This window comes from Xiphophorus maculatus, chromosome 4 (assembly GCF_002775205.1).
Source record: "Xiphophorus maculatus strain JP 163 A chromosome 4, X_maculatus-5.0-male, whole genome shotgun sequence".
NCBI classification, from domain to species: domain Eukaryota; kingdom Metazoa; phylum Chordata; class Actinopteri; order Cyprinodontiformes; family Poeciliidae; genus Xiphophorus; species Xiphophorus maculatus.
The window spans coordinates 9,941,048-10,229,405 of NC_036446.1; the positions used below are offsets into that span (position 1 = coordinate 9,941,048).

The following is a 288,358-nucleotide window of genomic DNA, read 5'->3' on the forward strand; positions in this document are numbered from 1 at the left end:
ATTACACAAGACCAATAAAAATACAATTTAATAGAGAAATGTCAAACTGCCCAACATGTCTTGCAGTAGATAAACTTAACATATTTGAAAACCTAATAAATTAGGATTTTAGGCTTAGTGGAGAAGTGGTTTGCATTTTTCTGGTTCTGAGTCATGTAATTACGACAAAATTATTTGAAATTTATATTTGAAAAGGGACAAATTTTCCCAGTTTTGATGTGCAATTTGGTGAAGTTTAGGTAAATATGTACCAGTAGAAATGTATTTTCAAAAAAGTGAAATGTAGGATCTTAATTAAGCAGAAGTCAGTGAGAAAATGTGGTATTTGATCAAAAACCTTTTGAAGTATAAAATGGATTTTTATCAAACCTGGTAAGTATTTTAAACGCTGAAGCATCTGGTAACATCCCAGTGTTTATTGACCTGCTTTAAGTCAGAATGTTTTTTCTAATTAAAAGAAAGGAAGTAGTTAACTTTCACAATGTGTTTAGATCATTTGAAAGCTTATCCTACTCATTTCTATAGAAAATAATTATTTTAAATTACATGTATTAGTCTGGATAGCCAATGCTTTAGTCATCCTGTTCTGAAAGAGCTGCAATTTCACATATTTAAGTGGTTGAACAGCACAAAGATTGTGGTAGTCCAAAAAGAAAGAGGTTCCCTGTAATGTGAATTCTTTACACAGTTCACACTGTTGCTTTCAATGAACACAAATACAAACCATGTTAATTGAATTTTTTATTTATAATGTAAACCAACAGAATACAATGGGAACAGAGTATTTACAGTTGTAAAACAAACAAAACATTTATTTATTGCATTCAGCACTCAATAACACAACCTTGTCACAATGTTGTACAACAAGCAGATTGTCCCATAGTTGCATAGTACAGGTGAGTCAAGTGTACTTGCTACTGGCAATTGGTGTTAAGTGCAAAATTTAATCTACATCAAAACACACCACAGAGCAAGAAATGGGGTTAAAAAATTAATTTAGAAGGTCCATATAAAGCAGTCTGCTCAAACCAGAAACCTGCCTTAAAACTATGAAATGTAAGGAGGTTATGCTGCGTATCTCAACTCTCCAATTCAGGATTTATTACCAGCTTTCAGCTCTTCCTACATTGTCCTAGCACAGAATTTTGTTTTTGTTCTAGTCCTCTGCTGTGAATATATGCAACAGTAGAAAGGAAGGTTTTTATCCTGCCTGCATTATTTTATTCACTTGAGAGGTTGTGTAATTTTCAAATTTAATTTTAAATATATATGCAAAAGTCTATCCGATCTCTGTGCATCTGCGCATAAAAACCTCCTGAGACGGGAAAGTCTCTTCATCTCTGGCAAACAATTGGTGATAATAGTTTTAAAATGCAGCCAAAAGTGAAACCAATTAATGCTGTAATATCAATGACAAATATGTTCTGAAGTGTTGGAAGTCACAAGCATCAGAACACAAAGCAAATAAATGTATGAATACTAACACTAAATATAAATTATATTAGAACTGTAAATAACTTGTAACAAGTATTTTAGCATACACTTAAATACAATGATAAATAAATAATGTAACTCAAATCTGATGTGGAGACATGTTTTCTGAGGAGCTGTTTAAACCAAAATACTACACAAATCAAAAGAAATTTACCTTTAGGAATGATTTTGTCGATCTTCAGTCTCTTCAATACATCTGTTTTTTTAAATTGTAGATTTGTGCCAAGGTGAATGATAAGATCCAAATATAATCCTCAATTTAAGCACAGTCGTCAGAACTACATTTTGAACCTTAAACAGCACCTATACAATGTGCCAGAGGTATAAACGGAGTGCTTCTTAGTATGTTGCACTTTTGTTCTTAGTTGTATTTGCTGAAACAGGTGCTACACCTTGCTATTTAGAGTTTCGAGAGAGAGAATCAGATGTAGATTATAATGACAGAGGAAGTAAAAATAAAACTAAGACTACTATTGTGCACTCAGGTGCTGCCAGTTATTCCCATGAGGTGCCAATATATCATTTAACAGTAACAGATGAACAGTTGATCATTTCAGATTTGTCAAAGGGTTAAACTTTCCATACTTCATACTGGTGGGATTCTAGGGGGTTACAGACCTGCTCACCATGGAGGAAATAAACCAGCCAGCTCCTCCTTGAGTCAACATTCTTATCAAGAATGTCAAAATACTCCACCACTCAACTCAGACCAGTGTCATAGTTACGGTTTTGTGTAATGCTGCAAGAACATGATAAATAAATACAATTAGTTAGGCTTTGGAGTCACAGTGGATAAGGCTTGCTCTCATGTCTTTCTGCATTCTCACTGAAGCTGAGTGATCTCAGTGTTCAATGTTTGCAGTCCAGCATCAGGCCTCAGAGCTGGATTTCCTCAGGCAACATGCAGCAGCTGAGCTGCATTAGAAAGAAGAGCTTTGGCCCCAGCGACTAGCGAGCTGAATAAAGAGTCAGACCTTCAGAAGGTCCAAGTCACAGCACCGATATCACTGCATGGGGCAAGACGGGCACTCGAAGCAGCAGCACATAGAAGAACCCATGGCTTTGGGGGGAATCAGGTCCAAGTCTTCATCATCAGGAATCTCATCCAGGTGGTAGCCATCCTGAAGCAGCTGCTTGCTTAAATCAGGATGGACCTGGAAAGGAAAAAAATACACTAGACCCTCACAGAACACCTGAGCTAAAGCTCATAAATGTTAGTGAGTTTATATTTGAAGTTAATTTTATTCCATGTAGAGAACTGATGAGGGAAGTATTTGGGGTTTTTTTTAGACAATTTCCTGAAGTTTCCAGCCTGATTAGATCATCAGGATAAAAGAACGTGAACATTTTTCCTCCAAAGTTTTAACAAATTGATAGCTCTCAAGTTAAAATTTTAAGGACTAAAACATACAGGAGAAATATAGTCATGCTGCAGGTTTATTGACAAAGACAAGTTTTAAAAAATAAAGGGATTACAAGTTTAACTGGTTCATCCAGAACATACTTGGCCTTACCTTTTGTCTGATTCTTCAACTAAAAAAGTGTATAATGAGACATTTATAGACATTTGCTATAAATCAAGATATTTCGGTATTTCCCAGGCCAATCACCAAACAAAATTAACTAAGGGAAAAGTGGCAGATTCTGATATTTAGGTGACTGATTGGGGGCTTCTCTAGAACTAATTTTTGAGAAGACTGTCAGTTTATCATGAGAACATAATGGCATTTCATTTGCATAAAGCTGCCAATCTTCCTGGGTGTGGATGTTTCAGCCAGTTTACCTTGAAGTGAGATTTTACAAGGCTAAGAATAATCCCAAAAGATAAAAAAACTCCATTTAAAAAGACTCTCAGTTAGCTTCAGTTATTATGTTAAATAAAAAAAAGGTCATGAGAGTCCAAACAGATAATAAACAAGTTTGGCTTGTTTTAAAGGAGTTTCAGGAAAAAGATTTCTAGTTCCTAAAGAGAGCCTATAAAAGCTAAGATGAGAAAAGAAGAATATACATCTGGATTAGACATAGGTGGATAGGTGTGCTCACATCTGAAATATGTAATATAACACAGGGTGGTGTAGGACTGATGATTTGAGCTGGAGCTCTAAAAACCTCATGGTCACCATGAGTTTCTCTGTACATTAAGACATTCTACAATTAAAAACAAAGCCATTTGATAGTCACAGCTAGACTATTTGTTTTCATGCATGACAGTGATCTCACCCAAATGAATACTTATAGAAGAATGAGAGCAGCTATCAAAAAAAATAAATACTGTGGTGGGGAGCCTGTATAAAAAACTCCAAATGCACAAGCTCAGCCCTTGTGAGCTCAACCCTAACCCTAACATAGGGAATAAGGCCAGGCAGTTTCTCTGTACAGCATATGTCACATATCACCTGAAACGAGGGTGTGAGAAGAAAAAAGAAAACAACTATGCACATAAATTACTGTGACATTAACTCAATGACTACTGAGTAAAGCAAATTAAAAATTGTCATCTATGACGTGGCTAATGTGGTTGTTAGTTGAACTAACTCAATAAGGTAATTTTCTATTAGTGCTATAAGAAAAACTGTTTCATTTATCTTTTACCTCCTATTTGCTTTAAAATCTATATATCTGTAACAGATGTCCTGCAAAAACATTGCACAATAGTTTGTGAATAATTACTCTGAAGGCAAGGCTTTCAATAAACCACTTTCTTAATAGTGTGAAAAGGTGCACACAGAAGATAAAAATATGCACTAATTGAGGTAATGAAGGCCTCGGTGAAAAGAAAACAAAATTATCTTCCCGCAACCACAGGCCAACAGTCTAGCAGCGAGTTTGACAATATGTCAAAAAAGAATCAGACAAATCTGAAAAATGTCCAGTGAGTCAAACTCACCTCGGCTGAAGAGTATCCTGAGGAATACTGCTCAAAATCGATCTCTTCATCACTGTAAACACCAGGAAGAGAGACTGTGAATGTCGTAGATTTAGCTGTTAAACTAAATCAGCAGTGCAGTGCCAACTTTACAGCACTATCAAGACGTAAATACGGTTTTAAAGATCATTTTGACTTCAACGGCATCATCTGATTGATTTATGCTTCTTTCTGTTTGCCCCACCTGTCTGAGTCTAGCGCCACCAACATTTCCTCAGCGTTCTGGCTTAAAGCAGCATAGCCCTTGTTAAACTTCACCGTCCTGAAAAAGAAGGTACAGAAAAATATATCTTTAAACATCCCTGTTTTGTGTGACATGATTAAAAAAAAGCTGCTTTTGTCTTTCCCCACCTCTTGACTCCCTGTCTGGGCTGTTGTGACACTGGAGGACCAGCAGAGAGGGCTTTCTTCTTTAGCGCTTTCCTCACCATCTCCCTGTGTTTCTCTTTGAATGATCAAAAAGAATAAATGTCATCTTTATGCTGACAGATTGAAACCAACAACCACATTATGAATTAAACCATACTGAGATTCATCAGTGATACTATGCACATATTCTAATGTATAATCCTTGACTGTTTAAAGCCGGTCGGTAATGTTTGCACATGATATCTGCATTCTATGACCTCGGATAAAATAAACCCTAAACATTCTAAAAAAGTCAGGGACTTAACCTCAATGAAATACTTAAATACAACTGATATAAATCACTGATGGTAGATGTAATTCAGTCTTGTTCTCATCTCTCTCCTTGCTTTATTAGTGAAAATGCTCACGTAGTTTGAGGTGGATGGCTGGAGCTCTGGACATGATGTAAGGTCCTCTCTTTTCCACCGGCCGGATGCCTCCATCTGGAATCTTAGGTCTTGTGCTGTTACTTGGTCCCTGAAATTTCACAAATTCAAATAAAGAGGGTTCATAACCCTTAAACAAGTACACATTTTTGTCAGACCACAACCACAAACCTCAATGTATTAACTTAGATACTCAAGTTTGTTTTTGTTTATTTTATACAACAATATGAAAGGTGTGCATACATTTGCATATAGCCTCTTTATTAAGGCACCTCTGCTAACTCCAAAATAAGGAAACTGAACCAAACTGAAACCTCGTCAAGACTTGGAAATCCATGTAAACTGGCAGCCTAGAATAAACAAATGTGGTGTGTCTGTTCTCAGCTATTTTGTCTGCTCTTCACTGGCTTCTGCACATCTCAGAATTAATTTCAAAATCCTCTTGTTTTCTTATAAATGCCTAAATGGTGTTCCTTCTCTGCACCTCTCTGATTTACTCCAGAAGTATCTTCTTTCTTTTTCAATAACATTTGGCACCATATAAGCTGACATGGTCTTTTTATTGTGTCTGTTCTATTTTATAGATGTTTTAATAATTATTTAACAGCTTGATTGTTCTCCCTTTTTCTTAACTTATTTTTGTAGTTGGTAAACGTGACGATTTAAATGTACTTTATAAATAAATTGGATTTTGTATAATCAGAACATGCCATCCACACTGGGGAACAAAGAGGAGGCAGCCTCATGCTGTGGGAAAGCTCTTCTTCAGCAGAGACAGAGCTTATAGTTAACATGAAAATGCATGAAGCTTAATACATGCAAGAAAACATGTGAGACTGCAGAAGTCTTGAGTCTGGGGTAGAAGTTCAACTTTGAGTGATACAACCCTAAACATACAGCCGGTGCTACAGTAGAATGGATTGGCCAAAGTATATTTATGTGTATGAATCATAGTGCAGTCATTTATCTAACACAGACACTCTGGCTAGACTTGAAAATTGATTTTCAGACTTTCCATTGAATCTGATTAAGCTTGAGATATGTTGCAGAACAACATTTTCAACCTCCAAATGTGTAAAAATGGTAGGGACAAACCTAAAAAGAGTTGCAATAGCTAAACACAAAAGCACACCCCTCTGTCAAACTTTTATTTAAATAAAACTTTTATTTTTAAAAGTTTAAAAATAAACTTTTAAAAATTTTATTTTTATTTAATGTATTTAAAAAGGGAAATTAATTTTCCTCTTTAAATACATTGGCGTTTATGGATGCAACGTGACAAAATATGGAAAAGTTGGAACTTTTGAGTACATACATAAACTTATGAATATTAAGAGTGTTTCTTGAAACATACATTTGATGAGCAACCTATAACAGATTTTTGGGGGGTTACAAATAAACAGCACTGTGATCCCAACAACAAATACATTTGTTCTGTTAGTTTAGCTTTCATTATAACCCCTAACTGTTCGAACAGGAAAAAGCGGTTTAGAAAGACGTATTTTCTATGTCTATCGCCATGCTGGCGTTATTGTCATATATATAAACTCAGAAGCTTTTATTTGAAGCATGTCTAATGTAAACAACTGTCAAAGATGACATGCTAGGCTAGCTAGCTAACCTCCCAGTTTCTGTTTTCATCCATCCAAGCTGTCGTTGAACTAGCTTTAGCCCACATTACCGACAAAACTTGCTGTTCCTGCTGCGCCTCCAGGAGTGTGTCCTTTTCAGGCTCCTCTATTATGTCGTTCATCATCTTCGGTTTAGTTGTCACAATTTATTCCACAACATAGCTATGACACTAGTCCCACAGGAGGGACGTGGTAATTACTTTTAGGCACTTCTGTTAGCCCGCTAGACTGTTGCTATCAGTGTTAGCCAATGTCTCTACTTCCGGGGGAAAAATAGATAACAACTCCAGAGTTTAAAAGATTGACCATAAATAATGCAAATACATAAAAAAGTATAAGGACAAATGCTAGTTAGCAATTCATTTTAAAACATTCGTAACAATAAATAAAGTATTAAATTACGAATACTACACTGATTCTTCTTCTACTATATTTAAACCTACCCTGCTTTTTAGAAGTTTGTCGCCATCTAGTGGCTAAGTGAGTGGATACGGGTGGATAGCGCAAGGTAAAAATATAATGCATATTATTTTTGGTTTTCATGTTAAGAATACAAATGCAGGCAAAAGACAGGCAATCAATCTAATTATTATATTTGGTAAATTTCATATTCACAAATGTAAATGTTCATCTTCACCTCTTCTTTTTTACAGTTTTGGTTAAGGAAATCAAACTTGATCCACTATTTCCAAGAGTATGAACAAAAAAGCTATAAACACATATGAATGTTGTAGATCTCTCAATATTGACAAATTACATTCATTTGTCATGTCTGTAATATCTGATCTCTATTCTTTTTGTCTTTCATGCCAATGTATTTACTGTATTTACTGTTGAAATCTACACCGCTGGCATACTTTGTAATATTTTGTGTTCTGTTTCTTGGTTTTTCTTTGTACTTGTAAACAAAGATGTTCATTAAAAAAATATATATATATAAAGTGGAAACTCATGCACGGAATTATGGTAAACTTAGTATCTAATTATGTGCTATGAAACACATAATTAGTGTTTCATAGCACTCTTGCACTTACAGATACAGATCATTGTATATTTAAGCTGTCCATAACATTTACATTTTATATGCATTCTATACTTGGTCAGGTATCCTTTCATCTGAATTTCTGAATCAATGTAGCATAGTAAGGAGGTGATAAGCCTGTGACTCTGCTTGGGTGTTTAGGAAGACCTGGTTGTTTTATAGTAGTTCACAGCTTGCTGCATCTTTGGATCTGCTGTTTCTCATTGTCCTCTTGACAATACTCCATAGTATTGGAGTATTGTCCAATACTATGGATAGGCCAAGAAAATCTGTAAACCATCAAGCACAGGAATATGCTCATTAAACCAATGTGTGTGTGTGTGTGTTTGGGTGGTGTATGGAGGCAACGTGAGGACACCAGCCTCAGCATACAATATGCTCTGGGGAAAAAAACTAGTAAATGGATACACTATCTTTGAACTTCAGAAAACACAATGACCCAACACCTGCTGATGACACGGCTGCCAAAATCCTCCAAGATCCTAGAAACCTCAAACTGAAACTCATACGTTATGGATTCTGTGCCTCTCCACTTTTCTAAAGACTCTAGGACTTTGATTTCCAAATAAAATTCAAAATGTACTTCAATATGACAAGGGAACGTTGGACCACTGAGAAACAATCTGTAGGCTGCAGTTGTCCCTTCTACTTCTTTCTTTCCACTAAGTTCCTATCGATATTTTAAATGCAGAACTCTGAATAGCAAGCTTCTTTAGCAGTAGTTTTTTTCTGGCATACCCCCCTTGTGAATTTTGACAAAACTGTCAAATTATCAATCTTTCCTTTGATTTTATAGCACAACAGTAAAAACCCTTTCAGATCATATGCAACAATTTTCCTAAAACCTTTTTGCTCACTTTTCATTATCTGTAAGCCACAATAGGCACGAGAAATTATCCACAGATAAGCAACACTATATTTATTTATTAAGCACATTACCACACAGTGTGCTGTGTTTATTACACAGTGTGTGCAATGAATCTATGAGTTTCACTTTAAAATTAATTTCCTTTTGTGATATTCTTATTTATAACTCTGCACTTCTCTGGCTTCCCTCTGATGTTTTTTTATCATCAGCACATATTATATTTGTAGTTCTCTTCCAAATACATAACACGTTTGGTAATTGTTTTTTAATTATATCCATTAATTTGTACAACAGCACAGAATGTATTGAATCAACAATATAGACATTTCCAATGGGAGTCAATCAGGAGAATCATCACTCAAAAAGGCCTGAAAGAAAAAAAAAAGAAGAGAGACATGTTTTTACCCACAGGTATTTTTATGTGCAGCGTTCCAGTTCTACACTTTGAGACAGTCAACAAACACAACATGGGTGTGAACCAGTGTGTAGTGTAACACCTTCTCACCTCGACAGTCTACAGCTTGTCAATTCCAAGCTCCTCTGGTGTTGAGATGCCAAGTTCTGTAAGGGTGGGCTTCAGCTCTTGGATCACGTAGGGATAGATTTCTTTGTGGGAACCTGCTTTGTCCTGCAAACAGGAGAATATGCTTGAATTTATTGCAAATTGGACAAGTAAATTTCAGTACACTAAATGTTGGAACATGGGCATTTTTGTGTCTCTTTGATTGAGCTTCAGTTTGGAAGTGCTAAATGAAAAGTTTAGAAAAGAAACATGCCTTAGCCAATGGAGGGAGTGAGACTCACCTTGACAGCTTCAAGGATGCGGATGGCGCTGGCGAGATCGTTCAGCCTACGACAGGCTCTTAGTGCTGAATCCAGGATCTTGGGTTCTGGGACCAGGTCATATCCAATTAAAGTGTTCATGCCTGTAATTGATCAAATCCTTGTTATTTACCAGCCAGTAAGTATTTCAGAAGTGACAGTCTTAAAAATACTATATGTGACAAACAAGTGCAGACATTCCAGATCTTCTTCTCCCAGTGTTCACTGGATTAGCAAGTATGTTAAAAGCTAGAACAATAACAGCCTACTACTAATTTAAGGAAGGTTTTTTCCACAGGTATTAAACTCTTAAGTTACATTAGCTGAATTTGCCTAAAGCTTCCTCAGAAATTCAGTCTTCTCATGGATCTCGAGAGGAGTTGTAAAAGCTACACAAACCAAAACATTACGAGCAAAAACACCAGGAAACTCTCTTAATGATAACAGCAACCAGTACAGTCACCTTTCCTCAGCTCCCAGGCATCAATGTCAGGTTTGCTGAAGTAGGTGACCCAACGAGAATCAAACTCCTCCTCCGTCTCCACTTTCCCATGGGAATAACATCTGGATGCCAGGGGAGCTGGAAAACACAAGTGCAGAATTATTACAAAGCAAAACCTGTTTTTTAATTAAAAATAAAAACAATGACAAAATTGCAGCAAAAAATAACATCTGATTTATTTTATTTAAATAAATCAGTCATTTAACCAAAAAAAAAATGTAGTTTTGAATTTAATCATCAGACATATTAGGGTTTTCAAGTTACCTGAGCAGGTAACTTTTCAAAATCACAAACATTTTTATACGCTGATACCAGTAACAGACCCATATCTAAATCTTTGAATGATTGTCATTTATAATGAATGAAAAGCTACAACTACGTGCTCCAAATGATCCGACTGCACAAATGTTATTTGTCAGACCACAAACTAAATCTGTGTCTGACTTTAATCAACAACTGAACATACTTCTGATGAACTATGCTCCCAAATGAGCATTAAAAGTTCTCAAAGAAAATAAAATCAAACCAGCAGTTGTTCTGTGTGCTTAATATTGTCCCCTATTGGTTTTACTCAGGGGTGAAACTTCTCAGGTCAGGTCGAGGAACAGAAGGTTGCTTCCATTTTCCTTAAATCTCAACTTCTTCTAACACAATTCTGCACTTTCTTCAAGATATTAAACACTTTGATTTATGAGTATTTTATAACGCCATTCATCAACATAGACTCTGTTCTGTTTCCTTTTACCGACTAAAAAGCTTTTCACCTGAGCAGGAGAACTTTATACGGGTTTACAGAGAACAGACCAGAAATACGCATTTTGATTAAGGTCAAGGGAAGCTAGATGAATTAAACCGCGGGGCAAATAAATACTACAGAATGAGTGTTGGTCATAGTTGTGTTAAACTGCGGCTACTGACCCTTCTGAACTGACTAAACGGGGTCATCACAAGGTCGAGAGGACTGTTCTTTAAATTTCATTCCAAGAACCCAATTAAAATACAGAATGAACCGCAAAAGAACAAAACACTGATAATGCGAAACTAACAGAAACAGCTGCATTCAAAATGCCTCAATGTCACCCTGTGTTAGCTTGTGGCTATATGCTAGCCGAGCAAACCAATCGTATTCAAAGTTTTATAATACGATTTCGCATTGGGTGTAAAGCCGACCTACGTACCCGAGTAACCGGTCCGTGTCCGAGCCACACTTCGGAAACCTGAGGTCGATAAACGGGAAAGAGCTCGGAACATGGTGCCGAACAGGAGACGCTAACCGTCCTGTAAGTGGTAGAGAGGGAGATTCTGGACGGACAGACACCATGAGGGCGCCAGTCGTCACGTGATTCACGGGAACGCCCAACGCCTCTACGTAGAGGACGTCGAGTAGACCAGCCTTACAATAGGTTAAATACTGACGAGACATTATTATTATTATTATTATTATTATTATTATTATTATTATTATTATTATTATTATTATAGAAAGCATTTTGTTTCCTCTTTTTTTTAATGTCTACCTGGACGATATTTCAAACTGTTAAATAATTATAATAAATATAGATTCATCAAACAGAGATACATTTCAAGCATTTATAATTAGTCTTATGATTATGGTTTCTAAAAAAACAAAATGTAAATGATGTAAGTAGATTGGGTGATTGGGTTCAAAGACTTTTGTTTCAATGGCATATCCTAATTAAAAAAAAATTATTGATATGCTCACCACCAAACATCTCTGGAACCTTTCATTTCTCCCTCACATTGCCTAGAAAACTCACCCTGTACACAGTTCTGTTACAATACTTGCAGAAATCATTCGGTTTATTTATTTGTTGATATTGTCTGTTTAACAGGCTATTTTAAGTGTTTGGGGCGTTTTGCCCTAAAAAAAAAAAGAGCCAAATCTGTGGTCTAAATCAAAATTGCATCTGCATAAACTTCCAGTAGGGGGAGACTTTGCATTAGATGTGCACAAATAAGTGTTTTTTCCACAATGTCTTATATTTCCAGGTCTAACTGCAAAACCCTAACTCTGCAATCATTTACATTAAGAGTGAGTAAGAAGAAAGAAAAAAGACAGATTAAAATATTAAGCATCAATATATTTTCTTTCAGTAAACTACAAATTGTTATATCTTATGGGGATAAAGTGGAAGGCAATCTTCCACCATTTTGTATTTACATGTATTGGCAAGCTTGCAATGGGACTGGTAGTACATGTAACTAAGTTATAGCCCATCAGCCCCATGTGTGGGAGAGAGTGTTTCAGTTCTTAGTGACGTGGTGTACTCTAATCCTCCCTAAGCCCAGAGCAGCACTGTGGATGTCCATTAGTGTAATGTGCTGCTACTCATCTTTCCTTCTTTGTCTCTTTGTTAACCTTTCTTCTGTTTTTTTTTCCTTTACATCTGAATTTGACATAAATCTAATTTCTCATTTTCCTGTGGAGAGCGAGTAGAGTGAGCATTATAAAGCTGGTAAAATAAGTATCAAGCACGTCAACAATTTCTCATTTGAAGTTTTTATAATGAGGCCATTTATGTAAATTTTATACCACATGGTGACAGCAATCCAAGTAGTCCACACTCAAAAAGATAAAAACAAATGAGTCTATAATTGTCAATTTGAATAAGTGTTGAACTCAATAAAAGTTGTGCAAAAAGACACAGACTGCTAAGAAATTAGAGAAAATCTGTTAGTATTTAGAAAGCATTCCTGATGCTATATGCATATCAGTAACACATGCTTTCATATTACCGGATGGTCTATAAAAAGTAGTCATTGTAAAGATATTGCACAGATTGGTGAAATTTGTACATTTTATGAACTATGTCATATTCTGATATCTGTGAATTTAAGTTTCTGAAATAATTTCATTTTGATGATATTTTAATATAAGCTAGCAAATCTTCCCAAGTTAATTAGGATAACGGCAAGCGATGAATCTGAATTACATCCATTGATTCAATTCCCTTAGTTCTGTGACTGGGCTTCACATTGCAACCTTGCAGCTCTTTGATTCAGATACAATGCAACAAAATAGACAGAAAAAATGGATTTGGTCCTACAGTTTAGATGGTTTTATTGGCATTTAACAAGGTACATATTATTTTACAGTGATGATCACAGTCTGGAAAGGTAAGGAGACACAAAACTGAGTGGCACTATTGCAAACAGATATAAGTTCCTTCTCTGTTTATGCTACAGTATGTAGCATACTGTTGCCATGTTAGGATGTTTTTCTGGATAAATGAATTATTTCATGCTTTGAGAAGCAGAAAACATGCATAATGCACTTAATGCTCTATTGCTTTGGTTGTGGAATGGGTCTTTAGTTTATGCAAAGATGTTGCTGACACTTTTAAAAATGTGCTGTATACTTGGACTCACTGCTGTAGATCTTGGTTACAACCTAATATTTGCTCCCCAATAATGCTGTGTAGACCACAAACAAGTGCAACTGTTACTTATCTCATTTCAAAATGAGCCTTATGATAGAAATATGTATTTTTGATAGATTTTTAATGCATTAATAGATAATTCAAACTTTGCTTTTGTGTAGTAAGATTAGGTCCCTGAGGAAAATGTTTGCAGTGTAACATCTGTGGCATTAAATTGTTGTAACACTGTGCCAATAATAAGATTGGTAATGCACTGTCATACAGATCAGAGACAGTCACATTGCAGGCAAAATTCATGTTCTATTATGTAACTATTAAGTTTTGAGCAAATTCACATCTAGATATATTTATACAGTGCTCAGTTTTACTGTTTATACAGTCATAGCATATAGCATAATATATCCTATCTGATAATACAGAATGCGTCTGAAGCAGACAATACTAGAATACTAAGTCTGTGAAAGGATAATGTGGACATAAGGTTTACAGACAGTTTATTTTACACAAAAACTTAAAAAAAGAGAGAAAAGAATGAAGAGAAGATGATGAGAGATCAGGAGCACAGAAGCAAGTAAAGATGGACTATGTACAGTGTGGATAAGACTGGCGTGGATGAAGCCTAACTGAACTATTTAATAGCAAAATCCAAAAAGTGACGTCACAGAGCAACATTGACAACAAGGTTAGGGATTTAATGGAGTGTTAGGTAGGTGTAGGAGTGAGAGCAGGGGAGGGAAGCAATGTATGATATGTGTATGTGTGCAAACTTCTACCAGTATCACAATAAAAGCATGACTGTGCAGCGCCTGCTGTCGGCATTTGGTGTTGGGGCAGGGCTGGGTTTGGTTGGTGTCACTGGGGTTTAACAGGGATGAGAGCACTTTAAGCTGCCGTTTAGCCACTGCCCAGCATCTTTGTGGCACGCTGGTTGGCCTCATCAATCCTGGTCTTGTTGGAATCAGCCTGAAAGAGAAAAGAAGTAGCTTTTACAGACCTCGGGATGTTTAGGTAAGACAGAAATATAAACAGAGGTATGTGGAAGGGTTATTTCAGAGAAGGTATTATAAATCGGAATGTAAACAGATTCAGATATTCAGAGGGTAGCATGTAAATCAGATTTGGTCCATTAGTGTGTTAGAGTCAGAGTAAATCTGCTTGAAATCAAAACATAACCTTTTGTTCAACCTGTAATCCATGCTAAACATAATTTAAATCTATGTATTAGCTAAATTGTACCTTGTAGAATTAATTTTTTTCTTTATTTTACTGATATTTGTTGGTGCAAAAGTAATTTTTAATGCTTTAACCCGTGACAGTGACATATATTTATTGAAAAATGTCTATTTTGTCAGCTTACTGTATAAGAATAGCAATGTTCTTTTCTTTTGTAATACTTTTACATGGAAACGGATTTGTTTCAATCAGTTAATTTATAACTAAAAAAAATAAAACAGTAACAGGTTAAAATGTATCTGATTTTTTCAAGTAACCAGATGCCTGATTATTTGAAATAATCAGGTATTATGTGAGGATGTGACCCTGATTATAGGGACACACTCCCTATAGTAATGATATAGGGATGCAGTACCTTCTCCATGATCCTTTCAATCTGGCGGTTCTGCGTGTCGATCTCCTGGCCCATGTCTAAGGCCATGTGACGCAGGTTTCCAATGATCCCGCCCACCTGTTCCAGGTTTTCATCCATCTCATTCTCCCGGGCGTCGTCCGTTACCCTGCAGAATACAAATTATTGTGGCTTGTTGGTTTGGACCTAAAATAAGAGATACAAGCTGCTAAAAGAAATGTTAAACCCTATTTGTAGAAATTTAAAGGGGCAGTATCATGCATTTTTCGGATACAGAGTGCCATTTTATGACTTTTATGATAATTGAAGGTAGCAATATTACCTTCAGTTATTATAAAAAGGCTGTATTGAATATAGTTTAAAAGAAAATTGACTTCATAATTTGATGCCTTGAAACTGGCCTCTGTTAATTTAAGAAAATTCTGCTCTTTCTCTGTTTTATCACAACATCGGTCCTCTATTAACCCTTTAATAACATTTTTACCATAGTTTCACTGAGAAAAGCAACTTGGAAAATGAATTCAGCAGATGTGCAGTTCCATCAGGTGTTTCCTAATTGCTGCTGCTGATAGACTGAAGGAGCTGAGTGCTGAAGTAGCAGGGATGCTCTGTAGTACAAATGCTCGGTTTGGAGACTGCAGCTCCATGGAGGAGCCTCGTATAGTCAAAGGCAATGCTCAGTTCCCCCAAACATTTTGGGGGACCAAGTGCAGCTAAATGGTTGCCAAGGGAGCTTTAAGGATTTCTCAAACATGTATTAAAGAATCAAAGCAACACTCCAGGTATGTTTTTGATGATAGGATAACATTATGATATAAGGCTAAAAAAAGTAGATTTTACATAAGACTGCCTCTTTAAGTTTTTGCAGTACGTCCTGCAACTTTCTGTTGATGTACTTACAAGAAATACAGGAAACCTGGTACATTGCGAAGAAGAAAGAGTAACTCCAAGAGACAAAATTATTAACCAGCATGAAAAAGCAAATTAATGTATGTTAAGTATCTACATTTATAAATAAACAGCAACACATGTTCAAATCTGTATATCTTGAGTATGAATGAATCTGGGAACAAGACACCTACACACATTTACAGAATGTACGTATACCTGCGGATGAAGCCCCCACTGATGGCCATCTGTTCACGTTCATCTACAACTCGAGCCCCTGGTTGGCTGTTCACCACTCCGTCCTGGTTTGCTCCCCAGGCCTGGCCCCCGCCCTTAATCCTACCACAGACACATTTCAGTCAGGGCCACTGGAGGCATCAAAAAGCTGTAAATGTTGATGAATGTGTGTGGTAAAAGTCTGTATGTTAACTGGTTAGTAAAAGTGATTGTGCACGTCTTTGTAAGTCCACATGTATTGTTTGTTCACTGAAGTGTGAAATGTTAATGTGCATGCATGTTTTCCTCTATCAAAACATATATGTGCATATATGTTTAGAATGTAAAATGGAATGAAGCTAATCGTTCTAACAGAAGCAGCATGACAAGCACATATGATACACAGTCGTTACATGCATATGCAGTATGTTGGTGAATAATTGATCCAACATGCAGATCAATTGAACGTAAAAAGCTGAAGTGCTGCTTACATTCAGAAAGAATTTCAAACACAAAAAACAATTAACACAGAGAAGACAACACACACAGACACACACCCACGCCCCCCCCCCCCCCCCCCCCCCCCCCTCCCCCACACACACACACACACAGACATGAAAACCTGTAGAGTGGACATGCAGAGACTTGGTACACAGTGGGAACAGGAACAGACAGATGCTGTAGCTATCAAAGAAAGCTGAGCTGTTAGGTCCATGTGGCAAAAATCCCCACAAAAAGAAAGAAAAATTATATAACATTATCATTCTGATTGGAAGACCAGCAGTGATTAGCCCTTCATTTCATCTGGATGGATAGAGCTATATGATGAGACATCACATGCAGTCAAATAAGCAAGTTCAGTTCTTCTTGTTATTTTCTTTTTCATTAATTAAACACCAGTTAGATTCAGGTCTTCGCTGACAGCAACACTTTCATCAAATTGTCGACATTGGTAAGTATATTTATCCTGATTTGTATTTGATGACACAATTTTTCATATACTCATAAAGCATAATGAAAGTATTGCACATTGAAGTAGAATTAATAATGCAAATGAGCAAAATCTGGAATCATTTTGATCATTTCTGAATTATTCCAGATCACTAGACAGCACCAAAGTGCACAGATTGTGTGAAACATGGATCAACAAGTATTAGTGGTACACATACACCACCTTGGCTGTGGCTTTAAGCAAATTTGTGGTCTAATCTCCTCTTGGAGAGTATCATTAAGTGCCTACTGGATAATTGTAGTCAAGAGTCTTCTCCATTATTGTGGAGGCCATAACAACTACATTTGCTTTTTGTTTTTTGTTGTGTTTTTTTTTATCAACTGTAACCTATGACTTTATAGTCCAACATGTTGCCTTGTTTGTAATAAATCATTATAAAATTTCATCTTTTGAATTAAATTACTGAAAAATATATATATTTTCACTGATACTCTGAATTATCTAGCAATCTTTGTTAGTGTTGGTATATCACACCTATCAGGTGATCCAGTTAGACTGTTAACAAGAAAAGAAAATTAAGTCTCATGCTGTTTCACCCAATGCTTTCGATTAATATGTCTCAAATGAAACATGAGAGTCTACAACCACAGGGTTACATAGCAAGAGGGTAATGGAAGAAAGGGACCAAAGAGCTATAGAATATACAAGATCTTAAACCAAAACAGTAACATCTGGAAGCTGAGTCAAAGTGGGTCAAGTAAAGACATGAATCCTGAAAACAAATCAAAAATTATGTGCCAGTTGTTGACAAAAACTACAACTCCTTTACACTGATCCCTATTGTGCTAATTGGGAAGATCGGTTATTGACTGCCAGGATCCAGTCCAGCCCAGTTTTGGAGAAAAGGATGATCTGTTGTCAAAATATCAACTGTGGGATTAAATACCAAAAATTTAATTTAAACATTTTGTTTATACACATCAGAAAACAACAAAAAGAGAAACACATTGAACCATTAGTCCGGTGCACTGGAGAATGTGTTTTTTGTATTGTCAAAGCACCAAACAATACATTTAATTTCTAAGTTTGCATTTCAATTACGTCCAAGATCTCATGATAGTACCATGTCGCTCAAAAAGAGATAACTTGCTGAAAACTAGCCATAAGAAATAGCAACTAATTATATGTAAAGTTTCTAAAATAGTAGGCATAAGACGTTGCAAGAAGACACTAGAGAAATTTGGTCAAATGGAGACACCCAATAAAAAATGATTAAAGAAAACTCATCAAACAGTGCCAAAAGCTGCTATGTTTCTCTTATTTCCTTCCTTTTTTGTAGGTCACTTGTGTTTTCTATAGCTCTGAGACAGAACATTAAATAAAGTACATGCATTGGTACACAGGTTTAAAATGCACAGACATGAATCAATGGCCATAGTTTGGCTGTTGTTGGCCAGATGTAAGGGACTCATTTGAGCTTTCAAACTGCAGGTTTAACTTGAACATTTTGAGTTCAGATAATCTGTTAACTTAACTTTTGTGGAATATTACAATGTAAGAAAGTCTTGAGGAAGGAGACTGAGGCATCATGTACTCAAAGTTTGTAATCTTGAATCAACGTTAGAGTAAGGTTACACAAATTTAACAGATCATCTTAGGTTAAAGGTCCAGTGTGTACAATATAATGTTATCTTGTTGCCCAAATTTAGACACTTAAATTCCTTTATTTAATCAGGTAAACCCCGTTGAGATCTAGATCTCATTTTCATTTTCAAATAAAGTGAGTCCCCATTCATTCATCATTGAATAATTTTCTATCGTCTTTAAACAGAGTGATTTATTTCAATTGATTTATTAGGATTTTGTCTTCATGACTCTGACTCTTCAACATGGACATTAAAACAGTTTTTGATCATTTACACAGTGCATACAGTGCCAAAGTCCTGCAGGAGAACAGCATCTAGATAAATCTGATCAAAAGAGATGTAATATCTTCTGCTCAACAGCTGTGCTGACATTAGACTTGAGAAACTACAGTGGTTCAAAAAACTTGTCTTTTCCAGCAGCCATTGTACAACACAGCAGTAAAACAAGGCTGTGGTTCATAGGTAATGGCGCTCTAATTGTTAAGTCGATTGAGGAAAGTGTAAGATTTTTGAAACTGCTCATTTTCCAGACACCAAAAAATATTAATTTACTGACAAAAATGCCCCATTAGGCCCTAATGGGGCCTAATGGGGCTTCCATTAGGGGCAGCTTTTGAGCCCCTAATGGAAGAATAAACACATGCAAAAATGTGAATTTTGCATAGTAGGTCCCCTTTTAAAAACTATTATAAGACTATAACACTGATTATCATAATTATACAACTTTATATTAAAAATTGTAATGAATAGTTCACATGAAATTTGTGGCATCAGAAATTTCAATACGCTTCACACTGGAGCTTTAATCATGATAATTTAAAAACAAATTAGATTAGCGACCTTTTGATTTTTAAATGGACACAGAATTATTATATTCATCGGATTTAGTTGAATTGTCGCTTGGTTAAGCATACACATGATGATGAGACATCATGCTACTGGGTAGGTGTAGGAGTGAAGGATGGACTTAAAAGCTGGGTTGATGCCGTGGTTGAGATCCTCGTTGATGCTGCTACCTGCTGGAAGGGAATCTTTTATCCATTGTGGAATGAAGGGCTTTTGATGGCAACCGTCATGGAGACTGGAGGGCAAATACAGCACCAAAAGAACACTTATGCACATGCAAGTAGTACATGCTGTATGCATACAATAATCATTTGGTGATCTTAGTTTTAATTCAGACATGCACACGTGCTTGTGCATGCGGTGCTTGTGCCTGTTCAGACAGTGTGTCGTTGTGGCTTCAGGCCTGATTGCTCACATCACAAATTACCATGCTCTACACACCAGAAGCAGGCAGATGGATAGAAAGGCAGGTAGGCACTGGAACACATGCATTCGGGCGACACAGGCAGCACCTACTTGTTACAGGGACATGAACATAGACCACAGAACTGTCCTAGATTGTTCAAATTCTTTTCTGCATCCATCATGTCCTTATTGATTTGGTCCATCCCCTCCTCGATGCGCTCCAGTTGTTCTGATTAGCAACACATTGTCATTTATCCCATCACAAGAACGAAAGCACGTAAGAAGAGAAGAGAGATGGAAAAAAACGGAAAGGGAAGTAGAGGGGGGGAGGACAAAGGAGAAAAGACAAAAAAAAGACATAGACTGTGACAAGAGAGACATCAGACATCACCATCACCACCACCACCACCACCACCAGCACTGGACAGGCAAGAGCTCAAGGCTCCTGGCCGGTACCTACTTTTTAACACATGGGCATATCAGACCACAGCACTGTCCTATATCTTTTAAATCTTTCTCGGCCTCCTTCAGGTCTGCGTTCACCTTGTTCATGCCCTCCTCCACACGATCAAGTTGTTCTGGTGAGAACAAAGGCATGAGAGCAGTGAAATGAAGCTGATTGGTTTGTGTTTAGTTGGCTCTCTATGCTACAGGGCGAGAGACTAAATGCAGATGGCAAAGCGGGCAGCAAGGACTGAGAGAACCTCATATTTACGCTTGTGCAGTGGATTGAAACTAGACGAACTCCAGAGGTATCGTCTTTCACTTTCCATGCAACTTTGTCTCTTGGATTGTTCGTGATTGCATCAGCTCCTGTTTTCCATCCTACCTCCATTTCAAAGGACATTTGGATTTTCTCAGAGTATTTCATCTGAGTGGCAGCAGCCTCATCCAGAACTGCATCTGAACATAAAGACGGTTATTCTGCCACTTCCACTGCTTCACTGCTACTGCTCATCAAACATAGCTCAAGTAGAAGACAAGAGAGTGAGAAATGAGGAGGAATTTGTGACCGACCCAATGAAGTAAACCTTAACAGCTGAAGAGTGTGAAATAAGATCTCAGGGACATAAAAAACAAAGAGTATTTAACTGAGCCAGAGCAAAATATAACAAATAGTTTCTTATATAAACTATGTTTGCAAAAGTATTCATACCACTTGAACTTCCACCACAGCTGCAACCTTAACTGTATTTTACTTGGTTTTTATGCGACAGGCCACCATAATGTAGTGCTTTATTGTGGGGTGGAAGAAAAATTATAAGGTTTTCAACATTTCTCACAAATAAAAAACTGAGAAGGGTGACTTGCGCATGCATATATCCTCTTTTAATCTTTCGCCCTTATATAAAAGTACAGTGGAGTCAACTGCCTGCAGAAGTCGCTTAATTAGCAAATATTGTCTACCTGTGTATAATTTAGTCTCAGCAGAGATACAGCTGATCTGTGAAGGTCTTGTAGAGTTACTTGGACACATTAGTGAAAAAACATCTTCATGATGACGAGGGAGAACACAACAGCTGTCAGTGATAAAGTTGTGGAGAAGTTTAAAGCAGATTTAGGTTATTAAACAGCATCCCAAGCTTTGAACATCTCAAGGAGCACTGCTTGACCTGCCATTCAAAACTATTAAAAGCATGGCACAAATGCAAACTTGACATCTCTCCACCTACACTGACAGGCCTAGCAAGGAGGGTGTTAATTAGAGAGTCATTTAAGAGACCAGTTACTCTGGTAGCTGAAAACATACACTGCTCTTAGCTAATGTGGTTGCACAAAAAAATCAGGCACAACTTTATTATAAAATTGAATCCCACACAAATAATATAGGTATAAATAGCCTCTTATAAGACTACATACAGTCATAATTTTATCACTACATTGTTGTACACTATTAAGAATAGCTACGTCATCAGTAATATCTAATTGCAATACAGTGATGGTGCAAGTATGAGTTTTGCCCTTCACAAATGGTCTTAATGGAGTAGTGGGGATAAGAAAGAAATGGTTGAAAAAAAATCAGGAAGAATCTCCCCTCTGCAGTTTGCTGCAAGTTATTTACTGGACACAGCAAAGAGGTAGAACAAGGTGCTCTGGGTTAAATTAAGACACAATTACACTACATTCAAAAGGCAATGAATAAAGTGAAGCTAAGGGTGCACTCCACCCTGAACATACTAAATGCACAGTAAAACATGGTGGTGGCTGTGTCATTCTTTGGAGATGCTTTTCTGCAACAGGGACAGAAAATATGTGCACAATTGATGGTAAGATAGATGGAGGTAAATACTGTACAGAAAACCTGTTGGAGGCTCCAAAAGACTGATCTCCAACAGAACAATGATTGTAAAAAGGCTCACGAGTCATGAGTACTTTTGCAATAAATTGTATGCATGTACCAGTAACAACAACAACATCGCTTTCTGAAAATGATTAAATGAAACCTGTCAATCAGTCAAAACAAACACTTCCTCAGTTGTCTACTCTCTACTCTCAGATATGATCTCTTTTTTTAATAGTCCATTATAATTACCATCAAGTAGAGGAGACCATTTGGTCCTCAACAAAAATTAGGTTTGGGTATTAATTATGCCTCAAGTAATACAGGAAATATTTAGTTTAATTTCCACAGAAAAAAGAATAACTGTTCTTTGAATCTGACTTTTGATGGAGACTTTTACACTACCAAGGTACCTAAATTGCATATTTTAATTCAGTCTGCTGACTTGATAAATATAATAAATGCATTTACAGAGCAAGAAAAGCTATACTTTCTTCGTATACGTATTGACGTACACATTGAAGCTTGTTACTGCAATATAGTAAAACCAGAAAATGTTTTAATACTTATGCAAGGTACAAAACATTGCTAACAGTAGAATAAAGTGAAAGTAAAACTAAAGAGAATGGTGTAATAAAACTACTCCTAGATGAATTTTTTTTCTCATAAAGTTACTAATGTATATATAACTAGTTACTACCCACCTCCAAATAACAAAGAGAACAGCAATGAATATTTTTCTCAGTCTCACCATAGACAGTAAATATAAACATTTAATAAAAGCAATGGGTTGTCTTGTAATTAGTAAGACGATATCATAAATTTTCTTAAAAGCAGCTGTTTTTATTGGGCATCATTGCAGTCTGAGAAAACACGTAAAATTTGGAGTTACAGGACTATCTCTAAGCCAGAACCATAATCCATCAGCTGTCAGTCTTGTTGAAATGTAGGCCATCGTGCATGTACGAGCCAAGCATGGAGGGGCTCATTAACATCTGTGACACCTCCACCACAGGTAATAGATGACTGGAAGGAGTGACATATTTCCTCCTAAGTGTGAGCTTTATGCGTGCATACAGCCTTCCGTGTAAAGGGCAAAGGGATTAGTCACACCCCCGTTTAAAGCCAAGCAAGGCTGTATTAATGATGACATGCCTGGCAAGCTTTTACAAGCTTTTTTTTCATGCAACAGGAAGTAAATAATGGGTCAAATCAGACAGGACCTCTAACAGCCTCTGTCAAAGACGGGAGATTGGGAATAGTCACACCATTACTACAGTCACAGTCACATAAAGATAAACATGAAACAAAAAACGAACCAACAAAGAGGAGAAGTGCAGAGGTCCAAGAAAGAAAACAAACACTGAAAACAGCATGAAGTAGAGAAAAGACGAGAAAGATAGATTGAGAAGGAGATAGGGATCAGGTATAGGGGACATTAGCTTGGGGGCGGAGCAAATAAAGTCTGAGAATTGATTGGTGTCCTGTGATAACAGCGGTTAGCTGCGCACAGTAGCAGCAGTTCCTCAGAGAGGCAGGAAAACATGAGAGAGGAGGATAACAGGCTATCTGTCGTTTTGACAGGCCAATTAGGTTGGTCTGTCAGGGACACAGCAAAAAACAAACACCCTGCAAACATACATGTCTTTCATATATATTGGTATGACTTTTAGTAAGAAATGTACTCTTTCTATTCAAGTCTTTAAACATCCATATGTTCATTTCAAAGTTAAGTCATTTTCTTGGTGTTTGTCACAACTTTTCTGTTATGAAAATTTCTATCCTTTGTTGTCTAATGCAAAGGTTTTAGAATAAAACAGGGCTTTGCATTGTTTGGCAGTAACCTTCTGTAAAAACAGCCACAGTTTATAGTAGCATTGCTCTTCACATAGCCAAAACAATAATATTTAATTCCTGACAAAAATATTTCACTTTTGAGATGCATCAAGAAAGCATAAAATCTCCTTTTCTTTGAGAATTTGTTCAACATTCATCCTATAGCATTACCCTCTGGCTGATTGTCCATGTGTCCTTTAAGCCTGAAGTGCAGGGAGTTGTGGTTGAAACATGCATCATCAGTTTTTGTGACAAACTATCCATAGCGGATCACTTTGCTCTCTTCAGCAAACAGATAGATTACTTTGTTTTCTATCCATTGCTGAGCACACATTTTAACCCATTCCTAGTATTTTAGCACTTTCAGTACAAAGAAGTGAAACTGTTTTATTATTGAAAAGTGATCCTGATTATCAATTAAACAGGCTGGTCCATTTGTGCTCATTGTAAGTGGATGACTGCACAAATGGCACATCGCTTTCAGAAATGAATAGATTTACACATTCATTCATTTGTACAATGTTTTGATGTTACAACAGTTGATAGAACTTTGCTTTGATACTTCTTATCAATTATTGATATTGAACAGACAAATTTATATAATATGATCTTCAGTCAGTTAAGATCAATGGAAGAGATTTAGTGACTAATATTCCCTGAAATAGGTCAAGTTCCCAAAAACTGATCCTCCACATTACATGGTTGTATTATAGACTTGCTAAAAACCTGAGAGGTTTTCAATTTGACATATGTAAAAAAAAAAAAAGCTTAGATGTTACAAATCTAGCTCTATGGGTTAAAAATGACTCTAAATGCATCGGCTATGGTCACTGAATTTTACTCATCATTTGCAGCATTTTGTCTGACTGAGTGCAGGATGAGGCAAAGCAGAGAACTAGCTTCACAACAATATAGAGTATAATCTTGTTAGCCATACTAGTGCAGACTCTGGTTAATGTTAGTGTTCCAGACATTGACTGAATAAGACTTAGAATAATTAAAATGTGTTTCATATTCTAGCGTTTCAATGGTCCTACAGGCAGCAAGAGCGAATCAGGAGCAGGGAAGACTGGATCAAAATAGCGATGTTCAGCAAACTCTCCTTTTGAACTTACCTCCCTGCTCATCCAACATGACCAGAGTCCTGATGCCGGCATCTTTACTCTGACAGATGGGAAGACAGAGAAATGAAGAGGGGGTATCAAGGAAAAGAGATAAAGGGGAAAAAGAGGAACAAAAGTGAAAGATGAGTATAGGCAAACCAAGCAGAATGGAGCACAAATACCAGGACAGCAAAAACTACTCACATTACGATTTGAAATCACATTTAAATAGCTGATCCTGCAGAAACAGCTTGATTGAGAACATATCATGACATTGCACCTTTTCTAAAAATGGTGAGAACTATCTTATGTTTAGACTAAAGTTGATTAAATTTTATGTTGAAATCTATTTTCCTTTATTGATACTCATGATGTGTATTGTCTCACAAATGTAAATAGGTTCCTGTGATTTTAGGGATGTTTGGTTGTTATTTTTTTCAATGTGAACATTTAATATTTTCTTGTATTTTATTGTTTGTTTTAAGGGGAATCTTTCCAATACTCAGGTTTTATAAAACATCGGAATTTGTTTATGTAAGACTTTTAATCATAGAAACAACAGAATGACAAAAATATCAAATGTGGAGTTCCTCAAGGCTTTGTTCTTAGATCCCTGGTATAATAATATCAATAAGCTTAACCAACATCAGATAATTGTGATTAGAAAATTTAACAAACTTATATATTTTTGTGTCCTTTGTATTACCAGGTAATAGAGTGTGGGTTTACAATAGACACAGACTTACTGTCATCTTAAAAACATTGCCTGAGTAAAAAGTTTCCTTTAAAGCAGTTTTCTGTGTGCTTATTTTCAAAATTGTAGATGACTGTATGACAGTTTTACAATGTCTCTATAAATAAATTTTAAAAAATGTCAATCAGGCAATTGAAGTTCAAGCAACATAGTGCTCCCAGAGTTCTGGGCAACATTAGGAAACTAGATCACATCCCACTAATCCTTAGATGGCGGATCTAAACACCTTTTTGTCAAAAGATGAACCTTAAAAGGTCTGAATTGTTTTTCTGATTTGTTTGTTCTGATGCTTCAGCTTCAATTTTTCTGTTTTGATGTAATTCTTGTTTTTAATCTAAGTGTCCTTATGTGTGTGTCATTATTTTTCTGTAAAGCACTTTCATTTACAGGTTCAACTGTACTTAAACAATAAACTTATCCTGCCTTTGCCAAGTGCTTCCTTCAATTTTGAGCTAAGCTAAGTTCACTTACCACTGTTCACAAGTTTTGAATAGAGGTAGTCTGACAATTAAAGGACTTTTTTGTATTTCAACTTCGCTTGTTTAAAAATGTGCAACCAAAACCTTTGGTTAAAATAAAAGTATAAAGCCAGTTGGACATTAAAAATAGGAAAAATATTGCACAAATGTATCCCTGCATTTTCTTGCACAGATTCCTGGGAAGAACTTTGCCATCAAAAGGTAAATGTTTTATCTGTTTCATTCCCAGAAAAGTCAAATACACCACTATTGTAATAGAACATTCTAGTATGACTTAGAAAGCTGGCACTATCTGAAATATAATAACACATGTACCCGCAACATGTCTGTGTTGTTGTTGTTTCTCTCAGCAGGAGCTTCATTATCTAATATCACACTTCAATGAGTGTACAATAACTATGCTAACCACTGTGTGCATGTGACTAAACAAGTTTTGCAATCTCCAGGGTTCTGTTTCACAACCAGATATTAAAGTCCAGAGGCCATTCTGTTCATGCATGAGTTAATTTTGATCAAAGTGTGCAGTGACCTTCTTAGAACAGTTATAGATGTCACATAGGCACAGACGTGTCTCGTATATTTATGTCACACGAACTGAAACAAATGTCTGCCTTAGATTGGAATGAGTGAAATAAATACTGGTTGTGGTGACAAATTTTTATTTTGGGAAGACTGAAAATGTCATTTTAAAAAATGAAATAGTTTGTTGAGTGCATAGTGATCAAATTAATGCCTTTGGGTGTTCAGGCCAATAATTTTAGATGAGAGAGCTGCTTGTTTACCCAAAGGGAATCATGGGAAATCACAGACAGGTTGAGATTTCAAAACTACAGGACAGGATATCAGACTATGCCAGCTGGCATAATGTGAGGTGACTTCACTCTTCCATGTACAGCCAGCAAGATGCACAGAAATACTCACACATTTATGCAGTCAGGTTTTTCACACCTTACAGTGAATCACCTGGTCTTGTTAAGCAGTCTTCTGAAAATAATCATCTAAAATTATGAACATGAAAGGTGCTTTTCATGACTATGCTCCACAAAAGCTCCACAGTGGCCCTCAGCTATTTTCACATTAAAAGCTGTCTAAGGTGTTCATCAGGCTCATCACAGCCAGTTCATCCAATCAGTTTAATGGGTGTATTTGGAAGATTAGATCAATCCAAAGATGGCAGATACCACAACTTATATAAAGATCCTTTGGGATTTATTGTGGTTTCTGTTGTCTTTGAATTAAAAGAGATACTACATCTCGTTCCTTGTACTTGTGACAGTGCAATGACGATAAAGTTGAATTCTATTCTATTCTATTCTATTCTTGTACCGAAATAGCACAGGCCAGTTTGTGTTGATGTAATGCAATCAGGAAAATACAGCAAAACAAAGGAGGCACAGAGCATCCACTTAAATAGTTTTATTCTCACCCAGCTGGGGTCAAGAGCTTGATCAGAGGGGATATGATGTAATAATTATAGATAGCTGTGTGTTGGTTATCTTCACAAAAGCCCAACAAATTAAGACACCTCGACTGATACGCGCTTATAAGCTTTGAACATAAAAATAACAAATATGTGGGCCCCAAACACCTGCTGCTGCTGACCCAGTACTCGGCTGTTAGACTCATCTTTAAAGTTCTTCATCCACCAAGGTAGGTAGAATTTATTTTGGAAAGTTTTACAATAAGTGTTTCAGAGGCTGTGGAAGCTTGATATCGTTAGATACTTTTTTGTATCTTTCTCTTCATCTTTCATACTCCTCTCATTTCATTTCCAGCCCGTTTGCTGTGTGCCTCGGTCTTGTTCTTTTTATTAATATCCATCCTACACCGGTTCTCCACATTTCGTCCTTTTTCTTTCTTTTTTTTCATTTATGGTCACTGCAGGCCTCCAGTAAAGATAACAGTTTTCATAAACACTTTATAGTACTTCTTAAATTAAATAAAAAGTAAAGCACATTTTGACACTTTTTAGGAAACACTTCTTAAATTTTTTTTTCAAACCAGACTTCTGACATAATATGTATATTAGGTTAGCAAAAATGTCAAGAGAGATCCATTTGCTTAATACACTAATTAAAGTATATAAAACTGGAGAGTATATGGACTTATGTATATAAACCTATGTTAATCATTGTATTTTATGTTAACATGTGCATTATATTATATAACAGCTTAAGAAAACATCCTGTAAACAATCAGTCTCAACTTCTAAGACCTCAATGCCATCAGAACAAGGACTTCAAAAACCTCCGGTTTTTCCTTACCAACCACGAAGCCATCTTGGTTCAAAGGTTACAAAATCTACTTTCCAGCACTTGTGGCGCTCACAAACAGGTTAATCTTCTCATGACAGAGAGAGTGCTGAGCTCTGAGCAGAAAACCCAGAGATGGATGCAATCCCCTAACTTTATCTAACAAGTTAAACCTGAAAGTTTGAAGGATTGGAAAAGACGTAGCAAGCTCGTTGCTATTCCTTAGCAGGGCTCCATGAAACCACAGCATAATATTTTTTAAACATATTTTATTTAGGAACAGTTTGGATTAAAACCAAACCTGGGCAGGCCTAAGCAAACAGATTTGAGATGAGAAACAGAACAAGTGTGTTTTCACTGCTCTGATCTCTTATTCGATTAGCATAAGCTTCACTGTAAGCCCTCTGCGCAGCGGTCACAGTGTACTAGTAAGTGCTTAAGGGTATCCTAGACCTAGAGTATCATGGATGTGGGAAAGCCATCAGCTGAATCACTTTGTGACAGATGTATAAAATACTGAATGCTGTAAACTCAAAATGTCCATCGCTGTTTATATCAACACTTTGAAACACAGACCAATCTCAGGACATTTTAGAGACGATTGGAACAACTAACTTTCATTCTCTTGGCATTAACATTAAAAGTCAGATATTCATCCAGTCAATGAAAAGTTTTATCTGTAGAGAAGAAAACAGTTCAGGTCAGCTGCAGACCTTACTCCATGCCCTGTTTTGTCTCATTAAAATATATCAGCTTGTCCAGAGGCTGGAGTTAGATTATCTGAAGAAGCCTCAGAAACAAGAAGTTTAACATGTAAGACTGCATTATTATAGAAGGAAAATAGGAAGAGATATTTAATCATAAGCTTTATCAGAAAGAACAATGATATAATTTACCAGGATGTGTTTGAAACTGCATATTGTATATACTCATCTTGGGTTTCATAAAAATACCACATCAATCTATCAAACTATTAATTAAAAGCTTTATTAAGCCCATCAAACTGAGAGAGAGAGTTGTTGATAAATGAAACTTTCTTCACAATAATAAAATCCATTAGTATTTCTTTGTTTTGGTTCTGACATAAGCAAAGCCTTAATCCTAACACAAAACTAACCCTGACAACTAGAATTGCTTAGACTTTAACCTTTATGCTATTGCTAGTTTTGCCTTTTTCATTACATCATCTTCTCCCTCTTAAAGCGAGATGAGTTGGATCAAGTAGTTTGTTTAAATTTTTTGCTCTGCAAAGAAGTGATTAATCTCTTTATCTTATATTGCAAATATTCACACATTTTTACCTTGCTACACTTGCAAAAGATAGAAATGAAAATGTCCCAACTGATCATTATGTGGTTTTGTAACTGCCAACAAAATGCACGTGATTGAATGATTGGACTCACCTCCTCGACCAGAGCCAGCATACGCCGAGTGCTCTCCAGCGACTGTAAATAGAGAAAACAAATCAGCTGAGAGTGCACAAAAAGAAGATACAGTGCATGATCTGCAATACATATCACAAGGACATCTCAATGACTTTCTGTAGAAACCAAATTCTTTAGGAGTCATTGGTAATAAGCTGGAGAACAGAAAATAAATGATGTGGACAGATATCCTGTAATGTAATTAAAACAGGTTATTTCTTGTCCTTATACTCATTAATTGTGAGATTTTTACCTTTTGTTTACTAATCCTTAAAGGTCATTCATTTCTTAAAGGGGTTCATAAGCCCTGCTCCCTCTTTCTGTTCAAAATTTCTCTTGTCTAGTTTTTCTTCGTCTGCCTCTCTAACTTTTTAAACTCCATCCATGGCCGCCTTTTGGCCCTGCATTATCTCCTCATGAATTTTTAATGAGACCATTTGAGCCATCCTATTATTCTGATGCACTGAATTATCTGTTCTTCCTGAGCTCCATTCAACTCATTAAAGAGGCCAAAGTTCTTCCTAATCCCACCTACAACGATTTACAGTCGAGAAGAAAAGAGACTTTCAGAACCAACTGCTGAATCAAGAAACTGTTGAATTATTAGAGGTACTATGTCTGAAAGTCTGGGAGCTTTGGCAGTACATTTGTGTGTCCTTACAAGAACAGGTCATTTTGAAATGTCAAATTATAATTGGCATGTCACAAAGCAATGCTCTTTTCAGTGCAGACCATATTTAGCCTCGCATTCTGTGTTCTGTCTGTCCTCTGTGCTACTCTTCCATGCTGTTACATTGTTGATTCAGATTTATTTGTTTTCCAACACATCTAACACATGTTGTTAGGTATATTATTCTAAAATTAGAAAAATACAATTGTCTGTCCTTAAATAACTTGGCTTATGTGTTTTGAAAATGTACCTCATCAGCGATCTGGTCTGCACGTGTCTGCAGGTCGGCCAGCTCATTGCGCATGTCTGCTTCATCTGCCATGACGACTGTTGAACTTCACTTCAATTAAAAGACACTGGAGAGAGAGAGAAAGAAAAGGAGAAATGTTACTATTGTCTTGATTACTGCTAAGCAGGAGGGGTAGACATTTTGCTTTGTGTTGCTCTGCTTTCATTCAGATTAACATTATTTATGTTTCTATAAAGGGTTTTGAGATTGCCTTGTTTTGTTAGTAGTTGATTTCTTAGGTTTGGGTTAGCGTTGCATATTTATAGAATGAGATTTTTGCTCTTCATTTAGCTTCATCCATATTTCACTAAACCTTAAACATCCCATCTCTGGCTATTGAACAAAAGCATCCCCATTGCATGACACTTCGACCACCGTGTTACACCTAGAGGACAGTCAATGCATGGTAATGTCTCAACATTTACACTGTGAAGCTGAATTATAATTACTTAGACTCAAAGATGGTTTGTAGCATTCATAGATATTTGTTAAGGACTCAAACATGTGACCTGAACAGCACATACAACTTATTTTGTCTTTCTTTCAACAATGGATTTCTTCTTGCCATTCTTTGTGGAGAGCACAACTAATATTTTTCCTGTCGACAGATGCTCCCACTGTGTTCAGGGGGTGTCCATGTAGGTTTATAATTTTACACACTTCACGATGAATTACTGTTTAGGTATTGAACAAAGCAAGAGTCAACTTAAAACCTGTGTCATTGGTTTGAATTATGAAGGAAATATTAAAATCTACAAATAAATTCTAATTAAGCATGTTAATCCAACAGTGCAGATAAATACAAATAAGCCTGAACGACAAGCACGCTCAAACTCAATTTACAAAGACTGATGGCAGTCTAAGAAATAAATACACCAAAGTGGATGTCAAAGTCAAGATGCAAATAAAAATGAATAAATTATTTATTTATTTATTTATTTTAGGAAATAAAGAGGTGAGGAAGACGAACACCTAAAGGAAACAACTCCCAGTCTTTAAACTTTCTGATACACACAACTTGTAGCAATTCGTCTTTCCAAAGTGTACCTCAGGCAAACATGTAAGTCAGCAAATTAAGTTTTGAATCTTGAAGTGAAATCTTGACAATATAAATATTTCACTGTGTAACACTCTTCCAGACATCAGAGCTCAGCACACAGCATCACACAGCAACACGCAGCAACACACAGCAACACGCAGCAACACACAGCAACACACAGCAAAACGCATCAACCTTGTGCTACAAACAGAAGAAGAAACAATATACTTAAATAAAGTGTGCAAAAGGATCCATAGCTATTTTTTCTCACTATCTGACTTTAAATAAATCTTGATTAAGTTCAGTAAAGATTACCAAAATTATTTTTAGCCTTTTATTTCAAATTCAGAAGTCTATGTACAGTATATCATTAATTTTAGGTAGAATTGCTTTTTAAACTGTGTGACTTCTGGTCAAATATTTTGGGTTTCCATTCAAAAACTTTTCATAATAGTTTTCTGAAGTTTTAGACCATTCCTCCAGATAGACCTGATGTAACTGAATGGGGTTAATTAGCTGCTTTACTTGTAAATTTTTAATGGGCCTGAAATCAGAACTTTGTGATTTCTACTCTAAAACACTGACTATGTTGTAATTTATTTGACTATAAGTCTGGGTTCTTGTCCATTCGGAAGAGTCGTTTATTTCCATGTAATGTTCTTTCTTCATAATGCAGTCTATTTTGTGAAGTGCACCAGTCCCTCCTGTAGCAAAACACAACCATAAATGATACTGCCACCCAAATGCTTTGAGCTGGGATGATTTTCACAGTTTTGCAATCTTCTTCTGTTCCTCCCTGAAATGTAACAATGGTCTTTAGATTCAAACACTTTCAATTTAAGCTTCAGCAGATGACAAGATGTATGTCCAAAAATTAAGCTCTTTGTCTCTAGTTGCATTTGTAAACTTTTTTCTGGCTTTTTATATTGTATTGAGAGTAATTACTCCTTCACTGAGTGATCTTCTAGTAAAAGTTGGTACAGGACTCACAGGAAATGACTCTCCAGTCATTACCAGTTTAGTTTAGTCCAAAGAGATAAATGTGGGCCCACTCTTATTTTTCCGATAATATTCTAGCATTGATCAAATAGAGATAAATTTGGTAATCGTAACTGACCTAATGCAGGAAACATTTAGCCATATTTAATATCAGACAAGGCGGGGGGGAAAATTAACTGAGTATAAATATGTAGTTTTAACTGTATGTTATATAATATGAACACAATTGTAGAGGGATAGAATACAGACCGAAGAGTATCAAAACAAACAAGAAAAAATGTCAAGAGGATTGACTACTAAACAGAGGCATGAGTCTATTTTTACTGTAGTCATGTGCATAACCATGCACAGATTCATTGGTGGTGCACTCCATGAAAAATGGATGTGCTTGTTACTCTCTAGTTTGAAGGAGGGACATGGAGTTCAAAATGGAGGCAACAAAGGCTGAGGGGAGAAAAAAAGAAACCAACTCTATTCTGGTTCTTCCTTTTCTTACAGTCTGCCTCACACTCTCCATCTGTCTCACTCAATAATTAAGACTTCAACAAGACAAATAATGTGATCTGCTCCAATCAGAGCTCATTTGGGAGAATAATGCATTTTAGTTTCAATAGCTGAACTCATACTAGAGAATTTCTGTTCCTGTGTCACTTGATTTAAATTTAACAACCCAGCAGCTTGCTGCTCGGGACTCATTAAAGCTTTATGTGATCTAATCTACTTTATGATAGAGTGTATAAAAGGGACTAAGAGTCGGCTGCTTTCCAGAGTCTGTCAGGGAATGTGTTGAGGTATTTTATTTTTTAGCCAGACTTGGCAAAATTTAAAAAGGGAATCATTTTGTAATGCAAAATGCCATTGGCATAAGATTATGTAAACAAATTTTAGGGAGGCAAACGGAAAAAGCAACTTGTCAACTGTAATAGTTTGCAGATTTTTGAAACCTGGGCATTAGTTTCCGATTCATCGCCCGAGTTTATCTGTCAGTCAGTAGATCTCTGAGGTGAGCAGACAAGGTCAGTTAGAGTCACAGCTGGATGTTTGATAAACTATCTCCTTGCTCTGTCTCTCCATCCGTCCTTATTACTCTTTCCTCCTTCCCCGCGGAGTCGTCAAACCAGTTAATAATTGAACATGCGACGGGAAAGAAAGATGGAGGGGGGGAGTTGGGAAAAAAATGCCCACCCAAAGTGCTCCTCTTCTACATTCATGTTCCATCTCTTCATATATAGATATATGTCAGTTTTTGTCTGCAAAGGCTGGCAAGAAAACCACTTAAATATTTATGTTGGCATTTTACCTTCTAGTTTTTTGACTACTTATGTAATTCTAACAATGAATGCTGAGTTCATATATTAGCAGCATTGAAGGTAACCACAAGCTGAGCAGGAGAGAGCCACAACTGAGCAAATTAATGCACTATTTTAATATCTGAGGCTCTTTTGTGTGTCTATGAATGCTATGCAACAACACGCTAACTTGGTGAGGGAAAAACTGGACCAAACGGATTAATAACACACAAGGAACCAGGTGAGTAATAAGGAGCAGGATTTTAAGGTGATTGATTAACAGTTCATCTGACAAACTGTTGCCTGTTAGGCAGGATCAGATGCTTTTTATTACACCACAAATTAACTTGCAATTATGAGACGAAGAGCATCACTGTTGTACATCTGTCTAATTAAAGTGATTTAATAGATAATTTTATATTCCATACCAAGTAAACACCAGCAGAGCTGCAGACAAGCTTAAAGTGCTGGATGACATTATTGGAAAGTAATTCATAAGACAACTACATTTTCAAAAGTAAAATAAACTACAAGCAATAAAATTTGCAACAAACGTGAAGTGCTTAGTAATCCAACTCATGCAAATTTATGTAAATTTCTATATAATCTAATTGCAAAATGTTTTCTTATTGTGAAAATGTTGTATTTATAAATGGGAATTTAACAAGTTTAAGAAATTACAAGTAGAAGAACTGGCTAATATACTAATATCAATGTTCTAAAGGGAATATCGCACATTGCTCCTAAAACCATTTTTAATGGTTATTATAACTAAGTAATGATTAATTTAATGTGCTGAAACAAAAGAAGCTTAATTTTTCAGATGCTGTTAATCCAGCCTTTGTATTTTTACCATTGTCTGAAGTTTAGACTTGAATTTAAGAAGTTCTATAAATGCTACGTTTTATTCACGCTACTTCTGCAAATAAGGTGTTTGATTTTAATGTAAATAATAATAATACTATGATTAATTTAATTCTGCATATGCTGCTTCTTATGTTTGTCTAATTCCTGGATGTTTCCAAAGGGTAAGGTTGTCTTTTAAGTTCTTGTGTTGCCCTGATTTTATAGGTCTTAGAATATACCAACATATGTATCTATACATATATTTTAACTTTGATATTTTCCTGTATTTCTGCCAATATATGATAGCTTGCATACAATGTATGCAACAGAAATAAATAAAAAAATGATTGTGCTCATATGAATGCCAGAGAAGCTATGACAAATATTGAGCAATATAATTTTCCAATTATATAATAATGAAACTCTTCATTACAACATTATGGGTAATGATGCTGCAATTAGCTCATTGTAACATTGTTTTCCTTTGCATTGTTACACTTGCAGCAGTAAAACCGCATTAGGCAGAATATAACAGTAACAAGTCCAAACATTCATCAGAAGAAGGTAACTAAGTGGTAGTAAACGATTGCAAAAATGCAACTTTGATGATAAACTGGTAGTTTTGCTGACTCATATCACTGTATTCATGCAAAACAAGTCAAATCTGGTGAAACATGCATTAATGTTTCAAGTCCTGTTTAATCTAGACCAAGTTGTTAGTCATCTCTTTTTACCATGCTCTCAGATACTCAATCTCCTGATGCTCCTCACTGTGTGCATCCTCCCACTGATCTGCTGTTATTGATCCAATGCTGATTGATTTTCTCTTAGCTGTTACATCGCTTCCTGTCAACTCACACATCCTCAGCACAGGTTCTTCTTTTAATTTCCAGTCAGATTTCAGCATTTATTCTCAGTTAGAAGATTCTTTGCAGTTTATTAAAACTAAAAGAAAGACATTTCTTCCCTTTTACACTTTTGCACAAATTTGCATTATTAATTTTTAGTTGACTAAAAACCTCCTTTAGTCCTGAAACAGCTCATGTCGTTCATAATGATTCGCTTTATGGCTGTAGTTTGGAGCAATCCTAGTTAGCAGCAGGTTTTTTATTGTTGTAGTCACAATATGTTCATTTTGACATGTAAAAATATGAAGAGTAAAAAGAATACATTACCAACATACATTTATTTAAAGTGCTATCTTAAAATCTTTAAAATACAGCACAAAAAGTATAAAATGACTATTCAGCACAGAATAAAGAGCTATAAACCAAATTTTCAGTCCAGTGGAGAGATAATGTTTTAAGTCCTGACAAAATTGGTAAGAAGATAGATTAGAGAATGGCAGCAAAAGGATAAGGTTTTAATATTTTCAAGTATTTCTGATTAAGCTTATTCAAATTTCAATTTCAGATTCACATCCACTTCTCAGTGTTTTTTTCTTATGCCATCCCTTTGACATCATATTTGAATGTTAAAGTCCCTTCCTCTTTAACATGCTACACACGCTTCGCATCCAAACATGCATCTGCAGTAAAAGCTGACATACAGCAGGGTCCGAGTGTCCCCATCCCCCATCCCCCTGCTAGCCATCACTTGTCTTGAATGACAGCTGCTGGAAGGACTGTACTGCCAGGCTCATCCCATGGAGAGATTAAAGTCAGCAGGGAAAGAGGATTTGGTCTCCACTGTGCTCTCTCTCTCTCTCTTTCTCTCTCTCTCTCCTGACTTCATCTCCTGCCTTCTTGTCTCTTCTTCATCTGCTTTCCATGCCGTTTCTGTCTATAAATATATCGCCTGCATTACTGTATATTATGAAAGACCTGAGTTGAAATGTTTTCTATTAACTTACATAAAAGTCTGTTTCTTCATCACTATCTGTCAAATATGCACAGAAGTGACTCCACTTGTGGCTGAACGCAGCTGGTGTTGGTTTGTTCTTGGAAACTGGGCCAGACATGGAGCAGGGATGAGCAACAAACCCAAGCATAACAGCAGATAGAGTCAAAGAGACACTAGAGACACTAAAAGGGCAACAATGAATTATTGATTGAAATATTAATAGCATTAATCCTAAAAGCTGTAGAACTGAAAAATTTAAACTGATTTGGCAACAGTCTTCATAACAAAACTATAACCCCTCAGTAAAAAAAGCAATTGATAGAGGAGAGAAATGAGCGAAGGAGACAAAACAAAGATTCCATGATAGTTTTATTTCAGATTAAAGTCTCATCTACATTTCCAAATTTAGCCTGTTGTTTTGTTGTCTCTCCTGTACATGCATTATTATTTACACCTGTCTTTATTAGTCAGTCTGATTCTGCCAGGCAGCTACTTTATTACTACTAGCTTGTTATGCACAAAATCTTTCAGAAGACTCTTAAAAGCAAAGGGGGGGGGGGGGGGGGGGTTGAATTGATTGAGTCTGCCAACCTGGTTGACCAGCATGTAAACAAACAAAGCAAACAATTACCCTTAAATAGGTGTGTTGAATGGCACATTGAAATTGCCTTACAATCCTGGTGTGTGATAAAACCCCAACTATGCTCTATATTAAAGGTTTTATTTATTTTAAACTTCATTTTATTGCCTATAAGCAAGAGGCAATAAAAATGGATTTTTTTACTGAAATGCATCACTGTCTGAAACCACAGATTGTTTCAAGTCTTTTCCATAAAGCAAATATACAGCAAGTTGATATAATAAAATGCATAAATTATAGTAATTTTTGTAAGTAAATAGTGTTATCTGATGCATGCTTTTTTAAAATTAATTTACCTTTTTTAAATTTCTGAAACTTTTTAAGAAAAGTTACAACTGTCTAACTTCACATCGCTGTCTGCAGCCTGCAGCCGGGTGTGAAACAAACATCAGTCCTGTCAAGTGTCTGCTACACAATTACATGAACTCAGTTAAAAAAATATATGTTTCAAAGTTCTGAAAGTCAATAGATTTCTTCTAAAAATAAAAAACGAACAACAAAAAATAATAGATCAATTTATAATTGAAAAATAAAATAATACTGATTATTTAATTTGTGAAAAACAGATATCACAGTTATTTGAAAATTTAAATTTAACTTCTAGACATGCAGCAGCCTCTTTGAAGAAAAAAATATATTTTGAAACTGTTTCATTTGTAGACCAAGCAATGAAAAAATGTAATGTAAACTTAAATTATCTGACTGAGGTTGAAAAGCTTAAATTCAAGAAATTGGTTGCCCATGTCTTTTTGTATAAGGTTTATGGCAAAAGCCCCTAGGAAAAATAAGGATAATGAAAAAAAAAACATGCACAAGCACAAGATATCAATGAAGAGTCAATGTTTAGATAAAAACAATCAGGCCCTTGTAAACTGGGGTCATGTGAACTCTATCTCAAACATGAACTGTTCAGTGTCTCCACACATCAACATAACTAGAAGAAACCCTCTGAAAAACATTTTCAAGTTGTATTTATCTGCATTGATCTACAGAGTAGCTGCAACTACAGCTGACACTACCTGCAGCGAGGCAGGGATGCAGGACTGAAAGGAAGAAAGGAGCCATGTTAATTATCCCTAGCTAAAGCAGAATGTAATTCTGTCAGGATAAACTGGCTCACTTCTGCAATGAAAAGGCGGCTATCAATCAGGAAGCGTGTCCATCTAAGATAAACAGTGTTTGTGAAGGAAATAGGACATCAAGACAGGGTGGCTGCTCTGAATCTCACAGTCATGGAAACCAGGTCAGGTTTTCAGTTGTTTGGCTGCATGTTTCTCATGGGTTTACAGAGGCGCTAATCTAAATCTGGTGATTTTAGGGAAGCTGCTGCATGTTTGTCTGTTCCTACAGATCTTTTCCAGGTGCAGAAGGAAACGAGTCGGAAAACACAGCGGGAGTTGAAATTAACATTGTTTTTTCTGGTGTTGCTTTCTTAGTCTAAGTGCATGTACATTTATTTCTAGCACAATTGCATGGCACAGAGTGAACTAATGCAACTGGCTTTCTGAAAAGGGAAACATTCAACTTTGCTGTGATATTGTGAAAGAGAAATAAAATAAGTGATTAAGACATAAATGTAGTATTTAAGCTTTGAGTAGTAACTGCATTATTTATTTGAACAATGTTTGGCTTGCTGTGCACAGCAGGCCAATTACCTCATAATTTATGCAAAAGAAAATGTACAGTAACAAATTAAAACTGACAACCTGTGAATCTAAAATTGAATAGACAGCTTTTCCTAACTTCTCCTCTGTGTCCCCTTAAGTGAAAGTCACATTGTCCACAGACTCACCATGTCAGGCTATTAATAACAAGGGTTCTGTGAAGGGTAATGCTTCTGCACAAAGACACTGGGTGGGACCAGAAACCACAACACGGGAGTCTTTTGGTTTATTATTCTTTGGGTAAAACTGTGCCAACATTAGCAGTGATTTGTTTATTCCAAATTGTTTTGATGGTGTATGTATGATGGTTTGTCCTTAATTATTAAAGAAATATGCTGATATAATGATTATGCAATCTAAAAATAAAAACGTAACATCCATGATATAAACATGACATGGAAACATTTGATCAGTTTTATCACAAACCGTGCTTGAAATTTCTTTTCCAGTGTCTCCTAGCTAAATTAAAAGCTCCTCTTTACTTTTAAGCACTACTTTACTTCTGGTTACTTCTGATAAACAGCAACAATTCATATGGTTATAATGCAAATAAATGTGAAAACGTTCAAGGGGTGTGAATAATTTTCATCAGATAAACCAACATCAACATTTTACAGTTTCACCATTTCCCATATTTTTATGTTAGATAAGCAGCAGTAATTCACTGAGTACTAAAAACTCTTAAATACCTTTGTGGAAAAACAACTAGTGATGACCCAATCTTCAAATTTCAACCACATATATCTGATATTTCTGTATGAAATGCTTATTTTACAGCAACTTTTATCTTTTTTTTTTTTTTTTAAACATATTGTTCCTTTAACCAACAAAATACCTTTTCAAAATTGTCATTGGTAGGTTACACAATCAATCCTAATTCAAACTGATTACATTGTCCAAACCAAATAAACACACACATATTTAATTGATCTAGTTCACAGAATATAACTTAATAACTGTCTCTATTCACATACACACTTCACATACTTCACTTACTCTTTGTTACAACAACACCAACATGTTCAAAATTATAACAATTTTTTTAATCCAAGCATCAGAGAGGTTAGAGATGCTAACATGCCTCATATACACATGTAAAATCATTAAACATACACACACACACCAGGATTTCTTGCACAGTTGTTGCTACAATGTCAAGTTGGGTTCACACAGAGGGGATGTAGTGTTCAAAACATTTCTTTTTCTATGGTTAAATAGTTATTATATGTTGCAGTTTTCTAATTATAACAACCAAACCCCCAGAGCAAACACACTGTTGACCTATACTCTGTAAATATACCAAGATCTGACCCGGGCAGAGAACAAGAGGAGAGCCTGAGGGCTAAACCATTCAGACCATTCACCCTCCACTTTCTGCCTCACTGATGATATATTATGCAGCTCCAGTAGTATAGACAGAAAAACTTGGAGTAGCTTCTTTTACTCATATTACAGGCAGATTTATTGAAACAGCAAAACAATATATATCCAAATCAGTCCACAACAATCCCGTCGCACAGACAGACTAACATTTTATTGGATCCATTTCACTTCATGAGATGCTAGTGAAAGTCTTGGAGCGATTGCAGTATATAACACATTACTCCACCTCCTTCACCTACTGCTGCACACTGCCCGTCAGCTGAGTAGTTAGAGGCTTGTGCACTTTTCCCTTGCTTACAAGAAAAACAATTTTTGTTTGTGAATATTGTCAAGAAAAACTCAACAAGTGATAGCACGAGTCTTTTAGGACAACACTGTTTTGAAACGACAGTTAATAAACTACATGCTTCTTGTAGACATACTGTATACAAACATGCATCGCATTTTCCAGTTGTCCACTTTGACATTACTGTGCAGACCAAAAAGCTCAAACTAATATTTCTAAAAATTGTCGAAATTTTGTTTAAGTATTTCTTCAACTGTTTTAATATGCAGTGTTTAATTTTAATACTGCTCTGTATCAAAATCAAACTTCCTGATTTCCACTCGGGTTAAGCACAACGTTTGAGTGTGAGAGGAACAAGGCGATTTCCTGCCGACAGCAGCGCCTGCTGTGACAATATGGCTTCACTGAATTAAAGCGTTCCCTATGGAGAGGCAGGAGGGACACACACAGAGAAATCTGCTGTGGAAAATTACAGATGAGATATGGAGTAACTTACATTAGTAAAAAAAAAAAAAAAAAAAACACTTCTCAAGATTTTTTTAGACATGCCAAAACAGGAGTGCACAGGTTTTTTTAAAAAATAAAATAAACAAAACATTCTATTTTTCAAGTTTTAGAAAAACAACTCAGCAACAAAGACATACAAGTTCTCCCACTGAATAAAAACTCCCAAAATGCCAGGTTTGAGTTTTAAAACTGTTACAGATCCTACAATAAAAACAGACAGCAGTTTCCCAGCAGTCGGCAATGTTTTGTCTCACTTGAGCAGATTGTATTTCCGGCATTTATTCGTTATAAATATTTATATATAATCCAAAAGAGAGACAGGCGGAAAACTACCACAGACAGGCAATAGTTGAGACAAGCAGATTAAAGAAACTGGCAGAAAACAAAGTTCTGAAGAGACGAGTGATCACGCAGATGAAAACCTTAACTTTTGAAACTTTTTAATTGATTTTCAAAAGACTAATCATATCTTTTGACAAAAACAAGTATTTATAGCTGCCACTAAGGGCCTTTGTCTTTAATTTCATGATTGGTCAATTAAAGTGAGTCTGTCAGCATGCTACCCATAAAGCAGAAAGACGGAACTGTGTGCAGGCAGGCAAACATTATAATGTGGGAAGCACAGGAGATTCAAAGCAATCATTCAAGGCCTGCAGGGATAATCACGGCAAAGTCCCACTGTCCCATTCACAGAGGATAAAACCCACTGGATTAATCTGTCGTCACACAGAATACACACACAAGCATGAAAATACTTGCATAACCCATAAACTACTCTTTCTCTTAGTCTCTGCACTTTCTATCAAACATTTTTCCCTTTTCCGTAACCACCTCTTGGTCACTTTAGCTCAATCACAAACAGACCTACAGCTCGCTGCTATAGCATGCACACATTCAAGATGACACCTGTCAACATGCTGCTCTTTACATGGTTGTCAATTATGCATATCTGCATGCACCGACTTTTCAAAGGGAGAGACAGAGCAATAAAAAAGTGACTCCTTTTGGTGCCAATTAAATGTTTCAGATGACAAAACAAATTTATGTAAAGTTTTTGTTGTGTGTTTTACTCTTTTTTCATATTTATGTTTAGCATTTGTTCAATGTTTACCGTTTTCCAAATCGGTTATAAATTAAGTTTGGCTAAAAATGAGAAGTTTCTTTTGTATGGGTGGAAGAAGGTGTCCAAATCAACCTGACCATACATGAAAAACTAATTAACTTCTGCTTAAACTTGCTTAGTGGAAAAATTGTCATCTGGCTTTTACAATAATTGTCAAAGGGAGTCTTAAAGCACGGTGGAGGAATTTGAGACACTCATTTTTGCAGAAACATTGCAGGGCTTTCCAGTGTTAAACATTTAGAACTGAATTTTGACAAGGCCACTCCAAAACATTAAAGTTGTTTTATTACAAAACTCATGATTTCATCAATTATGACAAGTTATCGGGTCAGAAGGTGACAAAAAAGCCGAAAATGTCTGCATGTGTGTATCACCATGTTTGACTGTAAATATGACGTTCTTTTACTCAGATTTGTATGGTGGATGTAATGGGAGGAAAGTTGGTTAGGATCGCTTCTTCCCCCTGTTTATGAAATTTTAATGTAATTACTGCTTTTTGTATTTGTTAAGTCGATCCTTTTCTGATATCATTTTTTTGATAATCTGAAAAAAAAATAAAGTTTAAATTGTAAAAAGCAGAATGCTTTTTTTACACTATTTATTGGAAAACATTGAATATGAACAAAAATCAGGACAACTGTATGCATTAAATACATTGATTCTCTTGTGATAAACATATCTCTGTCTAAAACAGGCTAATAAACTCTTCCCAAATGGGAATTATTTGTCTATTCTTCTTGCCCTTAAGTCAATAACCTTGCCTTCAAGGTAGCACAGGAGCATTTCTACAGCAAGAAGCAAGGAATCAGGTTACTTCGACTTTGCCGCTTCACCCTGATCAATAAGAGGAGATCATGTCACAATTTCAGGGAACTTAGAAATTACAGGCTGATGGAGCGTTAGAGTTGGAGTACATTTTGTGTGTGTTTGAAAGGGGGATTTGTTTGTGTGTGAAAAGAAAGAGGGGTTGGTAAAACAGAGAAAAAGCTCTGAACACAGCTGCCACTTCAGCTCGCAGAGGACAAGAGGTGTGAAATGAAAGAAAATGGAAGAACATGCAGGGCTTTTCACCAGAGGGCATTGTGTGGATCCCTCATGTTCAACAAATGTATGAATTTTACTCCCTGTCACATGAAACACTCAAATATTGTGAGAAGCATTTTTGCAGTGTTGCCTGTTGGCATTTAGGATCGACTGAGAAGCATTGCAATAATGTCCAAGCAACCAAACGCACAGATATGTCAACACAGAGTTGGAAAAAAATAAACAAAGGTCAGTGTGTAACACTGTATCATAACATTTAAATATGAAAAAGAAAGTGTCAAATTATAAAACAAAAGTGTGGCGAATGATTGGCAAATTTATTCTGACAAAAATTGGGCCATCCATTGCAACTATTGCATCCTGCTGGAAAAATGTGAGCTTTAAATGTTCGAACCTCATAGGTGGGCAACATGAAAATGTGATCAATCCACTGAGGTGACAGGAGAACGTGTCCTTGTGTGCATAATGCTTATTTTTAACAGATGTAGCAGTACTGGACTGGAGCCTGGTGGTAATTTCTCACCTTTTTCTGGTGGAGTGACGGGGGAGGAAGAGGAGGAGGTGGTGGTAAAGGGGTTCTTATGTGTGATGACAGCAGGTACAATTTTCCCACCAGGAAGCCGATTTTATGTGCAGCCTGGTTTCTTCTTCATCACAACATTTCAAATTGAAAGAATAAGATGAAAAGTTCCAGCTTCTCCTTAAAACATTGGGAATGTTTTTAGCAATCTAACTGAAAATATTCTGCGGCGCACAGAGCAGGTCAAATTGCATGCGTCACCTACAATGACTGTTTTCCTCTAGCTCTCTTCAAAATGTTCTTGCTGGACCTTTTGAAACGAGTCTTACTAAATCTCCAAAATATGAACGATTTTGTGAGTTATGTTGTTTTGCTGACTCAGAATACACGGTTAATCATAACGTTAAATTTGGATGACTTATTTAAATCCTGGATAATTCCATGTTTCCAACTTTCTGTGCAAAAATAAGTCCAGCTATGAGATTGTTTTTTATCTGCAACGAGGATTTGATTACATTTTTTGCCTTTCTCTAGTCTATTAATAGAATCCATGGTTCCTCAGGTGAAACATGATTTAGCTCATGTTTCTTGAAGTCCTCCTCCTCTGGAGGCTCAGTCTCACTGGGCCAGAGGAGGACTGATCACCCTGTCTTATTTGATTACAATTACTTATTTTGATTACAATTAATACTTCCATTAACATCAAATCGTTTACCACGCTCTCTGGGTCATTTGGTAACTTCCTTTAGCAAATATCGTTCTTTGTGTCTAACACGGTTCTCTGTTTAACATGGAGAATCATCAAGATATGAACTGAGCCAGAACAGACAGCTGCCAGTCTCTGGGTATCTCTCCAGCCAAGAGAGGCAAGAAGGTGACAGAATCCCAGAGCAAAAATTCAAATTTGTTCTGCGAAATTCAACAGCCTCGAATGATCCAAAACAAGTCAGTTCTTTGGTGGTTCTACCCCTGGTGGTTCTAGTATTGACAGCTGGTGAATCAATATTGGCTTCATTCTCAGTGCTAGCATGTTTATTCTGTAATTGAAGTCTCATCACTTTTGAGCTGACGCTACATAAATCTTGTCAAATATATAAAAATCGTCTTTGTTTCTTTTATGTGATGCAGATTAATCAATGGATTAGTAAAGCAAAAATCATTCAGACTGTTTTTTTTTTCTTTATACATTATGAAACTGATTTATTTTGGTATGATAATGTAGCTAAGCATTGTTGATCTACAGTATGTTACAGATCCGTTGGTTGTAAGTCAGATTCCTTTTTTACTCTGTGTGTGGGTGTTCATTTCCTGTCCTAATTGAAATATCTACTTGTTTACTCCTGGCTACAAACATCACCAGGCTGCCAAACGAAGGCAGAACACGCAGCTGACCTGCTTAACACTCAGCCTGAGCCCTACATCCTCACTGGTATTACCACGAGTCCTGACGCAGAACAGGAAACAGGGATGGCCAGCATGCTTTTTTTAGTAGTAAAAGTTTAAACTTGTTCTTAACAACTATTGGCAGCTTTATCTGCGTGAGGCAGAGCACAACTCTGTGCTTGTATAACTTCACAGCTTTAGAGATGAGAACTTTCTACTGCATGTCTTCATCAGAAAGAAACAAAAACAAACCAGGGAAACCTGTGATGTTCTTGCTTACAGCTGAAGATTATCTGAAGCTCTTGTGAACCCATGTTCAAAGAAAGTTGTTGTCCATGATAAGTTAGGGACATTTTCAAAGCTGTGAATCATGTTGCTTAATTCACTGCTTCAGTTTTGCTTCTTCTAATTTTTCAACCTTGATCAAAGCTCAATGGAAGAAGAAATGTTCTGCTTTAATGGGGTTTTTCTGGCTAAATCAAAATGTATTATTCTAATTCAATAGTTCTCTGATTAGCTGTTTCCACCCTGGATGAGGCTCAGGAGATACTGCTGTCCCTAAATCCATATTTTTTACACCATAAAAATTCTCTTGGAGAAGTGCAGCATTTTTCTTCTGTCAGCCACTGAAGGTTTATTGCTGGAAAAAGAAAGTCTTTAATTTCTATTGTTCACAACATGCTTGCTCAGGAACTTAAATCTGTCTCTTAGTATGGATTGGAGTTGAACCAATCTCTAATTATCATCAAAAAAGTTGCTTTAAAAATAAAGTGACATTGACATACATCACGCTTTTCACCACAACACAGGAAAAGAATAGTGTCAATTGTTTGTCATATACTCTCAGTAAATGTTGCAGAAAAAATAATAAATCAAAGGCACATGCTGCTAATTATTCAAAATTATTTGCAGTGTTGCATGATATTAGGTAAAACATGACATTGGTTTACTGAGTACTTGTGAATACTGATTGCAATTAGCCCATATTTTCATCAGATTTTTTTCTTTCTTTTGTCCTCACCACTCTCCATGAGCTGCTGGATCTAGGGGACTGAGATCTGAATCAGATGTGGTGACAAACAGTGAAACTTCATCCAAGTGGCCAAATGGCACTTGATGGCAAACAGGGTTTTAACGCATAGCAGCTGAAACCTGATAACCGAACAAATACACCAACGAAGCGGACCTTTGTGAATGCATGTTGCACATGCTGACATACAATTATTGTCCAGTTTTAATCTAAATCTGACAAACTGACAAAACATTGGGAAATAACATTTCCCTAACATCTCTTTCTCATTCATGACGCCACCTTTAAAAGCAATTGAAAACATGTAATTAAGGTACATGTCGAGTGATGACTCTCAATGTTATGGCAATTTTTATTTATTTATTTTTTTGTCTAACTGATATATTTTTCTTTCATGATTTACACCAGAAATTAGAGGGAGATTGATTTTCTTCATTAACTTGAGGAAACCTCATAGGTGAAGTACCTCTGTACGTGCTTTCTGACTGTGACGGTAGAGCGTCAGCGCAGCCTGTAGTTCAGCTGAGCACTTCGGAGCTGTCCAGGGTGCTGAACCACATTCACTTTCCCCACCTCTACAGTATACAATCCCCGCAACAGACAGACAGTTCCAATGAATTTCACACAGAAAGTGGGATTTAAGTAAAATCTCCACAACAGTAATGTTTTAGGGTGTCACTAAATGTGATTTATGTAAAAATAAATAAATAAATAAATAAATAAATAAATAAATAAATAAAAGATAAAGGCAATAAGAAGAAATCTCGGGAGAGATCTTAAAAAGCGGCACTACTCACGAAAAAGATTAATTGTCACAATTCACATATCCTTCTGATAAACAAGCAGCTACTGGCGAACTTATGAAGCGGACATCTATGAATACTTCTTTAAACTTTTATCGGTGCGGTTATATTTAAATGTCAAAATTAAGAGGGGGGAAAAGGACAGAGTCAAACTTACCTGCTTAACTTTCTTTCTCTCGTCTTTCCTGTGAGTGTGGACAGGATGAAAATGTCTGTCCGCTCCAAAGCTCGGTTTAAAGGACTAACCTCGGTGGAAACACACTACCCTCCCCCCTCCTTAACCACCGCGCTACGCCTGGCGGATTTATACAGAGGAACTTCCGGTTTAGCCTTTGCTAAATAAAATCAGCACGGGAGTCACGAGCAAAAACTATATTTCTCAGTCCTTTTCGAGGAGTTTTAGGCCTTGCAGTAGCAGTACTTTTAGCACACACACACACACACTCAAAAAAAACCTTTTGTGCAACAAATTAAGTAAATAAAGCCTACATTTTTAATTTCAGTATAAATAGATCTGTTCTGTGAAGGTATAACAAGTTTGTTAGAAAACATTAATGAGCGAACAATATCCAAGAAACACAGGTCAGGGAGAAAATTATTAGGAAGCATAACGCTATTAGAAAGGTGATGGAGAGATAGATGGAGCTAAAGATAATGTAATCCTGAAGGCTGCAAAAGAATGAGAACTGGGGTTCCAAGAGAAGGTGGGGTTACTTAAGATCAGTACAATGTTCTTAAAGATACAACTAGAGTTGAAACGAAAATTTTCAAAATAAAGGATATTTGATTTACAGCTTCAATGTTTAGCAAAGCATTGCATCTGTAGAGTTGAATAAAATTGCACAGCTTTTTTGTCAACCATTTAGTGATAAGAAAGGAAATTATCTTCCAGGTTTCTTCCACTTCACAATTGGGCACTACTTTGTGTTCTTCTGTCACCTAAAATCTTAAAACAGATAAGAGTTTGTTGTTGTGATGACACTTTTTTTCTGAAATGAGGAGGAGCTGATATGGATACTTTTAATAGGTACTACAAAATTGAGTTTGATATTTCTAATGGAGCTTTTTTTCCCATAATTTGTAATAGTACTAATAGTATTAGTGATGGTAGTTGCTGTATTATATGATTTAGAAAGTAGAAATTACATTAGAAATACATCGAAATCTAGACTATATTCACCAAAACATAATACATGCAAATATTCTACATTATTTTTGCTTTTAATAGAAAATTATCCCTGTGAAAAAACATGTATGCTACTTTAATTCTCGCAGCAAAATTATCCTTTCTAAATCAATAAGACTTTTAATCTGAAGAGCCGGAGTTCTAATTTCCTGCTTTCCTGAATTGTATTTGCCCACAAAATGGCCGCGCCCTCTGACGTCAGAGGCAGTGGATAAAAGGTAGGGCATCTCAGCCCAACTCAAAGCCATGTTGGCTTTCTTTCTCCTGTGAACAGATTCTCCCGTCATTTATAAACAAGATCAGGACGCAAACTGGATATGTTTGTATATTATCCTAAATCTGATAGGTTAGTAGTTAGACTCTAGAAGGATTTAAACACACCGAGTTAAAAATAAAAAAAAATGTGAATTGATTTTCAAAAAGAGTTAAACCTAAACAAGGGGAATTTTAAAAGGAAACATGCAAAAGCTGCTCTGCTTTAAGATTCAGTGTTGAAGTGACAAGTGGCTGCAATGTTTTCAGTTTTCTCCAGTGCTTTGTTTCTCCACGCACACCTTTTACAGCCTTGACCTTCTTTCTCTTTGTCTGAACTCAGCCTTCTGAAAAATATGCACCCCAGCATTTCATTCTCAGCACACAGGTAGTGAGTGCATTCGAAAGAGAAGTAGTTTGGACATATTCTGCCATCTGTTGTCTTTCTTTCACTCCAACTCAGAACATCACAGTGCATTTTTTACTCAGTGCAAGAGCTGCAAAAACACTTAACCGCCATCGCGTCCAGAGCAACAAGATTTCTATTTGAAGAGAGGCGTTAAAATGCAGACAATCCAATGAGCTCTCTGCATCTCTTTTCATGTGCAAGTTCAAAACATGCTAATATCTGCTGATTTTTACAGCAACTTGTGTCTGCATTTCCATAAACATGAACCTGGACGGTCCTCCCTGTCCTTCTGAGATTGCTCAGGGTGTGCACAGCTGTTTTCCCCTTGAGCCCTTGACTTCATACGATCAGATTCATGAATTTTAAATAGCATCCAAGTGACACACAGAGGAACAAGCTGACGAGAACACCGTTTTAAGACGGGGTGCTGCCATCTTTTTCTGGGCTTTACACTGCACAGAAGGCTTCCAGCAGCCCCCACATTATATGAGATTAGTGAACATTACATCCCACAGTAAAAAAGCAGTCTTACATTTTTATACATCATTTCATTACATTATGTCTTTTATAGCATGCCACAGGAATCTTTGTGGAGGTTTAAACTACCTCAACCTTCAACTTGATAATTATGTGATTTTTCTTTGGAGCTGGAAAAGGTCACATTTTAAAGTAGATAATCAGTAGATTTAGATTCCTGGTTTCTGAAAGAAAAAAAAAAAGTTTAAGTTCCTTTCTCTAAACCAATTGTTCAAGATTTCATTTGTTTCCCTATGACGATCATGATGGTAAAAGTTGCTATTCATTCATTCATTGCCAAATTCAGTGTTGAATTTGTTCTCCTTATTTGCTGTTATTTGTTTTTGTAATATTATATAACAAAATCTGGTTGCTGAATATGATAGTCAAATTTTTTTATAAGAACATTCGATTGTAATCAGTTTTTATGTGTCCAGTCCAGATCTTTGTCTTTATGATGCAGATCAAGTGGACCTATTGTTCCACATAACGCCTCCACCTAGCATCAGGGTACGGTAATGTGATGTAATAAATACACTGCTAAATAAATTTGAACTCCAGTGGGAGGTCAAATAAATGTTATTTTGGGATATTGTGGGTAAAAACTGAGCACAAATCTTCCAAAGCATCAACATAGTTTGGTCCACATTTATCACAGTGGGTCCTAGATGAAACAAAAAAGAAGAAAAGAATAATTAAGAAAAAATGAGCAGCAGAGAAAGGAAATGGTGATACAGAAACAAGGTCTGAGATCCATTTGCTGCCAAAATCAATTGGACTTTTCAGTGTGATGACTTTAAACAATGTGTTTTCATCACTGCTGCAGGACGTTCCGCCGCCCCACCATCCCTCCACTTACCTCTGTCACCATCACTGTCCTCCTCAGAAGATCCAGTTAGTTGAGCCAATCTGTTTTTTGCCCGTGATGGATTAGCCTTGTCTTCTTGAAGTTAACGGCCCCATGGAGAAACCCATTAAAAGAGATCCCTCCCAAGTGATGAGTACAATGAATCTCACTTAATTGTCATTGATTAAATGAAGACTGATTTGTGTCCTTGGGTCCTGGGCACATTCATGCACAGCACGGTGCACACACCGACAACAAAAGCAATCTTTAAGCTAAAACTAACTTTTGTTGTGCCAGATAGAAGATTAACTTATAAACACACTCCAAAACAGCTAAAGACTAATTGTCTACATACAGCATTTATAAAAATATGTTTTAGGATCATTATGTTTAGGTCAATACATCTAAATTGTTTCTATGTACAGATATGCACTAAACACTGCACCTTTTGTTCCAAAGCAAAACAAAGATAAAATTAGATAAAATTTCTTCTGAATGCTTGCTGAACGACCTGTCTGTGTGTTATTTTTGGAAATAACATACCATATTACCTCTTATTTGGGTGCATTGCCAGCAGGTTGTGCATTCCCTGAAGTCTCACACAAGAATGCAGGGTGAATGTGTGTTAATGCAAATGTGCAACGAGCCGAGACGTGGTGAGGGAGGTCAGAGAGTCTGACTACAGACCAGAGAGTCTGAACACACCATTGTTTCAGGTGATGGAGGCACTGCTCCTAGCTCCACAGCAACACACATTATTGCGTTTTTGGAGGGTTTGCCATGTAAAGAGCAGCAGAGCCCACTGACTTGGAAATATTTTTTGTGTCAAAAATGAGGAATTATTTTAATATTAAGAAAAGCTTTCCTGGTAATCCTGGATCTGGCCCTCCTTAGATGTTTTTTTAACAGAATTTCTTTTTCTGATTTTATCCTACATGATAGGAAGACAATGAGCTTTCCACTCCTGACCCACTGACACAAACAACTGTACAGGACTCCAAGTGTTATCCAGATCTGCAGCTTAGACACTGCCATTGGCTTCAAACCTGCTGCTGCAGTGACATGTGAAACTAAGCATGCCTCTAGAATTTTTTTACATTACAACCATGAGCCTGTGTGTATTTCTTTCTTGGAAAGTGTGGTGTACATACATATTAGACCACTATGAATCAATACATGCAGCTTTCACTGTAGTTAGAGCTGCTGTGTATCTCCCTCTTGAGCGTTTGCTCGAACTAAGCAGGAAGACATGGAAAGAGTCGAGCCTGAAATGTAAATTCTCACCTCAGATCAAATAATTGAGTCAAATTCACTCTAAGTCAAAGATCAGACAACATTTACTGCCAAAACAAACAACAAATATGAACTTCACAACATCTAAGCGTCAGTGCAGCCAGACAGTCACACAGTTTTCACCAAAAACAAAATTTAAAATGTGTGTGGAGTAGAAATAACTAGCATTGCGTTTTATTTTTTTCGTATTTTGTGTTAGCTTTCTGGTTCATGTAACTTTTGTCAAAATGAGATATCTTAATGTTTTAGATGGTGGAAGGAAACTGTTTCTAGGATGATAATTTTTAAAAACCTGATGTACAGATAAAGCCATAAGAAATCCTGCAACTTGTGCAACAAATGAAGAACCAGTGGGAAGAAAAAACATTTAAAGGGAACAGTTTGGTCTTGCAACTTTAACTGGCTTTTTTTTTTTTGGACACTATAATTTTGAGTATGAATGTAACATTGCACCTTATAATTGGATACACGACTTCTGCACAGAGACCTGAGTATTTGCCTTCTGTTGGGTAACTGAACAAAGCCTTATACTCACCGCTTTAAAATTACACATCAAACATAAATTTAAATAACAACCTTCAAATATTCTTGAGAACACACAACATTTGGTTATACTCCATAAAGAAATAAATGTGCCTGCTATAGGAAACTTTGCAGGCACATTTGAGTCATTTTGTGAAAAATGACTCAAAACTTTCACAAAAATCCAAGTGTTTGCTCTATAAAGTGCTTCGATGCGAGTGGGGGGGTGTTGTAGTTACCTCAGATCCAACCCGATTAGTGATGGAGCACACTGATCCCTCCTCAACCACAGACACACAAGAATATTCTACTTCTCGGTGGTTAGACATAAGAACATCATGAGCGCTTTGAATCTTTGTTCAAAGAGCTCTAGTGTTAACCAAGGAGCAGTACGTCTGTCGGTCACAAGGCAAGAGTTTCTCTGTGGTTCTTTTTGTCGTAATGATGAACAGAGTTCCTGCACAGGACGCCTCCGACGCTCAGCGCCTCATCACAAATGACAGGATATCATCTGTCACCTTCATGAGCGCAGACAGATCACAAAGAAGAGAAGTGATGTCACCCCTGCAGATCAAAGGTCCGGAGGCAGCGACTAGAGCAGCAGTAGGCCACAAAACTCACAGTTGTTCTGCAGAGGAAGGGGCGGAAATGCAGACAAGAAGCAAGGTTAATTAAAAACATTTATCCTGAAGATAAGACAGGGACAGTACCGGGACAGAAAAAGAAAGAAGGGGGACGTTTGTTCTGACCTGCGGTGGACTCCGGCCAGCGCCGTGTCACGCAGAGGGAAAAGCTTGGGATAGATGATGGTGAACATGGCTTGGCTGCAACGGTGACAGTGACCCAGAGGGAACTGCAGCAGGTCCAGCAGGCTCTTTGGGAGGATGATGGGAGGCAGCAAGTTCAGGCCTGAAAATACAACATGGGACGGATTAAAACGAGGTAACAGACAGTTAATTATTTTATTTATAAACAAATTTGTCTATCTGGGGGATCAATAGCTTGAACACTTGTATAAAAATTTTAACATAATATTTCTCCACTTTATTGTATTGAAATTTGTTTTATTTTCCTGTGTTTTATATGTTATTTTATGTCATGCTGCCCAACACTTTTCCAAATCTGGGAACAATGAAGTACATCTGACTTAAAAGCTTTTTTAAAATATATATTTTTTATGGGGATTTATGAGTGGCCCATACAAAGTAGCACATAGTTATTAAGTGGAAGGAAAAAAACAAAAAAAAACAATTCACACAAAAATCACAAAAGTTTGCTGTGAATTTGTACTTTGTCCTTTTATACCCATTAATAAAATCCGGTGTGATTTGGGAAACCAACATATTAATAATTGGAGTTTTCCTGTGTATAAATTAATTTCTGGGATCAAATTTTGAAGAAGTTGGGACACCAACATGGTCATCCACCACTGACAAGGTGAGAAAGGAGAGCATCAATTGTTGAAGCAGCCAAGAGGTTCATGTAACTCTGAAGGGGCTGCAGTCACATAGATTTTCTTCTACTTTACAACCATGCAGTACGTCACTTGGGTCTATCCTGAAAAAATTCCCAATAAAATACATTGAAGGCTCTAGTTACAATGGGGCAAAATGAGAAAAAAAAAATCAAGAGAAAAAAAATACTTCAGCAAGACACACTCAACAACCTAACTTTAATGCAGTTTAGATAGTAATTCAGCGTGAGAACATTACTGACAACACATTTAATTAATGCAAATATTATTTACTACACAGATCTGCTTAAACAGAATTGCCTAAAGGAGCTGGTTATGGAGACGAGAAGTTTTTCATTTCAATTCCCTGAACAAACAGCGATGAGTCACTTTTATGATGAAACTGCCTTCATGGATTTCATGGTCAAAAAATACTGAATGTTAGGCAATTAAACTCCTTCCTACAGGACAGCAAGAAGGTTAATGGAAAAATAAACACATTTAGAAAATTAAGGAGTAACTAAATAAAAATGAGGACAAAATCTGAACATATTTAAGACTTTTTTTAAGCTGAAATGACCAAAAGAATGTGATAGTTCAGAGGATGCAGAAACCATATATTCTAGTTACAGCCTGCTCCCACCTGCTGGGCGGTGATGGTAGATGCGATGCATAGTCCTCATAGCCAGCTCTTCCAGCGGAACCACGTTATCCGTCTGCGAACCAATCACCTTCACTTCAGCCGGCAGCCCCACCAGGGCCTCAGTCAGTACCTCACCCATGCTGCCCCCCTCCAGAGCCTGAGATGATAAGCCACACCTGCACACACACCAGGTAAAGTTGTTACCTGAGTGAGCAGCTGTACTACAGGGAGCTTGAAGTGATAATTACCATTATATCCTGCCAAAAAGTGCAGACTCTGCACATTTGATATGCATGTGTTTGGGAGGCTTGCGTCGTATTAAACACCAGAAATGTAACATCATTGGCTTAGAAATTTATTCTTTGAAATCTGAGAGAAAGATGTTGACCACACTACCGTGTGTAGATCTTTTCTTTTTTTTTCCCAGATAAAAAAGGCTGCACTGAAGTGAAAACTCAACTTCTCCACAGGCACTCATTTTTATTTTTGCTTGTTGGCTGATTGTGTCACACTAAACCCTCTCATATGCATCAAAATTGTTCTAATGTCAGAGTTTTTTGTTATTTCACTTCAGTTTAGTGATTTTAATAGCTATCCAAGTAAGCCAACTACACCCAGTTGAAATACTCTACTGAAATAACTGCTGTCAGTGTTAACGATGTTACCCGCTGCAGCCGATGACCTTGTTGTACAGATAGGAGGGAAGGCCTTTCAGATCCACGTTGTTATCTACAAACACAAACTGCAGCTCTCGGGATCTGCCCAGATCTATAAAAGAGGCAGACGATTAACAATGCATCACTCATGATATCCAGATCACTGCAGTCGATCGCAGACACAGCACCATACTGACCGAGTGGTAGGAAGGTTAGGCGATTGGCCGCCATGGAGAGCTGGTTGAGGCGGTGCAGCCAGCAGAGCTGGCGGGGAACATGACTCAGAAGGTTGTGGTCCACTGTGAGGTTCTGCAGGGAGAGGCAGCGGTGGAGGCGGTCCGGAAGAGACATTAGCTGGTTCATAGCCAAGTCGAGGGTCTCCAGGTCCTGCAGATCACCAATCTCTGAGTGAAAAATAACAAATATTAGCTGAGGAAGCATTAATATTAGGAGAACAGAGTGGTTATTTGGGACTTTAAAGTTTAAAACAAAGTACACTTTAAAAACAAAGGACTACACTAAAAATCTCTTGAGGCCAAAAATAGCCATATGTAGTACGTGAGAGTGCACAATAACTGCTGAAGATTAACATTATGACAAAACACGAGCTTATGGGTGGTGGATAACTTCATTCTACAGTTTAGCTGAAGAGCTCAGACGCCATCTGCTGGCAAACTGAGGATTTACATCCATGTGGTAAACAAGCACATGGGATTCAACAGCGCAGATGTGCCCAAAAGTTTTGAACTTACACAAATTAATACTTTAGACTTCCCATGATAAGTGTGTTAAATAAGTGGGTTGCCACCTATGCAGAGTTTTCTCAACATTGGCAGAAGGAGAGTGTGAATGCACATGAATACAAGGTGAAGCAGAACCTTACAGACAACAGAATCATACCAAGAATGGCAGCAAAAAGACCATGAATGTCTAAACAAAAACATCAAGACCCAACTTAATCCTACAGGAAGTTCAAAGTTGGACAAGGGAGTTTTTTTTCTTAGGAATTCTTCTGATTGGTTGAAACAAATACTAATTTGTCAAAAAAAATAAGTGAGTGCTATGATGAATTTGTACAACAGTAAAGTTTCCTAATATCATTTACAAACAGTTCTTCAATAAAGAGTGGATTCAAAACATCCTGCAAGTCCAACTTCTTCCAGTCTTCACCTCTTCATGTAAAAAAAAAAAAAAGTAATCAACCTGAAACAGAACGTTCCTAATCTTTTCTGTAGGAGGTTGATTGGGAAGTGTGTAAAACACAGAATGGCACAACAAATACACGTACCGTTAGACAATGTTGCTCTCACTACTTTCTATTTTTGTGACATAAACATTCAGACCATGAAATTCCCCTACATTTTTATTTTGTTTGTAAATTTAAAACTGAAATAACATTTACCTGGTGGAAGGCATTTGAGTTGATTATTGGACAGTCTCAGGTGTCGCAGAGACCTCAGACGCCCAATCTCTGGGCAGAGCATCTGGAGGGCATTATTGCTCAGGTCCAGTGACTGCAGTCGTGCCAGGTTTCCAATAGCTGGAAATCAAAAGATTAGTTAGTAGTTACATCTAATTTCTTTGAAATAATGGCACAATTTCATGGTCATACTGCAGTCCTACCTTCAGGAATAATGACGATGTTGTTTGAGTGAAGGTACCTTGAATCAAATACAAAATGTGATTTAAATTAAATATTTAATTTCAACAAAAATATAAAGATATCTGAGCAATTTGAGCACTTACAATTCTATAAGATTCGGGAGCTTCTGAGCAAGATTATCAGGCTGATAAAAACAGGACAAAAGCAGAAGTTATAAGTGATCTCAGGAACAAAACGTCAGTCATTCATGAGTGCTTTTTTAAAATCACAGATGATGGTGCTGTGAGGATACCAGTGTAGTCAGCGAGTTTCTCTTCATGTACAATCTCTCCAGAAACTGTAGTCCTTCATCTTTTAGCAGCTCTACTGGAAAAATGTTCAGGTTTTTGTAGTTCAGGAACAGGTTTTTGTGACGCTCCTGCTTGGCCATGAATATAGTCTCGTGGAGTTCAGTTGCCATTTCTCAGGAAAGCTCTCCCCTCTTGGATGAAGGATGAAGGCAATGCCTGAATCTCCTATAGCATCACTGTTTCCTGAAAGTCAACAAACATGACAGGTTCATCTCAATCAACTAGAATCTCTTCAACAAGTTAATTTAGTGCACAAAATGTGAACCCCATACAAAATACTGATTAATTATATAATATTATATAAATACAGCACACTATGTCCCGATCTATTGGCCTGGAAAATATCAGCCTTATTTATAAGGCTTTGGGATTCCAGCAATCCACGATGAAACTTTACGGAAAATATTTTCTGGACTAATATAATAAAAAAAAAAACTACTTTTAGGAAGGTGTGTCTGATAATAACAAACATTAAGTGTAACAAAATAGGAAAATAGGTTCAGTTTTCAAATTATATCAACACAAAAAACAACTCAGCTTAAAATCTAGCTATCTGTGCAACAAATTCAAATAAAAATATGATTTTCATTTTGAAATGAAATGCTGAAATAAAAGCAATTTTAGATGCTACTCAAATTCGCCGAGAGGCACCTGCACATTACTCTTGTGAGACCCTTTCAGTCACAGGTGTCAAACTCCAGTCCTGGAGGGCCACTGCCCTGCAACTTTTAGATGTGCCTCTGCTGCACCACACCTGAATAGAATAATTAGGTCGTTAGCAGGCCTCTACACAAGAAGTAGGTAATTAAGCCATTTCATTCCAGTGTTTTGTACCTGTGGTACATCTAAAAACTGCAGGATTGCAGGGGTGTCAAACTTGAGGACTGGAGTTTGACACCCCTGCGAGAGAGAAAGTTAAAAAAAACAAAACGACAGCTGCATGCAGTAATGTGGCCAGATAGCATTTTATGTTTGTAGTGGTTTTGAGCAAGACCCACCAGTACATATAAGGCTAGAAAGAGCAACAAAAGGTTAATGATGCATGTAGGACCTGTCCGCTGTTCTCCTTTTTTAGCACAAACAAGTCAGATCTGTGACCTGCAATAGCCACTTTGCTAATTGGTTACTAGCAGAACACACAGTTTAAAACAAAAATAATTTACCTTAGTAACAGGAGACCATTGTAAGACACCGTAACTGGCCAACATCGTCTCTTCATCTCACGGAAGAAACCCGTGAGCCCTGGAAGAGCTAAACATCCGAACAAGAAGCTTCAGGTTAGCAACAATGATCTGTCGTAAACAAGCCTGCGTCACCGCACAAATTCTTCTCTTTTTCATTTCAAGGCCGAGATGGCGCCGCTGGGGTTTTGCTGCCCCCAACTGGTAAGTAACCGAACTGCACTACGAAGAGTGGTTGTAAAGCGGCAAGATACTGTATATACCACTTTACAAGCAGAAACCTCAACTTATCTTATCGGAATTTTAATAGACCAAGACAAAGTTTTGTGGTATGCATCTATGTTCAACCCCAGTAAGTAAATATTTGCAATTAATGCAAATATCTATCTTTTGTGATGGGACTCATCCCACTATTCACATCTAGAGGCTGAAACTATTGTCCATTTCGCTTTGAAAAGCAGCCTAAGATCAGTCAGATCAGACAGAGAGCATATGTAAATATACATTTTTACATCTAGCCAAATATTTTTCTTTTTATTGAATATATTGTGGTGGGAAAATTATTATAAGTTAACATCTGCTTGGAAATAATTTTTTTCCACAACACTGTGTACCGACTTTGACCAGGGCTTTCTAAGACAAGAATTTACTTTGATCTAAACTATTTCTCTGTAGTTCTGGCTGTATGTGTTAAGGTTATGTTCCTTTTGTAAGATGAACACTTGCACTTTTTGTAGCCTTAAAGCTTTATCCTTCTTATCAGCTCTGGTCTGCTTTGCTGTTCATGATGGAGAAAAGCATCTTCACAGTATGATGCTGCAACCACTGGGTATTCACCATGGCAATAGTGAGTCCAAGGACATTTTGAGTCCGTTTAACATATGAGGCCGTTTGTTCCAATGTATGAGGATGTTTTCCTGAGACCTGATGCCAGGTTTATGGAGTTTAAAACCACTAATTTTCCTGCCGATGGATTCTCCCATGTAGTATGCTAAAGCATCCATCCATCTGCCATATTTATTGTAAGGAGGCTGGTGTCTACTTCCAGCAATTACTGGGTATCCTGAACAGGTCTACCGTTTATCACAAAAGGTAAAATATGTGATAAATTTATGTTTTTCCTTCAATATACACTTTCCTGTCAATACTGGTTTGTCACAGAGGTGCTTCAATTAAGAAAATCCTAAATTTAGTTATAAATATTACCCAAAAGGACTAACATGGTCAGATGTTTTCCTTTCAATGTAAAATAGTTCAAACGGGATCAAATAAAGACATGCCACACAAATTGCATACATTTTTTTTATTCATCTTAAATTTTGTGTAGAAAAAAAAAAAAAGAACGAGGAAATAGACATTCTCTTTTCCTTCAGCCAATCATTTTATCCCAGTAATATATTGACAACAAGAAAAAAATCTTACAACAGCATGTACAAAAGAAAAACCAAAATGAAACATCAGTCCAAACAATCGGTTTAACAGAAATCCAGGACTTGGAAGGCTATCAATAACTTACTTATTTTAAAATAAATGTAACAAACTGTCAATGTAACGTGTGTATATATATAAAAAAGTGAGGGATGAGTTGAGAAGAGAAACAAAAACTTGATTGTTTTTATGTTACCTCTGAGGTGTTCCAGTGGTAAAAAGAAGAAAAAAAATAAAACTAAAAATCTGGCAAAAATCAGACCACAAACAAACCTGATTTCAGAAATTGATTAGTATTTTATAGCAAGACTGGCTGAGAAAGGATAGAACAAGAAGCTTGATAAAATATAGCACAGGTCTGCTTTTAGAGAAAGTGCTTTCTCTCTCTAGAGACATTTCTCCAATTTACAGCCATCAAATCATGGTGGGAACAGCTGCTGGGCAGAAAGAAGCTACAACTCAGGAATATTATATGTAACAAATGAAAGAATGTAGTGTCATAGAGGGAAATGGTCCAGTGAAACCATCTCATACCTCATGTTGCATTCCACTAGGTTTCACTTGAATCAGCAAATACAGACCCCCAAAAGAGCCCACTAGCCAACTGAAGCTACTCCCATAAAGAAAATATATATATTTGTTCAGCATCTCTATATAAAAAGATCAAGTTCTCTAGTAGTAGCATAAAGAATGTTTGATGTGTCCGAGCCCCTAGACTGCTTCCACAATGGTTTGGTTTGTGGTTTGAATTTGACCTTTACACAGCACCCAGTGAGATCAAACAGCTGAGATGACATATTTTGTGTTTTATACAAGTAAATAGATTGGACAAAACAAAAAGTGAGGTAGATGGATGGTTGAAGGAAGTAATAACAAAGCCTTCTCCCAGAATATCAAAAGAGCATAAAAATGAGATCAAAACAAAAAAAAAAAAAAGGGAAAAAACTCAAGGGGAGATTTGTACAGTGATTACCACTTCACAAAAAAAAAGAAATAAATAGCAGAAACATCTGGGAATTGAATTAAAATGTCACTTTTGAGACTATTCCATGTGGTCCTCGATTAAGATAGGTCAACATTTTATTATTGATGCTCAAACGTGAAGAAAAGATTTTATTTTCTCCAACAGAAGGGATTCATAGTGTATTTCTCTCATCAGTCCTTTAAGGTCACAATATCTTAGTGTTATTGAAGCATTTCAAAGGAAAACTGAATGCTGCAGGTAAATTCAGTCCTATTTAGTCACACAAATCTTCAATATACACATTAAACGTTTACAAAATATTGAAAAAGAAAGAACAGAAGCTACTTCAACATATGGATATATTTCAAAAAAGCTTTTGCTCGAGAGGCAAGTGAAATGATCCAGTCGAAGAGTAATATAAAGAAATACAAAGAAAGGGCTTTTTGCTTTCTAGAGACCGTAAATTAACTTAACTGAAACACTGACAAAAAGTAGAAGGAAATTATCAGAAAATGGCAAACCAAAAATTTACTTTACATCATTTGAAATGTGTAGGAAGCAAAAAAAGATGTAAGGGATAACACAAAGTTTCCACCTATATTAGCAAATGTTATTGTTTGTTGCACATTCTGTTTATCTGCTCTCTATCTGTCACATCATTTTCTAGCTTCCTTACAACTTCTGACAACCCAGAGAACGCAGAGAAAACCTATCAAGAAAAAAGTTGTTTCACTGTGAAACACTAAATAATAATTGAACTGTTTCACATGTTTAAACATAGTGAACTAAAGTTAATCTTTGTGTATATAGACAGGGCTAAAAAAAAGCTACTCAGAACAATTAGCTCCAGGAAAAGAAAAATGCTCTTAATATTAAATCTCTTGCTCTTAAAATAAGATGAAATATCCATTTTGTATTAATATGTGAGCAACTTTTACCACAACAGGACAAATTTACAAGGTGCTTTAACTGCTAACATTTGGTTTGTAAGCTATTCCTTGCTGGCTGCAATTTAGCCACTGCTGAAATGAACACAAAATTGCTATTTTTATGTCAGAAGAAGTCCAATGTATGTCTAAGGTTCCTGTAAATTCACATTTCAGAATTATAGATGTTTGATATATGCATACACTCAAGTGCAGTGCAGTTGCTACTCAGTCAGTGACATGAAAAACCTAAATGACGTGCACAGGAATGTATTAAAAGTCAATTAATTTAAATATATGAAAAACTAGAAACTACAAGAATGGGGGCTGGACAAAAGTCTGGAAATGGAATTGTTTTTCTGCTGATCTAGACTACATATCCATGTGTTTTAAGGATGTTTAGCAACCCTTAGTTTGGTAAAAGCTAGTTCCGATAAAAGTTTAACAGAGTCTGAATAAATGCTGCTTGATGAAATAGAACGCAGTTACTTTCCGCGCAAGAAAACTCAAATTATAAATGTGCCCACTTGGAGAGTCTGAATACATCCCTTCAAAAAGGATTTTTTTTTTTTGCCAAATTCAGATAATTTAACTCACAATATTTTACTATATTCTAAAACTTTTGATGGTTTTCCTACTTTTTGTCAGTATTTTGGTTGCATACAACTTGGGCAAGGACATACCAAAAGATTGAGACCAAGAAACTTCTTGTTACTGATTGTGGTGATAAACATTGCTTTCATACTGATGAAACAATCTGACATAGAACAACAAACACAAGGTAGGATGTCTCTGGGTAACAGCAGCACAAAAAAGGAAAATAAAGAAAAAAAGGGGGAGCAGAAAAGGATTTAGCTTTTCTCTTTCACCTGAGATTTTATTTGGGACACCAGGCTTGTGAATCTGATGATGAAAGCACGAGAGAACATGGATGCCCTCTAGAGGGATGCGAGGAAGATACGGGTCTTTAATCCAAGGCAAGTTATTGTACCTCTTATTCAATTACAGAAACAAAATCAGTTCATAAACAACAAAACAATGACAAGCAAAAAAAAGAAACCGAGTGAAAATGTTCCGAGCTGAAAACCAACCTGAAGAAGTTTATATATATATATATATATATATATATATATATATATATAGATATAGATATCACAAGAGAAACAAGGAATAGCAGCTTCTTTCTGTACATGATGAAAGGTTTTGACTGTATAAAAGTTAGAAAAGTGAAAAAACAACTGGTTTGTACATAAATGCTCTGCACATGTAGAGATGTAAATGTTGGCAAGTATTTACAAGTGTAAAAAAATACCTGTTCGTGTACAACAAGGATGCCTCTGACCTTGGGGAAAACTCAGATGTACAGATCTGACGTTCATGTTCTCCTCTTGACTGCTCTTCCTCTGCAGTCCTTTCCTTTTTTGTGTGTGTTTTGTCGTACATATTTTGCTACGCGATTCACTGTTAAACCCCAACGTAACAGCACTTTGTGGCAGCTGGCTCTATTTCAGGTAAACTGACGGGACTGAAGTCTACGCAGGGATCTGACGGAGTTGAAAAACTGCAGATCACAGTCAGCACTAGAAAAAACGAGCAGGACGGTTGAGGAAAGTTGACGTCCGTCTGGCCTCTAAATGAATGATGTGGTGGAAGATCAAAGTGCATTTGCTTGTTTTCTCCTTCCATTTTCACGACTGCATCTTGAGGAGCAACAGGATAAGAAAATGTGAAAGCAGAAGAGTTTGGCAACAGATTTGGCAGAGCTGACTGTTCTCCAATTGTTTGTTTCAGCGGATTGGCTTTTGACCCGGCATTATGCCGACGTTCGACCCTCACAGCAGCCGGTTTCACAAGCGACTGGTGACCTCGTTCAAGAGCTTGTTAATCTTTAGATATGCTTAATGTTTCCACCATAATGCCCGCTCAAAAGCACACATAAACAACGCTGATAATTCATAAAGGCCTACACGTTTTGTTTCCTCATTCAGAAACATAAAAAAGTAACAAATAACAATTTATAAAATAAGTTTAGCCACAGAGAGAGTGAAATAACTCCCCTCAAAATTATTTTTTTATGAATTCTTATTTTACTGAAGATTTTGTTTCTTTCTTTTTCTTTTTGGTCTTTCCACTCAGCAGCAGGAGCAGTGTCACAAATAACAGCCAGCTGGTAGAAACTCATACTATTTTATTTAAGATTAAAAAAAAAAGAAAAAGAAAAGTGTGCGGCCATACAGCAGGACATTAACTCTTTGAAAGTTTTTTCCATCTTTACGCAAGTCTCAAAATATCCACATCTTATCCTGTTGAGAAGGTTTCACTGTGATTCAGACAAACAAAGAGAAAAAAAGAAAACCACCCAGTCAGACTTGTGGTTCTTCGGGTCCGTGGGTGAACGGTGTTCGTGTTTCTGCCCAATCAGCAGGCAGACGACTGTGGGAGAGGCATGGCGCGCTCATTTTTGCGTCCTCCGTTCATGTGTGCGTACGGCGGCAGTTCGTCCAGGTTTGGCCGCACTGTTGGTCCCGAACTCGCAGGAAGGCCAGTCCCAGAGAGTCCGTTGGCCGCCTGCTGGCTCAAAGGCTGCTTGTCCATGACTGCGCTCGACGTGCAGGGAGAGGACGGGGAGTTGGGCGTTTGTGACGGGGCAGGCGCCCCCTCTGAGCTTGGAGATGGGGGGTTCTGCTGCGAAGAAGAAGAAGAGGATTCCAGGGGAACATCCGTGGAGTGGTCCAGTTTATCCAGGTGGAGCTGTGGAGCTTCAGTGGGCTTGTTGTCGGCACTGTAGTAGAAACTAACCTCTTTGAAAGACGGGTCCAGCTCCTCCTTGATGCTGCTGATGATCTCAACGAAGGAGGGACGCATTTTAGGGTTGTACTGCCAACACATACGCATCAGCTCGAATCTGCACGCAAAGGAATATTGGTTATAACATAATTATGCTGCATATGCTACTGAAGTAATCTCTCAGAGAAAAGATGTGCTTTGTTACAAGAAGCTACAGCTGGGCTATACAACTTTATAACTAAATCTCAAATTTTTTCATACCAGATTTGATTTCCGATTTTAATAACTTTTTTCCTCGCTATTTTCTAAAAACAAATTTACAAATAACAGAAAATACTTTCAAAACATCAGCCATCTCCTCTGTGAGTTGTACAACGGATGACTAAGGCCCGGTTTCAAGAATTTTTGCCTAATTACGAGAATACAGTCATAATATAGATAGAATAAAAATGTAATTTTACCAAAAGAACATCTTAAAATTAAAAGGCCAAGGTTGAGTAAATGAGAAAAAAGTTTTGAAAGAGTTTTCTCGTTCTATCCTGAGCAGCTCAGTCTGTTCTTCCTTTCTTCAAAATAGAAACATTCCTATGCTCAATTTGTTTCAAAGTCGTTCTTCTGATAATAATTTGATGCCGATGTGATAAAAGATGAAGTATTTGCTTATTGGTAAAACTTATACCAAAGTATAACGTCAAAAGATTCCTAATATTCCTCATCTTATTTCTGTGTGTCAGAATTCTCATGTGCATCACAGAAAAGTTATGGGAATTCAATAAATATAAGAACTGATTTATTCTGGTTTTTTTTATCCAACCTAGGAGGCAGTTTTTGTCAAAATCAGTTGCAAAGTCACCAAAATACATGACATTTAAATAGTAAGACATCAACCATTATTCTAAAATGCTTCATGCAGGAGAAAACAAGTTTATGACTTTGTGTCTTTGCAATTTTCTCATTAAAGTTGTCTGTCATGCTTGCAAGTTGTTTGTTGTGGAATCATATTTGGCCTGTTTCATATTAGAGACAAACTCTTCAAAGCACACAAAAACGCACAATGTAAAACAGACTGCAGTGAGCACTGCCGTTTAGAAATCTCACAGGCCACAAGCGGCACTGCTGCATGGTGGGAGTAGCTGGTAGTCACTTATAATTAGACGGCAGAGTAAAGGGAAACATGGTAAACAGAGAGACAAGTATATGGGAGCATAATAGGCAATTGTGCAGGGTGGTGTGTGTGTGGTGTCTTACAGCATGTCTGGACAGTTCTGTGGTTTCTCCAGCAGTCCTCCCTCCATTACAAAGCGAAGGACTTGCTCGTTGGACAGACCCTGGTAAGGCTGCTCTGCCAGAGTGGCTATTTCCCACAAAACAACCCCAAATGACCTGCACAGAGGAAACAGTAGAAAGGGGTGTGAAGGTTGGTAAGTCTGTCTATCATTACAGAATCCAAAGGATATTTTCTGAAGCACCGTGTGAAGAACGAGGACTCCATGTGTGTTTGCGTGCGCCTGCTTACCAGACGTCTGAGTTGGTGGTGAAAACGCCATCCTTCAGAGACTCGGGTGACATCCAGCGGACAGGGAGCAGACCTTTACCACCTTTGCGATAGTAATCGGTCTCATAGATGTCTCTGGTCATGCCAAAATCTGCAGAGAGATTGAAGAGGACACACTTCAGCAAAAAGAGAAAGATTGCATCCAATTGAAAAATCCTAAGGTATTAGAAAAACAGAATTTTAACGAGTAAATATTGAGCAAATTTCCTTTTGCATTCTTGCTGTAATTACTGTCTGTCGAGTGGCTCCATTTAGGATGGGAGGGCATTCTTTAGTCAGATTATAGTCCTAGAAATAGTATTGAATTAACCATAATCCTTTGGAGAAGATTCCATGCAAGTTTTACAGACATTTAAAGCCACAAAGGCTTTTAAAATTGAAGTGCACAGCAGTAACTACAGTGGTCTAGATGCTTTCAGACTAAGAGGTCACACAGTTCTCTCACAGAATAAATAAACCTGAAAGCATCAGCTCAGACACATAAAAGATGCAAGAACTGGATGTGGATGAGCGCATGTTGATGACGATGATATAAAAGTTTCAAAGTAGGGATACAAACAATTAATTTACTTATGATTGTCAATTATGGTTATTCTGTTAAAATTAGTTCCAATCAATTAATTAATAGTACCCACTTAGATATTCCTTCTGTGTTGTTGTTTGGCTGCTGTCCAGAAGACAGCGCCACTTATTAAGCGGAGCCAGATACAAAAACAAATATGGCAGGGCCATGCCAGAACGGGAAAGAAAAACAGTCCAAGCAGAGTTTAGTGCATGATGGAGCGTTCTCTTCATGTGGTTCTGCTTAGAAATATGAACACTCTACTGCAAGTTCCTTTAGTTTCACCTCATTTAACTGAGCTGCATCATGAAGTAGCATCAACTTCTCAACCAAAAATTACTGACGTGCTATAAAGGGGATGATAATATAACAGAAAGGTGGAGGGCATAACAGAAAAATTGTAACACGATGGGGGAAAGAAACATGGTGTCAGTAAGCACGGTTGATTTTGAGAACCGTCGTGACTTAATCCACTTCATGGAGCGAAATTTTAACTTTTCTTCAAGCACAACTACACACAACTTCTACATGAATATCTCTGTTCATGGTGGATTAAGTATTTTACATATATTGTAGTTCTCATCTTTTATTCTTCAATTCAGCAATTAAGAGGTCCCTGTTTTGTTATGTTTTGTACGTGAATATAAATTTACAATTTTCTGCTTATTCAGTCAGCATACAATGAAGCAAAATGTTAAAATTTAAGGATCTTGTTAATTCAGCATTTTATGAAAAATTTTGCCCTTCATGTTATGGAAAGAGTCAACCCTCCTGATTCAAGAGGAAACTCAGGTTTTTAAGAAAATGGCCACTTATCAATTAACCTTTAAGTCATTAATTGATAGCTTGCATCCCTACTTCAAATATATCTCTCACAATTTTATTTATATTCAACAAGCATGTGTCAGTGCATCTGTGACTCCTGAGCATGGACATACCTCCGATCTTTACGGTGAAGTCTTCAGCCACCATGCAGTTTCTTGCAGCCAGATCTCGATGGACAAACTTGTTGGCGTTGAGGTAAGCCATGCCGTCCGCAATCTGTCCCGCCATCTGAAGCATTTTTTTCAGTGGCGGGAGAGACAGGCTGGAAACCTGTTGCTGCAGACAAGAAACAGGCGGCAAATCCATCAGAGGGTTAAAAGAATCTTTAATGGTAGAATTCAGCTTATCCGTAATTCATTCAGGGACACAGCAGCAGGAATCTAAACATACACTCAAAAATAACAACAGGTTGAGAGAGTACTACGTGACAATAAAAGTGTTTCATGCAAAGCTCTTATTGAAACATTATGGAAGCAATGTGGGATTGCATAAAGAAATGCTGTTATGACAATCCAAATCCTTCCAGAGTCTGTGGTAAAGATGCCTGGACCAAATTACCTGCAGGCTGTTTGTACAAACTGAAATCACTCAGTGATTGATGTGGATTGGCTCTCTTTTTACTGAATGATTTTGTAAATAAAAACTTGCAGCACTATTTCTGAATTAAACAGAATCAATATTTCTGTGCAGCTGTGGTACCTCTTTGGGACGCAGGGAGCGAAGGTAACTCTTTAGGTCTCCTCTCGTCATCAGCTCCATAATGACCAGGGTGGGCTGGCCTTGGGAGACCACACCAAGAAGGCGCACCTGCACAAAAATCCCAAAACAAGTTGCAATTTCAAACTCACTTTCCTGACATCTCTACAGTATCCTAAGGTGTTGTTTGTACATACCACGTGATGGCAATTAAACTCTTTCATAACAGAAGCTTCATTGAGAAACTCGATCCGCTCCCTCATGCTGGCTGACTCGTTTACAGTTTTTACAGCGACGAGGATCTCTGGCTCATCTTTGACCACACCCTTGGCCACGCCCTCATATACCATCCCAAACGACCCCTGACCGAGCTCCCGGCAGAGGGAAATCTTCTCCCGGGCCACCTCCCACTCGTCTGGGACATACACTTTAAAAGAAAATTGTTTTCCGTTAGCAAAAGTCTACAATGATAGACATCCAGCACACAAACGTCACTTACTTTCTGCTGCACTGAAGTACTCGGGGTTGACAGAGGCATACAGGACTCCGTTCCCAAGCCGATCGCTGTTCCTGGGAGAAAACAGCGAGTTGGTTTTAGAAATTCACAAGTTATCTCCTATTCTACCAAGATACAATGCCTTTAAAAAATTTACATCTCTCTTAAAGACTTTCATAGTATGCAATCACAAACATTAATGTATCGTATTGAGATTTCATGCTCTAGATTAGGTCTGTCGCAATAAGCAATAAATCAATCAAATCACATGAATAATTTAAACGCCCTTGATCATTTCCATTTGAATGGAAGCGATCAAAAACTACAAAAACTGAACGACAAAAATCTTCAGCCTGGTGCATTTGTCTCAACTAGCCTCTTTTTTGAAGGACAGTTTTGTTTACAAAGATTTCCATCCATCCATCCGTCTGTCCATCCATCCACCCATCCACCCATCACACACGCTTATCCCATTGGGGTACCAGCACTTGTCTGGTGCTGGTGCCCATCTCCAGACAGGTGCCCATCTCCAGACAGGGTACACCCTGGGCAGGTCGCCAATCCATTGCAGGTACAAAGACTTCGGTATCCATTTTTATTTGATGCTTCAATTATTTTATTTGTTTATAAAATAAACAAATATTTTATTTTTCAAATATTTAAAATTCCAGCCCCAGTGTTAAATGATTATTAGATGTTGAAGTTTATTGATCTTTGAAGAAGTGTACTTGCATTACTATGCCATTATTATATTATACTACTTGAAAATGGTCACAAAACAACATTATCGTTTACCACAATAATGACAGGGACAATTAATTGTATGGCAAAATTTGTTATTGTGAAAGGCCTATGCTAGATCAACATAAAGTAGTGTATAACTGTGAGAGATATACAGTTTTCCAAATTGTTACACAATAAAAAATCTGATAAGTGTGACATGCAGAACTTTCAGGGATATGAATATGATTTAAAAGCAATGTATGAACCGGCCTTTTCTTGACAAAGAAAAAAATTTAATGTGCGGTTACTGAAAACAGAAGTAAAACAAAATCTAAAGCTACAAACACAAAATGCAGCCAAAGGAGAAATTCCTTTGGCTTCAGTCTGGCCTGACTGAACTACAATATTATTTCTTTGTTTTTGCCACGAAGGACTGCAAAACATTGGGAAAACAAACTAATTTTGACTTGTCATATCTAAAATAACTGATATGCACACACCTTTTCTTGTTGAAGACCACCAGCACCAACACCAAAGCGCAGATTATAACGATGGTCAAGATTGGAACAAAGATCATAGCGAAGACGCTTTCAGAACCTGTTGACACGAACATTTTGATGAAACGGACTGCTAAGGTCTCTTATGCATTCATTTTTGAAAGCAACAAAAAAAAAAGACTGTTTTTCTTACTTTCAGAAACATAGAGATTCAGGGTGGGGGTCCAAGAGCCATTGCCAGCCAGTGATGTGGCTCTCACCCTGACCGAGTAGTTTCCAGGACTGAGGTTGGTCAGGCGAACGCCTTGCTGGATGCGATAGAGTTGTCTAGAAACACACTCATGCTTCTCGGCCTGACAGACACAAATAGAAATGGAAACACAGTTTAAAGTAGCATAATAATGGCAACATTTTTCTTCTGACAGGATGTTTTATTAATGTAATGGAGCTGTGACTCAACTTCAATCTGATGGAGAAAGACCTAAAGATCAGGGTGATGGCAAAGAGAAGCTCATCACCAGATATAAAAAAAATAATCTATAACAATATGAGTGGAGACATACAAACACAGTTTAAAAGTTGAAATGTAGATAAAAATGTTTCTACTGATTTTGGAGTTGGGTATAAATACTTTTTGACCTGCAATTTTAATAAACCATAAATGCACAGCAACTAGCTGTTTAACTAAATTGTCAGAAGCCTTCATAAATGTTGACCTACCTCTGCAGCCAGTTTGAACTTGATCTCGTACATGAGGATGAGACCATTGGGCTGGCTGGGCTCTGGCCAGCGCAGAAACACCCAGTCCTCATGGCCCTCCCAGCTCACTGGGCCTGGGATGTCATCAGCCTTTTCTGGAGAATGAAATGCAGAGGATAATCTTGATTTTACCACGTCTTAGTATTCCGGCAGAACTAAACAAGTACAAAAGTTCCAGTCAGAAACTGTCATGGTGTTCATAACCGTTCAGTTCTGACCTGCTGGCTTGGTCCTGGAGAAGACGAACTCAGCCGCGCTGCACTGCTGAACCTGCCTGTTACAGGCATGGATGTCGATGCGGTAAACTCTGAAAGGCTCCAGGCCGGTTATCTGCAGCTCATGGTTGGTCACCTTGTCATCCATGACCTCGTACTCTTGTTCGGTTGGTTCTGGGTCAGGGATGGTGCTGTTGCCGGCGCCCTGAGGGGGGGGAATTGCAGTGCTGTTGGCGTAAAGATGGAAGCGGCGTGAACGGGTGGAGTTGGCGATGCCAAAAAGATCTCTGCGACGCCGATCTGGAGGCCTGGAGGTGGAAATAATAGAGAAGAAAAGCACAGTTTACGTTTACTGACAGCAAGAGAGACATTTACCTAAGTGGGTATGTGTTACTACCAATTTGACAATTTGAAGGTGTCAGTTGCTGACTGATGCAAAGTCAAATTTCTTTTAAGTTATATTTAATATATAAAGCATTTATATATCAAATGCTTTATAGGTAATTTTGTTACCTGATTGTGCTATAAAATGGCATTGTGTGCCTGGAAAATACATAACACCGCCCCTTTAATGACATACAATGGAACAGCTGATAAAAGCTGAGTTATAGCAAATGAATAAATTATTTAACCATAATAGCAAACCAGAGGACTTTCTCCCCAATATTAAGTTAGTTATCTGTGAGTGCATTCTGAAGCAGAAAGAAAAATTTATGTCTTGTAATGCGTTGAATTGTTATATTTTGTGTGCACAAACATAAAAGACTAGTGAGTCATAAGCTGCTAGTAAAAGAGAAAGTAAAATAGATTATTTTTTATGTGATCACTCTCACTACCTGCTGAATTTTTCAAACTTTGATCGATGCAGAGAGGCGTTATATTTGGAGAATGTCTTCGTTGTTTTATTATAAACATTTTATCATAAAGGTGGATGACTTTTCAATTCATCCAGAAATGAGAAGAAAAGTTGTTGTTGTTCACGTCACAAAAATTGGTGATTGGAAATCTGCTAAAACATCTCTGACTGCTGCATTTCTAGCAAGCCTGGCTTACTTTATTGCTATTTGGTTAAATAGGTTGGAAATTATCATTGTCTTTTATCATTACCTATGAAAAAAGGTTGCAGGCTTTTCTTTTTTTTAAGTAGTGGGGAAACTTCAAGCTGCAATCCCATTAGTTTTTCTCTTTAAGGAAAAACTTAAAAAAAAAAAAAAAATCAAATAAATAAATAACTAAAAACCAGAGATGATCTGATTTCCATAGATGGAACACACGGTTTGCTTGAGAAGAACTAAACAGGAAAATGTATCTTCAGAGTCACCTGATGTTGATCTTCAGAAGCAGACACGTCCAACTCTTCCATCTGTTTATGCCAAGCATACGGAGAGCTAATTTACATCAACTGGACTGAGACGTGTATATGTTTGTGTGTGGAGACCGAGAGCAATAATGTGTTGCAGATGTTTTTGGTTCAAAGTGGGATGCTGCAATCCTGAACTCTGACAGGAGCCAAAATTTATTCCAGAACAGTAAAAAATAAATCAAGTTAAAACCGCTCTACAGTCACATCACAAGATAAGTAGGTTACCTCGGTGTAAAAATGGTGTTGTGTAGGAAGTTTTCAAAGACTTTTCGGTAGGAGGCATCGGCAGCTTCAGCCTCCAGGGCTTCAGGCGATTTGGGGCAGGGGCAGCAAGGACCCTTATCTGCTCCATCAGGATCTGGTTTAGTGGGCTTTGTATCCTCTTCTTTGTCTCCAGTGGCAGCAATCCTAATTGGGATCTTTAGCTCTGATGGAAGGAGAGAGAAGTTTGAGTGTCCCATCGAGTTGCATTCAGCAGAAAGCCTTACGGTAAACAGCTACCTTTAGAGCAGTAGTTATGCTGGTACAGTTCCTTGTCTTCAGCTTGTTGCTGCCACTTCACCCAGTAGTAAGTCTGATTTCCGTTGGGTGAGACAGGGGGCGACCAGCGGACCATCAGCTGCGTGGAGGAGTTAGAGTAGGCCCGCACATCCTGAGGCATGGAGGGCGCTGATAGAAGAAAAGCACAACTTGAGGAACTGTAGGGAAAGCGCTCTCCTTCAGGCTGCCAGGGCAGCTGTGTTTTTCTGACATCACAGCACTGCTATGTCTTTACACTGCAGCTGGATTTATTTTATGCAGTCCTCCGTCTCATCTAATTGAATTATAGATCTGTAAATCAATATGCTGCTCATTGCCTTTGAGTTGCAGCTGTGTTTATTTCAAAGATCCTTCACTCATCTCCGAAAATGTGTTTGAATAAGTTTCTGACAAGAAGCTGTAATGTCTCTAAAAAATATCCCATGCAAAAAGAATATCTGTTTACCTTCTGCAGGAGTTTTTTTTTCAGGTTAGAACCAGAAATGGGGTGATCTGTAAGTTGTGATGATTTGTTGTACTGTTACACCTAATCCCAGGTGGATTCAGTCTTAGGCTAGGCTTTACGGCATCGCAATTATATGATTAGGACTGTTAGCCGCCTATTCCCATAACTACACTCTCTGGGTGTTAATTGACATGAAAATGGCTCAAGATTAGGCTGTAGTGCAGTCTGGGGGTCACCAGAGGGCAGTAATCGCTCAAAGAAAATGAAAGAAACAAGCCTATAAAAAATGAGAGGGTATCCAATTACAGTGGTGTGCCATACAAGAGTGTGGAATAACAGAAATAATATGCATCTCAGTAAATTAGAATGTCATAATAAAGTGTATATATTTTAATGAATATGGCTTATAGATAACAAAAATGTGAAATACAGCTTCTCACAAATCACATAGTTACACAAGATCAATAAAAAAGGCAGTTTCTATATTGAAATGTCATGGCCATGGTATGGAAAGTTAAGTGGAGGGAAACTGTAGTAAAAAATCTGAGATACTGATGAAGATAAACTGAAAATGTACAAAAATATTATTGTTTCAGTGCCAATGCTTTAGTTATTGCAATTTTTAGTTTTTACAAATTTTGTAATTAATCTCTTTCATTAAGGCATGAATTTGGCTCCAATTGTAAATGACACATATTTTACAAAATGACTAAAAATACAGACATACATTCCTCGCAAACCTAATGATTGGGCATAAAAAGGTATGAAATAATCGTTCCTACCAGCAGGGCTGGTGCGGATGTAGACCACTTTGCTCTTGGCACCGGGCATGTGTTTGTCTTCCACCATGAGGGTGATAGCTTTGACAAAAATGGCGTATTGTGTCCAGGGTTTCAGGCCGGAAAGAAGAACACCAGGGTCCTTTTCCTTATCTGGCCTCAGTTCCACATCCACCATGTTCCAGCTGTTGGAACCGCAACCATCCTGCCCTTCAAACTCTGTGATGTTCTGGAACGGCCTACAAAGAGGATCGGTCAATTCATAATCTTCAGTTAATTGCCCAAAGCGGCAGAAATTCAACATATCCAGAGAAGAATTAAACTTTTGCTCTAGAACTAATCAAAGCGGGTTTGTTCAACATTTTTTTCCTGCACCGAGTCGTACTTTAAGTTGGGTTAAAACAGCAGTGAGCAACTCACGCCTCCTTGTAGTAGACTATAAAGCTGATGAGGTCTCTATAATCAGGAGGTCGGTAGCGCTGCCATGTCAGCTTGATCCTCTTGTCACTGGTGGTGTTGGATGTAAACCGCAGGATGGTGCTTTCACCTAGGAGGGCAGCAAATAGTAAGACAAGCTCACCTAAAGCACTTCAATCTAAAGTAAGCTGCAATTAGTCTTGCAAAGAGTATGTCGCTCTAAACCCTGACATATGGTGCAGAGGGGGAATGAGTACATAGGAGGTGTTTGAAAACTGCTCCTAAACTAGAGTAAACTGGACATAGCAATTTAAATGTTTGTGGTTTTTGGACGGAAGTTCGTTTCGACTCTTACAGCTGGCTCTGTCGCCATTGTTTCGGAAGTCTCTCTCTTCAAAGCGGCCCCGGACGCCCGTCTTGTCCCACATCTTGCGGATCTCGGACATACACAGCTTCGGGTTGGCTCGGAAGAACAGCTTGCCCACTTTTATGGTTAGGTTGTGCTGCTTCCAGTCCCAAAGATACTGGAGCTGCTGGTTGTCGAATGCTGAGAAGGCATACATGCTGGAGGGACAAACCAGATAAACAAGATAGGGAATGCAAGTCAGTAACATGGTGCTTCACTCTAAATTTGTGCTTGTAATGAATCGTGCCAGACTGAAAGCAAACTCTCCTTTTTTCTTTTTTTAACTCTTCAAATATACCTTTTTTAAGTTGGAAGTTTATTGCAAACAGACAAAATCACCTAGTAAGTCATTTTATTAAACCAGACAGGAATTTATGAATCACTGGGTAACATCCAAACATCAAGGAATGAGTGTAATGTGGACCTTGGGACAGTTGGACTCCAGTGAACTCAAAAGACAAACAGATGAAGGAGGGGTGAAGGCCTCACCACGACCTTAAGAACCTTTCCAGGCACTGCTGGAGATTATGCTGGATTCAAGGACTGTGCAGACTGTACAATCAGGCAAAACAGTATGACTACCACCATGCAAAGTGAATAACACACTCATACCACTTGTTAGAACAAGTGAAAATTCTGCCTTCAAACTCTGTCCTACAAGCAGAGAAGTGGAGGATTTGAGGGAGTTTGGATCAAACTGTGATGACTAAACAAGTGGACCAGAGAAAACCTGGGTAAAGACAAATCCAGCTTAAGAAAAAGTATCTTAAACATGATGCTTCTCTAAGTCTATTGCTGTGTTTATGCTAAACGGAATCATGGCCAAAAGGTTCAACCTTGATTTACTTAGACTACAATATAATCTACAAGCATTTGAGAGACCTTAAAATTATTTTTGCACAATTTATAATGGCTTGGATATTTTTATTTGCAATTAAAGGTTTCCGTCTTGCCTCTCTATTCCAGAGCCCAGTGCTGTCACATGTACTGCATCTCTAATGTTGCCGTTTTTTTTCTTATTGTTTGAATTTTTAAAGAACGACCAGTTCTTGGCAATGTCACTGTTGCTTCATATTTTCTCCAGTTTTCTCCTGAGTTTAAAATGAGAAACCACAGCCACATCATCAGATACAAAAAGATTTTGTATTTCGCTTTGTGTTCCTCCCTTATATTTCCTTCTGAAAAATGTCAGTATTTCAGTCAAGCTGTGCAGGATATAAATCAGGATTAGGGCTGAAATGACTATTCCAATTAATCATGATGAATAGAATTGAAATAATTGTCAACTAATTTAGTAATAGATTAATAGATAACTCTAGTATACAGGTTCAAAAAAAGGATGTGTTACAGTAGGCTGTAACATATCCAGAACTGGTCAAAACAATATATATATATTTTGCATTTAAGATAAAAACTTCTTTGTAAATAAAACTATGCTCCTCAAGTGGCATAGTTTTAACTTTGCCTAGTTCAAATTCACTATGTTGCTGCATTTTAGGCAATGAAAAATCTGTTTCCTTATTTAAAAAAGGAGTTGAATTATTTGGTTATATGCATCACTAATTATTTCCAATATGATAAATGGTTAAATGAAAAGTTTGCAGAATGTAGCAATTTTTCATGCGATTAATCATAAGAATAATCAATTACTAATTGTTGCAGATCTAGTCAGAATCCAAAAATAATTATACACTGTATGAATCATTTCTAAATATTGTTTCATTTCATGAAAATTGTATTTTCAAATGGCTGTTTGCTTTTTCAGTAGCCAAAAAAAAAAAAAAAAAAAAGGTTAGGAATGCTTTAAGAAGCACAACACTTTGACTTTCCCTCCAACTTTCCCAGATCTTAATCCAATCAAGCATCTGTGGAATATGCCGGACAAACAGGTCCCAGGAGAAGCCACCTAACAACTTACAGGAATTAAAGGATTTGCTTGCTAACATCTTGGTGCCAGATACCACAGCTTACCATCAGGGGTCTAGCGGAGTCCATGTCTCGACAGGCCAGGATTGTTTTTATAGGAAAAGGGGGGAGCAAAGTACTATTAGGCAAGCGGTGAAAAAGTTATGCCCAATCACTGTATGTGCCATTAAAAATCAGATGATCAAGAAAATTATTCTAGTTTGTTCCACAGAAACTAGAGAAATACTTAAAGGAAAAGTTGTCAGGTAGTAATTAGCAAAACTGCAATTGGACAGTTTCAGTAAATCTAGTTGGATTACTGCTTACAGTGGAAATCTTATAACTTCACCTATAAATCCAGAGGTTTCTGCAGCTGGACCTTCTCTGAACCACTTGTGGACCTCACTTGGGTCTGTACCATATTCAGGATATGCTATTTACAGGAGAATGTGAGAAAAGGTATTCTGGTTTCCACTTGTGATTCCAAAATGGCTGAAGACTCTATGCATAATTGTTCAGGACATCTAGTAAGATGTACATACAGTACAGACCAAACGTTTGGACACACCTTTTAATTCAATGAGTTTCCTTTATTTTCATGACTATTGACATTGCAGATTCACACTGAAGGCATCAAAACTATGAATAACACATGTGGAAATATGCACTAAACAAAAAAGCGTAAAACAACTGAAAATACCCCTTATATTCTAGTTTCTTCAAAGTAGCAACTTTTTGCTGTGATTACTGCTTTCCACACAATCTGCATTTTCTTGATGAGCTTCAAGAGGTCGTCACCTGAAATGGTTTTCACTTCATAGGTGTGCCCTGTCAGGTTAATAAGTGGGATTTCTTGCCTTATAAATAGTCATGAAAATAAAGAAAACCCATTGAATTAGAAAGGTGTGTCCAAACTTTTGGTCTGTACTGTATATTAAATCAAATTAAGGAATCCTAACAGTTTTTTTTTTACATGATGTCAGTTTCTTATTCATGTTTGTATATTGAAAGTGCCTGAGTTGTGTACGGTATAATAGTGTAACAGAATAACTGATATCAATTACGAAAAACAATTAATTAAAAACTAAGTAATAAAAACGTGAAATCTAAGTCTTTAGAAGACTCCAGAAAAGAAGCTGTCCATCTACATATACCAGAAAAACAAAAAATTATAATGACTAAAACAAAGTAATAAAAAAATTATCAGACCACTCCCAACAAATAAATGCGAAATGTAGGCTATTGGGTAAAAATCAAAGTTCTGCTGGTTTGATTAAGTGTGTGTTGAGTGGTCCTACTCCTCATGAAGGCTTTCTCCATCGATGTATCTCAGACTTCGGAGGAACGCCAGTGAGCTCAGGGTGTGTGAATGTCTGATCCGGACATAACCAGTCACCCTCTGGATCAAACCTGTGAAACTCTCCAGCTCTGCCACCATGTTATCTGAAAACACACGCGCACACACAAACACACAGAAGTTTTAGGACATTTTCCACTTACTTGCAGACTGGATGTGCATCTCAGACTTAAGTCATTGCACAAGCAATACTTGCTTCTAATCCTGTTCTGTTATTTCAGGTGAATCTAGTAGCAGCTTATTCAGTAATTAGCAGAACAATTCAGGAAACTAAACGTATTCTTCCCTCAAAACTTAAAAAAAATTGAGTTTTTTTGCGATGCATAAATTGGTTCAAAAAGGAGTCCCAGTTTGTAAACTTCTCTGCCAACTTTCCTATACTGAAAATTAGAAAATCTCATTGGTGTATATTATTTAAACTCAATGATAACTTTTACATCAACCCTTAAAGTAAAAATAAATGAAGTGTGGTGCTGCAGTACTTACGGCCTCTGCGGATGGTGATTTGCAGGTCGCCCTTGATAACAGTGCAGCCTTTGAGAGACTGAGCAGCATCCACAGAGTCAATGACCTTCCCGTCACAAACTTTATCGCACAGGCCATCGCAGGCGGTGCACGACATGCTGAGGGTTACACAGGCAGGTAAAAAGGGAAAGGTGGTAAATGTACACCATCACTATACACTTTGGTAGTCTCCAAAGCTCTCATTATTTCTGCTCATTTAAGATTTTTTTGTTCCAACTTCACAGATCACAAACACTCAAAACTTAGGAAACTAATGTGAAGAAAACCCCTTTTAGGGGAAATTATAGCCCGTAGTGTGTCTTTCAAAAATATTTAGTTACAGCTAGATTATGAAGAACGGGTAAAAATAAATTAGCTACTAGATTCATAAAGTTGGTAAAGAGGAAACCTTGTAGCTGAAATCGCAACAAAATATATTTTTTGTTACAAAGTATTAAATAACAGAGTGACTAAAAGTGTAAGAAAGATTTTACTTTTTAAATTTATTCATGATACAATTGTGTTCTGCACTGCATATACTTAAAATCCACAAAAAAAAAATTTGACGTTTGTGGCTATAACGTGACAAATTGTGAAAAACTGCACTGCAGGGTTAGCTTCAGTTTACCTGTCAGGTGTGGATCGCGTGTACCCAGATGGACAGTCAGGCATACATTCTCCCCCGTGGATGACGAAGATGTCAAAGTCTGGAAGGTGCACTTTAGAGCAAAAATCAGCACTGATGCAACGCCAGCCCTCGAACCTGTATGTGCCTGGAGGGCAGTCAGCCACACATCTGCCGTTGTGGTAGTAATGCACACATGCGGCGCATGCAGTGTCGTCGCCCGGAAGTGAGCAGCTGCCCAGACACTGAGGATGGCAGCACTCACCGTCAGCTGTGCACACTCGCCTTCCACACTTTTCAGGACACTCTGAAGTAAAAAGTACAGAGAGAGGGGGGAATATTCAATTATTAAGAAAAACCTTTTCTGCATGAACATGTCGAGTTGAGTTTATTTGTATGGCACATTTCAACAATGAGGCAGTCCCAAGTGATACAGTAAACAATTATGAAACGTGCAATAAGAATTACATTTTGTCAAATGCAACCATCAAAATTATTAAGCAAATATCAAAGATGTTTATTAATGTCCACTTACTATTAACCAAACACAGCTCTAAACAGATGCCTTGGTTTAAAGGAACTCAGTGTTTCAACATCTTTGCAGTTTGTTTTTATGTTAAAAAAAATGTTAAAAGAAACAAAAACTCAGAGCAGGCATCAAAATTTGAGAACAATAAAAAAGCAACAGGCAGGTGCAGGGACAGCACAACTGGTGTGCACTCCCTCATGCCCATTTCAATGTGTCAATTTTAAACCTAGCTTAATCTGTCTTTCCTATCACTCTTACTGGGGTATAAAAAAAACATATTTAAAATAAACATATGAAGGTTAGCTTGGTGGGGGCTGAAGGATTGGGAAGGGAGGAGTAAAGCCTGGTGGCCCACCAGGCTAATAATACACTGGGGGAAACCATGATATGGAGAAAGGAAAACACAGACACAATTTTACATTTTCTTTCTTTAGTGTGTCGCCCCTTTGAACAAAAAATAAATAAAAAAATAAAAATAAAAAAAAATCAAAGGGACATTATAATTGATGGCAGGTGAACTAATTAAGGCACACAAAATGAAGCATTGGCAGATGTAAATGCTCACCATGTTTAAATGAAGCATGAAAGGCTTACAGGGAAACAAAATCTAAAACTGCCCTTTAAACATCAACACATAGGGTAGGGATTCACTCATCTCTAATATCAGTCAGTTAAGAGGTTCAACATAAAAGCTGAAACATAAGCTGTCCTGCTCAAACTCCTCGCAGGTCAGCTATGATTATCTGCCACAAAGAGAAGCTAACAGCTAATTAAACAAAGTGAATTACAGCATGGAGTTATTCCTGTTTGTTCGTCTGTCAGTTCTGTGAGCTATAAAGCAAGAAAGAGGCATATCGGAGCGTGGAAAAAACTGGAAGAACTAATAAGCAATCGTTTTTTATTGTCAATTTTTTAGGTCAGCCACAAGCTGTGTTTAAACACAAACTAAACAAAGGGAAGTTTGTAGGAACTGATGCTTAAAGGATGCTATTGCATGATAGAATGGTGGTTACAACTTCCTGCCTCCATCAAGCCTTTCAAACAAAATAAAGTCTACAAACGAGATATGACGCACGCTGCCGCCTCCTGTTAACGTGGTATAGTTTTATTCACTATGACTTATTTAAAACAAATGGAGTTGGATTAGTTATACGAACATGAAATACAATATAGAAAATCAAGGATTTTGTTGGTTAATGAATGAAGATCAATTGGGCCAGTTTTATTTGCAACAAGCTACAGTCAGAAAAAAAACTTTCCTAAGCAGAAAAAGTTTACACCAATATATTCCAATAATTACTAATAATTCTCTAGATTGTTATTTTAGTGCAAAATAGTAATTTAGAGCAAAAGTTAACTTGGTGAGGTGACCTATTAAGCTTCCTTGAACATGTTAGGATAAGTGTATTGGTCATACAAAACATGGTCATTACATTTTGAGCACAAACTCATTCTGAGATAATGAGATTTCAGTCTGCTCTGTTCTGCCTAATATGAGCTCCTTTCAAAGGAGCTGTTTTAGGGCCTCCTGTCACTTTCAATCCAAATAAGCTTCTACTGGCCACATCCCCCCCAACTCAAAGTTTACCATCACATGTGAAAATGTCTGCAAACAGATGTGCAATTATACAACCACACATCTTTGAAAAGCAGAAGGATAGCGCCCTGCACAACCAACAAGAATGCAGTAAGTGGTTTCTAGATGGTAACAACAACAAAGTCTTTTCCAGCAGCCATTGTACAGAGCACACATCTGTACAACTCACTGACCAAACAATGCTGAAGCTTTGCTTGGGTTGCTAGGTGACACAGCTGGTGTTGCCTGTCAATTGTGACTCAACAATCGGGAGATTTATGAAACAGCTAATTTTCTAGACACCAAAAAAAAAAATTTATTTATTCGTTCGTTAGGTTTTTTAAGTCCTTAGGCTGTTTTTAGAAGCAGTTGAGAACCAAGTGGAAGTATTAAAATACATCTATTTGCTATAGATTTTGTTATGATTTATATTTAGAAATACTGTCTTTCTTTGTGAGGGGATGACCCTCAGCCCCTCCTCCTGACTGACTCTGAAACCAATCAGAACCTCCAGACTGCATGGTCTCACCAACCATTCAGGGGCTGTTTGTGCTCAGCAGGAGGAAGCCAGTGCTGCATTTTCTGGCACAGAGTGTTCTTTCCCTGAAACAACCCCCCCACTTTCCAACCCCGGACTCCATCTCATCCTCTGACCTCTTCTGATGAGGCAATGGCTGGCAGAAAGGTGTCATTTATTACAAAGCAAAGCCTCGGCCCCACAGAGAGAGTTATGCTGAATCCCTGTGTGAAGTTTGGTGCAGGCTTGAGCAGCCGGTCTGTCGCCCTCCTAAATACAACCCTGACTGATAGTGAAGGTCGGAGAGACGTGGATGGGTCACAGAGTACGCAGCAGTGTACAACAGCCTTCCACCGGACGCCTTAAAAATAATGAATTCCAGCTTTTATCCTCCTTGCTACACTGCCATGCACTTTCGATAAGTACTGCAGTCTTTAAATTTTCTGGGCATGACGTTGTAACAGCTGTATGGGAGGGTTTGAACACCCAGATCAGTCCAATGGGACGTGGGTTGAACTTTCTGAGGTAGCCCCAAAATAAAAGGCCAAAGATCTATAAAATGGAGAAGATGAAGCTTGGATTTGAAGGGGGCTCTGATCTAAAAACTTTGTATTTCATCACAATGTAGTGATGAAAAATGCAGTTTTGATTTTTGAAAAATGCAGAAAAACTGCATTTTTCATCACTGTATTTACTGTGATGAAAAAAATAATAAAGATTCATCACAGTCTTTTAGGATATAAGTCTATCAATGCACACATGAGACTATTAATTTAAATGCTCTCTTTCTGTACCATTTTAGCACAAGTAGTTGTTTTATGATCAAAATTTTATTGCAGACAGATTTTAAAATTCTCCAATATATTTTTATAGCATTTAATAGCATTGAACTCAAATTTATCAAATAAAAAGAAAAATGTTGTAGTTGGATTCCAATTTGGTAGTATAGTAAATAACTATTTCAAAACTTCTTCAGGCATCTGGGTTAGCTCAAGTCTGTTGAAAATCTATATCACTTACATTTGTCAATCAGGCTAACGTATGCACGAGATTATTTTAAGCTTTTATTTGCAAAAAAAAAAAAAAAATGTTTTAACAGACAGCGGTCCCCAACCTTTTTAGTTGGGGGTGTACTCCGATATTGTTTTGTTACTCATTCTGCTGCAAGTTGGCTCAATGTTGACGCACAAGATGTAACCGGTAAAATCCGGTTTAGGATTTTCAAAATAAAAGATCCGGAAGTAGTTCATTATTTCTTGCGCGGCCCAGTACCAATTTGTCCGGTGGTTGGGGACCACTGGTGTAGGACACCAAAATTATAATTCATGACAATGTTTTCTTTTCAGTGAATGTAATTTGTCTGACTTTTATTTTTGTTTCAAAGGAAAACTCATGGTTGCTGTGAATCATTTCTTTCTCTCTTCTCTTCACCTGTCTTACATTTTACCTTTATACTTTACCTCAACAAAGACAAAAATATAAATACATAAAACTAGTACTGAAAATCAGGTTTTAAAATAGGAGATACCCACAGTATAAGCTGTGGAAAGTTACTAGACACAGCAGATTGTCCCTGTGTTTATGAAGCTTGGTCTACTGGACTCCATTCTGGTGAGGTAAGCACTTCCACTAACCTTTGAAAAAATCCACAGCTTAATAAAAGAAAATACTCAGAATTAGGTGTGAAAGTGCTATATTTTAATGAATAAAAGTAGAAGATGCATGACATAGGCCAAAATATATATTCAGCTTAGGGTATTTAATTTGCAAAGGAACAGACTGTGCTTCACATTCTGTTGAAAATGTTTTAGTTAGTTTGAGGGTATGACTACTATCAGTGCTAATCCACAAGGAATGTGTGTAATGTGGCAGTTCAATAATAACTTTCTAATCCTATTATTTTGTCTTTGTTTCTATGACCTTTGCTAACCGGGACCCTAAAAATCTAGACTTATAAAGCACATGTGTCACATAAATGCACAATATTTAAATCATGTTCACCACATTCTTAACCTCAAGAGCCTTTTATTGTTCAACATTTCTGGATCAATAACTAAAACGATAATGATCACCTATCGATGGTTAAATAATGTTACAGTTTCTGCAGATCTGTACAAAATAATTTTATTGATACCCCATGATGCAGGATTTGTTTAACTAATGTTCACTTAAAAGAAAACAGTAATAGTGCAAATTAATAAGTGCAGTAATAAACTAGTAGTTGGAAAAAATAAGCCTTTATTCAAATGTAAAACTTGCAAAATTACAACACAGACAGAGTACGTTATTTTATTTGTGCAATAAATCTGGGTTATCCTGCAATCTAGATAAAATTAACCTTGGGCCTAAGTAAACTGCTCCGTATGTAAACATCTTCACCAAGAGTAAGTTGAGTCATACCTGTGCTTAGAAACTGATGACAAAGCAATGTTTTAGGCAATCAAAGCATAATAGTGGCTTATTGAGCCTAGTTAACCCTCGCCTTGAGGTTAACACACAGGGCAAGCTACCATCATATACAGTATATACAATATCTACATGTAGTTATAGCAGTGTGCTAAAGTTTCAGACACTAAAGCTCTGCTATAGTAGTGGTTATTTAAAAGTTGCATCAATGAAGAGAGCTTAAAAGTTTCTTCTATCCATTCGTTTAACATCAAATTCTCAGGGTGTGTAATAGAGATCCCAGTTGTGAGCAAAAAAAAATAAATGCATTGCATTAAAACAACAAGACAAACTGGCTGGAAAAATACAACCAGTCAACAGCCAAGTGGCAGGAAAATGTCTGGGCTTTTGCATCAAAACAGATCTTTTCCAGACGACACTTGGCTCAAAAAATGTGGAACACAGAAAAAATATATCTTCACAATGGTAGTTTACAGTAAATATCTTGCTGGTTTATTCATCAAAACTGACGTTTGACCTGCCTGTAAAAGTTAGGAATGTAAAACCCGTCTGTTTCCTAATCCATGTTTTTCAGCTTTTGTCCCTAGTTGTGATAAGGCATGCCCCACACAGGAAAAACATTCCTATTGTGACAACCCAGGCTTTAGTAGTGTAGAATACACAAAAACAGTCGAGAGCAGATGTCTAGACAGATGAGAGCACAGTTGATTCAAAAACATTGATAAAGTGTTTTATTTTCCTTCATTCAAGCCAAACTAACCTCCAATCCAGTGGTTTAAATAACAGAAGGCTATACACTGACTTCTTATTTGTAAGAAATATTCTGGTCAAGTCAACAATGTTTTTATAATGGTTATTTTCCTAGATAACAAAGAAAACACAATACACCAATAATTGTAATTTAAGTTTAACTCTAAAATGCTTTGCAAATTAGAGATGAGGAATGGGACATTTTCCTGATCTGTGTTTCTCTGAAAATTAAACTAGTGTAATAGTAGAATTTCAAATGTGTTAGCGGGAACAAAAACATGCAGAAGCCCTATCTGACAGTTCACAATCCCCCCCCTAGGTAATATTAGGCCACAATTTCTGACAATTTTCTCAGTATTACTTTTGACTAGATCACAGAAGTCAAATCTCATAACAGAAGATGTGAGTGGGTCTTTGTTTGTCTTTGCGTCAGTAATAATTTGCACTAAGTTTCAGAGTCCTTATATCAAGCAATACATTCACTATTGTCTATAGTGCAAAATATACATGACTTTAAACCTTGGTCAGGGATATTCATACTTTTGTGTGAGGATAAGTAAAACTAAAAATGTTGCTACTTTCTTTAGACTAAAGAAAACTTGTTTTTCAGATTATTAACAAATGTACAATATTGTATATTTTGAAAATGTGTATTTTGATCGAAAATAAAAAAATCTTTGTTGGTTTACTGAGGATTTACTCTTGCATTACTTTTTACTTATTTTTCATTCACAAGTTTGTCTACAATCAGGATGCCTCTGGTTGTTGACAGTTGTACGTAAAGCTATAAGAAAATATTGAACTTTAAAACAATAAAGATATCCAATTACTACCAAAATCAAATAGAGACTAGTGAATTGCAGCATAACAAGCTAAAAATAACTGAGGTTTCCAGAATCTACAACAGCATTTTCTCAACTTTCTATACTTAACTGTCATCCCAGTGTCCCCCAGTTCTCAAGCTGTATTGGGAAATAAAGTGCTCCAGTACAGAAAAGAAACTTGATAATATACTGAAAACTCAACTGTGTTCATAGCCTTATACAAAGCATGATCTGTTTTGGCCAGACTGCGAGTCTGTGTCGAGTGTCGCTCACAGACTCAGTCATTCAAGAAAAAGTCTAGCAGAAGTGTGTTTGTTTGTGTGAGTGGTGTCTGCAGGCCAATTCAAATGAGCACATGAGTCTGGATGCATTAGCAACATAACACGACTGACCTCAACTGTCCTGTTTACGACGCATACCTACAGGTAACAGACATCGCAACAAACTGGCCATTTCATCAGGGGAAATGGAAGACACAAACCACCATCCAGCCAAGTCTGACAAACAGACTTCACACAAAGTGCTTTCAGCAATACAGACAACAGAAAATAAGCAGGCATCAATCAGGAAAGTGTTTGTGTTTGGATCTCCAACATCCGTGAACAATCCAAATTGCTATATTTCTTAACATAAACAGACATTGTGCCAAAATTACAAAGTGCTTCCCAGAATCATTTTTGGTAATGTGATCTCACTGAGAAACTTTGGCAATGTTTCCAAGTCAGTTTGCTAATTACTTTATCAACGTGTTCTTTATAGTTTCTGAAAACTTGCAAAGCATTTGGATGGTTGAAAGTAAAAAAAATTATCTGCTGTATAGTGTTGATTTTTTTCATACAAATGACTTCTCATGTGTCTTATTAGTTTAACTACAAGGAGTTATTTATTTGAAGCAAGAGGCATAAAATGCAGCTATAAAAAGCTAAAATTCAACAAGGAACCCAAAAAACAGAACTACTTCTAGATCTTATACTCACAAATGTTACTGACTATGGGGATGCGTCTGTAGCTCACTTTGGGGGTTTTTTTCACCAAGCTGGTTCAAACCTTGAACTGGTAGTACTACCAGCAGCTTTGGTGCAGAAAAAGTGGTGCTACTGCAGCACTAGTTCTTGGCTTAAAACTCCCACAAGAGGGAAGGGCTTTCATTAAAACTTAGAGGGGTCTTTAGAATGTTGTGAACACTACATTAAATACTCCCAATTTACTTTTGATTTTATTTGCCTAATTTTAGACAAAGATGATAAAAAAATGTATCAATACAAAATCTGATTAGCTCTCCCATCTGTTTCTTTTGATATCACCCATTAAAAAAATGTAAGTTGGTCAATGCGCAGAACACAGCTGTGATTGGTCATATCTTCTATTAAATTTATTAACTTCATTGCCAGCTTAGTTTTTTTTTTTTTAGACACAGTTGGACACTCAGTAACAACAGACTGTGTTCATCATTACCTAAACTGTGTCTACCTTTCATTTGCAGGACAGTTGTTGTCAACAAACCAGTTGAAACCGCGACATCAGGGTTACATCTCTTTTACTACAACAAAATTACATATTTAAGTTGCACATTTTGTTATTAACCCTGCAAGCTGACAATAAACAAGAATGTAATGGAATAAAAATCTTTTTCATCATAAGTAGTGAGCAGCACAACAGAAGAAAGAGCCAAAGCACAATGATGTAGTGGTGTACGCTACAGACAAAAACCTTATTTTTTTCCCATGCATATAACAAATTAGGCATACATTTAGATGGACCTTTTAGCTTTATAGGAAGGAGTGCACCCAGCAGTGTATTCTACTCAAACTGAATGTGCTAGAAGGCTATCTTCTAAAAAGAGAAAAATCAACCTTGTAGTTTTGTAATTTATATACCTTTTTGTTCAAGTTGATTACTTGTAAGAATAATCGATAGATTACTCGATTAATAAAATATGCATTTACAACAACCCTAATCCCCACAACAACTTTTCTCCACTTACTGCAATTCTCTCAGATAACCTTGACACGGTAGCCAGTATTATTCACAAAACAATGACTGTGGTATTTTTATGAGTCACCAAATCCGAACCAGGATCTGAAAAAAACAAACTATTTTGTTCAAGCTAGTCCAAACAGAGTCTTTGGTGAGTCTTAAGGAAGTTGCTGGGAACAAGCATCTGTTAAATGAGCTGACTCTATAGCACAATTACAGACTAGAGACATCTCTGGCATCTCTCTGTTGGCAGACTTGAAAAGACAAGGCTAATCAAATGCTACAGTCCCCCCCCCAGAGGCTTTAGAGGAGCCACACAATAGCAGGACTGGGTTTACCCAGAAAGCTATCACATTAGCTGTTTCTTGATACCTGCAGCTTTGTGTTGACATAAAATGAAAACGGATATCACAACTGATCTGGCGTCAACATGACAAAAGGAGATGAGAAAAAAAGTAAAAACAAAGAAAACAATGGAACAATGTGACTGTCACTTCCTTTAGTCATATCCAATAGTGGTTTTTCGTAAAAAGTTATTCCAGTACTTCCAGTGCAGTCTATAAGGGTGTACTAGATATCCTGAGATAATTAAAAAATAATTGACAGCACACCACACCCACTATTGGCAAAACCAATTTCATGGTTTTGCTTTAAAGAATAAAATTGTTTTTATTTTCTCTCCCCATATTTGTTTTACTTTGTCCATTTTTTTTCTGTTAAACATTAATTGTAAGATGAAAACACAAATGGCAGGAAGAAAAGGGTAAACACCAGCCACAATTGTTTTATAATCATTTTTAGCCTCACACTTTATTTTAGCCTAGCATCTTTTTTTAGTTTGCTTTAATTTTAAGAGATGCCACGTACCAGAGAAATGTTGCATTAATGTGGAATTTATGCAACTTGTAAACAAATGTTATGTTACGGATGTTTGTGAAATCTCATGCAACATTGTGGAGATGTACTATCTGCACAGGTAAAGACTCACCTCGGCATGCAGGATGCTCAAAGTGGCTGACACTGTAGCAGACTGTTTTCTGATTAATTTAGCTAATAAGTATATAATCCCTTGGGAGTAGCAATTAACTTTATATAGAGACCATTGAACGTTTTGCCCAACATAAGCAGGTGAGCCAGGTAAATATTAAGTGTGGAAAATTAGAAAAAATAAATGGTGATGGCATTGCAATAAGTACCTAAATTTTATCCACCAATTCTAATAAGTGTACATTATATGCAAGAGGGATGCATCTTCAACAATATACATGCATTGTAAATGCACTTAAATTCTCCATGTTTGCACTTAAGCAAAAATCAGTTTTGAACATGTCAACAAAGCAATAAAGCGTGCCAAGACATAAAAACCAACATGTTTTTTTTTATATAAATTACTAAAATGTCACAAAACTATTGTACTTATAAATTCAACAACTTAACTTTAGTGATGAGTTGAAGTAAATGTGTGTTGATATTGAGGAAAAACTGTGCATCAAAACAAAGCTGGTCAAATATTTTAAAATCTGTGAAGTGCACATCTTTGATTTCTTACCATGTTGACCACTACCACCCACACAGACCGTATATCTGCATTGTCAACATTCCTTTCCTCTGTGTATTTGTGAGGGAGGACAGAGGTATTCCAAGAATTTGATGAAAAAGATGAATGAGGCAAAGTATCTTAATGGCAGCCTGAAAACATGCAGGCTAGACCAGAATTCAAGGCCTGAATGTTTGGTACTTTAAACCAAGCATCTTCTGATGTTCAAACACATTTTTCCATACTAAAAAGCTATTCTTTTCCAAACCTAAACTTCTAGGCATTTTTCTGCCTTTTATAACTTTCTAGGCATTATTTGTGGATTTCACAAATATTTTAATATTTGGGCAATTTTTTTTATACCCCTTTAGGGGGTCTTTTGTGGGCTCTAGTGTCCCTTATATGACAGTAGGCTGACAGGAAACGGGGAAGGAGAGGGGGAAGACATGCGGCAAATATCGTCGGGTCCGGGAGTCGAACCCGCGACGGCCGCGTCGAGGACTCAAGGCCTCCAAATATGGGTCGCGCTAACCACTACGCCACCACGGCACGCCCGGTACAGGGCAATTTTGTCGCTTTTTTAACATCTAGACTAATTTCTATTTCAAAATCTATAACATGGACTTCACAAATAAGGATTGGAATATCACATAGATATTCACATATTCATATTCTGTTGCCCTGCGACAGACTGGCGACCTGTCCAGGGTGTACCCCACCTCTCGCCCGGAACGTAGCTGGAGATAGGCACCGGCAACCCTCCCGACCCCATTAGGGACAAAGGGTGAACAGAAAATGAATGAATGAATGAATATCACATAGATAATGCAGATGCTTTAAAGTCACAGATTGTGAAATTTTATACTTTTATTTTTGTAATGTCAAAAAATTGACTCTTTGCTGACCTGTTTGGCATTCAATCAAAATGTAAAGTTGCCTAGGGACTAATCCTGAAACAATAAAAAGGTGGCCAAAGCCAGTCTTCTGATGGTATAATCAAAGATGCAATGTAGTGAAATCAAAAGGTCAGAAAAACTATGTGCCATGTCAGGGTATTTTCATTTCATTCATTGTGTAGGCACGAATTATTTGACAAAAAAAAAATAAAAAATATCACTAAGGGGAAATTGTTGGTCAAAATGAATGCAATTAATTTAGAACAAAAGCCGTCCTTTAGGTGAGAGGTGAAATGTCAATGGAGGAAGAGAAGAAATCCAGTCCAATACAAGATTATCATGTTGACAAATTAATAAACATGTACATTTGCTTATAAGAGTAATTAATTCGTAAGTAAATAGTAAGACAGAATTTAGATGATTTTTAGCTTGACTGGGCTGATTTGTGACAAGTTGGTTGGAAACTTGGCCTTTCGTACTGAAACAATGTTTTACAGGCCAGCAAACATAGCTAAGAACTAAGAAATTACACTAACATGCATCTGTGAAGAAGCAGTAATTGTGAAGGTGAAGACTAAAAGTTGATGCAATATCAGTGAGGAGCTTAAAATAAATAAAAAAATGAGAATGAAATGTTCAAAAAATTTCCCTGAAAACTTATATCATGCTATAATATTATTCCCTCATCAAAACATACCTGGAGTGTTGATTTTATTCTTTTGTGCATGTTCTGAAATCCTTCAATCGCCATGGCAATTATTTTGGGTGCATAAAAGCTTGGTCTCACCAAGCGCCGTCCTTTCCACACTGCTCCTTCACACTAGGGGCAGCAGCAATGAGGAAACACCTGGTGGAATTGCACAACTGCTGAGTTAACCACACAAACTACTTAGTGTAATGCTCCTAAGATTGTTGTTAAATGCTTAATAGAGAAACCTTGTTGTGATAACGTGCTAAAGGCAGAGTGTCATAAAGAACAGGAGCTTCTTAAAGAAATAGAGGTCCAATTTCAAGGTGTTAGATTGTTAAGTCAAAGTTCTTTTAAGTTATGTTTGATATATACAGTATCTCTATAACAACTTAAAGTAACAGTTACTTGATAATGCTATAAAAGTTACAATGGGCCTGGAAAATACATAATACTGCCCTTTTAATTAAAACTGGAAGGAGTTGAAATGTTCACCACTTCTGAAGTACCCTAACCACACACTACCTCTATGTTTAGACAAATGTGAATTCATTTAAATAACACTAAAGCTTATAAGACATATTTAACTTGTTTTCCATAAAACTACTCAAATCACTGAAGCAAAATAGTGGAAAAAGCCATTATAACAAAGTGTGCCAACTGCACAGCTTCAAATCCACAAACCAAAGACTCATCTGAATCTCTGGTCACAGCTCATCCCCATATGACGGTGTTAACAGAGGACAATTAAAGACCACATAATTACAGTCGGCTCTTCAGTACAGCCAAACCCATAATGTTTTCTTCCAGGAATTCCAGGGATGGGTGTGACTGTTCACCAAAAGCAGTCATGGATGGTACACAAAGCAGCACCTATAATTTACAAGTGCTGGCAGTCTCAGAGTAATGGGTCAGGGGTCTGTGAGAAGTTGTACATAATCATGCTCGTGAGGGCTGTACACTGCTCTGTTATTGATGTATAAATACATACTATAGGAACCAAAAATATTACATTAAAGTGCATAGTACCATTCTTTGCTCAAATTGACACAATTTCCTTTATTGAAATGTTAATATTAGCTGAAACTTACTCCTCTCATTCTAAATAATCACAGAGTATTAGGATAATTTTAGACTTGTGCAATTTGTTTTAACTCTAAATATATGTTGTTGCTTATGATGAGGACAAAATATCAGTTCTTCAAAACTTCAGAATTTTTATGTTTCAGCCACAATAAGGCATCGACACGGTTTTTGAATGTTTTAAAGTTACTTTCAAAACTGCTAAATACATTTCCACAACACCAACCCTACAGTTTAAACTCCTTTTAATGGTATGTCAAATGAAATGATGTAGCAACTTGAGCTTTTTTATTGTTTTAAAATATAGTTGTATGGAGCCGCTACCTTTGTTTATGCTGTTTGTTGCCCTCAAGAGTCTAGACAAGTCTTATAATTTTGAACCGTCAAAGGCTGAATTCCTACATCATGTTTTGTTTATGTTCAGTCTGTCATATTCTGTACCAAATATGTTTAAAATTCGTTTTAAAAAATGAAAGAAATTTGGTGTCCATGATATATTGGCACTAACATAGTATTGACCAATGGTGGTCATTTTTTAAAAATATATTGATTTGATAAGGAAAACTGGGCCGATATAGAAAGCTGTTTTTTTCTTCATCTTGTTATCGTTTGTGTTTCTGAAGGGAGATGTGGATTATTATGTGGTATCTGTTTGGACATGCAACAGTACCAGTAAAGTGTAATTGTGTAATCATAATTGTCACCGGCTAATGAAGACTATGCTTTAATAAATTAAAAGGCAAAATTTAAATATTAGCAAATTATCGGTGTGCAAATCAAAGTTTTTTAGTCTTGGTGGCATGATATTTTAAAAGGCAAATATAAATACTAAATCATCAGTTTAAGACACCATCTTGATTATATATTCACAGCTTTATAGTTATGTAAAACTTTTATTTGAGCAGGACTTTTGATAGTAAAAATGAAATTGCCAAAAAAAAAGTCAATTTATGTGCATTTTAGATGTGATCATACTGATATGCTAAAATAACTTTGAATTCAATACAATTTGACAGTACTGAACTTTACCCTAATTTTCCAAAATGCCAATCAGATGTGTGTGAAATTCACTTTTCCAATCTTTTGTCTTGTGTGACATCTTAGCTGTTTAATCTTTCAAACCAGAGATTTAACCACAAGCCAAGACACAGCCCCTTGCACATTTACTTCCAGTTTAGCACGTATTAATACAGACAGCAGATGCTGGTATTCTGTACATGAATGTATGGAGCTAATAATAAGCAGAGATTAAACTGATATCAGCAGGAATTGCTAGTCACTGGGATTCCTTAAACCTTTAGCACTGGGCCAAGCAAGTCAGATTGTCTTTTGAACTCTTTACAGGAGCTCGTCTTCTCTAACTTTTATATTCCCTGATTTAAAACATCCCTGGCTTTAGCCCTGCGGCCTCACGTCACATAAAAAAACCCCAACACTGTTAATCTGTGCAAAATTCTTATGCAGTCCTTAACTACATGAGCATCCTTGTAGTAGTGCCATAACACAAAATGGTTGCCTTGGGCTAATCATAATTATTAGCTTTTGTACTGCAATACTAAGAGCCTGTAATGCAAATCAATAATAAAAAAAAATGTGTGTTGGTGATGTGACTTGCAACATTTCCCCTTGACCTTAATTTAATGACACTTTTATTTTATTATGGACATTTTTAAAGTGTGTTTCAAGGTGCAAAACCATGCAGTTTATTAAAATTTCACTGGTTGACCTTTGGAATGTCGCTTCAGGCGATTTCATTCACTTTAAGACCTCCATAGCCTATTAATTTGTCAACGTCAAGTGGTACTAAGGTAATTATTTGTTATTGTTAACATTCAAACTCAATCATTAAAGCAAATTCAGAGTGCTGGAGAAATGGGTCAATGCAATGAATCTAGAATGGGTTAAAAACTGAAATCAGACCAAAACAGGTGTTTTGGTCTTTGGGGTTTTTGAGGAAGAGAAGGTTCATAAGTGGCTCCAGAAGTCTGCAATGAAACTTAAGTGAACTGAGCTGCTACCAATTGCCAGTTTACCTACCAAGTGGCGGTGCAGAAGGAGTCAAACAAAATAATTATTATTATAAAAGGATTGTTGGATCAACCAATATGTAAACTCTGGTTAAACATCTTGGAGTTTTTGGAGTAAAATGTATGTTGAGTTTTAGAAGGAGTTATTACATACAGGACTCTGGTTCTGTATAAACGTATTAAGCAGAAGCCCTGCTCATTTTCTGTGTTTCTGGTACTTTTGCTTCAAATATTCATAAGTAATCACCCAGAATCAGCAGGGTAGTTTATAGTCAATGGTTCCAATTAGATTCTGCTCTAAATGTCAGCTTCAGTCCACCATTTTTAATGTGGACTGAATGTGCAGTCCACATTAAAAATATGCAATATTTTTTTTGCCACATTGTCTATCAGCTCCTCTACAACCAAAAAGGGCTTGTTGTTTCTGTGTCATCATTTCCTACTTTGTAGACTGACATAACACTGTAATGGTGTCATAAAATTGCTAATATTTATTTTTGACTGCGTTTGTTTATTCATTCCCTTTTGCAGTTACCATTTAAAATTTCTCTCCAATTTTAGGATGACAGTGTTTAAATAAGGTGCTTCGCCAGAGTTCTAGAGCTAACATCAGGCCAAGTCAGAATCAGTCAACTTTTTTAGTTCCTCTGACCTACAGGTAAAATTCCTCCAAGCAGCTTCATGTTGGCTAAATAGTCACAAACGCTCTTTTGATTCTAATTCTAAATACTATTAGGAGGGTTGCAGCAACTTACTGTTTTGATTCTCAGCCATGATTGTTTGGGAGAGCCTTTGTAATTGAGGGGAAAGACGAGGAAGAGTTCTGTATCTACACTGGTACTGTGAAGTTCTGTATCTGCTTAAGGAAATGAAAATGTCTCAGTCTGCATCAATTTTCACACAAATTAGTATCTTTCAATTCCATTTTCATGCAAAGTTATAACCAAATATGAATAATTTTGATAACCCCAGAGTTCCACTTTAACTGAATTAATTTGAAGTTGTATTTGCAATTTATGTGTCCAGTTAATCCATTTATATTTATATTTAGATTATATATATTTGATGCAAAGTTCAAAATTATTGACTCACTTTCTCAGTCCTTTTCCCTCCAATTTTACAAATGAGTTTGTAAAATCCATTCCTCTGCCATCTTACTCAGCAGGAAAACATTTTTTCCCATTTGACCACTAAAAGTGTTACAAAATTCAAACATTGAAATCTAAAAAACATGTAAATTACTATGGGCTGGACAATGAATCAATAACATAACATACATTGTGATAGACATTATCAATATTAATAGATAATACATCTTATAGAACTTTCAATAATTTTACTAAACTCTGATACAGTACCGCACAGCATTCTGGGGGATGTTGCAGAGAAAAGGCTTCAGCCCCTCAAGCTTTCATGGCCAGCTAAACAAGTTTGGTGGCATCAACTAAGACTCTATGGTTACCTAGCAACAATCTGTCAATTAACTGGCGTAGCAGAAGTTTCATGTTTCACCACCCTGCCTCTTAAAAGCTTAAAAACTAACGGCGTGGAGTGAAACTTCTGGATAAAATTGAAACTGTCACTCACCAGGTTGGTAGTATTTTAGCTATTTAAAACAAAAAAATGAATCAATAATTATTCAGTCATACTGTCCAGCCCTAATTATCAATGACCAGGAATGTAGTATAGGCTATGAACATTTCCTTTTCTTTTCTATACTATTACAGTTGATGAATGAAGTTCATTGAGTCATCAAGACAACAACCCAATGACTGAAAAACAAATTTGACACACAGTGACATGTTGGGTAAAGTGAGTTAAAGCGTAGCAAGGGTGAGAAACAACTCTGGGGGAAAAAAACTGTCTTGGTTAATAGTAATCCCTTCAAGCAGGGGTTAACAGATGGCAAAAATTCCTTCCAGTAAATCCCAGACCTACTTGGTACTTTAATTATGTGCTTTCATCTCCTCAGACCATACAAACTGCAGGAAAAAACACATCCCCCCATGCTGTTCAATGTGTGAGCATGTGTGCAGGTCTGCTCTGAGGGACAGAGGTAAAGTGAAACAACATGTTTGCTTCCCAGAACGCAAAGCCACAGCACCTCTTTAGAAGAAGCACATGAGTTATGAATGAGACAACCCCAGATTCCCCAAAAAACAAATGAGGGAAGTAAACACAATGGAGCCCCCACCAGCAGAGTTGGAAAACTTTCCCACAGATGGAAACTGGCTTTGAATCTTCTTTTTTTCCCCCCTTTCGGTTTTATGAACGAGTTTAGGCTAAAGGCATGCCCCTTTATAGAAATACACTGAAAACAGACTTTGCGTTTTCCTTTCCTTCATTTACTGATCCAATGAAAAACTGAATGTGGACACGCAGTGAATGGTTGACTCATGTGTCAATCAATCAATCAATCAATCAAATTTTATTTGTATAGCACATTTCAGCAGCAAGACATTTCAAAGCTGCTGTGTCAGCACAGCAGAAGTCTTGTAAGCAAGGCAGACACTTCAACAAAAGATCCCAAATAACATTGTTCCTAGTGCGGTCGGGAGGGATGCTGGTGCCCATCTCCAGCGAGACATTTTGGGCGAGAGGCGGGGTACACCCTGGACAGGACAAACAACTATGCACACATGCACTTGCACCTAAGGAGAATTGAGAGTGACCAATTAACCTAACAGTCATGTTTTTGAACTGTGGGAGGAAGCCGGAGAGAACCCACGCATGCACAAGGAGAACTTGCAAACTGACCCCGCAGAAAGACCCCGGGCCAGGACCTTCTTGTTGCAAGGCAACGGTGCTACCAACTGCACCACTGTGCAGTCCCTGAAGCTTGATATAGCCTGTTATTACGGTAGATGAATGAGAGTGACAACATGGTCCACTGTGGAGGGTATGTTTTCTGCTAATGCTAAACTATAATTATAATAAAGTCAATATTAGCATTCCAAGTACTTAAAATTGCTAAATTTTCATCATACTGTTTCTACATTTCAAGTCGTTTAATGAGAGAAAGTCTTGGAATAACCAGGTTTCTTCGCCTGTATGGAGCACAGTCATGTAGCACAGCCCATTCCCCACCTGTTGTTGCACACACTGTCGGCAGGTTGAAAGAACGCTCCTTCACTTTCATCTTCAAAACAGTCGAGACAAATTCTATTGTTTATCTATATTTAGTGAAGCAGCTAGGGTTGAAAAGATTAATCAATTAATAGTGAAGAATATACTATTAAGAAATTGCTTAGTCATTAACTGGCGTATTCAGACTTTAAAAGGCCAATTTTTTAAAGAAAGAGCAGTACTCTCAGAGCAGTAATTTACCCAAAACTGAAAAAAAACATTTTGCATTTAAAACAAAAACAAACTACTTTGTAAATATGTTCTAATCAGAACTTTTTAAGTGGCATAGTTTTAGCTTCACCTGTTTATAATTCTATAAAATAACAAAAATCTCCTATTAAGCATCTTTTGCAATCCAACTATAAATCAGTTAATCCAAAAAAACAAAAATAAATAAATAAATAAAAAAGATCAGTCCCATCATGCTGTACTGATGTTAAGTCAAACAGAAAGGACCAAGCTTTTGATAACATGTTGATGTTAGAAGTACTTTTTTAAGGTGTAGATGCATCTTTTACTAGAAATGATTGGGCATACCCTGAAGAGGTGCTTTGTTATTGCATTTTAGGCAATAAAATGTTTATTTTCCTTTTTTAAAAAGTTATTTAATTGTTTATTTTCATCTTTTAATGCATTTCTAGTGAATAAGAATATCTGCTGCAAACAGTCGACTTTGATAACGTAGAACGTCATGAATTTATCCATTATCAGTTTGAAAGAAATGTAAGAGAGGTCTTCCTTTAAGGTGCTGTGTGCCCGTAGTGTCCAATCAGCAGCAGTTTGTGTTTCTGTGTGTACTGCTTATGTCAGTCATTTTCTGTGTAAGTCACTGGTTCGTACCTCCTGGGGCAATAGTTGTGTAAACAAACATCAGTGATGTGCAGCCAGGGGAGGCAGGTGAGGCAGAGCCTCACCAGCCATAATGAAAAAATAATATGTAATGATAAACTTTATATTTTATAATTTTTATAATATAATTTATATTACCATATTCACACGGTGGTTTATACTATAAAGTATTTAATTTTAATTTAGCTTAACCAATTTTAATTGTTTTTTTTTCTTCAAAATTGCTGAATTTTAGCAATTTCCTATTCAAATGCTCAGAAGCGAAGCCGGTGAGGCAGCAGCGAGCTGTGCCTCACCTGGGATTGCGCAACCTCTCGCTAACTGCACTGGCTGCCATTCTATGAGAGCATGTTCCTCTTGTCTGTACATCGCCAATAAAATGGCTAAAAAACATTTAATATATACATTGATTTTACATTATTTAGCTTATTCATACAATGTACAGTGTTTTTTGTCACAAACTGTAGTGTGTGTAACGTGTTTCGTATGCTGAGGACCGATCATAAATGGCAGAGAACAGACTCAAGGTGAGGCAGGCAGTTTTCTTGCCTCATTGCAGGGGGCACTCATGATTCCAGACATTGTGACTCCACAACTGCAGAGTAAGAGACAGCGAGCTAGCAATACAGAATAAGTCAAGTGCAGCAGTAGATTTATTGTTTTCTCATCTCTTTTCAAGTCAACATGGATGACTACATCTCTAAACTTGGGGTTTTCTAAAGTGGACTTTCAAGCTAGACAGGAAATAATAAGTAAAGGAAGAAGAACAGCAGAGCTGAAAGGTATGCTTCAAAGTATGAAACAAAAGGTTACCCGCTCTTTTCAAATGGAGTGGCACACAAAAAAGACTGGCTTTGTGGATGTTTTGTCAGAAATTGTCTTTTCTGCTTCCCTTGCCTTCTGTTTTCCACTTGTGGCACTGTGTGGACTCAGGCGGGATTTTGCGACTTGAAGAATTTGCAAAGAAGCCTCTCTAAACATGAGCAGTCGACCCCTCACATTCAAAGCCAGATCGCACTGAAAACGTTTGGGACGTCGAGGATAGATTTGGCTTTGGACGAACAGCGGAGACTCAACATCTGTATCCATAATGTTAAGGTAAAGGAGAACCGAGAGATTTTAAAAGATATCAATGCAACTTGTTTCCTCGCCAAACAGCAACTAGAATTTCGTGGAAATGATGAGAGCATGGGCTCTGCTAATCGTGGCAACTATGCTGAACTTTTACATGTCTTTGCTGAGAAAGATGACAGGCTAGCAAGACATTTGGAGACATCTACTGTATTTTCTGGCTTGTCTAACAGAATACAGAATGATTTAATTGAAGCAGTCGGTGAAGTAATTAGAAATGATATTAAAAAAGACATCAGTGCAGCCCCATTTGTTGCTGTAGAAATAGATGAGACCACAGATGTCACAGGCAAAGCTCAGATCTCTGTCATATTGCGCTATGTGGCCAAAACTGAAGCAGGTTTTGAGGTGAAGGAGGCGTTTTTGGGCTTCGATGATGTGAGTGAGGACAGACGTGCTCCTGCCATAGCGGAGTATGTCCTGAGAGTGTTGGAGAATGTTGATAAGCTTGTAACTCAGACATATGATGGGGCAGCTGTAATGGCATCAGAGCTTAATGGGGTGAAGGCTAAAATAAAAGAAAAGGTGCCCGAGGCCATGTTTACCCACTGTTATGCACACAAGCTGAACCTGGTGCTACTGCATTCATCAAAGTGCATGCCAGTGTGCCGCACGTTTTTTATAATGGCTGAGGGACTAGGGACGTTTTTCAGCAAGTCCACACAGCGCATTCACTTATTGGATAGTGTTGTCAAGCGCCGTTTACCCAGAGCAGTGCCTACAAGGTGGAATTCTAATTCTAGGCTGCTGCAGACAATAAGCATGCACCAAAATGATCTGCGTGCTGTGTTTCATATTATTATGGAAAATCCCGATAGCTGGGATAATGACACGCTGATGATGGCAGCAGGATACGATTGGTGGCTGTCAAAAGCATCGACATGCTCCCTGATTACTGCCCTTACTGATTACCCTCAGTGAGGGCATTTTCAATGAAACCGACGCACTTTCCAGAGTGTTGCAAAACAAAGTGATGGACATTGAATACTGTCTTGCATGCATCCGCGACACAGTTTCAGTTATCCAGTACATAAGACTGGAGTTTGACAGTTTCTACGACCGATTTGAGTAGAAATGTGGTGCACTTGCTTTGACAAAGTGTGGAGACAGTCGGTTAGAGATGAAAGGAGACGTGTGTTGTGTAACATTCTTGACGACATCAGCAATCAAATGAAGGCTAGGTTTAACCATTTCGATGAGCTTCCTATCCTTGGTTTTTGGACTGCGCAAAATTCAATGAAATGTCGCAACATTTTGATGGCGCGAAACTGCAGAGCCTGTGAAAGTATGCCAAGTTCTTTGACTTTGTCAGACTAAAGGTGGATCTCATTGGACTGTATAGCTCAAAAACAATAAGGGATGAATGTAAATCTCCTGGACAGCTTCTCAACTTTTTGGCCAAGAAGGATCTTATTGCAACTGTTCCTGAGGCGATGAAGTTGCTCCAACTAGTTCTTACTGTGCCAGCTACCACAGTGTCAGTGGAGCGGTCATTCTCAGCATTGAAAAGACTCAAAACATACAGCCGGAAAAGGACCGATCAAGGAAGGTTTTCTACCCTGGCAGCAATCTCTACTGAGATGGAGAGTCCTTTTAAAACTGAAGGAAAATAAGGAAGACTTTTACCAGGAAGTGATGGATGTTTTTATGCAGAAGGAGCGGCGCATGGACTTCATTTATAAGTAAAGGTAAGACGGCAACGACATTTTTTTTGTTTAGTTTTTTTAATGAAATGTGTGTTTTGTGAGCTACAGTTTGCATGTGTAAAGAATGCAGAAAAAAAAACATAATCCACAAACTGTGTTAGGTTAGCTAAAAGCAGCAGTAGCTGTACCACAGCCAAAAACATACTACTGCAACAGACTGAATGTTCTATTATTTTTTGTGGGAAATATTTGAGTGTTTTTGGTGTTGAATCCTGAAACATAAGACTGTCAGTTGCTATGGCAACGAGTCTGCGCATAGTTTGGCTGAGACAGCGGGTGAGAAAGAAGTGGTTTCGAGTTGACGGTTTTTCTGATTTGTTTTCTCTTTGCAGTGGAGAACAGCACTAAATTAACAATACCCTACATTTCCAAGTTTCATTGACTTAACGGAATTATTCTATTACGGCAAAGCTGCTATGGATGGCGTAAAAGCATAGTCTTTTTGCCCTCCAGGGTTGTGTGCAGGCACGAATTTTCCTGATGTAAACAATAACATAAATACTTGTAATTACGTCAGTGCCTCACCAGCTATGAACCTGACCGCACGTCACTGACAAACATGATAGATAAATCTCCTGCTTTGCTGTCAAAATGGGTTGTTTACTTATGTTATTCGTCTCAACAGATGAATGAGTTTAAAGCACAAAACTACTTCAAGTTAAACTATAGCCTCCCCAACAACACAGTCCCTGCAGGGAGAGCAGTTGTGTTGATGTTGTCTGTGATAAATTCTGCTTTATGGCAGCAACTGATAAGCTGTTCACTTCGTCTGGCACACTGTCTGATGAGCCGCTTGAGCATCATCACGTGGTCATCCTCCACCTATTTCAGTTTTCCTTAAATAGGAAAAACAAAATATGCCATATTTTTCAAGATGACAAAACATATAGATCATCCACCAAAAGGTCTCATCTGGTCAGACAGGTTCTGGAAAACAGCTGCGATAAATCTGACCCAGACACTTTATGGTAAATATGGCATAATCATCAGAATTCCCGAGCCTTGGCATGTCTGCAGTTTCAACAAAACATTTCACCCAGACACTATGTTAATATTTCTGGCAAGAGATTGCTCAGAAAATACTGGATCAGAGGTCCACAGAACCACAGATCCACAGAAAGCAGTGGATGAAGGGATGATATTCTCTGTTGAACACTCAAAACATCCACAGAGTTGTTTGGTTCAATCCAGTCCATAACTTTTAGTTTTATTTTTCTCCAGTGGCATTTAGACTACAGATTGAAACGCTAAAGTGACATAGCTGCAATTTTTCTGCAGTAGAGTGTTCCAGTGTCATTACACTGGATGCATCCCTGAGCAGCTGTTGGACAGACACTTGGACAATGCCTTTATGAGAGCAAGATCACCAATTCTGGAAGGAGTTTAACAAAACATTATTAATAAAATAACCAAGTAAAACCTAAAGAGTCTATTATTCATTGAGAAATTATTCAGTGGGGTATTTGGTAGCTGAAGCCCTAGAAGGTTTCCCTTCTAAACAAAAAAGACAAATTTTGCTGTTTGGGACAATTTAAAAAAAAATAGTCACTATGGAAACTATGCTTTTGAAGCAGTCTCCAGTCCTCTTGGCATTCATATATGCAGTCGTATTGCACCAAAGTTCACTTCAACTGAACAGAAGTGAACTCCTAAATGGCCGCAAACCATCACTCATAAAAGGTAATACTGCTTAAAAACTAACTTAAAAAGCTACAAGAGGATAGTCTTCTAGGCACCTGTTGAGCTTATACCACTAGGAATAAAGGCAAAAATTGGTCCAACTCCAGAGTAAGTAAGGTGTGCCGAATAAAGTGTTGACTGTGTATGATGTAGAGGAATCAGGGTGAAATTCACAGGTGTGCAGACTTCGACAGGCAAAATATGCAAACGTCCACAAAAAGAAAAGTCAAATCAAAAGAACTATTTAGTTGACAAATGAATCATCACTAGTTTATACTTATGCACATAGCCTTTCCACATTGGAGAAGTAGTAAATTGCAGCCCAAATAGATGAGATTAAATAACACAGTACCATAAACTGTTAAATAAAAAAGCTCTCTATGACTCTAATTTAAGCAAAGACGAAGTGAAATAACCAACACATCAAATATATTCCACTTTCTTATTTCTTTTTCAGCATGCCCACACTCTGTCACTCCAACAACCCACAATGCAGCCCAGGCGCATGTGGGCCTGTCAAACATTTGCATCTTTACACCTCGTTCCTTCACACATAAATGCGAATGTACAACCGTCCGTGTTGCAAGAGTGTTTGATGCAGAATTGTGTTGCTGCACATACCTACGTGCCAACTCCAGGCCAGTCCTGCGACAGCTCCATGTCACAAGACAGAAAACATTAACATGCTGAGTCTGCAGTAAGGCACAGTCACCAGGGAAACATTTCAGCCTGACACACACACAGCCAGCCAAAACACATCGCCTTAAAGGCACCAGCAAAACAAGTTATCCTAAATCCCACATACATAAACACAAAAAGGAGCTTTTAAACTTAATGTACACAGGCAGAATAATTACAATCTTTAAAGCGTTTATTAAAGAAGGTGGGATTAATTGGCCCAACCTCGACTTGTCAGCTACAATTAAAGATAACTACACTTTCAGCGTGTTAGACAGCTGCTGATATTTGACATGCACACTCTTAAACTGAAGCAACAAAGACCTGGGGAGAGGCTTTGCCTAAGCAAATAAGTTTCTTTAGGCTTCTTCTTTGTGTGACCTTAACTTGGGTAAACATTTGAGAGAAATTGCAGACCCTACAACCCTCAGCTTTTTTTTTTGCCTCTCTCTCAGCCAAAACACAGGCATTAAAGTGACGAGCAGCAGGCCATGACTGGAAATCTGTTTATTAAGCAAAAGAATTTGGCATCCACACGAATCAGGTCAAAGGCTGGACTGTCTGCACGATCCTGTTCAAATCCCAGATGACATATTATGTGTCAGAGTCGGCTTACCTTTTTGGCAATGATGGGAATTCCAGCAGCGGTAGTTGTAATTGTTGTTGAACATGGTCTTTTTGCACATGGGATTGTTTTCCATGATGCCTGGACAAACGTCACTGCACTCTTTGGACTGCTTGTTCCCTGCGATGTAATTGTTGAACTCTGCATCCATGATGAGGGACCAGTCTACGGAGTCGAGGTAGCAGAGCTCTGGGTTCTTCTCAATGCGAATGGCCCCCCGGGTGATGTTTCTCAGGTTGTACAGGCCAATGTCCTTCAGGCTGGTCATCTCAAAGATCACCAGGGCATAGTTGTAGAAGAGGTTACGGCCACGGATGACAGAGAGGTTAGGGAAGAGCGTGCTCAGGCTGTCCAGGCCTGAAACTCTGAACAGCAGCAGGTAGTCCGTTATCATGGTCAGCTTGGGGAAGCTGAGGGTGCGGAAGACTTCCTGGTTGAAGTTGTTGTTGCTTTTGTCACCTATGAGGAGGATCTGCAAGTAGCCCTCCACCACTGTGCAGTTCTCCAGTTGTCTGAATTCACTTATGTTGTTGCCGATGTCGATACTGGGAGTGCAGACTGCAAGAGGGAGAAACAAAAAGGAGGTGAGCGGCCATTGGTGCATGCAGACTGAATAAGTAAACAAAGCCGAGGTTCTTAAACTGTGGCACAAATACCCACTCAAGGTACCTGGGCAACCTTTAGAAGTACTCAAGATAAATTTTAGTGTGAATTATTTGCAAGATATAAATAAAATTACTTTGATAAAGTGGGCAACAACGAGTCAGAAACTGTTTTATTCACCTCTGAAGTCAGAACTTGGGAATGATACTAAACCCAATTCAGTTGTGTTCCCATTCCAAGTTGGAAAACAAATTGGATTTGCTATTTGACACAAGTAGCCAGGCTAACTACTATTATCAACAAAAGCTAATAATAATTAGTTTGTCCTTATAAACAGTTTAGAAATGTGTACCAATGGGGGTTACGTGCTACTGTATTTAAAAGATTTAATAAATACAAACTGTTGAAAGTGAAAAATACATTCTATCAGCAGACATAATTAATATGCAAGGCAGCCACAATGGATTTTTAAGGTATGGATTGGTGAAAAACATCTGACTTTCCCACTTCTAGGAACCTTTCTGGCTACCTTTCCAACCTAAAACTTGAAAATTTAAACTTCTGAGAGAACATGAACATTTATTCACCCTGTGTCCTTGGATTAATATTGCAGCATCAATGGATACATTTTTTTGTCTCAATGATTTTTAATTTTTTTTTTTATCAGCCCCAAAAACAATCCTGTCTGGTTTTACATGGTTTAGAATGTCTTTCAAGATGGTGGTACTTAGAAAACTTGCTATTTACCAAAGTCGTACTTGATATGAAAAAACTGAAAGTACCTGCTCTATTATTTTATTTCATTTTCAGTTTCCTTCTTTCAATTGTATTTACTTAAAGCTTATTTAGTATACCAGCAAAAACTGCTCTTAGAAATCAAGATATTTCATTTATTGGAACGCTCTTTGCTGTTAAAAGTATATACAAAAACACACGTACACAAACACTCCATTCCTGCCATTGTCATGCTCACAAATTTTTTTTTATCATATTCAAATATTGACAGTACACTTGAGCTGTGCTGTTGTTGACAGAAGTTTGTCTTCCTGTTCTCATTCTTTAAAAGCGACTTCACATGGTGTGACAAAGTAAACACTTGAATTGGGTTGGATTCATGCTTAGTTTAACAATAAACTTTTGACTTCCCGGCTGTTGTTACTCAAGCATAAGCCTCATAACCCCTTACTGTTTTGTTTCTCAGCTGGCTTTTAACAGGCTTTCATAACATTTTATCAAGGACACCACCAAAAGACACTTTTTAATTATGTATGTTTAGGTCTTTTCTCCCGCTGGTAGTTCAACATCTGCCCCACGATGGGTTTCACTGTGCGTATTAATGCATTTTTTCTTTGTATGAACAATAAAATAGGCAGTTATAATTGTTTTCACTATGTGGCGGCTGTCACAACTTAAAAATGTAATACAAAATAGAAAGTCATCAGATCTTTGGAATTTATGCAAGGTAGTAATTTCCGTCCAAAAATTGTTCAGCTATTTCGGCTGACATCAAAATGTTGACCAATCAACACTGCCAACAGGGCAAAGCTCCAAAATTCAACACACACAGTAGTTCTTGTCCAAATGCTGCCATCTCACAATAGAAATCTTCCCCTCTAGAAATCTTACAGTTCATGCTCACCGATTAAATGAATTAAAGAACTCCTCTTCAACAGGAATGAAATGTCTTGGCTTTGGACCAAAGGCCACAGAACAAAAGGTACTAGTTTGACTTTTGATGTGCACAGATTGGAAATAAATGCATATGAGTGCTTTTGAGGTTTGCTGAGGACCAACAATACTTCACATTATTTTTTTTTGCTTTTAAACTTGCTGAAAATGTGTTTACTTTGTCCACGCCAACCTCTATTGTAAACTAACTGCTACAAAAACTGAGATCAAAACACAACGCTTTGTACAGTGTGTGCTTCTGAATTATGCAAGCCAGTGTGCGGAAAAGTTTGGTGACTAAAGACAGTAATGACTGTTGATGATAGGTGAAGTGTTTACCTTTCCAGCTCTTACTCCCACCTGGAAGATGGGCTCAAAACAATACTCAGCCCGAAGCCCCAGCAGCACCCACAGCAGCATGGAAGCCATTATCGCACATCACTGCGAGGAGGCTTTACACTTCAAAAGCTGGAGGGCATTGAGTCATGGAAAACTCACACCAATCAGCTAACAGGTTGTCACACTACCACTTAAATGCTGGTCTATAAAGTTATACTGTTTGAATGTGAAACAAGGAAAGCTGGTGGATTTCCAGTAAAGACATTGTTTTCCTGATGATCCCACCACATGAATGGGAGCTTTTATACCTTCAAAGTTGTATAAGATGCACCATTTTCACCATGCCAACATTGCAAGACAGTACTGCATGAAAGAGGAGTGACTTTCCACCTGTTGCGAATGCATGAACCCAGTCCATGTGGCAAGCAGAGCATGAATGCCTGACAATCAACTGTAGTTGAAAGATTCCAATGTAAATATTTAGAAATGTTCAAATATATTTGTAAAATTTGAAAAAAAAAAAAAAAAGATACAGGATTTTAGGTCCTAACGTACACCAATGCAAAGTTATAGGCAGATGAGTTGGCCATCTTAATTTATTTTACTTTAATGGCAATAAAAACATATAGAAATTAGATGTGTTTTTATTACAAGAAGAGCTGGTATGGTTGTTTTGTCTCTCGGTAATCGACTTGTCTCTGTTCCATGTCAGTCATCTGTATACCTGTTAATGCAGTCTCAACATGCAAACCTATAAAAATGCACACTGCCTGATGATGTTACATCACCACAGCCTGGATGCTTTACCCTCAGTGGCCTCTCTGCAGATCCGGCATGTCCGTCTTTCACAGAGCACTTCTGCTAATTATGCTCATGTCGATCCTAACCAGGAGATTCTGATCAAAATACACATGCTTACAGCAGCAGAGGGAAAACACCAATGACAGGTGTAGCAGCCTATTAGCTCCCCCGCTCTCTTTGCTTCCGGACTGACAGATTTAACAGCTGAGTACACAAGCCTATCTCTGCAGCTTTGATGAGCCTCCAGATTACATATTTACTTTTGATAACCTTTCCGGAACTGGCTGTAGCACCCGGACAATCGGAGGAAATCTACTTGAAGCTCCATAAAACAAGAAAAGAAAGAAAAGAAAAGAGGATACACCTCAGCTGCTGCCTCGTCCATCGCCGCTAGGCTACATCCAGGCTGTTTACTCCTCATTTCCAATATATTTTTGACAAGGTGCCCGAGGGGGCAAACGTATTCATAAAAAAATAATTTTCCACATGAGAAAGAAATTCACCGGAACTCTGTTGCAGAAGCTCAGGCTTGACAGAAAACCCATTCTGTAGATCTGAAAAGCAGCAGAGCTGACCTTGGCTAAACCAAACCTGCAGGGAGCCCCCTCCATTCACAACTGATACAGTAAATCAGAAAGAATGCCCAGAGTCTAGCCACACCAGTCATATTTAGCCAGCCGAACACCGGCGCTGGATTTCAACGAAAGAACACCTCCACTGCTCCCGGGTTCATCCTGTAACCACCGGAGGCTTACAGTAAACTCTGTAACATACAGTCCACAAGCTCCTCACTCTTCCCAATCAACAGAACTCAGTCTGTTTGGCTTGTGAATATTCTTCGGTTTGTTCTATTTTAAAACCAGGACCCTGATTCAGCCCGGTAAACCACACCTCCCCAACATGTCATGATGAATAAGGATGAATCAGGAAGCAGTTTAAAGTTTAGCTGGAAGCATTTCAGGTGGCAATACAAAAAACAAATGTTTAAATGGCTTAATAAGCTTCAACTTAATAAAATTTGAAGGTTTACAAGGCGTCAAAAGCCGTGAGGCTTGAATTCTTGACATTTTAGTCACACAAAAGACTAGCTCTTGATTCTGCAAGTCTTGTTGTCACTTGTTAAAGTTCTGTTAGATGGAAGCTATAGAGACAGATCAAAAAGTATGAATTCACTGCTTTTATGTAAATTAATCTGTTTGACTGAAAGGTGCGGCTGTGCCTCCGGAATATTTTTAACATATTTCCAAGGTCAAAATATCTTTTGGCTTGTTTTACCAAGGGAAATAAATGACTGTTAATGCCCAATGGTCTTTGGACAATTCCTTGGGCTTTTGAATTTTATTTTATGCATATATTATGGCCAGGTTGTGCAGTTTGGTGTGCTTTTTATTTGTTTATAACTTTTTTCAAGTCTTTTAGAAGTTTTTAAACTAAAATAATTTTTTGTACCATACAAGACATATTTTTACATACCATCGTTACAATTTTATGTCTGTCTTTTTTTAATCAATTACATTTCATTCCCACCAAAGCCGCAGATTTTACCGTTTTCCATGAGGCAAACTTTGTTTTTCCATGTACTATAAATCAACCATTCTTCATAGAGGAAGAAAAATCTCCTAAATTAAAAACTTCTGACTTTGAACAAATTATAAAAGACGATCAGAATTAATGTTGCCGCAGGTTTTTCATAAACCCAGGCTTGTATCAAATCAACCAAAATGTCCAGTTTTTATACATGATATGGTAAAAACAGTTCATTCAGCTTTCATTCAAGCTTTTTTAATAAAACTGGTAAATAAAAAATAAATGTTGAAATGCCATTGGGAAAAATGTATTGATGCTTAACCTGAAATAATCTGAATGGCAACTTCACACAAATATGTCAAGATCCAACAAAGCAGAAAAGCTAATCGGACAATAAGTGTTGTTTGATTTTTTTTCTCTATATGTCTGAAGTCTCACCACAGACTGGCAGGTCAAAGTAATATTTCTCTCTTCTGTTTCACCCTGGACACACACTAAAAGTTCAATCTTTACTTCTCATGTTCCATTTCCCTGTCATTTTCCCAATGGGATAACAAACACCTATTACTTTTTTTCCTGTTAATTTCAATTTGTGACAGAGTTGACAGTGTGCTGTGCATGTGTAGCCTGGCTGACTTTCTCTGCTGCATGACTCAGAGTGATGGATGCAGAGTGCCAACATATCTGGGTTATGACTGTGGTGTGTTTGTGATTAGAGGTCAAGTGATGTGGGTTTTTCTATGGCCAAGGCCGATATTTAGAAATGAGTGCAGCTGATGGTCAATATTCCAAGACGATTATTTCGATTTGATTTGGAAGATGTGTTTTTTTGAACTGGAATCAGAAATATGCAAACTAGATGAAGCAGTCCCTTCTTTTTCTTCTGTGACTCCACATGTTAGTTTTTTTTTTCCTGCTCCCATCTTTACTAAGATGGGAGTGTTGGCCTTCTAGAAGATGCCACTGTAGAAAATAATAATTATGGCATTATAATCTCTTATGGGATGTTATTCACTTTGCATTAAAGATTTAAAATGCCAGCTCATCTGCTTGACTCTTGTGCCTGTTGTGATGTCATTAGCCAAAATCAGACACTGATCATTTTCCCCTAGATTGGCTATGATCAATAGTCAACAACTAAAACACTGAAAAAAAATCTGATTTCCCCCCCACCCCCCCTACTGTTTGTTAAATGGCTTGTATTTCCTTCATTTTCTGTTTGATTTAAGAACACTACCTCTATCAAAGATTCTCCAGTGCATTTATTTTTAGTGACTTGTGAAGAAAATGGGAACCCAACAATTAATTACTCCTTGTATGGTCCAAACCATTAAAAATGGGAAGTTATTCAAGGGTCAAAAATTTAACTTCAAGGTTTGAATTAAAAGGTGAAAACATTAATTTAAGATGCTGTTGGATATTTAATTGTAATATCTAAAGAAATCATTAAAATTCAGCTTTACAACTTTCACTATCACTATCTTTAACTATACCACAAGTTAATCTGCCTTTGTTTTTATCTTACATGCAAAATATTGGTACTGTTTCAAAGTTTCTTAATGCACTTTCAGATGAAATAGCTTAACATATAATTCCTTTGAAAATGTGCCAAACATGCCTACATTCAGAATCCTTGCAATTTTTTTGTTTCAGAATTTAATCCTTTTTCAAGCTTTTTCTGTACCATACAAAGTTTGAATGGTACAGATTTTTCTTAAAGACTTGATTATTAAAACTTCAGATAAAGGATTAAATCTTTGCCCAGTCAGGTCTTATTATCTACATGCTCCTTTAAATCATATTTATCACTTTTGGCAGTACGGCAATGTAATTTTTCAATTCCTTTTTTTGTTTCCACAAAATTTAGATGAACTGAATTTGAAAATGTTAATACTTTTGAAATTGGCTTGATTATAAAGAATAAAATACACAGTCTTTAAAGTATAGTCTATAAGTTTTGATGTCTTCGTTATGTTTCTAAGACATTAAGAAATAAGAGTGCCAAATGTTTCATTTACTATTGGAACCACATACAGAGCAAAACTTTGATCTAAATGGGAACAGAAAACAAAAGATATATATTCCTTTTTTTACCTTTTTGAAAGACGATGCATTTAATTTCTCAATCAGTAACTGAATAAAAGAGACATAGGTCCACATAAGTGAAGGTATGTGGGAAACCAAAGAGCAGGGATATAATCTACATAAAATATAATTCAATACAAAAAAAAGTTTATATAATCTGAAGTCCAGATTTTGTGATTTTAAATTACAAAATCTAAAATCACAAAATCTGGAAAACACACTTTTCCATACTAAATGTATATTTTTCCTGATGTAACTAGACTTGAAAATTATAAGCTCAAATTCCATACTTTTTCTGACTATATGGGAACCATGTTAACAAGACTGATGCCCATCTCCATCACCATGCACAACTAGAACAAAACAGAAAATTGTTTTCAATGACGTTAAAGATTAAAACCAACACCAACATTGTCTCGTTCTTTTACATCTGCACCACAATTCATTGATCTGCAGAGGCCATATTTGCATATAAGGGCTGCTTAACAATAAATGCAATGTTTACATCGCCGAGAGAAATCTGCTGGATATAATTCCAACAGATTTTAAAAACAACAGCCGTAAAAGCGCCGTGTTTGTGTCGTGTAAACGAGTGGCCCAGTCTTCCCACATACAGTTTGTGCTGGAGCATGGAAAAACATCGTGTCCCAGTGAGTGTGTTGCTGAGCAGCATTACTTACTCTCTGCGGTGGCGGGCCGAAGGCAGGAGGACAGAGCCAGCATCAGACCCCCAAACAAGGTCAAGCGGCTCCCTTCCATTTGAGACTTCATCCCCGTACACGTAAATTCACCAAACAATCCCGCGGGAAGATGAGTTGCGAAGATGGAAACGTGGGCAAAACCTGGCCACAGCGGTCAAACACCCTTTTTTTAAAATCTCCAGCCAGCACCTTGTAGCTGTTAGCTGGCTAATGGAGCTAATAGCTACTGCCAGGAGGCTAGCGAGGCTGCTCTCTCACGTTTCCTAACGGGAGTCCAGTCGTGCTCCAAATATCACCGATTTATCCCGCTGGCCAGACAGCGCGTATTCATAGCTCACTCTATCCCTGCCAAACACAGCGCTGCATTGACGTGTATAATGAAAGCATGGCGGCTAAACTAGCGGCGGCGGGGATTCCTCGGTTATCGTAATCCACATCTTCACACTCCATATCAACAGGGAGGAAAAATCTTCAATGTCCTGCTGCTGCAGGGTCTTCGGGAAGCATGAAGCGGTTCAGACTAGCCTTAAAATGGGGGTGAAACGAGGTGAAGCGGGGCATCCAAAGGCACGCTGCATTTAAGCACAGCACTGTTATCTGAACGACGCAACGTCTCCGTGGAAATATCCACGACAAAATCTGGTTTCAGACCGAAGCCTCCTTCCTTCTCCTCCACCTCCTTCTCCTCCTCCTCAGCCGGTCATCACACGCTCACACACACCGCCTTGTTGTTGTAGACGTCGTTGATGGCAAAAGTAATATCGGACTGCAAAGCCTCTGATTTGGTCAAGATTTTTTTTGCAACTCGGTGCTTTTCGCCAATATATAGCCAAATGGGCAGCGTGGTTAGACAGATTAATGCACAGGTACACGGTCGGTCTCGCTCGGTCAGTCTGCAGTCTGCTGCGTTCGCTGTAAACACGGCGCCGTGCGCACAGATCGTCTCTGTCTGAAAGATCAATCACGCAGCTGTACCAACTTAGAGAGCAAGGAGGGCGTCGTTTCTACTGCAGTTTAGCTTTAGTTACCATGGTAGCACTGTCCAGCTTGATGCTAACTAACTTTTTATCAAATGAATTATTAACTGTACCAACAAACTGACTCAAAAGTAGTCAAATTACTTAGTCACTGTCGTTAATAGAGAATAATTTCTCCAAATAATACTTCCTTTAGCATTGTTATAAGTAGGTGGTCTAAGGGCCCATAAATTCTCTAGTAAAAATAGTCATTTTTTGTAGTTTCTTAAAATGGTCAGGACCAAATACGGTCACGATTAGCATAGAATTAAAAAATTGACAGAGTGAGACCTCCGTGTCACCAGCCTAAATTGACACAGCCATAACCACTCTTTTTTTTCTTTTCTTTTCTTTTTTTTTTTTTTTTTTTTTTACAAGACGGCGTTAAGGAAATCTGGGATGCCGATCCAGGATCGGATTTGTTTTGCTGTTCAGAAATGCCCGACGGAGCAACAACCCCCGGCTGCGGATTACAAGGGCCGTCTCTGACGGGGGAGTGCCATTTATACAAATAGCATGTATCCTATGCGTGTTATGTGTCTTCTCCTATAAAAAAAAGCTATATTTACATCTTTAAAAGGCTGTTAATTTCTCATAGAATATATCCCAGGTGTTTTTACAATAAAGTAATGATATCATACGAAATAATTAAAAGAACCCTTATGACATATCCAGGTTTAACTGATTTGCAACGACATTTTAATGTAAATTACACCGCTAATTGTGATAGTCTTGCAGCTTTTGTGTGCACCTCGTGGAAGAACATGTTTAGCAAGATACAATTCGATTAAAATAAGGTACTGGCCATTAGAGTAAGTCTAAAGAATAGCGAAACAAAATTGTTTTAGGGGACACAAGAAAAAAAGAACTATCTTAACAAAACCTCCTTCTGAGGATTATTTCAGAACCTGAAGGAATAACCGGGAATAACATGTAGGTTGAAGGAGGAATAGGTACCACAAACAGGACCCTCGCTGAAAATCATAGTGAGGGCCAAAGTTATGATGCTGTGGGATCCCACATTAGCGATCTGGAGACTATGAAGAAAGATGGCTGCTGAACAATAAAGTCATTCTTTTGTCAGCATGAAAATGGGCGGGTATAGATGTTTTTATTATTTTTTTTTTTTGTCAGGAGGATGGCAACTAAAAGCAAATATAATTCAAGAAGGAACATTTGAAGATTATTCCAGATGTTTACTTACAATTTGGTAAAAAAAAATGCCGAAATTGTACAACCATTATTCATAAATGTTTTGGTATTAAACCTAAATTTCTGAAATATTCAATTATTTCGTCTGCACAATTGAGTTTTGTAAGTGGTCGTGCAGCAATGTTTAACTCAGCCAATTAGAGTGGGCATTATGATGCCATCTGGAGGAGAAAGCAAATAATTGCAGATCTCCAATTAATTATGTATTTTGCGGCAAAGGCATTACCAAAAATATTGACTTTGTTTTTCTATTAGAAGCTTGAGATATATATTCTATATTCACTAGAAGATGTGTTTGCTCCCCAAGAGCTTTATCCAATTTATATGTTCATTTGATATTCTTAGTCTTGTGTAACCTGCGACAGACTGGCTACCTGTCCAGGGTGTACCCCGCCTCTCGCCCGGAACGTAGAGAGGCGTGGAGATAGGCACCAGCAACCTTCCCGACCCCATTAGGGACAAGGGTGAACAGAAAATGGATGGATGGATGGATAGTCTTATGTAACATTAAACAAAACAATATATATTTTAAAAGTCTTGAACTGTAAAATTGATCTGGAGAGCTGAGGAGGTGCCGGTATAGAGTGGATATGAGGTGAAGAGGAACTTCATATTTTTCAGCACAACAACAATAATTACTTAATGTATGCATCCAAATCAACAAAATAAAATAAAATAAAGAATTTAAAAGTTTTGGAATGACCCAGAAATACTCCAGATTAGAATCTAATTGACAATTTGCAAAGTGATTTGAATAAAGTTGTGCAAAGGAGATCTGACAAATCTGAGTATTTTGCAAATTGGAGTGGGCAGATATTAACATTCTGCCACTTAAAATAATATGTTTTATGCTGGTAGATTCCAGTGCAAAACAACTAGGTGCTAAAATCAATTTAAAATATGCTTCTAAAACCTATTAATTTAAAGATAATATGGTATTTATGCTACCATACTATTTTACTTTTTTCATTTAGGTTTTCAGGATCCAGTTGTTTTTCAACCGAGAAATAAAAAGTTTTGAAATATCTTGGTCTCTTTTAAGTTTATGTGTTCTCCCTGTGCTTCTGTGGGTTTTCTCCAGGGACTCTGACTTCCTTCCATTGTCCAATGTCCAATGACAGCCTCCTATATAGACAATGAATGAATGAATGGATGCACGATGCATGGATAGATGGATGGATGGATGGATGGATGGATGGATGGATGGATGGATGGATGGATGGATGGATGGATGGATGGATGGTCTCTCTTTTTAACATCACAAAAACTTAGCATTTTATCAGGAATGTGTAGATTTTTTATATCAACTGTGTAGATCAGGAATGACCCTCATTGGTACAAGTGACTTTTCGACAGGTAAAGGTGCTGCAGTCTTTTGAGGTTAGAAGCCCAGGTTGTGGAGGTGGAGAACTAGCAGTCTGTGATGCTTTGAGCGATGCAGACACTAAACAAAGCCATCCTCAGAGGAGGCCCTGACAGTTTTGATCAACCCATAATTACAGGGTGCTTTCATCACTTTGCAGAGCAGGGCACGGAGGCATTATTTGAACGGCACACATTACTTCAACTCTGGCAGACAGCACTTGGCATCCATTGCATTTTGTCAATTATCATTTGGACGGGGAGGGGGGTGCACATTAAAAATTGAAACGATCAGTGGCCACCCAAGAGTCCAAATACAGTGAGTCACTCTTTAACAAATGGTTACTGTACCGATATGACCCTACTGTGCCAGAGAATGTTGTGCCTGTCCACTTGCATTTGTTAAGTCCCTATTAAAGTTCTCATCAAGGCACCCGGCAATGCCCACCTACCTCGACTGTCCCGGTGAAATCCATTCTCACATTGCACTCATGTGGAAATAAGCCTGTTTACCACCAGCGGGTCACACATGCTAATGAGCGTCTGTTTGTTTTCCACTGTGCTCACACAGGAGGAAGGGAATTTAGGGAGAAATAATAGATGATATGCAGACAACAACCCAGGTGGCCCTGCAGCACTAATGATGAAAAATGTACCACACAGACATATTGAAAATGGAGGCATAGTTTATACATTTGCTCAAATATTATACAAGCAAATATTACATATATTTGAGCAAATATATATGGCTAGGTGTTAAGAGTCATTATCCTGTTAGAAGGTGAACCTCAAACTCAGTCTCAACTCCTTTGCAGCTTCATACAAGTTTTATTTTGCTGCATCCATCTTGATGTGTAGCAGTAGTTTTCCACAGCTTTGTACACACTTGGTCTTATGGTTTTCATTAATTCCCTCCCTTCTTGGTGATGTTTACCCAGTTTTTAGATTCTGTTTACTAAATAGTTAATGTTTGAATGGAATGGATTTTTATATAGAAGTGAAGAAGCTGCTGAATACATGTGCATGCTGGGATATCTTCTTCCAACATGTTTTGAACCTTGTAATGCCACAACCAGGAGATATTATTGTAACCCATTATTTGTGTCATTCTTTGGCTGAACTAAATCACTTTAAGATGTGTAATAAGTTGATTTTTTGTAGTGAAATGAGTACTGAGCTGACCTAATGATTTTTTTTCTTTCCTGTGTGGACTTAAGAAGCATTTAGGACGACAGACAAAACATTTTTCAGAAGCAAAAAACAAGAGAAGAAATCCAGTCACCTGTTATTTAAGCAGTTATAGGAACTTCAATGTCCTAGATGACTGAGAATCTACATCAGGACGCTTCCCATGTGATCACAAGCTGTATCCTCACTGCTGCCACATTGCATAATTTTGCAGTCTTTGTGACTAATGTACCATCAACTGAGGCTCCATGCATTCCTTTGTCAATAAAACAGAGATATGACAGAATCATTTTATATAATCTATAATGGCACTGCCTCACATGGAAATGGATGGATTGCTGGATATCTGTGGACAAATGGACGGATGGACAGATGGACAACATCCATAAATATTTTTTGTGCAGTTGAAAAATTGCCAGTTCATATATTTGAGGAGGACCTTAATTACCTTCATGATTGTGTTTTATGACCATTTGGAAACTATTGTATCCCCAGCCTTAGGTTTCCAACATGGTCTAAGAAAAGTCTGGAATTTTAATGAAATATTTTCATTGTCTGGATCAGAAAAAAGGAAAGTAGAATTTGGTAAACCTATTGGATTTCAAAAACTTTATTTTGTATTTCACTGTTTAAATGTTCCAGCCATCCACCCATTTGGACTTTTCAGTTTAATCATTGCTATAAAATATCTCAACAAAAGTTAGTCACTGCTGATTTGGGATGTCATTGTTTGGAGTTTCCAAAGCAGTGAAGCATTCAAAAATGTTCAAAGGATGCAGTAATTACACGAATCCTCAGTTGATGGTGCATTAGTCACAAAGACTGCAAAATTATATAATGTGGAAGCAGAGAGGTCTCAACTTGAAAGACAAACTCCAAGGATTTTCTGGTTTTATTCATTTTTATTTTAACAGATTATGAGAACATCCCTGTAAAGAAATCCAAATGGTTACGTAATTCCCGGGAATGGAAGGGAGCCAGGATGGATGGACAAAGGAAACCATAATAAAGGGAATCAGGTTGGTTGGTTGGATGGATGGGTGGATGGATAAAGGAAACCAGGATAAAGGGAACTAGGTTGGATAGATGGATGGATGGATGGATGGATGGATGGATGGATGGATGGATGGATGGATGAATGAATGAAATGGATGGATGGATAATTGGATAGATGGATGGATGGATGGATGGATAAAGGGAACTAGGTTGGATGGATGGATGGATGGATGGATGGATGAATGGATGGATGGATGGATGGATGGATGGATGGATGGATGGATGGATGGAAGGATGGATGCATGGATGGATGGATGGATGGATGGATGGATGGATGGATGGATGGATGGATGGATGAATGAAGGGAACCAGGATGGATGGAGGGAGGGATCCAGGATGGATGGATGAATGAATGGAGGGAACCAGAATGGATGGAGAAAACCAGGATGGATGGATGAAGGGAACCCGGCATGGCTGGATGGAGTTCATCTGGGTCTGAAAGCAGCTTCTCATCAGGACGGTATAGTTAAATCCTCATTTTCCTCTCTCAGTTCTGCCCAGCAGTCTCTGCTCTTCCAGTGTCCATCGGCTCAGTGTGACGTAGTGACTCAAACTGAACCGGCGCAGCCGTTTTTAGGCTGTTTGATCTCAAATCTCCCCCAGCAATGGCGCCTCAAATGAGCGAGTGGTAGAGACACACCGGCGACCCGTTTGGCTCATTACTGAAGGTACTGGAGTCTGATTCCATCAAGCTGCGGTGGGACACCTGATGAAACTCTCCCACGGCTCAGACACAAATAAAAAGGAGAAACAGGAACTCAGATGAGTAATTTTCCATCAACATTTATTATGTTATTGTGATGGAAAATAAAAACCCCACTGAGAAGAAAGAAGCTGCTGAGTGGAGGCCTAGAGGGAAGAAGTCCTCTTCTTCTTCTGGTCCTAATAGGAAGAAGACATTTAAACTTATTTGGGGCATTTAAAATGTCTTCCGGTTCTAGTATTAAATGTTCATCAGAATTTAAAGTTTATTGATCTTTGAGAATGTGTTTTTGCATCATTATGTCATAGCCACTATATTAGTTTACAATGGTATTAAACAATATCGTTTACGGTAATCACTTCTGGGACAATGTATTGTCCAGCAAAATTTATGTTGACGATTGTCACAATAAGTTTTGCTGGATGATGAATTGTCCAAGAAGTCATTGCCAAAAACAATAAAACGGTAATGAGACCATTTTCAGATAAAATGGTCTCATTTTAGTTGATGGCTATAGCATAAAAATGCAAGAACACCATTGTCAAAGATCAATACATTTTAAAACCCCAACTGAGAAGAAAGAAGCTGCTGAGTGGAGGACCAAAGGGAAGAAGTTCTCTGTGCACTCATCTGAGTGCATAGGTTAGAAAACCTATGCATAAAACAACTGTTTTTCTATTTTTCCACATGTAGCATTGTTTAATGTGCTGTCTTTGATTAAATAAATTTGAATTGAACTGAACCCCATTCTGCGTACACATTGGAAACGAATCACGCATGCGCAAAGCTGCTTCTCGTCAGATTTTTCTACCGCAGCACGGATAGATAGCTATGTCTGTCTGTCGGTGCTAGTACGCAGGTAGGATGTATTGATAAGAAATCTGCTGAATAAGATGTAGGTGACGTAGCATCGATGTGAGCATTCGCATTACCATAAGGTAGGACGGATTAATGGGTAGCACAGATAGTTTCAACAGCGGAACAAAAAAATTCTGGCGAAGATCGACTGATGCAGCCGGATGTGAGTTAACGTTACATTTCCGGCCTACCAACGACCATTTAGCACGCAAGCTAACATCTGATAGAAATACTACATTTTTTCGCACTGCTATTTGGTGACGCCAAATAACAAACATGATAAAAGCTATATTGATTTTTAACAACCATGGGAAGCCGCGGCTGATTCGATTCTATCAATATTTTGTGAGTATTTTTAGATGTTGCTGTTTCAGCTAATTAGCGTTTTCCGACTGTGCTAACCAATGTTAGCTTGTGTATATGTTGAATAACATAGCCTGTTTTAATATTTCAACGAGTTTTATGCGATTTTTTTCTGACACATCATCACATTTTTGTTCACAATATTTAATTTTCTCTCGCGAACCATATGCTAGTCAACAGTTTCACAACAGTGCTATGAACATTGCAACTTCCTTGCTGGAATGATCTATTAATTTCTTTTCGGGGCCGAAATTTGTCCCCTATTCAAAATATTTTTTCTCTTACACACCATAGTGTATTTAGATCACTAAACTCATCTTGAAAATAAAGCCCTATTACGTTATCGCACTACTTTCGTATATAGTTTGCGGACTGTATTGTTTTCAAGTTTTAGTTTTCTTCCGATGTTGACTTGCATCTCATGAAAACCCAAACACTAAGATCTCATAAAATAAGGACATTACTTAAAACCAATAGCAAAGGATTGCTTATGAAGGAATGTTCTGCTATTGCCTGCGCAGTAACAGGGAAGAATGCTGACTTGACAGATGTTTATCAGACATACAGTGACAACATCTGCACAAGGGCTAAGCTAAAAAAAATTAATAATCGCAAAACAATCTGGTAGTTTAGAGTTGTTTTACTCATATGTATTGCGGGTGGAGGGAAAAAGGTTGCAAAACAAAGCCACAAAAAGTTTCAGGGAAAATCACAAGGTGTTATTGTGGCTGAAGTTGGTGCCTAAGATCGACCACCAACAGGAATATCCAGTATATGAACTACAATTGTGGCATTCCTTGTTTTAAGCATTCTTGATCTGATTCATTCTTGAATCAGATTGACATAAACTTGGAGACGTTTTGGGGAGCCACAACCTCTAATAGTGTTTGTTATTGTTTTTTGTTGTTGTTTTAATAGATTTTTTAATATAATTATTTGAATGAAGTATCTCTGAGGCTTACAAAAACAGCGATATATTAACTAATTGCTAAATGTATTTGTATATTGGACTTCTTACTTTGAGACTTTTTAAAATTAGTTTTTAACCTAAATACACTGAGAAGGAAACAACAGAAGACATATTCAGCCTACCGGCAGCCAAAGGATTGCTTTTAAGTACTACCAAAACATGTCCTTGAAAATGCATCCTACGTTAGTTGATCATCTGTTGTATAAAACCTGTCAGTTGGATTACGGGAAAAAGTTACAGGAAGACAAATTACCCCCAGAATTAGTAGAGCAGAGAGAAGCTAAATAAGTGTCTGCAGCAATCTGTAAAACACATTAGAGGTACCACCATTTTGTAGATCTTTGTTTTGTAGATCTCCCAGTGGTTTTTGAAATCTTGCTGAAATATATGGAATAGTAAAACCGTTCCTCTTCAGTAAAACAAATGACAAATTCAAAAGACATTTCTGAAATTGTCTAATACTTTCTCTGTACATTATTTTCTTGCAGTCGGAGGACATGCAGCAGCAGATAATTCGAGAGACTTTCCACTTGGTATCAAAGAGAGATGACAATGTTTGTAACTTCTTGGAGGGTGGAAGGCAAGTTATTTTTCTCTTATGTTCTGTTTTTATACTGAAGAACAATCTCTGCGTATTATGTGTTGTTTTTAAGTTACTGTTTCTGTAGGATCCTTAGCCACGTTGAAATATTTCCTTTAGTTTGTTTCAACAGACTCACTGGATGTCTTGTAATAGCTTTTGTAAAACAGAAGATGGCAGCAAAATATAAAGTTTTCTCTTCTTCCCTTTTTTTCAAAAATATGTTTATTTGTTTAGCAAAGTACACCTTTCATTTCATTTATTTATTAGTCTCTTCTGAAAAAGAAACATTTGTTCTGCATTTTTTAAAGCCTTTTTTTCTTTCAAATCTGCTTTCAGTCTTATTGGAGGCTCAGACTACAAGTTGATTTACCGGCACTATGCTACTCTCTACTTTGTCTTCTGTGTGGATTCATCTGAGAGCGAGCTTGGCATTTTGGACTTGATTCAGGTCAGCTGCTGTGTTTGAGGGTGACTCTTTGAGAGTAACTTATGTTTCACTAAAGGGAAACATAAAACCCTTGAAAATTTTATCTTGAAAAGGTTTTATCACAACAGATTTAAATGTTTTGTGCTACACAATCTGCTTGTTGTTAAGATTTTGGAAACATAATTTATTATTGGGCCATGACCTCATTCCTAGATGCTTTTGAATTCAAATAAAAAATGATTTGATAAGTATATTTACCTTTACAGATAGGAAAACCGATCCAACAAAATACACACAAAATGGAAATACAAATGTCTCAGAATAATTATCTGTTGTTTTACATTTATTTTAGGTGTTTGTGGAAACGTTGGATAAATGCTTTGAAAATGTTTGTGAATTGGACCTAATATTCCACATGGATAAGGTGAGTGGAGGTGCTTCTGTGACTGAAATATATTTTTCTTAATTTCTTTTCATTTTCAATCATAAATGCAATAATGTTTAATAATAATGTTTTGTTTTTGTGTGGCACAATTTTCCTGCTTACTTATGTTTAGCGTGATGTTACAATTTGTGAGATTAATTGGCGGCTCTTTAAATTTTGTCTTGTTACAGCTTAAAAGTGTGAAAAAGAACAAACAATATTATAACACTAGATTTCTCTTGTAGGTACTTGGGCTTAACGTTTCACTACTTGAGAAATTTTCTCCATATGAATATTTAACTAAATGTGGACACGTGTTTAAAATCCAGATTGGAGAGTTTTACCTTGAATATATCCTGGTAAACACTGAATAAAATAAGATCAGCATCCAAACACGTCTGCTAGTTTCTGAACTTCCAATGGTTTCATTCTAGTAAACTTGATTCCTCAGAAAGCCTCTGGGGGATTTCTTCTGACATGACACAAACTTTCACATGAACCCAGACGAACTCTTTATTTAGGTGATGTAGGTATCTGAGCTTCCGTTTTTCCTTCTTTAAGAAATCCTTTCTTTCAAATGGGACTGGTGACGTCTCTAAACCTTCTTTAAGGAAGCTGTCATCTCACAGACATACCTGTGCTTTTCAGCTGATTTATAGACTTTTATTGATTTTACTTATTAGAAAGTAAATCACATGTATTGTGTACACAAAAATGTGTTGTTTGACTTTCTAAAGCTATTCCTTAGAAGGCAGATCTGTGTTATTAAGGTTACAGACCTCCTTACTGAAAAAGTGATCCAACACACCTACAGGCGTCTTGACTGAATTTTCTCACAGGAATCTGATGTCATGTGGAGCAGCAAGGTTTGGCCTGAGGAATGTTACCAGCATGTTAATATTTCCCAGCTCTTCACCATCTGCTGACAGCCTGGATGGCATGTTTGCATATAATTTATTCTTGCATGCCAAGTTCTGGCAATGCCTGTACATTTTTGGGTCTTTGAAATGTCCTCTGTGTAGGAAGAAGACCGTCTTTGTAAATACATGAAATGGTTTGACTTTGCAGGAATATACATACCTAGATATTAGAGGGAAACAGAGCTCTGCGAGAGAGTTTACTAAGTGTGTTATGCTTTTTTTGCAGGTTCATTATATCCTGCAGGAGGTGGTGATGGGAGGCATGGTGCTGGAGACCAACATGAATGAGATCGTAGCACAAGTAGAGGTGCAGAACCGCATGGAAAAGTCAGAGGTCAGGACCTCTCTGTCATGATGAAAGGACTGTTTTTATATAAACCAGTGTTTACATATACCCCCCACAAGTCTGACTGAGCTTCAGCAATTATTTTAGCTAATTTTAATGAGCAAAATGTTCTTATTTGCTAAACTGGTAGAGAAACTGATGATTCCTGTTTTAAAGGAACAACTGACGTATAATGGCAATAATAGCAATTTTTAAATAAATGTACAGTCTTTCATTAGATCTTGGTAATGTTTTGTAAAATCTTACAATTCTCACAGAATCAGTATGACCATAATAAGCTGCCCCTGATTCATCTTTAAGGCACATTCTCTTTCAGGTCATATGTCAAACTTATCTTTTCAACTCACTGTTGCAAATGCAGCACTTATTGTCAGGTGAAATTAAAATGGAGAAGTTGTGTTATTCTAACCTGACCTGAGAGTATGAGACACTCCTGCGCGCTCAAACTGAGTTGTCCATTCCCAAAGATATTTTCAGACTTGTCTTGTTCCCCTTCAGAAAAACAGTCAAAGTTGGGTTTTATCTCAGGTTTTATTTGGGGGGGGAAAAGATGCTTGGCCTTGAAATATCCAATTAGTAAAATGTATATTTTACTTGGTCTAAAATTTAAGATTTCTTTTTTTTTTTAGCTGCTTTGACTTATTATTTCTCTTTTTTTATATTCTCAGTTGGATGTTCAAACCCTGGGATTTTGTTTTATAACTTAACCTTGTTTTAAACCTCTCCACTACCTTATCCCTGACCTCTCTGCTGTGCTCCGTAGCCATCACGATGCTGTTTGTTCTCTAGCAAACCCTTCAAAGGCCTACAAAGAACAGCTGTATTTATACAGAGAATAAATTACAAACATAGCCACATAGTTGGCTTCTGAAGGCAATTTGTTGCTGTGGATATTATTTAGGGGTTTTGGAGTAAAAAGGAACCTGATAATTGCGCAAATTCCTATTAAGAACAGTGAAGTTTGTGGTTGAACAAAATATTGGAAAGTTTAAGGTGCACGAAGACTTCCAGAACATCCCTTTTTTGCTGCTTTTATGTTTTCTCCGCAACCTTCGTTTTCTGCTTTCAACAGAAAGCATGTGAGAATATTTTCAAGAACATTTGTACCTGTATAAATGTGGAAAGATGAACTCTTTTATGGTAAGAAGACATAAACTTGTTTGGCTTGTTGGTTTTCACGTGCAGGGAGGTCTTTCCGCAGCTCCAGCTCGTGCCGTCTCTGCTGTGAAGAACATGAACCTGCCGGAGATCCCCCGGAACATCAACATCGGAGACATCAATATCAAAGTGCCGAGCCTCTCCCCGTTCTGAAGAGCATTCCAGCCAAACTCTGCAGGGCCAGAGAGCGGGACTACTGATGCAGACCGCCAGCAACACTCAGCTCTGCAGCTAATGTAGACAACACTGGTTTTATTCCAATAATGAAGAACCACAGCGGCTTACATTTCTGTTCATCAAAAGTTTTGCTATATGTATATAAGAGGAATTCTGAACTCAGTTTAATCCTGCATTTGCATATTAAGTATAAAAAAATTGCACAACACTTGAGAAGTTTTACAAAGCATCTGTATCTTTGAGTCTATTAATTTATGCAGTTAGCTACTTAATCTTTTCAAATTAGATACATTTTCTCTTTGCTCAATGGGACTTTTCAGCACCTCTAAGCTTCAGCTGTTTATTAGGAGGAATTTGAACCAAGCTAAAGAAAAATCATTACTCTTTTTTCCTGAGTTTTACTGGACCTCATCCAGTCCATGTGAAAAATGATACTTTGTCTTCTGTGCTTATCTATAATAATTTAAAAAACTCTTGGTTTTTGCCAGGAGATCATTTTCCCCTCTGTAATTTATTACATCTTTGGTGTCCTCATAATTTTTGATGAATGTTGCTCCTGGGGGTGGGTTGCGTCCGGCTCTGATGATGTAAATGCTGTTTGGCTCCAGTCAACCTTCAGTGTGCCGTCAGAAGGTCTTGACAACATCTGTTAAGGAGACAACAGAGCTTTTTTCCCCCTCTGATAGTTTGTGTTTCTTTAAATGTTTTTGTGTCTGATTTGTTGAATTCAGCTGTCGGAAATTGTTACACTGTGTTGGTAGTTTTACTATGAGATGATGTGATCTGTAATGGAAAGTAGGCATGTCATGGTGTCAAAGACATTCCTTTGCCAAGGTAAATTAATTAAACTAATAACTATTTAATCATTTGAGTCTTTCTCATTTCATTTAAGTTTGCAGAACATTTTCTTCTCTTTTGCTCAAACATATTGAGCTTGTAGTATTGCTGAGGCAGCAGTTCTGCAGTTTTCCACCACATTCTTTCCCTCCCCTGGTCCAATAATGAAGAGTTTTTTTTTTTTTTTTTTGTTAAGTCTGAGAAGGTTGTACCCTCCCTACGTTCCCAGGAAGACCTGTGCTAGCTCCCACCGCCAGGCGCACAGATGCTGACAAGTCTCATCAGCCAAGGATCAGGATCACTCCAGCTGAATCTCCACATCTCGTCAGGCTTAAAACAGGACATAAAGACAACATCAAGTGGTATGTACTGGATTCTCCTTGCAGGTCGGTGTAACACTGCCCACATGCTGCGCTAAAGGCTGTTCTTTGATATATTTCTGAGGAATCTAGATGGAAAGATTTTCTAGCTGTGTTAACGATGAAGGTTTCTCAGGGCTGGAGACAAACAAACAAAAAAAAAAAGCTGTTGCCCAACTTTCAAGTAGTGCATGAATACATCATAACACATTTTCATTATTGAAGCACTTTAATAATATAGTCAGTTGCTTTTTCTACCTTCTAAAATAATCTTGGATGAATTTGGCCAAATAGAAAAGCAAACCTAGCTTTGCCTGAGTTCAAATTGAGAGAATTCTTTCATATTTGTGGTGAAGAGCAATACCTGTTGGTTTGATCTTTTTTTGGTTAAAAGTTTGACTTTGTGCTTATCCTGCATGTCTCCTGTTTAAAGAGCCAGCTTCTGGTTGTAAATTTTGCAGCTCCAGCAGATGCTAGTCACTTGTACGTTTAGATTCTGTAGGGAAACACTTAGGAGATGATAATGAGGTGAATGCAAAACACTACCTACTTTTCCTTGATGTTACTGGTCCTTTCGCTTGTAAAAAGCAGTTTTTATTTTTATTTATTTTACTGAAACAGATTCCCATGACTCCTTATAATAACTGTGTTTCTGTTCGTAGTACATGTCACGGGTGGACACACGGCTCTATTGTTGTACATTTTTTATGCCGTGAAAATATGTGACTTTGGGCCCCCAAGAAAAACATTCCTCCTCGACAGGATTATCCTGCTCTTTGTTGGCAAGGTAGACGGTCAGTGGCCCGTTTAGCTGATATTTGATATTAACTTGGTGCTGACACAGTGGAAACACTGGAGGAAAAACATGCAAATTAGTTGGATTAGTTTACAATGAGTTATTACAAATCTATTGCAATAACAGTTTTTTATGTGAAAAACTCTAAGGTTGTCTTTAATGTAATAGTCATGTGTTAAAAAAAGTGTGTAAAAGATCCTTATTGTTTATTTCTGCACAGGCAAATGCATTGGGATCACAGCGAATTCCATTCCAAACCAACACGTTGAGAAAAATGCACAAAATTTCTTATCACTACCAAAAGTGAGAGAAAAATAAATATTGGTCTCTTCAGAAGACTAACAACTTTTTCACATTCCTCTGAAAAACTCAAACATTTACTGTAGATACAGAAAAAATGGCATTCCTGTGAATCACAGAGCTAACACTTAGTCCTCTAAACAGTGAGAACTGCTTCACATCTCCACTGCATGGAGTTGACCAACTTCTATCACCTGAGAATCAGAAGATGGAAGTTGGTGATAGAAGCGATGAATGCAAATTGACATTTTTTAAATATTTCAGATTTCAATATGTCCTATTTTTAAGGTGTGCTGTATCTTAAAATAAAAAAATGAAGACATTTATTTGACTATTAATCTGTTTCTTTTGCAACATTGATTCAAATTTGTATGCGTTTATATAAAATATTAAACACTAAAATATGCTAAGAATTTTACTAACATAATTTCATTATTACACGTTAAATAGTTACATTTACACAATGTAATCATCTAAAAAGAAAGGATAGGCTTCAAATCTTTGCCCTTTTCCTGTGTGGACATTTCATGTCCTTCCTTTGCATGTTTAGGTTTACTTAAATTTTCTTTGTTTCCTCGTCATGCAGGTTAAGGTAAGATGTTTCTATAACCTGTCCAGATTTTACCCTTCTTCTCCTCCCATGCTAAAACTATGGGAGTATTTAGGTAATAAGGCAGTACATGTGGTTCAGAGGAAGGAAAGAACATTGACCTGGAAAGGAAGAGCTGCATTTTTGCCACACATGACACAAGCAAATGGTGTGCTCTGTCTCTACAAATTTGTCAGATTTTCAGTAATCAGTTTTTACTAGTTAATGGAGTAAAAGATTTTTTTTAAATTGAGCTTGAGAAAAATCATGAAATTCCATTAATTTCAAATTGATTTTTGTTTTTATATTTGCAGAACTGACCAGCAAGGTTTTAGATGTTTTTCTAGAATTTGTGTTGGGTTTTTTTTAGTCATAGAATGGAAGGAATGAGTATTCTGGACCTACATGAATACTTGAAACACTTTCAACATCTGTACGGTCATGGGATGAAAACAAAAAACTGTTGACAGTTGTTTTAGAAGTTTAATGAATAACACTTTATTTGCTTAACTTTGTAACTAATGATTAATTGACTGAGCATTAATGGTTTACTACTATCGACATTTTTTTAAATGAGATGAGACTCATCTCAGACTTGACATGGTTATGTCAAGCCAAAAGCATGTTTACAGATTTTTATTTATTTTACATTTTGTCATACTAAAACCATAAACTTTTATTCTATGAGTGTTTAAAGTAGAAAAATGGTTTTCACTTTTTTTTTTTACAAAGAAAAATCAAACCAGTGTGGCATACATTTGTATTCAACCACCATTACAAACAAGGTAATGGTGGTTAATTGTCCTGAATACAAGTAGTACAACCACTTGTTTTTCAGAAGACTGAATATGTGTAGTTTAATCTTTCAAACTATTGGTGGGGCTGTTTAAGCAGTTGGAAGGAAAAACCTAATATGTGAATAAATTATATTGTGATAAAAGGTCCAGAGAACTTATTTTAAAGCAAACATAAAGAGAAAAATTGTGATCAAATTACACCGTGACCAACAGTTTATCATAATGCTGAACTGTATGTTGTAAGAACAGAATCACTTTTACTAAGGATTTAAAGCATGCATGTTTGCTCTTCACGTGAATTAAAACATCTAGAAAGAGTTTTTATGTATTTATTTACTATTGAAACTAAAAGGAGCCTCATAAAGCACTCAAGTAAACTTCTTAAGACAAATCAGTTTGTTGAAAAGCAGCCGAAGTACATGGAAAACTTTTGAAGACCATCAAGAAATGATGCAGATTATCTAAAAAGATTGTAGGTAGTGTAATAAGGGATGTTAAACTTATTGAATACAAAACAAAAATTCCAATCTGTGGTCATGCTGGTTTGTAAGCTGAATGTTCATCTGGATGTTCAAAGATGTCCAGATGTCTTTGCTATGGAAGCTGCGCTATCTGGACGCACTATCATATTGAACATTTTCACAATGAGTATTTGTGATGAACTTTTAAACTAATGGGTGTATAAGTTCTTTGGTCAGCTCAAAATGTACAACAGAGCATAAAAATGCTTTGCTGCCAGATTTACCGTACAGACATTACAAACTTTCTAAAGATAAGTTCTGACAAATCAAACTTGGACTGCCAGCAAGTTGGAGCTGGAATCATCTAAGATTAGCAAGCAGTAAGTTGGACTATATTGCCAAAAGTATCTCCATCTGGCTTCATACACTTGTGAATTTAAGTGAAATTCCCTTGTTATTCTGTTGGATTTAATGTGAAGTCAGCCCAATCTTTGCAGGTGAAATCTGCAATCTGCGATTGATCTGTGAGGCCTTGATTATTTGACAGTCTTTCTGGAATTTTCCAGACTAGGCCATACATCAGGTGCTCTCATGCCAAACCTGTTATAACGTATTAATTTTCTTTTTTCATATGTTCTGTCTCTGCATTTCATGCATGCAATATAGAAAAGCTGGTCTGCATGAACATCCTCAAACTGTTCCCACAACGTGGGGTTCCTGATGTAGACTAAAATGTCCTGGCTCAGAGCTTCTTGTACTAGAACTAATGGCAATGCTTTGCAGAACCACCTTTTGCTCTAACAGGTTTATTTCTGTTTTGACCTGTATTTAACTCAATGCATCGTCCCAACAGCTCTGACAGCTTCCCTGTCTCTACCAAGAGAAACATCTGCAGAGCATGTTGCTGCCACATTCATGTTTCACTGAGGGGTTGGTGTGTTCATGTGGATGTGCAGTATTAGTTTTTCTCCACACATAGACAGATTTTGCATCGGGGCCATAAAGTTAAATTATGGTCTACTGTGACTTGGTGCCTTCTTCCACATTTTTGCGGTTTCCTCTGCATTACCTGTTGCACTTCAAACGGTTTTCTTTATGCAATGCTTTCACAAGGGCCAGATGTTTGACCAATAGTGGTTCTGCCACCTGAGCTGTGGATTTTTGCAGCTCCTCCACAGTTGCTGTCAGCTTCTTAGCTGCTTCTCTAATTGATAGTTTCTTCAGTTAAGGTGGATGACTGTGTCTTAATACATTTGCTGCTGTTTCATGCTCTCCCCATTTTTAAATGAATGATTGAGTATTACTCTGGGAGATATTCAAAGTTTGAGATACAGTATGGTAACCCAACCTTGTTTAAACTTTACAACTTTTTGACCTGTCTAATATGTTTCTTGATTGAATGTTCTCTAATAGTTCTCTTAGGTTTTCACAGAACAGCTGTTTTTACAGACCCATTTGATAAATTAGAATATTATTGTAAGGCTCATTAATTTTAGGAACTTTATCAGTAAGTGGAACACATTAGATAGTTTAACTATACTCAAATGGATGTTTGAAAGCCTTTATTTCTCTTAATTATAATGAATTTGGACTTTATTCTGATGAAAACATGACATTTAAAATTAGAATATTTAATCAGACCAATAAAAAAGAACTATTTTTAAAAACAGAAATGTGGACTTAATAAAACGCATGTTTATTACCTGCTTAATTGTTATATATTTTTAAAAGGTACTTTAAATTTGACAGAAGAGAGTCATTGGGAAGTATAATTTATTGAATATAACTGCATACTGAGATTAAATTACACAGAGATGGACTCTATTAATTATTTTGGTGACCTCTAAAGTCAGGTGGTTGCACTGGATTTTATTCGGCAATGTTGGAGGAAAATGAGACAAATACTAATGCACACTTTTCAAATGTTTAGTTCTAAGAATGTTTAAGACCATATATCCTTTCCCCTTGCCTTCACTACTATGTGTTACTTTGTGTTGTTGAAGCACATAGATTTAAAAAAAACACACAAAAAAACATACACTGACATTTATGATGTGAAAAACTGCAATAGATAAAATATGTTTAAATGATTTCACAAATAATTGAATTCTTCTCTACTTTTTTCTTTAGGTGTTCTGTATAGATCTTTTTGCCATATTAATACCTCAACCATTAACAGAGAAGAGCTCCAGAGTCTTGGACAAACAGTGACTGAGGACCCGCAGAGCTAAACCAAGAGTCAGAAATGGGAAAAGTTTACAACATCAGTAAAAATGTGGGCCTTGGACTTCTTGTACTCGGAGTCAGCGCTGCAGTTACAATAATTGGTTTATCTATTGCTTATGACAAGCAAAGGGCCAAGACTCAAGGTAAGCCTGGAGATGAAGCTAGTACCGGTAGCACATCTATACCGTCGACGACCCCTTTCACCCCAAAGGATCCCTGGGATTATTATAGACTTCCAGACTCTCTCGTCCCTCTGACTTACAATGTGACTTTATGGCCCAGACTGAAGCCCGACGCAGACAACATGTACATCTTCACTGGACATTCTTCTGTGGTCTTTAGGTGTAAAAAAGAAACAGATCTTATACTTATCCATGCCAACAATCTGAACTTCACCATGTACGGTGGTAACCATGCGAAGCTGAGTGGCCGGGGTGAAGCTGCTGCGCCTGCCATACGGAGCACTTGGCTTGTGGTGAGGACGCAGTATCTTGTTGTTCAACTAAGCAGCAAACTAGCAGTGGGAAAATCCTATGAGCTTTATACAGAATTTAGAGGGGAGCTGGCAGATGACCTGGAGGGTTTCTACAGGAGTGAGTACATGGACGACGGTGTAAAGAAGTAAGAAATGATGGATAATTTTGCACCATAATCACACTTTTGACTAAGATGGCTTTGTTGTTCTATTTACCATCTTGCTGTCTGTTTTGTGGTTATGTTTAACTTGAACATTTCTCAGAGTTCTCGCCACCTCTCAGATGCAAGCAACGTATGCCAGAAAAGCGTTTCCCTGCTTTGATGAACCAGCCATGAAAGCAAATTTCAGTGTCACTATTATTCATGAGCGAAACACCATTGCTCTCTCCAACGGCAAGGAAATAGGTTGGTTTCAAAAATATTTTTTTACACTTTGTTCAAAATAAATATGCTAACACTTTAGCTAGCAAAATAAATATACTAAAGTGTTGTGTTTGAAGACAGACTGACATGACACTGTCATGAAGATGTCTTCATGGATATTTGAGACTATTGTTAAGTGTCATTCGGTAAATAATGACAGTTTTTATAAAATGTTGACATTGTTTAAAATGTCTTTGTTATGACAACTTGACATTAACAAAGAATCATCATCTGTCATAAATATAACAGGTATTAAATATCAAACTTTTAAAAGTTATGTATCTGTGTATTAATACACACCCTGTCATTTGTTGTTAGACCATCACAATTGTGTCATTAATATTTTTTCCTTATCAATCAAACATGCTACCACTATGTTTGGTTGTTGGTGTGAAGTTTGTTGTCTAAAATGTTTTCTTAGTTTGACTCCAGAAGTAATGGCATGCACATTTTCTAAAAAGTCTGTAGCTCTCCCATGGATGAAATTTTTGCCCACGCCCTTTTGTGAATACTGATTTTAACTGAGTCAAGTGAGGCCTGCACTGCTTTTGATGTTGCTCTGGGTTCTACTGCATTGTGCTGTTGGACACTAAGGCCCTGAAGTGTTTTGTAGACTGACCACTCATGGGAAGGTTCATCATTGCTCTGTATTTTTATGTCTGTGATTCCCTAGCATCTTTTGCTTTAGAAATATCTTCATAATCAGGTACAGGCTGATAGATGGCAAAGATTTTGCTTGTCATCTGTACTTGAATTTTTTAATATTTGGTCATATGTTGCTTTTTTGAAAAGAATTCATGTTGTCAGACAGGTTCTACTAATGGATTTCTAGCAGTAATCAAGCCTGGTGGAGTTTGGAAAATTTAAATCAATTCATTAAAAAGTTTGCTAAATCAAAACTAATTCATGATTTAACAAGTGCTAAGTTACTTTTCCACAAAGATTCAGGCTAGCACATATTCTGTGTCTAATGTAAAAAATAATTTTATGAACTGAAACATTGATTAAAAAAAAGTAAGAAATGTGTAAAGGGAAATACATTTTCACATTCCTTTATTGGAAGATTCAGTGCTTTGAAATGCTTTAAGGAGAAATTTCTGTTGTTACTATCAGACTGTAGAAAATAATTAATGGCTTGAACAATTTGTAAGAAAATCTGTAATGTTACACTGTTAATGCCAACAGAATGTCTGGCTTGTTTTTGTCTTTGCACAGATTCTTCAGAGTCCATACGTGAAAATGTTCCTGTCACAGTTACTACATTTGAACCCACTCCGAAAATGTCCACCTACATATTAGCATTTGTCGTCTGTGAATTTAGCTACATTCAGTCAAACAGCAGCAATTTGTTGGTGAGAAAAAAATGTCTTGTTTTTAATGTTCATTGAAATATTCAGGGATAGCCTCATGCTACTTAATTTGTGCACAAAATTGGCCTTAAAACAGCCAACCACACCATTTGACCATTTGAATTTGGTTGTAATTTTCTTTACAGATTCGAATATGGGCTAGAAGAAAAGCCTTAAATGATGGGCAGGGCAATTATGCTCTTACAATTACAGGAGCAATCCTTCAGTTCTATGAGAGATACTACAACGCAACGTACCCGCTCTCTAAATCAGGTAGGTTAAATGTAAAATAAATATTTTGTTACAAAGAAGTTGTGTGACCAAAATATTTCTTCTCAAGTGCCTTTGGGACAATGGAGAAAAATAAAGAAGATGTTGTTATATTTGTACAAATCAGTGATTCTTGAGAAGAGGGACAAAATTGGTTTAAATTTTCCCAAAATATTTTTTAATTATTCCTCAAGCTGATGTGTACAAATATGACAAATAATGTTTTGGAAATGTAAAAATGCCAAGGTGCAGGCTCCCAGTTGCAACATTTTTTGAAAATTACATTTTTAATGGACCTGACCCAGAAGTTTGTCATCACCATCTGACAAAAATAAATGTAAAATCATTTTTTTCTGTTTTTGTTGTTAGTATCTTTCCTTAGTTATTCATTGTAATCTTGTGTGACATCTTCTCCAGTCAGGATGAAGCAAAACAAACCTATACTAGTACTTTTATGTGAATTGCTGTCCGTTTGGTTTTATAAAAATTTTTTCCCTTGGTCTCTGTAGATCAGATAGCTCTTCCTGATTTTAATGCTGGAGCCATGGAAAACTGGGGTCTGGTGACATACCGGGAAACAGCCCTGCTCTATGACTCCAACCTTTCCTCCACAGGAAACAAAGAGAGGGTCGCAACTGTCATCTCTCACGAGCTTGCTCACATGGTATGTCATTCTTTTCTTCACAAACACCTTACTAATATTTCAGAGGTTTTGAGTAGCTCAAGTACAGAGGGATTTACTATTAAATCTGCTTCCTTTTTTTTCAATTGGCTTTTAGGTTAGACCTAAACCAGGCCTGTGTTGACCAGAATCAATGTTTATTAAATCATTTTGGCTTTAAAGTGGCAACTGAGATTTCATCATGACAAAATATTTGATTTTTTTCTAGTGGTTTGGAAACTTGGTGACTTTGCAGTGGTGGAATGACCTGTGGCTAAATGAAGGCTTTGCTTCATACGTGGAGTACCTTGGAGTTGATTATGTTGAACCCACCTGGAACATTGTAAGATTAAAAACATCTTGAAAAGACAGATTTTAATTTTTTATCCATGAAAAGCTCTCAAAGCCTTCACGGTGAATATGGCTTCAGAGAGTTTGTCCTGACTTCTTTCTGCTTCAATCCAGAAAGACTACATCATTCTGTATGATGTTCAGAAAGTGTTCGCCATAGACGCCCTGGCCTCTTCTCACCCGTTGTCCTGCAAAGAAGAGGAGGTTAATATGCCTGCCCAGATCAGTGAGATGTTCAACGCCATCTCTTACAACAAGGTCTGATTCTTTAAGAAGTGACAACATTTACATACTTGCTTAGAAGAATGACTTACAAGCTTGATAAAGTTGTGATAATCACAGTCAGGGATTTATGGAGCTGTCCCTTGTTGATCTTGGCCCTTTAACTTGAGCCACTAATCCAGCACAGTGTGTTTTGCCATTGTTCCAAATCAACAGTGTTTTCTTCACTGTTGACGAAAAAACATCATCAACAGTGATGATGTGTTTCATATGAAGTTCAAACTTCTTGAATTCTTGTGGTTTACAAGTCTGTTCTTTTCAGGGCGCCGCGGTGCTTAGGATGCTGTCAGAGTTTCTCAGCGAGCCTGTGTTTGCCAAAGGACTCAGTGTGGGTAAAAGCAACACCAAGAAAATTTTTTTCCATCTGTTTTGTAGTTAAATATCCTGTTCAATTCAACTTAAAAACAAAAATGTTAATATTGTTTATTTTTATAAAGTAGCAATAACATTTGGAAGTGTGTACACGCTTTTACTAATTCTTTCCAGAAACACCTTTTTGATTTAATGTTAAGATCCAGTGATTTTAGGTTGATCTTCTATAATTTCCAGTGAATTTAATGAACCTGGCATAGTTCACCAAGATTTTTAAATGGCACTGATCCCACCATTTCACTGGAAATGTCACTTGTGAGGTTTTTTTGTTGTTGTTTTTTTGGCATAGTGATTGGCAGTTATCTAGTTGGTAGGTTTGACAAAAAAATGAAGGCTGAGCAAGATTTTTCTTTCACATTGTCATGGATATGTTGGTCATAATGATTTGCTTTACATGTTATTTGTCCTGTTTTGTTTTCCTTTTAGTCTTACCTCAATGAATTTGCCTATAACAACACAGTACATACAGATCTGTGGGGTCATCTCCAACAGGTTTGTCAAAGTTCAAAGCTGACAGATGTGCTGTGCCTAATTTCATTTGGTTTATCTGGAAAAATATATAAAACTATACTTCTTTTTTCCCTTTTTTTCCCAGGCAGTTGCTGACACACCAGATTTGCATATTCCCTGCACTGTACATGACATTATGAACCGCTGGACTCTCCAAATGGGCTTCCCAGTGGTCACTATTAACACCACAACAGGAGGGGTCAGCCAGAAACACTTCCTGCTAGATCCAGATTCTAAAGTGGACAGGCTGTCCCAGTTCAAGTACAAATGAGTTTTCCTTTATTCTTCTTCAATTTTATAATGAACAACAATTGAAGATAGCACACAAAATTAATAGCTTAAAACCTGGGCTGGTGCAACCTAAACTGTTAACTTAGGTTAGTATGACTTACAGCTACTAAAACCCAGAATTAAAGTTAGTAGAAAATTTAAAAGTTACACAAGACCAGTAAAAAGAAGATTTTTTTTTTTTATTACAGAAAACTTGGCCTGTTAATAAGTTTGTCCATGATCTTTACCGGACTTTGTAAATTGCACTTAATACCGGGTTTGGGCTCCTTTTACTTGTATCAATTCAATGTGGCATGGGGGGAAATCAGCTTGTTGCTTTACTGAGATATAAAGGAAACTTAGATTGTGTAAATATCAACCTTCAATATATTTGCATGGTTTGGTTTGGTTTACCTCATCTACTCTGACAACAACCCGCCAATTCTTTCTGAGGTCTTTTGACAGAATTGCTGACCATTCAAGCACAGTGATAGAACTTTAGAACACTGAGCTTCAGTGCTTTTTCTCTGACAATATCTGGTTCAGAAATTGTTTACAATTTGTACATCTTGTCGTCAAATGACCCACATATGTGTGTGGAAGTTCTCCCCCGTCTATTTCGTCACTATCACATCAAGTTTGTAATCATGGCTGTTTCTTACGCATCTTTTTCCATCACACTTTTTCCTCCCACTCTTTATATAAATACTTGTGCAGAACAGCCTTTTTTTTTTTTTTTTTAGCAATAACCTTTTGTGGTTTAGGCTTCTTGTGAGCAAATCTGACCAGCAGCCATTTGTCATCAATTATTTTCTAGACTGTGCGCCATAACATGGTCATAACTTCCCATTTCTGCTCAAAATACCTTTTTAAAAACTGGTTGCATGCAATATTAAAATTTCCCAAGAAACTAGTTTTGGGGTTTTTGTTTTTCCGTTGTCATGGGATTTAAACCATGACAATGAAATAAACTTCCTTTATAATTTTTTTAATTCAACAATTGAGTTTGTGGTAATGCTGGAGTCATGAGATTTTCCAGAAGTTAATGATTTGGATCAGGTTCAAAAACCGCCACTTTCTAAATATGAAAGTTGTACTTCATTAGTCCCAATGGGTAATTTATTTGTAGCCTTTCAGTCCTGTGATTACCATTTGGCTGTGGGCTGAAATTGTAACTTTAAAAACTTTTTTCTTGAAATTACATATTCGGTAGCAGAGCTAATGAGAGCAATCTAAGTCCAGCCACCATGCAATATTTTATACTATTAAACAGAAATGACATTCTACCACAACACAAAATAGTTTGGATAGATTACACATCAAACCACTCTTCTTCATAATTTATATTATGCATTTCATGATATTGTAAAAAAATAAAATTAAATGTAAATAAATAAATGTAAAACATGAATTCAATCTATTTAGAACTATAGCGCTCAACCATGATTTACAGAAGTAACCTTTGGGGCCAATAATGCAAAGTGAGTTTTCTGGTGAGATTCTGTAAGATTTAAAGAAACTTGGGCTTGAATTATTTCACTCCACGTATGATATACATGTAGAGTGAAATATGTTTCAAATTCATTAAAATACAATTGTAGGTCTATAAATATCATTTTTATAGGAATCCTGAAAAACATTTAATTATCAGAGTTAGACATAGTAAATGCAACAAGCTGAATATTGTTTATAAATATTAATAAGTATATTGAGATTAAGATTGTATCTTTTTATTTTTCTGTTTAGTTATACATGGTTTGTCCCAATAAAATGGATGAAAAATGGAGTGGATCAGCAACAATATTGGCTTCTGAATAAAACAGGTATGTTCACAGCAACATGTACTGCAACGTCAGATTTGTGAGCTCTGGAAGAACATGTTTGACTTTTAACTCAAGGGTGAAACTAAATGCATGTTAATGTTCCTTAATACAATGCAAATCCTCCAAGACACCCATGCTCAGATGAGAGTTTCTGGACAGGAATGGGTACTAGCAAACACAAATGTGTCTGGCTACTTCAGGGTTAACTATGATGCTGAAAACTGGGAGCGTCTCCTCTCTCAGCTTGACACCAGTCACCAGGTGGGTAATGTACTATTTTCACTGACATTATTCTGTGTACACAAATGGGTCTGATAAACTGGTGTCGGCATCAAAATGCAAACCTCTCCATGAGTTTTATTAAAGTAAAGCCTCTTCACTTATTTGTATTGGCTTTTTTTCTTCTGTCAGGCTTTATCTGTCATGAACCGAGCTCAGATCATCGATGATGCATTTAATCTGGCAAGGTGAAAAATGGTCATAAAAAATTCCACAATGTTTTTTTTTTGCAAGCATATAGAATATTTGCTTCTTTCATTTAGGGCAAAAATAATCCCCACAGCATTGGCCCTGAGAACTACAGAATACCTGTCAAAAGAGAGAGACTATATCCCCTGGGCGTCAGCTCTGAGAAACCTTCAGTACTATACTCTCATGTTTGATCGCACCGAAGTCTACGGACCTTTGCAGGTTAATTTTATTTTGTGCTAAAAAGGACAAGCTCTTAAAGATAAAATGAAATTTCTAACCCCAAATATTAATTGTTACATTTCTGTTTTAGGCATACCTCAAGAAACAAATCAAACCACTTTTTGAATACTTTGAAACACTCACAGCGAACTGGACCAAAACACCAATAGAACACACAGACCAGTAAGCAATAAGCATTCACATAACATATCTGACAGATGCATTTTAACTTGAACTCCTCATGATTTTAGATGCTTCTTTTCAGATATAATCAGATCAATGCTGTTTGGGTGGCATGTCGTACGGGTGTGGAGTCCTGCAGGAAACAAGTCAGCAGCTGGTTCAGACAGTGGATGGGCAGCCCAGATCACAACCCGTGAGTATGAAGGAAATCATATCTGTTTGTGCTTAGACATGTCCTATTTTTCCTCACAGAAATTACTGTGGAGAGTTTGTTCACCAAAGTAATGACCTTCACCTTCATTGACTATATTCCTCCAGTTCACTTCAGAATGTCCTTCCCAGACTTTTAGGTCCCAAATATGAGGGATTTAATGAGTATGAAGAAATGTGTTGTTTGAGTGCCTGCCAATAAATTTATCTCATATGAATGTTTCTTTTGTGGTTCTAACATTCATAAATATGTAGACTTAGACTTAGACTGACTTTATTGTCATTTTGCATGCACAGGGTGTATACAGAACGAAATTTCGTTGCATACGGCTCAGGACAGTGTTTTGAGGTTCCAATGTTGTGAGGTTACTCCAGAATAAAATGAAATACAGTATAAAATATGAATATAAATATGAATATAAAATATAAAGTGCAGGACTGACAGTAAAATGGAAGTTACTTAGCTCTGTACATGTGCAAGGTATGAAGTGGAGACCAGATTTTGAGTGCAGTCCAGTTAAGAGTTCAGCAGTCTGATGGCAAGTGGGAAAAAGCTGTTTCGGAACCTGGTGGACCTGCACCGGATGCTGCGGAACCTCTTCCAGAGGGCAGCATGGAGAACAGTCCATGGTGGGGGTGTGAGGGGTCACTGATGATGTTTCGGCCTCGGGACACGCAGCGCTGGGATGAAATGTCCTGAATGGAGGGAAGGGGGGCCCCGATGATCCTCTCTGCTGTCCGCACCACTCTCCTCACGTTCTTCCAGTCGGAGGCGCTGCAGCCTCCACACCACACAGATGGGCAGCTGGTCAGAATGCTCTCTATGGTGCTTCTGTAGAACGTCTTGAGGATGGGCGGGGGCAGGTGTGCTCTTCTCATCCTCCGCAGGAAGTACAAGCGTTTCTGTGCCCTCTTGACCAGAGACGTGGTGTTCCCAGTCCAGATATCTCATTAGTTTAACCAACATAGACTGGGAACCTGTCCAGTAATTTAAAAGAATGATTACATGTTTAAATCTTTGACTGTAAAATCACCTCCAGTCACAAAAATATTTTTTTTGTCTGTCTCCACTTTAAGAAACCTTCTTTAAAAATAAATAAATAAATTAATTAATAAAAAAAAAAGTCTGTTATTTGCTGTATAACATTTGGTGATGATTAGTCAATCATCACTGATTGACTAATCAGTCCCTGTGACGTCTCCTCTCTCAGATGGTCTCTTGGTGAGTTGGGACTCTGAGTCAGTATGAATTGCAATAAATGTTTTTTCTGCTACTTTTCTACTTTCATTTGAATTTCATGGAAAATTCTTGCGAAGATTTTTTGTGTGGTTTTGTTTTCCTCCATATCTTGGAACATGTTGTATATCACTTTGTATCTCTAAATACTTTCACCATCATATCCAAATCGGTTCCAAATGCATAGTAAAAAGCCACTAAAACAACAAAAACACCTTTGTTAAAAGCAACAGCTGTCTGGTCTGATTTACCAAATGTTAACCAAGCTGTTTCTGCCAAGATTTCCCCACCAGCCAAACCTCGAGACAGGACTGTGGGAACTGCATGAGCTAAAGGGTCCAGTAAGATTTGTGAATGAGACAACAAACCAATTTAGGAACACCATTTAGTAGCAGTTCTGGTGTTGAAATTTGTCGAGTAAAGTTGTTAAGAGAATTCCACCTCCTTTTTTCTTCTTTCTTCTCTCAAACTGACATGAAGATTAAAATCCAAATTAGGCAACAGCACTCATTTCTATAGGCTCTTGGGAGCTGGACAAACTCTTAGTTTAGTTAAGAATCTTTTGAATTTTCTGTTTATAAAACGTACCCTGTTTGGATATTGTGTGTACAGTAAAAATGTTGTAGTCTCCTTGTACCTCAGATTTGTTTTTTGAGGGAGGTGGAGGGAAGACATGAAGCAAATGTCCCAAAGTCAGGAATCAAACAAGCTACTTCAAGGACCATACCTTTTTGTAGGCATCCGCTCTATCTGGACTCCATACAATGCTCCTTATTTCTTTTTTCTTAGTAAAATCACTAGTGCTTAAATCTTCTTGTGATCAATGATAAGATTAATTATTAATTATGTTGATTACCAGTACCCTTTGATTCATTATTATCTTTTACTGAAATGTTTTTTTTTTTTAGTGTTCTAGCTATTACTAACCCTGAAACATCTTGCTGCTTTTTTTCTTTTTGTTTGTGATAGAAATTGCTAAATGTACAGAAATTACAACACATTCTTCTGATCTCTTATTCATTCTGCTGACCAGGATTCCTTCCGACTTGAAAGCCACAGTTTACTGCAGTGCTATAAGCCTTGGTGGTGTTGAAGAATGGGACTTTGCCTGGAAGATGTTTCAGAACGCGTCTCTGGCATCGGAAGCTTCCAGACTCAGGTCGGCTATGGCCTGCACCAAAACACCATGGCTCTTGAACAGGTGGGTGCTGCTTTTGCATCCTGTGCTATCCCAGCAGAAATATCATGTTTAGCTGCTTATTAAAGACGTTAAACTGTTTAATCACAAAGTTAAACTCCATTTCACTTATTCCCTCCCAGTTTTTTTCACCATTTATCTTACGTTGCTAAAGGCTATGGTCTCCCAGGTGCTTCAGTGGAGTAGGTGGATGGGTAAAGGAAGCTTTTCAGGGCCCACTTAGAAATGAATAATTAGGAGCTGATTTTGCAAATACTCTTTCAGTTAGAAATATTCCCACATGTAACTTAATAGGGTCTTTAAGAATTTGATAAATAAAATAAAGTAAAATAAAAATCTGATGTTTAATCGACGTTATTTCAAAACAACAAACAGAAATGTACTAAAACATCCAGTTTGATGTATGGAGATCTGTTATGAAAAATTTATACATTTTTATTTACTTACTAATTATTTATAACATTTAGACAAACTTTAACAAATTTGCAATCAGTTTAATCATGAATACACTACAAGTATACTTGAAGATCACCATATATGTTGAAGGCCACCATTTTCACATTAGATACATTTTCTGTTAGTATAATGGCCTAAAAATCTAAATACATCTTAAATATATTAATTGGATTGGACAGTAGAGAACAGTTCGTGAGAACTGTTGATGTATCTTCTTCTTCCTGAAGGGGTGGGTCATCTCTCAGTGGAATATGTCAACAACTACTGTACCTGAGTGAAGTTCAAATAGGGAAGGGTAGCCCAGGAGATGAGTTCAAGCAAGAAGGAATGTTCAGTGATTTGCAAATTGTCTTAACCATTATCACTTAAAAGCTACAGACATCATTCAGTTTTAGATATGATGACAAAGCTGCAAATTTGAGTGAGGTTGCATAAAATCCTAGACCAAGATAAGTGTTAGCAGTAGCTCTCAAAGTCTCTGGTAAAGGGTTACAGCTTTAATTATTGTTCTTTCTTCCTGCTGGAAGTAACTAATATTGCATCCAAATTCTGCCTGCTAATTGTATATACTTCTATTTGATGACTCTGTTTCGAGGCAGGTATCTGGAATATACCCTTGATCCGAATAAGATACGCAAGCAAGATGCCACCTCCACCATCCAGTCCATCGCGAATAATGTTATAGGAATGCCGCTGGCTTGGAACTTTGTCAGAGCAAAATGGAGTTACATCTTCCAACAGTAAGAGGGCACTTCAATAAAAACAAAAAACACATTGCAACATAGTAGTCCAAAGGTTTTTGGGAAGATTTCATGTGATTTATAAATACAAAGTAGTGCATAAATGTGAAGATAAAGAAAGGTGATACATGGTTTTAAATTCAACCCACTTTTAATCTGATACCTCTAAATAAAATTAGTTTAGATCACTCTAGATTTACTCATGTTAGATAGCCAAGTCCAGAGCTGAGTCCAGTTGAGAATTTGTGATCAAATATCTCTCCCTCCTGTCCCTCCTCCCTCCTGTCAGAGTGACCTTGAGCTATTTTGGCAAAACAGAACAAGCTAGTATTTCAGACAAATCTGGTAAAGACAAACCCCCAAAAACTTGTAGCCAAAGAATGCTGAAGCTTTCTGAGACAACAAAACAGAATGTCTCTTTAAAATCACACACTGTGAGTTTTAACTGACTCATGTTGCTGAGAAAAACAAGTTTTCAGCAGATATAATCATACCTTCTTTCAACGGTGATTCACAAGCACATCATAATATACAGGAATCCCATTTCAAGTGCATATTATTTTGGGGCTGGTTTTGGGATATTACACAAGTCACACATTCCTTAGTGCATTTTTTTGTGTGCAGTTTTAGCTCTGTGATTCAACGCTATCTTTTGTTAAAGGTACGGAAGAGGATCGTTTTCCTTCTCTAATCTCATCAATGGAATCACAGTGAGGTTTTCTACAGAGTTTGAGTTGCAGGAGGTATGCAGTCCACACAGCCACAACTACAGACTGGATTTTCCTGAGGCAATTTAAAGGAAAAGAAATGCAATATATGCAAAGGTTCAGCTGTCTGTTTTGTTCTTTTCCCAGCTGAAGAAATTCAAAGAGGAGAACCTCCATGTTGGTTTTGGCTCAGCTACCATGGCACTTGAGCAAGCCATCGAAAAGACGACAGCCAACATAAAATGGGTGACAGAAAATAAAGCTGAAGTGCTCAATTGGTTTACTGAGCAGACTGTGAAATGAAATTTCAGATGACATGCAGCTTTTCTATTTTCTGGGATTTATAATTGAGAAAAACAATAATGTAAAGGAAAAATACAGCAAAATCTGCACAAAGACTTTGACAGTTGTGATACAGTAATAGAATCAGCTGGAAGAATCAGAAACAGTCTGCTCTTTTTTATTAAATCCTCACACTATATTTTAAAGATGATGTATGAAAAGTGTGATATACTCTCTATTCAATAAACATGACACGCTGATCTGGTATGAGGCAGCAGCTGAGATGTTTAACTGTGACTATGTGGTTTAACGCAGATGCTGATAAGAAATTTCATGCAAACTTCACACTGTGAATCAAATTTGTTTTCTTAAAATATCACAAATAAATAAATTAATAAAAAAAACAAATTTCTTGCTTTCTGTGCTTGAGTAATGATCTATAACATTTCACAAGTAGATTCTATTGTAAACTTTAATAATAAGGAAAATGGCATAAAAAATATATCCCAAAAATCTTTGATTGTAGTATCAGTTGTACTTAAAGGCTTAAAATGTTTAAACATGGATGCTATGTCAATGTCCATATTCTAGATTATACAAATAACTGTTTACATTTTCAGGGAACACTATCTGATGTGCAGTCAGCTATCTGGTGTTTCAACACTTCCACACTATAACAGATTAGAGTAATAGTTGTGTTAATTGTGTGATGCACAATTAATCAAGCATGTACAACATGAATGAGAAATTAATTGTTGTATGGTGAGTATGTGGTGGAACCCCAAATCAAATTCTGCTTAAGGGCCCCATAAATCTTTGGGTGAGCTCTGTCTGCAGGCTGATACCTGCTGCCAGAAGAGATATGTTATTTTTTCTATGCAGTGTTTTTCTAAACCAGACATTTTTTTTTTAATGATAAACCAATGTAAAGTTGTGCGTAAGTGTGACCTGATCTCAGTATGATTACAATTGTTCTATGAAGAACTGTTTAAGTTGTAAATGGTTGATAGAAAACCTTAGTGAACACACAAGATTGATCAGAGGTGCATTAAATAAAGGTTAAGTTATGAAATAGCATCCCAAATTTTTTTTTTTTTTTTTTTAAACTTTATTTTTATTCAATTTTTAAACATACAATTACATACAATCGAACATGAGGGCAAGGGCAGGTGGTATGTATTCACACTGATGGGCATTACAATGTTACAGACATTTCACTGTTTAAAATCACAAATGGAAAGTAGCAAGGAAAACTCCCAGGTGTCTGTCCGAGTGGTGTGGAGTCACAGACGTCATCTGTTACACACCTTTGGCAATAAAATGATCCCATTTTTCCCAGAGTTTCTCTCCTTTCTCCTTCCTGAGCCGTATTGTAAAAGTCAACATTTCCATATCGTGGATCAGGTTTATAATATTCACAAGAAGCTTCAGAGTTGGAGGTCTGGGTTGGAGCCAACATTTAGTAATCGCTTTCTTGCTCGCAATCAAAAGTATCTTCAGCAAGTATGCTTCCCCATTACTGAGTCCCTCAGGAAGTATTCCGAGGTACATAACGGAAAACGAAAAGGCTAAAGTTATACCCAGGATTTCATAGATTACTCGATTAACATCCTTCCAGAAAGTCTTCAACAGAGGACAGTCCCAAAAAATATGAAAGCAGCCCGCAGAAACCACACCGCACTCCCTCCAGCAACAGAGCTGTGAACCACCCAGCTTTGATCTCTGGTTTGGTGTAATAAAAAATCTGATTAGGTTCTTCCAGCCGAAATCGCGCCATGTTAAGGAATTTGTGGTAGACAGAGTGTTTCTCCAAATATGCATCCAAGCCTCAGGTAAAATTATTACGTCTGCTTCCTTTTCCCATCGTTGTCTAATATAATTAGTTGAGTTCTTATTCATAGATGTTAAGTTTCTGTAACATTTGCCGATGGTGCCTTTTGTATTTTTGCCAGCATCCCAAATTTTGAATATCACATAGAACACCTTTCAGTCCATCATCTATAAATTGAAAGAGCATGGAGAAAATGAAAGCCTACCAAGACATGGCTGGCCACTGAAAATGTCAGTGTGGGTAGGGAGGGAATTTTGAAGTGTCCAAATCCTAATGAAATTGAGAATCAGTGGCAGGGGGGTCTTTATAATGTGACAAAATGTGAAAAAGTTGAAAAGAATTGGATGCTTTTGGAAGGTACTGCAGCTGAATTTCAACACTAGAAATCGTCTTCTACACCACTTTCAGGTCTTTCAGGTTTCTTCCTTATGTTATTTTAAGAATTAGTACGCTATTCTTACTGGTATCTAATCCAAAGTTTTTAAAAATAATTAAGGCAATTTACATCATCATTAAATAATTCAGACATTTATTCATGAAAAACTGACAAGGTACCCTTTCGTCAAACTCATATTTGCCAAATACTGCAGTAAAGCAGTATTTCACAGATGCCCCACCCCTTTCACCACATGTGGCAAGATGTCCCACCCCTTTTACCAAATAAGGTGTCGTATACAAATCATCACAAAAAAGAAGCCATACACCAATGGAAAATATATGCTGCTATTTCCATTTCCGATCACTGGGGCACAAAATATGATCTTTAAGACCAGACCAAGATAAAACTTTTTCATAATGTGTTGAAACTCATAACTGTACTGCTCACAGTTGTTCATTCAGCTCAGTACTTTGTGTACAAACACAGTACACAAAGTACTGTGTTTATACTTTTCATCTTCATCTTTCTTGCTGTAAGACTTCTCTTCCTCCAGGCTCTTTCTGATTGCCCTCACTTTCTGCTCCTTTTCCTCTTTTTGTACATGATATATATACACAGTATATATTACCATTATAGATAAATACATATATTTTGTCTTGTTTTTATAATAGATAAAACAAATACAGTACATGTGTTTTGTCTTTCAAAAATCCTAAACGTGTTGTGTTTTTCACTCTGCATAGTAAAACATACTGCAGTCAGCAATTTTACTATGCAAATAAAACAAACAAGCAAAATAAATCATCTTAAGTTTGTGCAAAGAAACTAAGTAAACTGTTGTTTTATTGAAACAACACTGGTGTCATGAGATCCTTCACAGATATTTTGCACAAAAATAAAATTAAGTAGAAATAACCATTATATATTTAATTTGCAACCAAATATTGTTTATGGTGATATAATGAGATTGATTATATTATATATATATTATGCCACCTCCTACATTGACACATCCAGTTATACCACTTCCTATCTTGGTACATGCTGTTATGTCACTTCCATGTGGGAGGGGAGGAGCGGGATTTCTCCATATTTGGCAAAATGACTATCATACCACATATGTTAAAAGGGTTGGGGTTTTGGGGGCAGGATTAGGGTCATGGTACCTGTCAAGTCTTGATTTATTGGTGTGTCATCTATCAAATTTGAATTTGACAAAAGGATGCCCTGTAAGTTTTTTTTCCATGTCTGAAATGATATTCTCATCATCCCCACCAAATTCTACATTCTTCCCTCACAAAGGCAGATCATTTGCCTCTGTAAGTGGTATACTGCTGAGACAGATACAATCTAATCAGCAAGAGTGTTCCTTTAGTATTTTGACACGCCTGGCTTACTTTTCTCATCTGAATGATCTTTATGAGGTCAGATTCTTCTCTGATGACTCTTTTGAGAAAATTAACTTCTGTGGCAGTGCAGTATTTCATTAAGAAACAGAAATATAAGCTAAATAGTTTGCTAGAGATCACAATCCGAGTCATCTGAATTTGAGGTATTTCTTATCTGTGTTCCTTTGCAGAAATACATAGACCTATACCATTCTGGAAAAAGCTCAGCATCTGTTCTGGTTTAAAGCAAATGATGGATGGCCTACTGAGGAAACCTCCCTTGTTTCTGTTTGTCTGAAATGCTTGGTGTTGCACAGTTCAAGATGATGACACAGGCTGATAACAAACGTTGCGAAACGGTCATGATAATGAGATATTCAAGCAACAGTCTTTTTTTTTAATTGAAGTAGTAAGCTAATGAGAGACATTCTGACATTATTATCTGAAGTTATTATTAATTTGGTTCAGCTATGTTGAATCTTCTCCAGTAAAAATTACAAACACCTGATAGGATATGGGAGTGAAACTGGATACACAGCTGCATTAATCCAGCATCATTGTATTCTGTCTTCATTGTTTCAGTTTGACATGAATCATCAGAAGAAGACAAGTGAAAAAAGTGTAAACTTGTGTTTAAACTTGAATGAAAACCTTCCTGTGTGAGGTGTTGAGGTTTTCTGTTAGTGTACTCTCTGGAATTCATTAATGTATCACTTGGATTCACTCCAAGCATTACATTCTCCTGAAAGGGGGAGCATTTATGGCTAGACTTTGTTTAATAAAACAATATAAGAAATGTATATTTGTTACAATTAAATAGAGTCCCACCTTTGTGATGAAATGATGCCAGTATCATCAATGCCTTCAACACAGAAAATCTCCCAGGCACAGTTAGAGGGTAATAAGTAAACTAGCACCTTTCACAAGTCAAAAACCTCAAAGTGCTTCACAATAATAACAAGCATAAAAAACACAGAGATGCTTGTGACAACATGCATTGAAAAATCTCAATAGACATGATGGAACAAGTTCCAAAATGAGTGGCAGTAACAGTTTTGTCCGTGTTCAATTATGGGAAAAAGTTTTCCCATATGGCATTAACAGGCAGAGCACTTCTAAGGACTTTGTAAGGTAAGTTAGAAAAGTGGCTGAATCCACTGAGAAAAGCCTTAAATTGAGAAATGGTGGAATAGTTTAGTTTCCTGTTGCTTTATATGTCTTTCTGTGCACATAATTCAGGTGTTCTTTCAGACAGGACACTGTTGTTTTTCACTCTCACCATGCACGCACATGAAAATCCACCTTGAGGATTATGTCAGAAAAGTTGTTTTGCTGTGAAAGAAGGGACCTGCATTTTACCTTAAAAAAGTCTTTCTATCTCTTTCAAGCTTCCAAAGAGAGTTAATTACTGCTTTTGCATTCCTCTGTAATTACATAGATTTTTCTTCTGGGAGTTGAACAGCCCTTTGGAAAGACCAAAAATCATAACAGATTAATCTGAGAAGCAAAGATAATGTTGATCCTTCCACTGAAAACCTTTTCAGTTTTTTCTGTGTTTCAAATTCACCTTGTTCACTAAGGCAAAAAATACAATAATAAACTTCAAAAAATACTTTTCTTGGCTTAACTATTTGCAGTATTTTGGCACCTGAAATTATTTTATCCTGCCTCTGTAAAATTAGATGCTGTTGCATATAATTACACAGGTGTAATTCTAATTGCCCTATAAACAATTTAAGTTAATCAACTAAAATCAAACATCTCAGGCTTTACTTGTTAATCATCTGTGAATGTTACAAACTCTCTTAGACTCTGAAGTGATCATAATTAAATTTTGAAATATAAACTCAGTGCCTCTACATATGTTACAAAATGTGTATTCACTCTAATGTGATTGTTTGCAATAGTTGTATTGCTGAAAATAATGACTTTTGTTAAGGCAGAAAATCCTTCTTTGTGTAAACTCAGACAGCGGTTTACATGAAAACTCTGTCTGGAAACTGCCGATATTTTCTAATGCTAATTGGGGAAAAGTTCCTGCATAATAGTTCACACCTCCACTCTGAGGGCTGGTTTTTAAAAACTCAACAAAAGCATTACAGTTTCGCCGAAAATGGACTCCATCTAAATGGAGAAACATTGTGGTTGACCCTCCAGGAATAGGAAGAGTGTCTGCAAACATCAAAGAATATGATCGCTCCCATTTTGTAAGCTCCACAGCTGAAACAAAATGCATGAATAGTAATATATCTTTTAAATTTACTCCAACATCGTGCCATGCAAATATTTTATTTGACAACCAGAGTTAAGGATGTACCACCATTCATTGGCATCTTCTGTGTTTAGGCTTAGAAGCTTCCTTGCTCACAACTTTAGCATTAGCGCTATCAACTTTGGCATGGTCTAATTTGCTGATATAAACTTTAATAATGCTTTCTACACAGAAATTTTATTAGTCACATGTTATATGAGATTTAGAAAGTTTCAATTGATGTGTTCATTCATAAAAGATCTGATATGAACATGTTAGCCTAACTGTTTTCCAGACACCAAAGATGATGGCAGATTCTTTGGGCATGATTTCTCATCAAAATTAAGCTGTTAATATAAAGCAATACATATACAATATTAAAAAATATAGCCACCTTCTATCCCATGGAACTTATATTTACTTATAATTAGTCACCTATTTATTTCAATTAACTGGAAAGAAGGAATAGTTGTTATTATGAGCAAAATAGAATATGAACTCCATCATTCATATTGCATATGAGCCAGATTCCAGACATCTGGGACTCCCAGTGGAGAGACTGCATGAAAAAGTCTTACTGACAGCAAAGCACAGCAGTTATTTCCAGGAATAAGGCGTTACTCTTGGATTGTTTCACAAAGAACATACTAAGGCAGTCAATCCAGGATTGACTGCCAATGCACTGTTTTATTCAGTGTATATCTGAATAAGACAGTGGAGAGGGGGAGAACACCTGCAGTTCCGTCACACTTAATAACTATTAATGATAGACTGTTTATTTATGTGCCTGGAAGTGTCAGTGCTGTGAAACAATCCCATATTAATCAAATTTTGCTGAGAGAAATAACCTCTCTCTCTGCAGCCAGCAGAGTTGTATATTTTGAGTTTTCTTTTTTTACAGTCTGGTATATTGAAAAAATGTGATACAAAAGTAGCAAACAATATCCTTCATTTTTCTTGAAGGTTATAGAAAACATGCAATTAAACTGAAATGAGTAAAACGGATAGATAATCAAAAATATAAATCCACTTTGGCAACCATAAAAAACGAGTAATCAATGAAATTAAAAAATCCTGCTAGATCTTGATTATTGAACCCAATCCTTATGACCTTGAATGATTCTGCAAGAATATGAATATTAAAGGGAGTGAATTATCTTCTCTTCTATTCCCCACATTTAGTCATTTTACAACCACAAACTTCAATATACGTCATAACAAATAGTAGTTTCCTGGGCTTGAAGTTGTATCAAAGTCTATTCAGATTGTCATTTGATTGTGAAGATAGTTGAGTCGCTCCAGGTGGCAGCCTGCTGGAGTTGCTCGGTTATAATCGTTCTGATTTATTCATTTAAAAATATTTCAGTCTTCTTTTTTTCTAGTAGAGGCATAATTCTTTGGATGATTATTAGCTCTGATTTTAGATGATGGATATTTGCTCTTACTGTATGTATTCAGCCAGTTATGATGCGTAACTATAGCACCATCATTTTATTCTTACAATCTGGAGGACCTGATTAGCTTCTCAAAGACAAAAAGTTCTTGAACCTCAAATCCAAGAGGCGTTGAGAAGAAGGCTTTGTGAATGCAGAGCAGGACCAAAGAGAAGAGATAGAAAAGGAAAGTTCAAACCTTCCCTTCCATCAATCATAGCTTAGCTTTCTAACCATGTGGCCAGACAGAGATTTAGTTAGGAGTGGCAGAGCTTGCCAGCATCTATTGGTGTCATCCAGAACACCATCGTCTCTGCTGCTCTAACATTGAGCTGGTAGCATGTTATGAAATGTCACAAGACTGTCATGCAGCAACATTGTCTTGTCTGAGGCCTCTTCAGATTTCTTTCAAGGCTGACCGCTACTGAAGATCCTTCCTACCCACAGCCTCACCATCTTATGTTAAGATCCAGCATATAAAGAGAGTGTTTCCACCTCCAGTTGGACACTCTTTCACTGGGCAGGTGGGGTTAAACCCAAATGGTTAATGATTTTCAATGATAGGCAGCTTTCACAGTGCCTTATTGCCCAGACAATCAATCAATTGAAAGCAGCAGCATTAATAGACTGACTGTCGGAGCCTTTTCATACACTGAATTTGTTTTTGACACGTCTCTCTTTCAAAATGAGATTAAAGCTGAGTGACATAAAACAAAATGTAGGCTTTAACTGTGTTAACTTGATTTTACTATTTTCTGTGATGCTGCTCCAGTCCTCTTAACGATTAAACAGCCACATCAAGGCACACTGGAAACATAAAAGCTGTGTACATACATACCAGGACAGACAGAGATCTGTTGCAAGTGGTCCACCACAGAATTTACAATGGGGCATAAACAGGAATTTAACCAGTCCATCTTTATAGTCCGGTTTTTAAAACTTTATTCATCATTATCATAAGCCACTGCTCTGGAAGTTTAAAATCTGGACAGGACTTTACTCTTATCATTAGGACATTTTAAATCTGAATGTTTTGCACTTTCAGCAGAGTCTCCTGCCCACGGTTTCAATGATTAACTTTTTGGGTTGGACTCTAAAAGGCAGGACATAAACAGAGTAACTGTCATCCTTCTGTATTCTTCCTCATCTGCGCTGGAGACATGGGAAGAGGATTCTACATCAGCAAGACAGTGGCAGTGACCTGTCTGGTTGCAACTGCTGGGGTTTTAGCAACAATCATTGGCCTCACAGTGTTGTATGCTCAGGAGAGATCAAAGAATGCTGAATTACTTCCAACCACTGCTGGACCCAGTACAACCAGCGCTGCTTCCACCGCACCATCTGGACCCAAAGAGCCCTGGGACTACTACAGACTTCCGGAAACCCTCTCTCCTGTCCTGTATAACATCACTCTATGGCCCCGGCTAACGCCCAACGCTGATGATCTGTACATCTTCACTGGACACTCCAGGGTTGTTTTCAGATGTGTGATCGAGACTGATCTCATCCTCATCCACGCCAACCAGCTGAACTTAACTAAGTTTGATGGATTTTATGCCAAACTGAACAGTTTGTATGGAGAGGCAGCCCCCACCCTGAAAAAAACCTGGTTGGAGGTTCCCACCCAGTACCTGGTGGTTCAGCTCAACGACCCGCTACAGCCCGGCAGATTTTATGAGCTCTACACGGAGTTTGTTGGAGAGTTGTCAGATGACTTTGGAGGCTTCTACAGGATGGAATACTTTGAAGACAACGTGAAAAAGTAGGAAGTTTTATGATTTTCTTTTTAACTTGGTCAGATTTAAGACTTAGTGCATTAAAAGAGATGTTCAGACAAATACATTTATGTGTAGCATTATGTGCCACAATAGGGGTGATACAACTGAAGTCATATTATTTTCTTTTAAATCAATATGTTGGCTTACAACGATGATAAGGGTGTCAAATAAACACAAGTACATCTTAATAAATTAGGGTATCCTTAAGAAAATTTATTTCTGTACTATTTAGTCCTTTATTTCTGTTAACATGGATAGCTAACACTTACAGCTAAGAGTTCAACTTGTGACTGATAAGGTGTTAAAGAAGTTAGATTGCTCTATTAGCAGCCAGTCTGCCCTTTTGGGTCTGTCTATCGCTCATCTTCCTGTTGACAATACTTCTCTTCATTTCCTCTGAAGGGTGTCAATGACAATCGACCACACAGCTGTCAAGTCAGCAGTCTTGTATTAGTCATATCATAAGATGGCTGTATTAAACATCCTTCTTTTTTTGGTCTTACATGACATTCTGTTTTTTTTTTTTTTTTACTCAGAAACTTAATATTGGGGTTTCTTTTGTTGTAAGCCATAATTATCAAGATGGGCAGAAATGAATACTTGAAACATTCTTTTTGTAAAATCTCTATCAGTTTTGCTTTTTGAATAAAATCAATGAAATTATTCTATTACTAATAGTTTAGTTAATTGTGATGCTCCTGTATGTGTTTAGTAAAAACACAGGATAAACCTAGCTTAGCTGAAACACCTTCACAGCTCTTCATGGACCATGTCAATGCAATATAGTCAATAGTTAAACAGAAGTTACAAATTCACATATGGCCATTTACATTTCCTTTTAAGTATGGAAAGACTGCGTTCTGTGTCCAAAGGCACAAAAATAAATTATTTTATTTAATCATTTATTTATTTTGCATACCTGCTCAACCCTGGATGGAGGGGGTGGCGCCTTTCTCCAACCCGTAACTCGGTGAGAAATGGAGTTCATACTGGTCAGTGCATCAGAAAAACTGGGATTTCTTGCTTGCGGTAACAAGCAACAGCTTGAGGTATCATGTGTTCTGGAAAGTGAGATGAAGATCATTTACATGTCATTGAAACTTGCAAGAAAATGTGCACCTTGCTTTTTCTTCTTGGCAATTGAAAGTGCTTGTTCAACACAAAAAATCAGTTATCTACTCTGGATAATTAATAACAGACAGGAACCACAAATACAGCTCAACTCCCTGGGGTTTAAAAGTCTTAGGAAATCCTTAATTTGATGCAGTGCATGCATAGATTCCCCAACGTATGATACACATTTAACAATTTAATGATCTTCACAAAATTCCAAATAATGGAATTATGTATATACATGAGTTTCATACACAATTTTTTTTCACCTGTATGTTGGATTAATTACTGGGTTTCCTGCTTCATCAGAATTGTAGCATCAACTCAAATGCAGCCAACAGATGCCAGGAAAGCTTTTCCCTGCTTTGATGAGCCAGCAATGAAAGCTATCTTCCATGTGACTTTGATTCACCCTCAGGGGACTGTGGCTTTGTCTAACGCCATCAACTACGGTGAGTCTGTAGTTGATGATTTGTATATATCATTAAGTTAAATTAACTTGCTCTCTTCATATTACTCTTTGGTCATTGTAGACAGTGACGTGCTTAACAACTACACCAATTTATTAACAGTCAGTTCCTGTTGTTTCATGTGGAACCACATAATTGTGAACCTGCTGTTGTTTTTGATCCTTCATAGATCCTGTCAACATCACTATGAATGGAGAGAGTTTCATTCAGACCAGCTTTGAACCTACTGAGATCATGTCTACATACTTGTTGGCTTTCATTGTATGTGATTTTGCATACATTGGGACGAACCCGGATGCAGCTGTCTTGGTAATTATTTAAAAAAAACCCGGTCAGAATCATAAACATAACTATTTTAATAGAATTCTTTGATTTTAATTAATGGGTGAAACTTATATATGTATTGAAATTAGTACAAGAAATCTCAACAGGCTTCTGCTTGTTAACATTAATGTGTGTAGTAGAAGTTTGGTAACTTTTCTTTTAAATATGTGCAATGAAACAGTCTCTTATGAACTCTGAAGGTAAAAAATAATGAAAAAACATAATTAAGCTGACATGTAAGTGAATTATTGCTAAAACAATACGGATGTAATGCAATAAACATCAGTTAAATATTACACTCAGATTTCCTTTGAACCCTGACCTTTAATAAAACAGATTGATGCAGGATCATAACAATAAACAGGACTAATATTTGCTGTTCTTACATTAGTTTAGATGTTGCTCTATTTACGAATCTCAAGAAAATAGAATGACATTAAAAAAGTTAGTAACTTTGTTTCAGTGTTTCTATTGTGTCATCTATGTCCTGCTGTTTCCCATAAAATAACATCATAAAATAACACATAAAAATAATTTAAATGCATAATTTTTTATGTTAGGGCACATTTATCCAGCAGACAGTCAATGACACCCTACACAAGGAGTGCTGGATCAAAGCTGATCAGTGGAAACTTGAGCAGATAAGGGAAGAGGGATAGAAAAATGTGCACAGGCAACAGTGCTAACTGCAGCCTTGAAGAAATTGTGAAGCAAAGCCAGTTGAAATATTTGAGGGAGATTATGAAGGTGTGGACTGGAGCTGGAGTAAAATTTTTGAGAACCATCACACAAAGATGTGCAGAACATGAACTATAAATGTTGTATTCTTTGTTAATGTTATCCTTGAACACACAAAACATTAGTAGAAGCAAAATGATTGAACTTAATGAAATGCAATGAGGGATACAGTTGTGCTGCCCTCTGCTGGACTCAAACATCAGATCACATCTTCAGCATTTTGTGATAGAGTGGAAGTTCTGTTTTCCACCTGTTTTAGATCAGGATCTGGGCTCGCAGGAAGGCCATTGAAGAAGGTCAGGGGAACTATGCACTGGAAAAGACTGGACTCATATTGGCATTTTTTGAGAACTACTACAACACGTCCTACCCTCTCAAAAAGTCAGGTAAAGATCTAAAGAAACTACTCAATCTGCTTACATTACCTGATTATGTTCCTATGGCTCATACTTTTGCAAGGAATAAAACATGACCTGCTCTGAATTCTGCTATTGCTTTTAGACCAGATTGCTCTTCCTGCATTTGGTGCTGGAGGAATGGAGAACTGGGGTTTGATCATCTACGGAGAGACAGCTCTCCTGTATAATCCTGGAGTGTCGTCTAATGGAGAAAAAGAGTGGGTGGCAACTGTCATCTCTCATGAGCTAGCTCATATGGTAATGTGTTGCTTGCCCTTTGTAAGTGAAATATATTACACTGTACGTATATGTATTCATTGAAGATTTCTCCTCTCAGTGGTTTGGAAACTTGGTGACCATGAGGTGGTGGAACGACTTGTGGCTCAATGAAGGGTTTGCCACCTATGTTTCTTATCTAGGAGCTGATTATGCTGAACCTGACTGGAATGTGGTGAGCATGGGTGTTTTCTCATGAAAATCAGCCCTGTACTCATGAGAAAAGTTGAAGGTCTTGAAGGAAAATATGTCTTGACATCCGTTTGTTTCCTTCACAGAAAGATTTAATTGTTCTTAATGAAATTGTCAGTGTGATGAGCGTTGATGCCACAGCTTACTCCCACCCCATCTCTTCCAAAGAGGAGGAAATCCTGAGTCCAGATCAGATCAATGAAGTGTTTGACTCCATCACATACAGCAAGGTAAATCATATCATCTGTGATCTAAACAGATCCCACACAGATGCTATCATAATGTTATTATCACTGTGTTTTATGAAGATACAATGAGGACTCCATCATCACGGCTCTCCAACTAAAATCTTTGTTTGTCATTGCAGGGTGCAGCAGTCCTCAGAATGCTCTCAGACTTTATTACAGAAACGGTCTTTTCTAAAGGACTTCATGTGAGTAAAGGTTACAAGGGATAAGCATGAATAGTTTCAATATTGTGTTAATAATAACAGAGGTTCGTAACAGAGATCTATCTGCAGACATACTTAGAGGAGTTTGCGTATAACACCACAGGCAACAAAGACCTCTGGAAGCACCTGCAAATGGTAAGACATCAATATGTATCTGTACAGCTTTCTTGTAAATAACACTTTGACGTAAAAGTTTGGGAAATACTTAAACAAATCTATAAACAAGTACATTTAGCAAACAAGCAGTCAGAGCCAAAAAAAAAGTTAAACATAATGTTCCACAAATCCCATATAACAGGAAATTGCAAAATAATAAAAAGTGGAGGGGTTAAATCACCAGCCCCAATGTAAAAAACTTGATAGGTTATCTTTTTGGTTAAGAAGGATTTCTTTCTCTAGACAAATGCATGACAACAAAGGTTCATTACGTTGCTGACTTCTGTAATAGGCACACTTTACACCAATTGGTCGATATAGTTTTCCCACTGAAAAAACATATTTTCAGGCTTGAACAGCTGCTGTCAAACAAATTTCAACTAATTTTTTTTTTCATTGAATGTTTCTTTTTTTTAGGCAGTAGATAAAGCTGGTATAGCATTGCCCCATTCTGTGGAGGTCATTATGAACCGATGGATCCTACAAATGGGCTTCCCAGTGGTCACCATCAACACCCAGACTGGAAAAATCACACAGGAACACTTTCTGTTGGATCCAGAGTCTGTTGTGGACACACCTTCACAGTTCAAGTAGGATTTAGCGTTTTATGGAGGAGTCACATATACCTAACAATGTGCTATGAAAAACTTAATTTGTTGTTTGTTTTCAATTGTATGTGTGATTTTATGAAATTGGTTCCAGCTACGAATGGTTTGTCCCTGTTACCTGGATTAAGACTGGTGGTTCTGAACAGCAGTACTGGCTTCTTAACAAGGAAGGTAAGAATCATTTCAAGTCAGTGAATATTATGAGCCACTTATAGAAAGATTATGATGATGATGCCAATTGTTATTAAATTAATAATTATTGCTAATATTTTTTTCATTTAGCCACAAACGCAGAACTGGTTCTTGGTGGCTCTGATTGGTTGGTGGCCAACGTAAACATGACAGGTTTCTATAGAGTCAATTACGATGAAACAAACTGGGAACGTCTTATTGCTAAGCTGATCTCAAACCATCAGGTACAACTTTTGCTGTGCCGCTGCTTTGTTTCTGTTACTAATGTCTGAAAATGCTGCTCATAACATTTTCTTTGTTTCTAGGAAATTCCTGTGATCAATAGGGCTCAGATTATTGATGATGCCTTTAATCTTGCAAAGTGAGGTCACACTTTTACTCAAATATTGGAGTTGAGTTTCTGTAAAAAAAAAAATACCAAGGAGTTTAATTTCTTTTTATTTTCAGGGCAAAAATAGTTGAGACAACTCTGGCTCTGAGGATGACTACATTTCTGAATAAAGAAGTTGAATATATGCCCTGGGAGACAGCCAAGCGTAACTTGAATTACTTCTTTCTTATGTTTGACCGCAGTGAGTTGTATGGACCCATGCAGGTTTGTTCAATATGATAAAAATATTGTGAAGTTAAAGATATTATACAACATAAATGGAATATTAAATGTAAATTTCTCATATCATCACAGAACAAAAATAATTACGGTATGTTAAAATCTTTATGTGTTGTCTTTATCCCTCAGGCCTACATAAAAAAACAGGTCACCCCCTTGTTTCATTACTTCCAAAATCTCACTGTAAATTGGACAAAGATGCCAGCAAAGCACACAGATCAGTAAGGATGCTTTGGATTTTTGTTTTGTTTTTGTGTTGTTGTTTTTTTACCATGAAGACCTTGCTCTTTTGTCACAGACAGTGCAGATACATTGCATGTCTTTACTGCTCAAACCAGTGGTAAAAACATGCAAAAAGCTTAATATAAATGTATCTTTAATTTATATTATGAATCTCACACTGAAATAATTAAAGACATCCACATTTTAATTGGAATTTCAGGCAGAAAATGAACCCCATGTTAGGAAATGTATATTTAAAAATCCATCAAGTTATTGCTACAGTTATTTTATCAAGTCAGATAAAATAACTGTAGCAAAAGCATTTTTGGTATCTATCCTTGACATTTTAGGCTGATCTCTGGGAATATTCAGTTCCCCATGTATGATCTCCAGTGTTCTTGGGGTGAAAAATATCAAAGGGACACATTTACACAGTTACTTGGGAATGACAAGAGAACATGACATTTAAATACGACAGGTGTGCTCCCATTCACCTTGTCTGTATGTGCTTTCATAAACACATAACGTTTTTCAAACATTATATGTTCTACTTCAAAGAACACTGTATGTGTTCTTCAGTATATACAAGTGAGACACACTCATTGTTATACCCTGCCTACCCTTCAGCTCCCAGGAAAAAGAAAAAAGTGAGACAGTTAAGGCGGAAGAGATGGTTGTCAGTAAGATAAATACCAGATGTTTCCCAACTTGCACTTTCTAATTTTAATTACATACATGGTATCGCTCATCCTAAGCTTACCTCCTTAGTGACTTCATGTCAGTACCGTGTGTTCTCTTTATTGCTTTTCATACCTAAGATTTTCTCTAAATCAAAGATTTATCCATTATGTCACAGCTGTGACACCTCTGTTACTGAAGTATGTCTCTTTATGAAGAGACATAAAGTAATTGTCTAATAGCTAAAGAAACCTTTGGCCTGTACTGCATACACGCTCAATGAGTTTTACTGGAAAATTACAAATGATAGTTTTCACTGTGGTGCTTAGGTTTAGGTTTGGCCTTTTTCTTCCTTTTTTGGACTCTGATGAACTCTCTTAAATCCAGAGTAACAGGATGTTTCAGCCAGACCAATTATCCATATTTAACTGCTGTTGTTTCTGTGGGTTCTTGTGTTGTGACCTTTGTCTGTGTCTGTGTCTTCTCTCTCTGTGTCTCTTTTGACTGCAGAGCATTAGAGCCTTGCACAGCACCGATACCACTGCTTTCATCATTTCCACATACAGTTTTGATGTGTGACGTTTTTGCTTTGGATGAAAAAAACTTAGATTATTTTTCATTTGGATCATCCCAGCCCTATTTTATTTTTACTGGGGCACAGTGTATGTGTCTGGCATGTAACTGATACCTGGCATCTGGGGAATAAAATATTAAATGTTTCCAGGTACCCATTGTAGTGTGCTCTTGCACCACTAGAGGTAGGAGTACCCCTAGCTGGGAATCACTGCATTAAACCATTATAATGTCAGGCATTCTCACTGTGCTTATGTTTTCTGTCCAGATACAATCAGATCAATGCAATCTCCATGGCCTGTAGCTCAGGAGTGGAAAGCTGCAGAGAACTCACATCTGGCTGGTTTAAAGAGTGGATGAACAACCCTGCTGTCAACAAGTAAAGTCTTTTCAGAAAGTGGAGCGCTTGTAATATTTCCTGCATTTTTCTTCCAATTCATTGAGTTCTTGGTATTTCCTTTTGGACCTTCCATATTCATAAACATTTGTACAGAATTGTTTTGGTTTATTTTTACTAAACTATGCAGCATCAATGCCAACCTGAAGTCCACAGTGTACTGCAATGCGATTGCAGCTGGAGGAAAAGCAGAATGGGACTTTGCATGGGAAATGCATAGGAACACCACGATTGCCTCAGAGGCAGAAAAACTTATGCTTGCTCTGTCCTGCACCAAAGAGCCCTGGCTGTTAAACAGGTTTGTCACTCTCTCTCACTCTGTAACACACTCACACGCGCACCCCCGCACCCCCGCATACCCGCACCCCTGCACACCCGCACACAGACGGTTAATGCTTATTGTGTGATTTTGAAACGGTTTGAGAGACTTCTATGGTTTTAGTTTGATTCTCATAACAACAAAACTATTCTGTTCAGGTATCTACAGTACTGCCTGGATCCAGAGAAGATCCGGAAGCAGGATGTATCTTATACTTTTATTTACATTGCACGTAACCCTATCGGGCAACCTCTGGCTTGGGATTTTATTAGAGCCAACTGGGACTACATAATAAACGAGTGAGTTTTCTCAGTATTCAAAGATTTTGCAAGATTTTGTTTGTGTTTCCTAACCATCTCTTTTGGTAGACTGACAGGATGGGGTTAGTCATGTGCTGTTGGAGCAAATAAATCAGCAAAATACATATTAATAAAAACATTTGTATTAAAGTGTCTCTCAAAGCAGCTTTGTTTGCTAACTTGAATGTTAGTCCAAGAAATGACACCATTCTGTTTGTTTTTTTTCTTTCTTCAGATATGGTCGAGGATCAATTTCCCTGGCAAGTATTATTAATGGATTGACGGAACGATTCTCTACTGAGTATGAATACAAACAGGTATGGATTTAATAACTAAACTGTTAAATTCCATATAATCCAAATAAAGGTGATGACACTATTTCTTAAAAACATCCTTTTTGATGTTAAGTGGAAATGATTTTGCTTTTCCCATCCTCTCTTGTGTAGTTGGAGCAATTCAAAGAAGAGGTTCAAGCAAAGCTTGGCTCAGCAGATGTGACTTTTGATCCAATGCTGGAGAGAACCAAGGCCAACATAAACTGGGTGGCCCTAAACAAGAAACCACTGTCTGACTGGTTGATCAGTCAAACATCTGGAATTTAGTGATCCAAGCCAGTCAGTGTACGGGGGTTTAAATCATGGAACAGATTCTTCTACAACCCTTTTGTTCTTTTGCCTGAAAGCAACTATGTATTTAAACTCTGTGGATATTTTTTATCAAATATTTTTAATGAAGTGTTTTGGTAAAAATATTTTATGAAATAAATGTATTTGACTACATGTTTGCTTTTTATCAGGACAAAAAATTCGGATCTAGTTAAGATTTTTTAGGTGTCCTCGACAACATTAGTTTTTTTAACATCTTACTTGAAGGATATTTCACCTCATTACATGTTTAGGCTGAAATTTACAACGTTCTGAAACAGATTCTGTTTATGCATTAAGATATTATTTTTCTTTGGAATGAAATGTGTGGTTGAAAGTTTCACAACACTTTCAGAAATTAAACCCCAGCCAAACGTCTGCCTCTATTCTGACATATTTGCACGCATTGATATATAATGTAGCTTTTAATATTAAAAATACTAAAATTAATAGGAATAGGAACCACAGCTCAGGTGGGAGAATTTGTTGGCAGGATAATTATTTGCTGTGGAATAGAAAAGAAAATCTGGCCTTTATTAAAGATTTTTTTAAAAAGAAAGCCTTAAACAATGCCTTGGATTGGAGGGTCTACATGCAAAATGCCACTATAAAACCAAATATCATCCTAAACACACCAACCTCCATGTTGACACATGTTGTGGAATGCTTCAGTAAAGAGAGAGGGAAAATTGTCAGACTTCACAGGAACATGGATAGAGATAAAAACAGGAAAATCCTTGAGGAAAACTTGTATGAAGACTGAAAAAGGCTTGAAACTGGGAGGTTTAATAAAACAGTGATCCTAAACTTTGGATAGTTTGGATCACAATATCTAAATGTGTTAGAATGGCCTGGTCAAAGGTCAAATGATCCCTATGTAATACTTTTTTTTTTTTTTTGCGAAGAAGAATTAGCAAACATTGAAGTTTTATGTGTGCAAAGCAGAGAACTGTGATAACTACAACTCAGGAATGCATGTCTACAGAAGTACGTCATGATTTAACACCTTGGCTGAGGTGTAAGGAAAGCATTGAGTTTGTGCAACTCTGTCCTGTGACAAACTATATACCTCTGTTTACATTTGGTGCTGTGTAATATCTACCAAGTGAATACTATGACTGTATTACATAAAAACTTTATTTTAAATCTTTAAAAGCAGGATGAGAAACATGGTAGTTAACTGGCTCTAGATCAGCTGTCACTTCTCTCAGTGGGACTCTTTCCTGAAAAGCTTTAGAAGGGAAGTGTTACCTGTTTAACACATCCTACAGACAGCTGCTACGTTTGTGTGAATCAAAGGCCAAACACTGGGTGTGAATGCTGTGTGTAGCTGAACATTTGGGCTTGGAGTAGTCAAATCAACAAGGGATTTTATGATAAATAATGTTTATTTTTTTCACATTGTGGAAACTTAATAAATACATATTTCTATGTACAAAAGTAACTAAACAACAGAAAATTATTGGTTCAAAATTAGAAGCTTGAGAAGTTTAATCCATATATTAGGACATTCACTGGACCGGCATTCACAACTGTCCAGTGAATGCCAAAGCTTTTGACTGTTCATGGTGATTCCAGGACTCCTCACTGGTGAAGTAACCTGCACTTAAATCCTGAAAACAAACAACAAAGAAAGATATTTTAACTGTACTACAGAGATGTATAGAGAGGTGTCTTTATTTATATAAAAAGAAATTGTAACTGTACCTGATATGAATGGTGCAGAGAGGACAGCTGCTCTGTGTTCATGGCTGTTGGTTGATCCAGGAACTGGCTGAGGGTTTGGGCCTGCTCCACAAAGTCTGAGGATCTCCTCTGCTCCAGCACCTCCTGGCAGAGCCCCAACTCCTCCGACAGATAAGAAATGTATCGAATAGCGAGGCGCAGTGTCTCGATCTTGGTTAGCTGTCCAGCTGGCGCCATGGAGGGAGGAAGGTATGTCCTGAGGTGATGCAAAGCTTTGGTCAGATCCCTCATCCTCAGCTTCTCCCTCTCGCTTGCAGTCTGCCGCTTTTTACTTGGATACTTGGACCTGGACTTCTTCATGGGGACGATAGTTGAAGAGGAAGGCCTGGAGCTGAGGACGGTGTCCGATTGTTGGGATGGTTGAGGCTCCAACATGCTGCTGAAGCGGAAACAGTTCAAGACATCTTGCTCCTTTCCTAAGGCCTGAAGGGAGACCGGGGAAAAGCAAAACGAGTCCACAGAGGAGGTAGGAGAGAAGCTGCTGCCTGCGCTGGCATAACCAGGATCTGAGGATGGATCACAAGCTGGAGACTTTTCTAGAAGAAGATCATAATCAAAGAACAAGGAGTTCTTCTGAAGCTGGAGAGAACAGTAGGACATTTCCATAGTCGCTGCTGAAGTATCAGTTTTCCTGTTGTCAGTTGGTGCTGCGGTGCTGGCCTGTCAGTGGGTTTCTGCTGAAGGATGCTCTGGATATTGAGAAGAGAGAAGGAAGCTGCTCAATATATGTGGTGAGGGGTGTGAAGCGTCACCTCCTGGGAGCCACCTCTGGTCCTGAGGAGCTCTGGGAGCAGGGATGACACCTTGGCCAGGGGGTCCCATGGGAAACTGGCATGCTCCAGTACAAGGTGTGATGTGGCTCTTCTAGTGTGAGCATCATGCTTCTGCAGGTGTTTGAAAATAACACTATCATGAAGGGGCCACATGCCTGGCCTTAAGCCAGAGATTATTATTAGAAACTCAGGGATTCATTGAAGCCCTGGAACAATCTGCAACACAAAAGTCAAAATATTGTTTTTTTATAGTTCCTCTGAATCATTGTATGCTGAGTAAATGCTTGTCTGAATGAAATATCAAGCTCTTAGGCCCATTATCTGTCGCATATGAATGCTGTTTGCATAGATAAGGAAAATCTTGCTTTATATTTATTAATGAATACTTTGGGCCTTGGTCCTTCCTGTCATTTTACTCCTTTTAGACTGGCTTAGAATAAGTGTGCCGTGTCAGCTGGGAGGTGTGAATGATTAGCACCTTTAGCTATTTGGCCAGCAGCTGGTCTCAGCCCTCAGAACCTGGATGGAAACGATGCAACCAATCTTCAGACAAATGTTCAATTTAAAACCTCAATATGCAACACTATGAAAACACTGGTTAATCTCAGGTATTTAATTGCTGGTAAATATCAACAAAATATGAAATGCCAGTCTCCAAAAGAAAGTGTCGACCTCAGTTGCAGTTCATACTTTGTAAATCTTCCTCTAACTCTTGAACTGAACCTTGAACCTCTGATATGCTTTGAACAACCAGCTTTTCCAGCAAGTCATCTATTGGGTCCCATTGTTATCTATCCCCTATAATAACCCCCAAAATAAGGTTTATGTAACAAAATCCCCCTTTGGTGTAATTTTATTTTATTTTGGTTGAAGCAAAGTTTTGGATTTTCATTGTTTGTGTGCCTTGGTCATCCAAATCGACAGAAATTACCCTTTCAATAAATCAGTCTGTCTCTAATATTTCAATGATATATAAAATATTGAAACAAAACTGTACAGCAGTCATTGTGATTTTAGCATCATAAATTTAAGAAGTCTGCAAACTCCAGTTCAAATCTTAATTTTCTGCAACATAAAAAATAAACAAAAATCTTTCAAAAACTTTAGCCACATTTAATATGATATGTATCCCAAACAATTCAAGAGGAAAAACAATCATTTGAATTGGAATGAACAAATGCTGCAGTACAGATGGGAAAAGATTAGAGATGAGTTCTACAAATGCTCGACACACATTTTGTGTCCAGTGATGTCCTTTTGATGGGATTTGTTTTCACTTCTACTGTGGAGCTGAGTCCCAAGTTGCTTTCCCACAAACTGCTGTGTTACATTTGTCTCCTAGTAAGAGGTGTGAACTGGTGCTACGCCACTTTACACCGCCACACTAATGCAAGAAAAACAGACATTTAAATGTAAATAAACATTTAAAGGAAAAATAGGACTATATAAAATGTAACGTTCAGGAATCTTGATTAGTTTGTCTTATTAAAATTGAATTAAATATAAAATTTAATCTCTTGTAGGACTTCAAAGCAGGGTTAAGTTATAAAACAATATCAGAAGCATCTCCTGAAACTCTGTTCCATCCTTGATTCAAGAATACAAATAAAATGGCAAAACTACACATGACACGTTTCAGATTTTTGTGGCTGTGCAATAAAATGTGAAAAGTTTCAGTGGTTGTAAAAGAATTCAGAAGGGCATTCTTTGTAGATACATTATTTACTCTGTTATTCATGGGTTATCATAGGCCATTATCTTGTTTCTGTGTGAGTCAGAATGTTGCTCTGGAACTATTTAAATACAAAAACTGGAAACAACATCAGCAATAAACCTGCTTTAAATTTCAGAATAATTACAGCTATCTTTCTTTTTGTCTTCTCAGATGGAGGATTACAACTCTCCTAATCTACATTATTCCTGACATTGTTTACTTCGGAGCAGAGAGTTTATTAGCTTTACTGTAATGACAGACTTAAGTGTGTATGTTAGTCTTTGGGTGGGTTGCTCGCAAGTCAAATGAGCCGTGTGTATGTGGCAAATCAAACACTGGGTCTAATTCTCCCGGGCTGATATGCAGATCCTCTCTCTTGATGAATATAAAAGACCTCTGGTTTTAGCGAATGATTGAGGCAGGAGGTCAGAGAAAGGAGAGAGAATTTGAGTCCAGACTTAATGGAGCCAAGGATCTCACTGTTTGCAATGCCTCATTAACAAAGCAACTCTAAATAAACTAGATAAACACTAACATTAAATCTGTTCTGCAAATTACTTTCCCTTTAGAAGGAGGCCTTCTAGAATCTAAATAGAAACACTAACATAATTATGCATTTCTGAATCATGCAGATCGTATTTCTAGAAAAATCCTTTAAAGGTAGCAAGAGCAAGAATCACTGCACACAGGGTAATATACAACTTGAATGTTTATTTCTTTTCATTTTGGTGTTTCTGAGAAAAACCTAATTAAAATCTAAAAATCTGCTTCAGAAATTCAAATACTTCAGTAATATACCCACGACAAAATAAGATTTTAATGATTTTAATGTAATATGTATCCCAAACAGTTCAAGAGGAAAAACAATTTGATAGAACATGTTATGGCTTACACAGCCCTTAGGAAAAATTCTGGCTTGACAGCTGTCCAGCAGACATTGGTAAGCATATTATTGGAAAACTGAGTGGGAGGAAAATCTTTGATAGGAAATATGCTCATGTAGTAGAGTGTACCACAGCACTGAAAAGATTTGAAGTACTTTTTAAGTTATTGGCCAGAGTAATTAATTGCAAGCCACTTAATGTTGACCTATAAATCAATCAGAAATAAGGAAGAATCATAAACTTTAGGAATGAACCCTTGTTGAGTCTAAAAAAAGACAACATAGCAAAGGATCAGCCTGGAATTAGCTCAGTAATCACCTTTATTCACAAAGATGCAGTTTTCTTTTTGTGGTAGTTCTACACAATTTGTTATTTTTGTGCTTGATGTGTGACAGGAGAAAATTAAAAGGTTTAAGAATCCACACATGCTTCTGAATTTTTTTTTTAATTTGTTTCGTTCAAATCTCTGTGATTTTCATGGACAAAATATAGAAAGTTCTGTAATTTCCTTAACACATGTAAGGGAAGCACAGTTTAGCAGCACAAAGGAAACATTTATTTTAATATGTTGTTGTTGTGGCATGCGCTAAACATATAATGAGTTCAAACAGGAGTTTAGAGCACTATCTTACAAACATTACTTATGACCTTTGCTGCCATCTAGTGGCCAGGTGGGGAAGAAACATTCAAGCATCTTGATGTGAAGCATCCCCAGAAGAATTATCAGCCAGTCGTATTTCGCAATCTTTTCTTATATGTCCATCAAAGTGTTGCAGGTCTTCTGATCTGATGTGTTTTATACACACATACTATAAAACAAAACAAAACAAAACAAAACAAAACAAAACAAAACAAAACAAAACAAAACAAAACAAAACAAAACAAAACAAAACAAAACAAAACAAAACAAAACAAAACAAAACAATAGCTACATAATTCACAAAAAGCAAACTGCATACCTCAGGAACATCTTCCTTTGTCTACTTCCTTGTCTAAATAACAGAAAATTGCAGAAATATATCAAACCACATTATTAAAACCTCCTGCTTCCAAATTTAAAAGGTAAATTTATTGACTGTAAAATCAAATATTAATATCAATAGGTTATTATTAATAATTTTTAGATGCTGGACCTTATAATTAATTTTAATTATTCATTATTATAATGAATTATATATATATATTTAAGTCAGTCCATGGCTTAAAAATATTTTTGATTTTCTACAATTCAACAATAGCAAATAAACAGAATTAATTTTTACATAATTTTATTGAAATCCATAAAGAGTGCTAAGATATTCATAAAGCTAAACATTAAATTAAACAGACACCAGGTATTTATGAAGTTAATCAAAAATTATAAAATCATAAAAAGAGATTTATTAGCATTTTAGACACTTTTGCTTTCATGGATACACAATAGTAATCATGCAGCCTCTTGTAGCTTTTGAGGAGCTTCAAATATTTAAATCTTAGGCTGAGCAAACCGTTGACATGACATCTATATGTTGTGACTTTCACAATTCTGTCCTTCACAGATGACTGACAAGACAATGTCAAGATTGAAAAATAAATCAAAGAAGTCCTCTTTGCAGTTTGACTCAAATTATGTAAGAGAAACATAAGGAAAATCAATATTTTAGGATACGAGCTAAAGACTTTGTGTGTCAGAATACGAACACAGCTGGAATGAACACCATCCAAATAGTGAAAAATGGTGAAGGCTGCATAATGATATGGTGATATTTTTCTTCAGTCGTGATAGTTAAAGTTGATAGGAAGATAGATGGAGCAAAATAAAATGATATTCTGAAAGAAAACCAGTTGAAGCCTGCAGAAGTTTTTAACTTTATAGGTAGCCACAGTTGAACTTTGAAATGTGCCTTTGATTCACCTGAATTAAATAACTATTCTATTAGCAGGAACATGATTGCATGCTGAGGATGCGTGATTTGTGGGCCGCTGGAAGGAAAACCAGCTCCAGTGCTTCTACTGAGAGGAGCTGCTTCTCAGAACACAGGTCCTCAGTGGTCCTTAGATCCAACTAGAGACTGTTGTGCTGTGACTGGAACTCAGCCAAAGACCTTCTGGGTCGAACATGGAGAGAACATGAGCCGGATGGACAGATCAGTGAGGTGGATAGTGTTTTTTTTACTGGAGTACTAGAGTTTGAGACCTCTGGATTACAACAAAACATAATTCTACAATGACCCAGTCACAGTTCAGACCTAAATAAAATTGAAAATCTGTTGAAAGACTTGAAGACTGACAGGTAGATAATCTAACCAACCTGATCCTGTCTCAGCAACTAACATGCCAGTCTTTCTTTTTGTTTAATTGAATGCTGCATATTAACTTATGGAGGGTTTTTCTGTTAATTATGCTGAATTTTACTGTATTCCAGCAATATTTTTGTGTCACTTTATTCCCGGGTATCCGAAGTGCAACCAAGGAGCCATTTGTAGCCCCTTTATTGTTTTTTCTATGGCTCCCAGCTGTAATTCATTAATGGGACAAATTTGGCCATTAATGAATTACATCTCTGTCAAAAGTGTTGGCACAGATCGTGATTATTTTATTTTTACTTAGGACAAAATTATAAGAAACAAAAAAGTTAGAATCACCATAAAACATTTATCTTTAATAGCCAACCTTTTTGCATTTTTTAGAATAAAAGTAAATATGACTTCATGAACTAGTGACTTTTACTCTAAAACAGACTTTAGAGTAAAGATCTGCTTTAGATTTGGACCAATCTCTGCATTTAATTTTAAACTTGTCCAAATACAAGTTTAAAATTAAACTTGTATTCATTTTTCTCTGTTTTCAGAGAAAAATGACCCAAATCCTGTTCATGTGCTGAATGTAAATGATTTTTTGTAGATTTCTTTTGTAGATTTCTTTTTCAGAGTCCTAAAGAAATTGCAAACTGGCTATCTTTCATAATGCAAACAGATTCAACATTGATGCAGACATTGCTGATGATTTTGGCCCATGTGACAAAAGTTTGGACAACCCTGAGTGAGGGAGTTTTTATCTTAGTTTAGTGATGCCAAGTGCTCTCTTCGGTCCAACCTGTATACCAAATTGAGAAAGATGGCAATGCATTTCAACAGTTTATTATAAATAGATGCATAAGGAAATATAAAAAATAGTTGTTAGTCATATATTTACAAGGTATATTTAATAGGACAAAATAAATAAAAGGTAGAAAAGCATATACTCAAAATAAGTTACTGGATTCACAATGATGCAATAAAACCACTGAAGGGGTATGGGTCTGTGGTCACTGAGAGGTCAGCCCCAGTAGTCTCTTGGAACAAGTGGGATGCAGAAGTCTTTACCACACATCTGTTTGAAAAAAGACAAAGAGTGAATGTGTTAGAATGAACAAAATATGTTGTTGCATTAAACAAAATGGTGGTGTGAGTGAGTAAATGTTTACAAACCTGACAAGAGGGCTGGGATGCTGGAGGTGACTGCAGACCTGCATCCATGCTCATGTCTCCCTGAGGGCCTTCAGCGTACTGCATTCTCAACTGATTCACTCCAAAACTACAATGCCCAGAATGCAGTGGTCTGTTCTGGCTGTAACACAGGCCTTGGTATGGGTTCTGGTTCTGCATGTGCTCTCCAGCGGAGGAGTTTTGAAAGTAGCTAGTGAGATCAGGAGAGGACGCGTCACTGGCTGAGGTGTCCACTTGTTCCCTCCTCTGAAATAGCACCTCCTCACTCAGGCCCAGCTGAGCTGACAGGTAGGAGATGTAGCGTATGGTGAGACGGAGCGTCTCTATCTTCGTCAGAGTCTGCCCGACGGGTGCGACTGAAGGTGGGAGGTAGGATCTGAGGTGGTGCAGAGCTTTGGTCAAATCCCTCATTCTCAGCTTCTCCTTCTCACTGGCGCTCTCCCTCTGCTTGCTGCGAATCCGGGTGTTCCGACCCGTCTTCCGGCCTCGTCCAGGCAGGGAGCAAGGTGAGGACTTGAGGCACTTGACTGCTTTGGGAGTGGACTGTGGAGGCTGCTGGTAGTTGGGGGAGAGGCTGGAGTCCATGGACAGGACTGGCGAGAGCGTCTCTGGTGACGAAATGCTGGAAAGGTCCGTGTCAGAGGACCACTGGTATTGCAGGTTGTAGTCGAGCAGAGGAACAGAGGAGGTATCCATGTTGTTAAAGTAACTCAGTGGTCTGACTGGAAGAACTGGGAAGCTGTGAGTGCTGCTCGGCTCTCCGCCACTGGTTTATAAGTCCAGGCCAGGCCGCAGAGGTGTGAAGTGACACCTCTGCAGATTCTGGCTACACGCTGTCTAAGGCAGAGGCCACTGCCCCTGAGCACACACACACGCACACACGCCGACACACAACACACGCTCCAGCAGTGGGACCCTCTCACAGTGCCTCGCTTTCGGCTCCAGTCTCTCTCTGTGCTCTGGGAAAGTCCAGCTCCAGGAGTGGAAGTGTGAATTTTGACTCCTGCTGAAAACAACAAACATTTTTACTTTTTCTGGGTTTTGTCTCACCAGGACACCCGATGCATTCTGCACATGTTCAGCGGCTTGTTTGTGAATCATCTTCTACTTTGTTCATTTTGGAACAGTTGAGGTCAGCTGTGAAGAAGTAAACCACAGAATTTTTTTTTCCTGAGCACATTGCCTTGCAAAAGCATTGATATCTCTTAATTTTTTAGGTTTTGTGCTTTTATGTTTTCTAGTTCAGTGTTTAATAGAGAACAAAACACAAATGTGATGTGGGAGTAAAAAGGATCTGTAGTTTTCAATTCTTTTTACAAATCTGTGGTATTTATTCATATTCAGGCATCTATTTTATACAGTTGTCTTTCAGTGCAGCTCTGCAAGTTTTTGATGCACGATGCTGCCAGTGTTACACATGTAGAAACTGCGATTCGTCTTCTTTGCAAAACAGCTCGTGACCAGTCACACTGCATGGAAAACATCTGTGAAATGTTTTTAAGTTTTGCCACAAATCTTTAGTTTGATTTCAATCTGTACTTCAATCTGGACTTCAATTGTAACACAGATGGGTTTGCATGCAATTCTCTAAAAAAGTCAAAACTGGCAAAACAAAACTGGCGATCTGAGTTAGTAGCATCACCAAGATCCCATTTGGCTTCAGATGTTGCTATGTTTCCATGCAAAGAAGTTAGTTTTTCTGTTCCCAGCATGAGCTGGAGCAAATGAACTGGACACACCATGGAGCTACATAAACATTTTCATTTTACAAAAGGTTTGAGGCAGAATCTGTAGAAAACAGATGCTGGACTTGTTAAAAGCATCCAGAAGGTAAAACATTTAAGCTAAAGTGAGGATGCACATGCAGATTTTTTCACCTTCAGCTGATTAAAACTCAACAGATTTTGAGCAGATTTGCTTTAATTCTTTTCTTGCGATCGTCACTTGCGGCTACAACAGAGAACATGCTATTTTAATGAGTAACGTAAAGCATATATTCCTCACAAGCTTTAAATTTAAATCTGCCAGCATGCTGGGGAGATAAAAGGTCAACATTTCCCTGCCTTTGACCTGTTTTCACTCCCAAATTTGAACCTGACACCATCTCCTTAATCTGATGATCTTCTGCAATTTGCATCCCACCATTTTTTACCGCAGTAGTAACAGCAACATCATCATTGTCAGCACAACACCGATACAAGCTTAAAAATGAAGGTGAACCTCACTCTTCTGACCTCCTGTTTTGTGCTTCTTGGCTTTAAATGGATGCAATAAATGATTAAAAATGTAAATAAAATATGACGAGGATTAACGAAGCCTAAAATGATCTAATTAAGGTAGAGGTGTGAAGGTTTCACACTGCTGAGAACTGATGAGTCTGGAGGCGTCACTTCACACTTTAGTGGTGAGAAGCAGGAGCTCTGGACTGGTAACCCCACTCTGTCCCCGTCTTCCCACTCTTCTTGACTGAGATAAGCTGGTAGTAGGATTGCATTTTTATAAATAGAAGACACACCAGTAGTAACTTTAACTTTAAATTGTTGCAGTAGTTCTGTCAAAGCACAGTTGAAGCAAAACAAGAGCTCTGAAATGTTTGTCTATAAAATAATTTTTTTTAACAAGAAATGCCCATATTTCTAGGTGGTGTGCAAATGTCTAGGCAAATTGAATATTTTAATGAATCTCTATTTTCAAAAACATATTCCTTTCATTTGATGTTTAACCTTTTTAAAATAAATCTGCCTAGATTAACTCTTTTGGTAATTTTCTGAGAACTAAAGTCCTGCTTTGGATTTATGCACATGACTGGATATCAGTTTCTTTGGCTGCCCCAGAGGTCTCAAAATATAAGAATTAAGATGAATAGTGGGAGTTTTCATACCACCATACCAGGTACCAAAACAGACTTAGAGTTGTATGCACACCGTGTCACACTGAGGGCAGAGTGAACCAGAGCTGAACCCGCAGCTCGACCCTCTTAGGCATCCTGACTGAGGTGAGGCTGTGGGAGCCGGGCTGGAAGTTTGGCACCTCTGGGTGCACGCCCACCCACAGCAGCCTCACAGGCTGGGCTGCTTGCCACCTGTCTGGGTCTCCTTCGTACCATCAACCCCACTTTGACCTCTAACATGCTGCATGCGCTGGCAGAAATCAATAGAAATTCTGTGTTCAATCAATTAAAAAAGATACAGTACATTACTATGCAAAGTGGGTGTTTCTCACAACTTGAACCGTTTTCCTTTCCTGGAAATGAAGGAGTGCACATATTATTCTTGATGATTTGAGTGTAACTGTGTCATTCACTGAAAAACTGATTCTGCATTAAACTGTTCTCAGAAATATTGTACCGTAATTTCTACAATGCCGTTTAACAACTCACTATCAAAACTCATTGAAATTCTACTATATGACAGGTTTATGGTGAGGGTAGGTTATAAAACAATATTTACAGTTCTAATCATCTTGCAGAGCATCATTTAGTCATACCAGCACCCAAAAATGAAAGGAGTACGGTACAGCAGCAAAGCTACCAAGACATAACCATCCAACTAAACTGATAGGTGCGGCAAATGAAAACACAATAAGAAAGAAAATAAAAATATTTCCAATATTCTAAAGATTGATAAGGAGAAAGCCCTTGTTGGGAGAAATTCCCTTTTCAGTTTGTCACAAGGAGACACAGAAATCATGTGAAGGAAGGTAAGATCTGGATGAAAACTAAAAATGTTTTGATAACACCATTCATATGTTGTAACATGGCAACGGCATCATGCTAAGATGAAGCTTTTCTTCAATGGGGACATGGAAGTTGGTCAGAGTTGGTGTGAAGATGGATGCAGTGACATTCTGTACAATCCTGGAAGAAGCTGCAATAGTCTAGAGACTGGTGTGGAGGTTTACACATTTAAAGGACTCTAAACATGCAGATGGTATGGCTTAGGTCAAGGCGTGAGCAGCTTTTAGGAACATTCTCCAGAATACTATTCAGTGACAAAACAGAAAAATGTTGAAAAAGTATGAAAACTTTTCCAAGACGACGTAGAATTTGGCCAGTTTTTTTATGGGCCAAGAATTTATTGAGACAAAGTTGAGAGCTACTGTCACTGTAAGCCACAGTCAAACTTCAGTCCTGGAGGGCCACTGCTCTGAAACCTTTAAAAAATATATTAGAATCCTCACCATCTACAGTGAGAAACAGCTTGTAGGGGTGTCAAACTCCAGTCGTCAAGGGCCAGTGTCCTGCAGGTTTTAGATGTGCCACATCAAAACACTGGAATGAAATGGCTTAATTACCTCCTCCTTGTGTAAATCAGTTCTCCAGAGCCTTGCTAATGACCTAATTATTCTTTTCAGGTGTGGTGCAGCAGAGGCACATCTAAAACCTTCAGAACAGTGGCATTGAGGACTGGAGTTTGATACCCTGCTATAAGCTGTTTCTCACTGTAGATGGTGAAGTTTCTTATATTTTTTTTTAATGAAGAAATGTTTCTTTGGTCTGCTATTTCAGTTAAAAACTGCACCATTACTACACTGAAATGTTCAGTGTAGACTAGCTTAATTTTTTGCAGCCACCACGTCTTTAGCCTACAGAGTCAAGTATTGTTGGTACCAAAGAAAGAAGCACATCAAATATCTTGTCAACTCTTTATGACTAAGTCAAACTTTGAAAAGATCTAATGTCAACATATCATATGAACAGAACCATTTCCATAATGACCCAAAGTAGTACAAAGTAGTAGTTGTTTAGTTTTCCTTTTCAAACTAAACAACCAGGGATGATTTCATTTAATGTCTGGAAGAATTTCTTTGGACCCAAAAGGTTTTTTTTTTCTCTCAAATTATGACCATTTCACAATAAATCCTTTAAACCAGTGTTTTATGTAGGAGATTATAAAGGAATAAATTCTTTATATATGTTGCTTTTGCTATTGTAGCTATTGTCTACATTTTTATTTATTATACAGAAGCTTTAAAGTTGACAAATTGGTTAGAGGCTTCATTATTAAACCCAAGCTATTGTTAACACCTCAAATATGCTAGTTTATGTTATGTTATGTTGTTTTCACATTTCAGTAAGGCTTCACAACTTTGAACTAATCACAAAACGAGTCAACTAAAACACTTATAAAATGTATTCAGTGATGTTGGGGTATTTATGTCAGCTCCATTGTGTTGTTATGACTGTTTTGTGTGTGTACATATTTCAGTGGGTGGGGAGGCAGGTCTGGGGTACACATTTTGCACCCTTGGTGTGAAACATTGCTGGGACTGGAACGGTCAGCCAGGGGTGGACAGTAAATTTCAACCCGGTGTAAAACAGCAAGGCTTCAAAAAAAAAAAAAAAAAAGAACAAATAACTCGAGGAATTAAGCAAAATTGTTTTCTTGGAGTAATAGTCCAAATATGATTTTAGAATCATGATTTTCAACAGTTGTACATGTTTCTTGATATCCAACTGTGAGAAAACGATGACTGACAAAACTTACTCATACCTAATGTCCAATAAGACAGCACCAATGTCAAATTTAAGTCCAAGACAATATGGATAGTAAGATTTTAACTTAATTGAGAATATTCCAGTCCTTAGAGCCCCTGATAAGCTTGTTGGACAGATGAACTGGGTGTTTTTCACACCTCAGGCAGAGTAAACACATCTTCCTACTACCGGTACTTGCTCACACTTTTGTGCTGCCATGTTTTTACAAGTCCTCCAGTCACACAGCTGCCTGTGACATGGGAATGAACATGTACTGCTCCCTGTGACCTGTCTTAAAAAAATTATTGGGCTTCAAGTAAGTAAATACTTGAATCCTCTAGTTAAAACTAAAACTTAGAGGCATTAAAGCAAAACCATTGCACTCTTGAAACAGCCCTTCCCTCTTCTAAAAACAACAAAAAACAAATACTTCAGTATTCAGGATTTCATTATTTCAATTTTAAGACAGTGCTCCTTGGTTTTAACATTTAAAATATCAATAAACCTATTAAATCATTTTTAATTTACCCCGACATGCTGATCATGGTGTATTTACAACAGCGGATTGATATACTTTTCTTTTTCAAAATTTAGTAACATATGTCAAAGGAGATTTTCTTAAATACCAGTAATTCAAGATTTCTGAAAAGAGCTTTGGCAAAAACCAAGATGAGACTCCAATTACTACTGTCAAAGCATACAGTGCTCCATAATATCTAATGTGGGAGTTGTTTGAATTCATACTTAACTCCACCTTAGTCCGTTTATGTGGGATTGTGGTTCTCAACACTTTTATGTCACGAGTCACATAATTATTGGATTTTTCAGATGTGACCATACTGAGACATTTTAAAGCAGTAGCAGATACGGAGGTTTTGTGTTTGTGTTTTTTCTTGAAGAGAAAAGTTATCCTTTATGACAGGTTGAATTATTTCTAAGCTTATTTTTCAGAAACTTTTTATTTGATATTTTTTTCATTTAATTCCAGAAAAGTAAAAGACAACTATTCCTGAGAAGCGACCCAAGACTAAACAAATAACATTCAGCAAAAAGTTGAGCAGAGCAGAGCAGTGTTAGTAGCTATGTTTGTTAAAATATATTTAATACTTTTTTACTCGTCAGAAGAAATTTAACTAACAGGGCATCCCTATGCAAAAACATGTGTTTATTGCTTCAGTGCTGAACTGTCATTTGGCATTTTTGTTAACTCAGTTGTATAAAATGTTAAGAACATTGAACCCATGATGTAACAATCCTTATGGTTGTTTTATTGCATCTTTGATTAACAAAAAGACTGAATTTATCCATCCATCCATGTGACAAATAAACTGACTCATACTTAGACCCAAACTATATAAAGGTAATGTTTCAAAATCACTTTCTATAATCCTATTAACAGCATGACTAAAGTATTTTTAATTAGATGCCAAATAAATCAAAGCTTATTGGCGTAGCAAAGAATAACACAGAAATGCCCCACCCCCACCTGTTGCAAACTGGTGACTAAAGAAGGTTGCTACATTTTCTCCTTACTTAGACAAATTCAGCTAGTCATGAAAACCCATGACCAATCATGGTGCTGAAACTTTCAGTCCATCTATTTTAGCAATTACAAAAACTTAGATGAAATGTTTTGACAGCCAGTGCAAACAAAAAAAGTTACCAAAGAGTTTTAAAATTGTTAGTTTCCAAAATTAAAAATTTTGGTCACATGAAACTACAAATCCTCTTCTGATTTTACCAGAATGTCTACAGATGGGCTTTTTTATTTAACTTCACAGGAATTCAAACAATGCATTTTAAAAGGCACCCATTTCCTAAAATGATTAACACTGATGTGCATAATCTGTATTTATCTGTAGACTTGAGACATGAAATGACCAAATATGTCCTGAAATAAAAATAGTACGTAGTTAAAAAGTGAAAAGCATGAAATTAAACATACAAAAAAAATTTTTTTAAAGGCTACCTCTGAGAATTTTATTAAACAGCTTTGGCACCTGGATTTTAATCTCAAAACAGTTTGTGTTTCCAGCTCAATATAACAGTCAAGTCATGTTTGGTTACTTTTTGTTCTTTTTATGACAAACAAAATCATACAAATCAAGCAGTTGAAACAAGACAAACATTTAAATACAATTAATAAGCATCACAACAACAAAAAAAAGAGCAATAGATCTAAAAGACAATGTGACATCTCTCAAAGCTTGTTAGGACACTGAACACAAATCGATAAGGGTGCACCGATAAATTGGCCTTAATGTCTTGGATTTTGGTTATGAAACCAATCTTATCAACCTCTGCAAAAGTCTGAAAATCAGCTACTGTCTTGTTTTGCTCAGTCATGAGAGAGGACTGACAGGTGACCGTTACCAATGCGTGATTGGTAACGGTCACCCTACTGTTGCCAACTGAGAGACTTGCTATATTTAGTGATTTATCAGACAAAAGAAAATCTGAATCATCAGGCCAGGCTTTTGAAATATCAGTGATTGGCCAGAAAACTGCAATCAGTGCACCCCAACAAAATTAGGATCACAGAGTAAAACAATCTCAACTGACATTCACAATCTTTCTTTGGTTTTGATTCATTTTCCACATTTTTAAACAGAATCTAGTTGTGGGGTGAAACTTTGACAATAATCATGTTTCACTTCTATTAAATGACAACATAAAAACTATACTTTAAAAAACTACTGTGGTAATTCTTTTACATTTTGCTTGTTAACAAAAAGTTATTCAAGTTTGAGGATTCTATTTGAGCAGTCAGGAAAAAAACTATTGAATCCAGTTAATAGGAAAAAAAAAATACTTTATGTGCTTATGACCAAATGCAAGGTGGCACTTGGAAAATGTTCATGCCCATGGAAGATCAAGATGACTATTAAGTGGTGGTCGCCACAGAGCCTTTTCTCTCACTAAAGAAGCTCCTTAGAAGCATCACTTGACCAACACCGATGACGAACAATAGAACAGTTTCTCCGATTGACCAGTATGTCACCCGCTCGAACAGGTGTTCTGCCTTTGTGCGGTCCTGGGCTTCTCTTAGCCTGTACCATGTCTGCGAGTCAGCCACCACCTTCAAGACCTCATGAATGGCAACACAGGACGACTCCAACTGAAAGCAGGACATGGAAATAAGGATCAGAATAATAAAAAAATATATATTCACTATAGGAAATTGCCTATACAGCAATATTAAGGCAATTTCTAAAACTCTTAAGATGTACATGTTCCTGCAATGCAGGAAAAGATAAAAAAAATAAAGACTGGTCTCTGACTGAAAATAAAAATATCAATTCTTACTCTTAAGATTTGAAAAATCTAAACTTAAGTCAAAGCCAGCAAAAATGACACCCAATGATTTCCAATTTTGATATTGGATATTTTATCCCTAAATAAAGAACTTACAAATGAAGCCCAAAAGACAAACTTATACTGTGTTCTTTTGTGTGCTTCAATTGTTAAATAGTGATGCCCAAATCTTCATGAAACCTGCAATGATTTAACACTCAAAGTTGTATAAAACTACTCAGTTTCTACTAATATGTTGGAGTGTTTTGAAATAATAACAAACTCCTTTAACAGTACAGTATCACCATAAAAGCAATGGAAGAAAGTCTTAAAATACTATTGAAATACATCAAAATAACTTTGTCTCCCCCTAGTGGAGTTCTTCTGAAGTGTCCCACTGCTGAACCCGGTCTGTTTTAACCCAGGTGCTGCATAAGCCATCAAATCAAAGATGATCAAAGTGTTTTGAACAGCAGTCATAGCATTTAACATGCCACTGAACAGATTGTTAATAGAGCAAATAGAGACCTCATGTGTTTAACATAGTTTGAAAATGTATATAGTATAAATTGTGCAAGGTAAATTTAATAATACTTATTTATTTTGAGTTCATTAAATTGACTCTTATTTTTTCTAGTCCCAGTGATCTGTGACTCAGTCCTATAAAAAATGTAAATATTAGTCTTCTGGGTTAGTTTCCAAGCACCAAGATCCCCAGACCTACCTGAGTCAACGCTGTGCTCCTGCTCATTTTCTCTAGGAGAGGTTGCTCCTCTCCGTGCCGGAAGTCCATGTACACAATTTTATGTGTGAAAGTGGAAAACTCATTGCTGAAGCAGACCTTGTAGACTCCCTCCATGGCTGTGGTGTGAGAGAAGCTGTCATACTGCTTTTTCCTTTCATTGTACAGGACGTTGTTTTGGGGATCAGTGACAAAGCAGTCCACATCATAGTTGCCCCCTGAAATAACCTGAAACATAAATATGTAAACATTGGTTTACAAAACCTATCAATGATAAGATATTTACAGTGCTGCCAGACCTAGTTCGCTTGGGTACATCAACTAGAATAGTTCTCTGCTCCGGTAATAAAACAAAAAGCTGTGACCATTAAGCAACAAAGCAAGGGCGTTGCTGCACCAGAGTCATGTAGGACTGGTGTCTTGTATGATTACAATGCATCCCTTCTCCAAAACAGCTGACTCAAAGAGCCGAATCTCCTCCTAAGCATGCCATGAAGTTCTGCAGGAGCTCCATGAGGGCCCATTCGTTTGATTCAGGTGTGAACCAGGGAAACAAAACAAAAAACATACATGACACCAGTTCTTCAGGAATGAGTCTGGCCTATTTTTCCCATTTTAAAGGATAATCCAAAAGTCTGTTAGTTGGAATTAAAATACAAGGAAAGACAGCATGTGAAGAGCGTGCATTGTGAAGCCAGTAAAAGCACAGAACATTTAGGAAATGTTCAAAAGTACATGCCCAAACAAGGTAAATCAAAGTTTATATATAGAGAGAATTTGGGGTCTAGACTTTTTTTATTCAATGGCCCGTCCAGTTCATGTTAGAAACGCCCCTGCCCGTAACATATGTTTGCAACACTCAATAATAATGCAGATATTTTAATACCTTTTTTTTTTTTTTTACTTTTTAAAATACAAGAAGGTCGAGAGGTAACTCACTTGGAAGTCTATGTCAAACTTCACATCTTTGTATAACTCCTCGTAGAAGCACTGCTTATCGTTGTCAGGGAGTTCAAACGTGAGCTCCGTCCCAAAAACCAAAGCCACATGCAGCAGAAAGCAGCTTAGTCCCAGCCTGAGCATGGCGAAAATTTAATTAAAGCGCAGAAGACTAAAGAAGTGCTGTTTGCAAATGACGGTGACAGAGGAGAAGCTCTGACGTGGCGCCACCTCGAAGAACTTCCGGGAACCGGTTTGCTTATTTACTTATTTTTGTTGTTGTTTGTTTTGTTTTAAAAATGAACTTTGTTAAGTAATTCTTAACAAAACTTTATAAAGAATAAATCTTTTGAGAGATAAATTAAAACCTTTAGTCGATAACGCAACTCCCAAATTTGACAGCATTTTCACGGCTCACTTTTCAAAATAAAAGCACAATATGGCCCGATTGAACTCTTCTAAATTATTCAATTCAAACAAGCATTAAACTTACATAGGTGCAAACACATCCATTTGTTTGTAAATTGATAATATAATTGGAATCCAGTGATAAGCAACAATAGTTAAAATAAAAAAGTGATTTGAGTTTATTTTTAAACAGCAATAACTACAATCTTTTAGTTTAGCTTATTTTGCTTATTTCAAACATTCACATTCAAACACATTGATACTTACTTTTTTGAAAAGGAGAAATAGAAACTCTTGATCATACCTAATTTTTAAAGTCTTATTTTACAAATATTAACAAAGTGTTAGCCATTTTTCCTGTTTTCTAATTGCGCAACAGCAATAGCAATTGGTTTGACTTTCTTTTTATATTTAAAAATATCAACTCACCAGCAGAAAGTAGCGAAAGTAGCGAAAACTCTATGGCTCCATGGACTGTTCGCTTCAGCTTTGCCACCCCTCACAACTTTGATGAGCAGAGCAGAAACAGCGCCTTCTGCAGTCACACGATGATGTTGGTCCCATAATTAGATTCCTATCTTGGAACATGGAGGAAAAAACCACTACAACAGATGTGGGGAAAAAAACAAACAACAACGACAACAATAACAAAAAAGAAGTTATTGATTGTTATTTCAAAATACAAAATGTGAAATTTAAATATGTGCCGTTTGTTGCATAAAAAACGGGGACATTTTTCAGCTTGATTATATTTTTGCTTGATATTTAATGTTTAAAAACACAAAATCTCTTGCTTGAAGAAGGAAAAAAAATGTCCATATTTTAAGATCCAATTCTGCTACCATTATAGTTTGTCAATCTAGGAGTCTCTGTTTGTCCTGCACACACTGACTTATTTCATACGAAAATGTCCAGTGCAAATATGGGGCAGCTTTGAATGGGCTAAATGTAGAGCAAAGTGTGTCAGAGTGAGTTGCGTCCAGAAACACAAACAAGACTGCAGCATTTTGCAGAGAAAACAATTTGGGGAACAATTTCTGTTTTTACAGCATTATTAAGAATCAAATGCAATCATTAATACAAATGTATACCACATCTCACAATAACCTCTGGAGACATAGGATCAGAGAGAAACAACCTAGCATGTTTGTGGAAATATGTGGTGATTTTAATCTAACCTCACTTTTTTCAATAATTCCAATTTATTAACAGTTTTTCAGGTTTTCTGACAGAACCCCCCCCCCCCCCCCCCCCCCCAAAAAAAAGTTTTGATTTGTTTTATGCAAATTGATACATCTCCAAAGCAAGACCTGCTCTGGGCAAATCAGATCACAATCTTATTTTTCTTTTATCTGAATATAAACCCCTTGATCAGATTATGCACTACAATGGTTTCAGAACTTCAACCACAAGGAACATTTCAGCCAAAGTGAGATGATACAGAGCTATTTATTTAAAGTTTCACACAGTTCAGGAAATATAAAGATAGTAGAATTGTTCTTTTTACATACTGTAGTATCCATGCGTTATTCTAGGTACAGTGCACAAATTCTTTGAAAATATTACACCCGCCCCAATCACACAAACTAAAAACATTTACTTTTACATTTCTGAGTGTCTCCTATAAGGTTGCAGTCAGGTGCATGCTTATGATGACAATGTGCTTTGTTTTGTTGTGTCAAAAATTGTTATTTTATTTTTAATATTAAAAATATGGAGAGAAAACTAAACAAATTGAACATTTATCCGTCCATCTAAAAAGCATCTTAAATTTGAATGCAGACACGATTAACACAGCTTAAGTTGTACAGATATGGTCATATTTCTGTTTATAAATTGTAGTAGTATTTTTGTCTTCCTCTGCTACTTCACAGTTACAAGGCATAAATACTTTTGCACTAAAAAATAATCCCATATTATTTGGAGTCTTATTCTGAAAATCCCATCCAAACGCTCTCAGCGCCCTTTTCCCCGTTTATAAGTACTCATTATGTAATACCCTAGATAGTTCAATGCGAAGTAAGAGCACTGTGATAAAGAAGGGGAAACCGCAACTTTTTTATGGTTTGACATAATTCGCTTCCAGAGAATTTAAAGTTAATGTTAAAAAAATTGTTTTAAGTTCAAGTTTGCATCCGTTGTAATTTTCCGGGTTCTTGAATTATGCAGAACTACGCAGAGGTTCTGAAGGACTTCGTAGAGAAGCATAGCACGGGTCTCACAGTCGCTGCTGTTGCAGGTAAGTCTTTTTCAAATGTTTTTTAGGACGTGTTTTGAAACATTTGGTGATTTCTAAACATTTTAAAGCAGAAAGGGCATCTGTGCAGAATGCACACTATGGAGGTCTAATGTCAACGTAAATTGTACTTTGGACCCACAATAGTTCATGCCCCTCTATTCTATCATGACAGAGACAATCATTGTAATCTTATTACAGTTGTTATTGAAAAAGTGAAATATCTACTTGGATGAGTGTAGTAATTTATCACTAATTAAAACATACCAAACCACATGCAATTCTATAGTCTTTTGTTAACGCTTTCCCCCCTTCTGATAGGAATAGGGATTCTAGGTTTGCGAAGATGGATGGCAGGAGGGGTTTGTCGGAGCAAGGCCAGGCTGGATGGCAAAACAGTCCTGATTACAGGAGCAAACACTGGGATTGGGAAAGTGACAGCCATGGATATGGCTCAGAGAGGTGAGATGTTCTGTGGAGAGGAGGAAGGGTTTTTGGGTTTATTTGTTTTCTTTTACTACACAAAAAGGATAGATGGAAATCACAATATTTTTGGCAGGGTTACAGAGTTAGTTAATATCTTACCTGCAGCAATAACTTACTTGGCCTCTTGATTTTGTATAATTTCAGCTCAGCTGGACCCAGACTAAAGATAACAGCAAGTCCAGGAGGAGCTAGGACTCCACCTAATCTCAAAAAGCATCATAAGAGATTATTCAAATGCTATTTTGTGAACTTTTTAGCTGTATTCACATCTATATTGGATAGGTATTTGGACAGAAAACATATACTGATAAAAACACCATGAAACAATAAGAGTAACTTTCTGACATAAATGTAAAGCTGCATAAACTGAAAATATGTCTATCTTGTCATACATCATTGTCATACATTATTAGATTAATAAAGAATGGCAGTGTCTCCTACCTCCATCCATGCAGCTGATCCTCAGCTGCTCTGGAACCATCCGATGCAAATGTAAGGGTGGTCTCTAACTCTAGTCCTTGAATTGTGCAACCTTGAAATGGGGCCCTTCTTATTCTAAATCAAATGGCTGACTTATCTTTTCAGCCTGTCATCAATTTCTGTAGAGGAGGAGCAACAAGTAATTTATTTGATTCAAGTTTAGCTTCACAGTCTCAAAAAAGAGTAATATACATGGGGTTTTTTGCAACCAGGATTATCTTTTCATGTATACAACCTGTAAGTAAGGAAACAGTGCAGTACTCTTGTTCAGCCAACTGGATAGCTGGATAGCGGCGCAGAGCCGCAGGTGAAGGGCCAGTATTGCATTATTCTAGGCTCCATGCACACAGTATAATCTGGTTAGTCTAGCAATTGTTTCTGCATCTCACTGAAGAGCCTTTAAAGTACTGAAAAATACACAGAAGTTTTGAAATCAACCAACTGATCAAAGTATTTGATATACTTTCTCATTAGTAACTATCATATCAGGTAATACTCATAATTCTGCAAAAATAGTGGGAGTGCAAGCACACAAACCTATCTATAGCTGAGTGTTGCTATTAAATAATTTTATTACGTTTTTTGCCAAGGTGCCAGAGTGATCATGGCCTGCAGAGACATTCCCAAAGCCTACAGTGCAGCAGATGAAATTCGTCAAAAAACTGGGAACAATAACCTTTTGGTAAAGAAACTGGACCTCGCCTCACTGAAGTCTGTCAGGGAGCTATCTAAATACGTCCAAGAGAACGAGAAGCGCCTGGACATCCTTATTAACAATGCAGGTCTGTGGCACTTCTGAGTTTGTTCTTCCTTCAGCAGACACACTGTTTAGAAGGCACAATAAATGGTTTTGCTGGTAGTTTAGTTTCATAAATTGTATTGTTGTTTTTCTTATCACCAAGGTATTATGATGTGTCCTAAGTGGAAGACTGAAGATGGTTTTGAAATGCAGATTGGTGTCAACCACTTGGGACATTTTCTCCTCACCAATTCTCTTCTTGACCTGTTGAAGAAATCAGCTCCAAGTCGTGTTGTTGTTGTTGCAAGCGTTGCACACGTTACAGGTGAAATGGTATTATTATTACTATGGAGCTTTACTGAGCTATTTTCTGCATATACTATAATTCACTGAACCAAAAAACTTGCATATTGCAGGTCGCATTCATTTCGATGACATTAACCTAGATAGAAACTACGATAATTTGGTAAGCTATCGGCAAAGCAAGCTGGCAAACATTCTCTTTGCCAAGGAATTGGCTGCAAGACTGCAAGGTACACATACAGTGCCTCCCTGTTTCACAGAGCATTGTAAAAACACATTAATTGTTTTCTCATGTTGTGACTAACACTTTATATGATGGGTTCTTTTTAGGCACCGGTGTGACAGTGTACAGTCTTCACCCTGGATTGATTCACACTGAGTTAGGTCGCCACCTGTTCCCTCACTGGTCTTGGTGGAAGAGGATGATAGCCTCAGTCCTGATGATGATTGTTAAAAGTCCCTGGGAAGGAGCCCAAACCAGTATCTACTGTGCTGTGGAGGAGAGTCTGGCAAACGAGAGCGGCCTCTACTATAGGCAAGTGCAAGTGAACATGGATTTTGATAACAGTAACTTTTGGGGAAATCTGCTTTAACTTAGTTGAATATCTTTTTAGCCACAACTTTTGTTTCTGTCTTTTTGCACTGTAAAAAGAAGGATACAATTCTGCTGACATTGTCTTATTTTTTTTTTCCCTTTATTTTTTCCCCTGTACAGCGACTGTGCTCGCAAAAAGCCTGCAGCTCCAGCTCTTGATGACGCTGCTGCCAAAAAGTTGTGGGACCTCAGTGCCTCCATGGTTGGTCTTTCCTAAACATGGCCTCCTCACTTCAGTAACCACTTCCTTCCAGTGGAGTTGGTAACCCTGTTTACATGGGAGTACAAAGAGCTTCAATTTAATATAATTGTTTAATCACAAATGGGTATTTGCATTAATTAAGATTTTTCACATGCTTGTTTTTCAAAACACGTAGATGCTTGCAGCACAATTATTTGCACTATTTACTCTTATTCCAGTGAAGTAACACTTGCCATAAAGAGGTGCTAAGCTTTATTTTTATATCACAAACAATTTATATACGCATGATTGTTTTTTCTTTAATTGTACTAGAGGTATAAGAATACACGTGTTCTTGACAAACTGTGACAGTCTAATGTTTTCACACAGATTTATCAGTTACAGGCCATCACAGGTCTTGTGGACAATAGGATGGACATAAGGCTTTTTTGTGATCTGTTTAGTACCAATAGAAAACATTAGACAACAAAAAATGTTAGTTAAAGCAGTTCAAGCGTTAGACATGTGGCTGTTTCAATCAAACATCCATCAAAGCTAGGCTCCTCAAATGGCTATAGGCGACAAATTAAAACAGCAAAAAAGTATAAAAAAGCAGCAGAACAAAAATCGACCATTGTTCCACAGATTAGAGATGGATAGTTCTGTGAACTACTTTCGGAAGAGTTTGTAAGGCAGTAAATTGTTATCACCAGATTTCTTCCTTCCAAGTTTAAAATGTTCTAGTCACTGGAGAGTCCTGCAGCAACAAAGCAAAGCTCAACTAGCTTTTCCATTCCATAAATATCCATGTTACTCACCTGTTTTGCTAATGTTATATCACATCAGAAGAAACCATTGCACACATTAAAGCTGTTTGATTAACAAGGTAAGGGTATGTAAGTAAAGGACACTGATATAGTTTAAGAAGCAAAAGATTTTAACAATACAGACGTTTGGAGACTTATTTTATGTAATCAAAAATATTTTATTTTATTTTTTTGTGATAAAGCCACAGTGAGCACCACCTAGTTCATATAATGGAAACAAGAACAGTCATTTATGAATATATGAATGAAGAACTTTACCCAGTATTTTAGGGTATTTATCATGATGACTCTAAAAAGCATTTGAAAATGTGTCAGTCTGAAATCTTGCATAAGCACCTGATATGAAAAATGCCATTTTACGCCACAAATTCCATTAAATCCTGCTACTGTGGTGCTACAGTGCATGATATTTGCACATTTTAAGATAAATGTGTGATTTAGTTATGCCTCTGTAGAAATATCAGTGGAAAATAACTTCAAACAGTGACAGCCCTGTGTTTGCAAAATAAAGCTAGCAATTATGCCTTATCTTTCCATATACTTTTACGCCCCTATTTGTCACTTAAATGTTCTAATTAACCCATTATTTAGATGAGTGTGGATGATTTCACAAAGCAATATTATTAACAATGTAAATTCACAGCAAAGCTACAGATTTTCAAGAATACACAAGAAACAATTAAGGCTTTGAAACCTTTATTGATGGTATTTTACAAAAGAAGACAACTTTTAGTTTTATGTTCAGTTCTATGTCCGCTCAAGAAGTAAAAAAAAGTGAAGCAAGAGGTTTTCTGTAAAGGAAATGGCTCTTGACCCGTGACGACAGCATTTGGAGGATTGTTGCACTTTACAAGAGATGAGATCCTGAGAATGTAAACGTCTCTGGGGCGCAGAACAGATTGGAAGAAGAAATACAACCAGGAGGATTGCATAACTCACCCTAACATGAGATAATGTTTGCGATGCTAGGATAAGGCTGTTTTTTTATTCCTTTAATATAAAGATCTTCTGTGTGTGGTAATGGAACCTGAGCTCACAAGGTGCAAAGTGTACAATATGAAGCCACCAGTAGTGTAACATTCTCAATAATAAAAGTCCAAAGAAAAGAGGCATTTTTGTGTCAGTTTGTAGATCACAAATGTAAAGACATTCTCAGTTTTTGTCAAAATCATGTATTGGAATCAGGCTATTCTAATTTTGTTTCATGTTTTTAAACTAAATTATATCATATATATTTGGGTATTTAAACAAAGAAGAATTAAGTTCAAATGTTCAAATAAAAATGAAAGAAATGTTTGGAAGAATTATTAATCTGATAACTAGTGCTTTATTTTGAAAGTAATGATTTTTCTGACTCAGATATGCAGTTAGATTAGCTAACTGCATATCTGAATGTTGCTGCAGTTCATACATAGCAATTTGTATAAAGCAAGACTATTTGTATGTGATCTCTTTCTCTCTTTGTGTATTGGTTTTAATTCTACTGTTACTTAAATATGGAAATTACTCACGTTGGCCGATTGGTGTCAATGCAGCAATGCAGTATAATTACTCACCTAATCATGCATTCCACTTTCTGCCTATGATTTCCGTGACAAAGAGTTGTGTCGGCCATGCTGCATCATGTCAGGGTGTTAGCTTTCTGGCTTGTAAATTTCATGCTCAGAAATCTATCAGTTGAGCTCCTTGAAATCATTTTGAAATTTTCCCGAAGACTGATTTAGACCCAAAGTGTTTAAATGCATACACATTTAAATTATTAACTGTAAAAGTCAGCATCTTGATTTGCCTTTATTCATTACGCAGTAGTTTTAAATGAATAATCCATAAATGGCTCCACAAGCTAAGATGGCTTTCCAGAACCAGCAACCTGAAGATAATGTCAGGCACATGCCCTTATCAGTTCTCCGTCCAACGGATACAGAATATATAGCTGGGCTGGAAAAGTGATAAGGAGATGTGAGTGACCACAGCACAACAACAGCATCTGTTTCTCTATGTCATAGTGACATGAAGGGTCTGTTGTCTCTAGGATGAAAGGAGTTAAAACTTCAAAGTTTTCAATAGTCCAACCACAGGTTTTCCAAAATCCACCTTCCCTGTCGTCCAAGCCCCAACCTTGAGAGGGGAATTTCTTCAGAGTAGATGAGAGATGGTGTGCTGCTTCCACATTTCAGCCAATAGAGACAGAAACCGTCCCTGCCGGTCCCTCAGATCCTCGCATGACAAAGAACTGGCTCATCTCTAACCAGTCAAAGTTGCGTCCAACCGCAGCAGTCCTTCTGTTTGCCTGCTGACAAACTTTGGAGACACACCCCATTAATGAGTTTTATTTCTGCAGAGCCCCGCCTGGCTCCCAGACATCTCTCTACTGTCATTGGTTCCCAGTTAGAACTCACCATACCTGCCCCCTGGCATTTGTGCACTTGAGCCAAAATGTTCTCACAAATGTCAGTCACAGGGCAGAGCAGCCAGTGGGATGTGAGAAACCAGGTTCAGTGGGTGTTTCCCACAGGTGTGGCCAAGCAGCACATTCCAGTGTGAACATACCTGTCACCTCCACTAGTGTTCAGATGATCCTAGAAAGTAAGGCTCATTATTGATCATGTGCTCTCCTTTTTCCTTGCTCTTGGGGCGTGCACAGAAGGAAGAGGAGGAAATTACTCTAATTTCACCTGCACATATAGGCACTCTTTTCAATTCCCTCCTGCTACCTTTTTTATTGTTATGCCATTCCAACATGTTCGTTGGGGATAAAAGAAACATGTCTCATATAAACACAATGTTTTCAGTGTTCCCAGGAATTTGCTTTGCAGATAATAAGAACCATGTTTCAGCTTTTACATGTGTGCCCATGTAAGTGCAATATGTTGAGCATAGGGAGCTTGTGGGTTTCTAGGAAATCCCGTTGAATCTGTATCCACCCTGACATGTGGCGTCAGTTAGCATAGGTGCAGGCAGTGGCATGTGCTGTCCCCCCCCACAGCAGGGAACTTCAGATTATCTTCGCCTGCTTTCTGCCTCTGGAGTTCATAAAGCCGTACAGAGAATGTGTATGAAGTGAAGATTTGTGTTGTCTGCCCCTCTGGTATGCAGGTGTCTGTCTTGACCTCCCTAATCCAGTTGATTTTTTGCTGTCTTTTTCTTGCTCCACCTTATCGCCCCTCCATGTCTGAGTTTGTCTCTTTTTCTGACCGAGAACAAACGTGAACAGTGTTTGCCTCAGGCAGGTGTGGGAATGCAGGTTTGCTGCCTTCGTTGAATTTAAAAGGAACAGAGTGTATAAGCCCAATGCCGTGACTACCTGTAGACGAGTCTGTGCCTGCGTTGAGCTGAGTCAGATCAACCACAGTGACGAAGGCCCTACGTTCACTACAGCCATTCACTCTGTACAGCTGAACTGTAAAAAAAAAAGAAGAAAGTATTTGCTCTCTTTTATATATATTATCTTCAGTTGTCGATTTGTTTGTCACACTTTATTGTTTCAGACAATCAAACTCTTTTAATATCAGACAAAAATAACCTGAGTGGATATAAAATACATTTTTTTTCAATCATAAATTAATTGCCTTACAACTATAATAACAATCTGTTCCACCCTTAGGAACAGCAGCTAACATAAAACAATTTTTTATTACCTATAATATTGTGTTGAAGCAGTCCCAGACACTCCCATTACAACCACCATGTTTGATTTTTCTATTGTGCTGTGCTACTTTTATGCCATGTAACAGGATGCATAACTCCCAAAATGTTCCTCTTTATGATGTAAACACCATGTCATGATATACGAGATAGTAAGAGATAGATAATCTGTGAAAAAAATTATGTATGTATGTATACTTATCTTTGAGCCTAAATATTTCTTAATCCTAAAAATATATATTTTAAAGGGGTCGCATTATGCAAAACTCACATTTCATACATTTTTGTGCTGCCATAAACAGCCCGAGCACTTAAAAAAACACTTAGGTGGTTGTGACAAAAAGTTAATTAGCCATTTCAAAATCCTTTATAATGTAATGTCACAAGTCAGCAGGTGCTGCCCGTCACCTAGCAACCCCAGCAAAGCCCAGCGTGTTACCTAGTAACCCAGGCTGAGCTCCATGTTGTCTTGTCAGCTGGTTTTACTGGTGTATGCATCATACAATGGCTGCTGGAAAAGAGAAGTGTTTTATTCTTGACTTACCAGAAACTATTTGCTGCGTTTTTGTTGATTGTGCAGGACGCTCTTCTTCTGCTTTTCAGAGATGCACAGTTGTATAATTGCGCATCTGTCCCCAGCCATTTTCATGTGTGAGTGTAAATGTTGAGCTGGGGGGAGCAGTAGCTTATTTAGATTTAAAGTGACAAGAGGCCTTAAACAGCTCATTCTGAAAAGAGCTCAAATAGGCATATTTGAGCAGACAAAAATCTCATTATCTAGGAATGATTTTATGATAATAAATATGTTTTGCATAACCCATAGACATATCCTACCCTGTTCAAGGAAGCACAATAGGTGACCTTTAAGAAATATTCTAAATCCTAAACAATTTATGAATTTACCTCTAGGATTGATTTGGAAGTTATGAGACTGATTAATTTCTTACGTTAGTGCAACTGTCTCCATCTATAAGCATTTGTTTTGTTACTGTAGGATTAAAAAAACACTGGGAATCACATTAACTGTGCCGAGCAAATGCAACAAAACATAGCACTCTGTTGTCAGCACAATGGGGATATTGGCAGTAGACACATTAAGTTTGTTGATATGCAATACAAAATAGAGTGAACTCAGGAGTGGTTCCAGGGGAACACCTTTGGATACATTAAGATAAATTTCTTGATTCTCAATTTTCTTGGAAAGATGTTATATAACCACCCAGCAGCATGTTTTGAGGCCGTGATACTGATAAGCATTGGCTTTTACTTTACACAGTCCACTGTGTCAAAGGCTCTGTAACGGTGAATAAAAAAGGGCTGAGCTGTGCCGCCTGTTATCTAGCGCCTCAATAAAATTCTTTACTATATTTAAATTTGATGTTGTACTCTGCCTTTTGTCAAAAGCAAGGTGACATTTTGATAAGAAGAGTCTCATACTCATTTGTGGCCTAAAACCATAACGAGGGCAAGCATTTTGGATCTGTAGTGAAATCTGCATTGTCATTTCTTTAAATAATGGTAGAACAAAAGAAGATTTCAGTGTAAAAGGTTAATGAAAGGCTCACAATTTGTAGGTGTTGAAACATAAACTAATTTCAACTGGCTCCAAGTTGTCAGGACAAGCAGGGTTTTGTCTAGTAATTTTTTAATTAAAACTGAATGAACTTGTCACAGAAAAAAAATCATCAAAGCCACAAATGTTGGAGTCATCATATTTAATAAAAAAATGAACATGAAATAATAAAGTGCTGTTTAAAACAACAAAGCATTTGAGACGTCAAGAAATTCTGATTTGCCTTTAACGATGCAAAAGATAAACACCATAGCAATTTATGTATATTATATGTATTTGTTGCAGAATTGCCATAAATAGTTAATATATGATTTATTTTTGGCTATAGCCTAGATCAGATAAAATTAAGTAATGCAGTGTTTAATTTTGAAAATAGTCTTTAAAAATGTGTCAATTCCAAAAGTTCGGCAATTTTTACTTTTTTTGTTATCAATTTCATTTCATTATAGGAAACAATTTCAAATAATTGTTTGGCCTTTTATTTGTACCATGTTTTGTAATTTTCATTTGTTTATTTATTTGGGATTAAGCATGTTAGGTTGCATAGCTTTAAGTCATAACTCCCTAACAGAACCCCACTCCTAAAAATCTGAACTACCCCTTCAAAAATATATTTATTGTCATCAAATGAATGAATGAATTTTATTTTTTTGATTGGATTAATTTATTTTCACAATAGTCAGGTACAGTGAAATTAAAGTAACACAAATATACAGCTTTCGACATATACCAAAGACCTTCATTTATATTCTGTATTTCTGTAACAAACCTCCACTTTAAAATTCTCTGCCAAGCATATATCTATGGTTTGCAAAACATATTTATTTATTTTAAGAAAAAGTACTCTGAAACCAAAAAAAAACAAAACAAAAAAACCCAACATTTTACCTAACCTTTGAACCAATAACACAGGTCTTATTAGATTCCTGACCAATAATAAAATCTAATCACATTTGATCATTTTGGGCAATCATTTTGATCACTTAGTTTTTTAGTAGTATTCTTTGTCCTAAAGAAATAGCCTCAGGTGTGTGACTTTAGTGGATCAGGTTGTATATTTTGAGCAATTTTCAAGTAGTTGGGAAAAAAAGAGCCACATAACAAGGATCAGGAGTGTCTAGAGGAAATTTAAGGCCTGGGTTGGGCAGACATTTACCGGAGGACCCTGAGGCTATTTTCTGTCAGGGGCAATAACGCCACTGTTGAGTGAGCATACACAAAGCAAGGGAGGTGTTAAGTCAGCTGTCTCCCTGGTTTAGCACACGCTGTGCTGCTCTGGACATTTTGACACGTAGTTCCCAGGATTTTTAACATTCATAGAGATTAATGATTTTGTAATAAAGCTTAAAAACACATGAAATGCTTAACTTCACTTTGCAAGTAAAGCTAGTATGGAATAGAAAAAGATTAAAAACACTAAAAAGACCAACAAAACTTAGGATTAAAGCTGAAAAATTGCAAAAAATAAAGTAAATAGTACATAAAATTGTATTTAAAACTTAATTTCAATTGGAAATTTGTTTAGTCATGAAATTATACATGTGAAAACTAACTGAATATGTAAATTATTATGCCCAGCGGTTTAGGTAATCAAAGCATTAATACACTGAATAACATGTAACAAGTTATTTGGTGTGGAACTATAAAACTGAACAATTACATTTTTACTTTTTTTTATTTTTCCTCCTGGTTGCCTTTTTTTTTTTAAATATATGAAACCTTTATTTATCTCCAGCTGTATTCTTCCACTGCATGAAGTGAATTGCTTTTTCTGCATGGTTTGACATTCTGCCGTTGATACTTTGTGATGACTTAACAAACCGCTGGGCGAGGAGGGCCTGAATCCACCTCTCCTGGCTTTGTTGCCAATTATTTAGCTGAGTTCCTCTCATCAGTGTGAAAGTCTAGAGCAAAGCAAACAGCCATCGGCTCCTCTCCTTCTTTTTCCGGGGGTTATGCGGGAACATTGGACACCGGGGCTGCTGATGTGGACCAAAGGAGATCTGCTAAAACATCTTCTGTCCTTTACTGGGATTAGCACGGACACATTCCTGGCCCCTCTGCTTCGAAGCTCCCACCATCCAGCTCCGCTTTGTTCACACTTGTACCTGTGCCTTAATTTAGAACATATTATTTTGACTAAATAAGTGTACTACAACATTTATCCTGTTGTGATAAAACATGGTAGAATAACAAATGTCAGTACTTTAACCAAACTTATGAGAAACCTAAAGCTTGACATCAGCAGTAACTATTCTTCCCTATAGTATCATCTTCCTCCATATTAATGTTCTATCAATATTATAGCAAAAAATGTTATCCACGCTTCACATGCGATGTTTGTTGTAGCTTGGCAGTGGGGGAGAACTTACTGCCCGGAGCTTCAAATCTTCTTTCAGACTCCGGTGGAATGTCTTCACATACTTCCTTTGGCTCTCTGGAAGGTTTTTCCCACCTGTGGAGATTCCTGTGGCACACCTTATTGATCCCGTAATTTAATGTACTGTTAAACTGCTTCTATAAATCTTGTGTGGGAATAAATGGCTCAAGTTAATTTTTTCTATTAACTTAAAGGCTGCTGCTTATTGCCAAACCTAACAGGCCCTTTTTAGTGTAAACACATTGCTTTGTCTTACCAAGAATGCATGGACTTCCACTAAGTTACACTGTGTATTGTCCTTCCTGGGTTACAATTGTGCATAAATAAATCAAAATGTCTGCTGTGAGAATTACATTTAAAGGTTAAAGTTTGGAAAACAATCCAATGAGGAACCAACAAAGTCTTGTGAACTGAAAAGTCACAGAAAATTTACTGGGGTAATTTTGGGTATTAAATATTAAACTAGAAATCAGAAGCTGAAGCATTTCATATTTTGCTACTAATTTGAATTTAAGCAAAAAAATTGAATTCTCTAATTCAAGGGACATTCAAGCTTATCTATGGCGATCTTCTGCTTTTTCTGTCTTCTTTGATATTAAGGAAAACTTGGGAACTATAACTTTTTTAAAAATGAGAAAAAATTCATCTAAAAAATTGGCGATCAAAAAATTTATAATTGTGGTATAAAGGTGAATACAAACTCTTTTCAACTGTATATCAAGTACAGTTGTCCTTTGGACAGTTAGTATTTATAAACTGATGGCTTTTAGCAGCAGGGAGGCCAACATGAAATGCAACAACTATTTGCCAGATTTGACTGCAAACAAACAAGCAGCACTTAAAAAACAGCATTTCTATCTGATCAAAGACCACATCCTGGAAATTTAGCAAATATGTTTAAAAGTTGAATGTGAAGCTATTTAAAAGACTATATTACTGTGTTTACAAAGTTAAAATGTCTTCCATTTTGCAGAAAATAATTAGCAATTTATTGATGAAATCTGTGAATCTCAAAACCCCACAAACTTTAAGCCATGCTCTAAGTGTACTTGACAACATAACATAACACAACACAACACAACATAACATAACTGACAGTTAAGTTTTCATCCACTTAACATATGATGTTTGTGACAGGGTGAGACAGGAGAGGCCAGTCTTTATGTTATTTACATACTGACCACTTAAATAACTGTCTAGACTAGATGAGTGGCTGAATAGACGGTTACATGGGAAAACAACAAGGGAAAAAATGATCGTCTACAGCACTTTGACCAAATTAACACCCTTGATTCTTTTCCACATCTTGTCACAAACTTTGATGTATTTTTTGTGGGAATTTTAAATATTAAAATTTTGACTAGCATATGCATTTAACCCATTTCTTACTCCAATGTTACCAACAACTAACTGCCTTCAGAGATCACCTAATTATTACATACAGTTCACCTGTTTTTTATTTAACCTCAAATTTGAAGTACTCAGAGGTTTGTACATTAGTGAACAAATATAAACATGGAGACGAAGGAGCACAACAGACAGATCAGGGATAAAGTTGTGATGAAGTTTAAAACAGATTTAGTTTTTAAATAAATATCCGGCATTATTAATATTTCACAAAACAGAACACTGTTTAATCCATCATCTGAAAATACAAAAGTAATGCACAACAACAAACCTACCAAGGCATGGCCAACCACCAAGACTGACATGTCAAGCAAGGAAAGCATCAATTGGTACCTAGTTACCCACAGTAACTAGGAGCTACAAAGATCCACAGCTCAGGTAGGATATTTTGTTGACCTGCCAACTATTAAATCAGCTATTTATGGAGAAGCAGAAAGAAGAAATTTATTTTGGAAAGTTATAAAAGCACACACTTACAGTTTGCAACAAGCCATGTGTCATAATTTTATTAAGCATGCAAAACATTATGTTTGGATGGAAAGTAACATGCACATCACCCTCAACACTTCATTCATCCATGGTGATACATAGTTGAGTCTGCATTATGCTGTGGAGTCAGGACAATATGGAAGACAAACTTGAAGAAGCTGCAAAAGAAAGTGAAGGTTCACTTTTAAGCGACAAGCATAATCACATGGCAAGAAGAATGGGGGACATTTATTTATATAATTTATTCAGTTATTCATCAATCACTAAAAGTAATGAACTCTAACATCCAGTCATTTTAAAATTTATTTTCTAGAGAGTCATCTTTAGCTAAATGAGAGCTCGTCAACTTTCCCACAGTCTTAACAGACTGGAAGCAACACTGTTAAGCCGTCATAGCTGCTGTTGCTGTTGCTCTGCTGCACTGCTGTTGCTCACTGGAGGATGAAATGTAATCATGGAGAGCTGCCAGCGCACATCAGGGCCTGGCAGCTGAAACGGCAAATCCAGAAAACTGCAACCTATCCACTCTCTATTATCACTGAAACGTTTCTAACGCCAGAGGGCGAACTTTGCACTTATTTTGGTAATAAAAAGGCACAAACCTATGGGCAACAGACTATACAAAATGCACACAGTAAGTTGAGGGGTGCTTTTTGATTCTCAAAGAAAGGTATGCTTCTTTTAAATTGTGTAAACAAATCTGGTGTGTAGCTCTGTAGCTGAGCTTGCAGAGGGAAATGCTTCAGGCATGTAATGTAAACACACTCGATCACCATGCAACAGAGAGAACTATTCAAAGACATGAATGTTGCTCATACTTGGAGCAAAAAAGGGAATTTACAAGCAAGCTAAACAAGGCCAAAATGCTATAAAACAGCTGGATGTAAATGTAGCAAAAACCCAAATTCAGTTTAACTGCATTCAAGCCTTTTGTAGAGTTCTTGTAAATAACGAGAAACCAATGTGGCAGGATTTTTTACTATAGGAGAAAAGCAAAAATGTCATGATTCTAACTGTATTTGATAACATGCACACTATAATTAAAGATTGTCTAATTTGGATTTCGCCTTAGCGTGGTAAAAATAGCTAAAATTTCTTATATGTATATGAATGAATGTGTAGTTTGGAGGAAAATAAACAAAACTTATGTCCTATGTGTGCAAATGATATATTGAACGAGACATAAGCAAACATTTTCAGAATATTTTAGTTAAGTAGAATAAACACTATCAATTATCACCCTCAACTACATAGATTACCTATAAGTCCAGCTCAAATCCCTGTTTGAACAGCGACCTCTAGTGGTTCCGCAGTGATCTTCTCTTGATGAACTTCGGATAAACTACAATTTTCAAATCAAAGTCAAACAACATCCGGTTCAAGGCTTATTTAAGTTATTGCAGATGAAACAGAATTTAGTATTTTATTATTTCTATTTCAAATTGTGTTTCAAATATACACAATTTAACTCTTTCTTTATCATCGTATTTATGTTCAGCAACTGACAAAAAGTCAACTGTTATCTAGTAAAAAGGTACATCATACAATGTTCTTCAAAAGCTTACATTTGCACAAATTGGCATGCAATATAAATGAAAAAGAGGATGAAGGAGAAGAAATAATTTTAATATGGCTTCTAACCCATATTATTAATATTTTTAATTAAAATGCCAAATAATAATATTCTTAGCATTAGGTTATATGACTTTAGATGCTTATGAGATCTATTAAACTGTTATATTATTGGGAGAAAAGCTAATGTGGAATCTTTGCAGTTAAGCAAAAGAGAAAAAAAATCAATTTAGGTTTGACTTAATTTTTAAATTTGACCAAAATGTTCTACTGACTTCAAGTAATATTACTGTTTTGAATTGACCTGGGCAGAGACCTGACTTGAGTCCAATGGAGAACCTCTTGAAGTAAGTAAAGATTAGGGTGATGGTAAGGAGGCCTTACAACTTCAAAGGCATTGAACTTCTGATGAATGGTCAAAGTACCAGCGATAACATGCTGCCCAGAAACTAAAACAAGCTTATTGTTTGTAAGTCCAAAAGAATATTCAACTAATTACTGAGAAGGGATACATTCTCAGTACAGGGATACATTCTGTGCCATTTTAAAATTGAAATTTCAACAACAACAGATCTTTTTTTTTATCTGTTGCTGTAGATGCTCTAATGAAAGTAGTGATACTCTTTTTCAATAGTTGTATCTTTTGATAGGCGCCTGTCTCATTTTCTGTTAGAAACAAGGCTTTTGGTTGAATAAAAATAATTTTAAATTAAAATTTTCTAGGAGTATATATAATTTTATATTTGGCTGAAGCTATACTGTCATGTGAAAAAATCTGAACATCCCTTTCAATATTCAGTTCTTTATTGATAAATGCTTTATTGATAAATTCTTGCATACTGTATGACTGTCTTCAGCAAGATGATTCTCACAACCCTACCAGTCTCTAGCATTAATCCAAGGAACTTTAATCTCTCCTTGCTTGTTTCAGATCATTTTAGTTTCCCCAGCGTGTCTCACTAAATCAAGGGCTTTGACTTTTCTCAGCACTTGAGATTTCTTAAATTTCAGCTAGTCCTTGACAGATTTATAGGTATGTTTTGGCTTATTGTCACATTTGCATCAAGTTTACTTCTCCCTTCGCCTCAATTATTTTTAAAGCTGCTTTCACATTATCCTTAAGCTTTCTTTGATACATGGTATAATTAGTGGTGGCCAGATTCTGCCTCACCAAAGCAACCCCAAAGCGTAACATTTCTTCACAGTTGGTATGAGGATTTTTTCTGCAGTACTGTACTTGGTTTATGCCAAACATGCTCTCTGTACTGCTGTTCAAACGATTACATTTTAGACTCATCTGTCCAATAAGATTTATTCTAGAGTCTCACCACATAAGCTGTGAAGGAGAATTTTTTTTGCATTACCATGTGGGCAAGTCCCTCCTTCTGTTGCGTCTTTGAATACTGTGCTGTTGTAGTTGGCCATAATAGCCTTTTGTTGACCCGATTCCTTTACTTTCATATGCTTAAAAGCATAAATTATACTTCTCATTTAGTTGATGTGTACTAAGAAGACAGCTGAAGAACGGAGGGTCTAGGAAAACCTACATATATTAATATGATAAAAAATACGAATATCTGCAGATGCTTCCTCACTGACTGCATTATAATAATGAACACATGTCTTCATGAGTCAGCCTCCATCACCAACAGGAGGGACTATGCCTGTATTAACGCAGTACTGGACAGGGTATGTAAGGGATGTTTTTTTAACAAATTCCTCCTTCATGCATGTGTCCTCAGATCCATGTGTTAAGCCAACATGTTGTCTTTGACGATGTGCTGTTCGCTGACCCCTGCTAACATTTGAGGATGAGGCAGCGAGCCTGTCGAGGACTAAGAGCTCCCCTGTCTGATTATGATGCGTTGTCTTTCATTAATATGCCTCACCTTCAGAGCAGCAATATTGCATTTGCATGCCATTAGCATATATCTGTGGAGCAACCATTTGTTGCTGCGGTGTGGTAGGAATGGCACCTGTTAGAAAACAGATGCCTCTCTGCCTCTCTGGTGGGGTTTTGGGGGAGGTCAGGGTTTAAGACCTGGGGAGTCCTCAGCTCATGAAGTCATCTCATCAGTTGCATTAGTGTAACTAAATGTTTTTGTATTAAGATAGTGAGGCTCACTTTGTAATGCTCCGCTGCTTTCTGTTTTTATGTTTTAATAATCTCAAAATTTAAATGGTTTAGGTGCAGATTTCTATGCTTAGTGCTACATAAAGTAGCGTGGAGTGACGTAAAGGTCTATACTAACACAGAACCTGCTTTTGTTACAGCATCTACAAGATTTGAAGTGTGTCAAACAGCTTTGCATGTCCAGACACTTAAATGTTTGCTTATTCCTCTTCACAACATATCAAGTTCAAGTACAGATGGAAAGTTTTTGCATTAAATCCCAGCCCTTGTGCTAATAAATAAAAAAAAACAACAGAGTGAAATAAATTGCTTTTAATGTTCTCTGTGGATGTGGCAGAAAACCTTGCTCTAATCCCTTAACCCAGCATTGATTTACCTAAAATTGGATCATTGAGCATCTTCTCAGCAATGTTAAAGATAAAATAACATTGAAGATTAACAACTGTTGTTGAAGCTTAGTATATCAATGGCAGATAAAATGTATTTTGTTTGTAAAATCGGTGGTTGTGTTTTTCCCCTGTCTAAAATCCATGCTTCCTATCCCTATTGGCTCTGCGGAGCAGGAGGAAGCAGCAGACAGGTGGTGACCCTGCATGCAGTACCTGGCACACAGTGTGAGTGTGTCGAGCTGCAGCCAAAGCCCAGAGCTGGCGACAAGAATCAGCTTGCCATCAGGGAGGGCAAGAAGCAAAACAAAATATAAATCACAGGATGTACAGTGTATTAGATGTCATGCTGTGAACAAATATTCTGTTTTAGGTTTTTTTGTAGTTGTGTTTTTTTGTTTTTTCATCGTATGGAGACACATTGCCATTTTTTGTCACTGTCTGATATTAAATCAGACTAAAGTTTTCCTGTCAGGATGGCAAAATAATTTTCATTTGCTAAATGCTAGAATAATGATCATATTACGGCTTTGTAATTTTTCAGTAGGTTTATTTACAAGATGTGAGTTACAAATGGCAACACCATTTTAAGGCAACACTTCAAGCATGCTCCTTTGTGTGACATTATGGGAAAATCAAAAGGAATGAATCAAAATATAGAGGACAAAAATTCTGGACTTTTGGAAATTGGGTGCAATTTCTTTTATTCTTCACTTAAACTTCAACTTTGGGATTGTCAGCTAAAATATAATTTAAAACTAAATGTAACAATAGGAGGTAACTATTCTTAAATTAAAAGTCAAAACTTCCATCTTATGTTTTTGTCATCTTTTAGCCTGCTGAACGCTCCCCAGTCTAAGCTAAACCTGATCCAGCACCACCTATTTGAACTGATTAGCACATCTAATGCAGTTGCAGGGGTTCAGTGTTTTGCAGATATTTCATCCCATGACCTTAAAAGATCTCCTGATGAGCAGATGGTTGGTTTTATCTGTGCCCAGAGATATGACTGCAACTGTATCTGAATGAGCAGTCATGCAGCTGTCTTTATGTTTTAGGCTTTTATATATAACACCTAAGGGATTCTTTAAATATTTTCCTCTGACGAGGCTAAAAATATCATCCAGCTTTAATAGACAATTTGATTATCAACATTTTCCATTAAACCCGTTTTTATCCCTTGTCTCTTTGTTGATGAAAAACTCTGGCTTGACATATTGAAGCAACCCAGAAACCCAGAAAGGACACCTTAAAATCCTGTTGCACAATAGGCCTAAAATCAACCCCATCCCCCACCCCTCCTGTAGAGACATCCTCTGATTGGCCACAGTTTCATGGGTTTGAATCCACTTTGTGACCTTTCCCAAAATGTCATCTCTGCACCGTCTCGACCATATTCTGGATCACTTTCCATTTTTACATTGCCTATAATAGGAAACCATAAAAATAATCTTTACTATCAGTGCCGGTCGTGGAACAGAATCACCGCCTCATTACCACTCTTGTCTGGGGGACTGATTATTGGATGAGTGGCAAGGAGCTCTGCAACGTAGCTGAGCCTGAGGCATCATGGCAGACCCGACGCTTTTAATGCCTCCGTGGAGCTAAACTGAAACTCTAGCATCTTCTTCACATCCCTTCCACTCTTCGCTGCACCTGATACCAAAGGAAAGAAAAACAAGACACTTAAAAGTGGAGGGTACACTCTTATTTTAAATGAAAAGAGCAGCGACAAGTGTAGTTGAATCTCACTCAATTATACCCTGTTACCTCCCTGGATCATTTTAATGATCCCACACAGACACAGTGCTGTGATCCCGTCGTGAAACACCCTGTGATGAAACAAACCATTGTGTGTGTCCTCGCCCCAATATGCTAATCCAGGATTAATTATGGACCAACCCTAATGAGTGTCTCTCTGGCCCTCTTAGATATGTAAATGTACCAGCAGTGGACAGCGCTGAGAGGCTTTTGTTAAGTCTCTGTGCTGCAGAAAAAAGGGGACGAATAGGACAAGGACAAAGATTCAAAAACAATAAGATTTTAAAATATATCAATATAGTTCAATTTATTTTATTTCTATTGCAAGGAATGTAATTGTATTGCATTATATAAAAGAATGAAATAATCTCCTAATGTACAATAAAATTAAACTGAACTCTTAAATTATGTGCAGCTAAATGCAAATGTAAATATAATCAACTTTGTTTTATACAGCAAGATGTAACTTTTCTTTTTTAAATGGCAGGTTTAAAAAAATTGTCTCAGGAATCTAAATAATTGCATTGAGCTGTTGTCACATAGGATATTGATTATTAATGAGAGTGAATCTAATATGAGGATGAGATGAGGACAAGAGTTTAATAGAAAATTACTTAAAAAGCTATGACAAAAAAAGAAAAAGCTATGACAATGTTAGACAGTTAGTCATTGTGAACCACTGTTTTATTTGAATTTAAAAAACAAACTAACATGTATTCTGTGTCATATTCTAATGCAAAGCAAGCAAATCATACTCATTTTTTATGTATAAATATATAAAATGTGACAGATTTGTACTCAGCCCCTGCGTTTTACTGAACTTGCAGCTGTTTTAGGGCTTGTTTTTACCAGCCTTACACATTTAGAAATTTAAATTGTAGCTTGAACTCTGTCAGCTTGGATGGAGAATGAAGGCCACTTAAATTTTGCCACTTAGTCTTGATTAGAGTTCAGCTTGGACTTTGACTGAACCACTGCAAGACCATTTTATAATCATAGCCTCTTCAAGCAGAGCAATGGATCACTGCAAGTGAAACGAATGCTCTTGCAAGACACTGTGCAACCAAAAAAGAAGATTAAAAAAAAAAGCTCTACTAAGTTTTCTGGCGATTCAGTACATCCGTTTTTTGCTTTCTGATTTGCATTTCTATATTTTTGCAATGCTCTAAAAACTAATCAATCTTAATCAAGAGAAAAATAGTACGGTGGGGCTAAAAATCTGTGCATCTAATTTCTGTCCAAGGTGCTGAAATCTGCTGCCCCGGGCACGGATCACATGACTGCGCTTCCTCCTGCCTTCTGAGGGCAGGATGCTAGCTAAGTGTGTGCGCGCGCGCTCTCGTGCACGCGGGCAGCTCAGTGGCTCATCATGAGCGCTCGGCAGGGCTGCTCTGACACGGCGTCGGGTCCTCCGTAGTATGCCCGCAGCGTGGAGAGCTTCGAGCGGTTTGGATGCGCCTCTGTGACCCTGAGCGCGCATCAGTTTCTCTCTTGTTCCCCCTTCAGCGCCACAGTTTTTGGGAAAGGGAGCGATGAGGGGAACTCGGGAGTGGGCTGAAGGTGCCCACAAAGTCTGACTGTGCTTCGGAGGTGCAGAGTCTGAAGAAAGATGTAAAAGAATACGCAGGCGAGCCTCACGGATTCCCAGCCAAAATGCAGAAAGGGATGAGACTCAATGATGGCCACATCACCTATTTGGCCCTTTTGGCGAAAAAGGACGGGACGAGGCGAGGCTTCTTGAGTAAGAAAAGCTCAGACAACACAAAATGGCACTCGAAATGGTTCGCCCTGTTGCAGAATATGATGTTTTACTTCGAGAGCGAGTCCAGCTCACGTCCCTCCGGACTGTACCTGTTGGAGGGATGCGTCTGTGACCGGGCTCCGTCACCGAAACCGTCTCAGTCAGCGAAGGAATGCTTAGAGAAGCAGGTAGGAGACTGATCGGAGAAATGGGAGTTTGGGTGGGTTTGTTTTGCTACCTTTAAACTTTTTTTCTTTCAGATAATTTCAGCAATTCCACCGACTAACCCGCAAACACCGTTGTATTTATTATTATACAAACAGTATCACGCAAGCATTTGCAATTTTGGCTCACTTGACGTGGGTCTACGTAATTGCGTCATCCAGACAGATTGTTTGTGTCAGTTCTGCACTAAAACAATCTGTCCAAGCAGCAATTTGTTTAAACTTAGCAGCGATGACGCAAACCTCCAAGTTGAATGTCAATTTCAGTTGCATAGTTATCGTTTGCATAACTTTGGTCTTTAAAGCATTCCTAAAAAAAATCTTCAGGGAAATCATCTGTTATTGGAAAAAAAAAACTTAAGTTGAGTCCAAACTTTGCAGGGCTTGCGGACGAGAACTGCTCCTTTTGCCTGGCGTTTTGACGTATTGATCTACAGTAACTCTTCGTCTTGATATTAATAGCATCCTACCTTGGCAACTGTGTCTCCCCGCTTTATAGCGGCGGTCCATTTGATAGCTGCCTCATTATCATGAGGTGCTAACGACAGCACGGGACGACAGCCTGACCATGTCGCATTAGGCTCCCTGTTTGCGTCTCAACATGCCCACTTTGAGTTGTTTTTCTTCGAATTTCTTCTTTTTTTTTGTTTCGGAAACAAGTTTCGAAAACATTTTTTTGTTCAATTCAATGGCATCTGACTGTTGATGGAGGAATTACACACTGGCAACCAATAGAAAAGTGACAAACCTGCTATGAGCTACGTCAGCGGTCACCTGAAACCCAGCTGCGGTCTCTTTAGCTTTCACGTAAAACAGAAGATATAGACATTCAATTATTTTTTTTTTCCCATTTTCATGTTGTTCGAGGGAATAAGTGATATTTTTCCCATTGCAATGATATATTTTTGCTAACCAGATGTATGTGCGTGCGTATAATTAGTTTAATCAGTCTGTATTTTTTTAAACATTTTTTACAGAAAACGAGGGCAATACAAAGTGCTTTACTGGAGATTAAAAGAAGACAATGAAAAAAAATTAAAAAAAGAAAACTAAAGCACTAAAGAAGGCATTACTTTGTATTTAAATTTAAGTACAAATTTACAGAAATGTGTACTTAAAACTGAAAGACTAAGAAATACATTTGTAGGTGTATTCATGGACAAGAGATAGTTTTGGTGTTCTGTCTGCTCCACTTTCACATCAGCTTCAAGGTTTTCAGGTCTTCTCCACTGAAAGTAAGACATTTCTTTGAAATGATACCTGTTAAAAAAAAACCCAACTTCCTTGCAATCATTGCTTTGTAGTCAGTCAAAACCTAAAACAGCAAACTGACTCAAACTGTTTTGAGTCAGTTTGCTGTCAGCAAGCATAGCTTGTTGTCATACATGAAATATGTACCGAGTGACATCTATGACAACAGTTCATGCAGACTGCTGCAGTGAATTAATTTCAGCATTAGATTACCTGATTTAGAAAGCCTTCAGTTAGCATTACGCAGTTCAGCTGGTGTTTCATTGTATGTTAGGAATAAATGTACTTGTTTTTGTTTTTTTTCCCCGTCATGTTTTCATATTTACCCAAATCCGTACATCTATGACAAATCATCCGATCTTGAAGTCTCTCGGTATATGTACCAGGGTCAATCTATGAAGCCCATCGGCTCCATTGAAGAGGTGAAACAAGGACACAAAAAGACTAATCGATATTGCATGTGTGTTTGAGGATACAGATTCCCTTTTCCTTTTCCACCTCTCTGATAAAAACAGAGGGTGACAGCCGAGTCGGTGAGCAGACTGCAGAGGTCATTGGAGGGGAAGCTACTGTACCCCTCCTGACATTAAACCTGTTAAAGATTAAAGCAGGTTTCACTTTTTTTTTTTTTTTTTTTGTAGTGAGCCTTGTATTGTGGGGGGGTGTGTGTGTGGAAGCTGCAGGAGGGATAGCCGGGAGGGTTGCTGGATCTTATCTGTGTGTGTCAGGGAGAGGGACAATGCAGCGGATAGATGCCAAGCCAACTGCCACTTCGCAGGGCTACGCTGCTTTTTATAGCCCAGCACTCCTTATAAAAGGCAAAATGATCTCTCCCTCCCTCCCTTCCTACCCGTCTGTCTCTGCGTTCTCATTGTATTCTTTGGAGTGTTCTACTTTGTAAATGTTCTTATTCCTCATTTAGAAGGCGAGCTACGTTTAAAGCCCACAGTTACCATGGCAACCCGTATTTGCATCTGAAAAAGTGCATTTGAAGGGGGCCAACGAAATGTGCAACAATATTCCTTAGCATTGTGCTCCATTAGTGAGCACAGAAAACACTGGCGTATGAAAAATAAGATTCAGGTCACCTTAGTTGCTCAAGTGGTGGGTTATGTTTTTTTTAAACCTAATGAAAAGTGTTTACTTTAGATCTTAATGAATATCTTTTTTTTATTATTTATCCCCACTCTCTACAGTCTAATGAACAAACAATCATTTAAATTTTACTTTGACACTTTTCAGCAAAGAATATGCTCCCGAGTTAGAAGTGCTACTGGTGTTTGTGCCTTGTGAACAAGAATGGCTTTGCGCAAACAAACAAAACAAGCACAATTTATTTCAAAATAGTACAAAAAATAAACTGATATCAGTATTCCAACATGTTTTTCTTTCTTTCTTAGTAAATTCAAACTTTCTATGGGCATTTTCAATAAATACTTCCTTCTTACAACGTTGTCTCATTTTATCACAACAAACAATAATTTAGTGATGTATAGTTAAATTTATACGCCTAAAAGGTTTGACGCATCAGCTCACAGGAGGCGAGATGGGAAGCACATTATTGACGAGGGCCTGTTCTGCTGCTCATCAGGAAATATGGAACATTACTCCCCTTCACCAATGAGTGCTCTCTCACATTTTAAAGGGAAAGAAAAAAAAAAAAACAAATCCAATATATTGGATTTGTGGGGGTCTGTTTACAATGCATCACTGTTACATAATTTGACACTTTTTGACTACAGATAGACTATTTCTAATATTTGTGCTATGACCACCACTTTATCCCATGAGCCTTTTAGAAAACAGTTCAACATAATGTATTAAAAATAATTGCTGTAACCGAACCTATACAGTTGCAAATTGCAGAGAAGGAGAGTGAGTGTTTATGTCACTGGCAAATCAATAGAACAAACAAAACTAAATGGCTAAAGCCTGGAGGCTGTTAATTCAGAGGTGAGGCTACACAAACAGTACACACATATTTTATTGTGAACCTCCTGTGACCTTTTCTACCTTCTGCTCATTCTCACACACACACACACACACACATGCAGGCAAAGTTGGTTGTCAGTGCTAAAAATTTGTATAAAGTCTTAAAAGAAATTCAGATTTGAAATGTACATTTATTTTTTTATTTTTGTTTTTTTTAAATTCAATGTTTAGTTTGAGTAACTTTATTTGAAATAAAATGTTAGGGCTTGATCATTTTTAACAAAAGCAGTTGCTGCCCGCTTGTTGTTACCCGTAACAATCTCTTTGAAACAAATTGGACTGCAGCATTTTGTTAATTTATGCTTTGTCTTTTAAAATTGGTCAGTATTTTAGGAGCTGTTATTTTATAATCAATGTCTTTCTGATTCCCTGAGGTACAAAAACATCACATAGGCCTAAAGCTTTACAGAACCGAGGCTAGGTGTAAATTGCAAAGGAGATACAAAACATTTAAATAGAATCATGGCATCATCATGTCTCCATAACAACTATTTTATGCGATTTACAGGCCAAACAGTTGTTTCAGAGGCATGTCAGAAAAACAAAGACATTTTTCTGCCTTACCATCACAAATGTAAATGTGGGAAGTTCATTAAATGCTTCAAGAATTTACCTTGTTTCTCAAGGAGCCTGAGAACTTTTTTGGATCACATGAAATTATTAAACCAAGCGTAAAGTTTTATTCAACATCTCATTGTGTCTGAGAGAATTCTGAAAATGAGTCAACATCATTTTAGCAGAATAATTATCCCAAAAAATCGGTGAGACAATAATGGAAATGACTTTCCAAACAGAATCAAACCTGTTTGATGTGGGTGTTTTACCCACTTAAATAAATGTTTCCATCTTGAAGGTTGACTGTTCTCCATTTCAGTAAGTTTCATCTGAGGATACTTGAATACAGCTTATTTTTTTCTTCACTTTTGCTAGCTAACTTTTTAGCTTTCTGCTGTCCTTTGTATTTTCCAGTTCTACTTCACCGTCACTTTCAGTCATGAGAACCAGAAGCCTTTGGAGTTGCGCACAGAAGATGTCAAAGACTGCGATGAATGGGTGGCTGCCATCACACAAGCCAGGTAAGTTACACACATTACAATCCACCTGAATCAGCAACTTTGAATAAATTACAACAAAACTGAACTCATAGGTCGGTGTGTGAAGCTGTGGTCCATCACTATTTAGACTCAAAACTGATTGCCAGGAACCTTTGAAGTTCTCGCATGTCATTTTAAGAGAATGTGTCTTCCAGTTTGGACAAGTTTGCCAGGTAGAAAACCTTTTCACAAACAACTTATGGAATGACTTAAACTTAAAAGATTCTGTACCTGCTATAGATAAGTACAAGTGATGGGTGTAAACAGTAACCAAATTAAATTGACTACCTCATGCCCTTGTTCTGTAAATCCTAAACCTAAAATATATTTACAAATGAACTTGTCCTCTATTTCTCCTCATTTTGGATTACAATTAAAAAATGTTATTAGAAATCCTGTGGTGTGTGTCAGGTAAACTGTGTATATGTTATGAGCATTGTGCTGAAGGAGGAATACTATTGATGAAGCAATATAATGAGAGAAACAGCTTTGATAGGAATTAGGAACAGCAGTGTAATGAAAGCAGTCCTCAAATGTTGACAGGTAGCATTTGCTGACCAAAAGGTCAATGGATTGAACTCAGTCAAGATTATATTGATTAGTGGTCAGTCGATGCAGCAGCAGTGACTGTAAAGGGGCAAACTGACCTGTAGTAATATAGTAAACAACAGGGAGAGGAACAAGCGTTTAGTGTAAAAATCTATATCTATATAATTATTGCTTTGGTGTATTCTTTAAAAGATTAGTAACTTATTCTGTGAAAGTGATTAACAAATTTATGAAGATATAAATGAGTTTTCCCAAATGCAATTCATTTTTCTTTCACATGAAATATTGCATTTAATATATCCTTCTTTTCATTCAAATCAATCTTCCAAAAGCTGTGAAAGCTGGAAGTGATCAATGCTCTTTAGAAGATTAATCTGAATGTGCTGATAACAATTAACTTATTGGCTAATATAAAAAATTTTATGTCTGGAAACAATAAGTGAAAAATAGTTTAGGACAAATATACTACTTTATAAGGAAAAACAACAACTTTTCCGTCAGATTTTTTGCCAAATTATTACTCACTAAATTGTTAAATGAGATACATCTTAACATTAGTCTAATAAATATATCTTAGTGCTGGGTTTGACACATCTCAGAACATACTATATACTACTTATAGCTCGGGTTATGGTGTACCTCCACATATCCACCAAAGGTTTGCTGATGCTCTCAACATGACTAAGGTCCCTTAAGGTCAAAAAATCAATAGCATTAAAATATGTAATATTTTAAATTGAAATTCTACCACTAGTTAAGTGTGTTTTCCAGGGACATCAACATGTGGTCAGAAAGAAACTGGGATGGAACCAATCAGCTACTCTTCCCACTGAGTCACAGTCACTCCCAAAAGTGTAAACAACGCATCACAATTTCATCCCAGCTTAATACAGAGATGACAAAAGTTTGTGGTTTTGTTCTATGCAGGTTTCAACTTGAGCAGTTCATTCACTTACCTTCACTTGAATTTGGGTTTTATTTATGTTGCACTTTTAAAACATGAATGCCACTCACCCAATAAGACACAAAAGTAAATCAGAGTGAAATCAGAGTAAAAATATACTACTAAAATCAATTCCAAATCTGTGATATTCAAAAACATTAGGTTCTTTAAATCAGGACTAGAAATGTCACTGTTTACAGCCTTGTACTCGTAAACAACAAATGTTCGTGATGTTCTTTTTTTTTTAAATGCTTCTATTTTTGTATATGTTTCTTGATGTGAATGTTATTGTAATGTTATTCCCTAATTTTCCTGTTAATTACTTTGAATCATCTTGTCTTTAATTTGTGCTTTGCAAATAAACTTGTCTTGCCTTCTGACCACATGTTTGCTTTTGTCTTCAGGAGTATTTAAAAATCCAGCGCAAAATGCATTAATGTGGTGCTCACCATGGCTGGATGTGTGTGCTTTTACAGTTACAGAAATCTGGCCACAGAGCATGAGACCCTCATGCAAAAGTATCTTCATCTGCTCCAGATAGTGGAAACAGAGAAAACTGTAGCCAAGCAACTTCGACAACAGATAGAGGATGGGGAAATAGAGATAGAAAGGCTAAAATCTGAGGTAAGCTGCCTCCTAATTTCATTTGTCAAACCTATGCTTGTGTATGTCTGTTTTTGTTTAATTGCATGGTGCACAGTGGGCAGAGTGAGAGTAACAATGCGACTAAAAGTAATGAGGCAGAGAGCACAAAGTGTTCACAGGACAAAGGTCCTGACACAGATTTCAAACCATAGTGTTATGAATTCATGATGAGTGGTAGCTCGCAGTGCCCCCTAGAGACTCTATTATACTGTTGAATGTTTTGTGTCCTCATTATTCAGCCTAAACTAGATCAAATGTGTCTCTCTTTAAAGTGCTAATGGAGGTTTCAATTGAATCCAGTGTTTTCAATATGCATGAGTCAGCTTTTGTTGTTCATGATACTACAGGGTGCACTACAAAATAAAAATCTGCTTTCTCCCTTTTCATGGCCACAGTCTTCACCAGTAATGGATGTTGTTTATTATGAGTTATTTATCAAAAGTTTTCATATTCATATTCTGAGTGCTATTCTGAGAGTGAATGTAGCAAGCCTAAATAACGTATGGCAAATGTTGTATTAATTCAGTGTTTGCATTCCTTAGGCCTCTAAATTAAATAATAAACCAAAACAAAGTTAATCAAAGTTCAGTTCAGCACAAAAAATGAAAGAATCTTCCCAAATAGTTAGAACATTTTGTATGATTGAAATAAAAACTCACATTCTTTGAAAAAAATAAAATAAAATAAAACGTCCCTGGAAATATTTTATTATTTTGGAATAAATTGTTGTATTAAAACTTTCATTTAATAATTTCTCCTGGCTTTGCTTTTTGACATTCTTAATTTTTTTTTCAGATTATCAAAAGAAATGCAATATCAGACAAATAAAACCTGAATAATAAAAATGGAAATGGTAAAGGGCTTGTTCTTGCTTTGCACTTTATCAAGTCCCGAGGACTTCAGAGCAGGCATTCACCCATTCACACTCATTCATTCATTCTGAGGATCTGAAAAGTTCCAATTTGACAAAAAAAGCAGTCAGAAGAAATATGTAAAGGCAAAACTACAAAGCAATGTAATTGAGGTTTAGCTTTTTTTAAAATGAAGTCAAGAGGTGCCTGCTGATTTTAAAAAGTTCATTCAGTTGAAGAACTTTAAAGTGTCTTACCCACATTTATATTAATCATGTCAGAAATGTGGAACAAGGCATAAAACACAGAGTTCTTTCCAACCTTTTTAAATGAGTTAACGTCTCCCTTAATTTTTAGATTTCTGGGATTCTGAGGGATAATGAGAAGATCCAGTCAAATCCAGAGGTGCCTCCCAGCGAGGATGACACAGAGATCAAGAAGATCAAGAAGGTAACATGCAGTTGCACTAGTGAGACTTTTTTTTTAAGGCTGAAGAAGATTCATAATTAGTCAGATGAAAAAAAATTAGGTGAATTCATACAGACAGGGAAGGGAAAAGATCAATAGTTTAGGCAAATGTGAGTTTTTAAAATTTTCTTTAACTAACAACATTTCCTCCATATTGTACATGCCTAACCTTATTTTAACCAGTGGAGAGAGTTAGACAGAGTGTGCCAGAAACACTGTAGCTAATACGTTAGTAAATGTGTTTTAATTAAAAATAGGCAAATTGAATAACTAGTTGAACATCAAGCAGATGTAAAGCAATGAACTTAAAATCTTTATTATTTTCTAGATGTTTGTGGTTTCAGGTAAGTCTCAAACTTAATATAATGCTACACAATTCTCAATTAACACAGCCAGTGCACATAGAAAAATGATGTTGAAATAGTAAATTTTTAAATATCTATTCACATTTTTACTTTAGTTATAAGTTGAATTAGATCTTATATGTTGCAGCACTTCTGAGGTATATTCTTTAAATCATAATATATATATATATATATATATATATATATATATATATATATATATATATATATATATATATATATATATATATATATATATATATATATATATATGTAAAATTCCCTTCTCACCCACCGCGGGTGGTTCTTATCCTCTGAGCTCGGGTCCTCTACCAGAGGCCTGGGAGCTTGAGGGTTCTGCGCAGTATCTTGGCTGTGCCAAGGACTGCACATTTCTGGACTGAGATGTCTGATGTTGTTCCTGGGATCTGTTGTAGCCATTGGTCCAGTTTGGGGGTGACTGCCCCGAGGGCCCCGATGACCACAGGCACCACTGTGGTCTTCACCTTCCAGGTCCTCTCCAGTTCCTCCCTGAGGCCCTGGTATTTCTCTAGTTTCTCGTGCTCCTTTTTCCTGATGTTGCAGTCGCTTGGTATTGCTACATCTATCACAACGGCTTTCCTCTGTTGTTTATCCACTACGACAATGTCTGGTTGGTTCGCCATTACCATTTTGTCTGTCTGGATCTGAAAGTCCAACAGGATCTTAGCTCTGGCGTTCTCCGCCACCTTTGGGGGTGTTTCCCACTTTGATCTCAGGGTTTCCAGTCCATATTCTGCACAGATGTTTCTGTACACTATGCCTGCAACTTGGTTATGTCGTTCCATGTACGCTTTCCCTGCCAGTATCTTCCACCCTGCTGTTATGTGCTGGACTGTCTCAGGGGCCTCCTTGCACAACCTACACCTTGGGTCTTGTCTGGTGTGGTATATCTGGGCCTCTATTGCTCTGGTGTTTAGGGCCTGTTCCTGGGCGGCCAGGATGAGGGCCTCTGCGCTGTCCTTGAGTCCAGCTTTTTCCAGCCATTGGTAGGATTTACTGATATCAGCCACTTGGGTTATTTGCTGGTGGTACATCCCATGTAGGGGCTTGTCCTGCCATGATGGTATCTCTGGCACCTCAACCTCCGTTCCCTGTTGTCTGAGATATTCACTGAGCACATTGTCTGTTGAGGCTTTGTCCCTGATGTATTTATGGATCTTAGTTGTTTCGTCCTGGACTGTGGTTCTCACACTCACTAGTCCTCTGCCTCCTTCCTTGCGGCTCGTGTACAGTCTCAGGGTGCTGGATTTGGGATGGAATCCTCCATGCATTGTTAGTAGTTTTCTAGTCTTAATATCAGTGGCTTTTATCTCCTCCTTTGGCCAGCTAAGTATTCCAGCAGGGTATCTGATTACTGGCAGGGCATAGCTGTTTATTGCGCGGATTTTGTTCTTGCCATTGAGCTGGCTTCTCAGGACTTGCCTTATTCGTTGGAGGTATTTAGCTGTGGCTCCTTTCCTTGTGACCTCATCGAGGTTGCCATTTGCTTGTGGTATACCTAGGTACTTGTAACTGTCCTCTATGTCTGCTATTGTTCCTTCTGGGAGTGAGACCACTTCTGTGCGGATGACCTTCCCCCTCTTTGTGATCAGCCGACCACACTTCTCTAGTCTGAATGACATCCCAATGTCCGTGCTGTAGATCCTGGTGGTGTGGATCAGTGAGTCGATGTCTCGCTCACTCTTGGCATACAGCTTGATGTCATCCATATAGAGAAGGTGGCTGATGTTGGCCCCATTTTTGAGTCGGTATCCGTAGCCAGTCTTGTTGATAATTTGGCTGAGGGGGTTCAGGCCTATGCAGAACAGTAGCGGGGACAGAGCATCTCCTTGGTATATGCCACATTTGATGGACACTTGTACAAGTGGAATGGAATGGAATGGAATATATATATATATATATATATATATATATATATATATATATATATATATATATATATATATATATATATATATATATATATATAAAAAGCTATATCATGTATTTGAAGTTGCATGCCAATTAACCCTCATGCAATACTTTTTCCCCACAGGTGCAAAGTTTCTTGCGAGGTTGGATTTGCCGCAGGAAGTGGAAAACCATCATCCAGGACTACATCCGTTCCCCCCATGCCGAAAGCATGCGGAAGAGAAACCAGGTGGTGTTCAGCATGCTGGAGGCAGAAGCCGAGTACGTCCAGCAGCTCCACATCTTGGTCAACAACTTCCTGCGGCCGCTTCGCATGGCAGCCAGCTCCAAGAAACCCCCCATCACCCATGATGATGTCAGCAGCATCTTCCTCAACAGGTTGCTCTTAATTCTCTTTTAGTTATTTCTTTACCAAGAGAAAGAGAAATGAAAAGTGGTTTACTTAATAAGCATTTACCTGTTTGCCTGCATGTTTTCTTAGTGAGACCATCATGTTCCTCCACCAGATATTCTACCAGGGCCTGAAGGCCAGGATCGCCAGCTGGCCAACACTGGTACTGGGTAAGACACTCAGAGACTCTATGAATCTTTACCTCTATATGGAAAACTAAAAACTAGAAAGAACTGTTTCCACAAAGTGTCCCTGTGGTACGAAGCTGCCTGAGTTGCGGTTCTCTGTTGCTCTTAAAAAGCTTCTAAGCTGCTACTGTAAGTGTTTTTCTTGCCCATTCTTTTAATTTAATCAGACAGCTACCCGTTGGTTACAGTTGCATCATAGTCTTTCCATATTCAATTTCACTGAAGAGTCTTCAGTGAAATTTTCAAAGCTTAGGATATTGTATACTCATCCTAATCCTGCTGTTAATTCTCTGCAACTTTATCTTTGAACTATCTCCTTTGTTCCTAAGTTTTCATAGTGCTCTCTTAGTTAGAGAGCATATTCATATTGAGGATAAATTAAACACAGGAAGAAGTTACTTCTAAGGTAACTTCTGAAGGCAACTGGTTGCACTGGTCTTTATTTATGGGTATCAGAGTGAAGGGAACTAGATAAATAGTGCATGTGTGTGAGATGTGACAAAAATGTGTTAAAGTTCTATAAATCTTTGGAACTTCTGTTTCCATGTTTTAATTTTCAGCTGACCTGTTTGACATCCTGCTGCCCATGCTGAACATCTATCAAGAGTTTGTGAGGAACCATCAGTACAGTTTGCAGATCCTGGCCCACTGCAAGCAGAACAGAGACTTTGATAAGCTGCTGAAGCAGTACGAGTCCAAGCCTGACTGTGAGGAAAGGACGCTGGAGACATTCCTCACTTACCCGATGTTCCAGGTAAAATTCACAAATTGCAGCATGAGGGGAAAAACTTAAAAGAAAAAAAAAATCCACACAATTTTAAAAAGACTTCAATTCAATATTAGTGGTAAATTAGGTTAATTTTGAAATTAAACACCCATTGTGTACCTGTTGAAAGACATAAAAATGCAGATTAAGAATTTTTCTTATATTTTGTGCTGTCTATCACTATTCAAGCAACCAACAGAGCCATGTTAAAAAAAAGCCACATCTTTCCTTTTTAGTCTGTGACTGGATGGCAATATGCTAAAAATAAGTGAATAGATGTTTTGTACCAATTCAGCTGACAGCTTCTCCAATTAACTGGCATTAGAGGAGGTTTTCAAACTTCATCACAAGCATATCAATCATTCTGAGATATACTTTTGTATACACTTGATGGCTGCTTACTTTATTTAAAACTGCTTAAACTGAGTTATTGGTACTTGAACTGATAGAATGTTTAAATTCAAGGAACATGCTAAAAGTCAGACTAAGCTGAAACATATTTCCTTCGTCTTTTCAGATCCCTCGCTACATCTTGACATTGCATGAGTTACTAGCTCATACTCCTCATGAGCATGTGGAAAGAAACAGTTTAGACTATGCCAAGTCAAAACTGGAAGAATTGTCAAGGTAGAGTTATTTGTTGTCCATCTTCTTTTAAGAAAATCTACAATTCAAATAATAACTGACTCCAGGTGATTCCAGATTCATTGAGACAATTCAAAGATGTACAGAGTGTAGACTAAGGTGCCTGTTTTTTTCAGTATAGTTATATCTCGCTAAGTCATATTTTTTACATACTGAGATGCAACTGCTTTGGAGGCCATGCCAACTGTGTCACTAAGGACACAGGCAATTGTTGGCTGCCTGGAAACCACCGAGATGACTTCAGATGACTGTAAAACATGTAACCGCTTCTTTAGAAAAATCATGTACAGACACAATGTGCTGGAGTTTACAAGACTGTCAGATTATTAATAGACAATTTGACTTAACTGATTAAATTATACAATTTGTAAACTGGAGGTCCAAGTTACTTAACAAACTCTTTTTGTCACAATCGCTTCAAAGCTGCAACAACCTACTGTTGCTTGTGTATTTTTTTCATCTCACTTTTTTCTTCCATTGAATGTTCAGCAGTCTGAACTTAAATAAACAATAGCCTGTGAACAACAATATTCTCTAGCAATAACTTTTTGTGGCTAAGCCTCTTTGTGAAGGGTGACAATGAATCTGCGGGACAACTGTCAAGTCAGTTGTTGTTCAAGCCACAATGTGGACATTTTATTACAATTAGCATAAATCAATTCCTGTAAAATATCACTCTTTGTGTAATCAATATAATATATGGTGTGAATTTCATTTCTTTTATTTAATTTCTGAAATAAATTAGATTTTAATATTGTAATTCAATGAGATGCATGAGTATTTGTTGTTCCTTTTAGAATCATGCATGATGAGGTGAGTGAAACAGAGAACATCAGGAAGAACCTGGCCATCGAGCGCATGATTGTCGAGGGTTGTGAAGTGTTGCTTGACACCAGCCAAACATTTGTGAGACAAGGTGAGGGAAGTTTGATTGCTAGCTTGAAGCACTGATTCTGATTAATAAATAAATAATCTAAAATAGGAAACATACATACTGCACACAACAACTTGAAACACAGAAAAAACTATTGAAAGCCTGCTAAATCAAATAATAATGAATGAATCATATATAATGTAGAAAAGGTTAGAATATTTGCATGTTAATGTTGCATAACTTGATGTGTGTGTACGTTTGGACAGGTTCTCTAATTCAGGTGCCAATGAGTGAAAAAGGGAAAATCACAAGAGGCCGCCTGGGTTCTCTGTCTCTGAAGAAGGAAGGAGAGAGACAGTGTTTCCTTTTCTCCAAACATCTCATCATTTGTACCCGAGGATCAGGAGGAAAACTTCACATCACAAAGGTAAAACATGGTTTGCACTTATTAAGGTCTAAAACTAAAGAAACAAAATACAGATTGTTAACTAAGTAAGTCTGGCATTGATTTAAAACAAATTTGGAGGTTGAAAAGTGGCTTCCATGTGTTTAGAGCACATAGTACAGACCAAAATCTGTTAATGCTGTCAATAAAATTAAGATACTTCTGTACTAATCTTCAGAAAGGGTTTAAAAAAGTATGAAAAAACTTTTACCTGTGACCTGTCAATCCTATCATAGAATGGAGTGGTGTCTCTCATAGACTCTACCCTAATGGAGGAGCCCGAGGGGACAGACGATGAGTGTAAGTTACTATTTCTGGTTTATCCAATCTTAATTTTTTAACAATGTAATTACAATGAACATGCATGGAAAAAACACAGATGCTATAATTTCAGTAAAATCTGTAAATGTTTGGGGCTGCAATGTGACAAAATATGAACAAGTTCAAAGTTTAAGTTTATTTCTCTAAGAGTTTGCATGTCTATAGTAGAATTGTGCTTATTGCATGCAGCTTTATTCTACATAATGAAAGCTGAGGGTGCATAAGAAACAAACTGTTTTGTGAATTTTAGTAGTAGGACATCATGTTTGTCACAACACTTCAGGAGGTTTTTCAAATGTATTGTTCTCTAGCCAAGTTCTAATAGAACAAGTGAGTCATAAAGAGTACAGTCAATAATTATCCATTGTTAGGACACTCTTAGTTTTCAGGTGAAACCCTTTGCAGCAATAGTTGCCATTGCAAGGCTTCTAACATTTTTTGACCTGGTGGTTTGTTGAACTGCAGCCAAAGGGGAGCGAAGCGGCCAGGATGCAGAGCATCTAGACTTTAAAGTTATGGTGGAGCCCAAGGAAGGCCAACCTTACACTGTCATCCTTGTAGCGTCATCACGACAGGAGAAGTCAGCATGGACAAGTGACATAAGTCAGGTAAGTTTCTCCTCAAGGTACATAAATATTAATCAAACTGGGGGGGCTAAACAAGGAGAGAGAAAAGTTTGCCTATTCGTGGGTATGTTTAGTCAGCATCATCAAAACTATTTGTTTATGGAGATTTGAAAGTCAAACACAAGGATGCAATCAGGGAAACAAAGTCCATCATAAATCAAGGACTCTTTTGCATCGTTGGTCAAGAGGAACCAAAGAGACCTGCAGCATCAAAAAGTTTCTGTATTTCTGTCCTTCCTGCATCTTCATATTGACAGACTGCAATTTTCTGTTTACTTTCTGTCTTGCAGTGCATCGACAACATCCGCTGCAACGGTTTAATGATGAACGCCTTTGAGGAAAACAGTAAAGTCACAGTGCCACAAATGATTAAGTAAGAGTTGTGCATAGCAATGCATACATAAGGTACAAACACAAAGTCAAAGACTGGCATTAGGGTTAGATATAAAATGACCAATGCACAAAGAATTTGTTAACTAGGAATACAAAAACTGATCTGAATCAACAGTTGTAAATCACCATATTTTGAAAATATTCATGTATCTGTTATTTTATGTTTAATATCGTTGAACTTTCTTGGTCAAAAAAACAAATATGACATAAAACTTGATTGTTTCCCAGTTGAACTTTCTAGTTTTCAAGAGCATGCATATATAAATACACAGCAAGTACAATGTTTTTAATTTTTTAAGAGTTTATCATTTTTTAATTAAGAGAATTAGCTGGTTCACTTAGGTTTTTCACCAAAGCAATTATATTTTCTCTACGGCTATAAAAGACCTTGATGATTAAGGTGAATTTCATTCGATATCAGTTAAGACCTAGGTGTGCTTGTCTTGACTATTACAAATTCATCCTATGCTGTCCAATTTTAACTTAAAGCCCTAAAGTCACGCATTAAATCAATTACACATACAACAAGAAAATTAAGCTACATAAAGCATCTGTAATGTAAAAGATATCATTTGCATTTTCCAAATGCCTTGGATTATTAAGGATGTACTTTTAACCAATTAAAATCTTGTTAATTTCTGGTAGAAAAAAACAGGTAAAAGATATGTTTTTTCTAAAACTTTGCAGTCTGCTTTTATATTGTATACAGCAGTGAAGTCTCTCTCTCCTTTTGGGGAAATAAACATCTATGAATAAAAATAGAAAATTCCTACATGAATCTAGAAGCTCTCCCAAAAATTGGATAGCATTAATACAGGGAACGCAAGCCAAGAGAGTAACATTTCCACCCTCTAATAATATCTAATACTCTATAGGTCAGATACCAGCTTGTACTGTGATGATGTCGACATTCGCTTCAGCAAGATGATGAACTCATGCAAGGTACTGCAGATCCGCTACGCCAGTGTGGAGCGCCTGTTGGAGAGGCTGATCGACTTACGCTTTCTCTCCATTGACTTCCTCAATACCTTCCTTCACTCATACCGCGTCTTCACCAGTGCGGACATAGTCCTGGACAAGCTCATCACCATCTACAAGAAACCAATCAGTGCCATCCCTGCACGGTATGCAAGATTACTCCAAAGTACATTTTAGTTACTAGCAAAGATTCCATTATATTTGCCAGATAGTAGAATCTCAGTTTTGTGTGTTCACTGCTCCGTTTTAAAGGTACTTAATACATAAAAATGGGGAGGCATTGCAAAAGAGTGAGTTAGCATTGGTTGTGGGTTTCAGGGAACATCAGTGTCTCTGGTGGCCATTTTATAAACAATTTTTAGCAGGTGGTGGCACACAGGAAGTGCAGCTTACACTGTTACTTCACTGAGATTTCTGGGTTGAATCTTTGCTTGGACTTTGAACAGTTTGTTCTCTTGAATTTTCCAGTGATTAATTGTGTGTTTTTCTGTGTTCCTCAGTGTATGCAGAGTCCACAATACACTAAAATATATTGTAGTGATTATTTGTGTTTCATGTAGAAACACTGGTGTGACACTGGTGTTCTTCAATCTTCTAGTAATGTGTATCAATACTTGTTTGGTAGAGGAATGCCCAATTGCACCTTTTATAAAAAGTTTGTAACTGACTTTTAGTGCAGCCTCTTAACAATTTTACATCTTTTAAATAGATTAAAGATTAAATAGATCTATTGAAGACTATTTCCACTTTCCTCACCCAGCCTACTTTAAGACTTGTTTTTTTTTTAATAGGCCTATCTAAGAAGCTAGTTTTGGTAAATACTTCAAATCCTTTGGAAAAGCAAACTTGCCTGATTTGACAAAACAAAAACTGTACTTTTGAATTAAAATAGAACAATTTCATGTTTTCTCCTCAGACTAGTAAAATTTATCCTGGGATTATTTGAGTGAAAGCTACAAGATCAGGGTAATTTATAAAAAGTTTCACAAGGGGTGGCACATTAAACTGGACGGCAGCAATAAGGAAGGCATAGCCACAGCTCCCTTTGCTAGACCCCACACTACCCCCTACTGTACATCACTATTAACTTCACAAGATGAATTTCTATTTATCTTATAATCAGGAAAAATAAATCAGACTCAAACTTCACTGTGCCGTTTTGCATTGTTTGGATTTTTGCATCAGCTTTATACACATCACCTTTTATTTGGTTGAACTTAGATAAAGTGTACGCTTTGGCTACATTGAACTCTTACTTGGTTTATTGCTGCTATTGTTCAACACCGTTTGAGATTCCCTTACTTTTCCACCTGAGGATGCAGTAGCGGTGCTGTAATGCTGCAGTGAAGAGGTGGGACTTCCCCAGTGACTGAATTAGCCTTTGCTCTCACATGGAGACTGTCTGTGAGAAACCTCATCATGCTACCATGCCCAGTCTGGCTGAGGAGGGACTGAGGAGGAGGCAGTGAGAGGTCACAGCAGCACACCTTCTCTCCGCCATCACAGTTAATTGGATCCTGTGTCTTCCCGTCTCTTCCCTCTTCTTTCTCCCATTCCTCGTCTTACCCTTTGCTGTTCTCTTGCTTTTATTTTTCTTTCCGTGAGTCTGACCATCCCTCTCACTGCAGCGCTGTCACCATGGCAACCTTCTACTCTGCTGCAGGACCCCACCCTCTCCCCCTCTCTCCTGTCTTCCCCATCATCTGCAACAGCTACATGGTATTAAATATTGATGTTGGTGTTTTGCACCCTGCTCTCTTCTTCTCCTCCTTCTTCCTTTTTGTCATATTCCCCCTCTTGTTTTCTGGTCAAAAGCATGCAATCTTTGCCTCTTTTTGCACTCTTTTACACTCTTGACTTTTTAGTTCTATTTCGACTTCTTTTCAGTTCACCTCTCTCTCACCCTTCCTCTACCCCAGTCGGTCTCATCATTTCAAATGCTTTCTCCTCTAAAAAGTGTTTCTTAAATTTCGACACGGAGACACGCTATGACTGCAGCTAGCATCATACAGGGTTGGAGACTTCCCATTCGCCCACTCGCAGCCAGCAACCTGCGCTGTGGTGGAATCCATATCAACTATGTTGCTCCTCTCTGGTGCCCTCCCTCTCTCTATCGCTGTTTTCAGCCTTGCTTGTCTTGTGTTATTACTGAAGCCCAGTCTCTTCCTCTCTCTTTTCCTCTTTGTTTATTTGGCTCCCCTTTCTCTCCGCTTCTCTATCCCCATGTCTCTATGGGCCTCCCCTGGGCTGGTTGCTGTTGGCAGCACCCGTGCCTCCCACACTGTCACTTGACATGCTATTTATAGGCCTTCAAGGGGGTGGCTCTCAGAGCAAGGAGGATGCTGTCTTAAACAAAGAAGCTTAAATAAAAGAGGCAGGAGCTCCCAAGGAGCCTTGCGGTTCCTTGGCTTCTTCTGACACCCAGTGCCACCCCATTATAGCCATTGTTGTTTCACTCTCTTATTGAGATCATCTTGTATTCAAACTGAAGTTTAAAATCTAACAATTCACCCTTTGTCTTTGGTCACCTTGTCTCTGTCTCTCCCCATTTCCTGCAGCTCGTTGGAGCTCTTCTTTGCCAGCAGCCAGAACAACAAACTCCTTTACGGTGAGCCACCCACGTCGCCACGTGCCAGCCGCAAGTTCTCCTCGCCGCCTCCTCTTTCCATCACGAAGAATTCCTCTCCGAACCGCCGACGCAAACTTTCACTCAACATCCCCATCATCACTGGGGGCAAGGCCCTGGACCTTGCAGCACTCAGCTGCTCTCCCAATGGCTATGCAAGCATGCACACTACCATGTCTCCCTTCAGCAAGACCACACTTGACATTAACAAGCTCTACGTGTCCAGCACAATGGCCAGCAAAATCCCTGATGAGGGAGAGTCCAAATCTGAGGGCAAAGCTGAAGAGTCCGCCCCTGGCAAGCAAGGTCAGAACTGCTGCCAGATTCATGTTTTGAATGTAGTTTCCCATTGGGCTGCTTAAGTTCAGGGAGGATTGTTTTTCGGTAAATCTCAACAGAGTTGTTCAAGGTCATTTTAGTTGTGATTTTATTGTGTTATTTTATTTTCTTCTCTTCACATTTTGTGCTCTTCCTTTTATTTGTACTCCCCTTTGAATTCTGGATCCAGATCGGTCTGTCAGAGAGGAATGTGATGAAGAGCAGAGTCAGAGTGATGAGGCAGAATCAGAAATGTCTCCTCCCAAGTCACCGTCGACACCCAAGAATGTCAAGTCAAAAAACTCAGGTACAGTACAGCTCATCACCATTAAACTGTTCATATTCTTCAGCTTGCTTGATTTTGAAGTCAAACAGTTCAAAAACCAGTTCAGCAGTTTAAAAAGGAAAAAAAAAATTGATTTCCAGAAATAATGGAGCTGGGAAATTGCTGAGGCTTAGGGATGAGTGAGAGTGGCATGCTGCGTTTTACAGTGGTGCTTGTTGACACATGTCTTAAACAATATTCAAGAACATTAGATTAGATTAACTGGGTAGTAAATGCAAATAATAAATGGGTATTTGAAAAAAACAACAACCAAAAAACCAGTTGGGATTATACCGAAAGGCACCTGAACTACAAATTTCTTGATAGTTTGATAATTACATGCACCTCAACAGGAATAGCTTTCTAAAATCATTAATCTTGGAAAATTTGTCACACTCCAACAAATTATTAAATATTTTCCAAATAAAAACCTAAACACTGTTGCTTGCAAAACAATCTATCACTGCAATTGTAGCTGCAACTCTGAGATTTGTCTCTACAATGTCCACATATATAGACAGAATGTATAGAAAATTATTCTTTAGAAGATACCCAAATGTCAGTCAGATTGGAAATATTGCCACAATTTCTCAATTGTATTTAAGTGTGGGCTTTGACTGGACCATTCTAACTCACAAATATGCTTTGATTTACTGTAGAAATACACCAATGTCTCAAGTTCTCTGTAGGCGCTAATAGATTTTCTTCCAGGCTAGCCCTAGCTCAGTCCGTCTTCCAATTAACTTCTCCTGAATAGAAAAGCATCCCCACAGCATGATGATGCCCCCACCCTGTTTCGCCATGGGAATAGTGTTAAATTGTTCTCTCATTTGATCAGAGCACTTTCTTCCACATGTTTGTAGTATCTCCTGCATGGCTTTTGGCAAACTTTAAATGATACTTGAGTACAAGACTAGAACAGTCTGTTGACGGGAACAGTTTGTCCCATCTACAGATAGTTACATCTGAGCTGCTGTGGGCCTTTGTCTATCCTCCAGAGTTACCTTGGCCCCTTTTTATGCTTCTTTGGTGAATGCTCATATTTCCCAACTTGATTTTTCTTCCACTTCATCTATCACATAAAAGCAAAAAAAAAAAAGATAAACATGTTTAAGATTGAGATTGTAATGACATAAAATTTGAAAATGTTCAAGGATATAACTGCTTCCGCAAGATAATTTAACTGCAATGTGCAACATTAAAGAGCTGATTTTTTCAAAATCGGACAAAACAAAAGTCGAATCAGATGCAGTCAATGCCTCAAGTTTCAGGGCCTGATTTGATGCACAGTGTAAAGGTCTGATTTTAATGTCATCTAATGCGACAAGACTAAAAAGGCAACACCACTTTTTCTAATTCTCAAAGTAAATAAAGATAGCATCAGCAAACTTAGAACAAACTTCTTTTTGTTTTGGAGAAAGAGAAAGACAGGTACAGCCAAATAAGGTCTTGATAAAAACCACCCACGGCATCCTGGCCCTCCCCATGTCATATAGCGAGGGAGCATCCACCCCGTAGGTAGTCAAGCACAATCCATCCCCAGTGTGTTCTCTTCCCACGTTGCTGGATATAAGGGAAGCCAGTGCCTTCTGTGAGTAGGTGGAAGGAAACCTTGTACCTTAGCAACGATGTGCGTGTTCTTCTATACCGCCCCCGGCTGAACGGAGGAAGGCAGAGGGGGGAAGAAGTGAGTAATGGAGGGAGGCAGAGAGGCAGGCACAGTGGAGCATTCACCGTCATTGCCGTGAGATGCAGGACACACTGTTCTACATCGGTTTCAGCTCTTGGTTGCCCTCCAACGGTCAATAGTTTGATTATACAGCCTAATGCTAAGATAGACAAATTAAAGGGGCTAATGTGGAAACAATTCTCTCCATAGAGAAAATCTTCTTTGGTGTAGTATATATATATATATATATATATATATATATATATATATATATATATATATATATATATATATATATATATATATATATATATATATATATATATATATATATATATATATATTGTGTGTGTTTTTTCAATAAATTAAATGTTTGCAATTTTAATGTTCCCATATTTAGAGTTTTCCCTGTTTTCCTTCAACAATGGCATGGTGGTGTCATCTTGCCGGGAGCTTGAGAATAACCGCAGTGCCCTATCCGCTGCCTCGGCCTTTGCCATTGCCACAGCTGGTGCCAATGAAGGAACACCTACCAAGGAAAAGTACCGCCGTATGTCCCTCGCCAGCACAGGTCAGTAACATACCGTAACTGACTGGCAGAGCTGCTTCTACAACACTGTCTGAAGCACTTGTATACTGAAAATGAACAACCATTGTTTGGTTACAGAACCAGTATCCAAATTATGCTGTTTTTTTATTCAGTGACAGTTTGACAGTTTGCCTGTCACACACTTTTTTGCAGTTTCGACTTACAGTAATTCCATGTATTTTCTACGGTAATAAAATGTTTTGGATATTACGGTCAGAAACTGTTGGTATTTTACCATTTTTTACTGTGAAATTTATGGACTATTTTTGCAGTGTTGACTTACGGTAATTCCATGTATTTTCTAAGGTAATAAAATGTTTTGGATATTACGATCAGCAACTGTTGATACTTCACCATTTTTTACCATAAATTTAAGGAGTTTTTTTACAGTGCAAGAACAAAACCCCCTTTTCTTAAATTTAATGAGAAGTACTTTGGGCAGTCCCATTGGAGAAAAGTTGTATAGTGAAACAAGACAAAGATTTTTTAAACACTAAAAATATTGTATCGACTCTCAGGGATGGTGGTGGTGGTATGATTGTTGGGGCTTTCTTGTTGTCATGGCAAGTGGTGGATTGCAAAAAGACAGAAGAGAGAATACCTTCAACTTCCCCACAAACCAACAACTACATGGTTGAAACTTGAACATAAGTGGCATCAAAGCAGTGGAAAAACAAATAATGGAAAAACAGATATTGAGCAATAATGCACAATAAATGTACTAATTTTACAGAGATGAATACTTTGGTAGAATTATTCCAACAATGTGTAGAATAGCATATCAAAACCTGCTAAAAGACATTTGACCAAATTTAAGAGGGACATATCTATATATTTGAGCTTGTATATGTAATTTTAACCTTTGTGGAAAAGGCTGAGTCCAGTATATCAAAATTTTCCAGCTACTTCTGCTTTTATTTAGAAATAAAACACTACTTTAATGAGAAAATGAGACCCTAAAGTGAATTTTGACACTAAGGTTTATGTTGTGGGGAATATGTGAATATCAACGTCTGAGCACAACAAGGAAATTAATTATATAAAAACTGCTGGATTGTTTTGTAAACATTTCAAATCTTTATTTATTTCCAACTATGTTACTAATAGGGAAACATTTTCATCTGTTGCATGATTGTTTTTATTTTCAATTTCTGTGACATTTAAGGTGAATAAATTTATCTGCCTTTATTACATTCTTACATTTTGGGAGGTTCAAAAAGTTTGAACTAAAACAATGTTAATATTGCATGTCCTATGTTTAAGCAGCAGTTTTTTAGCTGCAGCAGAAGCAAATTAGTGAGGCATTACTGCAGAAGCAGGCTATTTAAGAAAAAGAAATCCAACTGTATTAACCCGGATTCCAGGTTTTCCTACAGATCAGAGGAACGGAGACAAAGAGTTTGTTATTCGCAGAGCTGCTACAAATAGAGTCCTGAATGTGCTGCGTCACTGGGTGTCCAAACACTCACAGGTGAACTTTGACTCCTTTCTTTTCTTTTTTTTTTCTTCTGTTTTTGAAGCAGTACAATAAGACCTGTGTAATAACACTGTGGTCATTCTTGTGTGTTTCCTCAGGACTTTGAGCTGAACACAGAGCTGAAGATGCGGGTTATTGGCTTCCTTGAGGAGGTGATGCATGACCCAGAGCTCCTGACACAGGAAAGAAAAGCAGCTGCCAACATTATCAGGTTGGTTTTCCTTTCTTCATTGCACGATCAGTTACATAGTCGTATGTGATGCACTTCTGTGAAAGAATGGTGTAGAAAAGAACATTTTTGAAAGAACATAGAAAGATTTGTTCACATAATGAATAGCCTAATTGGAAATCATGAGTAAAATGTTCCTGGACAGTAACAGCAAAGACACAGAGAGCAGAAAAAAGGTAAACCCCATTCTGAAAAAAGGACAGTGTTAACAAACTAGTGGGGTAGAATCAGTCTTGTTTTTGTGGTGTGACTAAATCTTTTAACATGCAGGAATGCTGAGTAGCTCTTAAGTTGTTGTTTAAAAACTAAATCCTCTATGAAGAAATCCCTGAAACAGGCTTCACTTCTATTTGCATTCAGGACTCTCACTCAGGAGGATCCTGGAGACAGCCAGGCCAGCATTGAGGAGATCACCCAGATGGTAGGCGTGAGAAAACTCTTTGAATCTGCCAGACTGTTACTGCTTTAGGATTAATAATGACTTGGTTGTTTGTGTGTGTGTGCATGTATGTGGTGTGTGTGTTTAGGCTATGGAAGAAAGTAAGACTGAACCATTTGAGAACCATTCTGCCTTGGAGATTGCTGAGCAACTGACAATGCTGGACCACCTGGTCTTTAAAGTTATCCCTTATGAGTGAGTAGCCTACATGCAAACCTTTGAATAGAAACAAGATAAGAACTACTTTTAGCAAAGGGAGATTGAAGAATGCACAGAGTTCACTTGATGCTGAATTAATATTGTGTTTAAATATTATTTTGTGACATATCTATTTCTTTTTCTATAGGGAGTTCTTTGGACAAGGCTGGATGAAGAACGACAAAAATGAGAGAACACCATACATAATGAAAACAACCAAGCATTTTAATGATGTATGTGATAACATCCTTCTTATAGATTTATAAGTGATCTTATTAAATTAGAATATTGTTTAAATATGTATTTATACTAGTAATTTGATTACAAACAATGTAATTATATTATTTAGATTCTGCCACCGACTGCCATGGTTTTAAAAAAGCCAAGGTTACTTTAATAGTGGCCTTAAGTTTACCTGCAGTTTTGCATATGGTTTATTTTGTCTTTCTCTTAACAATAATCCCTAAATTCTCTACGGGTTTAGGGCAGGTGAGTTCGCTGGTCATGCAAGCACAATAATACCTTGGTTATTAAAGTAGGCATTAGCACTTTTGGTTGTGTAAGCGGTGCCGTGTACTGCTTGAATCTGAAATCAGGCTCTCCAGAAGGCTTGCCAGCAGACTGAGGCAAATATTTCTCTAAAATCTGAACATCAAGTAACTCAGATTCTGTGCCTCTCTGCAGTTGCTTCAGACTCACATTTAGATTTCCATTGACTCTGGCCACAGTCTACAACCTTGTGTGTCTTTTCTTTCACAATCCTGTCAAGGCTGTGTTATCACTGCTAGTCACTGTGGCTTGTGCATTTGTGTTATATACTATTTACAATATTCAATTTTTCACAGACATTGAATTTGGTCATTTCATTACCCATTAACCACAATCAAAAGTATTACGACATGTTTATGTGTGTGTGTTTCTTTTTTAGATCAGTAACAGGATCGCCTCAGAAATCCTTCACTGGGATGATGTCAACATGAGGGTGGCAGTGATAGAGAAGTGGGTGGCTGTGGCGGACATTTGCCGCTGCCTTCACAACTACAACGCCGTTTTGGAGATCACATCCTCGCTCAACCGGAGCTCCATCTTCCGCCTCAAGAGGACGTGGCTAAAAGTGTCTAAGCAGGTACTGTATGTGTGTCTGTTCAGACTCTTTTGCCTTTTCTTAGTTTTTTGGACATGTTCTGATTCATAACTGATTGTTTTCAGGTGTGCTTGCTAACTTTAGCATATGAATTATTCAAACTGAAAAATATTCCTCAACTCAGGGGACAAGTTAATTTAGTTTTGATAAAATAGCAAAAAACTTGTCAAGAAAAAAACGTCCAGAAAGAAAACAGATATAGATATACAGATATAGATATGGTATATTAAAAAGCATCTCATAAAGTAACATTAAAAATATGAGTTCAAGGAGATTTTACAAGCGGTAACAAGTTAGCTGTGATTCACTTTCTAGACGAAAACTGTGATTGACAAGCTGCAGAAGCTGGTGTCGTCAGAGGGTCGCTTCAAAAACCTAAGGGAGGCTTTGAAAAAGTAAGTATTTGTCTGTTTTTATCACTTTGTAGAACAATTTGTTTTTTTTGTTTTTTTTTTGTTTTATTTTACACCTTTTTCTTTCTGTGACCTGCACACTCTTTTCAGCTGTGACCCTCCATGTGTTCCTTACCTGGGAATGTACCTGACTGACTTGGCCTTCATTGAAGAGGGAACACCAAACTACACAGAGGACAACCTCGTCAACTTCTCCAAGATGAGAATGGTAGACAAAATTGTCATATCACAATTGAGGCAGAGCCCTTTAATTTTTACTATAACCGTTTGCTATGAAACGGTTGAATATGACACGAAACTGTTCCATGTGCCTCCAGATTTCCCACATCATCAGAGAGATCCGACAATTTCAGCAAACTGCTTACAAGATAGATTTTCAGCCTAAGGTGAGAAAACTGATGGCTGTAAGTAAAACATTAAACATAAAAATTATCATTAACATTAAAGAAATATTCACCTGATTGACAAAAAAGTAACTGTCACTATTAGGCAGACAGCTAATAAAATGATCTAGGTATAAACATTTGTAAGAAACATAGTAACATAACTGTAACACAAGTAACAGTTTAACAGGTCAAGAAAATAATATCAAAATAAAGGTGGAGAAAATATGAGAAATTATTTCACAACTAAAGTCAAAATATCAAACTAAAATAGAAGTAATATCCTAAAAAGACAAAATGCTAATGCTTGGGCCAGTGGGTTGGTTTAATACTCAGTGTTTTTTTCTCACCATTGCAACTTCTTCCTTTGCTTACTTTTTTGTCTTATGTGTAAACGCATTTTGATCTTGATATTTTGACTTAATTCTTAAAAAATATTTTCAAATATAGTTTTACCTTTTAAAACTAAGTTTTAAGTTTACATTTTAACTACTGTATTTCTTTAAAAATATATTTGTTCTCTAAAATGGTAACTTTTTCTCCACATATTGATCTTCTTTCTCCTCATCCTTTGACTTTAATCTCAATATGGGACATCAACAAGATTCCAAATTACACAAATGACTCTACTAATACGTTATATAGTTCAATGTACGTTCATTTCTTCACAAGAAAATTTCAAGGAAACGTCTACTTATAAGCATTTGTCACGATAAACATGCATGTATGCTTTATTTGTCTTCCTAAAGGACTCCTGACACAGATAAGAAAAAGATAGCCTTTTAATTGAGTTTTAGTTTGTTTGACCTTCTGATGCAACTGTCCAAACAGTTGCAAAGAAAAGTGCTTTCTCAACCAAAATTATTCTTTCATCAAATGTCCATTCCAAAGGAAGATCCTAAAAGTAAAAAAAAAATCCTTTCAGTGTACTATGCATGTGCTTTTTTGCTGCAGGTGGCAAAGTACTTGCTGGACAACAGCACAGTGATGGATGAGGAGAGCCTGTATGAAGCATCTCTGAGAATTGAGCCCAAAACTTCATCATGAAGAGAAATTATACTATGATCAGATAGAGACTGCAGAGAAGGTTTCAACGTGTACATTTACCATTATTTGTATTAGACACAATAGGCTGTGCCCTCCTTGTATTTGCTTCCTAATGAATTCTGTGTATTATTGTTATTAGAGATTGAATAGAAGCCCACAGAGGTTTTATTTCTATAGTTATAAAGTATTTATATGTTCTATATCGTCTTAAATGCTAATTTATGACCTGTTTATTTTGCACTAGAGAGCAGATAGAAAGGAGTGTTTACAGACTTGATATTTTAGTATATCTAAATGGGCAACTGGAGTGTAACACAAATTCTCATTCATGAGAAAACGGCACTTTGTATGAAGTCAAGAGTCTGCGGGAATTAGACTTCATGAAAGTTCCTGTTACAAAATTATTCAACTTGTCAAAAATCACACAAATGTGATTTTCAAATGACTGTACAATCACAGATTGTACTTGGATTTTTAAGATAGCAGTCTACGTTGAACGTGACTCCGCATGTAACAACGAAGTAGCAAACTTAGACGTTACTTTCCCAGAACTTAAAGATTAATTTTCCAAACTTAATAAACGCTTTGTTGGAACTTTGATCAAATGTCATACTGACATTCCTAAAATTGAGCAGGTGCTTTCTGGGACCTTACTACTTACTAAGCCTGAGCTCAAACGTCACTTTCTGGAAAATACAAGAGGCTTTCCTGGAACTTTGAAGTTACTTCCCTGCAACCTGCTAAGTACTTCTCCTGAAAATACTAGCTACTTTCTCAGAACTTGGCAGTTACTGTCCTTCAGCTTCTTAGAAATTAGAGGCTACTTCCCAGAAATAAGTTTCATATGACGTAGTAGTTACATTCCTGGGACTTACCAGGCACTTTTAATAGGTTTTTATGGAAATTTCTCCAAAGTTACCACATACTTTCTGGACGATAACTCAATAGCAATATATATCGTGATAAACGCATGATTAATATCAATAAGTAGTGCGTCCAATTCAGTGTTCACTAATTTCACTGCACAGCATTCTGGGGTATGTAGGTGGGGGGAAAGGTTTTAACTGCTCAACATCTCACTTCCAGCTAAGCAAGTTGAGTGGCATCAACTAACACATTCACTCTTTGGCCACCTAGTAGCAACTCACTCACTTTTTGGTTACCTAGCAACTACCTGTTTAATAACTTGTGCAGCAGCAGTTTAAGGTTTCACCAATGTTTAAAACTGCTTAAAAATAACAAAAGTCAGTGGGGAGTAAAAACTATGGAAAAAATACAAAAGGTTATGCCACCAGTTAAGGAGTATTTCACATACTTAAAGCAATAACAAAAAAAAAAAAACCTAATCAATAATTATCAATATTTACTGATGTGAAACCCTCATATTGTGATACATTTTTCAGCCATATTGTCCAGCCCTACTTTCTGGACATAGACAGGACTTTCCAAATTTAAAATTTTACCTTCCAGAACATACTAGGTACCTTACTGGAGGTTTTTTGGAACTTACTAATTACTTTCCTTGAACTTTCAAGGTGCTTTCTTGGAACCTCCTTGGAACTTACTAGAACAAAATTCTGGGTACTATCCAAAAGCTATCAGGTAAATTTTGAGATTTAGACAGTTTTCTTTCTGAAACTTACAAGATTTCTTCCTGGAATGTTCATGGAAATTCCAAATTACTGGATTTTGCCACTTACTTCTTGAAACTTTGGTTACTTTACAAAAGTTCTAGAAAGTTTCTGGTAAGCCTAGGAAAATAATGTTTAGGTACTGGGAAAGGGTTTCTGAGTTCTAGGAAAGTATGTGATGTATTATGTAGTATTAAAACTACTAATGCATGACTGTTAATTTATATTAATTTTGAAATGTTCTAAAGCTGTTGTTTTCAGCTGATTAGAGGGAAAAGTGGGACTACGGTAGTAGCAAAGGTTGAATCACAATCTGTTTTATGTAACCACTGGCTAATTAACATGTAAGAAAAGATTGCAGAGAAACAGAAAGTTTCTTTATAGTTTTGGATTTTTTTTAATGCTTTGCTTACTTTATTCCCCTGGTGGGCAGCGTCATGTATATACACTATAAGCACCAGGCAATGTATGTAGCAAATGTAACAGATTTTGAGCCACTTACAGAAGTTAAAATTCTCAGCTTCAATATTCAGACACAGAAAGTGTCTGAATATAAAATCCTCTTTTGTTAGTGCATTATGATTTAGCCTTAATCATGAAATGGATTATATTCCACAAAAGTATTTAAACTTCTTTGTTCTACAATTTGCCAATAATATAAACTGACTGCATACAGTATAATGTACAGATGGTCTGATGCATTTCCTAACATGCAATGTGTTCAAAGACACATCCCTAGAAATGTGTTATCCTTATGATTGTTAAATGCTATAATTACTCTCCTGTCTACGCCACTTTGAAACAAATGTTTAAGGCAACATTAGTGTACTATTCCAACGTGTTAGCAGGAGCTACACAGTAGTATTATTGTGCTTCTTGAAATATTTATATGTATTTTTTACAGGCTTTATATAGAGAGACACCTAACGCTTAAGTGGCAGGCATGTACCACTTTTATGTTTTCAGATCAAATCTATATATATACAGAATGGTATGTGTACTGTATTTAAACCCTACCTTTGCACCCTTCAATCCGTATCCTCCAACAGGAACACCAGATGTTTGCAGTGAGCAATACACAGTGACATGAGAATTATCTTTCAGTCTATTTCAACAGCTTGAGTAGTATTTCCAGTTTTGTATAAAAGTGTACTCTTTCCTGATTACCTCTTGTTAATAAATCTGTTTTTTCTCAGGGGGCGAAATGTCTCTGGGCTTCTGTTTGTGCTTTTAAGTTTGACCTCGACATTTGAACTGAACAATAATGCTTTGCTTTAGGACACTCAATGGGGAAGTTTGAAAATAGAGTCTATATACTGGAAGCTGGTTTGAGTTTGCATCAGGGTTATTTATCTACAATTAACACAGTTAAAGACACAATTTATTATATTTAAAAATTACTGCAGCAGGGAAATGTGCATACAAAAGTGTTTATTCTACAAACTTTTTATTGTGGCTATAACAATTTGTCATTTTATACCTATAAACTGTAATGTTTATTGGTATAACATGCAATAGCAGATATAACTAACTTTCTGTCACACAATTAAAAAGCATTAAAGGCTTAAAGAGTATACTAGATGCAAAATTGATCATTCTTTGGTAAGTCGATATGTTTTTTGGGAACATTCCTTTTTCTTTATTCAATAAGTCAGGAATTTTTCCACAATATATTTTTATTGTGTAGTGGGTCATCTCTTGCATATACTTATTCACACTTCAGAGGATTTTTAAAATCATGTTTAGTAAACATGGTTTATGGAATGTAAGTTAATTTTGGCAGAGAAAACCCACTGATAAATGCTTACTCAACTGTACCATTGCTAGCTAATTAAGACTGCATTAAGAAATTTAAAAGGACACTGAAACAATAGTATCTCACAGCTGAACAGAACAAACAAAACTGACAGCGAGATTTAGGCCAAGTCTTCTTCACCCTCCTCATCATATTCTCCCTCCTCAGCAGTGAAATCCTGTTGCTGCTGGTCAGACTCCTTATCATTCATTCTCCACTTCAGTGAACTCCATCTCATCCACACCCTCACCAGCGTACCATCGGATGAAAGCTTTGTGCCTGAACATAGCACTGAACGTCTCAGAGATATGCTTGAACAGCTCTTGGAAGACCACACTGTTGCCAATAAATGTGGCAGCCATCTTGAGCACAAAAAAAGGAATGCCACGACTTCAGTCTCGACATTGTCTGGGATTCAAACAAGCAACACAGTCCCTTTAGTTGCTGTTGTCTTTCTCAGTGCCATTCAACACCACCTTCTAAAAGCCCGCTGAACAGTGCACTCACCTCGAAGTTTGGGATGAACTTTGACAGGTTCTGCACCATACTGAAGAACCTTATCAGTGATGCTTTATTCTGTGGGTTTTGGCATTTCTGCAATAGCTATGACCTTTTCTTTGTCTAGCTTTGGGCCTTCTGTGCTGAGAGTATGACCAAAATACCGAATTTCAGCTATTCCAATCTTGAATTTGTCTTTGTTAAGCTTGAGGTTGATGCTTCTTATCATAAGAGCGGTTTCATTCTTTTGCCTGTTGTTTTCTGTCTTTTTCTCATTCCAGAATATTGTCCATGATGTTCACAACTCCTTTGAGTTCCTCACGTCTTTGAGCAATGCATTCTGAAAAATGTAGTTACTAATGAGATTCCAAAAGGCAATGTTTTGAATCTGCATTGACCAGTGTTAAATGTGCACAATTCAGAAATCTCTTCATAGTTGAATTTGCCAAAATCCATGGTTTAGCTCCAATACTGAAAAGCTCTTTACATTCTTGCATATTTGCAAAGATGTCTTTCATGCTCAAAGTGGGAGGTCTTACCTTTATGTCTTTCAAAGGGAATTGACAGAAATCCCTTTGTTTTTGTCTTTTGTAATGTTACCATACTGTTAGTTCAGTCAGGCTTATTTGTTTTTTAACAGCAAGTGCCTCCATTCTTTACTAGTCAGCTTTGATGTTTTCTTAATGCCAAATGCTTTCATGGGTGAATGCACTACTGGAGTAACTGCCAGGTCAACCTGAATGTGATGTCTTCCCGGTACACAGCCTAATTCCAAAAACACATCTAGCTATTCTTGCAGGACATTTGTTTCTCCTTTAAAGTCTACTTTGAATATTCTCTCTATCAGTCCATAAGTATATATGAATTTCCTCCCAATATAGCAGGTAGGTTGGCTTCTATCATCTGAAACTCCAGCTCGTGTACTTTGCTGTTGTAGTGACATTTCAACTTTACAATGTGCAATAGCACCACCTTGTGACAAGAATATGTCAGAAACCTAAAGCTAGATAATCTTTTGTTTCTTTTATCAAAATTGTGCCAGGCAGAACATTACAGTCTGTCCTAGTGTGAAGTCTGAAGATTAAACATATTGGGGAAACATACAGGAAGATGTGAAAAAACATAACAGGTGAGATAGCGGATTCCTCTTTACAGTAATGGTCAGTGGAGACAGGTTTTGGGGTGCAGGAGGCGCTTCTGAATACCTTTTTTTGATTCGGTGGTGGCATTTGTCATATTTTATGATTTAGTAAACTGAAGAAGCAGCCAATCCACAGGTGAGAGGAAAGGGTTTGATAAGTTAATCAAGAAGACTATCTCTGTCATATGATGCCGCCCTGATCTATTGCAGGTGGTGGAAGACAGAAGAGCTCTTGATAAATTACTGAATGTCTTCCACTTCATCCATAAATTTGTTACAGAACGGAGAGCTCCATCAGATAGCTTTCAGCATGTTTTTTTTTTTCGCTTAATGTAAATAGTCTGTTGTTTTGAACTTTTATGGTACTAATGACTTTGTATGCAGTTTTCTAAATAACTGCACAATATTGTTTTTCTTGTATATTTGTCCTAACTGCATTCTCTTATTCTTCTTTTGTTTCACTGTTTTGTGAATATGGACGCTCCCACTGACGTTATATTAACTTGCTGCTGTGACACTTGAATTTCCCCACTGTGGGACAATAAACGATATTTCCATTCCATGCAATCTAATAGTTCCAGGGGGAAAAAGAACAGAAGTAATAAAACGCCCTTTAAGAAAATTTCTGTAGATGTGTGTTATTGTAATATTTTTCGAGTTATTCGATGTGAACTAGATTTCAGAATATAGTGGGGGGCTTCTTTTTAGCTTGCTTGCTCTGATTCCTACTCTTAACCGGTAGGTGGTGGTATTGCGTCAAATTGTTGTTTGCCAACCGCCATTGCAAAGCAAGAAGAAGCAGGCTCCTCCTTCGCTTCCCCTCCTCCTCGTCTCCTTGTTGCACAAGAGAAATGGGAGGGATTTGTTACAAAACTTAGACACCGTGTGGCGGCAAACAGTTTGTCAATGTTGAAGTCCACAGCTGTGCAGTCAGTTTTAACAGCTGGGATTTATTCACTAACAACAATTTGCTGAGTGTAAGGACATGTCTACCAGACAAACAAAACGTGAAGCTACTATGAAGGTACGGATGATTGTCTGTTTCTCTTTCGTTGCGACTCTTTTTATGTGATGAACTTTTGTGTAACATATTTCTCTGCTTACCGGTGAAAAGTACATGACTCCAGATACCAATGCAAGAGTCCGACGGTCATCTCCCACTCGAAGGGCTGTCGCCCCTAAACGGCTCGACTTTTCTCCAGACGTAGCAGATGAAACGGTGGCCAGAAAAGTAAGTTCAGGCAGGGAATGGTTTATGTTGGAAATCTGTTCGGTAATAGGTCCGCATTTTGTCTCGATAGAAAGCAAAAACCAAAAACAAAATGCCAGGGAAGAGGAGAAAGGATGAAGATGAATTGGACCAGACAGCTGTAAGTACACCAAACTTTCTACGTTTATGTCAGATGTATTGGTTGATGTAATTCTGTGTTAATGCCTGGAGGCTGTATGAATGATGCCAATATGGTGTCTGTGTATAACAGAATGTTGGAGGGCTGTCTGCATATGAACTGGAGCGTCTTGAGAACATCAGGAAGAACCAGGCTTTTCTGTCCTCCATCAACTTACTCCAGGTAGATCGACTGGTTTGTTGCTGTCTTGTGTAACATTTCCTCTGTTAAAAATCAAAACTTTCACAAGCAAGCTACTGAGTAATAAAAAGGTAAACTTTGAATTTAAACCTCCAGGGCATCTAAGCCAGATGAAACATGATGCATTGTCATTTACCTTTGAATTCACATCAGTAGTAAACATGCATAAAATCAAAAGCATTCTTATAGTGAAATATAGACATTTATTGCTGGTAAATATGTAACTCTGGTCCAACATGTCTTTAACATTGGACCCCTGAATCAAGGTTCTTTTTGTCTATTTTTATTGAAGATGTCAACAACTTGCCTGCAGCTTTATTTCAGATTTGTTTCACTGTGACAATTGTAGAGATTGTTCCTCATGTTTTTTTTGACTAGAAATAAAACTCGTGTTTTCCTTTTTCATAAGGCCAGAGAGGATTTGCATCAGACCACACGACCAAAGCCATCACAGCGAGGTTTGAGGTATGGTTAGCTAAAACTCTGACTGCTCATTTCAGAAATCAACTTTAAATTATTTTCTGAAATTTGGGTAAATGTTGGTTATTTTAATCAGCAGTGGTTGGTAAAATGCAAACTTTGTTAAACAGCACAATTTCTCAGTTTCATGGCTTTTCAAAGTACTTTTTTTTTGTAATGCTGTAGAAATATTCTTTGGCTAGCTTTTGCATTACGTTTGACAAATCCTAGCTCTTTTCTTTTTACATTTTTAATTTAAACATTTATAATCTTTATTTGCAGGCCCCAGTCAGCTGTTAAGGAAGTACTTCCTCCTCGTAAATCCCTACGCCTTCAGAATAAACCAGCAGAGAAGTTGACTCTTCCCAAAGAACCTACTGATTTGCTTCACCCTGATCTGGTATTGTATGATAAATGCGTACTGTCCCTTCAGTAGTTGTGTATTGCATTCTGGATTTTCTCTTACTTATTTAGTTTTTTTTTTTTTTTTTTTTTTTATTCCACTAAAGACCCGTGTATTAAAGAAGCCCAGTGGCGCTCTGCACATGAATCCCATAAATCAGGATGGGGATTTCAAGCTGCCACCAGAGCTTCTACAGCTCTCCTCGGAGGTAGGAATTACATGTTTCCTTCTTATTGTCCTGATTTAACAATTTTTGAAATAAAATTATATGCGTTACTCTGAATATTACAACTTTTATCTTAATTTTCTTTTAAAACTTAAGAAGCAAATGATTTCAGCTTGATATAAAATCTGTTTTGCATGTAGAAAAGTTATGTCAATGTCTTGGTTTTTGGTTTGAAACGATGGCTGTTTTTCTTTTTTTTAAACAGGACACAAAGGAGGAGAAGAGGAAGCTTGATCTAAAAGAGTGAGATTATGTTTTGTATTTGTTATTTTAATTGTTTAGTATATTTTTGACCACTTCTCAGGTGACAAAGATGTTCTGCTGTTGTGAGGAAGCAATAAATGACTGTAATGTCTGAACACAGGTACATTTCTGCACTGAAAAACCTTAAGATAAGAGAAGACGATGTGGTCAAAGTGGTGAAAGATCGCGTCTTCTCTGCAGCCTTCCATCCTTGCAGCAGCAGCCTGTTGCTCGCTGCTGGAGACAAGTGGGGGAAAGTAGGACTTTGGAATATGGTAAGTTGCACTTTTTCCTTGGTAAGACAAAGATTTGTAAAGGTTTTCTCACCCGTTTAAAATTTTGTGAACTTACATTTTTATGTGACATAATTTGCAATAAAAGCTGGACTTCTTGCAACTTTCTTTCATCAACAAATTTCTTCTTGCCAATTTCCCACAAAATCCAGACTTACTAATTGCAGGACTAACTTTACTACCTATAGATTCTCCCACCTTAGTGTTTGATCATTGCAGCTCCCTATGATTTACCTTAGGTCCTTTGGCTGCTTGTTTTTTAGCACTTTAAGAGGGATGCATACATTTATTTAATTAGCACTTTAAGGGGGATACATCAATTTATTTAATTATTTTAAACCTAAAACTATCATAAGCCACCCTGTCCGTGGATCAACAGATTTTTTTTTTTTAAACTGTTCTGCTGCTTTGGGACACATCTCTCAGGCTTAATTTATTAAATATGTGTGAATATTTCAAACTTCCTCTGACCTTGAAATGAGCTATAATTCACTTTCACTGGAAGCATAGCAGAGGGGATGTAATTGCCACATTGTCATTAAATCTTGTTTTAGTATTCTCGTGACGATGGTTTTTTTAAAGATATTTAAATTTCTTCATGTAATTTACATACACTGAATTAAAAGTTTAGTTTTTTTCTCACTGCTTGATGTATAATCAGATCAAACTGATCTTTGGATCAGTTAGAATTACAACATTTTTATCTATTTGCTAAATGCCACAATAACAAGAGAAGGAAAATGTCAAGGTTTTCTGTATTAATGTCTTCAAATCCAGAAGTTTATGTACAATTCTTCAGTGTAGGATTGCCTTTGAACTCTATGACTTGGGTCAAACCTTCTGTGTTTCCTTCTACAAGCAAAATAAAGATGTATGTGTCTTTTTGAGACATTCATGCATCACATACAGTCCCATTGACAAGCATGTTCAGCATAATTCCAACCACACTCTCTATTCTCTTTTCCAGGCCAATATTTTAAACAATTTTCTTCATACATGTTTGATGTAATTATTCATTTTTCTGCGAATCAGGGTGCTGAATGGGGCGATGACGGTGTTCTGCTCTTTGAGCCCCACTCTCGTCCAGTGGGTAGCATGGCGTTCTCCAGGTGTCATCCTAATCAACTGCTGAGCGCCAGCTATGACGGATCCTTGCGCTGCATGGATGTGGAGAAGGCCGTATTTGATGATGTACGTACAGTTATCAACAGTCAAGCACATTTGTTCAAAATATAATGTTGATTCTGAAATTATCCAGACCTCTGGTAACTCTACCCTCCTTCTGTTGCTAAGATATTCAGACCTTATGTGAAAAGTTTTATTCTTTTTGTTCCAGGTGTATGACATTAATGATGGCCTGAAAACATTTGCCTTTATGTCACATGACTGTTCAACACTTCTGGTAGGGACCTGGTTTGGAGAGGTTGCCATCGTCGACAGGCGGACTCCAGGGTAAGGCTTCACTGTTCACAATAAGTGTATATGTTCGTTTATTTGTTCTTATTTACTGGTTTATTCCTGAAAATTTAAATTTTTCTCAGTAAATCATCTTTATAACAACTTCATTGTCCTTGAAGAAACTCCCATGAGTCTCTTCACTCCCTAAACACCAAGGCTGTTCGCTGTGTAGACGTCCATCCTCTCCAGATGCAATACTTTGTCGCAGCAGAAAGCAGGTAATTATTGCATCATTGATTTCTTCCATTGTTTTGAGTTTACATTTTTCTTTTTCACATTATCAGATTGTTTTCTTTCTAAAACTTTTTTTTTCTCTACAGGACAGTAAGTATTTATGACAGCAGATACTTGAAGAAGACCCAAAGCAAGGCAGTGTCTCACCTGAATGGGCACGCTCTATCCATCACCAGTGCTTATTTCTCACCTTGCACTGGAAACCGAGTGCTCACCTCATGTCTGGACAATCACATAAGGTGAAGCAAACAAGTTGTTAAAGCACTGAGGGTTTTCACATCTTCTGTTACAACCACATACCTCAATGAATTTTATTGGGTTTTATGTGATAGACCGACACAATTTGGAGCACATTTGTAATGTGGAATAAAAAAAAAATCTGCTTTTCAAATGTCCTCATAGTAAAATATCTGGAAAGCTAATGGTTTGTAGAACCACGTTTCACTGCAATTACAGCTTTTTGTCTTTTGGGTTGGGAGTTCCACATTTAAAGACTGAGGCTTCTACCTATTGTTTTTTTTTACCTGATGGCTCAAACTCAGTCATTTTTTTTGTGGAGCCTACCCCAGTTTAGTCTTTGCCACTGAGGTGTTTGGTTTATCACTTGATCTTTATGCTAATTGATCTCAAATGTCTGAGGCCTTCACAGAACAACTGTAAATATACAGAAACAGTTTACCACACTGCTAAACTTTAATAATTCAGGACTTGTCAAGGCAATTGGATACTCTGATTTTCTGGGTTTTATTTCTTTAAAAACTGAAAGCAGCATATAATTTTCTTTCTACTTAACAATTATACATTGTATTTGGTCTGACAGAAAAATCTCTCATACAATAAAATACATTGAGGTTGTGGGTTGTAGCATGGCAGGAAAATGAAGACATTTAAGGGGTGTAAATATTTAAAATATTCCAGGAAGTGTCTTTTATATTATGTTCTTATTAAATTTATAGGATATACGACACATCTTCGTTGACTACTGAACCTCCCTTGATTACATCCATTAGGTATGTTCAGGATTTATTTTCATTTTAAGTATTTTCCTATGTTTTTTGTTAGGTCCTGATCTAACTATGCAGCATGTTTATCCCTCTTGGATTTGCAGTCATGACATGCAGACGGGCCGCTGGTTGTCGAAGCTCTCGGCAGTGTGGGACCCCAAGCAGGAGGACTGCTTTGTGGTAGGAAGTATGAAAAGACCCCGGCGGGTGGAGGTGTTCCACGAAAGCGGGCAGCTGCTACACTCCTTCCTGGATGAGAACCTTGGCACGGTGCTGTCCGTCACCGCCTTTCATCCCACAAGAAATGCCCTTCTGGGGGGAAATTCATCAGGACGCATGCACGTCTTTCACAGTTGGAGCGAAGGCCAGTGAGTTTACAACCATCATCTCTGGGTGAGATGAGTATTGTAGGAAAGAGTTGACTACACAGGTACTGCCAAAAATTAGAAGGGTCATTAAAAAAGGTTGATTTAGCAAATATTCATTAATGAGCTCTCTGTAGTCATCAGAGTCTATAAAAATCCATTCCAGATGTGTTGCACCTTTTTTTTTTTTTTTAAAAATAAGCTTTTGTCTCTTTAGATTGTTGCTCAGAAGACTTTCATAGTCTGACTTCTCAGGGTCTTTTTACCCTTTTGTTCACAGTTTGCTGAGCTGCCAATGCAACTGCCTGTGTCCTGCTTCTATGCACCTCATACGTGCATTCCTAGTGTTAATAAATTAATTCCTTTATCGTTCTCTTCAGAATTTCTTTACATTGTATCCTCTATAGAGAAGACAACTCACTCATTCTTTGAAACCCATCTTATTGATTTAAGGCTTATTTTGGGGGGAGATTTGACCACATGCCTTCTTAGTTTTACAGAAATGTAACTATTGTGGTTTATTTGTTACTTTGAACAGGACCACCATACAATAAACTTCAGCATATTTAGATATCTTTAGGTTGAGGTTAGTTTTCTGAATAATGTTGAAATATTTGCACCATTTTTTTTTAATTACGAAAGTTTGAAAATACAGTAAGTCCACTGCATTGTTTTTTTTTAATATTTTTATCTTTGTGACGTTTGCATAAAAACAATAAAGTTATGCAGTGAACATGACTGCTACAGAGAATTTTGTTCCTAAATTTTGTCACCTCTAAGGTGCAGCAGCTTGACAAATTTTAAACAAAAAACATTTTCTTATGTGGTTGACCTGAATTAATTATTATAAATGGCTAATCAATGTTTTTATTCAGTTGTCCATGTTCTTGAATGTTTTATTTGTAAAATTTAAACTGAATTTAAATCAACTGCGAGATTTAAAGTATGAATATTGTTTATTCACAGATTACACTAGTCTTCAGTCAATAATAGGAAAAAAGCAGTCTTGGTTAGAGGAACTGAATGCAGAACATAATGCTTACAGAGACATTGGCATGTGCTGGACTTTGATACAAGAAGAAAGATTACAGTAGGAACATGTTTGACACCTAAATCCTGTTGACATGTTTAACTGAGAAGAAAGCTAGTAGCTTGATAGCTAAAGTGGTACTCCAGTTAATGTGTCAGCTCAAGTTCGAAACATTCCAGTTACCCAGTTTAACTTCCTGGATAAATCAAACTGCATTGTACAAGTGGGCACAGAATTTTTTTTTCTTCTTTTTTTTTACCCTGCTGCAATAAAATATACAAAATTTGTACTAAAGGCAAATGAGAATTCAATGGGTTCTCCTTTTGAACTCTTGAAAAAAGACTTTCACAAAAACATTTTGCATTTAATCAAATTGCATAAATTAATCTGATTTATAGAGAAGACAAAGAACAACAAAACTGGCTTTTACGTTAAAAGGTTTTTCTAAGAACGGGGACCAAAATCTGTTCCAAACATGCCTCTACAGTATTCTTTGATGCACCGTAAATGTTTAGCAAGCCTTGAAGGCAAAGATTTGCATTTAACGAGTCAGACGTTTTTACTACAGAATCTGAAACATTTTGTTTATATAGGACAGGGGTGTCCAAATTTAGTCTCTAACTTTTAAATGTATTCCTTCTCCAACACACCTGAATCGAATTAATTTGCTTGACTAGAGAACTAGACTTGGGCACCCCTTATTGAGCACATTTTATTACACATAAACACAAATGTAAGCAACAAGGAAATGTTCCTGCTTGATTGGCAATTTCTTTGTTTTTAGAATGCCGTCTGGTACAAACTGAATTAAAGCTTAAATATGAGTAGCCTACTGAAATATGCAGTTGAAACCAGTTGTATACATGGACTGTGTTTTTTTTTAAAAAAAGAAAAAAAAAGACGACTCTTATTAAATCAGGATAAATCTTTCCTATTTAAGTTAGCTTTGCTGACCTAAAGGCCAGAATGAGATAATTTTCTCACTTTAGCTTTCTTCAAAGTCAGAAGAACTTTAAAATGTGGTAGCATTGCTTTTAAATTAATTGAAAAGTTTTCCACAAGCTGTAAGCAGCTTGCTGGGATTTTGGCCCATTCCTTCTTTTATAACTGGAGCTACTGAGTCGGTCTGTGACGGCCATTCTAAAACATTGGCTTTGTTTTTCCTCCGGTGGGAACAATTGTCATTATGGCCAAACAGTTCAATTTCAGTTTCATCACAGGACTTTTTTATACAAATGTGGATATTTACAAGATGCAAACTAGCTCTATAATGTTGCTTTTTGTGTAAGGTCTTTTCCCTTGTGGAGTGGCCTTTCAGTCCATCGTGGTGCATGACTTGTTTCACTGTGGATATTGAAACTCATCAGCATCAGAGAAGATTCTCACAGGAGCTTTAGGTTTTCATCCGGGGTCGATGCGCACATTTTGCACCAAACACACTCCACTCTTAGATCCTGTCTCGTTACTGTAAAATGTAATGGCATCGCAATCTCATGCTGTTGATACTGGCTATAAATGTTTGAACAGGTGAAAGAGGAAACTGTAAGGCTTCTGAAAATGCATAATTCTCTTCCTCATACATTGGCTGATTTCAGTCATTTTTTTCTTGAGATACAGAGTAGCAACGTGTTTGAGGTGCGCCTCCATTTTACTTCCTTGAATTAACCACTCTGCAAAGCATTGACATATTTCAATGAGTTTTTAAAAACAGTTTAAAGTTGTGTATGATCTTCTGACTGTGAAGAAAGTAATATGGATTTTAGCAAATTACAATAATTTGAAACAGGAAATGTTAATCTTACTGCATGTTACGTCGAGACAAAAGTTTTTTTTATATATTTAGTGTATGTAAACATGGTTTCAACTGCAAAAATATTATTGGAAGTATGTTACTGAAACTCCCTAGAGCTACAAAGTAAAAAGCAGAATTTTTTTATTTTTTACCATGTAAAAGCAATAAAATTCATACCGCTGCCTCTAGAGAGGTTGATTTTTCGTTTGGAAAAAATGCAAATTACACAGTAACCATCAATTCTATTTACCTGTGCATATATATATCTAGAATTTCTCAACCAAACAATAAAATCATATCATGTCTCTTTTTAAAGCATAATGTTCCACATCTGCTAATACACTTGCGTTTAGCATTTATGTTTTTTTTTTGTTTTTTTTTTTCATCCTGAGGACACACACTTGACTGTGAACACTGACTTTTGGAGTTTATGTTTTTGTTTGTTTTTTTTGGAAAATAAAGACACATTGTAGGTTTGCTTGCAAAAAATCTGAGTAATAAGGCTGAAGACAGTCAGCAGACTAGAAGAGCGTTCATCTGTTGATGCAAACAGGCTGTGAAACAACAGAGGTTTCTTTGGTAGGCGTGGCGATGAACAACGCTGTGTTGGATATAAACAATGATTGCTTTCTAATGAGTGCCTTAAAAACATTTTTGTTGTAAAAACATGTCACAGCCACTGTGAGGAGGCGTCCATAGGTTAAACTGACAGCAATTTGTACAAAAATAAACGCCATTTAAATATACTAAACCTTAAAATAAATGCATGATTTTAGGAACAGCAGGGTAACACAAACTTAAATGACTCACTTCTGTAGGGTTCTGACATAAAACTATCTCTTAACACTGTGGGAAAATAGCACAAAGTTTTCAAATTTTACAAAGTCAAATTTCCTTAGGTAGAAAGTATTTTGGATTTTTAACATTATTGCACATCAAGATGAACTTTCTATAGATTTTGAGAGGAGAACTAACCAAAAACTTGACTACCACTACATTATTAACTCACGTTTTCCCTTCAAACTACAGCAAAGTGGCACCAACTCTTCACACAGAAACTGATTGTGTTATTTGGCTCCTATTTAATAAGCAGTAAACTTATAACTTTGATATATTATATGTATTCTTATGAAAGATTTATTTTGTTTTGTAGACTGATGGTCCAGTAGTGTTTGGACTAAACTGATCATGTGAGAACATCTGACGAACACCTGAGCATGGACACAGTTAAACTGACGAACATTGTTCAAACCAGCTGACAGGGTAGCACCTGCATCACTCTGAATCATAAAGTGATGATGAATAACTGTTTGTAGTTGTTTTAACTGAGTATAAACAGATCATCTAGTTCAAAACTTGTTTAATTAATCACTTTGTGATGTTTCTTGGTTCTAATCACCCCTGCGTATGTCATATAGTGGCAACCTAAACACCACCTTCAACTTTTATGCGGACTGTTGGTAAAAATGCATAAAAAGCCCTAAAACAAATCTACCTTTTGTTTAAGTAGCATAATTTCACACTGAATACGTTAGAAAATTTATTTTAATTTGAGGACCTGGAAACTATTGATTATAAATTATAGTTTCCAAACGCTAACCAAAATTTAAAAAATAAATCAAAAAATCTATGCTTCTATTACATTTATATTTTGTAGGGATTATCTGCCTGTGTTTTGATTCATAATTGACAATAAGTTTGGCACGGCTGATTTTGCAAAAAAATAAAAACCAAGTACCTATTATAAAGGAATTTGTTTTATACTGCTAAAAAAAGTGAATTAAAAGTCAATTACATGTCGGGTCATGTATAAAATTATGCAAATGCAGTAAAAGATTCAAGGCTTTTTGCACATTTTTATGAAGGGTTACCAATGCTTATCGAGGTTGTTGTGTATCATTCAGGTCATTATTGGTTTGATAAAACTAATCACCTATTTTGTTCTCTTTTTTTAATCTCTCTTCATAACTTTTCCTTAAGTCTCAGGTCATCCTCTCTCACAGTAATGATATAAAGTATAAATGAATAGAAAAATAAAGGCAACTATCTCTGGCTGAACAAGCGAAGCCTGAATGACTTTCATCAAAGCTTAGATTCACCCTGCTTTTGTGACTTTGTGTAAAAATAAAATACCTTAAAATGACCTGGATTTCTAAAATAAAGTGTGATTTTTTTTTTCCTACGTATGTAGTGATAGTCATACATTATAATCACGGCAGTCTGTGGCTTGTGACTGGAACTCCTTCCTGGGAGAAGCAGAGCCAATATAAACAAAGCTGTCGCATTCCTCTTATTTTCTCCTGTACTGCCCCGTCTCTGTCCCCGGAGGCCTGTGTTAAGTCATGGACTCTCCTCCATCACTTTACCTCATTTGCTAACAAGAAAACCGCCCATCCATCGTAGCTTACAGGCGAACCAGCGCCGGAGAGGACAGAAATACTCAAAGTGAAACTGCTGGAACTCTGGTGTCTTGCGGATGTCCCTCAGGAAGGCTATGTCCAGGTCGGACTCGGTCAGCATGATGAGCAGCAGCAAAAGGGCGAACAGCAGTCCAATGGTGACCAGGAACAGGCGCAGCACGCTTAAGATGAACTTGTTAAGATCCTCTACATCAGCGCCTTGTGAAGGCCTGCTACGGACCACACGCGGTGCTTTCCTGCCGGGCCTGAACTCCCCTGCCTGCCCCTCCTTCAGAGCCCTCGCCTCCGACTCCTTCTCCTCGTCGATGCTGCAGGGTGCGCCGTTGAGATGGCGAGCTGAAGGAAGCTCCACGCCATGCTCTGCTACAGGAGTGGGCAGCACACTGTCCGAGGGGCTGTAGGTCTCATCGGAGATCACTCCTGACGTGCTGGCCTCGCTCCTGTCCTCCAGGTGGCCCCGGCTGGACATGAAGGAGTCACCATGGGAGACAGAGCGCACCGGCGTGGAGTGGGCACTGTCTCGAAGAGACTCTAATCCTGAAAACACAGATTCAAAGATTATCTAATTAAACTAGGTTGTTAATCAAGGATGTAAAGCCGAAATTTCAAACCCTCCTACTTGTTTTTAATTCTTTCACTATGTCCATTAAGAGTGGCATAAGCTCTGCCATTACACCACCATTGATGCACCAAATTCTACCCATGCCATTTACATGATAGCTCAAATTGATATCCATCAGACAAGCGAAACTTTTCCAAGTTATTGCCTAGTTTAAGTGAATCGGTGTCAAGTGTAGCCTCTGTCCTGTTCTTAGCGGACAGGAGTGGCAGCTGGTGTGGCGTTCTGCTGCCGTCACCCACCTGCTTCAAGGTTGAATCTGTTAGAGATGATAATCTTCATAACCTCATTGTAATCAGTGGTGGTTTGGCTACTGTTGCCTTCATATTACATTGAACCAGTCAGGATATTTTCCTCTAACCTCTCCCAGCTATTGACACATAGTGCTGGTCTGTTTTTGGCTGATTCACTATTTAATAAGAAATTAAACAAATGTATCACATAAAGTTCTTGATAAGTGTACACATGTAGTATTCTTTTAGTGGTAACTAAAATTTAAAGAAAACACAAAAATAGGGTGATTGTTATATTAGATGTTCATTCATGTGGTAATAATGGACTGGTTCTATTGTTTTGCTGATGTGACCTTTGCATTTGCAAAGGAAGTGTTCTGTTAACACTTTGCTTCAATTAAGAAGTTATCAGCCTGATAATTACAGTGTAGTTAAAAAATCAAGGCAAGACAAGGTTGACTTCAATGCTCTAATTTAATACTGTCTGTCTTGTAAGTTAGAGCATTTTAGCCAGCCTACAGAGAAACTAATTGCTCACTATAAAAAGCTGACACGGTTTCCCTTAGGTTCCTTATGAATATGATTACAATTTGTTGTATATTTCTGTGAACATATTCCATTGGTATATAAGTGGCGTTCTTTGAAAGCACTAATTTTCATCAACCTTTGTTTAACTTGCGATATCAAATCAAGTGACTTGCTGCAGTGATTGTAAAATATGACTGCAAATGTATTAGAAGGGGTTATTACCATTTGATAAAGATCACATTTGTATTAGGTGGTTACATTTCTTCACTGCCCTTAAACTCAACTGCTGCTTTGCACTTGGATGATTTCAGCAGATGTGCAGCACTCCTTTGTCATGACACTAAGTCTAAATCAGATTTGCTTTAGAGCTTTAATTAGGCACTTTTCAGACATGTATATATTTGCCATTTAAAAACTTGAATGCTCTTATTGTTGGAATAATTGGTCATTTAAAAGATACCAATCTAAACTCTTCCATTTGGCCTTTTCATTTTCTGTAGGGAGTTATTTCTTTCTGTAGAAATCCGTTTATCCAAGCAATTTAAAGTTTAAAGTAGCCCCATGGTAGCAACTGACTCTGCTGTGTGGCTTTAACACTTTATGGTTACCCTTGACCCTTTTCCCTCCTCTATAATTAATCTTTTTTGTGGGTGCAGTTTTGGCCCAATGCCCTTGTGTGACAAGTTTGTTGTGGTTTCATTTTTCACTTTCTAATGACTTTAATGAAACTCTAGGCATATTTAGTGTTTCATTGTGCTTTATTGTAACATATTTTGTCACATTAACTGTTTGTAGAGCCTCTTACTCTTTATGTCATGTCTTTCATATTCCTCATTTTGTTTTTTTAGACAATGTTGGTATTTAAATTCAGACAGTTGAGATAGAGATTAATCTTATACATTTAGATCCAAACACAACGTTCAGTCTTTTTGTTAGGAAGGAATCCATCAGGATGCCACATCTTAACGTATTTGTCTATTCATTCTTGTAAATGCTCTGCAGATTTATTTGATTTTTTTGTCAGAGAAAATCAAATAAATACTGTCTGTCTTGTAAGTTAGAGCATTTGAAATTGCAATACAAAACCATTTATGGTTTCATCACAACGTAACACAATGTCTTACAAGGTTTTGAATATTTTAGCTGGACTTCTGTGATTTTCTTTAGAAGAAGATGCATCTTTTTAAGCCAACTGCTTAGTTGAGATATATCAATAACAGGAAATATTTGTCACATGTAGAGCCAGTAGTAAACATAAATTTCTGTAGCTTCTAAAGTTCATTTTTTGCCATCCTCCAGGACCAGTTTTAATTTTAGAAACTCCCATTTTCTTTTAAAATGTTACTGTTCTTCTATATAGTCTCCAATAATTAATAACTATTTTCACAGTGCAGTTAATTATGTGATTTGTTTTTGTAATCTGTTTCCTGATACATGAAACAGATTTCTTATAATTTTACTGAAAACATTTCACATCAAGTTAGAAAAAAAAGCAATTTTAAAGGGGATGTATTTACTTTAAATAGCATCACCAGCATCAGCAGCGGTTTTGCCTGTTTTTTGTGCATTTGGATTAAGTTCTAAGATCAGTGTGCTCCCTTGGTTTTAGTTTCTTTCTGTCTTTGTGTTTATTATTCAGCTTGCTTCAGGCCGCCTGTTCGCCCTCTACCACTGCTCCTCTCAATCCTCTGATTGGCTCAGCTGCATCCAGTGTCATTCTTCAGCTCTCCCTCCATTTATGAGTTTTTGATTTAAATGTTTTTCTCTGGATCCCCCCAGTACTCCATGCTGTATGTCCCACTTCTTTTGTGCATATTCTAGAAGTTTCTGTTATTGTTATAACCTTCATCATGATCATTCCAAAGTGTGTAGGTCCAGACAGAAGACAACTTCACTATCATGCATTCATAACGTAAATAACAATGTTAGTTGAATAATGATCTCTAATTATTACAAGTTAAAAGTCATTTGACTTCCATAAAGTCTGTGAAACACTGAGATTTAAAACTGCTATGGGCATAGACTTGGATTGCTTGTAATCCGTTTGTAGAATTTTAGAAAATAACTTCTTTTTAATCATTTATATAGCCTAGGAAAAACATTTCCTTTATACAGTATGTCTTGGATCATGAATGGCATACAGATTTCATAAAAAATTTCTTGAGTAGATTAAAAAAAAAATCACAATACACAAAATTTAGCATCTTTAAGTGATTGATTTCTGTGGCCAGTCAGTTGTTTAAAATTGCAATTTTTTTGCCCCCAGTGGAAAAAGTTTGGACACCACTGCATTATGGGAAACTTCTTTTTCCTTCATTTTAAGTTTTTACATGATCAGATCAATCACTGAAATAGTCTTTCATCAGAAAAAACAGAGCCCACAGAAAACGCAACCAGCTGGGTTTTTACCTGCAATGTTGGATTGTGGCTGACTGTAACCATGAAAGGAGGGTGGGACAGCTAGCCTGGATGGAGATTTGGAGTTGTGTCCTGACCCAGAACCAAACCCTGAGGTGGAAGATCCTCCAGGGAGGGCTGGGAAGAGTGGCAGCACCCCCAGAGCTTTTCCCAGGAGCCTGGGTCCCATGGAGAGCACACGCACCTTAACTTCTCGATAACAATGGTTGATCATACGCAGGTGAACATTCACCTTGGTCTTGATCTGGATAAGACACTTCACCATGATTTTAGTCACAAAAAAACCTTCGGTGCAACTCTTCTGGCCTTCCTTCAACCTTGTCTTTCTTCTTATTGCCTCTGCTGATTTGATCCTCCTGCAGTCAGATTGTACCTCCGAGTGTAGATGGGAAAGTGAGCAGCCTTCCTGTCTCTGGTCGGTTGGTCACACAAATTGCCCAGCAAGCTGGCAGAGATAGACGAATCGTAAAACGGTCAGATAGTGACAGACAAGGCCAAGGAATGCTCTCCACTTGTTCCACAGTCCACGTTCCCTCCTCCCTGCTGACAGCTGGGACATAGACAGCATGACCCCTGACAGCAGGAGCTATTTTCAAGTTCTGATATTATTACCAGCTGAAATACCACAGCAACAAAACACAGGCGGTTCATTGTAGGAATATTTAGGTGATTGGTCAAACCCTGCAGTCTCTGCCCATGACAAGAGGAAGGCTTGTTTGAAAAAAAGATTAAGCACTGCAAATAGACTTAACTAAAAGTTTATTAACCTGAACAAGCTGATCAACAAACAGAAAACTCTCAGTGGAAGCATTAACCAAAGGTTAATAGCCAGTTGGATGGGAGAAGGGGCAGTAAGTGGCCTTTATAAAGTGACTGCAAGAGTTTCTCATGACAAAAACAATGCTTGAGGGAGCAGGTTGATCAGTGCCATTCAGGGTATTTATATGTTTCAGAATGTATTCACAGAGAAAGAATACACAATATGTGTGTGGTTTAAAAGGTTGTGTTAAAAAGACCCTATGTTTGATGTAGACGTGTATTACCAAAACATGTCAATCTAGAGAATATTGATCACAAAAGAAGCCAAGAGGCCCACAGTAACTATGGAGGAGATGCATAAATTAATGGCTCAGGTAAGAGGTTCTGTCGATTTGCAACTATTAGTTGGGTCAGTCCATAAATGGAAAAGCAGTGGGAGGAATGCCATTGATAAAAGAAACCCAATTCTATTTAAAGGCTTATTTGCAAGCCTTGTGAGGGAAACATGCAGAAGAAGGTGCAATGAGAAGGATGAAATCTGGCCATCATACATTACGCTGCTTGAGAAAATTAACACTTCGCATCATCCTGAACACACTGTACCCATGGTGATGCATGGTGGAGACACCATCATGTTGTGGTAATGCTTTTCTTCAGCAATAGCAGGGAAGCTGGACGGTATGCTGAAGATAAGTCAAGCTATAAATGGATGCCAGGTCAACATGTCAAGCCCTCACCATCATACAGCCTCAGCTACAACACAATGGTTCAATCAAAGAATACCTTTGTGGTCTAATCAAAAATCTGTGGCAAGACCTGAAAATTGCTGTGCACAGGTGATCTTCATCCAATGTGAGGTCAAACTGTTTTGTGAAGAACACTAGGGGCTGTGAAAGGTAGTTACAAGTATTAATTAGGCAAACATGAAGTTGAAGATTTTAACACAGTAACCAATATAACTAAACTATCCCTGACCTATTTTACTCCCAGGTTCAATCCTATTATTGTGAAGCTGTCTGAAGTGTCTCTAACTAGTGTATAACCCTTTTAACACTCCAATTAAGTGGTGACTCCTTTTATTGCTTACCACTGCTATGTTTTCCCTCTAGCCTCATGCATGGGTGAGTGTGTGTGTAATTACCTTCCATGATGGAGATGTGTACAGCTCTCCTTCGGGTTCGGGGCACGCTGGTCAGACGAGGACCGTGAGTGATAGATGGACAGCTCCTGCTGGGAACCATACCAGCCCTGAGGTCAAAAACAAGCAAACAAAACAATAAATACATACACATAAATATACAAAATCCCATTTACACAAACACAATTAAAGGAAATAAAAATGTAACCTGTGGATCTCTGGGGGGTCCCTTTTGATTCTGGCACTTTGTTCCATCACTTCTTTTGCAACCTTTCCACTACAAAACAGAGATTAAAATATCAGTTTGATATTATCCTCTCCAGACAATCAAATGTGTGTCTAATAAGTTAATGTAACTGTGCTTTTTATGAGTACTTCATTCATAAATACTGTGTGTTTACCTGTATCTAAAGCGACTACCCTTGAAGAAGAGATTGCTACTGGACACAGTACGAACTTGACTTGACTTCTCCAACCTGTGAGCCAATGGAAAAAATGAATCCAATATATAGACCTCTGAAAAACTATCCACACCCATTCCACAGTTTTTTCATATCCAGACAAAATATTATTTTTTTCATATCTTGTCTGGTTATAACCAGACCAATACAAAGTGCAACATAATTATGCTAGGGAAAAAGGAATATCTGGTATTTCTTGCAAATCATATTGCAATGATTCAATAAGATGTGGGATACACAACCACCAATTGGTCTGTCAATAAATTCTCTAAACTGAGGTGTTGATGTCTGCAGCTCCTCCAGAGTTACTATCTTTAGTTACTTCTGTCCTTGCCTGTTTTGCTAGTTTAAGAGAATAAGTATGTTTGCAGCTGTACTTCTTTCCATACTTGTATGGTGGGTTGAACGGTGCTCAGTGAGATGTTGAAAGTTTGAAATATTATTTCGTAACCTAATTAACCTCTTTAATGTCTATCAAGAACATGTGTCTGTAAGGTATCACATTAAGGTTTTTTTGAAAACAATGGACTATTTTATTTTACATTTCATAATCGTGTCCTACTTTGTATTGGACTGTATTATTTAATCTTTCTACATAATCTTACATATCTATATCTTGTCACTTACTTATAGAAGGCCTGGTTCTCCACTCCACACTTCCACAGATGCTTACAGGCTTCTGGTGTAGGTGCAAAGTATGTAAGTATAATTTTTCTGTCCTGTAGCAAAACAAAATTACAATATTTTCCTTCATATCTGTATTTTTAAAGGAAGCACAAGTGTTTTTTAAAAAATCTAACTCATTTGACTTTCAGTGTTGCACAGATTGTGTGGATATACAGTATTTTCATGGAGAATTTTCATACCTCATTCTGAGTTGCATATATATGGAATGTCTTTGCTTCAAATTTAAGTTTGGTTACCTCCTCCCTGAGGTAGAGACAGAATAAATAAGGAAAAGAAAAGGGTAGAAAAATAAAGAATAACAAATTAAGAACAGGAGACCAAAGCTGAAATGTCAGAGAATAACAGTAACTTTTAAAAGCAACTTTGAAGCATGCTACTTCTTCACAGAATTTTAAATAGTGGCTCAGCTGTACTCACCATTTCAGAAAATGGACCCTCCTGTTTCCTTGTAGCACAGTGAATCCAAATGGAGTGAAAGCAAGAAAAGCAGGATTCCCAGACACATCCTGAGGGAAAAACAATCCATGGTTTAGTTTAAGCGAGAAAACAGAGTGACCGAACCAGTCTGAAAATAAAGAAGTACAAAATTTTGACAAGGAAGCCTGAATAGTTTCATATTTTGTCTTTTTTCTGTAAAGATTACTTTGCATGGATGAGGGTCTACTCCATACGTCTCAAGAGTCTGGGCTTTTTGCAAGAAGTTGAGCTCTGATGTTTCAGGAGTCTGACCTCTGAGAAAAATAAACCACAAAAAAGGGGAAAAGCATGTATGGATGCAATCATGATACTTTTACTAGGACTGAACCTCATAGTAGATACTAGACTGTAACCAGCACAGCTAGCAACAAATCAAATAAACAACCCTAAATATTCCAAAACTATATATTAAAGTTAATAATAAGATATATATTTTACTGAACAAGTCTGTTTAAATGTTTACAGTAAAATTTCTGTTTTCCTGATATTCTTCCTCACCGTCTTTTTTTTTTTTTTCACAAATATGATGCTGCAATTCAAATAAATACCCAGACAGTACCCCATTTGTTTAGTTTAGCAATCATTCCTTTACTATTTTTTACACACTGCATGTATTTTACAACTTATTGGTTTTGGTTTTTTGTGTGCCCATTTTGTGCATATTGACCATCTCTATTTCATTGCTGCTGGTAGATGCTGAAAGCTTTTACCGATACTAGGCACAAGTAGAATCAACTTGGGTTATATTATAAAAGTAAAAAAAAAAAAACACTCAAATGTCACAGCTACTGTATATACTTGAGGAAAAAGAATTAAGGCTTAACCTGCTGCGTTGGAGGTTTCATCTATGATTTGAGTGTGCTTAATTTGGATCTTGGCAAAATAACACTGAGGAGATTGATGAGACTGTAGGCCATTTTTTTACATTTTATGTATCGCTTTTGCTTGAATAGTCATCCTTATAATAAGGATGCAGGTTGGAAAACTGCTCCAACCATCACTAAAACCATCAAATCCTGGCCCAAGGATGCGACACAGCAGCTGCAGGACTGTTTCGACAGGACAAACTGGGATGTTTTTGAACATCAGGACCTGGAGGTTTTTACAGACAGTATACTGTGCTATATCAAGAACTGTATTGACACTGTAGCTGTGGATAAACGCATCCGGGTCTTCCCAAACCAGAAGCCCTGGATGACTCAGGAGGTCCAGCGACTGCTAAAGACCAGGAATGCCACCTTCAGGTCTGGGGACAGGACTACTACTGTCTACAGTACAGCCCGAGCTAACTTGAAGAGCGGCATCAGAATGGCTAAGTCTGACTACAGGAGGAGGATAGAGGGCTACCTTGACACCAACAACAGCAGGCAGGTGTGGCAGGGAATCCAGCATCTCACCAACTACAGGACCAACCTCGCAGCTGCGGAAGGTGACACCACGCTGGCAGAGGAGCTGAACCTCTTCTTTGCCCGCTTTGAGGTGAAGCCAACAGAGGCAGCCACACCACACCAAGCAACCCACAACACCACACCCCCTGTTGTAGAGGAGCACGAGGTGAGGCGCACACTGCGGGCTGTCAACCCAAGGAAGGCTGCTGGACCTGATGGCGTCCCTGGACGTGTCCTGAAAGACTGCGCCGATCAGCTGGCTGGAGTCTTCACCAGGATCTTCAACCAGTCCCTAGCCCTGTCTACAGTCCCATCCTGCCTGAAATCTTCCACTATAGTCCCCATATCCAAGAAACCTCACATCTCCTGCCTCAACGACTACCGGCCAGTGGCACTAACCCCTGTGGTGACGAAGTGTTTTGAAAAACTGGTCCGGGGTCACATCACAGCACTTCTCCCTCTGAGCTTTGACCACCACCAGTTCGCCTACAGAGCCAACAGATCCACAGAGGACGCTGTGATCACGGCCCTCCATGCTGCTCTGTCACATCTGGAGCAGCAGGGGAGCTATGTGCGGATGCTCTTTGTAGACTACAGCTCTGCTTTTAATACCATCCTCCCTCACAGACTGGTGGACAAATTGGGGGACCTGGGCCTCCCTCACTCCACCTGCATGTGGATTCTGAGCTTACTGACTAACCGACAGCAGAGAGTTAGGGTGGGAAAACATACATCCACTGCCCTCAGCCTTAGTACTGGCTCTCCACAGGGCTGTGTGCTGAGCCCCCTGCTCTATTGTCTGTACACATATGACTGCACCTCTGCCCACCACAGCAACACCATCATCAAGTTTGCTGATGACACCACAGTGGTGGGGCTCATCTCAGGAGGCGATGAGTCCGCCTACAGGGGTGAGGTGGAGCGGCTGTTGCAGTGGTGCAGGGAGAACAATCTGCTCCTCAACAACTCAAAGACAAAAGAACTCATAATAGATTACAGGAGGAATAAAACGGACATTACACCACTAACCATTGGGGGAAAATGTGTGGAGAGGGTAGCTGATTTCCGTTTCCTGGGGGTCCACATTGAGCAGGGCGTCACATGGAACATGAACACCTTCAAGCTGATAAAAAAGGCCCAGCAAAGACTGTACTTCCTGAGGGTTCTCAGGAAGAACAACATCAAGGAGAAGCTGCTGGTGTCCTTCTACAAGTGCTCCATAGAGAGCATACTGACTTACTGTATCTGCGTATGGTGTAACAGCAGCACTAAGGCTCAAAGGAAAGCTCTCCAAAGGGTTGTGAATACAGCCCAAAAAATCTTTGGCTGCCCTCTCCCCTCACTGGAGGACCTGCACAGCGACCGCTGTCTAAGAAAAGCACAACACATCACAAAGGACACTTCTCACCCCGGACATTCTCTGTTCACACTGCTGCCTTCAGGCAGAAGATACAGAGCAACCAGAACAAGAACCAACCGTCTCAGAGACAGTTTCTACCCGATAGCAATAACAAAACTAAATGCAATCAAAGACAACCATTAATCACCATAAATGATGTATGTGAGAATGTGGCTGTTCTTATTTTTCTATTTTTTCTTTTTTTTGCCAGTTGTTTGTTGATTCTTGCGTTGTGTGTGAATTGTGAGACAGTTATTTTTTGTTTTTGGGCATGTGAACCGACTGGTGGCACCCTTTGAATTTCGTTGTCTTTGTGACAATGACAATAAAGATTTATCTTATCTATATGTTTTTTTTTCACAATTGTGTTTACAAAGGCAACCAAGGGAATATGTATTTTAGTAATAAAGGAAAACTACAACCATAAATGATCAATAGAGGGCAGTGTAGTATTAAAATCCATACCCAGTATTTGCATTTGTCCCCTGGGCTAAGCATACTGCATACACTAGTATGAATACAGGACTGTGCAAAGCTTTGTACAGTTTAATGCCATCAGCTGGTGCAGAATGAAACTTATTCCAGAAATATGAACAAATTCAGAATGTTATTTTGGAATGAGGCAATGAGTCCTAAGAGAGTTATATTATAACCGAGTCTCAGACTTTGTACAAAAATCTGCCAGTACTTTCAACCAGAATGTAATTGCAGCATCAGACATTAAAGTAAAGAAATAGTAGATAAGGAATTGATCAGCTGGGAGCTGTGAGCTAGGGGTCTCCATGTGATTTCTCTTTTGTGTTACAGAAAAGAGAAAGGGGGAACCCAGGTGCACAGGGATCTCGCCAGGTGTCACCTTACATCAGCTCAGTCTTGTGAATCTCAGCAATTCGCCGCTCCAGTTTCTCCGAGTGCTTGGGGAAGAACTGGAACTTGGAGCTATAGCCTTCAGGGTGTTTCCCAGGATCGTAATCACCAATTTCAGCTGAAGAAATAAGAAAGGTAATGATAATAACTGTGAGCATTCAGCTAATTTCTTTTATTTGAGACACTTAGGTAATATGTTATATCTAACATTATCAACATTAGCTATGTGGTAACTATGTAATTATATTTTGTAAAATCTAACTTGTGTAATATCAGCCAGTTATCATTTCAACTGTGAAAAAAAAAATCTGTATCTCTTCTAAATATTTCCCTTTTTCTAGTGCAACTGTTGTGTTCATAGCTGTTTACAGCCAACTGAAATTTAGTGACACCCTTTGAAAAAATGATGGTGATAATTTGGCTTTTTTTTTTTTTACTTTTAGCCAGCTTCAGTTATTAAAAGAGTGCTGAAGCTCTACTGATAATCTATATCTATATCAGGTATGGGCATAAAGGACAGTGAAAGTTGATCCAGATATCAAAACTAAGATTGGAAAACACAGTTTAAATTTTTCATAAGATATTTCACCTTATAAAATATCACTTTGTCGCTGTCCTTTGCCATTGTAATACTGCACATATTGACTTAATATACTGAGGAGCTTTACCCCAGAAGATTCAAAATTCAGACCTGAAATATATGGCAAGTTAAGGAAAAACAACAAAAGACCCAATACAAATACATGTAGGATGTCATTGTAATGGTAAAAGATTCTGAAAATTGTTCTAACATTTAAAATCTTAATTACTTAATTACACCTGGCATCAGATGTCAAATAATTCTGGATTTCAATATTTCCCAGTGGTCTCGTGTGTTAAAAGCAGTACTAAGATTCAGAAACAATAAAACTAAAAAAACAATACGTAGAGCAGATTTGATGACCAAAACCAGTTATTTTGTTTTGTCTTTCCCATTTTTTCTCAGCTAAAAGACCTAGTATATAATTATTTGCCTTTGCTACCTAAAATACGTGGGACTACTGGCTGATAACTTTAGCTGCATTGACACATCTTGAGCTAGCTGCTAAATATGGACACAATGAGAGCGTTCGAGTTGGAGAAAGGCTGAGAGATAAAATCCTGATAGGACAGCTAGTTAGTGAGTGACTATTTCTAAATGTATTCTGACTGTCTGCATTTTAATAACTGCAACATCAGCAAAACTAGTCAGTTCTTCCTTTTTTTGTTGAATGAATCTTGGGTTTTTATTATCGTTTTTCCCAGGAGGATATTAAAAAATGAATTAAAAATTAAAAAACGCTGTTTTTTAAGCAAATTCACCATAAAACTAACTAACAGCAGAGGAAATTCAATACATTTACATATATTCATTTTATATATGCATGGAACACGGGTGGAAAATTTAGCTCTCCATCAATGTAAGATCTTCAGGTTAAAAATAAACTTGCTTTATCTACCAATTTATCACACCTTGTAATATGTAGGCAGCTAGCAGAGCCGCATCTGATGTCTTGCAAAGTAGGCGGCCATGGTAGAGGTCCCGCTTAACCTGCAGGAAGACTAGATATCTGCGGGGCAAAATGAAAACACACATGACTAGATTTAAAACATGACTAGATGCAAAATCTGCTGCAGACACTAAATGTTTATAACTTCAAATGAAAATATTCTTAGAGAGTTTCAAATGGAAAATTCTGAGGAAAAAACAAAAGTCTCTATAGTGTTTCCTTAACGTTCAAGCAAAGTCAATGGTGATTTAAAATTAGGCTGGGTGATTATCTGTTTTTAGTTTCTATCTGCAACATATTTTAATATTTCTCTTTTTCCTGGCAAAGATTAATTTATACACCTGAGATTCACCATCTCTTAAGGCCAAAGCAATAAAAAGTGGAGCCATGAAAATGCAACTGGAAAGGTGCCAGCGTGCCCTGTGGATTTTAATTCCTGAATATTTATGATGCAACTTGAGGTAATTATCTGCTACACACACTAAGGTAATGTGTGTGTATCTCCCAAGGAGCTTACCTCAGCACATACCTGACATGCCAAGTAAGTTATAAATGTCAATATAAAACTGGCCATGGTTGGTATTGCAGATGTCTTTAAAAGCAAACAAAAACAGCTGTAAAATTTAAAGTGGCATTTATCGGCTTCATGATCCTACGTCGTTGAGAGCCTCCAGTCAGAACAGATGGGTGGAGAACAAGAAGGGCTGTTGCCCTTGCCAGCTTTCTGCTTCATCAAGAAGAGCTCAACTGTGAGGGAGAGATTTTATTGCGTGGCAACCAGTCGAGGGATGTGCTTTTGCAGGGATCTGTGCACTCGATATTGCTCTGGCTCACTCCTCACAGCAGTTTGTTTAGCTGTCAGAGATGCCACACGGTGCAGCAGCGAAGAGGAGCTCCATCGCTACACAATGTAAAGACTTAAATCCACTGCACACAGGCTCACTTTGCGGTTTTTAGGATATTCTTAGGATCTAATTTTATACATCTGTAATAAATGTGGGATTTTTTTGCACTTTTAACTCACCACTTATTAAATAATAATGTACAAAATTACATCATAATGTAGTCAAAGCCTACAATTCTGCCCTGGTGTCTAGAAACAATCTGTATGCAAAAAGTCATGCATTATTTACTATTACTCTGCTGACGTGGAGGGCTTTTTGATGTCTAAAGTGGGCAAAAAAGCAACAAATTACCATGCTGCTTATCCCAATGTTCTTGAACAGAGATCCTGACAGCAGATAAAGCAGTAGCTTCAGATATGTTCAACCATGAAACCTTAAGGTGCTCTCTAACATGGGCAATAAAAGCAGGGCAATGTGTGGCAATGCTAACATATTTATACATATTTATTCTTTGTGACAGATCAACACAAAGTAATGAATAATTGTCTAAAGAAAATGCATGACTTTCAGTATTTATTCCCAAATTAATTCTGGATAGAGTAACATCAGCTATTTGAACATTCAAATAATTTAATCTAAATCAGTTACATTTTCTGGCCAGAGTCTCTTGTTAAACAGATTTGCAGTTTTCTCTCCATGACTTATGACAAACTAGAAACAGGGTTTTTTGTGGCTTTCTCCCTACAATGACTTCCTTCTTATCATTTCTTTATGAGCACCAAATTTGTAAACTGCTCATCTAATAGTTGTTTCAGCCAATCTTCCCACCTGAGCTGTGAGCGTCTTTACTAGTGTATTGATTAAGGCTCTCCTTACCCAATCCATGTGTGTAGATGGATCACCGAGGGTTGCATGTTTGTGCTTCACTATGCTCTTTCCTTCATCAAATGATGGATTAAACATCATTTGATGAATGAATATTTTTGGAAGACCATTTTTATAACCTAAACCTGCTTTTAATTTATCATCAACTGATTCAAGCAAGCCACACTTTTCAAGTCACACTTTTCAAATAATTTAATGCTTAGTTTCCTTTTAATTCACTTTTGTACTGCAGTCTGTTGGTCCGTCAAATAAAACCGCAATAAAATACATTGAAGTTTGTGGTTGTAATATCACAAAATGTGAAAGATTTTAAGCTATCTGAGCACTTTTGAAAGATACTGTATATTTCTATCTGTTTATATATTAAGAATACCTGCAATGGATCGGTTTCAATACATCACAATGCCACACCAGTAATGTGAAAAGCTATGTGGACAATCTTTTATTTTCAAAACCTTTTTCCACTTTTTATTCCCCCATGTTTGGTGCTCCTTTAAAGTCCAAATGGAGAAGTTTGTGGCATGGGAGGATATGTGGTCTTTGAAGATGTGTTTTGATCTTTAAGCCTTTCTCTCTTTACTTTTAAGGTTATTAGGCTGCACTCGGCATCAGTCAGGGTCTTAATATGTGTTGAAGATCTGCCTGTGTCTTCTGGCACCCCACTAGATCCTTCAGCTCCACACAGGCAACATTATTTCTGCTCTTCCACTTGAATTTCATGTTCTAGCGTCTTCAGGATCTTTTAACTAATTTTAAGTGACTGTCTTGATGTGCCCAAACTTAGCAGCGATGAAGAACTCTCAAAATTCCTGCAAAGTTGAAAGACAGAAAGCTTTTTTTTTATTTAACCATCAGAGAGTCCTGAGAGTGTGAATGTTGGAAAGAAAATGACATCAAAGCCAGATTTGTGAGCACATTTTGATGTTTTAAGACCAATGGTCATAAAAATGTGATGAGCAGCGTTTTAAAAATAAATTAATTACAGTCAAGACAATATTTTTTTATAATTTCCTTAATTTTTGAAATTTGTTACTACATCTTGAATTATTAAGCTCTTACTTTCAATCTGTTAATGAAACAAAAGTGAGAAATTTGATTATTTAAGATTCACGAATTGCAATTTTGAAAACGAGTATATTTTTTTCTTGCTTCATGATCAAATGCTTCCTCCAGATAGACAAAAACCTTTATAATTGATTTTGTGAATCAATATTTATAAACATCACAGATGAACTAACCTCACTGCCCCCTAATTGTTGCACAGCAAGCCATGCTAGATCCTACCTGGTGATTTCCTCTTTCAGAGCAGCGGGGTCTGGTGGATAAAACTTCACACGCAAACACATGGTGAAAGGTGGCTGGGCTGAAAGAACAAGGAAAAAATAATCTATCATTACCTCAAAATGTGCTTTCTGTATGGATAAATTATAAATTATTACTCTCATCACTCCTTATCCAGTTTTTCCCGTGGTGATAGAAATTAAACGTGAGAACACAAACATGAATAAAATACTTACACTTCATTTGTTTGGCAATAGACTTTGTAAACTCCAACCAGTGCTGCAAAGATTGAGAAAAAATAAGAACAACTGAACTATTTAAACAGTCTTTAACTCCCTAACTTTCTTTCTTTACATTACATTGCTCCACAGTCGATTGTGATTTTTAAGCCAGCTGGAAGCTACATCAAAATTACTTTTAGTTCCCTGCCTTCTGTTTATGAAGACCTCTTAAAACACCAGCGTGTTTGCAGACAGCAGGTCATACAGAGAAACCTTTCTAAAAAGTAATTAGATGAGCAAGTCTTTTCACACTGCTGAGCCTAATGAGTCAGTAGGGTATTGCATCGTGGAGTTATTTTCAAAAAACAAACATGCTATACCTTTACTAGCATTCTACTGATTGTCTTTTTTTCTTTAAATCTCTGCTGACTGATGTTTAAAGAGGCAAAGAGAAGCCTGAGAGCGCAAATAGTTCAAGTTCTTATGAGCTGTTCACATTTCAACAATAAAGAATAAACTGATAATCAGCAACCCTGCAATTTTACATAAGTCTGTTTATTTTTCTGACTGATTTGTCTATCAATCAAACGGAGATGACCTTTCTCTGGCATCCAGAATTAACCTGCAGATCTGCCAACCTGCCCTGCATGTTTATGTGGTGGAAAACTTGTCATTAAGCCACTGAAAGCAAGCTGTTACAGTAATTTATTTATTTATATTTACAAGGGACCATTTGTACAGCCAAAACAGACACTATGCGGATAGTTCAGAACATAACATTTTGAAGGAATTTCAAATGCAGGGAATAAAGATAAAGAAAAAATAGAAATCGAATTGTCGTAGTAGTGTAATTTAAGACAACACACCTCTTAAATTTGAGCCAAAAGGTAAAAAGGCAGAAAAGACACAAATTGTTCAATTTATTTCGACTCAGCATACAAAAGAGTCGATATAAGAGAGTTAAAAAGAAATAATAACTGGGAGGAAAAAAATAATTGACCATACTTAGCAACTTAGCAAAATGTTATGTCATTTGCATCGACACAGGCAAAATTATGCAAGAATAAAATAATAATAAAAACACACACACATAAACAAAGACCCTTAACATCTTTCATAAAATAACTGTCAGAAATTAGCAAGGTATGTCTTTTCACTGCATGTGTAGATATGTGATTGAACTGACAACTAGACTGAATCTGTCATCCAAAATTAAACAGCATTTTTTGTCATTGGGATCCAGTTTTTATTTAAGCTAAAGATTATGTATCAATCTTTTTCACATTTAGCATCAATAGATGCTTGTAATTTCTTAAAGTAACTTGCATCTCTGCATCGAGACACATGCAAGTTCAGACAATGCATAGAATGGCACACAGCTAGAGGTCTGCACCAGAGTGCTGACATAAGAGATTAAACAATTTATTTTTTTTATGTAAAAAAGCTAATTTTTCGAAATATAAACAGCTCGCTTCCAATTTGCACACAGAAATAACACTTTTTGATTGACAACAGACTTTGTAGATGAAGATGTTTCCAAATACAGAGAGAAAAAATATGTTTTCTGTTTACATGTTAGCAGGAGGCTTTTTAAAAATCTATTTTAGCCTTTCAATTGAAAAAAAATCACAAAAATAGAAAAGTACTTACTCTTTGTTTGTCTGGATCGACATATCTGATGCCAAAGTAATCTTTCTCCAGGAGATTGAGGTGGTGGCAGATGAGGTCAAACAGGTACTGTCCTTTGGCATCTCGCTGAAAAGAAACATTTAAAGAAATTCATAAACTGTGCTTATGAGAGTGTTGTCAAAGAAGCAAAGGCTGATCAATATTATCGAGCTGTCAAAATTTTTAAAAGTTACATTTTCAGAAACACTTAAACTCTCTGAGTCACTATTTCAGTTGTTCAAAGTCTTTTTACTCAAACACCAAAACATGGTTACCAGAGCTTTCCCTATGCATAGTGTAACAAAGTGCAGTTCTCTCTTGTTTTGGTAACACTGTTGTAAAACTACAGTTGGCATGCTAATTATAGCTACCCCCCGCCCCAAAAACAATGTTAAAATATTTATTCAGATTTTATCTATTCATGTTATTCTAACTGACAGCTAATAGCACCTTGTTGTACTTGTGTTCCTCTATCAAGAGCAAAATGGTAACAAACATCGTCTGACTGCCTCATCTTAGCCCCGTCTATGCTAGCAATTTTACACATTCAGGGAAAATTGAAAACGCTTCAAAAACACAAGCAAATTCATTTCAAAAATTTTTCATACCTCAATGTGTTGTCTAATTAGTTTGTTATTTATCTTGAATGCCTGAGAAATCTAAATGGCCACCAGAAAGCACTTTAATATTTCACAGCCCTCAAGGGAGATATATAAGGGCTATCAAATATTCATATCAAGGCTGCAGCCATCTGCAAAGGCTCAAAGAAATTTCTGCTCTAGGAAAGGACCTGGAAAACACTGAGACAAGGTGGAGGCAGGCGGATGAGAAGAGGAAGTGCTTGTCATGCAATGAATGCAGCACAGTCATCTGAACCTTGTGCTATCTGGTTATTATTTGAGCTTAAAAACTCTGTGGAAGCAAACGCGGATAATAATGATGTCATCCAATTAAAATAAAATCTGAAAGAAAAATAGGCTTTTTTTTCCGCTAATATTTATTTTGCTAATTTGGACAAAAGCTCCTTTTTAGACATGACCTCAGAAAGTAAACTTTCCTTAATTGAAGGCTATTTCTATTTGAATTATGCTTTCAAATAGAAAATTCAGACCTTGAGTTTTTGACGTTTAGCCCCAGTGTATTTTGGTTCTACATGGGACAAAGACCCAAAAGCACATCAGATTCTGAATAACTCAAAAAAATAAAAACAAAACGGTGCTGTCATGATGTGTGTTTTGATGGTGGACCCAAATGCAAACTTACAAAAATCACAAGGAGCCAGAGCAGAACAAAAAAACATAAATCCAATGTAAAAGCCAGCAGGGAACATGGGGAAGAAACAGAGAAAATAACATTGCATAAAAGGAGTAACCAGCAAAGAGTCTGAGCAGAAGAAGGGTTTAAATCCTGTGAGGGTGAATGCTGGAACAAAAGGTCTGGGTTGATGAGCTAACAAATTGCAGGCTGAGGAAAGAGAGAGAGAGAGAGAAATGGCACACGAGGCCAGGGAGAGAATAGGAAATTGATGTAACACTAAAGAATAACTAGGCTTAAGAAACAATTAAGCTAGGATAACAAGGAATAACTAGAGTCATGAAATTAAAATAACTAGAAACACTAAGGACTGAGCAAAATTAAAACAGAAACAAGACTGATTTGATCAAAGAATAAGAGTAAGGAACACAGAATAATCTAACCTCAGAAACAACTGAACAAACCAGGACTTAACAGGTGCAGTCTTGCACAGATGTGGATGTAAATCTGTTTGAGCTTGTATGGAATGACCTTAAGCAGGTCATCCATGCTAAAAAACCTACCGTGGCTAGAAGGTTTTTTAAGTTAATATTACAAGTAACTTTGTAATATTTACAAATTTTTTTGTAAATATATTTCACAAATTTTGAGTGAAATATATTTATAAATGGAGCAGTGACTAGATGAGGCAGGGACTCTAAATGTAATTTTTAAACTATGTTTTGAACAGTTTTAATATATCTTCTGTTTTCCTATTTCAGTTTGTCATTAGGATTTGCCTCATGAGTGCATACACAGTGTTTTCTTTATGTTTGTTTTTTTTCCTTTTTACGAAGTTGATACGTCTTCAGTTTCAGCAAAGGTAAAGGACATTCAGTAATGTCCCGTTTTGTCCTTTGAAAGAGACAGTGTGTTCTCGTAAGTGAAACTGCACAGTCAGAAAAACTGGAAACCGATATGTGAGAATGAGAAAATTAAAAAGATGGGTGAGAAAAACAACAGTGTAGAACTATTGTGAGACACTGGTCATTATGCTCCATTGCAAAATGGCACAGAACTACATATAGAAATACTTTTTACTGATGATGCATCTAATAATGAATAATTAAAAACGGCGACAAAATCTGTTTTTACTTCCAAGTCAGATCTCAGCAGAAATTCTTCTGATGATGAGTTTTAACATTTTCAGGGTAGTTGAGACGTGAGCTACTCCCCCGTCATGCTGACAACATCAAATCGCAGTTATTGATATTCACAGGAGTCTCACAATCAAGAGCTAACACTCTTAAAAGGCAAACGCAGTGGTATTCAGTAAATCAGAACATTAATTAAAAGTTAATTTAATGGGTGAAACACATTATATTATATATCTGAGCCTCTTGGTGGCTTGAGGCACAGATCCTCCTGAGCAGAAGAACCACCTTATCTATGTAGAACTCTGCTTCTACAAGTGGCGCCGGCTCAACTGGCTGCCTGGAGACCAGCTCCTGTCGTGTGCTGTAACTGCGAAATAATTTCCCTGCTGGGATGAATAAAGTAAAAATTATTATTATTATTATTCAAACTCCACGTTTTCAGTTATTCAACTCTGTTTTCTTTTCTGTTTTTTATTTTTATTATTTCTGGATGCTTATAAATTGCATTCATGAAGAGTAACTCCAGGACATGCTGGAATCTGTCACACTGGTTGAAATATGCGTAATCCGTTCTTGTTGAATTATGCCACCCTCTTAAACTGTTTTGGTTTACTCTGCAGTCATTTTGCTTCTAATGTTTGCTTCCTTTCAGTCAGTTTTCAGCCTGTCTTTCTCAGAACGTCATAATATCCTCTTTGGCACTGAATTTGCAGTTTACATGACATTCTTGTAAAAAGCTATGAAAACAGATAGCAGTTCTGGTGCCCTGCAGCTAGGGAACATTTCTAACGACCTTCGCTTGTATGGAGTCCTGCTTTTCAAAGCAGACATAAGTTTGATTTGAACAATCTGTCATATTTACGTTATAAACATTTTAAGCATTCTACGGTGACACCAATATATTGCTATTTTATGATTAGGTCATTTTCATTTCTCCAAATTAGACAGAACAAGCACACACAGGACACAATTAAAACCGACATCAAGCTTGTTATAGCTATGGCAGTGCGGGGGCACACACGGTATTACCCAAAGTAAAACAAACCTTGAAAAATACATATTTAAAAATATGTTAACAAATGAATACATATATTACTTTTTTTTTTATTTACAAAATAAAATAAAACAAACATAATTGCAGCACAAAAAAGTCTAGTTATCATAAACTCATAAAAATATTACTAAAGTAAATACTAACTGAAACTGGACACAGATGTCTTTAAGTTTTCTAGGTTAATTTGCAGAAAATATCAATGGTCAATTTGCAACTGATCACAATTGAGGTTATTATACTGGAGCAGCTATGGATCACATGCATCAAAGTATCATTCTCACCAGGACACCTCCAGCATGCCAATGCATTATTTATTATATAGCTGGGTAAAACAAAAGTTTGACATCCTATATGGTGCAATTCATCACGTGACATCTGGCCCCACGACGTTGCTGTACATCCTCTATATATCTCTGCATAACACTGATGAATGGGCTGGAGTTCAACCACCACAACCCCTTCTGAACTGATCATGCTTCGTTTTGCCAAGCTGTGCACTGACCAGACTGTTCCCAGGATGCAGTGGGCTGACCCTCTATCTCCTCCGTCAGTGTGTCTATATGTCACTGTCACGACATCCACCCTGACTCACCAGGACGGGCCTGCTGACCAGCCCGGCAGCAGAAATAGACACGCACACGCTGCATACTCTCACTGACTCTCTGTGATACACACATAAAGTAGCTTAGATTCCTCTTTTTTGTCACAAAGGTCAGTGGTACATCTGTGAAACTGACAAGAACCTTGTCATGCTTTGTCTCCTGTTTTCTCTTTCTGTTTTGCTTCACAAGCATCCCATATTACTCACTGTTACACAAATTAATGTGTGTGTCTGTACTTTCTGGGGCAAGTGAGGATGAGAATTATTAATGACCCACATCCATGTCAGTAGTTCTCAAACAACAAAGATCCAGGGTGATTCTTCTTCGTTTAGGACTTTAGCAAAAAAACTCAGAGATATGAAATGCATTCGGAAAATCCATTCATGAAGAACAATAAACTTGTGAGCACAGATTTCCTCTCACATAAACACTACGTTAAATGATTTGCAAAGTCACTTTTTGTGACTGATTGAGCATTGAGCATTGATTTATGTCAGATTTGAAAGAAGACTTAAGAACAAGCTTCAGATTTCAGCTCTGCATTTCAACGTTTGTACTAACCTTCTTGCTCTTAGTAATTTAGCCAAAAGTGAAGGATACTTTGGTGCAGTTTGTAACAAAAGGAATGAATCACATTTTCTATCTTGACTTATTAGCAATAGGACAAAGCAGCAAGGCACCCTGCTGCTTTGTGTCTTGCATACTAATGAGGCACAGTGAACATCAGTGAGCTGACCAGGCACCACTGGGACACAAAGGCAGGATCAGAAGCAGAAACACTATTGATCTGTGGATAAGTGTTCTTCAACATCCTTATGAACTTTAATCTTAGATCCGAGCTGCAATATACCGATGGTTACAGGGAGGAAAACTAAATGCTGCCACTTAAAGCAAAGCTTTGTTATTTTAGAGTAGGTAAACTATAGATTGTCAATGTGATTTGCTGTCATGTGAAAACCACAAAATGTCCTGGGTTAATGGAACATTTCGGTGTGGATTGCTTCTTGAACTGTTTTCTCTCTCTTGGGTTTAATTGCTTTTTGAAAATGATTAGTTCTCTGCTGTTTTTGGATAAAAATCCCATTTATTGCCAAAGGATCATAAAAATCGTTTGGCAATAAATGGGACATTAAAACAAATGTCTCCTTTCAAGCATTTAAGTGAAACAAATTGTGTAGCTGGACTACATAAGGCCTTACATTTATTATAACTGCAAAGTTCTAAAAAGTTTTAATCAGCAAACGTACAATAGATCATATAGACTTAGGTATTTGTTTTAGTAAAATATTTATATGCTGCAAGGCAAAGCTTCAGTAAAATATAATAATGCTCTTATTCACTTCATTCACTATTTCTGTATTCTGATAAGGATTTTTTCAGGATTAACCAAAAATTATTACAGTCCAACAAATATTAAGAAAGATAAAATAGAGTAGTGCAATAAAGCAATACATTTATTGTTAATAACTTAAGTCGTACTCAACTTTTGCAATTAAAATGAAAAACACAAAGAAACAAAATTCAAATTTACAACCTACTCTTCTCTACTGGTACATATTAAAGGCGACTGAATGTTCAACATTTTCCTATTTAAACTGACTGAAGATATTAAGTACGTAAGTATTTATCAGTCTCTCATGAGCCTAAAGACTGACAGGCTTACTTTTATTCCCACATCCCTCAGCAGTGGCTTTTTAATGCCTGAAGGTTTTCCACCTTGGAACAGGGGTAATACGAGAGATATTTGAGACATCCAAACACAAGTAAATAAAGGTCAAGTTGTTGAAACGGTACTATTTTTTAAAACATTATCCTTCCACTAAATAAAAAGACTGGTTATCATTAAAAGATTAACACTTTTTATGTGTTAAAAAGTATTGAATTTTAGATTTGAATGAGCATTCAGATCTATGTCTGATTTACAATTATTTCAAAGCTCTTAAAGTGTCAAGATTAGCAAAATATAATTCATAAACTGGTATCTGAACAACCTATCAACAGATATTTAGACAAAGATTTTTTAAGCATAATTCTTGAAAAGTTGTATACCTCAAATAAAATCTGGAGACATCAACTGAATGATGTCTCCAGATTGTATCCATTCCTTTAGTGCAACATTTATTCCAGCATTTTGAAGGGATCTGGATGAAAACAGTTCTTTTTAATTAAGGGTCAAATCCAAGATGTTTGGGTAACCTTCAACATTTCTCTGGATTTAATTCACTAAACATAGATGGTAGATATGTTCCATTAACATGCCAAAACATACCATCAGCCCATCTGTTGGAAAATAGATTGTGCTTTAAATTAAAGAGACAAAGATATATTTTCTAAGTGTTAGACTGATATAGTCTAACACTTGGTGGAGCACAAGTAACCGGCTAATACTGGATATGAGCTTGAACCTCGAAGGCACTCAGCAGTAGTAGGCTCTGATTACTAAATCCTGGCTTACAGCTGATATGCATTATTGTCTGAGCCAGCTGGCTTGATAAATGAAACCTACAAAGTGCAATCAATTTGTAATTAATAACAACATAATGTCCAGATTTGTACAGTGAAAAGAGCTAATTTCTTCAGATATCCATTGCAAAGGTTTTACCCTGTTGTAAGCTGTAAATCAACATGCTGCACAGAAAATAACAAGAGCTGCAAAACTTGACTAAAATGTTGAAGATGCCCCCTATTGAATGTCGTTGAACTGTGGCGAAAGGGATAAACGGCGAAAAGGAAGCTGAGTTTGTAAAATTTCTCAAGGAAGAAACATCGATTTTCAGCCTGAAATTGTTCTGTGCGCATCTGTTCTGTACAAATGTTCTTTGTAAAATAAAAGTAGTAGTACTGACATTAGCGAGCGTGCGAGGGGCAGCAGCGATATTAGCCACACTGACTCAGGGGTTAATGAGATTATTGTAGGCCTGTCATAGGGAGAGGAATGTATTAAACAAGCAGAGCCCCATAAGTGCTACATGGAAGCAGGCGCAGTGTTTCATCATGGCTGTAATAAAAGTGATAAACGGGGAGATGGAAATAACCCAGACCTCGGCCAAATGATCACTGTGGTCCTTAGCGAAGCGGCAGCACGCCACGCTCTCTCAGCCTTGCCAGGCTTTGCGTTGGATAAATTATTGAGAGGGTTTCCATATCAGCTTGGGAAACACCACATCAATAAATGATGGTGTCATTTTAAGCTAGAGAATGGAAATTGCAACAACTGAGCAAATGCTCTTAAACGGCTACAGGTAGCAAGTCATAACAGTTTTGTTTAATTACATTTTGTTTTTATTATTTAGTTTTGTGATTGCACGTCACGCAGCTTTAGGCATCTGTCTCCATGTAATTTAGTGGAAAAAATATGTTGGTGGGCTTAACATTGAGTTGGTGGAATATCTCAGTGCTCCACTGGATGATCTCTATGCTGATTTTCACCATTCTTAAAGTTGTTGCCTAAAGGCTGCTTGCAGAAAATCCTGAAAATGGTTTACTATAATCTTATGATATGGTAATGTGTCTTTTTCACATTCTGGATGCACAAACTGAAAGAGTGAAACATTGATGTTTCTCTCAATGTGTTGCATTTTTGGATTATTAAGTGTATTTGCTAAACAGACTTACCATGGAAATAAGGGAAGTAATAAAACAAATATATGGTAATTTATGTGATGAAAAAAAAATTCTTCATAAAATTTAAGATAGAGAAGCAGTTTGAAGATAATAAAACTGTCTGTGCACAGAAAACATGCTCTTCTGTTCATCATCATAGAACAAATAAACTGAACATTATATCATGATGTGGTAATTAACTATTTTTAGAGTAACATCCATTATCCAAACAGATTATGAATTTATCTCATAACCCACGAGTGAACTCAATGTGAAAGTCTTGCATTTTTTTATATGAGCATTTTTTTTAGTACCTTCTTCCAAATGCATGAAATTATTTCTTAAGCTATGCAAAAAGAGGGATGTTCTAATGAATGATTACATTGGTTCCTTATTGAAAAAATGTTGAAATTAATGAGACTGAACATCCCTGAAAAACTCTGCATCTGGTCCCTTTTTATGATTTATAGTCAGAAGTTACATTTATAACATCCATATGCTCAAGTGTAACTTCAGTGAGTCACGTTAAAAGCAGAACTATGAATGAGTCACAGCAAAACACTTAGTAAACATGTTAAAGTCTCCACAACCAGCTTTTCAGACAAAAGCATAGTTTTATTGGTGATGACATTATTTTGACTAAATGCAACACTCTTCCTTTACTGTCTTTTTAGGTCTCCTCATAAAACATACATTTGCTACAAGACAGAAAGAAAGTGATCCTTTTAAGTGCATTTTCGTAGTCAGTAGGCCGTCATTTTGCTACCCTTAGGGTGGCCAAGGGGGATTCAGCAATGTTGGGATTATTCTTACAAACTGTGTTTAGTTCTGTAAATCCTCTCTCATTCATGCAGAGTTTCATTCTTTAGGGGTTTCCACAACTGATGCTGCAGTGGACGTGTCCCAAGATCAGGCACCAGCAGAGGTTTTAGTAGCAACTATGAGTGTTTACCATTGCTTAAAACAAAGACAGACAATGAAATGAATAGAAATATGGTTTTTGAAGTATAGGACAAAGCAGTTAAAAGAAACAGAAAGTTCTCCAAACTGAAAGACTTCTCAGATTATCTGTCAGAAAAAGAGCATTAAACTAATGTCTGAAAGTTTATTCTGGCACTAAATCATCCAGGTAAAACCTGCCAGCTGACATGTTAGAGACAGATGTTTCACCCCTCAGGTGATTGTCTACTTTATACCAAGTTTTCAGTCAAAATATTTTTGGGACTCACTTTGCAGGCACTAAAATGCTATATTAGATCTGTTAAATCATATTATTGGACATTTCTAATTGATCAAATAAAATTCGAATAAAATTTTATTTGTATTGCACATTTCATCAATAAGGCAGTTTGAAGATTATGCAATTGGAACCGCAATAAATTTGGAGTTTGCTAAAAAAAACAACAAAAAAAAAGATGCATTTATAGTTCAGAAATTATTTTTATGAAATTGTCTGTTATGTGTACATAAAAGATTTATGAACCCTAAAATTGATTAAAATTACTAAAATTATACAACAGAACAAGTGTTTGAAAAGTTATGGATGATTTAGGAGTTTTGCACATGAATATAATGCAGTCCATAAATAATCTTAAAAATGTGTGGCCTGGGCTCCACTTATACAACTAAAGAAAACAATGCCGCCTTATGAGAAAAAAAACCCAAAAAAACATAATTTGTCTCACATCATATCTAAGCTGAGACTTTTTTTTTCAAAACTAAAGGAGAATTCTAAATTAGATGTCTAAAACTGTGACATGTGTAACATTGCTCCTCATCGCAGGGGAGTTTCTGCAAATAGAAAAGCAATGTCCTCCACACTTTCATTCATTTAATAAGGTTTTCTAGTTCAGACAGGAACGACTGGGGTCAAATATAGTCGCTGTGTAAAAGAGATTTCTGGTTAAACTTTAGTTCATAGTTCTGTGTTGCGTTACAAGAAGATGATGAAACATAAGAACAAAGACTTATTCTCATTTAAACTCATTTTGAATTATGATGCAGATTGCTAAATTCTGTTAACTCTTGTGTAAAACAGAAAAGATTGTCTGAGTTGGGTAATTTTGGATCTGTTGGAATATCAGCAAAAAATAAGTTCATTTTCATCTTGAAACTCTTTCAGAAATGATCCATGTTTATCTGTAATCGACAGGACAGGGTCAGAATGTAGATGGACCGGTGAACTGAGAGTTTTGCATTCGGGCTCAGCTCTTTTTTCACCACAGCTGATTGGAGCAGTGGATTACTGCAGAAGAGGAACCACTCTATCTATCTGCTTCGGTTCCAAACAGAAAGGTATAGAACCTAAAAATTAAACCTAGTAACAAAAATGGGGTGAAATATTAGACACAAAAATATTTCCCACAAAAAAGGGAAATATATTATTAAGCACAAAAAATGATAAGGACATTTATTTGGGTTGAGGATTTGCTTGTGCTTTAGCAGTCCATCAGAGCCTCTTGCTCAGTTCAGGTAAAATTTTAGGGGTCTACAATTTAACTAGTTCAGATCATTCCAGAACCTTTTAAGAATTTCTAAATGACTGTCTTGCATCTAATCTCTGCAGTGATGGAAAATGACATGAAAGCCAGATTTCTCCAGTGATTATGACTTTTTGAGGCTAATGTCTGAAAGTTTTGATCTAATTGCCAGTTTGAGTTAAATGAGTTTTCAGTAAATTGTCTCTTCAAAACACTGAGTTCCTTTAAAAACCCACATGTTTATAGTTGTCCTTGATTATTAATAACTGGAACAGTAACCAATATATTTGATGATGACTGTTTTTGGTGATTATGGTGCTGGCATTTGACAAAATGCAACGTTTATTACTGTTTTATGTTTTTAGTCAAGTAAAGCACTTTGAACTGCCTTGTAGTTTAAATGTCCTCTGCAAATAAACTTGACTTTCACCACAACAGAAGTTTTGGCACTTTGAGGCTCTATTTAGAAACTGCTTATGATCCAGCGGCCCAAATTCAGTTTGTATCTTTTTCCTCCCATCTTATAATTTTGATCAGGAGTGTTTCCTTTCAAAAGTGATGCCACTTTCTCAGATATTAGAAGTGACCAAGGAACCACCAGAAGTCAGAACTTGTTTCATCTGATCGGACGTGTCGACTGTTTGGATGTCTGGTTTATTTCTATCAAACAGAGAATATCCTGTGTGACACTTGTTATGTACCAAGTGTGTGAAATCACGAACCTCTGAGAGTAATTTTTAGAGACAGAAAAGCTCTATGTGGATTTCAGAATAATTGGATTACTAAAATTTTATTTGCAAACAAATAATTCAGTAAACGAACAAGGAATGCACAGTTTTTGATTTGCTCTCCAGAGCAGATAATTTAAGAGTTTATTTTTTGCAAAGTGGCAGGAGTTAAACGTTTGACTAACTAGAGTAAATACCCAGGGGTCACTTTTCCCATCAATTACGATGCTTTTTCAACCCTATCATGGAAGTTTATTTAAGAGGATAGGGAGCATGCAAATATACAGACGTTATTACCTGGATGATTGAGCACCTGACTCAGTGGGAAAATCTAAATTATGAACTTCACAGCATGAGATGGTCGTGTAGTTATGCACCTAACGGATACATCACTATAACTACTAAACATAAAGCATGCTGGGTAAAATGAGATGAGACATCAGCATATAGCTTTATATTTAGCAATTTTACTCTCCCTGAGAAGACCTTGACTGCTCTGAACAACACACACGCTGGCAGGGCTGTAAGAGAGCGCCTGTGCATTGACACCATGTTTGTTCTTTAGAAAGAGAACAGAGCTGATACTGTTGCCCTGACTGAGCAGTCAGCAGGTCAAACGTGTTACTGATCATTGCCATGATAGAAGGAGGCGCCCTGAATCTGCTGCGCCTGCATCCGCACAAGGATTCAAGATGTTTTCAGAGCTCACATGCAGCACAAACTTGGGATCAGCTATCCTAAAAGCCATACACTGAACATTGTATGGCAATTTTCTATACAAGTAAGAAAATTGATGTAGATGTGCTGTGGTTACACTTTTCTTATCAAGATGGCACAAAGGCACAGTGAAGCATCAGTGCATCTTTCCCACTAAAGGCTTTTTCATTATCTTTTCTCACAGCATCTGAAAACACCAACAGCACACTTGTGTTTTGAATGAATTGGTTTATTTCCTTTGGGGACAATACGACCACCAGTGTGCAGCTCTAACACATGCAGGCAGAGCGATTTTGTGAGTGTAAAAGTGAGCAAGAGCAGCAGGAAAACAGCTGCCTTCTGTACTGATTTGTTGACACTGGGCAGCTGAACATCTTTCTATAACAAGCACAAGTTCCTGCAAAACTGAATTAACTCTCATGCACATCATGTTTGATAGGAAAACTCAGCATAACATTCAGTATGTGGCTCCTTGATAGAGGTGAACGTGATAGACATATTACCATGCAATAGAAACCAAAGACCATTTTTCTGTTTAATAAGTGAAATAATCACACATGTAATCATCTATCTTTTATTGTGATATATCAGCTAATATAATAATTGGTTGGCTGCTACTTCGTTTTCTTTTTTGATGAATTGGTTAAATGGTGTGACATCTTCAACACTAATTATTGATTTAATCACTCCATTGGGACTAGATAAAGATGAATTTAAAAATGCATTTTCAACTTTGATGTAATTTGAAACAAAAAAAAATACTACCCTCCCAATGCAAAGTAGAAATAGTATATTTTCATAGTAGAAATCTTCTTGAGCAATAATCTTGACAGAGTTGTATAGATTCTTTCAGCAGCTCAGAAGCTGATCTTTACCACGGTCTCCTTTCACAGGATACAATAATTGGTTTGACACATTTTGACTGCCCGCACACTCACAGCTCCATTCAAGCACTTGGTAAATAACTACATCATGAAGACAAAAAAAATGTTAACAGCTATGTTTACATAAAAAAAGAATAATCTTTTTAAAGAGCTTTAAAAAAACACATTTCCTTAAAGCCAGAACCTAAAGTTTTGTTCATCTGTTTAACGTAATTTGTAGCCAAATGTTAATATGGTGCTTTTCACACACAATCCAAAGGAGACTGATAATGAGTAATATTAAGACACTTTTCTGACTACCATGATCTCACTACTTGAATAACTATTCCCAGTGCTTGGCTATTTCTTCACCTACAGTGAAAGTTATTTTAATGAGCTTTTGGATCTTGCTCAGTGTTATGCTTGGCTGATCTAATGTCTGAATGGTTGTAAAGTTTTGCAGATGCTTTGAAACTTTTTTATGTTTCTGTACTCATTAGAACTTCTTAAACATTTTGACAGAAGTACTGCTGCAATATTCTGAACAACACTGCAGAAAACAGGAAAATATTATGATTAATTCTGACAAAACTATAAATTTTGATTCCACAAGCACACAGTTGTTTGACCAATGAGTTACAATGTTGGAGGAGCTACTGTATACGATGACGTCTTAAAATCCCAGTGCATGTTTCTACATTTTGTTTGCTATGGCGATGAAGACATAGTAAAACACAAAGTAAAACTTTGTGAGACTAAATGAAATAAATAGTTACCATAACCAAATCAAAGGTTGACTGATCCTCTCTCTGATTCAGTTAGGTGTGTTAGATGTGTTGCATAAAAAAAAAAAAAATTCAGTTTGATTTTATTTAGTAAATTGGTCTCGCCAAATTCTCCCTAGGTATGAGTGTGTGTGTGCATGGTTGTTTGTCCTGCCTGTCTCTGTGTTGCCCTGCAACAGACTGGTGACCTGTCCAGGGTGTACCCTGCCTCTCGCCCGGAATGTTAGCTGGAGACATCCCTGCCGACCTCACTAGGGACAAAGGTGGATGGATGGATTTTATTTAGTAGTTAAGACTATTTGCACACAAGAGGGCAGTGTGGTGCCAGAGGCAATAGGGTGTGGTTATCTGGCTGTCAGGTAGGGAGAGGCTTGATTAGTGTCCGCCATGCAGCTGTTTGTTGTTCAATGTTTGGCAACCACAGAAATGTTGCTGGTATGTATGTTTTACTTACGTTTGTAAATTAGCAACAGAAATGTGAATTGTTTTGTTTTACTTTACTTTTTTTTCTTCTTGTACATGATTATGTGCATAAACATTTCCTTCATTAAGATGAATTTAAAAATATGCATATAATATTAAGTTAATGTGAGCATTTAATAAATTTGATCAAGGTTAAGTTTGTTGAATCAAAGACTTGCATTCAGTTCACGTAACTTTGCTTATTGTTTGAAGGTTATCAACCCATGACTCACCGAGCAACCAGAGAAAATAAAAAAACAGGCAAAGAGAAAATAATTCAGCAAAACCTTGACTGTCCATGTGAGCTTTGAGGTACAGTAATTCACAATCTATGTGCATGTTTGGTTGATTGTGTGAAAAAACTGAATAACTCTGGAAATTAGGATGATATGCAACAAGATTAAAACTATTTGTTGCATTTATCTAGAGTGAAAACCTGCATCCATTCAATCAAATTTAATGTGACACTGACCATCTAACACTTTTGAAATCAATAACAGCTCTCATCTAGCAGTTTAGAGTTTAGAAAATGGCAGGCATCATGATATATAAATTTGTTTACAGACAGAAAAAGCATTGTTAAGCAACTGGTGTTCGCAAATGTCCACCAGTCACAGGTGAAAGAGCACACAAGGTTATGAAACCCATTTCATAGCAAGAAAATAACTGTTTTACTGCTGGTAACATAAAAAAGCTATGTAAAAGATTTAAAGGAGCACAGATCATTTTTTGCATGAATGAGGCAACAACGCAGGTGCTGGTGGTTATAATACTTGACAATTGTGGAGCTGTACACTTTATAAAAGTTGAGCAAAAGCAGGTTTAAAGGGCTAAATAGACTTCTGTTGTTCGTCAATAGCAGTTCACAGCTGCAAATTTTACCCCCGAAAAAACAATAATCATTTTTCTATTGCCTTTATGCAATACCAGCTAGTGGTCTTGGTATTCCATTGATAGTAAAATCAATGTCCATGATGTCATATGACAATGGATTGCTTTTGTACAGAGGAAAAACTTTATTGTCAACTGTTGCGGAAGCAGCCAGCTGACTGCTTGAGGACACACAGTGTGGTGTGGTTTGAGACAAAAGCAACAGAACAGTTCACTATGGGGTTTAGAGCTGATTTGATTAAAACAAAAGTTTCAGCCGGCAGCTAAAAGCCTACAGTGCACATGAAGAAGCAGTCCTTTTCTTGGTAAACCTACTTCGACATGTCAGTGATCTGTTGCTCATCTCAGAGCTAAGACCTAAAGCGATGCTATGGTTGTGGATTTGCTAATGGCTAAACTCATTTAGCCTCTAAATCTCAGTTCAATGCATTCAATCAGTAAATGAACACAAGTTGTAGTTCCTAGAAGGTAAACAATTTCATCTCTCTGCTGCACAATATTAACCTACCATGTAATAACAGAACAAAGCATAAAATTACTCCTTGATCAAATGTCCTTTTATCCCAGAAGAGTTATTTACTCCGAAAATGATATCTAGGATATAAGCTAATTAGCAAAAAACTGAGAGGTAATTAGCTAAAGACGCACTATTTTCCGGCCCAGCATTTTTTTTTTCTGTTTTTGCTGCAGTTGACCTCCAGCTTTGTCGCATTACATCTCTGGAGTTAGACTCAAAAATCTCTGATGACAAGACTCATGGCAAACCAACTCAAGTCTGGTTGGATCATGTCAATAGTTTCCAACTGCTATGTTGCATTAGTGGAAGAGTTTTTGAGGAGCACATTCTGTGTCTGATGCAAAAGCAAAAGATATAAACCACAAAGTTAAAGAAAAGGGCTGATTAAACTGGACTGTGCACAGAGAGTCCATGTGTAAAACAGCTTCAAAAAGATGCTGTTTGCATGCACAGCACACAGTCACAGTGGCTTATAAATATCAAGAGGTTTGCAGAGAAGTCCTGAAAGTGAATGTTGCGGAGTCATCAGAATACAGCTCAGCTGCAGTACAGCAAGTGTGCCAGCGAGAGACAAACACATTCAGAAATATTCAGAAGAGAAGCCAGCTAATTCAGGGCAAAGCAAATGCAAAAACAGCCTGCAATATAATTAGTTACTTCTGGTATTTTATCTTTTAGTTTCTGACTATATAAAAAGGCAAATGAATATAAAGTGCTTCTCATTTGCATTGATAAATGGAGTGTTTCATTATTCCAGAACTGATTTTTCAACAATATTTTTAACAGAAAAATATGAAGAAATTGCTGACTGCAGGCAACAAGCTGTCTGATGACAAGTTGGTCTCATTGTCTGTCTTCATTCTGAATAAAATCAGACATGAGGCTTTTGGGCAATTTTATATAACTGATTGTAAAGGTTTGTTCTATTGTAATCTTAATAAAATAGTTTGAAACTACAAGAGGATCAACATACATTTGGTGGAAATCTGAAATGGACAACCTCGGACACGTATGTTAGCCATTCGGGTAAAGATGCAAAGGAATGAAAGTGAAACATAATGTAGAGACAAGACTAATAAAATGCAGTAGAACACTTTACACTCATTGTAGTTATTTGTCTTATAACAATCACTTAAATTCCAACATGTGCTCTGTTAATTACAGAGACTAACAGAAGAAATGTTTACCTCTAAGTTGCCCTTGAACCAGCTAGTGATACACTCTGGAAAAGGTAATTGCTAAAAAAAAAAAGAAAAAACAGCTGCCTTCCTCAGAGTGCTGTATCCAAGCACAGTAATTGAATATTGAATGAAAAAATGAATGAAAAATGTTGGAGACTGGTGCACAAACAAGTTCAAAACAACAACTTTTCACACTATTTGAAATCAGTATCATCTTTATCGTTTGACTTTACTTTTGCATTTATTATTGCTTCTTGCTAGTTGTTTGTCCAACTGACATTCTTCCTTTACTTTTATACTTTTGTTGATGCTTAACAGAAAGCCATCAAACTAGCCATCAGCTGTGCAGCAGACATTTAATTTAACATTTTTGCCATCCAGTAATATTAATTCAGTAATTAAGGTTGTTCAGCTAAAAACTTCAGCTTTACTGCTGGAGATAAAGAGCAATTATATTTGCAGTGCATGTAGCATATGATGAATATTGACCACCCACATTTCTTATTAAGAGCCTGTTTGTTATTCAGCATTGATCAAGGACTTTTGAGTTCTCAGTGGCCTGATTACTTTTTCTTCCCTGGAGTGCCAGCATTTTAATAAATGATAATGAACCCTACATTGCATGTTTATCTTTATGCCACGAATAAAAATGAACAAAACTTCTCTGTGCTTCAGAGTATTTAGGCTTTAATCGGTTTCTTTTCCTGAGTTCTTTGTGTTGTGTTCTGAGCCACTGGATTAGGAGTAGAAATCCCATCGAGACAACTATTTATTTAGGACAGATACTTGCAGTGCAAGTCTTTCAATTAAAAGCTTCCAGTGCCTCAAATAATTCTGCCACTTTGGCTGCCCACTGAGGAGCAGAGGAAGGCAAGCTGAAACAGCAGCTAACTGCTGAGCTTTGAAAAATTTCACAAACCTCTAGCATGACATTTCCTCTCTCCGTATGCGCTTACAGAATATGAGCAATACATTTAGACAGACCTTTGTGGCATCAAGTGAACAGTGCTTTCCTATTTTAAGTAACAAAGAACCCTGTGGCCAGCAGAGGCATCCAGAAAACGTACAGAATCCAGTTTGTGGTGTTTGAAGGAACCCACGGTGCTTTTCGTAATAGTGTTTTCAACAACTTTCTTTTAAAGGAAATGTGTCAAAGAAACCAAGGTTTTGATGTGAGGAATGAAATAGGCCAACTGACTGGAAGTCAATCTTTTTAGCATAGATTAATGAAAGGAAAATTGGATTTTGAGGCCATGGAAATAATTATTAGACTCCTTTCTCTGGAAAGAACAGAGCAATTATGGAACTCCTGAGTTGATAATTGACCTTTAAATTCATTCAAGATTACTTCAATGTGGCATAGCGTGAAAAGAAAAAAAAGGCATAATTGAATTTATCACACACTAAACTACATTATTTGCTGTGACTTTGATGGGATAAAAATAGGAAAAATCACAGGTTGTTTGTCCATTATCTGTCAAGTTTTCAGAACCCAGAATTTTACAATTGAGTGGTAATGTCTTTTTAAAATTTGACACCTTGTCTGGCTGTTTGGTAGTGGTCACTTCTGTCTCCATGATGGTTGTCAAACATATTCCAAATTGATATTAATATGTGAGGATTCTGTTAAGACAGAACAGTTGAACCTAAGTGAACTAAAATATCACTGAAAGCCAATTTACTGAAATAGTTCAATTCAAAAAGGAAGATCAGATGTAGATTAAATACACAGAGAGTGATGACTTAAATAGTTCCATTCAATTTGCTTTTATCTAATAAAAAAATCCAAAATGTAGCTTCTTAAAGGGCTAGAATATAAAATCTGAATATAAGGGCATTGATACATGCTGTCTTCAACCATATTAACAGAAAATTGAGAAAGAAAAGGTGTGATATTAAAAAAAGATTTACAAGCAACAGAGAAAACTGCATCCCATTCAAATGTTTGGGAGAGATTCACAAGGTGTGAACTTTATCTGGGGTGAGAACCACCTCGCACAGATCCATACACAGATACAGTATATCCACACATATGCTACCATCAAATCAGGACCAGAAGTACCATTAAATCACTATCAAGTATGACTGGTCACCTTAGAAGCACCGCAATCTGATCCCCATTTTTTTCTGGAGGTCATTATGTCTGTATTAAAAAATATTGTTCTTACTAGTTTCAATAAATATTTTTTAAATATTGGAGATACTGGTTAGCTACAAGTCATGTTCATTAACGTTATCAAAATTCATCCAAACGATCAACTCAGAGCTGCACTTTGTGAAAGATTAGCTCAACAGTTTGGATTTAAAAAAAATCACCTTTCTTCCAACAATATTTTAATGTTTACTCTACTTGTTTTAAAATGCAGAATCTATTACTTATTCTGTTCCCATCTCAGCTTGACTTGAACTGCTTTAGCTGAATTAGATACTCCAGAGTCCATGTTCATGAACACAATACATTTTTCTAACGGCTTTAAATAGTCTGACCTTCTTTCTTTTGACATCCCTGCTTATTTATCTACTTTAAGATAAGTGTCTTTGTAAACCGATGCCAATTAGGTGAAATATTGCTTATTGAATGAAGGCTTCAGCAGCTGTGTGGAAGTGTGAGAAATGTCAAGCCACTTGTAAGAAAATTAAACATGTAATGCAGCTTCTTATCTTCCAAATAAAGGTTAACTTTGATTAAAAAAAAAATATTATCAGTATATCTTGTAGTCACCAGAAAGTATCAGAAGTATACATACAAACACATGAATGTTGTCAGGGTCTGCGTTCTTTTCTGTTTATTTTTGGTTTAAGTTTTTTTTTTTTTTTTTTTTTTTTCTGCCATTGGAACCGGCATTCCTCATGACATCCACCAGATGTCGCCAACATGCAGAGCCCCTGGGAAGCTGCTGAGTTCAACCCGTCTACACACCTGCAGCTTGTTTTGGAGGGCGTGGATTATGGATTTAAGCAGCAGCTCCTCTTCTTCTCATCGCCTGAGTGTTTGCTTACTTCGGTAACAACTCGTTCCAGAACTAGGCTCTCTGAGATCTGCTCCGCTCTAACCCTTTGTTGTCTTCCTCGCCAGATATCCTGCTGTTCTCTCGCGGTTCTGGCGAAGAACAGTCCTTCCCAAATTCCGTGTGAGTCTGTGCCTCCCTCATTGTGGATTACCTACCTCCTGTGTCCTCCCTCGACGCTGTCGGTGCTACCGGTCAGACGCCACTCCTCGTGTGCTCACCTTTTCCTCTCGTCGATCCCTCTCCGGTGGAATCCCCTTCCTTTCAAGTAAGACAGACTCTGAATCATTCCTGAAGGATTCTCACCTTACTATTCTAACCCGGCTTCTCCTGTTGGTAGCAAGACGACCCGGTCATCAGCTCCAGTATTCGCTTCCTGACCCCTCCCCTGACTTCAATAAAACGTATTATTGTGCACTTTATCGATCTCTTCTGCTTGTGTTCTTGCATGTGGGTTCGTAAACTGAAACTCACCATGACAGAACACTCAGGCCATGCTACGACCTCCGCAGACGCGATCAGAAGAGCGATATCAGACCAACAAGCCCTCATTCAGTCCCACGATGCAGCTCTGAGAGAGCTGGGAAGTCGCCAAGCCGAAACTAACCGACGATTAACTGAACTCTCCAATATCCTACAGAACTCAGTACCACAGGACGCAAACCAATCTTCTGTTTCCCCATCTGCTCCGTCATTAGTCCCGGATCCGCCCGTCCGCTCCGGGTTCTCTGAGGTCCGCCCGGCAACTCCAGATAAGTTTTCTGGTGACATCAAGAAGGTAAAAGGATTTATCCTCCAATGCACCATTGTCTTTAACCATTCGCCACAGAGTTTTCCCGATGATGACCGTAAAATTTCTTATGTATTATCCTTGTTGACGGGCCGAGCCTTAGAGTGGGCCGAAGCCCGGTTTACCACAACAGCTAATTATGGATGTACCTACCCCGAGTTTCTAAATGAATTAAAACAGGTTTTCTGCCAGGAAACTGAAGGAACATCCTCTTCCAGAGACCTGCACGGGCTAAAGCAGGGTCAGAAAAGCGTTTCTGATTTCGCCATAGATTTTAGGATCAAGGCGGCCGAATCTGGCTGGAACGTTGTAGCTCTCAAGAGTGCCTTTTTTCATGGTCTAAACGAGCAGATAAAGGACGAACTAGCCACGTTGGATGAACCAGAATCCTTGAACGATTTCATAAACCTAGCTATAAGATTGGACAACCGAATCCGTGCTAGAGCCAGGGAACGCACCCGTCGAGTCTCTTCTCCACGCGCTTTTCTAACCAGTAGTCGTTCTTCTGCTCAGCACTCACCTCCTCCCCCAGCCCCAGGTGTTGAACCCATGCAAATAGGAAACACGAGGCTCACACCCGAAGAGCGCCAACGGAGGCTACGCTCCCGGCTCTGTATTTACTGCGGTGAGCCGAACCATGTGATCGCTAACTGTCCTGTACGTTTAAACCCGCAGGTCCGGCAGTGAAAGCGGGGAGACTGCCGGCATCGTCCACTCCTAAACCCCGTCTCACCTTTCCTGTCACCCTATTCACCGACAATGACTCACTTTCAGTGTCAGTTCTCATTGACTCCGGTTGTGAACAAAATCTCATCAGTTCCGACATCATTCACCAGCTCTCCGTGCCTACTGAACCACTATCAGTTCCTCTCCGTGTCGCTGCCCTGGACGGGAAGGGTCTACCCCAGATAACCCACCGGACCAAGCCACTACGCCTGCTAATTTCTGGTAACCACACTGAAGAGATCATTTTCTATGTGTTTCCCACAACCAGTTCCCCCATAGTCCTAGGATTCAACTGGCTATTCACGCATAACCCCCAGATAGATTGGGTTGAGGGAAGGATTGGTTCCTGGTCTTCCAAGTGCCACACCACCTGTCTCCGTTCCGCTGTTCCTTTGCAGTCCACACGTTCTACGATCGATGAGGTTGATCCGCCCGACGTCACCTCCGTTCCTAGTGAGTACCATGAACTCATTACTGTTTTCAGTAAAGACAAGGCCCTCTCTCTACCCCCTCACAGACCATATGATTGTGCCATCGACCTCCTGCCTGGGGCCCCTCTACCTAACAGTAGACTGTATAACATCTCCAGGGCCGAACGCCAGGCCATGGAGGATTACATAAATAAATCCCTCGCTGCAGGTATTATCCGTACCTCGTCTTCCCCTTTGGGTGCTGGTTTCTTCTTTGTGGGGAAGAAGGATGGTTCTCTTAGGCCCTGCATCGACTATAGAGGCCTAAATCAAATTACCATCAAGAACAAGTATCCTTTACCCCTGCTCTCCTCTGCCTTCAAACCTGTCCAGGGGGCAACCGTCTTTTCTAAACTGGATCTTAGAAACGCTTATCATTTACTCCGTATCAGGGAGGGTGACGAGTGGAAGACCGCTTTTAAGACCCCTTTGGGGCACTACGAGTATCTGGTCATGCCTTTTGGTTTGTCTAACGCCCCCTCTTTCTTCCAGGCCCTTGTGAACGACGTCCTCCGAGATTTCATTAATGTGTTTGTCTTTGTCTACTTAGATGACATCCTCATCTACTCAAGGACCCTTGTTGAGCACCAAAGACACGTCCGTCTAGTTCTCCAGAGGTTACTAGAGAACAAATTGTATGTGAAAGCCGAAAAATGTGAGTTCCACCGCCCATCAGTAACTTTCCTGGGGTACGTCCTTGAGAGCGGACAGGTCAGAGCAGCAGAAGACAAGATCAAAGCAGTTCTGGACTGGCCTCAGCCTGAAACACGTAAACAACTCCAACGTTTCCTAGGCTTTGCCAACTTTTACAGAAGGTTCATCCGGAACTATAGCCAGATAGCTTCCCCCCTCACAGCTCTCACCTCCACAAAAAGGGTGTTTAGTTGGACTCCACAAGCCGAGGCCGCCTTCACTGAACTCAAGTCGCGGTTCTCCAAGGCCCCTGTCCTGGTTCAACCCGACCCAAGTAAGCAGTTTGTAGTGGAGGTTGATGCATCCGATATTGGGGTGGGGGCCGTTCTGTCCCAGATCACTGAGCAGGATCAGAGATTACACCCGTGCGCCTTTTTTTCCCGCAGACTCTCTCCAGCTGAGAGAAATTATAATGTGGGAGACAGAGAATTGCTGGCCATAAAACTGGCTTTGGAGGAGTGGCGTCACTGGCTGGAGGGAGCAGAACACCCCGTTCTAGTCTGGACCGATCACAAAAACCTGGCCTACCTCCAGTCAGCTAAAAGATCCAACCCACGCCAGTCTCGCTGGTCTCTGTTCTTCGCACGCTTTAACCTTTCCATTTCCTATCGTCCAGGTTCAAAGAACGTAAAGCCAGATGCCCTGTCCAGGATACACTCCCCTGACGATTCGGAGGAAAGCCTGGCTCCCATTCTCCCGCCTAGTTGCACGGTCGGAGTAGTAACGTGGGAGATGGAGGACATCATCCGCCAAGCGCACCAAACCGAGCCTCCCCCTGAAGCCTGCCCTCCAGGTAAACTGTACGTTCCCTCCGCTGTCCGTGCCCGCTTCCTACAATGGATTCATGCCTCCAAGTTCTCTGCTCACCCTGGAGTCAGTCGCACCATAGGGTTGGTCAATCGCAGGTTTTGGTGGGGATCGATACACAAGGACGTTAAGGAGTACGTCTCCGCCTGCGCAGTCTGTGCACGCAACAAGTCGTCCAACCGACCCCCTGCGGGCCTCCTACAGCCGCTACCCATACCAAGACGACCATGGTCCCACATCGCTGTCGACTTCGTCACCGGACTCCCAAGGTCCAAAGGTATGACCACCATTCTCACAATCATCGACCGTTTTTCCAAAGCCTGTCATCTCGTTCTCCTACGCAAACTACCCACCGCTGCTCAGACAGCTAAGCTACTTATCAAGCATGTTTTCAAGCTGCATGGGATACCCCAGGAGATCCTCTCCGACCGCGGGCCCCAGTTTATCTCGCAGGTCTGGCGTCAGTTCTGCTCTGCCCTGGGAGCCAAGGTGTCTCTCAGCTCCGGGTATCATCCCCAAACCAACGGGCAGACTGAACGTATGAACCAGGAGCTGGAGGCCACCCTGCGATGTCTCACCTCTACCAACCCTGATGATTGGGCTCAACACCTTCCGTGGGTAGAGTATGCACATAACTGCCACACTTCTGCAGCTACTGGTCTCTCTCCTTTTGAAATAGTCCTGGGATACCAACCTCCTCTCCTCCCGTGTGACGAAAGCGACATCTCTGTCACGTCGGTCCAGCACCACATTCGCAGAAGTCACAAGATCTGGAAGGACACCATCTCTGCCCTCAACAACTCATCCGCTATTAATAAACGACTCGCTGACCGACGTAGGATCCCTGCCCCGACATACTCCGTTGGTCAGAAGGTATGGTTGTCGACGCGTGACGTTCCCCTCAAATCTATGTCCAGGAAGCTGTCCCCTAGATTCATCGGTCCATTCGAGATACTGGCGCTCGTTGGTCCCTCGGCTGTGCGACTCCGACTCCCTCCATCCTTGCGTATCCACCCGACCTTCCATGTGTCCCAAATTAAACCTGTTCTCTCCAGTGAACTTTGCCCTCCGGCCGAACCCCCTCCTCCCTCCCTGGACAGGCAGGGCCACGCCGTTTTTGCCGTCCGTCGGCTGGTTGCCTCCCGGCGGCGGGGTCGGGGCTACCAGTACCTCGTCGACTGGGAGGGCTACGGCCCTGAAGAACGATCCTGGGTCCCTGGATCGTTTATTATGGATAACACCCTCATTAGGGAGTTTTGGGACTCTCAGCCCTCATCCTCTGCTCGGCCACCAGGTGGCGTCCGTTGAGGGGGGGGTACTGTCAGGGTCTGCGTTCTTTTCTGTTTATTTTTGGTTTAAGTTTTTTTTTTTCTGCCATTGGAACCGGCATTCCTCATGACATCCACCAGATGTCGCCAACATGCAGAGCCCCTGGGAAGCTGCTGAGTTCAACCCGTCTACACACCTGCAGCTTGTTTTGGAGGGCGTGGATTATGGATTTAAGCAGCAGCTCCTCTTCTTCTCATCGCCTGAGTGTTTGCTTACTTCGGTAACAACTCGTTCCAGAACTAGGC

The 288,358-nt window shown here is 37.4% G+C and overlaps 15 protein-coding genes across 21 annotated transcripts in view; 6 read left to right on the plus strand and 9 right to left on the minus strand.

The window, feature by feature from the left end:
• Positions 1-728: 728 nt before the first annotated feature.
• Positions 729-8,903, minus strand: fam219b (family with sequence similarity 219 member B). Of its 2 annotated transcripts, none has more exons than XM_014473312.2 (6): positions 6,896-8,903; positions 5,197-5,305; positions 4,772-4,865; positions 4,605-4,682; positions 4,382-4,433; positions 729-2,648 (listed from the first exon to the last, which is right to left on the minus strand). In XM_014473312.2, the coding sequence occupies exons 1-6, from the start codon at positions 6,968-6,970 to the stop codon at positions 2,499-2,501; spliced, it is 558 nt and encodes a 185-aa protein (XP_014328798.1). In that variant the 5' UTR covers positions 6,971-8,903; the 3' UTR covers positions 729-2,498. The 2 variants fall into 2 exon arrangements, with proteins under 2 accessions (XP_014328798.1, XP_005796195.2); XM_005796138.2 differs by having other exon boundaries at positions 6,836-8,903.
• Positions 8,904-9,001: 98 nt separating this feature from the next.
• On the minus strand, positions 9,002-11,433 carry LOC102234756 (cytochrome c oxidase subunit 5A, mitochondrial-like). Its single transcript, XM_005796139.2, has 5 exons — positions 11,258-11,433; positions 10,041-10,157; positions 9,560-9,681; positions 9,261-9,383; positions 9,002-9,123 (listed from the first exon to the last, which is right to left on the minus strand). Exons 1-4 carry the CDS (start codon positions 11,328-11,330, stop codon positions 9,270-9,272), a joined length of 426 nt encoding a protein of 141 aa, XP_005796196.1. The 5' UTR covers positions 11,331-11,433; the 3' UTR covers positions 9,002-9,123; positions 9,261-9,269.
• A 1,703-nt stretch (positions 11,434-13,136) lies between these two features.
• LOC102233814 (synaptosomal-associated protein 25-A-like) lies at positions 13,137-47,782 on the minus strand. 2 transcript variants are annotated; one of them, XM_023332554.1, is made up of 8 exons: positions 47,662-47,782; positions 31,068-31,173; positions 30,127-30,168; positions 25,251-25,299; positions 20,130-20,247; positions 16,173-16,292; positions 15,069-15,213; positions 13,137-14,443 (listed from the first exon to the last, which is right to left on the minus strand). In XM_023332554.1, the coding sequence occupies exons 2-8, from the start codon at positions 31,137-31,139 to the stop codon at positions 14,375-14,377; spliced, it is 615 nt and encodes a 204-aa protein (XP_023188322.1). In that variant the 5' UTR covers positions 31,140-31,173; positions 47,662-47,782; the 3' UTR covers positions 13,137-14,374. The 2 variants fall into 2 exon arrangements, with proteins under 2 accessions (XP_023188322.1, XP_023188323.1); XM_023332555.1 differs by lacking the exon at positions 20,130-20,247 and adding an exon at positions 20,479-20,596.
• A 4,251-nt stretch (positions 47,783-52,033) lies between these two features.
• lrrc28 (leucine rich repeat containing 28) lies at positions 52,034-58,570 on the minus strand. Of its 2 annotated transcripts, XM_023333004.1 has the most exons (11): positions 58,398-58,570; positions 57,886-57,988; positions 57,177-57,417; positions 57,028-57,068; positions 56,905-56,942; positions 56,684-56,821; positions 55,479-55,685; positions 55,291-55,393; positions 54,626-54,801; positions 53,279-53,438; positions 52,034-53,157 (listed from the first exon to the last, which is right to left on the minus strand). In XM_023333004.1, exons 3-11 carry the CDS (start codon positions 57,342-57,344, stop codon positions 53,088-53,090), a joined length of 1,101 nt encoding a protein of 366 aa, XP_023188772.1. In that variant the 5' UTR covers positions 57,345-57,417; positions 57,886-57,988; positions 58,398-58,570; the 3' UTR covers positions 52,034-53,087. The 2 variants fall into 2 exon arrangements, with proteins under 2 accessions (XP_023188772.1, XP_005796197.1); XM_005796140.3 differs by lacking the exon at positions 57,886-57,988.
• Positions 58,571-59,709: 1,139 nt separating this feature from the next.
• LOC102235279 (insulin-like growth factor 1 receptor) lies at positions 59,710-112,443 on the minus strand. The gene is made up of 21 exons (XM_023332383.1): positions 111,498-112,443; positions 103,786-104,352; positions 79,193-79,496; positions 78,547-78,683; positions 78,002-78,146; positions 74,748-74,956; positions 74,396-74,522; positions 73,979-74,214; positions 72,713-72,880; positions 72,437-72,638; positions 70,852-71,156; positions 70,595-70,728; positions 70,068-70,227; positions 69,878-69,974; positions 68,658-68,728; positions 68,356-68,585; positions 68,162-68,269; positions 67,576-67,738; positions 66,037-66,166; positions 65,769-65,903; positions 59,710-64,638 (listed from the first exon to the last, which is right to left on the minus strand). The coding sequence occupies exons 1-21, from the start codon at positions 111,586-111,588 to the stop codon at positions 64,152-64,154; spliced, it is 4,206 nt and encodes a 1,401-aa protein (XP_023188151.1). The 5' UTR covers positions 111,589-112,443; the 3' UTR covers positions 59,710-64,151.
• A 6,426-nt stretch (positions 112,444-118,869) lies between these two features.
• On the plus strand, positions 118,870-125,144 carry LOC102235539 (AP-3 complex subunit sigma-2). Of its 2 annotated transcripts, none has more exons than XM_023333035.1 (6): positions 118,870-119,076; positions 120,735-120,826; positions 121,166-121,277; positions 121,609-121,680; positions 122,827-122,934; positions 124,132-124,316. In XM_023333035.1, the coding sequence occupies exons 1-6, from the start codon at positions 119,065-119,067 to the stop codon at positions 124,255-124,257; spliced, it is 522 nt and encodes a 173-aa protein (XP_023188803.1). In that variant the 5' UTR covers positions 118,870-119,064; the 3' UTR covers positions 124,258-124,316. The 2 variants fall into 2 exon arrangements, with proteins under 2 accessions (XP_023188803.1, XP_005796199.1); XM_005796142.2 differs by lacking the exon at positions 118,870-119,076 and adding an exon at positions 119,083-119,258 and having other exon boundaries at positions 124,132-125,144.
• Positions 125,145-125,361: 217 nt separating this feature from the next.
• LOC102235788 (aminopeptidase N-like) lies at positions 125,362-143,541 on the plus strand. 2 transcript variants are annotated; one of them, XM_023332706.1, is made up of 21 exons: positions 125,362-125,504; positions 130,551-131,267; positions 131,386-131,528; positions 132,762-132,898; positions 133,042-133,168; positions 133,675-133,829; positions 134,056-134,169; positions 134,292-134,435; positions 134,722-134,787; positions 135,258-135,323; positions 135,427-135,602; positions 137,358-137,434; positions 137,562-137,695; positions 137,846-137,901; positions 137,977-138,124; positions 138,216-138,307; positions 138,390-138,500; positions 140,788-140,955; positions 142,008-142,148; positions 142,810-142,891; positions 143,003-143,541. In XM_023332706.1, exons 2-21 carry the CDS (start codon positions 130,666-130,668, stop codon positions 143,156-143,158), a joined length of 2,895 nt encoding a protein of 964 aa, XP_023188474.1. In that variant the 5' UTR covers positions 125,362-125,504; positions 130,551-130,665; the 3' UTR covers positions 143,159-143,541. The 2 variants fall into 2 exon arrangements, with proteins under 2 accessions (XP_023188474.1, XP_005796200.1); XM_005796143.3 differs by having other exon boundaries at positions 125,362-125,480.
• Positions 143,542-147,851: 4,310 nt separating this feature from the next.
• LOC102236043 (aminopeptidase Ey-like) lies at positions 147,852-161,228 on the plus strand. Of its 2 annotated transcripts, XM_005796144.2 has the most exons (21): positions 147,852-147,866; positions 151,578-152,181; positions 153,620-153,762; positions 153,950-154,089; positions 155,102-155,228; positions 155,344-155,498; positions 155,578-155,691; positions 155,795-155,938; positions 156,076-156,141; positions 156,229-156,294; positions 156,733-156,905; positions 157,018-157,094; positions 157,206-157,339; positions 157,421-157,476; positions 157,563-157,710; positions 157,855-157,946; positions 159,467-159,577; positions 159,726-159,893; positions 160,073-160,213; positions 160,449-160,530; positions 160,660-161,228. In XM_005796144.2, exons 2-21 carry the CDS (start codon positions 151,580-151,582, stop codon positions 160,813-160,815), a joined length of 2,895 nt encoding a protein of 964 aa, XP_005796201.1. In that variant the 5' UTR covers positions 147,852-147,866; positions 151,578-151,579; the 3' UTR covers positions 160,816-161,228. The 2 variants fall into 2 exon arrangements, with proteins under 2 accessions (XP_005796201.1, XP_023187597.1); XM_023331829.1 differs by lacking the exons at positions 147,852-147,866; positions 159,467-159,577; positions 159,726-159,893; ... (1 more) ...; positions 160,449-160,530; positions 160,660-161,228 and adding an exon at positions 159,136-159,377 and having other exon boundaries at positions 151,566-152,181.
• A 1,155-nt stretch (positions 161,229-162,383) lies between these two features.
• LOC102226886 (mesoderm posterior protein 2-like) lies at positions 162,384-163,209 on the minus strand. Its single transcript, XM_005796198.1, has 2 exons — positions 162,565-163,209; positions 162,384-162,470 (listed from the first exon to the last, which is right to left on the minus strand). The coding sequence occupies exons 1-2, from the start codon at positions 163,207-163,209 to the stop codon at positions 162,384-162,386; spliced, it is 732 nt and encodes a 243-aa protein (XP_005796255.1).
• Positions 163,210-169,271: 6,062 nt separating this feature from the next.
• On the minus strand, positions 169,272-170,137 carry LOC102227143 (mesoderm posterior protein 1-like). The gene is made up of 2 exons (XM_005796199.1): positions 169,424-170,137; positions 169,272-169,325 (listed from the first exon to the last, which is right to left on the minus strand). The coding sequence occupies exons 1-2, from the start codon at positions 170,135-170,137 to the stop codon at positions 169,272-169,274; spliced, it is 768 nt and encodes a 255-aa protein (XP_005796256.1).
• Positions 170,138-176,883: 6,746 nt separating this feature from the next.
• On the minus strand, positions 176,884-180,129 carry LOC102236300 (transmembrane emp24 domain-containing protein 3-like). Its single transcript, XM_005796145.2, has 3 exons — positions 179,893-180,129; positions 178,936-179,181; positions 176,884-178,035 (listed from the first exon to the last, which is right to left on the minus strand). The coding sequence occupies exons 1-3, from the start codon at positions 180,034-180,036 to the stop codon at positions 177,802-177,804; spliced, it is 624 nt and encodes a 207-aa protein (XP_005796202.1). The 5' UTR covers positions 180,037-180,129; the 3' UTR covers positions 176,884-177,801.
• Positions 180,130-182,283: 2,154 nt separating this feature from the next.
• Positions 182,284-187,439, plus strand: LOC102236552 (retinol dehydrogenase 13-like). The gene is made up of 7 exons (XM_005796146.3): positions 182,284-182,539; positions 182,858-182,998; positions 184,093-184,284; positions 184,405-184,566; positions 184,658-184,774; positions 184,875-185,079; positions 185,260-187,439. The coding sequence occupies exons 1-7, from the start codon at positions 182,464-182,466 to the stop codon at positions 185,354-185,356; spliced, it is 990 nt and encodes a 329-aa protein (XP_005796203.1). The 5' UTR covers positions 182,284-182,463; the 3' UTR covers positions 185,357-187,439.
• Positions 187,440-202,810: 15,371 nt separating this feature from the next.
• Positions 202,811-232,863, plus strand: LOC102236811 (ras-specific guanine nucleotide-releasing factor 1-like). The gene is made up of 27 exons (XM_005796147.2): positions 202,811-203,423; positions 207,672-207,778; positions 209,765-209,912; positions 211,142-211,234; positions 213,674-213,927; positions 214,031-214,110; positions 214,689-214,882; positions 215,412-215,521; positions 216,337-216,455; positions 216,680-216,840; positions 217,095-217,158; positions 217,645-217,787; positions 218,096-218,178; positions 219,074-219,322; positions 221,735-222,108; positions 222,311-222,427; positions 224,515-224,685; positions 226,068-226,174; positions 226,279-226,391; positions 226,770-226,830; positions 226,937-227,043; positions 227,195-227,279; positions 227,975-228,172; positions 228,506-228,585; positions 228,694-228,811; positions 228,921-228,989; positions 229,941-232,863. Exons 1-27 carry the CDS (start codon positions 203,148-203,150, stop codon positions 230,031-230,033), a joined length of 3,774 nt encoding a protein of 1,257 aa, XP_005796204.1. The 5' UTR covers positions 202,811-203,147; the 3' UTR covers positions 230,034-232,863.
• Positions 232,864-235,961: 3,098 nt separating this feature from the next.
• wdr76 (WD repeat domain 76) lies at positions 235,962-242,107 on the plus strand. Its single transcript, XM_023332381.1, has 15 exons — positions 235,962-236,122; positions 236,213-236,329; positions 236,400-236,468; positions 236,580-236,669; positions 237,097-237,152; positions 237,429-237,546; positions 237,656-237,757; positions 237,981-238,018; positions 238,140-238,293; positions 239,344-239,502; positions 239,648-239,763; positions 239,889-239,987; positions 240,090-240,242; positions 240,960-241,013; positions 241,112-242,107. The coding sequence occupies exons 1-15, from the start codon at positions 236,084-236,086 to the stop codon at positions 241,377-241,379; spliced, it is 1,632 nt and encodes a 543-aa protein (XP_023188149.1). The 5' UTR covers positions 235,962-236,083; the 3' UTR covers positions 241,380-242,107.
• Positions 242,108-242,253: 146 nt separating this feature from the next.
• Positions 242,254-288,358, minus strand: part of LOC102227663 (FERM domain-containing protein 5) — a 66,685-nt gene continuing 20,580 nt past the window's right edge. Inside the window, exons 2-14 of the mRNA XM_005796201.2 lie at positions 264,000-264,104; positions 262,365-262,407; positions 262,132-262,210; positions 259,080-259,177; positions 257,583-257,706; positions 254,101-254,188; positions 253,875-253,963; positions 253,637-253,700; positions 253,398-253,489; positions 252,711-252,785; positions 252,518-252,586; positions 252,313-252,419; positions 242,254-247,151 (exon numbers count right to left, since the gene is read on the minus strand). Coding sequence (XP_005796258.1) covers positions 246,562-247,151; positions 252,313-252,419; positions 252,518-252,586; positions 252,711-252,785; positions 253,398-253,489; positions 253,637-253,700; positions 253,875-253,963; positions 254,101-254,188; positions 257,583-257,706; positions 259,080-259,177; positions 262,132-262,210; positions 262,365-262,407; positions 264,000-264,104 — 1,623 coding nt within the window. The 3' untranslated portion in view covers positions 242,254-246,561. The remainder of the gene's footprint in view (positions 247,152-252,312; positions 252,420-252,517; positions 252,587-252,710; positions 252,786-253,397; positions 253,490-253,636; positions 253,701-253,874; positions 253,964-254,100; positions 254,189-257,582; positions 257,707-259,079; positions 259,178-262,131; positions 262,211-262,364; positions 262,408-263,999; positions 264,105-288,358) is intronic.

Excerpts from the sequence above, each read along its gene's own strand:
- fam219b (XM_005796138.2), bottom strand. The coding sequence starts at position 6,970 with ATGATGAACGACATAATAGAGGAGCCTGAAAAGGACACACTCCTGGAG. Across the intron at positions 4,434-4,604 it reads GTGGCGCTAGACTCAGACAG|TGATGAAGAGATCGATTTTG; the intron begins GTGGGGCAAACA and ends TGGTGTTTACAG. Across the intron at positions 2,649-4,381 it reads CAGGATACTCTTCAGCCGAG|GTCCATCCTGATTTAAGCAA; the intron begins GTGAGTTTGACT and ends TTTCCTTTCCAG.
- LOC102234756 (XM_005796139.2), bottom strand. The coding sequence starts at position 11,330 with ATGTTCCGAGCTCTTTCCCGTTTATCGACCTCAGGTTTCCGAAGTGTG. Across the intron at positions 10,158-11,257 it reads GACACGGACCGGTTACTCGG|CTCCCCTGGCATCCAGATGT; the intron begins GTACGTAGGTCG and ends TGTGTTTTCCAG. Across the intron at positions 9,384-9,559 it reads GCATCCTTGAAGCTGTCAAG|GACAAAGCAGGTTCCCACAA; the intron begins GTGAGTCTCACT and ends TCCTGTTTGCAG.
- LOC102233814 (XM_023332554.1), bottom strand. The coding sequence starts at position 31,139 with ATGGCAGATGAAGCAGACATGCGCAATGAGCTGGCCGACCTGCAGACA. Across the intron at positions 30,169-31,067 it reads CAGACCAGATCGCTGATGAG|TCGCTGGAGAGCACTCGGCG; the intron begins GTACATTTTCAA and ends CTCTATTTACAG. Across the intron at positions 25,300-30,126 it reads TGCTGGCTCTGGTCGAGGAG|AGTAAAGATGCCGGCATCAG; the intron begins GTGAGTCCAATC and ends CCCATCTGTCAG.
- lrrc28 (XM_005796140.3), bottom strand. The coding sequence starts at position 57,344 with ATGGCAACTGAACTCCACGAGACTATATTCATGGCCAAGCAGGAGCGT. Across the intron at positions 55,686-56,683 it reads ACTCAAATGCCTTCCACCAG|AGATTGGTGATCTGCAGGAC; the intron begins GTAAATGTTATT and ends TTTTTCACTCAG. Across the intron at positions 53,439-54,625 it reads CTACCATCACCGCCCAGCAG|GCCTGAACTTGCTGCCTCCC; the intron begins GTGGGAGCAGGC and ends TTGTATTTTCAG.
- LOC102235279 (XM_023332383.1), bottom strand. The coding sequence starts at position 111,588 with ATGAAGTCTCAAATGGAAGGGAGCCGCTTGACCTTGTTTGGGGGTCTG. Across the intron at positions 74,215-74,395 it reads ATAGTCTACTACAAGGAGGC|GCCGTTCCAGAACATCACAG; the intron begins GTGAGTTGCTCA and ends TCCTCTTTGTAG. Across the intron at positions 70,729-70,851 it reads CTCCAGGACCAAGCCAGCAG|AAAAGGCTGATGACATCCCA; the intron begins GTCAGAACTGAA and ends TTCATTCTCCAG.
- LOC102235539 (XM_005796142.2), top strand. The coding sequence starts at position 119,190 with ATGATAAAAGCTATATTGATTTTTAACAACCATGGGAAGCCGCGGCTG. Across the intron at positions 120,827-121,165 it reads AACTTCTTGGAGGGTGGAAG|TCTTATTGGAGGCTCAGACT; the intron begins GCAAGTTATTTT and ends ATCTGCTTTCAG. Across the intron at positions 121,681-122,826 it reads TAATATTCCACATGGATAAG|GTTCATTATATCCTGCAGGA; the intron begins GTGAGTGGAGGT and ends CTTTTTTTGCAG.
- LOC102235788 (XM_023332706.1), top strand. The coding sequence starts at position 130,666 with ATGGGAAAAGTTTACAACATCAGTAAAAATGTGGGCCTTGGACTTCTT. Across the intron at positions 134,788-135,257 it reads TGTTTGCCAAAGGACTCAGT|TCTTACCTCAATGAATTTGC; the intron begins GTGGGTAAAAGC and ends TTTTCCTTTTAG. Across the intron at positions 138,125-138,215 it reads AAGTCTACGGACCTTTGCAG|GCATACCTCAAGAAACAAAT; the intron begins GTTAATTTTATT and ends TTTCTGTTTTAG.
- LOC102236043 (XM_005796144.2), top strand. The coding sequence starts at position 151,580 with ATGGGAAGAGGATTCTACATCAGCAAGACAGTGGCAGTGACCTGTCTG. Across the intron at positions 152,182-153,619 it reads TTTGAAGACAACGTGAAAAA|AATTGTAGCATCAACTCAAA; the intron begins GTAGGAAGTTTT and ends CTGCTTCATCAG. Across the intron at positions 157,711-157,854 it reads AGTTGTATGGACCCATGCAG|GCCTACATAAAAAAACAGGT; the intron begins GTTTGTTCAATA and ends TTTATCCCTCAG.
- LOC102226886 (XM_005796198.1), bottom strand. The coding sequence starts at position 163,209 with ATGGAAATGTCCTACTGTTCTCTCCAGCTTCAGAAGAACTCCTTGTTC. Across the intron at positions 162,471-162,564 it reads CTCTGCACCATTCATATCAG|GATTTAAGTGCAGGTTACTT; the intron begins GTACAGTTACAA and ends GTTTGTTTTCAG.
- LOC102227143 (XM_005796199.1), bottom strand. The coding sequence starts at position 170,137 with ATGGATACCTCCTCTGTTCCTCTGCTCGACTACAACCTGCAATACCAG. Across the intron at positions 169,326-169,423 it reads CATCCCAGCCCTCTTGTCAG|ATGTGTGGTAAAGACTTCTG; the intron begins GTTTGTAAACAT and ends TTTTTCAAACAG.
- LOC102236300 (XM_005796145.2), bottom strand. The coding sequence starts at position 180,036 with ATGCTCAGGCTGGGACTAAGCTGCTTTCTGCTGCATGTGGCTTTGGTT. Across the intron at positions 179,182-179,892 it reads AGTTTGACATAGACTTCCAA|GTTATTTCAGGGGGCAACTA; the intron begins GTGAGTTACCTC and ends TTTATGTTTCAG. Across the intron at positions 178,036-178,935 it reads GGAGCACAGCGTTGACTCAG|TTGGAGTCGTCCTGTGTTGC; the intron begins GTAGGTCTGGGG and ends TCCTGCTTTCAG.
- LOC102236552 (XM_005796146.3), top strand. The coding sequence starts at position 182,464 with ATGCAGAACTACGCAGAGGTTCTGAAGGACTTCGTAGAGAAGCATAGC. Across the intron at positions 182,540-182,857 it reads CACAGTCGCTGCTGTTGCAG|GAATAGGGATTCTAGGTTTG; the intron begins GTAAGTCTTTTT and ends CCCTTCTGATAG. Across the intron at positions 184,567-184,657 it reads AAGCGTTGCACACGTTACAG|GTCGCATTCATTTCGATGAC; the intron begins GTGAAATGGTAT and ends TGCATATTGCAG.
- LOC102236811 (XM_005796147.2), top strand. The coding sequence starts at position 203,148 with ATGCAGAAAGGGATGAGACTCAATGATGGCCACATCACCTATTTGGCC. Across the intron at positions 216,841-217,094 it reads GAAAACTTCACATCACAAAG|AATGGAGTGGTGTCTCTCAT; the intron begins GTAAAACATGGT and ends ATCCTATCATAG. Across the intron at positions 227,280-227,974 it reads CAACCAAGCATTTTAATGAT|ATCAGTAACAGGATCGCCTC; the intron begins GTATGTGATAAC and ends TTTCTTTTTTAG.
- wdr76 (XM_023332381.1), top strand. The coding sequence starts at position 236,084 with ATGTCTACCAGACAAACAAAACGTGAAGCTACTATGAAG. Across the intron at positions 236,123-236,212 it reads AACGTGAAGCTACTATGAAG|TACATGACTCCAGATACCAA; the intron begins GTACGGATGATT and ends ACCGGTGAAAAG. Across the intron at positions 239,988-240,089 it reads TTTGTCGCAGCAGAAAGCAG|GACAGTAAGTATTTATGACA; the intron begins GTAATTATTGCA and ends TTTTCTCTACAG.